Raw genomic sequence first — 288,358 nt, 5'->3', positions numbered from 1 at the left:
AACCATTCGTTTATTAGGACTAACATCTTGGCACAGATTTCTGTGTAGCTGAAACTAAATCACACTTCATGGCGTCTGACCTTTACCCCTGTGCCCCCTCCCCTCTGGCTGAGGTCATCAATCACATTCTCCAACAGGACATTATAGCAGGGTTCTGGACATGCGCATTCACATCCCAGTACAGAAATATGAGACTTTTACCCTGGCCAGAAATATGCATGGAATTTCCCTCCCCTTCTCAAGGTGATAGTAGTCATGGAAATGCCTTAGGCGTTGACAGTTTTGTGGATTGAAGTGATTGTAACATTTCCTGTTTCTCCTCTTAAGTGAATGAATTGTTTTTTTTTTCTCCTATTCTTTGCTACCTTATTTTTTGGCTTGAACTAAAATCTTTTTTTTATTCTAACAATTCTTCCTACTATTTCTTATTAAATTCCATTAAAGACATTTAAAGACCTTTGTTTTCCATAAGTTAGAGACAAATAGCAGAAAGTCGAATCTGCACTCGGAAGTCAGAATTTTTTTTGAAACAATGTATCCTTTGTTCTCTCTTCTTGGATTTCACTGACTTTGTAACTGAAGGGTTTGCACCTTGTTTATAGAAACTGGTAAAGAGCCAAAGGCACGAATTCTTTTCACAGGTGCCTTTATAAAATATCTTGTGAAGAGAAGGAAAAGAAAAGAAAAAGACAGATCCCTTCCTTTTTGAAGAGTATAAAAGAACTTGTGCTTAAGTCAACTTAAAATAAATATATTTATATACATAAAAGAAACTTTGAAGGCTAGAGTGGCAGTGGATATTAGACTCTTTTTTTCTTTTTTCCCCTCTTTTTCCCCTTGGAAACATGTATCAATATGCAGATGAGGAAACCTTACGTTTTCAAAATATCTTGGCTGGAATTCAAAATATATTGGAAGGATTTGGGAGATTTGAGAGGAAGTTGGATAGATTATTGTTTCCCATAACAAAAGATGATGGGTTTGGAGCCCCAAAACTTAAAGAAGAGAATGAAGATATAGAAGATAAAGATAAGATAACAGTTGAACTTATTAATGGAGCAAACATGGGTGAAAGTGGAAAGAAGGAAATATGGAAAAGCGAATTTGACAATCTGGAGCTCTATCCCTCTTTTCAAGATATAGGAGGAAAAAAAGGCTGATGATGATGGAGATAAGAAGAGAAACCGTTTCAGAAATACATCTGATAGCCAAAGATATGCTAATTTCAATACCAGTTCAAGGGCAACGAGATTACCTGAGAGATCTTTTAAGCAATAAAGTGTGGAGAGAAATTTATAAAAACCTTATAAAGGAGCTTATAAGAGAATTGACACAACAACTGGCAAAAAAGATAAGTCTGTTTTGTTTCTGGAAAGATACAGGTTGATAATAAATGTTGATGATAAAAAATTTAGTTAATTTTTGGTGATTAACAAGTAGGAACTTTATTACTTTGTAGATTCTTTTAGATTGTTCTTAAATGTTTATTCGTTAACAAGTAAAAAAAATTTTTTATACTTTGTTATAAAGATGTAATCTTTTTTGGGTCTGATGAGAGGAGATGTGATATAAATAGTAAATAATTTTTAGCTAACTACAATAATAACAAGGAAATGTTAATGGATAATGTAATTCATTATGATAATAATAATGAAATAATAATTTTAACTAGTAAAAGCAACTTAGATATAATTTGCAAATTGGGACCTGGGGAAAGATTTATAAATTTTATTAAATTTTTATTTAGATTTTGTTATAAGGATGTAATCTTTTTTGGGCCTGATGAGAGGAGATGTGATATAAATAGTAAATAATTTTTAGTTAACCACAACAATAACAAAGAAATGTTAATGGATAATGTTCAATGATATCTACATGTGTTGGTATTGGTAAAAGCAATTAGATACAAGCTCTAAATAGTGAGTTGGAGGACAAAGGAGAGGATGCTTAGATATTTTATTAATTGATTTCTTTTTCAGAGTATGTTATAAAGGTGTAATGTTATTGGAGGTTTATTGAAATTGCTAATGAATGCCAGTAGGTGGTTGTGTCTTTAAATATAAATGATTACAGATAAAAGCACGTTTTTAGTTATATGAGAATGGTGGTACACTGATAGTAAAATACATAAAGATTTTTGATTTAAAATGTACAATTCAATATGAATGAAGTATAAGTAATGATTGTGGTAGAAACGCACGAAATCCATTTGTAACCAATCGACACGCTTTCTACAAGATGTAATGAAGGATGATTCTTTTTTTTGTGTGTGTTTTTGTTTAATTAAAACAATTTTTAAAAATTTCCAAAAAAAAAAGTAATAACAACACCTTGAATAGCACTTGGGAACTCACTGTTATGTAGCTCTTATAACAGTGGTATTACATGTGTCACCCTAGTGGTCTCCAAAGCTGCCTGTGCCACTGAGTTCCAGACCAATTGTAGTTTCCAAATGCTCTTCAAGGATAGTCCCTCATAGACCATGTTTCGATAATCCAAGCAAGAGATAACCAGGACATGTGTGACTGAACTCGGAGACTCACAATTCAGAAAAGGGCCCAATTGGTGCACCACACAAAGTTGTGCAAACCCTCTCCTAGCCTCAACTGCTATGTGCTCTTTGAGCAAGAGTTGCAAGTCTAGGAGAACCCCCAAGTTGAAGAACAGGGCTGTCTAGTATGGTGTCACCCCATCCAGAACTAAAGATGATAAACCTTCAAATCGCAAGACTCTGCATACCCATAGCCACTCAGTCCCACCAAGGTTTAATTGAAACCTGATGTTCCCCATTTATGCCCCCACAGCCTCCGGGCACCACAAAAGGGCAGCCATAAAATCACTTGGGCCCCTGGTAATGGACATATAAAGCTGATTATCATCAGTATATTGATGGTATCACACACCCTCATGTTAGATGATCTCACTCAGCAGTTTCATGCAATATTAAAAAGGATGACTTCTACATTAAGGAAACTTGGGCTGCAGCATATAGGCATGTAGTAGCAAAATCCCCCTAGGTCCAGACAACAAAGGGAATGAAATAACCTTAGAGATAGAGTATAGTCATTTCATTTTAAATATTTTTCATTATTTATGGTTTACTTCTAAGGCTGCCTTTGCTCTTCATCTATTCTCTGGGTGGGAGAAGGATTAGATGATGGGACAAATGAATTGAGAGGGAACTCTTTTAATGCATTGTATAAATTCCCTCTGGTTTTTTTTATACACCCTCCCTCTGCAGGTGGGCTAGTTTTAATGCAGCCATAAAGAGAACTCCAGCATCAGACCAATAAATGCAATTTGGGTATTCCAAGAGCAAATATTTGGTCCAGTTCCTAATTTTGATGGTTTCTCCACTTCATAATTTCCTTCTGATTTCTATTCTACAGCTGTCTTATAATGTACCTTTTTCAATGTGGCACTGCTGCTATTTCATAGACCCTTTAAAAATTATTTGTCCAGAAGCTATGCAATATTCAGCCTTATGCTCCCAAAGTAATTGTATTCCCCGTTTAATTTTGTATCCTTCCTAATCTCCCTTTCCCTCTTTCTGATGCTGAGACTTTGTTTCTTCTTCTGTGGAAATCTGCCTAACATCTTAACTCCATATAAGAATATTTTGGAGCACCCTTTTTCAGTCCTATTGTATTGATATTTGCCTATATCCAGTCTTCGCCAACAAACCTTGTCCCCCTTTGCTAATATTTTCAGAAAAACTAAAGTAACTAGGAGCTTCAAGTTTCATTTACCATTTTAATATTTCAATCAAGACTTGCTAAAACATTATTTTGCTGTATGTATTTTGTTTCCTTTATTTTAGTGGTTTGCTGCCTTTTATAGAGTATTGTTGAATTCTCTAGCTCAAATACTTTGAATTCATAAGTATTGCTATTGCCCCGCCCCCTCAATCCAAAGCATTGAATACTTTGATTCGGTATGCATTATATATCTTTGGCAATAAACAATTTTTCTTTGGAAAAGACATAGTAGGGTCAATGAAACTTTTTTTTAAAATTGAAAGCCAGAGTCACTTTTCAGAGATTGGTAGCATATAAATTAAATTAACAATAAACTGGGTATACTTATTTACTAAGCAGTATTTATCTATTGTTTAATGCCAATTTGGTCTAGTAGTGAAAGAATCAGGCTACAGGCTGGGAGATCCTTTCACGAATCAGTGCCTTGTCGTAGTAAAAGGAGTTGCGCAGCTCAAAGGAAGAATGGAGCAACTGGGTCAAAGCCAAAATGGATGTGTCTGGCAAGGAGGGAAAAGTCCAGAGCTGTAAAGAATAATATTGCATAGGAATCTGAAATGTAAGATCTATCAGTCGGTAAGTTGTATGTGATCAAACATGAGATGGCAAGATTGAACATTGACATCTTTGGAATCAATGACAGAAATGGACAAATTTAATTCAGATGGCCAGTATATCTACTACTGTGGGCAAGATTCCTTTTGAAGAAATGGAGTAGCTCTTATAGCCAACAAAAGAGAAGGAAAAGCAGCACTGAGATACAATCTCAAAAATGAGACAATGACCTTGATCTGAATCCCAGGCAAACTATTCAACATCATAGTAATCCAAGTCTATGCTCCAACTGCTGATGCGGAAGAGGCTGAAGTTCTATTCTATTCTATTCGTCTAGTCTAGTCTAGTCTATTCCTATTCCTATTCCTATTCTATTCTGACATAAAACACATTCTAGAAGTAACAGAAAAAGATGTCTTCTTCATCAGAGGTGATTGGAATGTTAAAACGGAAAGTCAAGAGATTGTTAGAATATCAGGAAAGTTTAGCCTTGGTGCACAAAGTCCATATAGTCAAAGCTATGGTTTCCCAGTAGTTATCTATGTCTGCAAGAGTTGGACTATAAGAAGAGTTGGACTGAAGAATTGATGCTTTCAAACTGTGGTGTTGGAGAAGATATTTGAGAGTCCCTTGGCCTGCAAGGAAAACTTGCCATAAAGCTATTCCTAGATCTGAGACATCAGACTTCGGGCATGTGTCCATTCGGAGGATGTCCAGGACCATTCTCTTGCTTAGTTCTCTTAGCATCTGCTGATACTTTTCTACTGATATTAAGTGGTGCAGTGCCAGAGGATATATTTTCTCAATTGGTGTAAGTTTCAGACAGCCTGTCACTAAGTGTACTGCTTCCTTGATAGCAATATCAACTTGTTTTACATGTGCAGATGCGCCCCACACAGAGCAGCATATTCTGCTACAAAGACTCTCAAGGCCAAAGCTGATGTGCACAACATAGATAGTTGAGCTCCCCATGTGTAGTTTTTTTTTTAGTTTACTGTATGGCCTGTAGAGGGCAGTCTACAGTCTACCCCTTAAGTCCTAGCAGGACTCTACAGGTGGACAGCTAATGCTTTCAAAGACCCAGCACCCTGTATTTTCTAGATCAGGGATGTCAAACTCGCATTGTCACGGCAGCGTCACGTGACGCTAAACTGGGTGGGGGCGGGGCCAACACATGACACATCGGAGGCCCAGGTCACAAGTTTGACATCCCTGTTCTAGATCAACTTTTAGGGATGACTAGAAAATCACCCAGTAAGCCACACATAACATGATTTATGCCTTGTGCTACATTAAGTCTTTGTTAGCTGTAGTCAGTAAAAGCCCATCACCATTAAAAACTCAATGCTTATTGTGGAATGATTTGCCCTCTTTCCTGCCTCAGTGAAACAGTGAAACATTATTAAATGTTTTAAAGTATGATACTTCCATTATTAAATACAGTATTTATTGTCTCTGCTGGACAAATGCCAAACACGATGGATTTTCAGCAAGTATTCAAGTGCCAGAAATTAATGCAATAAGGTAAATGTATTAGCAATAGCCAGTCAATAAATTATTCACAAGTATATTAGGTCAAAAAATACATCTTGTTGTTGCTGTTAGTATTATGTATATATTGTGTTTCCCAGATATGGTATTTTCAATTTATTAGTTTCCTTTTGGGAGGGGGTGTTTATTTTTTGCTATCCATGTTTTTAACTTTTTATACATTTTTGTGAACCATTCTAATTAATATGCTTATACATTTAATAAAAAATAAATAAGTTACAGCCCCTTTCTGGTTTCATCATCAATTTTCAAGGTTCTCAAACATTTATATCCTTTTTTTTATTCTTGGCTCCATCAAAATCCTTCAATGCAATTAAAACGAGTCAAGCTGAAGTAAAATTGCTTTGAAACATTATTAAGGGTAGTTGGTTATCAGTAGGAACCTCTTTCCATAAATTCCGCAGAATTTTTGGAATGTCTCAGGTGTGAGAAAGCAATGTTCAGCCTCACCCCTTTTCACAACTTCACAAAATGAATAAAGAGATTAGCAGTCAATGCAGACATTATTATGTTGTTCCAACTTGAAGCTAAAACAGTACACATAAGATTGGCTTGGGATCATGGCTTCATCAACTGGGAAGGAATAAAAGAACATTGACTAAAAGAAAGAAAGAAAGCTATATTACATCTACATCTGTTTGAAATCTCTTCCCATGGAGACATGGCAAATGCTTGGTAGATAGAAAACAATGTAAGATTCTATAAATGAATCTCTTTTGTTCATCAAAGATAAAATGCCTCTGGATATGATTAGCGCCTTCATATTATTGTTTTCCTTTGCTTGCGATTCCATACTATTTTATCATCCTGTCTTTGGGTGAAGGTTACAATTTTTTTTTCAGAAAATTTTATTGGTTTTTTAAAACATTTATAAGGAAAAGGGTAGGTGGAATGGTATACAAATTTTGGCAGTTGCAAGTATGGCAGACGCCCCCTCCCTCCAAACTCATAAGATACATCTATGTATAAAACATTAATACAAAATCGTATAAAATCAGCGTATTAGTTCTATAAAAATTTTTCAATCAGCTTATATATTATAATGTATAGTCTAGATATAATTTCATTATTACTTTCGGTCTGGTTATAACAATGTGATTTTCTTATTCGTTTTTGTGATCTGAGCTTTCTTAGTGTTGCCCCTTCTCCCCCCGCTGGCAGAGCTCCGGCCCCTCCCGTGTCCTGTGTGACCGTTGAAGAGTCTTCTGTTTTTTCTAGGTTCGCTTTATTTTTTTCCATAAAGGCCTGAGCCTCTATGGGTGTATTGATTCTGATTCTTGTCTCCTCCCAGAATATCAACATCCCTTCAGGCATCAACCATCTAAACCACACCCCTTTCTGGTATAATTTATTCGCCAATTGCGAATAATTTTTCCTTTTTTCCCTAATTTTTTTGGGGATCTGCTTCAAGATGGTTATCTCCCTGTCGTGATATGTCAATGCTTGCCCCCTTTGTACACCCAGAATTATGTCTCTTGTGCTTTTCCTAAGAAATTTGAAATGGACCTCCCTGGGTACATTATGTGTTCTGGCATACGCTGAGTTCACTCTATAGACCAGGTCTATCTCCCATTCCATCTGTTGTTTATCTTTATGTATATATTCAGCTAGGATATTAGTCATGATGTCCCTTATGTTTTCCCCATCTGCTTCTATAACATTTTGAAATCTAAGATAAAAGGACATTCCCTCAAATTCTGTTTTCATTTGTTGGATATCAAGTTCTTTGTTACCCTTCTGCAAAGCTTCTACCCCCCCCCTCGCCTCCGCCACCCCACCCTCCACAAGGTCCAGTCTCTGTGAGTTCTTATAAATTTGAACTTGATTCTCTTTAATTTCTTCCTTCATTTCCTTTAATTGTTTCTTAATTTCTTCCTGGCCCTGTATGAGTTGCTGAAGCATTTGTTGCAAATCCATCTCTGTGCTCTTAGGTTGCATCAGTTCTGTAATCTTTGACTGTGTGGCAGGACTGGATGTTGCAGATGTCGGTGCAGAGGTAGCAAAGCCAGGTTTTCCAGGTGGTGGTCTTTTTGGAGACATAGTTTATAAAGCAGAGAAATCAGTCAGTGTAGAGACTGGACAGCTGAAGAGGTAGAGCAGGCAGATGAGTTCAGGAGGCAGAAGATCCAAGCAGCTGGGAGATTCTTTAATCAGTCTAGCAATAGAGAAAAATTTTCTCTCCAGAGGGTTCAGAAAATAGCAATCCACAAGAGATTCTTCTGGGTGACACGGAGACAAAGACCGGAAGCCTGAATTTTAAAGGTGGAGTCAGGTTTCACAGTTCATGAAGACAACGGAAGTGTGCCATCTTGCCCTGCCAGCTTTGGGCTCAGAGGCATAACAAGGTTTTAAAAGTTCAGAAAATTCTCAGTTCACCCATAAGTTCTGGAACTAAATCCAATGAAAGTCACTTTTACAGGGGTGAGGCATCATTAGTTGGCTCTCCCCCCTCCTCCTTCCCCTGGGGGCGAAAGCAAAATCTTCTCAAGCCGCTTGTCCAAGGGGGGGGAATCCCCCTCCCTCTAGCCGCACCTCCAGCAAGAATCCGAAAGTTTAACTTTTAAAAACGCTGGAAAGTCCATCAATTCAAAAAGAAAGGGAGTGAAGGAAGGAAGCCTCTCACCATACCGCCGCTGCTTCCTTCAAAAGTATGTTGTCCGATCGGCATGGAGTGAGACGCCCACGCGCCCTCCGATACTGCTCCCCGGTGCCTAGAGCGAAGCGGAGAAGCCCCCACCAGCCGCCGCCGATGCCAGGGCCCTCTGCGAGCCGCTCCCTCGGCAGGACGCCTCTCCGGGGCGTCCTGTGCCCCCCCAGAAGTGGGGGAAGCCCACCGGGAGAGCGGGAGCGGGCAAAGGCTTGCCCATCGCCGTAGCCGCCGGAACCGGAAGTGGGGTGAATGTTACAATTTTTAAGGAAGCAGTACAATAACAACGTAGAAAATCCTCTTTGGTGCTTTCTATGATTCATTGTATATCCCTTGATCATTGTCATGACTAATCATATCTTTTCTAATAACAGCCAAACATTTATTCTTTGAACAAATTCATTTTGTTCAGTTGTATTAGATATAGGATGGCACTTCTGCAATTTGAGATCTGAAGATCACGAAACAGGGTGCAATTTTTCATTAGGAGTGAAGTCAAGGGACTTGGGTCCAAAATTTAATGGCAGTGTCAAAAGTAGAAATATTTATTAGGAAACTATTTTTCATTATTTGTCTTGCTTTCACTTGACAGCTCAGCTACCTAGCGGAGACAGCTGTCTTTTCTGTTGAATAGTTTCAGAAACTATAAAGCAAACATGTCCTACAACGTAGATGTTCGTCAACAGCACCCAGCTCAATCATATCTCCACGAGATGACAAGTATAGCCACATCATTAGTCTATAGCAGAGATGGGCCTTTTCATTTGTGCCACAAAATCCCATTCTAGAAAACAATGACTTGCTTCCATCTTGTTGACAAGTCTGAAAAGAAAAAAATATATATAGAATAGGAAATGTTCGGAATTTCAATATAATATAACTACGGTAACAAAAATGTATAAGAATTTTACAATCCTCTATGTTAGCCTACCAAATGATCAGCATTGCTCCACAAGAGAGTTCTGAATAAAGAAGCAGATGTCAACATGATCTTTATCCCTCAGATGTGATCTGATGCTCTTTTGGACATTACACCTGGGACACAAGAATTATCCAGTTACTCCTGGACTTCCGGTTCCGGCGGCTACGGCGACAGGCAGATCGCTGCCTGCTCCAGCTCTCCCGGTGGGCTTCCCCCGCATCTGGGGGGGCACAAGACGCCTTGGAGGGGCGTCTTGCCGAAGGAGCGGCTCGCGGAGGGTCCTGGCGTCGGCGGCGGCTGGCGGGGGCTCCTCCGCTTCGTTCTAGGCATCGGGGAGCAGTTTTGGAGGACGTGCGTGCGCACGCGTCTCGCCCCATGCCGATCGGAGAACACACTTCCGAACGAAGCAGCGGCAGTATGGTGAGAGGCTTCCTTTCTGCATTCCTTCGCTTTTGAATTGATGAACTTTTCAGCACTTTTAAAAAGTTAAACTTTCGGATCCCTGCTAGAGGTGCGGCTAGAGGGAGGGGGATTCCCCCCCTCCCTTGGACAAGCGGCTTGAAAAGACTTTCCTTCCATCCCCAGAGAGGAGGAGGGGGGAGAGCCAACTAATGATGCCTCACCCCTATAAAAGTGATTTTCATTTGACCTAGCTCCAGAACTAATGGATGAACTGAGAACTTTTTGAACTTTTAAAAAAAATTTACTATGCCTCTGAGCCCAAAGCTGGCAGGGCAAGATGGCACACTTCCGTTGTCTTCATGAACTGTGAAACCTGACTCCACCTTTAAAATTCAGGCTTCCGGTCTTTGTCTCCGAGTCACCCAGAGGAATTTCTTGTGGATTGCTACTTTTTGAACTCTTTGGAGAAAAAAAACTTTCATCTACTGCTAGAGTGACTAAAGAAATCCCCATCTGTTTGGATTCTCTGCCTTCTAAATTCGCCTGCCTGCTCTACCTCTCCAGCTGCCCAGTCTCCACTTTGACTGATCTCCTTGCTTCATAAACCATGTCTCCAAAAAGACCACCTCCTGGAAAGCCTGGCTTTGCTACTTCTGCTCCAACGTCTGCAACGTCTAGTCCAGCTACACAGTCAAAGATATCAGAACTGATGCAACCCAAGACTACAGAGATAGACTTCCAACAAATGCTTCAACAAATTTTACAAGGCCAGGAGGAAATTAAGAAACAGTTAAGGGAAATGAAAGATGAAATTAAACAGAATCAAGCCCAAATCTTTAAGAACTCACAGAGACTGGACCTTGTGGAGGGTGGGGTGGCAGAGGCGAGGGGGGGGTAGAGGCCTTACAGAAGGGGAACAAAGAACTTGACATCCAACAAATGAAAGCAGAGTTTGAAAGAATGTCCTTTTATCTTAGATTTCAAAATGTAATTGAAGCAGATGGGGAAAATATAAGGGACATTATGACTAACATTTTAGCTGAATACATACACAAAGATAAACAGCAGATGGAATGGGAGATAGATCTAGCTTATAGAGTGAATTCAGCATATGCCAGAACACATAATGTACCCAGGGAGGTTCATATTAAATTTCTTAGGAAAACCACAAGAGATGAAATTCTGGGTGTACAAAGGGGGCAAACACTGACATACCACGATAGGGAGATAACCATTCTAAAGCAGATTCCCAAAAAAATTAGGGAAAAAAGGAAAAGCTATTCGCAATTGGCGAATAAATTATACCAGAAGGGGGTGTGGTTTAGATGGTTGATGCCTGAAGGTATGCTGATATTCTGGGAGGAGACAAGAATCAGAATCAACACACCCATAGAGGCACAGGCCTTTATGGAAAAAAACAAAGCGAACCTAGAAAAAACAGATGACACTACAACGGTTATACAGGACACGGGAGGGGCCGGAGCTCTGCCAGCGGGGGGTGAAGGGGCAACACCAAGAAAGCTCAGATCACAAAAATAAATAAGAAAACCACAATGTTATAAACAGACCGAAAGTATTAATGAATTTACAACTAGACTATATATTATAATTATATAAACTGATTGAAAAGTATTTTTTCTAGAATTAATATGCTGATCTTTTTTATGACTATGTAATAAGGTTTGATATTTTGATGTAACCTAGGAGTCTGGAGGGAGGGGGCGTCTGCCATACTTGCAACTGCCAAAATTTGTAACTATTCCACTTACCCTTTTCCGCATAAATGTTTTTAAAAAAACCAATAAAACTTCTTGAAAAAAAAAAAAAAAGAATTATCCAGTTACTCCCCTATCCTATGTGTAGAAGAAGAGGGCTGACTTTGGAGAAGACAATTTGACATTATATTACCCATCCTGTTTTTCTGCCAGCCTCAGTGGCTGTCTCAGCGGCCTCTGAATCTTGGAAAGCTGTAAAAGATGTATGTTGCAAACTGAGATGGTCTGACAGAAAGCACCCCTTGAAGCATCTGATAAATTTACCTTATGCTGAAACTTTTAAAAGCAAGTCTCCAGGTTAATAACACCCTGCCTTAAGGGTGAACTCTAAGAATGAGCCTGTTGGAGCAAAATTCATGGTTAAGCACACACAGTGATTCATGTTAAATACACAATGGTTCAGGTTCATGACACAATACTACTTATACAATATTATACAATAATACTGTTCCATTTACATGCAAATATGACTTAAGGATAGACCTTGGGAACAGAACTTGTTTTTAAACTGGGGAATACCTGTAATTGGTAGAAGAAAATATTTGTAGCTCCGGGTTGAACTGCAGAGTTCTTGGTACTCTGAGCTTGATTATTGTTTTTCATTATCAAACTAGTTAATATCATCAATGCTAGTAAGGAGCATGGTTTGTTCTCATGTTATATACTAGAGGCTTTCCCTGTCAGTGTTAACAGGAAAGGTCTTTGTGTTTTCTTGATTGGGTTGTTATTTACTATTAGCCTGTTTGTCTGAGTTGGTAGTACCTTGATTGGGATATTTTTCCCTTCTTGATTGTTGGTCTACTGTTAATCCTGGTGTTAATCTGTGCTCAGCTGTGTGTTGATTGCTGGTAGAGTGGTCTTTTCATTTTCTTTTTGCTTGTCTATTTTGAATAATATGTAGATGTTGCTTATGCCTATGTACCAGTTGATGGGCGATTTGTCTGAGTGCCAGTTTTTCAGGAATTCTCTAATGTTTTAGGACTTGGCTGGGTGTAGGATGCTCACAGTTTTCCAGTGGAAATTATTATGGCCATTATTATGAAATTAAGGGTTTTTATCATGTCTTCTGACTGCTAGGAAAAGACTTAACTACATCCTAGGCCAAGTCAAATATAAAAACCTCAGTCCATCAAGGAAGCTAGATGATGATGATGATGATGATGATGATGATGATGATGATGATAATAATAATAATAATAATAATAATAATAATAATAATAATAATAATAATAATAATAATAATAATAATATTTATTTCTTAGCTGCACCCTCTCCCGAAGGACTCGGGGCGGCGTACAATAAAACACATAAAAATACAAATATGGACAAAACATACATATAATATAGACGTATACAAGGAGGAGGTGGGCAGATGGATAAAAACAATTAAAATCACAATATTAAAAATCCCCTAAATAAATTACCAAAATAAAAAAAACCGTCAGGAGCGATATGATCAGACTATGGTTGAGCAAGGCCAGCTACTTGGAATAGGTGGGTCTTGAGCTTTACACAGAAGGAGCGGAGGTCAGAGGTAGTCCTAATATCCGGAGGGAGGGCATTCCACAGGGCTGGGCCCGCCACAGAGAAGGCTCTGCTCCTAGGCGCCGTCCCTCGGCACTGTCTGGTGGACGGCACCTGGAGGAGTCCCTCTCTGTGCGAGCGAATTGGTCGCAGGAATGTATGGGGCAGGATACGATCCCGCAAGTAACTAGGTCCTGAGCCATGGAGCGCTTTAAAGATCGTTATCAAAACCTTGAAACGCACCCGATAGACCACAGGAAGCCAGTGCAGCTCGCGCAGGAAAGGTGTCACATGGGAGTACCTAGTACTCCCCATAATTACCCGCGCGGCCGCATTCTGGACCAACTGTAGCCTCCGAGTGCATTTCAAGGGAAGCCCCATGTAGAGAGCGTTACAGTAGTCCAGGCGAGACGTCACCAGCGCATGAGTGTCTGTGCGTAAGGCGTCCCGGTCCAGTAGGGGGCGCAATTGGCGCACCAGGCGAACCTGGTGGAACGCCCCCCTTGCCACGGCTGTCACATGGTCATCCATGGACAGCCGGGCATCCAGGAGGACGCCCAAATTGCGCGCCCGCTCCACGGGGGCAAGTTGTATGCCCCCAATGGCCAGAGATGGAATTAATTGGCTGAACCGGGGAGCCGGTACCCACAGCCACTCCGTCTTGGAGGGGTTGAGCTTGAGTCAGTTGTCATCCATCCAGACCCGTACGGCTTCCACACACCGGGACATCACTTCGACGGCCTCGTTGGGGTGGTTTGGGGTGGAAATGTACAGCTGAGTATCATCAGCGTACAGATGATATCCCACCCCGAAACCACGGATGATCTCACCCAACGGCTTCATATATGTGTTGAACAGGAGTGGCGAGAGGACCGACCCCTGTGGCACCCCACAAGTAAGGGGGCTTAGGGTCGACCTCTGCTCCCCTGCCAACACACGTTGCGTCCGGCCGGAAAGGTAGGAGCCGAACCACCGCAAAACGGTGCCCCGGACCCCCAACCCCTCCAGTCGGCGCAACAGGATACCATGGTCGATGGTATCAAAAGCCGCCGAGAGGTCTAATAGGACCAGGATAGAGGAACAACCCCTATCTCTGGCCCTCCAGAGATCATCTACCAACACGACCAAGGCCGTCTCCGTGCTGTGCCCAGGGCGGAAGCTGGACTGGCGCGGATCTAGATAATCATTTTCCTCCAGATGTCGTGGAAACTGATAAGCCACCACACTCTCTACAACCTTCGCCAAGAAGGGAAAGTTGGAGACAGGACGATAATTGGCCAGCTCCATAGGGTGTCAGGCCTGTAATTATATTCTTTTTAGGATCTTTGGCCTGCCACACTTTTTAATAATTCTCTATGCTGTTTCATTAGTGTAGTAGTTGGGAGGGGGGAATAGAAAGGAGTAGGATTGTAGAATGGATTGTTGACATTCTTTTGTAGAAGCCAAGGTCATCTTTTGTCTTCGCATCTCGACACCTGGCCGGAAGAAGATGGGTTTACATGCCAGCGTGGAAGAATATGATTGGAACATGTGATGGATTTGTGGGTGTGGGGAGAGATCATGAACTTTCAACTGGTTGAACTTAGAGGATGTAATTTAGAGTTGAAATTTCCATAGCCGTGCTAACATGCTTGCGGAATAAATTGCACCATTAAGGATGTTTTGCCTTGGACAATGATTTATTTCTGCATGGTATTTAGAACCCTAACATTATTTCAACTCTCTACTTTAAAAATATTTCACTAGCTCCCTCCCCCTATCAAGGGGGAAGGGCTGGTGATGGAAGATCTGGTGATGGGGTCTCGGCATTCCCAATGCTGACCGGGACAGCGTAAATATCAGCGAAGAATAAATGAGAAGCTTTTGGTGATAAGAAGAGGAGTACGGAACTTCAAAGGCAATGGAATGCTGTTTCCAGTTTAATTGCATCTGGAGGAATGCAGGAGGAGACGCAACAAGACGAAGGAAATCTCAGAAAACTTCTTCAGCAAACTGTGAGTGCATGCTCCCCCTCCTTCCCCCCCAGCTTAGAAGCAAGATTGGAAAAAAAAAACACCCTTAGAACGGAGGTTTGGGCTCCTTCCAGACGGCAATAAATAAAATGGCTTATCACCATGCAACTAGCTGGAAGAAAGATTCCCTTTCAAAATGGGAATTTCAAAGGAGGCAGGAAGAAGGAATTTTTCAAGCATCTGTCACTTGCAAGCCACCACAAATGGGTCTGCAACCAGTAAATGAAGCAAATTGGGCAGTAAATTGGGCTTTCCTCCCAGGACTTGGATGGAAGAGATGCTACTTACAAACTCCTTTGCCATCAGCATGGGGAAATGCTCCAAGCCAGCAGAGGGCACCTATTTGGCCCATAACTCATCCAGGCCAGCAAAGGGCACCTACTTGGCCCATAACTCCTCCAAGCCAGCAGGAGGCTCCTTGGCACGTAAAACCCCTTAGCCAGTCATCATTGGTTGAGCTGCAACCTGTGAAGCAGGCAACCCCGGGATGGGTCTTAACCCCAGGTCATGGATGGGAGGGATGCCAGTGGGCACCTGCCCTCCCTCAGCAGATGGCACCATGGCAGAAAGCTGGGCAGTGGCCAACTGAGGGATTGACCTCCCCACCGGTTCCAGTCTCCCCTGCAAGGCCCAAAAAGGTTCTTACCAGACCTTCCTACAGAGAAGAAATCTCCATGGAAGAAGGGATTACCAAACAGAGGCCTGCATTGTGGATGGCGGGAAAATGTGCGCCTGCAAGGCCCCAAGTGGTTCTTACCCCACCTTCCTACAGAGTAGCAATCACCAACATGGAAGAAGGGATTACCAAAGCCAGGCCTGCAAGATGGGAAGCGGGACAAGGTGCATCTGCAATGCCCCAAAAGGTTCTTACTCCACCTTCCTACAGAGAAGCAATCTCCACCATGGAAGAAGGGTTTACCAAGGGGGCAGCTGCAAGTTGGAGAGCAAGGCAGTGTGATGAAACGGTTCCTGAGTTTAGAGATGTAACTAGGTTCCATTCCTCATGGGGCCCAATTAAATGCCACCATTGTTGTCAACTTGGCCACAGAGCGTCAGAGTGCTTGGCTCCAGCCCCAATGCCACAAACGTGTGCACCAACCACCACGGCGGTAAAGAGAGGGTCCCAGATGCCACCACAGAAGAGTCATCTGGGCCAACAACCTCTGGAAGAGGATCCCCAACTTAAGGTGAGGAAGTGTCCTACCAAGGGGGAGGCCTCGGAAGAGGAAAAGGACAGACAATCTCCGGAGGAGGACCCCCAACTTAAGGTGACAAAGAGTCCAACTAAGGGGGAGGCCTCGGAGGAGGGAATTGCCGAAGAACAAATGTGTGTACCAGTCGCCATGGTGGTAAAGAGAGGGCCCCAGATGCCAGAACCGAAAAGTCATCTGGGCAAACGACCTCTGGAAGAGGATCCCCAACTTAAGGTGACAAAGAGTCCTACCAAGGGGGAGGCCTCGGAGGAGGAACAAGGCCAGCCGTGGATGATTGGATCCAAGAGCCCAGAACCTACAGCACCTGCAGCAGAGAGCCCGAAACGGCCATGGGAAGAGGTCGCAATGGACTTCATCATGGAACTCCCAGACAGCAGTGGGCATAAAGTAATTTGGACTGTTATTGATTTGTTTTCTAAGCAGGCACACTTCATTGCTTGCTCAGGATTGCCATCCGCAAACGAATTAGCGAAAATATTTGTGAAACACATTTATTGCCTGCACGGAGTACCCAAGAGGATCATTTCAGACCGCGGAGTCCAGTTCACAGCCAAGTTCTGGAGAGAGGTCCTGAGATCTATTGGGTCCACACAAGAACTGAGCTCAGAGGTTCATCCCAGCATGAACGGCGCAGCAGAGGGAGCCAATGCGGTGGTGGAACAATACATCCGGTGTTTTGTGGACTATCAGCGAGACAACTGGTCGGACTTGCTACCCTTTGCCGAAGTGGCGTACAACGATGCGGTCCACAGCAGCAGAGGATTAGCGGGTTTCCAGATTACCAGTGGCATGGAAGTTGTTGCCATGCCTGAGTTGCCTAGTGAACCTCCTTCTTTCAGGTCTTTGAGTGAATGGATGGACATGCTAAAGAAAGGATGGGAGAATACGAAGAAGGCTCTAGCAGTTGCGGCAGAAGCCTACCAGAAGCAAGATGATCAACATCGCTCGCTCCAAAACCCCTACCGTGTGGGGGACAATGTTTTTTTATCTACCAAATACATAAGATTAGAAATGCTTAGCAAGGAATTGGGTCCAAAATTTCTAGGTCCATTCCCAATAGTGAAGATAGTTGACCCAGTTACAGTTCAACTCAGTCTACCCAGAAGTCTAGGGGAAATTGACCCAGAATTTCATTGTAGCTTGTTGAAACCAGTAATTGGGTCTAACAGAAGAGCATCCACCCAAGCTCAATTTCCTCCTGTAGTGATAGAAGGGGAAACACAATCTGAGGTGGAAAAAATTGTAGATTTCAGGCTGAATAGGGGTTGCTTACAGTACTTAGTGCATTGGAAGGGTTACCCTTGGTCTGAAGCTAATTGGGTAAACAGTGGGAACCTGAAAGTGGAGAAGTTAGTAAAGCAATTCAATGGGAAGTTTCCCGAGAAGTCAAGGGGTTCCCCTGGGTGGAGAAGAGGTGGTTAATTTTGTTATGTTAACTTTTATGTTATTCTCTTTGCAGGAAACGTTTTTCTTTTGAGGAGAGGCCGCCTGTCAGGCCTGTAATTATATTCTTTTTAGGATCTTTGGCCTGCCACACTTTTTAATAATTCTCTATGCTGTTTCATTAGTGTAGTAGTTGGGAGGGGGGAATAGAAAGGAGTAGGATTGTAGAATGGATTGTTGACATTCTTTTGTAGAAGCCAAGGTCATCTTTTGTCTTCGCATCTCGACACCTGGCCGGAAGAAGATAGGTGTACATGCCAGCGTGGAAGAATATGATTGGAACATGTGATGGGTTTGTGGGTGTGGGGAGAGATCATGAACTTTCAACTGGTTGAACTTAGAGGATGTAATTTAGAGTTGAAATTTCCATAGCCGTGCTAACATGCTTGCGGAATAAATTGCACCATTAAGGATGTTTTGCCTTGGACAATGATTTATTTCTGCATGGTATTTAGAACCCTAACATAGGGTCCAGGGAAGGCTTCTTGAGCAAGGGTCTCACCACCGCCTCTTTCAAGGCGGCCGGAAGAGACCCCTCACTCAACGAAGCGTTCACTAGGCCCAGGAGCCAGTCACGTGTAACCTCCCAGGATGCCAGTACAAGCCAGGAGGGGCACGGGTCCAGTAAACATGTGGTGGGTCGCAGTCATCCACGCATTCTGTCCAAATCCTTGATGGCAACCAAGTCAAACTCCTCCCAGATCGGTTTCTCAAGACTCGCCACGGACGTCTCCATTGGACCACTGACAGGGACCTAATCCTTCCGGATTTGAGCGATTTTATCCTGCAGATATTTCCCAAATTCCTCTGCCCTACCCTGTAAAGGGGCCTCCCGCGGCCTCTGAAACAAGAGGGAGCGGGACACCCGAAACAGGGCGGCAGGGCGGTTCTCTGCGGATGCAATGAGAGCGGCACAATATTGACGTTTGGCCGCTCTCAATGCCACAAGGTACGTCCTTAAATGGGCTCGTACCTGTGTTCGGTCAAATTCGGAACGGGAGGATCTCCAACGACTCTCTAGGCATCTCTTGCGGCGTTTCATCACCCTTAGCTCCTCGGTAAACCAAGGGGCCAGGGTGGATCGTTGCCGCCGGAGAGGCCGCAAAGGCGCCACCCGGTTCAAGGCCCCGGTGGTCGCATTATTCAACGCGACCACCAGGTCCTCTACCCGGGGGCGGGTCAGGGTTACAGGAGGTGGCCCAAGCTCCGTCTGGAACCTATCTGGTTCCATCAGGCGCCTGGGGCGGAACCATCTGGTGTTTTCCGGTTCCACCTCCCCGCAGCGGGGGGTAGCACCAGGGAAGTCAAGTCGGAGGAGTGAGTGATCTGACCATGACAGGGGAGTGATGGTTAAGTCCCCTCCTCCCAGATCACTCAACCACTGGCCAGAGACAAAAACAAGGTCCAAGGTGTGTCCTCCCTCGTGTGTCGGGCCCTGAATCAATTGAGTCAGGTCCATGGCTGTCATGGAAGCCATGAACTCCCGAACCCCCTCGGATGCTTCTCCCACCGATGGCAGGTTAAAATCCCCCATCACTAAGAGTTTGGGGGTCTCAACCGCCACCGATGCGATCAGCTCGAGGAGTTCAGGCAGGGCCGCTGATGTATAGCAAGGAGCCAGGTATACTATCAGCAGGCCCAACTGTCTCCCAGGGCCCCATTTCACAACAAGGGATTCACACCCGGACGTCTGTGGCACAGTGGACTCCCTCGGCTCTAAATCCTCCTGAATAATCGCTGCTACCCCACCACCCCTTCCCTGGGCCCGGGGCTGGTGAAATGCTCGGTAGCCTGGTGGGCACATTTCCACGAGGGATAAACCTCCCTCGTGGCCCAACCAGGTCTCCGTTATTCCCGCGAGGTCCGGCTCCCCCTCCAAAATTAGATCGTAAATGAGGGGGGGCTTATTAACGACGGACCTCGCATTGCATAGCAACAGCCTCAGGCCCTGGGTCTGCAGCTCCTGACCACCTAGAACGCGGGGGTTGGTACGAGCGACCGGGTGTAACCAGCACCCACGGTCTCCCAACCGACTATGAGTTCTTAATCTGTCCTCGTATCTGCCCCTCCCTACGACCGTTGGAATCAGAGAGCCCTGTATTGGAACGATATCCTCCCCCTCCTCCTCCCTTCCGCTCCTTCTGCTCGCAACCACACCTGGAGACCTGGCTCTCTCATCGCTCCTGACCTGACCCACCCACCCCCCAACCCCTGAACCCCTACCCCTAAAAATTTTTAAAAAACAATTAACTAAAAAAAACCTAAGTCTCCGCTTCCTCCACCTCTCAAGATTAATAAATCCGTCATCAAGGTGGGCCCTCGAGAGGGCGGAGGGCCACACCTGCGAGAGGGGGGACTCCCGCAGTAGGATCAGGTCTGACCTTAAATACATATAATGTTAAAAAATTCGTCAGGGCCTAGGATCTGTGCTGAAGATGTTCCGGGCAAAATGCCATAGTCCAGTGTAATTTGAAAAGCAGGGCTCTAGTGTGAAAGAGAATAGTCCAGTCCTAGATGGGTGGTGGTGGTGGTGGTGGTAGGCTGGTCGGATGACAATCAAAAAAGTGGGGGCTAGTAGATGGTAAGTGGTGGATGGCGAGGGGTAGTTGGACTATTGTTGGTAATGGGCAAGGGGCAGATGGTCAGTCAAGCAATAAGTCACAGAAGATAGGGAGGAATCCTCCAGGGCGCACACAGATGGTAAGCAGGGGCAAGTTGTTGATAAATAGTCAGCAGGGGGGGTAGGTGGGTACAATCAGGGAGGCAGCTGGCAGAAGGTGGATAACTCCTCTGCCAAGCCTGATGTTAGGGGCCTCCTGGCAGTCCCCATCAAGCCCCCCCCCCCAGTCTCTGGGCAGCCTCCTGAGTCGCAGCCCTCCTCCTACCAGGCCTTCGGCATTTAATTCCTGCCATGGCCTGCATCTTCAATCTAGGCACCCAAACCACCATTCCAAACCCCAACGCCGCTCCTACCGGCCTCCAGCCTTCTTGCTCGGCCTACCCGCTCAGCCTTCGCCGGCCTCAAAAGTCCCGGCCGGCCTCCAGCCTTCTCATGTTCGGCCTACATGATTTCCACGCCTCTCACAGTTAGCAGCAGGCCGGGGGATTCGGCGTTCGGTGTTTCCAGCTGTCACCGCCATCTCTTGGGTCCCTGCCGCTCCAGAGTCGGCCTCTCCACCCACTGCCGCCTCAGGCCACGGTCCCAAGTCACTAGCCTCCAGCTCCGGCTCCAACTCCGGCTCCGCCGACATTGGCATACCTCCGCACACTCCAACCGCCATTTCCCAGCCTTACGCCTCTCCTCCAATCACCTCCGATCTCAGACGGCTTCTCAGGATGGCGTCTCCCATCGGCTGATCACCGGCTCGTTCTAGATGATCTGTATCTTATCATTCTCTGCAATGACCTGTGAACATGAGACCTAAGATCTTATTCAAGTAAGTAGTAATAACCAGTTTAACTATAATTATATTGATTTTAGTTTGAATTTTCTCTGTGTGGTTATTTTTGCTCTATAAGGAAAAGGAGGATAGAGGAAAAACAATCACACAAAGAAAATTAAAATAAAAGAGCCCTCTTTTGTATATCTTAATATGTGGCTCCAATAGTTTAAAATTTCTAACTAAAGGCATCTTCACATGCAGAACTGGCCTGGGATTTAGTCTGTATTGCTGGCTTTAGACAGAAAGATCCAAAATACCTTCTCTGTTTTTCTTTGCATTTAGCTGACAAAAGAAATCCCTGGGAGAATAACTAAGGACAGCCCAGCAAAGCAAACTAAGGAATGTCAAGAAACCAAGCTTAACTGGTGACAGCCTATATAGTTATCTTTTAGTGAGATTTTAAATTATTTCATGACTCATGCTGGGGGTTCACAGTGGTTTAGCTAGGAGAATCTAGCTAGGATTCTGTGCAGTTTGGAGAACCCCCAAATCCCACTCCTAGGCTAGTCCTAGCTGGCCCCACCCCACCCACCCCTCCACTCTCAGGAGTCCCCACGTGGCCCGTTTTGGAAGCAGGTAAATGCAGGGTGTGCGCGGAGGCTCGGAAGTGTGAAAAACGGGCCTACTGAAAGTTCAGGAAGGCCAGAAATGGGTCTATTTCCTGCCTCCAGGGGGCCTCTGGAGCCTGGGGATGCCATTTTCGCCCTTCCAGAGGCTCAGAAAAGCCTCCGGAGCCTGGGGAGGGCAAAAATGCCCCCCCCCCACTGTGGTGCAGGAGGCTGGCAGGTCACGTTCACCATGGCCACGCCCACCCAGCAACCGGGCAGAAGACCCCTTGCTAAAAAATTTGAAGCCCACCCCTGCTCATAATTGAAGGGGATGTGATGACAGGAACATTACAAGGCATTTAACAATTTTGCTGTGCAAACATATCAGTACACATTTTAATTTTACAGCCAGAAAAGAGGCCAATTGTATTGGCTTTTTGTTTTAAACTCTCTTTCTAGAAGCAGATACTACTGTGGCTTTCTCAATATTGTATATGCTTCAGGGGTGGGTTCCTGCCAGTTCTAATCTCTTCTATAGGAGAGGTTCCACACATCTACAGTGCTGTTTAGAACCGGTTCCAGCTCCCTCCCCTGCCCGTCTGCACGTCATCAAGATGAAGAGCGAGAGAAGGAATTCTGGGAGTTGAAGTCCACAAGTGTTAAAGCTGTCAAGTTTGAACATCCCTGGGGTTTTTTTTTCTAAAGGGTTAGGGGTGCAAGGGTCTTGTAACTTGACAGCTTCAAGACCTGCGTGCTTTAAATGCCAGAGTTCCTGAGCCAACATTTTGGTTGCTAAGCAAGAGCGTTGTTAAGTGAGTTTCACACCATTTTACAAGTTGGCCACGCCCACCCAGTCACATGACTGCCAAGCCACTCCCGCTCAGTCACATGGCTGGCAAGCCACTCCCACAAAGCAGGCCACCTTTAGAAGAGGTTCTAAAAAAATTTGAAACCCACCACTGATACGCTTTTACCTGTATGTGTAAGGTATGTAGCCCGTAAGCCATCAGTTGCAAGTTCCCAGTCTTTCCAAATCACAGCAGGGAATATAGCACAAATATCCCAGCTGTTTTGGTTTGAAAATGAAATAAATGTATACAGTTTGTAATACGTTGAATGCATCTAGAAAATATGATGACTCATGCACATGCCAAAAAGAAAAAAGACAAGGGGAAGGAAATATTAGCTGAAAACTCTTCTTTCTGATGATATTATTGCTTGGTGACCTGTCCATTGCAGCCATCAATGGGCAAAACAATAGTTTTAAAAGTGCATCCCCTACCTTGAATTATATTGAACAATTTATATTACATTCTGCTCCTTCTTAGAGGGGGGAGGGAAGACAGACAGAGGCAGACAGACAGATGAGTAATCTTATAGGATGAGTGCTTGAGGAGTGGGCATGTTTAAAATATAACTAAATTAATTCTGAAGAAGTCTATGATTTGGCATTTTTATAACTGATGAACTTTGGAAGAATTCAGCCTCGGGTTGACTGCATAATAAAACCCCATTTTCAATGGCTCTGCAAAACTTTGGGTAATTGGATTCCAAAGAGATTTCATTGAATTACTCCATAAATTGAATTCTGGGACACACCATACATTCTGAGCCACTTACAAGTAGATTAAGTCATCTTTGAGTTCTTTTGCCCAATTAGTGGGACAGTAGTGTTACTTCTTCTACCGAGCCTAAGGGGCATAAGAGGATAAAGAAATACCTAGGTACCAGAATTTTATTCATGAAACATAGAAGGATCACTGCTTGGGAACACTTCAAGCATGATTTGATTCCTTTTACCCATTGGAAGTGTGAAATAAGCAGAGGTAAGGATGCAAATTGTCCAAGCAGGATACCAGTGTTTTTAAAATTGAGGAAGCAAATTCCTCTGACATTTCCATGGGCTAGTATTAGTTCAGGCAGGCAAAAGAAGTTCCCTTGCTCCGTTTAGAATCTCTCTTTCCCCAGCAAGTGAAACAAGGCAGATTGTACTTTGGGGATTTGTGACAGACAAAGGTTATTCCAGGCAAACAAAGTGACCCAGAAGATGGGGGAGAGTTTGGAATTAAATGATTGACCTTTCACTCTGGCCCAAGATCAAAAGCCTTCTCCTCTAATGGAACTAGTGGCAGCAGAAACCATCATGTCCTCACATACTTATTTCAGGAAAATGGTGTTATCTACATAACTATGCACAGAATAAACATATGAGTGATGTACTTTGGAATGCAGTGCCATGAAAAAAAAACCTAGTGCCTCTGCAGAGAAAACAATTTTTCCTTTATTCAGTTCCCCCTCTCTATCAAACCCATGAAGAATCATAAAAGCATCACAGCACATGTGCAGTTCACCTGTCACCATCTTTCCACATAAACAACTCACTGTGAGTTATACAGTACATCCCCCCCCCCTTATCTCCAATGCAAAGAGTTTGTGTTAGATACTAGCATCAGCTATAATGGTTTCCACGAAGGTCCTCTGTTCCGATGGGAACAGAGGTTTAATCTCATTGGTCGAAGGGTCTGACAGCTCCCTAAAAAAGGGCTGCTGTCAGACTCAACCTTCGCTGGATTGTACATAGTTGCTACTGAGTTAATAAAGAGCTGTTGTTACCGTTAGCCTCTGTGTGCCTTTCCATTACCCGATCTAACACTGGCGATAAAGGTGGGATTGGAAGGCAACTAGGCGAACCAAAAAGAGCGGAGCAATCCAGCAAGTAAATCCAGTCCGGAGCTCAGCGCGGCTTCGAGCAGCCATTTCTGAGCGGCAAACTCAAAACGCTCTCAGAATACAAAATGTCCAGGTACGCCCCACCGACTCCGTATGACCCAGTCACCGAGCACTGGGACTCGTATATGCTGAGTTTTGACTGCTTCATTGAGGCCAGTCATGGGCCTTTCTGAAGGCCGCAAGAAGAACATGTTCCTCGGTTACTGTGGACGGGAAGTGTTCGAAACTGCCAAAGACCTGTCAGAGCCGACGCCGCTACAATCGGTTGCTTGGTCTGTGCTCCAGCAGACACTGAGGACTCACTATGCTCCCAAGCCATCTAAGCACGTCCGCCGGCACGAATTTAATATTCGCAACCAGAAGGAAGGCGAATCAATCAACGAGTACGTTGCGGCGCTACGAAAGGACGCAGCATATTGAGAGTTCCGAGACTTTGACCAGCTTATTCTTGACCGCATCATATGCGGTGTGCGGGACATTAATTTACAGAGGAGGTAGCTTGCCAAATCTGACCTCACCCTACAAATTGCCTTGGACGAAGCCAGGGCATCGGAATCGGCTGTTAGGTCTGCAGAGACCCTGCAGCAGCAAAGCACTCCGCGAGACACGCGGAAGAGTGCATGCGCACATCGCAAGACTGCAGAGGCCGAGAGCTCAGAAGGTGAAGTAGATGACAGCTGCTGCATGCGCAGTAGCAGCACCAAGCTAGTGTGCAAATTCAAACCATGTCTCCCGCCTTGTGCTAGCTGCAGAGGAGACCATGCCAGATCGTTTTGCTGTTTCCACGACGCTATCTGCCAGCGCTGCGAGTGAAAGGGGAACATTGCCAAGGTTTGCAGAAGCAAGCACCGCACGACGACCTGGCAGCCAAGAAGCCGACCTAGCCGCCAGCAGAGGCCCGACCAAGGGGCATGGCAGCCCCCACCATGACGCTCAGAGGGCGACACCAGAGTCACCTATCACACCTCAATCGGCCAAGTCCACACAAGGCAGTCTAAAAAGCTGAAGGTCACAGTCTCATCGAGGCTCTCCATGCGAGATGGAGATCGACACAGGGTCATCATTGACCATCATGCCGTGGTCTACACTCAAGCAGGCTATCCCTAGCCTGAAGAAGCAGCATCTATGAGCCCCTGACATCTGCCTTCGCGATTACCAGGGGAACCGAGTCCCCATCGTGGGCACCTTCCACGTGACCGTCAACAACTTCAGCGGCCAGTTCCCAGTGACAGTGGTCAGTGGTGATCTGCAGAGCCTCCTGGGGCTTGACTGATTCGAAGCCCTGGGTCTAGAAGTGACCGGTATCAACAAAAGCACCGATGAGCTACTTGCAGACCCTACCCCCGAGACGCCAGTCCTTCGTATTGACTGCTTAGAGACTGGTTCCATCTAGTTTAGTGACATTGCCCGCCACTCTGCAAGAGACTCCACGATCAAACAGATTTTGAACTGGGTGTGGAGGGAGTGGCCCAAGGGACCTTTTGGGTCTGAATTCAAAATGTACCATTGTAAGTGTGACCAATTGTCTGTTGTTAATGGCTGTTTGCTGTGGGTAGACCAGGTTGTTGTTCCACCCAAACTGCGCATTGCAATATTAGAGACTTTACATGTAGGGCATCCTGGAATTGTCAGGATGAAGTCTTTGGCCAGGAGTTACATGTGGTGGCCTAACATGGACAGGGAGATTGAAGTATGTGTGGCTACCTGCACACTGTGCCAGGAGTCCAGACCAGCTCCTCTAGAGGCGCCCGCTAAGGAGTGGGAGCGACCTCAAGCACCATAGTCTAGGGTGCACATTGATTTTGCTGGCCCAGTTCATAGTCAGACATTCCTTGTAGTTTTAGAAGCCTACTTGAAATGGCTAGAGGTAGTCCTGATGACCTCCACTATGGCAGAAGCAGTCATCAAGGTACTACGGAGACTTTTCTCCACACACGGCCTGCCCGATGTCCTGGTCTCTGACAATGGGCTCCAATTCATGGCCATGCAATTTGAGACCTTCTAGCAGCTCAGGGAATTAGACATGTCCTGGTCGCACCATTCCATCCGGCCTCCAATGGTCAGGCAGAGAGAATGGTGAGATCTGCAAAGGAGACCCTATCTAGGATGAGCCCAGGGGATTGGCAAACATGGGTTGATCACTATTTGCTAATTCAGCACATCACACCCATGCCACTACAGGGAGAAGCTCCTCTGAGCTTCTCATGGGTCACCAGCTAAGGTCCCACTTAGACCCAAACTATTCTGCCACATTGCCCCCTAACTTCACAAGCAACATTTGGAACTTTAGCATAGGGGATTCAGTTTACGCCCACAACTACGCCGGGGGAACTCTGTGGATTCCTGCCACAGTGAGAGGCATCACCCAGCCTCACTCTTACCTTGTAGAGATCGAGGACGATCGGAATTGAAGAAGGCACGTTGACCAACTCCGTGGCCACCTCTCCAACTCCACTCTTAGGCAACCAGAGGTAACTCCTGCACGAGTTAGCCAAAGCCCTACCCAAACGGAGCAAGAACTCACTCCATCCACAGGCAGCTCAAGTCCGAGTTTACCGGGGAACTTATCTGGTTGTGTTGCAGACCTGCAGCGAGCTCCGAGCAAACCGACTCTAGAAGCTCCAGCCGCCACCTGTGGAAGGTTCCAGGAGCTTCCACCAAGCGGAGCTGCAGAGCAAACAGGTCCGTCCAACCTGTCCAAAGAACACCCTCCGACTGAACTGCGCAGGTCAGGCAGAGCTACCAAAAAGCCTGCCTACCTGCGTGACTACGTAACCAGTCAGATTACTCCATCTAAGAGGGGAGGGGTGTTAGATACTAGCATCAGCTATAATGGTTTCCACCAAGGTCCTCTGTTACGGCGGGAACAGAGGTTTAATCTCATTGGTCGAAGGGTCTGACAGCTCCTATAAAAGGGCTGCTGTCAGACTCAACCTTCGCTGGATTGTACATAGTTGCTACTGAGTTAATAAAGAGCTGTTGTTACCGTTAGCCTGTGTGTGCCTTTCCATTATCCGATCTAACAGTTTGTATATTTGTAAATTTCTTTTTCTCATTAAATGCAACTTCTAATGTTTTCTAGATCTGTAAGTCTAGATCTGACAGTTCACTTGGTTTAAATAAGCCTTTAAAAATAATGTGGCAGGCAAAAACACACATCCTGTAGACCAGTGGTGGGTTCCGGTACGGTTGCAATGGGGCCCAGGGTCCACTACATGAATGTGTGCAGCACTTGCATGTGCCCTTACCTCTTGCAATGCCTCCACGAGCCTCTGTGATGCTCCAGCTACTCAGCGGAATGTTGCGCAGGCACCATGCGCTCTCTGCACGTGCACGGAAGTGCCGAAGAGCTTAAATACAGGTAAGGAGTTCGGGTGGGTGGGTGGGCCCACCAGAGCACTGTACTGGAACGGTACCCAGTGCTCTGGGCAGTCACTGGTACGCCTGTACCGGGGCATACCGCCTGCAACCCATCACTGCTGTAGACATATCTTGGATCAGGGATGGGGTTCCAGCTGTCGCCAGTTCACCCAGGGATGCACTGTGCATGCACATACACTTGATGCATGCTTTGCGCACATGCACGTAATACAAATGCTTTTGCTCAGACGCAGAAGCAAAAAAATAAGATGGCGCCGTATAGGGCGCCACCGAGAGAAGCGGTTCAGGGGCATGGCAGGCCAAGTCACTACCTACTCAGCCGAACCGGTCTGAACTGGTAGGAACACACCTCTGTCTTGGGTATAGCAATAGCAATAGCACTTAGATGTATATACCACTTCACAGTGCTTTACATCCCTCTCTAAGCAGTTTACAGAGTCAGCCTATTGCCCCCAACAATCTGGCTCCTCATTTTACCGACCTCAGAAGGATGGAAGGCTGTATTAACTTTGAGCCTGGTGAGATTCGAATTGCCAAATTGCAGGCATCCGGCAGTCAGCAGAAGTACAGTAGCTTGCAGTACTGCATTCTAACCACTGCATCACTGGAGGCTTCTGCAAATGAAAGTGATAGGAGGGGAACAATGTTCATACATACTCTGGGGAGAACATTCCGAGCTGTTCTCTGAGCATTTCTTAACTTTCTGACACAGCTGTGCCATTTATTGTAAGGTTGGATACGTTTATTCTCAAAAAGCTGAAGTAGGGGCTGTTCAGAGTCCTGATCCTCATGTTTTCAGTTTCATCCCTGTATATTCAGAACAACCTGGCAAAAAGATGTGACAAACTTTGTAATAAAACAAATTTTTGGCTGTTTGCTCATGTGTACTCTCTACCTCTCTTGGATAACTGCTGTTATGGCTATTGTAAAATTGGCACACTGACAAGTGCCATCATTTTAACAACATTTGCCAATAATAAGTACATAAGAAAGTCACAAACTACCGAGATATAGAAATAGAAATAGAACAACTGTGGCAAAAGAAAGCAAAGATAGTACCAATAGTAATAGGTGCCTTTAGTACAATCCCAAAATATCTGGAGCACCACTTATCAGTCAATTGCAAAAAGCAGTTTTATTTGGGACAGCTTATATCCTAGGATGATGCCTTTAACATCATCAAACAACATCTGTCTATCCCAGGTCCTTGGGAAGGTAAAAATGTCAAATCCAGTCTAAATATCTGGATGACTATGAACCATGACGTTATAGCATTGCAAGCCAAGAAGGAAAGAAAGAAGGAAGGGAGGGAGGGAGGAAGGAAGGATTTATGAAGTTATAGAATTTAATCTGGCTTTGAAATGCTGCAACAAATAACTGTTGGGAAATTATGTATTTCTAGCTACTCAATAGTTGCTTTCCACCCCTAAACGTCTGCCTACCATCTGCTTATAATTAATCTTGTGGTAAAGATGTAGGGGTATGAGCAGTTTGGGAGCAGTTTGTTCTAGTACCATTTCCATTTCCTTCAGTTGGGCTTGGACAACACAAGTCCCAGCATGCATTATACACCTGGGGCATGCAAATCATGCTAAAAAACACATATCTGTAGCAGTGTGTCTTAAAGAATGGCATAATACTGTACATTTCCTATGTGAAGGAACTGAATATTTTATATCAGGTACACATTTTATTTTATATGTGTTTCCCCTTTTAAAATAAGCCAGCTGGATAATAGAACTATTGATTTGTGAAAAAGAGTGGTTGCCCATGTAACTTTGAGCCTCTAGCTCAGAATTTAATATTGCTTCATATCCAGGGACACTTGGATATAACTATGATTCTTGTTGGAATGAGAACATCTTGTACAAGTTAGCCCATACTGTAAAGAATAATAATATTTCTCACATATAAAGCACATTAGGTGGAAGAAAAGTCAAGTGGGATAAACTGGTAGACCCCTTGCACAGATTTAGTAGCTCAACAAAAGGGTTTCGTTTTTAGTGGTTTAATGGCAGCAACAATAGAACACGTTTTTCTCTCATCCTAAATTAGTCTGCCAAATTTAAGAAAGCTAGAAAGTGAAAGAAGAAACAAAGCTGATGGTGGAATGAGTTGGAACTTCCAGATCTGAGTTGCAAGCCACTATTAGATGGGGTGAAAGAGTATTCTTTTTACTCTTTAATGCCATGTTTTTGCAGACCAGATCTATTGCTTCTGGTACATTGATGATAAACCTATGACATGCATTCAAAGAGGACACACCACAACATTTTGGGTGACACACCATTGTTTACTAACACCTGACAACAACTGTTCTCGAAAATGTGTCTTGTTCTCACATGATTTTTCAGAGGCTGGGGAGGCCACAAGAGAATGGGGTGTGGTCTTGTATGGCCTCTGGGGGCCTCAAAAACTCATGTGAAAATTGGCTGTGCTTTGGTGTGATGTTCAGAGGCTTCAGAAGGGTTCTTCAAAGGCACTTCAAGAATGAAGGCCTTGTGTGACTGGGAGCAGCCTCAGGTAGCCCTCAGGGCCCTGTCAACAGAAAGAAAAGGCCACATCAGTGTAGATGGTGGGCAGCATATCCTGGGGCATCCTTAGTTGCAAGGCAGCCGTGCCTTGGGAAATGGTGCGAGGTGGTCTTTTTGAGTGGCAGCAATGGCATTAGGGCTGAAGTTGAGGTCCAGGCCTCTACTTCAGGCACAGTCTTAAAGCTGCCACTAGGTGCCGCTATTCTGGGTGACCTAAATGGGGAGAAGAAATAAAATTGTTTCTCTTTTGTTCGGGAGGGGAGGGTGGATGACTCTCCAACAGTCAAATTAGGCATTTTCCAATTTTTTGGCAAGCTGAAAGGTTCCCCAAAGGTTCGCCATCACTGCTTTAGTATAAGGCAGTGGTCAGCAAGCCACGGCTCGCGAGCCACATGCGGCTCTTTACACCCTTTAATGCGGCTCTTCTGTGTGCCGGGCGCCCGCTCCCCTCCCTCCTCAGAACGCTTCGGAGGGAAGCTTCTGCAAAAGCCCGGGCGAGTAACAACAAGTTCCCGCCGTTACGAAGTCTCCGAGGCTGTAATTTTCTGAGCTGTGCGCGTGCGCCTGTTTTCCACAACGTGGAGCAGCGGCGAGCGATGATTCCGGAGGCCATCAGTGGGGGGGCAGGGTCCCCCCTCGCGTTCCTCATCTTCCTGGATGGCCCCTGGAATCATCGCTCGCCGCGCAGAATCTCGCCGCTGCTCTATGCCGTGGAAAACAGGCGCGCGCACACAGTTCAGAAAATTACAGCCTCGGAGACGTCGTAACGGCGGGAACTTGTTGTCACTCACCCAGGCTTTTGCAGAAGCTTCCCTCTGAAGCGTTCCGGGGGAGGAAGGGCCAGTTGGGAAAGGGGCTTTGCTCCTGCTCCGGGCTGTAAGCTTCCCTCCGAAGTCTTGGGATGTTCTGAGGAGCCTCCCAAGGCAAAACGCCGCTGCCAGGTAGTTAAAAGTACCTCTCTGATTCTGTCAGACTCTGTCAGTCTCTCTCTGATTCCCTCTCTCACTCCCTCTCTCTGTTCCTCTGTCTGTCTGTCTCACTCACACATACACACACACTGTGGTCACCTTGTTGAGTGTTCCAATCACATTTGAAACACTCAACAACTGGCCTGCATTTATGGTATTTTGCAGCATTCTGCAGTCATAGAACCATAAATGCAGGCCAGTTGTTGAGTGTTTCAAATGTGATTGGAACACTCAACAAGGTGACCACAGTGTGTGTGTGTGTGTGTGAGAGTGAGACAGACAGAGAGAGGAACAGAGAGAGGGAGTGAGGGAGGGAATCAGAGAGAGACTGACAGATACACACACACACACACACACACACACACACACACAGAGAGGGGGAGGGAGGGAGAGAAAGATAGACAGACAGAGAGAGACACACACACAGAGTGAGTGATTAAGTGAATGAGTGAGAGACAGACACACCCACATACACAGAGTGACAGAGAGAGAGGAAGGGAGGGGAGAGAGACAGAGGGAGAGACAGAGACAGACACACACACACACAGAGAGTGAGTGAGAGACAGACAGACAGACACACACACAGAGTGACAGAGATGGGGGAAGGAGGAGAGAGAGACAGAGATACAGAGAGAGAGACAGACAGATAGACACCCAGAGAAAATGACAGAGGGAGACAGAGAGGGAGGGAGGGAGAGAGAGACAAAGAGCCAGAGAGAGAGAGAGAAAGAAAAAGAAAAAAAGAAAGAAAGTGGGAGAGAGAGATGAAATTAAAAACAACAACATACAAACCTGACTTACTCAAACTATCCGAGGAAATGCAAGGCCAATGTTCACATTAGTGGTTGTGACTTTGTCAGTCATTGTCAGGATGTAATTTTCTCTACATTGTAAGGCAAATTTTACGGAATTTAATGTTATCGATAAATAATATCGTTCTAAAGTTTTTGTTTTATTAGTTCTGTTATTTGTATCCTCCCGACCTATGTAGATACTTGCATGCAGAATATTCTCAATAAAAACTTATTGAAACTAAAATCAGTGTACCATCCTATGTATTTTCGGTTTTAAAAATGTGGCTCTCAAAATAAATTTCAATCGTGGTTTTGGCGAGATTTGGCTCAGTTGAAAAAAAAAGGTTGCCCACCACTGGTATAAGGTGTCATTATTGAAAACTAATGTGGAAGACAAGCATCTGTTTGGTCATTCCATAATTCTATATGAGTGTCCCTCCATCCCTCTTATTTTTATTCATTTGTAGTTTTGGAAGAAATGTCCTTCTGGGTCCGTCTCCAAGTGGGGAAAAAGACACTGGAGACATGGAGGCTGCTTGGAAAGATGGTTTTAATGGTGGACAGGACCACATGGCTTGAGTCCTGAACAGAAAAGGGGGATCACATGCTTCAATGTTGGTGGAGAAGAAGAGAGGGGAGGACTGAGATGCTGAGTCCCTGGTTTTATGCCCTCTCTGGCCTTTGATCTTGAGCTTGTATTCTGATTGGTTGTCAGACTCCCATGGGGCATGGAGGGGCAACTCTCTAGGTTGCGTTTTGAATCCAGGTTTGGTTGAGTTCTCAGATGCCATGTGGCGAGTTGGGCGAAGGGCCAATATTCTCATGCCTTAATCCCATCACTCTGGAGCTGAAGGGGAGAACTATTTATTATGTAAAGTGAACTAGCTCAGGCTTTAATGGCTCATTGATAAAGGGGGATGGGCAGGAAGCTACAGGGAGCTATTCTGTCTTTATAATATGTTTCTTCCTTTTTTTTTTTTACATCCAGAGAATTTTTCTGCCTTTTCAATATTTCCTAGGATATTTCATTATTTTCTGGGAGAGGGCTGGGTGATAATTTTCTACAGTAGGTAGTCTTCGACTTATGACTGATTCAAGTCATTGGAAATTATGAGAGGCTCAGGACGGGAGCTTAATGGGCTGTAAAGCACTTGTGGCAGTCATAAATTGTGGTGTCCCCTCTTCCATTTAAGTTGATGGACTTGGAAATGAAGTCAGCTTTCTGTTAGGCCGCTCAAAACACCACCTGCATTATTTCAGTAACCGTCACAATTCATAATGGGACTTATTCTGTCTGGAGATGAGATCTATTTTATCTCTGAGGCAACCATATAGTCATATGCATTCTTAACCAAATGACTGCTCCTAAAGTCCATGGTGAAATGTAAATATGAGCTGCACACTAAAGCATAGCCTTGTACCATAAATTCAGGATAAAAGGAAGGTCTTTCAACAGCCCCATGAAATTTATCATCCCAGCACCACAAACTTGGATTGCTGCCACTTTATTTTAAAACATACATTAAGCAAACAAATAGCTTGCAGATACCCAGCTCATATAGCATCAACCTTTTTTCCTGAGCAACCATGATTCTATGAGCAGCTTTTTTATTAATTCAAAGGAATTGTAAATAAACTGTAAATGGTTTTCATGCTTTCTCAACTGAATAGCCAATATAACCGTCAGTCAAGTAAACAATTTGCTCAGACATCCCTAGCGCTTCATCTTTTTTCCTGTATTTATTGCAACTAAAATTGCTTTCCTAATTGATCCTTCATTACAGCAAAGTTAGATAGCCATAACATTGCAGCCAAAATTGTCTTGCATGTGGGGATTAATACAAGGTTTCCCAGGCCCACACTTCTAACAAGCCACAGAAGGACGTTGGTGCCTTCATGTGTAAACAATTTCTCCTCTCTCCTATATCCAGTCATGGTACTATGAAAACTGTAAGAGAAAATGTTGAGAAACCCCTTGTTGTAATATGAAGTTCAGGCATATTTAGCAAAGAATATATGTGAGAGTAGAATTAAGCCTTTCCAAAATAGCTAAAGACTCTTAAGGCCCAAACAACAAATAATTTTATTAGGAAAGTCCACAAGTTTTGACAGAATGTCTATGACTCTGAACCTCCTGTCCTCATGGCAGAAGTAATGAGAAGACAGAGGAAGTAATGTAGGAAGCAGCTAAAGGGAAGAATCCAGTAGTCTTCCAATCAGAGAAAAATAGGGCAAAGAAAAGAAAGAGACAGAGAAGGTATATCCTTACTTGCAATTTTACTCTTATTGCCCCAAGTGGCAGTCAATAGGACAAAAGGGGTACAGATGTTTCTATAACTACAGAAATTATTTGAAAGTACATGCTCATTTCTCATCTGCACCAAAGCTAATATCAGATAGGCTAGGGACTATTTTAACTTTGCAAAATAAATATTATTCTACCATCCATATGTATTGAGAGTGGACTACAATAAACATCAGCATAAAACAGTTAAAACCTATCAACCTACCATTAGCATCAATATAAATTAATGCATTTTAATGTATTTATTATATCAATGTCGTAATTCTGAAAATACTGTCTGAAGCTTTACATCTGGAAAAGAGAAAGGGAGAGAGATGTTAAACACATTCAAGCCCTTACTATATCCAGACTGAGTCTCAATATAAATTTTGCATAGCTTCAATTATTAACTCTGCAGAGATATTTGTGAACCTATCCACCCAAAAGGACTATTTTGAAATACATTCATTGGGAATAAGTGGCACTGAACTCAGTGGACAATTTCCAAATAGACATACAGTATGTAGGATAGCATTAAAAGACTTAGATTAGTGAAGAGGTTAAATTTATACCACTTCAATTTGGCATTCAGTGTATTTTCCTTCAACTGTATGCTATGCCATGGGCTGAAAGTTCAGCAACAGGATGGCAGAAAGTGCTATTTGTTCAATTCACATCTAAATTAGCTCAAATTCAGAGGAAAATGAATGTTATAAGATGTTGGTTATTTAGTGACACAAGAACCAGTACATATCAATTTAGATAACACTCTTGGAGCAACTGACCCAGCAAAGGTCAACTAGTGGCATGTTTTTCTGGATTATCAGTAGTGTTTTCCTTGGTGTCTTCCACCTAATTTTCTGAAATATTCTGGAAATATCCTGGAGATATTGGTTCTACAGCTAACCTATAGACTCTCATTTTGATCATTTATCTTTTGTATGCTAGAGAAAAACTAGACTTGCTAGAAACAAAAATCCTCATCTTTTTAAGGTACTCTCATAATGTCATTAGATCATATGTATTCCATACACCTTCTGTGGATAAAACTGTACATAATTGTTGTAATTAAAATACAAATACAGCATAAGGATTTCACAATATCTCCAAATTCAAAAAGACTGTAGTTCATTCCAAATTTGATTAGTTTCTGCCACCATACCTGTAATTATGGCAATTAGAGCTAGGAGCAAAATGAATCTCAAACTAAGGCAAATTCATTCATGCAGAACAATTCAATCTATCTTGGAGGGGGTAATGAAAGAAATTGCAGTACTTGGGGATCATAGGTTTACTATAAATATGTGTCACATTATCTACTGGAAATAAAGGAAAATCTAATATAATTGTTTATAAAATACCTCCCCTGCACACAATTTCATATCTTATATCTCCATCTAGTGATGAGACACACGGAAAGCAAGTTAAATGTTTATTGTTTAATTGTCACATTTAGTTAGTTAGATGCATTTCAGGAAATAATTAGCATAGAGGGGGAAGGTTAACTAAAAGGTCTATATTTCTATTATTGATTCTTGTTTTCTTTTCTGCCTCATATCAATGCCTTCTCTGCCTTTCTTAGAATACACAATTTAAAAACAAAAACAAAAAAACCCTTGGCTCGCTTCACTGTACTATTTGTATCTGAACCACGTGTTAAAATTACTTCGATTTAATGTGTATTTTTTTAAAGTAACTCTGAAGTCATAAATTTATAACCAAGAAACTGCTGGAGAAATGTGACATAAAAGCATACTAAAACAGTGATCTTATAACATATATTTACCCCCCCCCCGCCCGATAGCTGATTTAATTTGTTATCAGACATCTAAACAAACCCCCAAATATTATTTGTTCAAAAAGATAAAAATGAATACATACATACATATGGTAAAAAGATCTGGAAACTAGGCCACACGAAAGAGATCTGAATTCTTTTAATAACTCACTGAAATTCAATGAGTATTACATTATGATCTAATTTGCTATTCCATATTCAGTAATATAAAAGAAAAAGCAGCACAGTATGATTATTTTTAAAGAGAAATATGTCATAAATGCATTAACATACTATGCAAAATGAAGTTACATGCTATGCAAACTCATAACAAAATCTGCCTTGTTTTGGTTTATTGTGTTGTAATTTTTGAGTTATCGACAGCTGCAAAACCATTTGACTTCATAAATGTAGTACTTGCTCATTTAATTGAATTTTATAAAAATTAAGGAGACAGCTCTGAGCATAATTATTTGTAAGTACTGTCCATTGAAATCAAAGATGCTTACTTCAGATAAGGTAGAAAAAACATGCGAAGCAGGATTGCTGCAATTCCCCCCCACTTCTTTCATAATTGTTTATGTTTATAACTTTGCTTAACAAATGAAAATTCCAGAGGAATACTAATTGCAAAAATGCATAAGACTTATTGGAATTAGATATTCTAATAAGAATATCTAAAATCAAAGAGTATACATAAATTTATTTTTTAAAAGACAATATTTTCCACATGTATGTGAAAGACTGCATTAAGTGATGCCATTTGTACGGCAAAAGTTAAATGATGAAAATAAAGGACAATAAAGGGAGTTTTTGAAAAATAAGTAAATCTAAAGGGCAGCTTTTTGAAACAAAGGGATGTCCTTTAAAAACAGGACAGGTAGTCACTGTAAATCTGAGGAGGTGGTAAAGAGGCTGAGAGCAGTTACTACCATTTCCAGATGCTGCCCAGTTTGTCTCCCATGAGGCTGCATTAGGGGAAATTTTCTTCAGAAATATTTTTTCACTGCAGGCTCTGGCTAGATCTGGCCCACTACCAAACTCAGGGTTATAGGGGCATAACATGAAATGACAAAAACAGTCTGCTCCACTGCATTTTCAACTACCTGCAACTTCCAAATGTCTTCAAGATCAGCTCCATGGGCAATGTGCTACAGTAAGTCAAACAGAAGGTGACTAAGGCCAGGGTCCCCAACTCCCAGTCTATGGACCGGCACGGGTTCGCAGCATGCCAGAAACTGGGTCACACAAAAAAGGGAAGCCCCATCCATGGGATGCAGGGAGCACACAAAATCACACCCTCTCCAGTCCATGGAAAAGCCTCTTTCACGAGACTGGTCCCTGGTGCCCAAAAAGGTGGACTAAGGCATAGGTCACTTTGAGAAAAGCCTCCCAATCCAGGAATGGATGCAATTCAGTGGCGGGATTATTTTTTTTACTACTGGTTCTGTGGGCGTGGCTTGGTGGGCATGGCAAGGGAAAGATACCGTAAAATCTCCATTCCCACCCCAATCCAGGGGAAGGATGTTGTAAACTCTCCATTCCCTCCCGACTCTAGGGGAAGGTTACTGCAAAATCCCCGTTTCCTCCTTATCAGCTGGGACTCGGAAGGCAGAGAATAGATGGGGGCGGGGCCAGTCAGAGGTGGTATTTACTGATTCTCCAAACTACTCAAAATTTCCTCTACCGGTTCTCCAGAACTGGTCAGAACCTGTTGAATGCCATCTCTGGTGCAATTGGTGCTTACACTTAACCTAACATATTACTATGAGTTCAACTTGTTCCAGTGGTGGGTTGCAGGTGGTACGCCCTGGTACGGGCGTACATGATCCTGCCCAGAGCACCGGATACCATTCCAGTACAGTGCTCTGGAGGGCGCACCCGCGCTTAATGGTGCTTTATGCTGTTGGCACTTCTACACATGTGCATGGCATGTACAGCACATGAGTAACTCCAGCATATGGGTAACTCAAGGGCTGTTCCAATTGTACCGGTTGCAACAGAATCCGGAACCCACCACTGACTTGCTCTCAATAGACTGTCAGGTGTAATGGCTGTCACTTATAAAGCCTGATATGGTATAAGGCCAAGTAACCTGTGGCAACATTTCCATCCCACTGTTTCTGCTTGCTCGACTAGAAAATCTCCATTCCCTCCCCATTCCAGGGGAAGGTTATTACAAAATCCCCATTTCCTCCGCTGGGACTCAGGAGGCAGAGAATAGATGGGGGCAGGGCCAGTCAGAGGTGGTATTTACTGGTTCTCCGAACTACTCAAAATTTCCACTACCTGTTCTCCAGAACTGGTCAGAACCTGCTAAATACCATCTCTGGTATGAATGCATATAAAGGTGGAATCTTTATAGCACAAAAAAATGACAAATGCTTCTCAAAAATGATGGGGATAATCACTTTTGTATCAGATCTAGATAACCAGAGTGCATATACATTTAGTGTCGTCTTAATTCCCCAACTTTTTTATTTTAGAACAAGCTACAAAGTGTTCAAGAGTAAAAGATACAATTATCCCTTTTATACAAAGGGAAGGATGAGAGAAATCATTCTAGAATAGGAATAAGTGGAATTATCTCCTTTCAGCCAGCAATAAAGCCAGTTAGAGAAACACAGAGGAAATATTCTACAACCATTTGGATGCACTCCGTAATTCATTCCATATCATGATCTATAAAAGGAATTAAACAGCAATAATAGATAAGACTAGGAAAGTCTCCTTTGGGTACACTTTGTGTTAAATGGTGCATAAGTAAAGTAAATTTAAAATGGAATAGGCATGTAAGTTATTGGGTTGTATAGCAGGCTAACTTCAGGTCAATCAATGTTATTTTTCATTGAAAATGAAAAGTTCTTCAAACCCTAAGTAGCAATCACAGTACCTTATCATTCATTACCAGAAGCATAAAATAATTAAAGGTTCTAACTAGGGGGAAATGGCTTAAGTGATCTACTGCTGTAGCTAGAGAAGTCAACATACACAAATTATTCACAAGCTAACCAGTTCTAGCAATATATGCCATGTTATATCATCATGGCACCGTAATTACAAGCTACTTTGATTCTAGCATAAAAGGTGTCAAGCTGTTGGTGTCCAGTATTTGAGGGGCTGCCGTAAAGAAGAGGGGGTCAACTTATTTTCCATAGCACCAGAAGGCAAGACAAGAAACAATGATTGGAAACTAATCAAGAAGAGAAGCAACCTAGAATTAAGGAGAAACTTCCTAACAGTGAGAACAATTAACTAGTGGAATAGCTTTCCTTCAGAAGCTGTTGGTGCTTCGTCATCAGAGGTTTTAAGGGAAGACACTTATCTGAAATTGTATACGATCTCCTGCTTGAAACCTCCAAGATCCCTTCCAACTCTATTCTATTCTAAATTCTGTCACCACTGATATAGGGATTAAGGTGTTGGATTAGAAGTTGACTCTCAGGTATGAAAGCTAATTTTATACCAGTCACTAACTTTCAGTTCAACTTGCCTGGTAGCAATTTTAGTAAGTATATCATTTAACTCCAGATGGTATTGTATTTCATTCTACATTTTTACTCATAATCATATGAGGTCAGGATCCACTGAAACTTCAGCTGGCCAGTGTGTACAACTGGCAAGAGAATATTAATTAATGGCACTAGATTTCTCACTTGACAACACTGAGTTTTTGGTTATTGTTTCCAGGATGGATCAACAGACTATTTTCTAGATCTCCCATGCTATTCTCTTCAACATTTCTTGCACTTAATTTATTTAAAGCTGAATCACATCTGATCCCAAACTAGCCACTGAAATGTAGAGAAAATAGTACATTCTTCTGCAAAAAGTCATTTTAAAAATGCATGATCCATTAACTAAAGAACACGCCCAAATGTAGTGGCATAAATCAATATAGCTGAACTCCCTGTTGGATCATCATTCTGTCAGCCTTCTCCCCTAGATTCTCAGAGCTGTGGGATACTTGTCAGTAAAACATAATAAAACAGCTGGAACACAAATAAAATACAGTTAGTAACCCTTGAAGGGTTCATGTGTTTCCTTGAATTTAGTTGTATACCTTCTCTCTATGCATATATCTCCATTTTCTTTATTTTTCTCTGTTATCACATACATGACTCTCATAGTTCAAGGGGAATATGGCTACATTCTGAAGTGAGTATTTTAAAATAATATGAATATAATTAATTGCTTGGGTATTTAGCACTGTGTGAATCCAAGCCCCAAACAAGGTTTCTATAGGAAGGGGCCTCAATTATTAGTCTAGTCATTTTTGGCCAATGCCTTCCAAATGAGTGAGCACTACAATTAAACAAGTGTTAGCCCTTCAAGGTAGTCCGGTCTAAATCTCCCTTTTGTCAGGGTTCCAAGTAATATACCCATAGCGAATAAAACTCTGAGGCAGGTAGATAAGACCTGTTGTAATGTGCATTCTGCTTTAACCCAAGATGCTGAGGACAGCACATCTGTTGTAGTGATGATAACAAAATTCCTTTTGTTAAGGAAAGAAAATCAAGCGTGCATACATTTCCATACTGCACATTTAAGTTCAATCAACCATAATTTTATCTGTCCTATAAAGATTTTGAACTACTTTGTCCTCAATTTTTGCCATTGGCCATGCTGTTTAGGCTGATCAGATGTGAACATGGAAACATGTGAATGAGCTGGCTTGCCAATTTGCATGCAGATTGTGCTCAATTGCTTGGTTCTAAATAACTGAAGTGTTTGCTTTTGTGCCATCTCTATTGGAATGATGACATTCTTTTAAAAAAAATCTTTGTTGAGCAGTAAGACTATACAGAAAGTTTAGATAATTATACCAAAGTGAGTCCCCATTTTTTGCTGTTGTTGGACCATTAATCTATGCAGCTTTACAAAAATAAGTGGAGGTAGTGGCAATGTTTTATGACAAATTCAATTTGCTGTTGGGGAACAGAGCACAAAATGTGGCTTTGTTGTCACACAACTGCCACAACTATATTCTTTTGCCAGATAAAAGATGTGATGATGGTGTTTATGTGATCTTGTATGAATGGCATCATTGTGGCATCATTGTGTTTTGTTGCAAATGTTGCTGCGCATACATTCACACTTATTTCAGACGGACATGTTAATTGTCAGTCTAACAGCAGTCTGACTGTTATGTCAGCTGTTGGGGCTTCCTAAACATCATACACAAAAGAACAACATACTTGTGTTTGCATGCACATGTGTGTGCGTGCACACAAACATATGTGTGTGTGCAGATTCATTTATTTTATAGATTTTATAAACCATCCCAATCTTTAGACTTAGGCAGTATACAAAGTAATAAATAGTTATAAACCAGCACAAGCGTAATAGAACTGCTTGGCACTTAAAGTCTTCATTCAAGGTCAAAAGCCTACTGAACAATAATGGTTTCCGGCACTTTCCAAAATATCAGAAGGTTGGGAGTTGTGCATACTCCCAATAGGGCAGTGTTCTCCACAATGGTTTTTGTTCTGTCCCGTGATTCCAATGAATATGCAGACACAGGCTTGGATGTCTGCCACGACTAATTACATAGATAAAGCTACCCCCTGGCCAGGAGCCTAGAAAGTTATCTTCAAGAACCCAAAATAAAACTTACAGAATGCTTTCTCAACGGGTCGTATAATGGACTGTTGTTTCCTGCAAAGATTCCCCTCCTGTTGCTCCACCTATAAACTCTTTGGGAGGAGCCACAACCTTAACCAGCTGTCCTTACTTCCTTCTATGATGTCTTCTCCACAGCTGTTCCTTTCTCTTATCAATTCTACGCATACGCACATCAGGGACAACCTCCCTCAGTTCCTCCTCACTGCTCCCTGACTCAGATGCCACCTGGTGGCCAACAGGCCTCTCTAGTTCCTGCTCTGACTCCAAACACCCTCCAGAGTCTTCCTCATCCTCCAGAGCAGTACCATAATGGTCTGAGCTGTCAGAGTCCACCAACAGCTCAGCCGGCCGCTGCTGGGCCACAACAGGTTTCTGGTCCACAATACTTTTCTTTCACATGTGTGTGGGATCTTCAGCAAGACCTTTCTTGGTGACCAGCTTAGAGAGGCACTGTCAATTTACATATGCTAAGATATATGTTAATAACAGATAGGGATGCAAGTTCCTGAAATTTTTAAAAGAATCAGCTACCTGGCGTATACCTTTATGCATGTGAAAATATTCACATGGAAAACATTTCAGCTTCTTTTTGAAATATGCAAATATTTGATGCATTTCTACCAATGGAACTAAGGGAATGTGATCTAATGACACCATTTCCCAGAGCTGGGACCACTGATAGATGCTTTGGAAATATAACCACTAAAATCTCCAGGCATCGTAATTGAACAAGCTGACAGAGAATCCCGGGACTTCTACTCCTGATTTCTCTGGAGTCTAGAAGGAAAAAGATACTACAAAAAAATTAAATGAACGTTGGGATCTAAAATTGTCCTGAGATCTAAACATGATTACTGAAATACAACATTTGCTGACCTGGGGTACATCATGTATACATATATTACTTTATTATATATTATATATATTTAATATATATGTTACAGTGAAAGACAGAAATTGGTGAATGTCGACTTTCACCGGTGAATGTCCAAAATATTTGCTAAATACCCTTATTTATGGCTTACACTAAATACCTAACCCTACCCCTAACCCTACCCCTACCCCTACCCTACGTATTTGGTATGTGTTGACATTCACCGGTGAATGTCGACATTCACCAGATTTCTGTCTTTCACAGTAACATATACATATATTATTTACTAATCTGAATACAAAAATCAACAGTGGGTGGCATATATCTGCACTTACCATTAAAACTGTTTCAATTCCCGCTTAAAGAAGCTTAATTCTAAACCAGCTTTAGAAAAGCATATTCTAACTCTTACACTCTAACAGCAATTTGCAAGGCATTGGATATAGGATTGCAAGTACCAAATACAGCCATTGGCAGTTCCCCTGATACTGCGATCCATCTATCTATCTATCTATCTATCTATCTATCTATCTATCTATCTCTCTCTCTCTCTCTCTCTCTCTATCTATCTATCTATCTATCTATCTATCATCTATCTATCCATCCATCCACACATGCACCCATACTTAAAGACACACATGCAAAAAAATCATCAGAATGCACATATCCAGGCACACAACAAACATTTTTCAGACCTCACTTTTTAGTCATGAAAACTAAAATAGCATAATAGCTAAAAACTTTGCCTCTGTAGATACTAGTTCCACACTCAGTTAAATCCTTTTGTTTTAAATTACGATTGTGTTTCCTTCACCTAGCCAGCTAGTTATCCCCACTTAGCAGTTGAGGAGTTTCTAAAACACTATTTCAACATTTCTATAAATACTTGAAGAAAAAGTATTTCACACAGCTGAAAAAGAAAAAAAATAGCAATATTTGTTTTAAAATATCTCTGGCAGGTTTTGAATCAATCACCTTTTGCTATGAAGCGATGCACTTCACCACTATGTTAGTTGAATCTATGGAGGTCTTAGAAGCTCTTGAAGATCAGGGTAACTATTGGCTCAGTTGAAGAGGAAAAGTAGCTTATGAATTGTTGATGTCAATCTGCAAGGAAATCAAAGTGGTCCAGCCAAGACAAAATGTAAGAAGAAAAGACTGCTCTCCTGCCTTGTTGATAACATGTCCAGGAAAGTACACCAAGTTGAATTTGTGATGAGAAGGACATCAGTAAAGGCTGTTGTCCTTTTCTGTCCTCCAGAATGGTTTCTGTTCCATCCTAGTGACAGAGCAGCTAAGCAGCACAGAAAAATTCATGAGCAGAGTAAAAGAAAATACCAAAGAACATAAAGAGAATGAAATGTTGTGGGGGAAAAGAAGTAAAGAATGATTTGCAGATTTTACATTCTAAGTGGTGACAGGGCCTATTAGAGTTAACATTTAGAAAGGTATTTCCTGAACTCTTATTTCCTATGACACGACTCAATATTAAAACTCAGAGTTTCTGAAATCAGGGTATACATTCACCTCAGTTGTATAAGCATAATTTATTTCCATCTATTTAAAATTTGGAAGAATGGCAGCTAATCCAGAAGATACATGCTCTAAACACATTACAGCGCTAAAACCCTAATCAATCACTAGGTAATACTTTCTCTGTCATTTATCTACTTGTTGTTTAAAGATTAATCTGTTGACAGAATTCACAAAAATTTGCTATTTAAAAGCAAGGAGTATAACAAAAAGATTATGTTGAAAAGCAGGTTGAATTTCGACTTATTCAACAAATTTTGTTGGTAAACAAGGAATAAAGGAGGCTAGGTCCATACCTATTTGCATTTTACCATGGCACAATGGTAAACCAGTGGTGGGTTTCAATTTATTTTATTACCGGTTCACTTGTGCACATACGTGCGCCGTGTGTGACACTTCTGCGCATGCGCAGAAGCATCTGGGCAGGTGGGTGGAGCCTCCCACCGCTGCCACTACCGGTTCACCTGATCTAGGATGAACCAGCATCTGACCCTAACCTTTTCCTTGGTCACTTGATATTGTTTCAATTTCATTCTCAGCTGCTTGGCAAATAGTCTTAAATTGTCACAAGGTGAACCAGTTTTAAACTAGATTTCTCCCCTTAAACTGACACAATCTCCATAACTTCAAGAAATTTAAACAAAATCCGTAATGCTTTATCACTAGGTCAGCAGATCTGCTTGTGAGTATAGTGAGAGATGTTTTGGGAGGGGACTGGTCACTAACCATTCACCACACCTCTTTCTCTTCCACAATTTGCCTTCTCCATCAGCAATTTATTTCCTAAATTTCCTTCATAGCCAACTGTAATTTTTTATATCAGTCTCTCCAGGTTCTGCTTTATTTTAAAAATGTTGTACACTGCACTTTTGCCTTGTGATGCAACAACCCCACTTTTTTTCATTGCAATGTATGTAGAAAATAATGAGGAATGAGGAGCTGGCTGTTATTCTTTGTGTGTCGAGGTTCCTGTCTTTCTCACTATCCATAATTTCTCACTATCTTCTGGCCATCTAAAGAGATCTGACTGTGCAGTAGTTAATCAGCTGTATTTAATCTGTCCCAAAGAACCTAGATAATTGCCTAAACAAGGCAGGACTTCCTATCCTTATCTATGGGATTATTTCAACTGTCTCCTCTTAAATTTCTTTATTTTAACTTGGGAGATGTCCAAATGGGGTGCAGTAGGAGAAGGCAGAGAAACCAGGTGGAAAAGCTCAGATACTGGTTAAAAGTAAGGCCTTGCCCATTTCTCCCAGTACTCTGATTAGTGGATGTTTTTGTTCTGTAGGGAGAACGAGGCAGGCAGGAACTGAGGCAAGGCAGGTTGAAGCTAACACAACCTTTATTAACAGTTTAACAAGGCAAAATGTAAGGCAAACCTAGAACCGGCAAACAGCAGCAATTGACAGCTGACAGCCCTTTTTATACCAGAGCTGTCAGCTGCTGAACCAATAGAATGGCTGCATTCTCCCGCCAACTGGCGTCTTAACCAATCAGGAGCCGGCAATGATAGTCAATGGCGTCGTAGCCTCGAGGACTTAACACCCCTCTCCTCCCAGTTAGCACATGCGTAGTCAGCCAAGTACGCCGGCTAGCGTCGGCTCCGCCCCGATCGTCTTAGTTCAGGGGCGGTGGCCAAAGGAGGAGAAGCTGGTGGAAAGTCCTGTGGAACATCAGGAGACTGCACAGCTGAGTCGGTGGGAAATTTGACCACCGCAGGACTGACCGGATTCTCAGGTAAGCCTGGAGACAAGAATGCATCGGTGGGGGGGTGTTGCGTGTGACTCTGTTTGCACTGGAGTAGCCTCTGTCAATATTAGTTCCCAGGGGCAGGATTGGGCCTGCACTGGGTGCTGGTCTGCTGGGCTGGTGGCTCGCTGTCAGAGCTGGTGTGTCGGCGCCACATTCACCCGTCACTGAGCTGGACCCTATAAGAGTAGGGTCCAGTTAGTTGCGTGATTTGTCCAAGAAGCCACTTGGTTTGGCCCCATAGTTTTGGGCGTAGACTGTGTCTCCCACATTAAAGGCCTGTGTGGAGTCTCCTGCGAGGGGGCTTTTCTCTGCTGTATAACCGGAGTGTAGTTGGTCCAGGGTTGTCCGGAGCCGACGACCCATAAGTCGTTCTGCGGGACTTTGCTTGGTGATTGGGCATGGGGTTGTATGCTGTGCTAGGAGGTATTGGAACAGTTCGTCGTGCCAATTCCCTGGCCCCAGGTGGCCCAATGCCTCCTTAACCGACCGGATGGTACGTTCTGCCAGCCGGGTCGAATGGAGCTGTCGGGTGGCGTGTCGTATGCCATGCTGGCCTAAAAACATCTGGAAAGGTGCCGACGTGAATTGGGGCCCATTATCAGTCACCACCATGTTGGGCAACCCATGGGTTGCAAATAGCCTCCCCAGCACCCTAATTACGGCCTCCGAAGTGGTGGAGGGTATGAATGAGGGCATGTCCCATTCCCTGATAGGCATAGAAGGGGGAGCCAGTCTAGATTGCTGGCACTGCTGGCAGGTGGCTACCCAGCTTTCTATTTCCTGGTCAATCTTTGGCCACCACACGTAGCTTCGGCCCAAAGCCTTCATGCGCACAATGCCCGGGTGAGCAGTGTGCAGGCAACTTAAAATTGGCAACCTAAGCTTTGGGGGAGCTACCCCCCTACCACCCTATTGCCCCATAACAGGCACCCATTAAGGATGGACAGCTCATGCTGCCGTATATAATAGGGGTGAAACTCAGGATCTACTGGCCCCTGTGGCCACCCTCTGCGCACCCAGTCCAAAACTTGGGCCAGTATGGGGTCTGTGGCAGAGAGCCTGGCAATATCCCGGGCGGATACTGGCATGGCCAACTCTTCAATTAAGGGGACCAAAACGGCAGGAGCAGGGTACAAAACAGGTGCTGGCAGAGGGCAGCGACTGAGGGCATCAGCGTGCCCCAAGTTTTTTCCTGGTCTATATTGCAGCTGATAATTATATGCTGCTAGAAAGACTGTCCATCTGGACAAAATCTGAGGAGTCTGGCGATCCCCCGCCAGAAGGCCCAAGAGGGGTTTATGGTCGGTCACTAAGTGAAAAAAAATGACCATAAACGTAATCGTGAAACCACTTTACTCCTGCTACAGCAGCTAGGGTCTCTTTATCCAGCTGATTGTAATTTGTTTCAGCTGCTGAGAGCGTGTGCAAATAATAGGCAATTGGGGCTTCTGAGCCATTAGGTAGAATGTGACTCAGAACGGCTCCAATGCCATAAGGCGATGCATCGCACGCCAAGGTTAATGGTAGGCGATCACTGTATTGCACTAATAAAGACTTGGATGTAAGGATATCCTTAACTGCCCTAAAGGCTTGGGCTTCTTTAGACCCCCAATGCCAGGGTGTCTTGGAGTCTAGGAGCCTATGAAGAGGCTCTGCCAAAGACGCCTTATGGGGTAAGAAAATGGAATAAAAATTAAGCAGCCCCAGAAAGACTTGCAGCTCCGCCTTAGAAGAGGGCATGGGGGATTTCTTAATTGCCTCTACCTTGGATGAAGTAGGGTGGATGCCTTTGGAATCAACTAGATACCCCAAAAATTCTACACTGGGAACCCCAATCCTTTTTATACCAGAGCTGTCAGATGCTGGACCAATAAAATGGCTACATTCTCCCGCCAGCTGGCTGCTTGCATCTTAACCAATCAGGAGCCGGCAATGATAGTCAATGATAGTCAATGGCATTGTAGCCTCGAGGACTTAACAGTTTTCCCTCCTAGTTAATGATATACTGAACGGAGATGGCAACAAAGAAAATAAGGAAACTTAATTCACCTTCTTTATGATAATTGACATAGTATTCTCTGATTGGGACATCACTTGGCAGAAACTTAAAACTCAGGTGGTATAGCAAGGTTTGGTAATGGGGCAGTAAGTTTTATCTCAGAATTGTTTCATGCCAACTCAACAGTTAGTTGATTTAATTCAATAGTGGGGAAAAGATTTGTTTCATCTAACAATATTCAATCCTGATCAACATGCACAGGGACTTCTCTTATGTGAGGGGGTAAAAATTAAACTGTAAGCTAAGATATGGGACAATTTAAATGTTCAATAAATCATAATAAGAAAACTCTATAAAAGCTAATCAGTTAGTTTCCTTGCTGCTTTATAAAAAAAAGACTCTTACAATATATGTTTCTCTTTTTAACTTGAATGTTTAATTTCTTCCTAAGGCAATCTTGCAACATCGCTATTAATTAGAAAATTGAAGTACCCGAATATTCTTTGGGGGTTTCTTATATATACTGCCACATGTTTTCTAGGCCTAAAAACCTGAGTTGATAACTAAACTCTAGGCTACTTGAAACACTGAGGAACAGCAGCGGTTTTATTTTAAGATGATGCCAAACCAAAATCCCAGTTCAGTTTTTGGTTTCTGTAAAGCTGAATTAAAGCCAAAAGACAGAGGTGAGGCACATACAGGGGGAAAAAAATTCAGAATCAGGAAAAGCCTGTTGCCAACTCAAATAGGAAGCTAAATATAGCACTTCCTGTTTGGAAAGTTCCAAAGGCCAGCTTGGATGGCTGGCGTTAGTGTGTAACCTCTTTTCTAATTAATATGTATTCCAAAGTAAGCCAGATGGGCTCTGACCTGCAATGGGGCCTCCAGGTATATGGAAGGAAATCTTCCTTCCTTGAAAGCTGGTTTTCTGAAATGTGACTGCTCTGTCAGTATAGTACCTTTGGTTTGGGTTTTCCTTTTGAAAAGAGGCCTTGGAGTTGTAACTCTAAAAATATGGGGTCATGTTTTTCATGACTCTCACACCCTAGACATCTCACACCATAGAACAGGGATGTGCAACTGAACTTAGTCCAAAATACAGATGGAATCAGATCAAACATGAAATGTAATTTTAATAAACTATACATATTTAATATGACTATTTCTTATGCACTTAACGATGGCTTCTTACCAGCACATTAACTATTATAATTTTAAGAACTTTTGGAAGTTCTCACTGGACTCAGTTCAAACACTCTTGAGTTACTTTCTTGTTCATCAGAAGAAAATGTAAAATTAATCAGTTGGCTGAAATATTAAGTCCGACAAAACAATACTGAAAAATTCCTCCTCCTCCTCCTTCTCTACATTGAGTGACTATGTTATTCTAGGACAGAGTAGACTTTAAAAAGAATGAAAAAAATAAAGTGATGAGGCCATCCTTCTGCTGTAATATTTCATCAGAAAAAAATGGAAGGAATAAGGGAAGCAGGATCTGTCTACATCGGCGTCTTTCTCACAAAAATCCCAAATATATATCTAATATCCTTTGAAATAATGTCTGTAGTAGCCTCCATATTTGTTAACCTCTATATTAAGGGTTAGAGGGTGAGTTTGGTGCAGTGGTTAAGACATCAGACTAGAAACTTGGAGTCTGTGAGTTCTAGTCCCACCTTAGGCACAAAGCCAGCTGGGTAATCAGTCATGTTCTCTTGGGCCTAGGAAAGGGGCAATGGCAGACCACTTCTGTGGTAAAAAAAACAACACTAGAGGTAAATCACTTCTTTAATAATTTTCTTCTGTCACATTGACATTCATAATTAGGTAACTATTTTTTTTAAAAATTCATAGGAATTCATTCAAAACTTTTGGATGACTGTTTGGGAAATTTTGTATATCTCTGTTTTTGATAAAGGCTGTAAGCATCTTAATATTAGCTGTCAGTCCTTCAAATCAGGCAAGGTCTGGAAACAGGCTTTGGATAAAGATTCAGGAATGTTACTTTATTATTCTAGGATGTACCAGAAAACTTGAAGGCCTGCCAGCATTAACTTCTACACATTCTTATACCAAACAGAATCAAGGTAGGATTATTTTGAGGGTATGTTGCAGATTGACTAAAGATTTTCAGCAGCTGGGATCCTAGAAGAGAACCTTCTCTGCCATTACTTAACACCCTTTGGAACATGATCTTATCTTGCAAAAGAGCATCAAGATGTAAATAAATACTTTCCATCCTTAGGCTGAGTTATTGTTACTTTCTCTTAATAGCATGCATAATGGTTCTTGCATAGGTATCTCTGCCCTGGTATCTCTGCACTCTTCTACATTAGTTATTTAATATGCTTTTGTTCTTACTTGTTTCATCATTAAGTGGTGTTTGTGACTGAGGTGCATTGCAGCTTACACAAACATATTTTTTAAATTTATTATGAAATTTGTATGCTTTCCATCTTGCCAAATATCATCCATCAAAACCAATTGCAAAAAATATATCTCACCTACAAAACCTTTTTGAACTTTGCTGAGATTGATTAATTCTCATACTAATGAAGAGATTTTGGTAAAGAGCAACATATAAAAATCGGTTGAGATTAGGAGAAAACATATCCATTTGGTATTTAAAATAAGCTATTTTTATTCAGGGTGGAAAAAGCAACATATAGTCATAGAACTAATTCAGTCAGTTCTAATCTTGCTCTTACATTGTTGAAAGAGATAAGAAATTCAACATGTGCATTTCTTTATCTTTAATATATTTCCAAAAAAAATATGAAAGTACCATAGCACAATGAAACACATTTTGATAAAACAACAGCACATTATAAAGGTTCACTAATGTACTAAGGCATCCCTTTTTAAAAACTATATTCACCAGAACTCTACATAGCATCAATTTAGCAAAACCAAATATGTCGCAAAATTTTTTGTTGCCACAACAGACAAACAGAACTATCTTTTCAGAAAAATAACAATATAAATAGCAACCATTGATACATTAGCGCCATCTTTTGTTCTTTTGAGAAAAATGACATTATCTTTAAAAAAAATAATATTTAGGAAATCCATCCTTGAACTCCCATTGTTCATTTAAAAAAAAATACTGTAATTTCCAAAAATGATAAAAAGAATATAATCTTACATGTGTTGGCTAAAATCTATGCAGTTCAAGTGCTATGGACAAGGAAGTCTTTATTCAAATGCATATTTCATACTAACATTCCTTACAAGCAAACTTAAAAGAGCTTAAGATTACCACAAAAATCTTTTAATATATTTTACAGTTTGTATTTGTTAACATTAGGTAAAAAGACAGGTAGAATGAGCTACTGTATAGGTAACTCACACACACCTTTCAGAGATAATTATTTTGTATATTATGTCACTATTTAAATAATAACTGGGGAAATGAGATAACAATAATGTATCAATAGCAAATTTTGTCTATTATCTTTTTTCATACAGGCTAATTTTCTTTGTAAAGGAACAATAGTTGATTCAGTCACTGGTGTTCTAGTGTCTAAAGTGATACTTTTAAGACATTGTTGTATTGCCCTAGTGTGAACTAGGCCAATTGTTTCCCAGTATGAGATGTAGTTGCGGTCAAGTTGTCAGAATAGCTTAGAGATGAAACCATAAAGTATAGCAATTATACTGAGAGAAATTAGAAATTGCAGCTTCTCCCCTCAAAAAAGATTCCCTGAACAAATACATTTTCAATTGTATGGCTGAGAAAGAATTTCAACAACCGGAGTGCAGCAAATGAAAAGGCTCTGTCTCTAATTACCAAGCGATTCCCCTTGAGACCTACGAACCTATTTTCAATTTCTTAGCAGATTTGTGTGAAAGTAGACAATCTCTAAACTATTCCGGTCACAATCTATTTTGGACTTCGGACTTTGAAACCAGCATTTTCCATTGCTTCTGGAACAGGTTGAAAATCAATGTAGTTATTATAAAATCTGCAAAATATTTTCTTATATATTCAAGGTTTTGAAGACGTGTTGCCCCTAAAATAAAATATATATGATGGTGCAATCTCTCCATCTTGTGTCCAAAATTCATTGGGCTCAACAAGGGAATCCAACACTGGCAAGAGGACAGGATCCTTTGTCACAATAAAGGACTACTGGAACTGAATTACAAATAGGCAGTAGCACTCCTGTGACTTCTTGTCCTTCAAGGGAGGGTATGGATGAAGGATTCAGGAAGAAAAGCTGGAGGGTTGCCAGAGTGGTTAATTGCCTAATAGTACCTTTTTTTGAAACAATGCAGACCCTATAATATTTAAAGATAGATGAGGTGTCTGTTATGCTAAAACAGTGGCCCCCAACCTTTTGGGCACCAGGGATCAGTTCCATGGAGAAAGGTTTTTTTGAGGACCGGAGGGGGTGTGGTTTTGCATGCTGCCTGCATCCCACAGATGGGGCTTCGCTTGTTTGTGCGCCCAGTGCTGGCATGCCACAGACCTGGGGTTGGGGACCCCTGTACTAAAACACTGTTATCAGTGCCTAAGTAACTTTGGAATATAGAATGAAACAAAGCCAACTGTATAGTGTCTAATCCAGTGGTGGGATTCAAAAAATGTTACTACCTGTTCTGTGGGTATGGCTTGGTGGGAGTGGTGTGGCTTGGTGGGCGTGGCAGGGCAAGGATACTGTAAAATCTCCATTCTCTCCCCACTCCAAAATCCCCATTTCCTCCCCATCAGCTGGGACTTGGAGACAGAGAATAGATGGAGGTGGGGCCAGTCAGAGGTGGTATTTACTGGTTCTCCAAACTACTCAAAATTTCTGCTACCAGTTCTCCAGAACTGGTCAGAACCTGCTGAATACTACCTCTGGTCTAATCTGCATAAGAAAAATCAGCACATGGTACAACAATCTTTACACCAAGGTATTTAGTTTCTCTGCAAAGAGCTCGTTCAAAGTCTTTGCAAATGAGAAAAGGAACTATTATCCCCACATTGTTCAGCAAGAAAATTCTTTCGACCACATTGCAATGATTAGTTCCTGGATCAACCTATTTAACATCTCAGCAGATTCCCTACTGTTCGTAGCAAGACATTCTTCAAGGGAATTCTTACCATATGACTTCAAAGGCCTCCTGGAGTTAAACTCATCTTCCTACTTTGTACCAACATATTAGGCGCTGCTATGTAGTTTGCTTTGTGATATGATATACTAATAAGTAACTGTTGCCTGTATTGCTTTCACAGTATAAGTTGTACAATTTTATATAAAGATATTTAATCCTGTTAAAGATTATATGGAATGACTTGACTTGATTCAAATTTCACATTGAACTTATTGCAATATATAAGTATAATCTTTATTGTCCTTGTACTTAAATGCAATGAAATTTGTACAATCAGATTATAATTTTCGTAACAAGATATTGCGATAAAGAATAACTAATTCACATCAGTACAATTTCCTCTCTATCCATTCTTATATGACTGTTAAGTTCATTTTCTTTGCAGAAAGAGTTGCGATTGTAATTGCAAAGAAATCAATGGATCTATCATTGTCTGGAAGATTAAGCTCATATACTACCCATGCGAAATAAAACAAAAGAATCTAATAGAGAAAGAAGTTTCTTGGGAAGGATCTTATTAAATATAAATAATATTTATTAAATATAAATAATATTTATTAAATATAAATAATATTTATTAAATATAAATAATATTTATTAAATATAAATAATATTTATTAAATATAAATAATATTTATTAAATATAAATAATATTTATTAAATATAAATAATATTTATTAAATATAAATAATATTTATTAAATATAAATAATATTTATTATTATAAGACATCTGATAAAACCATGAGGAATATATATTTCCAATGATGCAATTGAAGGAAGAAGGCTCTCAAGTTGATTGGAAAAGAGCTGCTGGCACCACAGTAATGGAGCTTTTCAAGAGAGTTTAAGGGTCCTCTAGAGATAATGGATACCAGCTTGCCTTCAAGTTAACTCTTCTCTCTGTTATTTATTATTTATTTATTTATTTATTTATTTATTTATTTATTTATTTATTTATTTATTATTTATTATTTATTTATTTATTTATTTATTTATTTATTATTTATTATTTATTTATTTATTTATTTATTTATTTATTTATTTATTTATTATTTATTTATTTATTTATTTGCACTTCTAGACCACCCCCTCTCCCAAAAGGGACTCGGGGCGGTGTACAGTCCACACAGCAAATACATCATCCACAGTAAAATTCATTAAATAGATAAATATGCCGGAGGTTAAAAGAATTAAAAGAACTGTACAGCAAGAATATAAATATGGCTTTAAAACCCCTAAAATCAATTAAATTTAAAACAATACCCTTAAAATACCAGTTAAAAATATATTTCCAGGAGGTAACAGTTATAACAGTTATAATTAGGCCAGGCCAGCTAATCGGAACAGGTGAGTCTTCAATTTTTGTCGGAAGGAGCGGAAGTCCGTGGTGGTTCTAATATCGGGGGAGGTCATTCCAGAGGGTTGGGCCCATCACAGAGAAGGCCCTACTCCTTGGCGCCGCCCGCTGGCATTGCCTAGTGGACGGCACCTGGAGAAGCCCCTCCCTGTGAGAGCGAATTGGCCGCAGGGATGTATGTGGGAGGATGCGATCCCGCAAGTAACTAGGTCCTGTGCCATGGAGCGCTTTAAAGATGGTGATCAGAACCTTGAAACGCACCCGAAAAACCACAGGCAGCCAGTGCAGCTCGCGCAGGAGTGGTGTTACGTGGGAGTATCTGGTACTCCCCATTACAACCCGCGCGGCCGCGTTCTGGACTAGCTGCAGTCTCCGGGCGCGTCCCAAGGGAAGCCCCATGTAAAGAGCATTACAGTAGTCTAGGCGAGACGTCACCAGCGCATGAGTGACCGTGCGTAGGGCATCCCGGTCCAGTAGGGGGCGCAATTGGCGCACCAGGCAAACCTGGTGGAACCCCCCCCTTGCCACGGCTGCCACATGGTCATCCATTGACAGCCGGGCATCTAGGAGGACGCCCAAATTGCGCGCCCGTTCCACAGGGGGCAATTGCTCACCCCCTATGGCCAGCGATGGAGTCAGCTGGCTGAACCGAGGTGCCGGTAGCCACAGCCACTCAGTCTTGGAGGGGTTGAGCTTGAGTCTGTTGTCCCCCATCCAGACCCCGACGGCTTCCAAACACCGGGACATCACTTCGACAGCCTCGTTGGGGTGGCTTGGGGTTGAAATGTTATAGCATTTACATTACCCTTGTGGCCCTTCAAGCAATCTCTTGGCAAAAACAATGGTTCTTCAATTAATTGTAACTGTTGTTTTTTTGAAAGGATGACAAAAAGCCTTTGTGAATGAACTGCTTTCTAACATCTAGATTGGAAAGTATCCAATCCAGATTATTAGTCTTAAATTGTATTCATAATGTAAGGATTGTTAAGTAACAACTTTCTTTGAATGTAATCCTAAATAACCTTTTATATTTAAAGTAAGCCACATTTCTGATCAAGCAGACAAAGCAATTCGTTACTTCTATAACCTTTGCATAGAAAGAATTGGTCTAACAGATACTTCAGTTGCTGTTCTGATATTCTGTTAGATATGAAAGTTAGAGGCGATTACATTTTATGTTTGAAAAAGTTCTCAATAGCACATTCTTTAAATCCATCCATCTTTGAAATCACTCTATAAATTCTTACTTTTGCTACCATACTCTTTACTTCAGATTTCCTGCCTAAGCCAAAAGATATGCAAAATACATCCTCAAACCCCCACAACTTTAACCTTAAACTGTCTAGCGTGGGCCTTACCCCTTTCCTAAGAGGTCTGTAAGGGGGCGTGCATAAGCACACCAGCGTGCCTATCGTCCCTGCCCTATTGTCCCCATTTATTCGTACCCATTTCCTGTGTTCATGTCCATGTTTATACTTATACCTGGTATCTTGTGCATGTTTCACAAACTAAATAAATAAATAAAATATTCACTAAGGCAATTGATTTGCCCTGCTAGCCAGATGGGTCTATGTTTCTCTCTGTTCACAGAAGGGTCTAAATTAATATTAAGCTCTTAAACTAAGCTTGAGTAACCTTAGCTGGTTAAATCACTGTTCATGAACTCTATCGAACCTGCCAAAGTGATAATGTAATGTAAATAGTCATGTACATTTGCTTTATGGGAGGGGGAAAGAGCTTGACAATTTTTTCAAATAAACTACGTTTCAGAACTGAAATTCCAACATACAAAATTTTACAACCAAGTAAAGCTATAAGTGTGTAATGCTCATATTACATTCTTATACCAAACCATATGTTTGTTTTGTGATTTGTTTTGTTATAAGATGTAAAAAGTTTAAAGAACTGCAGTGTATTTTCTGAGTGGTTTGGAGGGAAAGTCAGTGAAGACACATGAAATGCATGTAAAATGTAGAAGAGATTGTTTGTCATCAAAATAGGCATATTTTAATAGCATAAAACTCAAGAGCATACATCTCGAATGTTCACTGGTGCAAATGATTTAGGCCATTACTCAGAGATATAAAAGTACTTGTGGACCATACTATCACAGCCTTGATTTGAGCCAAGTCATATAACATTTCTTAAAAGGATAGAAATCCAAAAATTGAGCAATATGTAAGATTTTTGGTATGAAAATTAAAACTTTGTTTCTACTTCTAAAAATGGCAAGTTTAATAAGGTAGAATAAGTAGAATTCCATACAGCTAGACAGAACCAAGTTTAGAGAAGTCTGTGTTAATATTTGTAGATAGTTGAAATGAATATCAGCAATACTTTGAAATTTGGTTTCTCTCTTAAGGAAGCAAATTATTAAACAAGGTAGTGAAACATGTCATGTTAACACAGGAAACCAAAGGATGAATAAAACATATTTTGATATTCTAGCACTTGTATGTTCTTAGTTATGTATTTCACTAGCAAATATTAATTGCATCTAAATATGAACAATGCCTGTCTCCTCTGTACTTGTCCAGTGTAATTTCAATTATCTCTTCCAGAAATAGAATACATAGACTTGTATTTTCTGATAGATGAACAAGTCCTAATTTCCTTCTAGGCAAATTGTCGTAGTATGGAATTATTAGCTTTCTTTGAGCATAATGGCCAACCAGAAGCGAAATGGCATGGAATGAAATGAAATGCCAACTAATCAAAAATATTGTTATTGCATATCAGCATTTTACACCTATTAATAGGTGTTTGATGTTTCATTATTATTTTATGCCATCTTTCATAATATTTTCTTTTTCATTTGTTCTCAGTGAAAGAATGTACTGTAGATTCTTTGAAATTAAATTTACATACACAGGTTTTTGAATTATGAAGTGCAAATTATATAGCTACAGTGTAATATACTTTTTTCTTGATGTTTTAGGCAGGAAAAAAATAATGTATCAACATCCATTAAAAGACAATTAAGAAACTAATCCTTTGAAAGTTTTAGGTTGTCTGATACAACTGTCATCCTTTTAGAACATGTGGTAGGCTCTACAGTTTTCGGAGGTATTGTTTGCAGGTATAAGAAGTATCTCGAGTACTGAAATATACATTCAGGAATAAATCTTAATAGCCTTGAGAGTATCATTAAGATAAGGATTGATGTACCATGTTTTAGTAATATTTGTCACTTGATGATTGCCGTCTACTATTCCCTCAATTATGCCCAGAGTTCCTTCAATTACCAGCTTATAACTAGCCAACAAGAACTACTTTCTGAATACGTTCATTTGTTGATATATAGGATGTATTTATTTATTTTGTTTCCTTAATACATTATTTTTAAACTCTGTTTCAAGATGTCCTCACAAAATGATGTCCTTGATACACACACACACACACACACACACACAGTCATCAAAAGAAAATTATGTTATATTATTTTATACAGGACAACATGTTGAATGTCTTAAATATTGGGGAGGGAGAGAATATTCTACAAAAGCAAGTCAAACAAGGAAACTATTGCTAGCATCCATATCATCATCACCACCACCACCAACAACATAACAACCGCATTTATATTATACTTTTTTTAAGAGCTCAAGGAGGCTTAGAAGAGAATCTCCCTGTGCAAGAGCAAGCATCTGGACTGCTTTTTTCACCCCCTAATTAAAGCTTCTTCCAAGTGTCAATACAGCAGAATTGTTTATAAAAGTTTCAACCTTGAAACAGCTGAGGAGACAAAACAGAAGAAACAGCCAAATAAATCAAGTTTTAGAAAAACTTCTAAACTTTTTTTTGTTTTGTTTTTTTCCTTCCCAAATACTGAAAGGTCTGGAAAGAAATAAGAATAGGTATAGTGAATCCAGGCACAATGTTGGGAAAGTGCCAGGATTTTACTTGCTGTACATTAATAAAGAAAAAACAATTTAAAAGATCCACAGAGAGAGAGATTTAAAAGCAGACCAAAATCTGCAAGAGTAAAACACTGTTGAATATTAGTAGAAGTAGTAAAATAGTATGCTAGTAATAGACTTGGTATAACATAGCATAGAAATATTATACAGAAGAGTATAATAATAGAATAGAGAATAGAGAATATTATACTTCAGGGGTTCCGAACCCCCGGGCCGCGGCCCATTACTGGGCCATGGCCTACTCGGAATTGGCCCATGTGAGTGGCTGGCTGGAGCTCATGCATATGCACAATTCAAGTTGCACAAACGGTGGGCCAGCACACATTCACGCAAATGTGAACCAGCCCATCACTTCTGCACCAACTCTGCACCAAGTGGAAGATCCAACAGGTTCCTAACAAACCTAGCAGACAACTTTGTTTCCCAAAAAGTAGAGAAGGGAACTAGGGGATCAGCCATATTGGACTTAATTCTCACTAACAGAGAGGAAATAATAGAAGGTGTTGAAGCCACAGGAACCCTGTGGGCAAGTGACCATACAATATTGGAATTCAACATTATGCAAACACAAGTAGTAGAACAAAGTCAAACTGGAGTCTTGGACTTTAAGAGAGCTAATTTCAATAAACTTAGAGAGAGCTTGGGAAAGATTCCATGGATGAAAATCCTCAAGGGGAAAATAACTCAAGAAACTTGGGAAAGTTTTAAAAATGAGATTATAAAACCCCAGTCAATCACAATACCAGTGAAGAAGAAAAATAACAGCTCCCAAAATAAACCAGCATGGCTGCATAAAGAACTCTCTGACAAATCGAAAGACAAAAAGGATAAGTATAAAAAGTGGAAAGAGGAGGACATAACTAAGGCATAATATCAGCAAACAGTCCGAGCCTGTAAAGTTGAAGTGAGGAAAGCTAAGGCTCACAATGAAGAAAGGCTTGCAACAAAAGTAAAAAATAACAAAAAAAAAAACTGCTTCCAACATGTTAAAAACAAGAAAAAAGTCAAGGAAACAATTGGTCCATTGCTGGGAGAAAATGGCAAGAAGGTGACAAACAACAGGGAGAAAGCAGAACTATTTAAGTCATTTTTTGCATCTGTCTTCATACAAAGGGAAAAAATAGTCCATCCTATCAAAAACAGCACCACAAAAATCAGGTTAGGAACACAAGTTGAAATAGGGAAGAAAATGGTAAGTGAGCACCTGTCTATCCTAGACAAGTTCAAATCACCAGGACCAGATACATTACACCCCAGGGTTCTGAAGGAATTGGCAGATGAGATCTCAGAACCACTGAACTATATCTTTTAGAGATCCTGGAGCACCAGGGAACTGCCAGAAGACTGGAAAAGAGCTGATGTGGTTCCCATCTTAAAAAAAAAAAAAGGGGGGGGGTCAAGGAAACTACAGACCTATCAGTCTGACCTCAATACCAGGGAAGATTCTGGAAAAGATAATCAAGCAACAAATTAGCGAACACCTAGAAGTAAACAAAGTAATAGCCAAAAGTCAACATGGGTTTGTCAAAAACATATCATGCCAGACTAATCTTATTGCATTCTTTGACAAAGTGACAAAATTAGTGGACCAGAGGAATGCTGTCGATATAATTTACTTGGACTTCATAAGGCATTTGATAAAGTAGACCATACCCTACTACTAGATAAAGTAGAAAAACGTGGGTTAAACAGCATCACCACCAGATGGATTCGTAATTAGCTGACCAACCGCACTCAACATGTAGTTCTCAATGGAACTGCATCTACATGGAGGGAAGTATGCAGTGGAGTACCCCAAGGCTCTGTTTTAGGCTCAGTACTCTTCAACATCTTCATCAATGACTTGGCTGAGGGAATAAATGGGGAACTCATCAAATTTGCAGGTGACACCAAGCTGGCAGGAATAGCCAACACTCCAGAAGATAGGCTTAAGATACAGAAAGATCTTGACAAACTTGAACATTGGGCACTATCTAACAAAATGAAATTCAATGGTGAAAAAAGTAAGGTTCTACATTTAGGCAAGAAAAACAAAATGCACACGTACAATATATGTGGTACCTTGCTCAATAGTAGTAACTGTGAGAGGGATCTTGGAATCCTAGTGGACAATCATTTAAATATGAGCCAGCAGTTTGCAGCAGCTGCCAAAAAAGCCAACACAGTTCTAGGCTGCATAAACAGAGGGATAGAATCAAGATCACGTGAAGTGTTAATACCACTTTATAATGCCTTGGTAAGGCCACACTTGGAATACTGCATTCAGTTTTGGTTGCCACGATGTAAAAAAGATGTGGAGACTCTAGAAAGAGTGCAGAGAAGAGCAACAAAGATGATTAGGGGACTGGAGACTAAAACATATGAAGAATGGTTGCAGGAACTGGGTATGTCTAGTTTAATGAAAAGAAGGACTAGGGGAGACATGATAGCAGTGTTCCAATATCTCAGGGTTGCCAAGAAGAGGGAGTCAAACTATTCTCCAAAGCACCTGAGGGTAGAATAAGAAGCAATGGGTGGAAACTAATCAAGGAGAGAAGCAACTTAGAACTGAGGAGGAGTTTCCTGGCAGTTAGAACAATTAATCAGTGGAACAACTTCCCTCCAGAAGTTTGAATGCTCCAACACTGGAAGTCTTTAAGAAGCTGTTGGATAGCCATTTGTCCGAGGTGGTTTAGGGTTTCCTGCCTAGGCAGGGGGTTGGACTAGAAGACTTCCAAAGTCCCTTCCAACTCTGCTACTGTAACTTGCGCAAGTCAAGCTACGTGCATGCACACCAGCTTGCCATGCATGCAAGGACTGTATGTGTGCATATGCACCAGCCCAGTGCTCATACTGATTAGTTCCCCTATCCACCCTCTCACTGGGCCGCCAAGTCACCAAGGTTGGGGACTGCTATTGTACAGTATCAACAGAAATAGAATATTGCATAATATAATAGTGACAGAACCTGCACATATATGTGATTTAGTTATGTATCTTGGATATGTTTTAGAGGGTCAGGTAACTTTTGAAGGATCTTTTGAGTTTGAAGTGAACTTATTGGGTATAGTTCAAAAAGTATCTGTGATGTTCACCTTACTTTTTCACTACAACAACCTTCATAATAGAGTGGTAAATCCTTGGTAAATTGGAGTAAGAGAAAATAACTGACCCAAAGATAACTTACAGAATTATTGTCAAACAGGAATAATCACACAACAGGCTTTCCAAGCCTCCCTTGAGTCAAGATTGACTCCTGGTTACTTTATGAACATGATTATGAAGCTCATCTTTTTGGGGGTAGGATCTAGGAAATGTGCACACTCCTTCAGATAACAAAGTAAAAATCATCTTGAGGTTTTTTTCTTTATTGTAAAATTTTTATTAGTTTTTTACAAATGCTTTAGGGGAAAAGGTAAATAGGTGTAGAAAAATTGTGACAGCTACATCATGCGGGAGGTAGAAATCCCCCCGAATCTCACAACTTTAACCAAAAAGAAAAGAAAAAACATCAAAATTTGAATAAACATTGGCAGCTTTTTGATATACATTCAATCATCAATATATTCAATCATCTTTTGTATCACTTCCGAGAGTTACATTATAACAACAATTGCAAAAATGTTTCAACTCATTTTTGTGATCTGAGTCTTCTAAGTGTTGCGTCCTCACCCCTGTCTGCTGGCAGAGCCGCGCCCCTCCCTCCTTCACATCTTGTGTACTGTCCCCTGTTTGATCTAGGAGGGCACTATTTTTTTTAATAAAGGCCTCCGCCTCCACAACTGTGTTAATTCTAATTCTACTGCCCTCCCAGAAAATTAGCATTCCTTCTGGCAACAACCATTTAAACCAGATTCCATTGTTATATAATTTCTTTGCTAAAGAGTAGTATTTCTTCCTCTTATCTCTTACTTTCTTTGGAATCTGTTTAAGAATGGTTATTTCTTTGTCTTTATATTTTAGTGGTCCCACCCTTTGAGCTCCTAAGACCTCATCTCTTGTAGTCTTTCTAAGAAATTTAACATGTACTTCCCTTGGCACGTTGTGTGTTCTAGCGTATACTGAATTAATCCTATAGATCAAATCAATATCCCACCATAGCTGTTGTTTGTCTCTTTTAATATATTCTGCTAAAATTGTGGTCATAATCTCCTTGAGATCTTCATTCTCTGTTTCTGGCAAGTTTTGGAATCTAAGAAAAAAAGACATTCTCTCAAATTCCACCTTTATCATATGGTTTTTAAATTCTACATTCCCCTTCTGGATTACCTTAACCTCTTCCCTCAGCCCAGTTGCGCCCTCCTCCAGCACCCCTATTCTCTGTTTATTTTGTGTTGTTTGTTGTTGCGTTTCTCTGAGCTGATCATTTAAGTCTGCCAGTTGTTGTTTCAATTCGTCCTGTCCCTTTAAGAGAGTTTGAAACATTTGCTCAACTGATAGTTCCTTTGAGCTTTCTTCAGTTGCTTTAGGTTGTAAAAATGAAGCCAATGGTGTCTTTTGGGTAATCGGGCTGGACATAGATGATGTTGGGGCCGAAGACGGCTTACCAGGCGGTAATTTTTTAGGACCCATATTAGGTTCAGAGATAGCTATAAGTCTGCACAAAGAAATGGCATCTGTGGAAAGACCCAACCGGGAGGTCACAAGACAAGCAAGTCCAGAGAAGAGCGTAGGTCTCTATACAGCTCCAAGCCAGGTGATATAAATCAATGTTCCAAATCCAAGGGAGATACGTGTGAGAAGAGGCTCCTGAAGATCTCTAGGGTGTGATATAGTACAAAGCCAGAAATTCTTTCAAAAGGGAAATTCATTCATAAGTGCAAGAAGAAGGAGGAAGTTGGCCATCTTGGCTCCGTCTTCACAGGAGATCAGAAAGCAATGTCCAAAGTTTCCATAAAGTAGTTTAAAAGAATCAACTCAGCAATCCTCCTTTGCAATTGTAGCAAGAAGTCATCCTCCCATTGCTTAAAGGAAGAGAAAGTAACTTTTAACTCTCTCTCTCTCTTCCGAGAGAGAGGGATTTTCCAATTGCCGCTTTTCCGAGGGGGGGGTGGAAAATCCCCCCGTCCAATCTTAACATTTCAAAGGATTGAATCCACAATTTAGAAAGGCTGCTGCTCATCAATTAGATAGATTTAAAAGGAGATTGAGGGAAGCTTCCCACCTCACCGCATTTCAGCTGTAACATCCGATTAGTTGTTTCCTTCCAGGCTCTGCTCGGCGAAGGCACGCTGTTGCGCACCCCCCACACTCCCTGGCTCCTGGGGCGAAGCTGGCGACCCCCCTGAAGATGCCGCCGATTCAGGGGGTCCCAACAAGCCGCCCTACGGCAGGGCCCCCCTCCAAGGCTCCCTGTGCTCCCCCTAAACTTAAGGGGAGCCCACCGAGAAGACGAACAGCGGACGCGAACGTCCATCGCCTTTGGGGACCGGAAGTGATCTCAAAATCATCTTGAGTTTTGAAGAGTACATCAGCGCCTTAAATTGTGCTTTAAAATGAATGACTGTAATGTTTTTTTGAAGATGTTTTGCTTCTTATCCAAGAAGCTGCTTCAAGGTGAAGAAGCTTCTTGGATGAGAAGCGAAACGTCTTCATAGAAAAACCAGAAAGTCCAGTTGCCTCTTGAAAAAGTACCTTTGGGACAACCATGATCTGGATGACTAAGAATCTCCATAGACAAATGACTGCAATATATTCTAAGCATCAATGAATACTCATAAAATAATGCTAGCTACTGTTACTGCCGTTGAAAGACAATAATGTCAACAGAATACATGTTAGAGAAGAACCGATAACATGGCCCAACTCCTTGACAGAGCAGTGTTTCCCAACCGTGATAACATCCAAGTATGTGGACTTAAAATCCCTGTATTCTGGTCATTAACCATGATATTGTGGAATTATGAGATTTGAAGTCCACACAGTGGGAAATTGTTATAGTTGGGAAACAGAGGATGACCTCCAAATAAGCATATCCTATGCTGAGCAAAGAGATGTTGAAACACCTGCTGCCTCCAGCTGTCATTTTGATTTTTCCAGCATAGATTTGGTAGCCTACCTATTACCTCTAATATCTATGACTACATCAGTGATCTCTTTAAAATAAGTTCAGAAAAAGTCCAAGTAAACACTAAGTAAAGTTAATATAAGAACTTGATTACAATCTATTGAGTTTATGTAGAACCAATAATTAACAAAACAAATCAACCATAATCTTTGCAACCAGAATGAGAGGAGGAGGATAAAAAACCTGGGGGAAAGGAAACATTTTCTTTCACCAAACTATCATGAAGATGACTTGTTTTAATATATAAAGTATAGTATAAGGCTTCCTTGCCATTTCCATGTGTGAATAAAGAGATTATAAAATATATAGTGGAAATGTAGACAGGTTCTTTTAAATGCTCTGATTATAATTCAAGAGTTTTCAAAAACCTGACAGTTTCTTTTCTAATATGAAGAAATTTCTAAGCCTACATTATGTATCCATAATCTAATATTTTTAAATTATATCTTAGATGATACAATATTATGGCATTGAATCTGCCTGCCCTGCTTCCTCCTTATTATGGGAGCACTGGAAGCAGCCATGGCCTGCTTTAAACTGACAGCATTGTTATCAGTGTGCCTTAACCAAGAACCGTGGTTACTTTAAACCAGGATTTACCAGAACAAGGCAGAATCTTAAACTGCAGACTATATTGGCTGACAGGCAGTATGAAATGGCAAACATGAATTAGATAACAAAAAGCAACACTTTTTTAGGATGGCATCTGCCCTTTTTAAGAACTTCCTTAATATCATTCTAATATGTAGGAGGAGCAAGTACTAAAAACCTCAATTAAGGATTGGAGAAAACTCTTAAAACTTGCCGATCCAAAAGTTCCACCGAAAAGCAGTTTACAAACAAATCCCAAAAGTGATTAGAAAAGCCAACATGATAGCCCAGTGTTCTTTTGAAGGTGCTGACTGTGGTTTGAGCAAGATGGCTATTCAGTGGTGGGATTCCATTTTTTTTACTACTGGTTCTGTGGGCATGGCTTGGTGGGTGTGGCATGACTTGGTGGGCATAGCTTGGTGGGTGTGGCAGGGGAAGGATACTGTAAAATCCCCATTTCCTCCCGATCAGCTGGGACTCAGGAGGCAGAGAATAGATGGGGAGGGGGAGTCAGAGGTGGTATTTACCTGTTCTCACGCTACCGGTTCTCCAGAGCTGGTCAGAACCTGCTGAATACCACCTATTCCCTCCTCTCCAAGAGCTCTAAAGCTGCCTTCAGTCACTGGGATCCCTACACAATCCTAGATACCTGAAAATCCATAACACATAAAGTAATCTTCGCCCACAAAGATATCGGCGATATATGGAGCTTCTCAAAGTAGCAGGACAACAAATGTGTGATTAAAAATCTTACTTTGGAATAGATCAGTGGTGGGTTTCAAAAAATTTTTAGAACATCTTCTGTAGGTGTGGCCTGCTTTGTGGGAGTGGCTTGTCAGCCATGTGACTGGGTAGGAGTGGCTTGCCAGCCATGTGACCGGGTGGGAGTGGCCAACTTGTAAAATGTGGTGAAACTCACTTAATAATGCTCTTGCTTAGCAACTCTGGCATTTGAAGCACGCAAGTCTTAAAGCTGTCAAGTTACAAAACCTTTGCACCCCTAAACCTTTAGAAAAAAAACCCAGGGGTGTTCAAACTTGACAGCTTTAAGACTTGTGGACTTCAACTCCCAGAATTCCCCCTCTTGCTCTTCATCTTGATGATGTGCGGATGGGCGAGGGGAGGGAGCTGGAACTGGTTCTAAACGGCAATGTAGATTTGTGGAACCTCTTCTATAGAAAAGGTTAGAAGTGGCAGGAACCCACCCCTGGAATAGATAGAAGAAATGTATACGTACTGGTGCCAAATGAGTTGGGGCCATGTTTGTTAATGAGAGAGGTCCACCAACTCCAGGAAATCAGTGTCTTTCACACTTTCTTCCATATCTGTAACAACCATATTCAGCAATATAGTTCTCTAAATGGGCATTTCTAGTTAATTATATTTTCTTTGAAATTTTAAGTTCTATTCATTTGTTTCCATGCTCTGGCAAACTTATATTGATATATATAAAACATGTTTAGGAAACAGTGCTATCTACCTATTGAAACAGAGGCAGAGAAAAATTATATGCTACCATGGTTTTTCTCCATATGTGCAAGTGGAAAAGGAGAGAGCCATCCAGGGAAGAATTAGGCACCTATTGAATCATCTTGATTTTCTTCAACGCCTACATAAGAGACGCATGATAGCTCATTTGATTGCATCATTATGTTTCCCCCTTTATTCAATCAAGAGATATTTGTCTGATTTTTGAGTGACAGATGATGTTGATGTGCAACCCGCTATTTTTAGGTGTATTAAGATTATTTATTGACTTAACTTCATCAAGGAAAACTTAAGGGACCTGAATAAGCACAAGGCATATGATTTGCGTAGGTCTTTTTTTTCATAATATTCATCATATAGTAGTAATCCAATATCTTTCATTCTTTTGGAACACAGCATCCATTGATTAATTATAATTACCAATGATTGGTTACAGATGCAATAAAACAAATATTCTTATATAAACTCCACTGAATAAAATTTTAAAATTTTGTAAAGAATAGACTTCTCTCATATGCCCCACAGATCAAGAAGTTTTATAGATTCATGAACGTGGATGGTGCATCCTTTTCTTCTGATGGATCCAATTAAAAAATATCCCTTGGCATAAAAGAATTTCTCCCCAGCGGAAGAGTGCAATTTTCGAAACCTATTCTTAACTGAAAGCTATAGGAGCACGGTGACTCACGTGGTTAGAATACTGGGTTGACAAGAGCAAGCTCACATTCGAGACCTGAATGCTGCCATGGGACAGGGTGAGCTCCCATTCTTCACTCCAGCTCTTGTTGGGGACATGAAAGGAGCCCCCACAAGTGAAATTTATACTTTGACTTTTACATCGAGAATGCTCCCTCCCCCTGTTGGGCAAGCTCTGGAACTGTCTCTCCCAGTGGTGGGTTCTGGAAGCCACTACTGCTGGTTCACTCAGGGATGCGCCCCAAATGTGCTTGATGCACGCTGTGCACACATGCGCAGTACAATGAAAATTGCTCTGCACATGCGCAGAAGCCAAAAACAAGATGGCGGCGCCTATGGAGAAATGGTTTGGTGGCGTGGCAGGCCTAGGTCACTGCCGGTTCCAGTGACCCAGGCTACCAAGCTACTACCAGTTCGGCTGACCGGTCCAAACTGGTAGAAACCCACAACTGGTCTCTCCAAAACACTCAGTATCTATAAGCTAAACTCTTTTGTCATGGGAGCTGCGTCAAGTAACTTGCTGCTCATTGGCTCCCCAGTTTCAGCCCAGAAATCTATTAGGGTCTGCTTTCTTCCTTCGGATTCCATTACCAGTTGGATGGTGGAACATCTTGAATGAAGTGGAAACAATAGTCATGCTATATTATACACTCCTAAACAATAGCAAAATGCCTGTGATATGTATCCACAATATTTAAAACCTTAAAAATAAAACGCTTTTCCTTAGGAGGCTTTCCGATCCTGTCCAGTACAGGTTACAACAGTTCGTGTAGTGATCATTCAAAGTTATAACAAAAAGTGACTATATGACCGTTTTTCACATTTACGTTGTAGCATCTCCATGGTCACATGATTTACATTTGAATGTTTGACAACTGACTCACATTTATAACAGTTGCAGTATCCTGGAGTCATATGATCCCGTTTTCTGGCCTTCTGACAAGTAAAGTCAATGGGGAAACCAGATTTACTTAATAACTATATTACTCATTTAACAACTGCAGTGATTCACTTAACAAATGTGGCCAGGAAAGTTGTACAATGGGCAAAACCTCTCACTTAACAACATGAATTTCGGGTTCAATTGTGGTCATAAATTGAGGACTACTTGTATCATGTTCTTATTGTTGGACTGCCTTCAACAGACTTTGTTCAGGGTTTTGTATTTTAGTTATACACAACCTACAGCAGTATTGGTGAACCTTTTCAGCAACGAGTGCTGAAACAGGAGTGCCCACCCGCGCGGGGGGGAGTACCAGAAACCAAAAGAGCAGCTCCCCAGCACAGATGCAGAGGAGCACCAGAAACTGGAAGAGCAGTTCCCCAGTGGGCATATGTGCACCGGGAAGCTGAGCTTCCAGTTTCCGGCATGTACATGCATGCCAGTCACCTGGTCTGGTTTCTGGTGCGTATGCGTGCATGAAGACCAGCCTTGCTGAAGCACTTGTGAGCACCGGAAACCGGAAGCTCATCTTCCCAGCGTGCACATGCATGTCAGGAAGCTGCTCTTCCGCTTTCCGATGCTCCCACACATGTAAAGATCAGCTAGCCAGTGCACATGTGCGCGGCGGAACCCAGAAGTGCAATGGGCAATGGCTGGCGTGCTTAGAGAGATGGCTCTGCATGCCACAGGTTCGACATCACGGACATAGAGTCATTTATGAGAGGGCAACACTATAATACCTAATAGCTAATAAAAATAGCTATTTTTTCTCCCATATAGAAGGATATAAAATTTGTGGGCCTAACCCCCAATACTATTCTCTGAATCGAATTAATTAATGAGCATTTTCTGAAGTTTTATTTTTTTATTCGACTGACAAGTTCTTGGCAAGCTAATCAGCCACATTCTACTTTCCAGCAATCTTCCAATCTTTCCTGAAGATTGTGGGTGCCTCAGTTCAGTGTTTCTTCTGAGAAATTGTTCTTGTATAATTTAATATGAATGCTAATTTTTGAATGTAGAAATATTTGTAGATACTACATGATATGCATGCAAATCATTGTACCCAATCTACTTGCAGTGCAGCAAACTGGCTGTCCTTACAAATATATCTTTACTGTTTACCTACACTATGTTCTATTGCTTACATTCATTGTTTAAACAGACATTGTAAGAATGAAGTTAATTCAATTTTCTTCTCTGTTTTAATCATGTTTTGAATGATTATGCTTTAACAAGACAAACATTTGAAGAATTTGATTTTATTTAATACCTATCCTGTTTTCTCGTATAATTGCTTACTATGTTATGTGGATTTGTTTTTTGTTTGTGAGAGATATTATTTGCTTTTCGTAATATTGTAATGGAAAGACCGATATAAATGTAAAATTAGAATTGAAATGGTCTAAGAGGGAAAGAAAAATGTATAGAAAAAGGACACCATGTCACTGTAATTCCCTCTTCCTGGGCTTAAACTGTGTTTTCTGATTTATTAGCAGAAAGTGGAAGACACTTTGCCATCTCCCTATAGCCTAGTGTTTTTCAAACTTAACAGCTGGGGTATTCTGGGAGATGAAATCCACACATCTTAAAGTTGCCAAGTTTGAAAACATTGTTGTAGCCCAGGGGTGTTAAAGTCACACCGTCACGTCATCATCACATGACATATCGGGACTTTCCCCCTCTTTGCTAAGCTGGGAGTGGGCATGGCCAGCACGTGACACGGGCCATGAGTTTGACACCTCTGTTGTAGCCTATCTACCTGGTTGCAGGTGGGAGGGATAAAAATGAGGAGAAGCAGGAAGAATCTGCTACATTCACTATAGGGTGAAATCTGTAGCTTTAATATTGTACCTTCTCCATCAGTGTGAGTTTCCATTTTTTTTACTACTGGTTTGCTCGTGCGTGCATGTGATGCTTCTGCACATGTGCAGAAGCATCTGGGTGGGTGGGCGGAGCTTCTTGCTGCCATTACTACCAGTTCACCCAATCCGGGCTGAACCGGGAGCAATCACCTCTGTTCTCCACATGGAATATGTTCATAACAAACCCTTTTTGGCTCTTATTTTTAAGCTCCTCTATCACTTACTGGTGCTGGTGCATTCTTTCAAGTGTGTATTTCCCAAGCTTCTGCTAAAACTCAGCTGTCATTCTGAGTGAATGAACATGGTTGTTTTGTATAAACAAAGCTGTTTAGAATGTCTGCTATCCATAAAACAAACACAGGGATCTCTTAATAGCCTCTCCCTGCTCAATGCAACAATTACATTAGATTCTTATTTGATAAAATATAGAAGTGTAGAAAATATTGGGCTGAAATAAAGGCATTGCTACTAATCCCTAGTGCCGTGTAATGGAATGAGCTCCCGTTACTTGTCCCAGCTTCTGCCAACCTAGCAGTTCAAAAGCATATAAAAATGCAAGTAGAAAAATAGGAACCACCTTTGGTGGGAAGGTAACAGCGTTTAATGCGCCTTCGGTGTTTTCTCATGCCGGCCACATGACAACAGAGACATCTTCAGACAGCACCGGCTCTTCGGCTTTGAAACGGAGATGAGCACCGCCCCCTAGAGTCGTGAACGACTAGCACATATGTGCGACGGGAACCTTTACCTTTACTAATTCATTTGTTATACAAAATTGTTTTTATTCTTTGGGGCTTCATCTTGAGATATATTTTTTCTTCCCAGATAGTAGATATCAAGTCTCAAAGGCCTGTTCAAAGATCACTTCAATATAGGTGATGGATCTAAAGCAACAGCATGCATTACTGTACTTACTGATCACTCTCACACAATGTGTTGGGTTAATTTCAACATTAGCCATAGGTTTGGTGACGGAGTTGCCAAATATTGGAACACAGGGGTGTAAGTTTGGAGTTAGCCCTATGATCACTGTGCAAGTGCATTTTTTCAGTCATTGCGGAAGCTGTGGATACCTGTGATTTCAATCCACCAAGAACTATCAGAAGGACAACCTGAGTTGTCTACCTTGATTGAAGTTGAAGTACCCAACTGGTAGCTTTTCTTATTGGTGAGTTGCCAACGATGTCTCAACAGCTGGCCATGGATCTATGAGAATTCACCATGGCCAACTCACCATGGCCAACTCGCCGCAGGACAGGAGTTATACTAATATTAAAGAAATGGTAGAATAGTATCATTAAAGAAAGACAGCAAAAGGAGGGACAGAATGAAATGTAAATGACAAAAAATAAAATATTGGTTTATTTATTTTAAACAACTAAATTGGATTGTCCCGTAGTGAGATGTTCTGCAGCGAATTGGCCTTGGTGACTTGCCCCACGGTGAGTTAACGATGATGAGTTGACTATGGCAAGTTGGCTGCAGAGTTGGCTGGGTGAGTTGTCCCATTCAAGCTGGCCACTGTTCTCTGTCTTTTTTCTGTTTGTGGATAGAGAATACTTTGGAAATGCCCATTGAAATTAAAAAGAGTATTATTTATCCTTTGGAGTGGATTAGGATCATCTCTCTTAAATAAGAAGACCAAGAATATTCTCTTGTCTCCTGGGTTACTGCGTAGCAGGCTACCTAAAAGCCGGGTAATTTGTTTCAAGTGATATTATTGATTTAACATTTTGGTACCACGAACACGGATGAATTTATGTACAGTATATTACATGCTCTCTTTTTTACCTCTAAAACATCTAAGCATACAATGCTTACAGCAATCAGGATAAACATAAATTGCACTTGATATTTCTTTTCAAACTTATAGTTATTCACAAAAAGATCAATATATTTTTCCCTGTAGTAAATTACAGCCATGTAAGCAGTCAATTCAGCAGCAATTAAACCACTTGCTTATTTATTCTTTAACAGTGGTGTCCCTAATTGAACTATGCACAGCACAAATGAAATGGAGAAGAAGCTGCCTCGTGGCAAATTGAACAGTTCATTTGAACAGAAATACCCTGTTCATAGACAGCAATATCACAGATAGTCCAGGAGTCAAAATATAATAACTACCACACATAGGCTACCAAAATCCAGACAAACATTACATGACAGCACAGCAAGAGAGTTTTCTCTACCTATATTTCTTGTCATAAATTCAAAGAGAAGAGAATGGCTAAAGCAGGGGTGTCAAACTCATGTCGTCATGGCAGCGTCATGTGATGTATCGGGACTCCCCCCCCCCAATTTGCTAAACCGGGCGTGTATGTGGCCAATTCATGACGCATCCGGCCCATGGGCCAGGAGTTTGACAGTCCTGGGCTAAAGTATTTTAGCAAGATGCTTATTCTAATTCTTACCAACCTCCGTCTTTTGATGGAGCAAGACCAGTACAGCTTGTGTGCTCAAACTGAAAATGATAAAGGCTGAACTACAGGACATCTGTATATCTTAAGAGTTCTACTTCATTATTTATATACAATATGCAATAGTAGAGTTGGAAGGGACCTTGGAGGTCTTCTAGTCCAACCCCCTGCCTAGGCAGGAAACCCTATACCGTTTCAGACAAATAGCTATCCAACATCTTCTTAAAGACTTCCAGTGTTGGGGCATTCACAACTTCTGGAGGCAAGCTGTTCCACTGATTAATTGTTCTAACTGTCAGGAAATTTCTCCTCAGTTCTAAGTTTCTTCTCTCCTTGATTAGTTTCCACCCATTGCTTCTTGTTCTACCCTCAGGTGCCTTGGAGAATAGTTTGACTCCCTCTTCTTTGTGGAAACCCCTGAGATATTGGAACAATGCTATCATGTCTCCCCTAGTCCTTCTTTCTCTTAAGCTAAACATACCCAGTTCCTGCAACCGTTCTTCATATGTTTTAGTCTCCAGTCCCCTAATCATCTTTGTTGCTCTTCTCTGCACTCTTTCTAGAGTCTCCACATCTTTTTTACATTGTGGCGACCAGAACTGAATGCAGTCTTCCAAGTGTGGCCTTACCAAGGCATTATAAAGTGGTATTAACACTTCACGTGATCTTGATTCTATCCCTCTGTTGATGTAGCCTAGAACTGTGTTGGCTTTTTTGCAGCTGCTGCACACTGCTGGCTCATATTTAAATGGTTGTCCACTAGGACTCCAAGATCCCTTTCACAGTTACTACTACTGAGCAAGGTACCACCTATACTGTACCTGTGCATTGCGTTTTTGTTGCCTAAATGTACTGCTGAAAAGTTGGTAATATGGGCATTGTTTTCTGCATCTTCTGCTGCCTGGTGGTGGCTTAGGATATCTATAGAGTCAGAGAAGAAGATCTCTAGATTTCAAGATGTGTGCCTGAAAGCATTTATCGTGACAGACGAAGAGCTGCCAAACCAACCTCTGAATCTTTTACTAATCATTTCCAGCTGACATGCTTGCAGAGCCTGCTGAATTTCACCCCTGCACTAAACCTAACTGAAGGGTTGACATACCGTAAGCGAAGAGGCAGTTTGGTCTAATGTTTAAAGCACCAGGCTAGAAAACAATTTGCTTGCCAGTGGCTGTTGCTCCCAGGGGGTCTAGGACAACTTGCCATGGCCAGCTTGCCACTGCCAAGTTGCCTCTGTCAACTCACAGCCGCCAAGTCATTGCAGGACAACTAAGCCTGGCCAATTCACCACAGAGACAACTTGCTGCGGGCAGTCAGAGGGAGAGCCAGGCGGGCAAGCAAGCAGGTGGGCAGAGTGCAGAATGGCAGTGGTGGCTGGGACCTTCCCATTTTCACTCCACTTGATGTTGCTGCTGATACTGAACTGAGTTCCAAGCCATTCAGAATTCAGGCCTTTCAGGGGTGGCTGGTGTTTGGGCCGGTGGTGTGTGTGAAAATGGGATTTGCCTGGCCTCTGCCACCTTCCCACCCAACCACCACCCCACCCAACCCACCACCGCTGCCCCGAATGGGCTGATACTTCCTGGCAAAACTCTTTCTGCTGAGACTCCCCATAGAGTCTCCCACACTTCACAGAAAGACTTTCTTAAAGAGTCTCCTGCACTTACCAACAGAGTGCTCACATCTGGGAGGACTCTATATTCTACCTGAGTAAGTACCCCTTCTTCTACCATGTTTCCCCCAAAAATAAGACAGGGTCTTGTTGTTGTTGTTTTTTGACCCCCAAAATAAGCGCTTGGCCTTATTTTGGGGAAGGTCTTATTATTTTTGAGATGCAGAAGGCAGCGAGCGTGGTCACCTCATGGCTGCTGCTGTGTTGCAATATTTTCAGGGAGGGCTTACAGTATTTTCAAGGGAGGGCTTATTTTAGCGCATGCGCTCAAAAGCCCAATTGGGCTTGTTATCCGGGGAGGTCGTATTTAAGGGGAAACAGGGTAGCAAAAAGCAGGACTTTGTTCAGGGATTAGATGGTGATTGCCCAGGTGTGTGCCTCTTTCTTTCCATATTCCACTCAAACATTGCCCCTTTCCTCCTTACAGAAGTCTCCAGTCAAACCCCCTTGCTTCCCTGTCTAGGAATGGCATGGAGGGAAGCCGGCAATGAGCGATTCAGGAGAGGCAACAGGATTTTTATTTTATTTTTACGGAGGATTTCTTCTCATTCTCAGGGGAGTTTTGTTTCTAATGAAGGAGTTTACCTTCCTAAGAGGGTGGTTGTGTCTGTAACACTGCACACATACATTTCTGTTTGCATTCTCTTCAAATGATGGAATTAAACACTGACAGTAGAGTTTGACAATATCCCATTTATCTCTGACAGAGTTTTCATTTGGTATTGCTCCTCTGTGAAATATTTTCCTTCTCTAAAACATGCTTAGGTAAGTATACTGAGAAGAGATCAGCTATATTAAAGCTTTCCATCTCAAAGGATAACCATAACCAGTTGATTCTACTGATAGATAAGAACCTGATGTTTGGGGCAATTACAGGGAACCACAGCCCAAAGCCATAGTTGCTGGTGGCAGTGCCTTTCATCTCCAAAAATTGTATCTAAAGAACGGATGGAAGGCAAGGATGCATGTCAATGTAGATCAGTGATGGCGAACCTGTGGCACGCGTGCCACAGGTGGCACGCAGAGCCATTTGTCAGGGCACGCGAGGCACTGCCCTGCCAGCTGGTCAGCGTACGCATGCTGAGTTCACCATTTTTAAAAGCCATTCTTTGCCCTCCCCAGGCTCCAGAGGCTTTATAGGAGCCTGGGGAGGGCGAAAAGAGCCTCCCCCGCTCCGCCGGAGGCTTCAGGGACCATCTGGAGGCTTCCCTGAAGCCTTCTGAACGCTTAAAATGATCCTCCAAGCAAACCGGAAATGACTTCTGGTTTGCTCGGAGGGTCATTTTAAGCATTCCAAAGGCTTCAGGGACTGTCCGGAGGCTTCCCTTCCCTCAAAACTACCCTCCCAGCAAACCGGAAGTCATTTCTGGTTTGCTCAGAGGGTCATTTTAAGCCTTCCGAAGGCTTCAGTGAAGCCTCCGGACGGTCCCTGAAGCCTCCGGATGGCCTCTGGGGGGGGGGGCTCTTTTCACCCTCCCCAGGCTCCTATAAAGCCTCTGGAGCCTGGGGAGGGCGAAGAAAGCATGTAAAAATGGGGGGAGCGCCTTTTGTTCACGCATGCGCACTGGGGTGTGTGTCGCTCATTGCATTATGGGTGCGGCACTCACACACACGACCCCCCTGCGCTCCCCCCACTTGTGGCACGCGAGCCAAAAAAGGTTCGCCATCGCTGATGTAGATTAACATGTGCATGATTCTCTCATCCATACAAATCTATCATCGTCATCTGTGTTAACAAACAGCTCTTGAAATCTGAAAATACTGTATTTACTGTACAGGATGCTTGTTAGTAAACAATGCTTCACTTTGTTTTAAATTAAATTAAATTTAAAAACTCTTAATTTATTTTGTGTAGTAAAAGAAACCTCCATACTGCTGCAGCATTTGAAGCATGCAAGTCTTAAAGCTGTCAAGTTACAAGACCCTTGCAGCCCTAACCCTTTAGGAAAAAAAACCCAGGGGTGTTCAAACTTGACAGCTTTAAGACTTGTGGACTTCAACTCCCAGAATTCCTCCTCTCGCTCTTCATCTTGATGAACACACTCCTCATTTAAATCAAAAGGCAGATTGCCTGTTTTGTGGACCTGATAAGGGGGCTATCCCAGCCCTTGCATAAAGAGAATCTGCACTGCACAATAGGAATACTCCAATGCACCAGTGCCTCTGCTCATGAAGGAGAGCTCAAATCTTTCAGCCAATAATCTGCTGCTTCAATTTTAGACAAAGTAAGCTTATGCAAAAGATTATAAGAGAGATTTTTAGTAGGAAACTGTAGGAAGTTATCACCCACCCCTCTCTTGGAAAAATGAAATATCCTGGGAAATATTAAAAAGGCAGAATATTATATTTCCCTGGATAAGAAATGGAGAAACATGTTTTAGATAGAAAACAGACTCATTCTTAATAGCCCTCACCTTTGTCAATGGCCATTAGAATGCCTGAACCAGTCTATTCTACATAACAAAGATCTCCCCCTTCAGCTCCAGGGTGATGGAATTAAGGCATGATAGTATTAGCCCTTTACCCATCTGACCACAGGGCACCTAGGAAGAAGCAATGCTCAACCAAACTTGGACTCAAAACACAGCCTAGATGGTTGCCCCTCCATGCCCCATGAGAGTCTGACAACCAATCAGAATACAAGGTCAAGATCAAAGCCCGGAGAGGGCATAGAACCAGGAACTTTCAGCATCTTGTTCTCTTTTCTTCTTCACCCAACATCTGCAAGCCTGTGATCCTCCTTTGTTGTTCAGGAGCTCAAGCCATGTGATCCTGTCCACCATTAAACCATCTTTCCAAGCAGCCTCCATGTTTCCAGTGTCTTTTTCCCCACTTGGAACTGAACCCAGAAGGACATTTATTCCAACAAAACTACATGGACGGTAGTAGTTTTTACTAACATTGGACTATAGTACTGTCCATTTGCATTGAGTAAGATTTTTGTAAACCATTCCCTTTCCCTTAGCACAATCCCAGCCTGCAATAACGGTGTAAGAATGATTTAACAACTGTTGCCAGCCAACTTTATTTGTCTCTCATTCTCTCACACAGAATATTGACACTAAACCGATTCCTTAGACCAGAGCGGCGGCCCCTTTATGACTTGTGGACTTCAACTCCCAGAATTCCTGACCAGCCATGGAATTCTGGGAGTTGAAGTCCATGAGTCCTAAAAGAGCCATCGTTCCCCATCCCTGCCTGGACTAGAGTAATGCTTCCGAACCTCAAAAGCAGGCTCTCTAGGGAATTCTGGGATTTGAAGTCCTTAAACTGTTGAGGTGGAGAAATACTGGCTTAGAGCTGTCTTAAGTCATTTTCACAGGGTCCCCAATGTGCCACGAATAGATCAGACTGCTACTAAAAATTTTAGGAACAAGTTCACCCCCCCTCCCCAAATTGCTTCTAATTTTTTGGTCTCGATTCTATTTACTCTCAGCTTTCCCGGGTATTTTAAGCAACAGCTTTAAAGCGACAAGCAGAATCTCTAAATCTCTGCAGTTAGTGACGTCTCTCGGGCAGTGGGGGGAACCGTTCGCTTGGGAAGGAATTCTGACTTCTCAAGGATCCCGTAGGGAAGCGAGCAGACCGAATGAATCGCTTAGCAAGCGATGCGTTGCTAGGAGACCGAGGGACGCGGCGGCGCGCGGCGCTTGAAGTTGCTCCAGGCGTAGCGGAGAGCCGGTCCCGGAACGCCTCGGAGGCGAAGTGGAGGGAGATCCGCTTAGTACCGGCGAAGGAGCGAGTGGAGACGGTGCTGAACTGGCCGTCGGGGGCAGGCAGGACTGAAGAAGACACCGAGGGGAGCGGCATAAGAGCTGATGAGGCGCCGTTTGGGAGCAATCCCAGCAGGTAACCTCTGTGTGTGTCTATGGGGATAGGTGCTCACACACGGACACACCGACACACACGGACACACACCCACACCTGTTCCTCAAATAAGCTCCAAAGAAAAAACCTGAATGCTTCATGGTATGAATCATACTTTGCAAAAAAAAATGTTATAGATTTGCCACTGGATGGCGTATTTCTCATCCTGCTAACATGGTTAGCAGCCAACAATAGGCAGACCTAAACGCCACCTTACCAGTAGTCAATAGTAAGTAGACATTAACATCAGGCAAAGAATTAAGCAGAAGATAATATCCTGATTAATGAACAAATAAATATCAAGGAACTACCAAGGAGATAACTCAGAGTTGAATTGTGCAGTTGTTGATGATCTCTGAACTTAGTTGTTTTCTTGCAGACGTTTCATTACCCAACTAAGTAACATCCTCAATGCAAGTGAGTTGTGTAACACTGATTGTATATCGGCAGGGAGAAACTCCCACACTTACTTGCACTGAAGATGTTACTTAATTGGGTAAAGAAACATCTGCAAGAAAAAAAAGCTAAGCTCAGGAAGTACCGACAACCCCACAATTTAACTCTGAGCTACACACATATATATTCTTTTGTATTGGAACGATATCAAAAATACAGCCAGGTCACAATTAGCGCAGCTATTGAATCCCAAAATAATCTTGCAAAATGGCTGAACGTTTCTGGATAAAAGAACCTAAAATATTATTTTGCTTTTCATCCTGGATTGTTTTTTCTTCCAGCAGATTCTGAACAGACTGAAAAAATAGCTGAAAAAGCATGGAGATATTGATTAGGCAGCAGCTGTCAGATGCTGAGAAACAACAAAGTAAATGGTTTTAAATTCTTTTTAGTATTTATTGTGTAAACTGCTAAAGTTTTCTTCCAGACATTAAAAAAATGGGTGTTTTCCTAAATCAAAAGCATGTTTACAAAGAAGTAAGATCCAGAGAAGTAAGATTCGGGTACTTATTTATTCTTAGCTGAGGTGGGTTTTTTATATAAACTCATTTGTCCATATTAATAGTGACTTGCACTTTATAAATTTATGATATATGGGGAGGTGGAAGATAAATATAATATTTGACAAGTTAAGATGCTGATCGCTTGTCATAGACAACTGAGTATCTATACAAAGCATTGTTTCCAACTGTCAACATTCTTGGAAAATTCATTTAATCCCACTTCTACTTGACAGAAAAGGTTAGATTTTTTTCAGTAATTATTTTCAGTCTATGCAGTGGTCATACAAATTCTCCTTGAGATAGAATAGATCAATGTCTACAGCAGTTTTTTTAAAATTAGGCAAGGCTTCTAATGAAACATAATGCTATATGTCTCTGTTTGCGTGACACAATTGAACCAGTTGCTTGCCAACCACATTTTAGTTCAGTGTAGTTTGTAGATCCAGCAGCTGATAGTTTTAGTTTATGCTTCAATGTGTGGTACAAATCTTGAAAATCAGTTGAATTGAGTAAACAGATTAAGGCTATGCAAAAGCTTCAAAGAGTACTTTTCTTTGATGATGCTTTGAGTAAGCATCCCTTCAAAATCGCTTGGCAACAGCAAAAGAGCAAATCTTCTTGTTGTTACTGTGTTTTCTGTGGCGTTTGGGTCTCCTCTGGCTTGCCTAGGAGGCTACGAGAAGAAATCTTTGAAATGAAGGTTAATGAAGAAAAACTCATCATTGGTTTTTTTTAAAAATAAAAACCATAATGTTGCTTCTGTGGCTCAAAGCATGAAATCAAGGCGAAGCACAACTATCTCTCAGGCGTATTCCCCAAGCTTCTAATTACCCTTACTCAAAATTATTTTCATTGTCTATATAACTAAATGCTAAAAAAAAAAAAAACTTTTCATCTAATTTTTTTTAAAGATGTTGATGCTTTGAAAAGTACTTACAACTTGATCAAATCAGCACATGATGGAAAATCTGCCCTTGATTCCTTGGAGAGTTTCTCTTTTGACTTATATGTCTTATGTGCAGAACAAGCATATCAGGTAACAGCGCATTCATTTTCCTGGGGAGAGTATGCCATGTTTTAATGTTGTGTAGATCTTGTTTAACAAATGAAATATGTTTGCTTTTAGATGGGTCTTCCTGAAATAAGCCATGACTGTCTACAAATGTATTTTAAAGGAAAAGCTCCTGTTAACCAATTCTTGGGTAGAGCATATTTGTGCCAGAGCCAGTTATATACTCCTGTATCTACTGACAGTTTGGTGAGTATAAGACTGATCTTGATATTGTTAATCTAGAGCAGGGCTGTCAAACTCACATCATGGCGGCATCACGTGACATATCGGGACTTTCCCCTCTTTGCTAAACCAGGCATGGGCATGTCTAGCATAGGACACATCTGGCCCGCGGGCCGTGAGTTTGACAGTCCTCGTCTAGAGGCTCTTCTTTTGAAAAGGAAATTAAAGGCAATGGTAATTATAATGCTGGCTGGAGAATTCTGGGAATTGAAGTCCACGCATCTTAAAGTGGCTATGGTTGAGAAACACTGGTGTAATGATTATGATGAACACAATAGCTTGGTTCTTAAATTAAATCAAGGACATTCATAAAAGTATTTTATTTATGCTTTTTGTTCTGCAGCTTTTTATACCTGAGAAATTTCTCACATCATTTCTATGATAACGTCTGGAATCAATAATGTTTCTGTTGAGATCATTATGTCCACGGTTCTGCATTATGAGATTATTGAAAACTTGGGCTATGCAAAGCATTTGAAAAGAACCCTCTTCAAAGTGTGTTAGGGCTGACCTCAAGGCCATAAAGCAAAGTGTGTGTGCGTGGACAACACATACAGATATCTGTGGACAGCCTTTGGAGAAGCCAAAATGTCTGCGAGAACAAAATTGCTTTAGTACTTGGATTGTCATGCTTTGCAAAGTGTCGGTTCAAATACTTCACAAAGCCCTACTCTGAATGGGATAAAGTGTGTTAAATAGCATTTATTATAAACTCTTAGCAGACTTTGGAGGTTTGGGCATTGTCAGGTTCTGCACATGTATAAAATCGTATTTACTATTTACATACTTATAAAGAAATAGAAGAGACATTGTATTCAGATGTAATGGACATTCTGCTGTAATCTATAGGTGGCCCCCATTTAATTAATTAAATAGTTTACTTTATTACCTACCAACTCATACAATATATTATACATATATGCATCATACTATAAACAAAAAAGGAATGATACATATATTTGAAGTAGGTAAAAATTGTGAATTTTGAATTAATAATAGTTTGGGGTTTGTTGATACTAGAAGAGTGATATATCATAGAGAGTTTTTTTTAATTTCAAAGTGAAATACATTTCCTTTTAGGAACAATTTGAAAAATTCAATATAAACTTGCTGAAAGCAATTGATTTTGCATTAAGTGATTCAAGGTAAGATCTTTTTCATTCCTTTCATTTTTGGAAGATCATCTCCCTAGCTTCATTTGATAATATGCTGAAAACAATTGTGCTTGGCTAAATAAACAAGACTTACTTCATAGCATGAAAAGTATTGTCCTTTTGTTGGCTTCTTGGTGGTCTCTGAGCATGGTTGTTTTGGCGCAGGTGTTTCATTACCTCCCTAAGTAGCATCATCAGTAAGAGAGAGAGTGGGTTTTAATAGCTGCTAGTCACTTAACTGTGCTTTGCCTTAATGCAGCTATCTATTTTATATGCTAAGAAATGGAGCAATAACCAGAATAGTTTAGAAGACCTAGGTAATACTGAATGCCTAATTTTTAATCACATTCCCATAATATGTTAATGCGTATATTAGATAGCTAGGCTTTATTTATTTATTTAAATTATGGCATCTACAGAGGCCATCAATCACGATATACAAATTTAGTTTAAACAAAGCATCAGAAAACGTATGTATACATATGTACTATATGGATGGATGGATGGGTGGGTGGGTGGGTGGGTGGGTGGGTAGATAGATAGATAGATGATAGATAGATAGATAGATAGATAGATAGATAGATAGATAGATAGATAGATAGATAGATAGATGATAGATCAAAGTTTGCACTTTCCATCTAAACAATCATACAGCAAACAAAGAGTTACACGTATCTTTTTTGGGGGAAAGTATAAAACACAATGCCTTGACTAGTCCCTTACATTTTTGTTTCAAGTTATGCATGCATAAAAACCCCCAATATAATAACCTGATGGTGGAAAGTTTTGATAGAAGAATATCCTAGATCCATTTCTTATCTATTTCCATTTGGGGCCAGATAATCTTAAGGAATAATAAATAATATATTTTTTATTCCAGATACTATTTTTTGATATATAATGCATCAGCTATTTATTGGAAAAATATAAGACCATTTTTAAGGCCCGGGTTCCGCTACTTTCTTATACCAAGTCTCTCTCAGATTGTGTCTGCATTGAATCATCCCAACGAGGAAGACAAAGATTGGACAGCAGAACTTATGATGTAAGTTGAGTTCCTATTTGGAGAAAGAATCATTCCATGTCAGTAAAATCAATATGACAATTTTGTTGTTGCACTAATGTTGGCTTTTCTTAGGTTATCAATATCTCCATAGGAAGAAAAGAAACTGTCCAAGAATTTCTAGTCAGTGAGATGCTGGCTCAAATGTAGACTTAATATTCTATTGTTAAGCAAAGAGTTGTTAAGTTAGAATGTAATTGATTATTATTATTGCATATGAAATGCTATATAATGTCAAGATTTTGAATCAGAAATCAAGTTGGTTTGATTTAAAAATAGGATAGGTTAAAACTGCTGCTAGCATTCCTGAATTTTTTTGATACCAATCATTAATTTAGTGGTTGAAAATAACTTAAGATAGTGTAGGCGATGAGCAGGCTGAGCTAGAGAGAGGGTCAAATACATCATAAGTCATGAGTCTCTGCATGTCCACAAGAGATCTAAGAACAGCTCACTTTGAATGCCTTTCTTATTTCCCACTTATTTCCCTTAGCTCACAGCTGTCAAACTCGTGGCCCGCAGGTCAGAAGCGTCATGCGCTAGCCACGCCCTCGTCTGATTTAGCAAAGGGGGGGGAAGTCCCAATATGTCACGTGACACTGCTGTGATGGTGCGAGTTTGACACCCCTGCCTTAGTTGGTCAGATTCTTGTAGTGCTTAAGCTTGCAATGAATCTTTGTACTCATTTGAACTGCCTGAATCTCCTGATTTCCCTGGCATTTGACAGAAAGAACATTGATGTTTTCATGATATTTTAAAATAACTTTTAAATGATTATGGAAGTTAATCTAACGTTTTTGGGAAAACCTCATAAAACCTATTTATGCAAGTCAGACTCACTAAATGTTTGGTTTAAAATTAACTTAGTAGGAGACTTACCCTTTTTGTTGTGATAATTTTTTTTTAATGAGAGATTATTTTCAGTTCAGGGGAATACAAACATAACTATATACTGTACATCTGTTTTTAAGATCTTGGCATCTCAAATACATACTACTCCACTTCATCAAATTATCTCCTAAATGCGTAGTCCTTATTTAATGACCACAATTGGAACTGGCAACTGCATAGCTAAGCAAATGCAGTTGTTATGTGAGAATTCATATGACCACAATGGATTTACGACCTCACTTCTGCCATGGTCATTAAACAAGTCACCCATGGATATTAAGTGTGTGCAATCACATGATCACCACTTGCAATTTTGCTTCTCTATTGACTCTGCTTTCAAAGCCAACTACAAATGTCAATCATGTAACCGTGGGATACTGTGATTATTATAAATGCCTGCCAGTTGTAGAGTATCTGGATCTCAATTACATGACCATGGAGATGCTGTGAAGACCAGTTGTAAAGTTACTTTTTTTCACACTGTTGTAACCTTGAATGGCCACTAAGCAGGACAGTTGTGAGGACTACTTGTATAAGCTTCAGTTCTACATATGCACATACAAAATTTGCATAATGGCTACAGTGCAAAATTCTATGTCCTAAAGTTTGGGTAAATATAATATGTGGACAGAGGGCATCCTTTTTGTCCTAACAAAAATGCAGACTATGGGACAGATTTCTCAGTAAGAGGGAATGAAAGAAAAGCACATTTAATTTTGTTCTGCTACACTGAACTGATTAGTTTTTTAAAAACATCTGATAGCTCAAATGATTTAAAAAAACATGTTTGATAGGATTGCATTTTTCTTGGTTTTTTTTTTCTTTTTTACCACTGTGCCTCTGATTAATTGAGTAATACTTTTTTCTATTTTTCGTATCTTCAAAATGAATGATCAGGTAAAATGTACATAATGTAAAATATATACAGCAAATATAGCAACTATATCCTTTAGGCTTCGTAGTTAAGATTATTTTACTTTAAAAGTCTGGAATAAAAGCTAAAGACTTTGCATCCAGTAGATAAGGCAGAAGATCATGCATGAGTTTCACATATGCTTTTTATAAAATAATGGGCTTTAAATAGCTTTCAAAAAATACATTATTATTTGGTAATATTTTTATTTGTACAGAAACTAGAGTATTAGTTACAATAATTTCAAAATAGGGTCTTCGTTTTCACTATGTCAAGGTTATAAAGTAAAAAAACTTTCAAGTTGTCAAAGGGCTTTTGACAAAAAAATAATAATAAATCACCTAAAAGTTGTTTGTTTAGCAATATTTTTCAAAAGGATATTTAATATAATCATTTTTTCCATCCCAGAGAATTGCTTGAGTGTTTCTTGGATGCTTCCAGAATGGAAGAAGCCACAATCTTTTCATCCACTGCAGCTACATTCATTGAAGAAAATGTGCCAAGTAGATATAAGGATTTATTTTCAATCATGGTAATTTTTGAAAATGTAACTTAAAATTTCCCCTTGATGCTAACAGAATGCTAGAAAAGTTGCAGGTATGAAAGGTGCTGTTTCACCCGAATGAGTAATGAATGCATCTTGCTTTATAACCTTCGAATGGGTAGTTTATGACACATAATAAAAAAAATGAGAAGGATATATTGAAGTAGGAAACAAAAATGAAATAAAAATATAAGAAGAAAAAGATTAACTTTTAGATTTATAGCCTGTCTTTCCTTCAGGAGCTCAAGGAGAAGCTCCATTTTTTTCAGTTATTCTACAGCGGGGTGTCCAAACTTGGGAACTTTAAGACTTGTGGACTTCAACTCCCAGAATTCCCCAGCCAGCATGGCTGGCTGGGGAATTCTGGGAGTTGAAGTCCACAAGTCTTAAAGTTCCCAAGTTTGGACACCCCTGTTCTACAGGATAAGTAAAGGGCTTGACTGCAAGCATCAAAGCCATGTTCCAAAAGCCATCTTGGGTCTTTTCTAAGTGCTCCTATTCAAATCCAGGGAGCAGCAAAGAATCAGCTTGGGCAGTAAAATTGGCATTGGCAGGAAATCGTTAGCAGGAAAAAGGAAAAGTGCCTATTGTTCAGCAGCCATCTTGGGGAGGAGCTTTTGGTCTTTTGCATTTCAACTGTTTTTGAATAAAATGAAAATGGATAAAAAAGAAAAGATAGTTCGATAGAGCAAATTATTTGGCGCATGTTTATATTGTTTCATGACCTGCATAGTTTCACTTAAGGAACAATTTTACCTATAGGATTTTTTTTTTGTCTTTAGATTGAAATATAATTGTTTTCTATTTTAAGAATCAAGAATGAACATTCAAATGTTGGAAGTTCTTATTGTTTTCCTGTTTTCTATAAACTATGATGAACTATGGTAACTGTTTATAGGTGCGTAACAAACTAGTGGAAGTTTCAGATATAGAAGATAAACTTGAAAGCTGTATTAGTCTGAATATCATATATAAAATTCAAACAATCAAAGGGTAAGTACCAGCATTTACTCGTGTAATTCTTTGGTATTTATATATCTAAAGGTAGACTGGTATCTTGGAAATCATAAGTAAAAGAAAATGCACAAATTGAATTTATTGATCTGTTAGAATTACATCCTTTTTTAAGTTCAGTAACTCGAGGCAGCATAGGTGGTATTTTTTCCTCCTATTCTTTACTCCTTATATATACACTAAACTGAATTTGTAATGTTTTATTTTTAAAAATCCATCCTCTTGCTTAAAGTATAATTGTCTATTTCAATCTAATGATTGAGCAATATACAGAAATATCGCGACATAAGCACACTCCATATGTACATAAATCATTCATAATACAATAATAAAAAATAAGAATAAAATGGTCATCTCCTTTCCTTGCTAAGTATTAAAGTCATTGTATATCTTCGGAGTGATATGCGTATTTCAGTGTTTGGACTGTTACTAAGGAGGCCTATTTTCTGACCCAAACCCCTCTCATTTCCTGTGGGAGCAAGAACTTGTAGATCCTTTCCTGATTATTTGACAAGATGAATTTCATTTAGGCATAGAAGTCTCTAAGATGGATGGGTGGATGGATAGAGATTGATGCATAGAGATAGATAGAAAATTTGAAAATATTAATCATCTACTAATAAAATATTTTCAGGCAATTAGATAAAAATCAGATTCCAGAACATGCTTCTACAGATTTGAATAACATATTTGAACTTTTGAAAAGATCTAAAAAGGAAGTACAGCGTAATGAAAGGTGAGTTTCATATTTAGCAATATTCTGGAAACTTTTTAAAAATGTCAGTATTTATTATTTACATTGTATCCAGATCTAAAATATAAAATTAATATATTTACTTTGTTCAGAAATACTCTTAACGCAGTATTTATTTTAATGTTTGATGAATAATGAGTTATTTGGCCAAATTCTGGTTTGCTTTCCATCTGTTAGTGTACATATGATATTCCAAACTTCCTAACAGCAATGAAGAAATTTTCTGTGACTCTCTCTCTCTCTCTCTATTGTACTTGTTTTATTTTTCTTCTTGTTGGGAACCTGTACTATGGTGGTGACTTCTGTTTTTTGCCTTTTTAAATGTAAAATGTGTATTTGCAGGTTTATAGTATATATGGTTTACATTGTTTTGGATGTGTACATTTTTGGTATGTGTTTATGGTGTTCTAAAGGATTTATTTGAGTTCATGGAACTGTTTTATTTATTTATTTTAATTCAAGATTTATGCTTTGTTGTACGGTTGAATGTTTTTGCTTCCCAGTGCAGGATTTTTGTTTTTCTTTGTTTTACTGTTTCATGATTGTTTTATACTTACTAGTTTTACTGTGAACCACCGTGAGTTGTTTAAGATGGGCAGCCATGCATTTTTTAAAAAAAATAAACAACTCTTCAAATTCAAGGACACCAAGAACTCTGCAAAAGATCCATTCGTTCATGAGAAAGTGGGGGAACTACAATTTGAATAGCTGTGGGTGTAAAATACTTTCACCTTTAGCACTGGCAGTGGGCTATTAGCTGTTGGATTAGGATTCATTTATCTCTGCCGTAGAGGCTCTTATCTAGATGTCTGTGAGATTTCTGTCAAGGTTGTAGCCCAGGAAATGAGTTTAACCATGTAAAGTCAAAAGGTCTTTACTATTGAGTCTTGATAAAAAGTGACTGACAATTTAATTGCCTATTCCTGCTTCAACTACTGCAGGAAAAGAGTCATTACCTAAGTCAGTGTTTCTCACCCTCAGCAACTTTAAAATGTGTGGACTTCAAACCCACCCACCCTTTGCCGAATTCTGGTTGGAGAATTCTAGGAGTTGAATTCCACATGTCTTAAATGTTTATGGAGATTCTCAGTCATCCAGGCCATAGTTGTCCCAAAGTTGCTTTTTCAAGAAGCAATTGGACTTTCTGGGTTTTTTTTTAAAAGACATTTAGCTTTTCATTCAAGAAGCTTCTTCAGTACATTGGGGAAACAAAACAGCCACTTCATAAACTCATGACACAGCATAGGAGAATAAACCCATAAATACGAGATTCAGCAATCCATCTGCATTTAAAAGACAAATATCACTCTTTTGAAGACAGCAAAGTCCACATTTTGGACAGAGAGAACCGCTGGTTTGAAAGAGGGGTCAAAGAGGACATCTATGTCAAAATTGAATAGCCTTTTCTCAACAGAGAGGAAGGGATACGACATCATCTATCTCCAGTCTACAACATAGTCCTTTCAGCAGTTCCAAGAAGGCTCCACACCCATTTTCACCAACCAGATAAACCTCCAGGTGACCTTAACAACTAACTAACAAAGTATGCAAATGACCAGCTGTCTGCAAGGAGTATAAACCCTTCCATTCCCACCATCCAGTCAGAGCTGAAGAAGCTTCTTGGTTGAGAAGTGAAATGTCTTCAAAGAAAAACCAGAAAGTCCAGTTGCCTCTTGAAAAAGCACACACATCACATCTTAGAGTTGCTGAGGGTGAGAAACACTGACCTGTACAGTAAGGATTCACCCAATGCCTACTGGCTGTCTGGCTCTTTCACTGATTCTCAAAATTACTGTCTAGTGCTTCACTCCAATATCAAAACTAAGTGGCTATCCAGATGAACCAGCAACCTTAAATGATGGACAAAGTAGCCCAGCACATGGGACAGAATCAATTATTACAGGAAAGCCTCTCCAAGTAGGACTCAGACTGACCTGGTCACCATTGTTGGTTCAGCTGCACACAAGGACCATCCTGTGTTGAATAGTCTCTTCCCTGCCTAACAAATATGGGAACCCAAGTAAATGTAATGCCTTCTGTTCTCAGTGTGAACTATTTATCTCTCTGATTCCAAATGACTTCCTAATAGAATAAATGATAATTCTCTGCATATTTATCGCATACTCCCTGTTGTGGTTCTGATTTACTCCCTTTCCTAATACAATCCTCCAAACATTCTGATGTTCATGATTGAATGAGATTTGCCTCTTTCAAATGAGCACCATAGAGAGAAATACAAATACAATTGCTGTTTCATGCCATAAATATTAGGGAAAGCCTGATGGAAGAACTAACTTTATTTCCCCCCTCCCCTGTGAGGTCCCATATCAGGGCCGCTAATCCTTCTCTGTGTGGAGGATTATACATAACTGTATAAGTAACTGTTTAATCCAGTGATTTATAACAAGATTGTAGTTGCCAGCTTGAAATACAGAACTATTTATTTAAAACTAATATAATGGGAGAAGAAGATTTCTTTCTTCCCCATTCTCTGTTTTGCGACACTTCTTTTAGTTGCTGTGACAGCTCGGCAAGGTATTTAGCAAGAGAAGTAGACAGGTAGATAGATGATTGTTCCAACTTTCTAACTGATTTTTTTAAAAAAAACTATCAGATTTTATTTATATTAATGTTCCCTGTACTTGTATCTTATAAAAAAACCATCTGGGATACTAGATTTGCAGCCACTCTCCTATTTTTCTGTTCATAACTCAGTCGAAATATCTTCTGAGTGATCAATTGTTGGTCTTTAGTACGTAAAAGTCGCTGTTACTTGCTAGTTGTATTCCGATTCTGGGTTTTTTTTTTTTGTTTCTGTTTTTTACTTTTGCAGAATTTCTTTGCTGCTAGAACTGGCACGACTTTCCTTGAGATTAAATTGTATTAATATTGCAATGTTATGTTTAAAAGAGTTGAAGAATTATAAAGTTCACGTGAGTATTAAAAAAATCCTATCTTGAATTATATTGCCATGAAGCATCCTCATCACAAAAGATTGCTGTTGTTGTTTTTTACTTGTATATAAATGTATTTTTGACAGGAAGGTGCCCTATAAGCAAAATAAACAAATTTTTAAAAAAATATTTCCAAAATTACTTAGGTAAAACATAACAATGATCAAATACCAGGAGACACATTTTCCCCTAGAAGCATGGTTGCTCTTTTAAAACACTAATTAGAAATAGAATGTTACGGAATGTATTATTGAAAACACAAAGAAATTAAATTATATATGTCCATAATAATAGGAAATTATATTCCAGCATGTCTGGCTGTGTATGCTATTTTCAGCTGGGTGAATAAGATTTTTTTTTAAATTATTGGGATATGCAAATCTTTTTAAAGAGTGAAATGCATGTGAAGATTTTTGATAAATCTTAAAATAATTAAATCTGTAATTTTTACCCAAGTGTTTAAAAAGGACCTCATATGACCACCTGCACAGTCCTCTTTTAAAGGATATGCATTCTCTCATAAACATTGTTAGGTTTGTGCCGGTGCTTGGGAACTGATTCAATATTATATTTGTTAATAATCACATTATAAATAAAGTGGTACATTTTCAAGTAATGAAATATTTGGAAGGTTTTCCTTGGGTAAGTACATTCATTTGGGGGGGCAACATTTTCAGAACTGGCTTGCCCTTGCTTTTTCCTAGGGCAGAGAAAGACTGGCTGGAAGGGGCCATTAACTTTTAATAGACTTGCATAGAATGATGACCTAAAAATATCTCATCATAAATAACCCTAAGTCGATACATTTTAGTTATACTTCGCTGAAAAAAAAACCATCACTGTGGATTGTTGGATCAATCAGAGACTTCTTGGTTTTTCTTGGTTTTGATTTTATTATTGTAGTAAGCCATCCAGCATTGTGTTTTACCAGATGGGTAGTCATATAAGTCAAATAAATAAATATTTCACATATGATATGCCACACACACACACACACACACACACACACACACACACACACAAAGAAACCGAACTTCAAAAACCACAACCAAAGCACATTATGGCTCAATGTTATATGTTAATTAGGCCTATACAGTATCTACAAAGAGAAAAGCTGAACATTTTAATTATTTTTTTGTAAGCAACAAAGATTGCTCCTGATTATTTGTGTTCTTTAATTATGTTCACATTAATAGGATGAAGGAAGAGAAATTGAACTAGACTGCTTGGAATGTGACTGCGAAGTCCAAAAACTTGGGCCTAAAATTGAAACTTATGCTAAAAGTGTTGTTGAGGTATGTTTATTCCTGAATTAATACTATTTTGTAAGGACAGAAACACCCTCCACTTTAGATTTATAATTTCAATGTCTGTCTCTTTTGACAATAAAGGAATCAAGTTAGAAGGCATGAGCATGATCTCTTAATTCAGGGATCCGTTATTTGTGCAGATCATAAATTGTGCTTCCAAGATGTGGCTACCAATAAAAAGGCACAAACTATAAAAGTGGGGGAAAAATTGAATAGTTTTTTACAGATCAGTCAGTGTGGTATCCCAATTCTGGGGGGGCTTCGGATTAGGTTCATTAAAGCATTGCTTCCACAATATTGCAAACTGACTTTTGTTCCTACAGGCTCAGTTAAATGTTATACAGAAACTTGATTTAATTTTGAACCGTGCAATTCGGCTGAGAGATCCTAATATTATTCAGGCAGTATGTACTACCCAGTGGAATATCTGCTTACCGCTGTTGCAACACAATTTGCAGCATCACATACGAAAACCCCTGTTAGCAATTGCTGAAGTGCTAGAGAAGATTGACAGGTAAATTGCTCTTGGTCTACCTTTCATTTTGTTTTAGATAGCATGATTTCTTTTAGCTTAATAGATGTATTCATTCATTCATAGATTCATTTCTTCAGCAGTTTCATATAAGTATTAAATGTATGACAGATAGGATGGAAACCTGTAAGACAGCAGCCCCCCCCCCCCCCGACCTTTTGGGCACCAGGGACTGATTTCATGGAGATAGGTTTTTTCACGGATGAGAATGGGTGTGGTTTGCATGTGCCTGCATCCTACAGATGGATTTCTCTTGTTTGCTGGCATGCCATGACCCGGTGCTGGTCCATGGACCAGAGGTTGGGGACCCCTACTGTAAGATATTATCAGGTCACAGAATAGGTATCTGGAGTTCCTCAGCACCACTCTCTGGATTTAATCAAACAGGTAGGACCAATGCCCAACGATCATTCATTGGTTGGTAGTACTTAAAACCACTGAGAAGTCTAGGACAACTAGCAGAGCCTCACTTTCCCGATCCTTTTCTCAGAATAGGTTCAGAGTAATTGAAGCAGGTAGACAAAAAATAATATATCAGATTAACCAAAACAATAAAATCCCAGTTGAAATGATCCAAGTAATTAGTATCATTTAGGTATGTTTTGAACTGCAAGGATCTCACTGCCTGGTCATCTTTCCTATAATTAGCCTGTTTGAGACTAGCCTAATTCTCCTTCAAATAACATTTATAGTATAGGTTAAACAATGTAAGTGGATCCTTGAAAACCTGTGAATCACTATTCTTAAAAAGCAATTACTATATAAGCCAATACCAGCTAGTGAACTAGTAGCGGTGATTTCACATTGTTGTGTGTCATAATAGTAAATCTAATTGTAATAAATATGTATTGCATAAGGAGAAAAAATTTACAGAATATCTTTATGAGTGTAATTGAAAATAGTTATGGTTATTTCCTAGCATGTTGATTTTATTACGTTGTCAAGTTCATATGGAAATTGCTCGTATTGAAGAAAAATCAGACAGAGTAGAGACCGCAATGGAACATCTAGAGAAGGCCATCAACCTTGATAACAATGGACAGTACCATGAATATCTCAAAATGGCTTTCCATCGGCTTAGCTTAAATACCATGCTGTATAAGTCACTGGAGCGTCTAGAAGACCAAGCAAGTTTGATGATTGAACAGGTATATATATTGAATATATTAGAGCAGGATGTGTTACTAGAGCATCAGTACGATTGGAAAAAGTGGGACTGCAAATGTCTTGAAAAGTTTCAAGGTGTTGGAGTGCTCCCCCTCCAGTTCTTACACATTGTAATCAGTATGATAAGAGAGAAAGGGTTGAGGTCAATACACATATATTGTTGGGGAACCAATACATGGCACCTTTCTTTCTCTTGTTTGCCACAGAAATGCCATGTAAGAAAAAGAAGTTAGAGAAGTGGTTGCTTCCTCCTAATTTTGTTGCTTGCCAAGAGCCAACGGTGACATGTTGAAGCAAAAGATCAAAGCTTGTTGTCATGTGGAAAGAAAAAGATGAAGGGGGGAAAATACTGTATCTTGGAGGGGACATAGCTAATTGGGATGGGGTCCTGAACAGAATGAGTCTTCTTCATTGATCATCATATTTTCTTGAATTTTTACCAGTATATTTAGTCCTTTTTCTCTCTAGGCTAAAAAAGGAACCGCAAATGACAGTGTGAGGAAAAAACGCTCTCTGTTGGTGAATGCTGGCCTTGCACTAGCACCGGAGGCTTTTCAGGTTGTTCTTGATAGTGAAAACGAGGCTAAAGGTAATTTAAGTTTTCAGTGTTGGCAAAACTAAGATATTCCATTCCCCCTTCGACTAACAGGTTTGGATTCAATGGTCCCTTGTTGCAATTGGAAAAAAATTAAATCACTTCCATGCCAGGTGGTTAATTTTTGAGAAAGCTCCATTAATAGTGACCTCTCCTTCCCATAATAATCCATGGCAGCTTCTCACATCCGAATTTGAACAGCACAACGTGATAATTATGAGAACAGGAACCATTTTCCTGCCTCTGATCTTCATTTCTGGTGGAGCTATTTTGCCACTGAACAGACCAGTTATAATTAAAAGTAAACATCAAAGTAATAAATCACTTTTTCATGAGGTGTTCTTTTTTCCTTCACAGTCATGAACTTAATTTGAGACTTAATTTAAGATCCTTATGGGCAAAAATTATTTTCAAAATATTCCATATAAATTGTTTATGGTGGTTCAGTGCTGCAGGAAAACTGTTCCCTCAAGCCATAAGAAATCCACAGCTTTTCTGCAAACATTTTGTAGACTTTCTGTATAAATTAGAGATGAGTTTTAATTAAAGAAAGCTGGTAAAAATGTAGATTTGGAAGAGTTGAAAAGATGCTGCTTTAGATATTTGTACCATTTAGCAGAGGATTGCTTGACTTCTGAAATACATCCATGTTTTCTGTACGTATGTGTATGTAAACTTTTCAGTGTTTTGCAGTTACAAAAACATCTTGTCCTTTAAATTGTTTATTAGTTACTTATTTGATTTTATTTACATGACTAACACTCTTACCAACTCTGGGCAGTGTACAAAATTGAGGAATTAAAGCAATATAAATAACTGTAAAAACTTAACTGCCTAATGTAAACAAAAAATAAATGGCATTTTTGTTACAACAAACCACTTGGGCCTCCCTAACTTTTCAGCTCTCATCCCTGGGAGAGCAGCCAGGTTTTAAGTGCTTTCTAAAAGTCAAGAAAGTTTAAGACTTATTCTCAGAGAATGACAGTAGGGAAATAGTCAAAATCAATTCTTATCACCTTAGTTTCCTTGGGCAAATGGTTTAAGGAAAAATGAAGTACATATCTGATGGCCTAGTTATTATTTTGTTCTTGTGTTTCCCTATCTTTGAATATCTCCCATTTTCTAAACTGTTGAAGTGAAGCAAAAAAGTAAAAGGGAACATACTGTAATGTAATATACCATTACTAATGGTTTAGTTTTCCAAAAACCTTTGCTTATATTTGATTTTTTAAAAAGAGGTTAAGGAATATCTATAATATAAGGATTTGGGGGAGAACGGCAGACGAGGTTCATTATACATATTTTTAGTTGGGGTTTTCCAGGGTTGGGGAGATCAGTATCAAAGTAGAGATTGTGATTTTAGCAGACAGAATTCCAAGACAGATTTCAAACAGATTATGAACATTGGAAGGGAGTCTCCGCTTCTGAACTCTTGCACTGAGAAGCCTTGCTGGAACTCTTGGCAACCTGTCTGCAAAAAACATGATCTCTACTTTGGCATTGATCTAGCTGAGTCCCTGGGCATGTAGTTGTCTAACACCCCCCTCACTGTGTATTGCAATTTATGGAATGTAGGAATAAACATGTAACACTGATATTTCCAACAGTTGCTACAAGTAGTTCTTGACTTACAACCACAACTGAGCTCAAAATTTCTGTTGCTAAGTGAGACAGTTGTTAAGTGAGCTTTGCCCCATTTTACAATCTTTCTTGCCACAGTTGTTAGGAGAATCACTGCAATTATTAACTTAGTAACATGCTTATAAAGTGAACCTGGCTTCCCCATTAACTTTGCTTGTCAGAAGGTCACAAAAGATGGTCACATGACCCCAGGACATTGCCATTGTCATAAGTATGAGTCAGTTGCCACACATCTGAATTTTGATTATATGAACATAGAGGTGTTGCAATGTGTGTGGAAAAATGTCATAAGTCACTTTTTAAGGACTACCTGTACTCTACTGTAGTTTCTATAGAACTTTTATTTATCAATCCTTGTCCAACACCTCAACTAATTATTGTGAAATAAGTGTAGTAGCAATACCATGAATCTATTCCAAACAATATTAAATTTTCTTCCTTCCTATTTAGTTCCCCCAAGTAAACATAAAGATCAAATTAGCTACCTCTGTGCAAAAGCAGAGCACCATGCTAAAAATGTAGAGAAAGCAGCTGGACATTTGAAGAGACTAGGACATGAAAATGAAAAAGAAAGGTAATTATGGTTGTAGACAAATATTCAAAAATAAGCTATTTTGTTTTGTTTCTTAAAAACTATTTTATCCTGATGAAACTACACCCTGGTGTCCACAATTTCTCCCAGCTTAAAAATCACTAGAGGGTCAATAGGTATTGTTCCTGTTATTTTGATATTTTGGAAAGTTGTAATGTTGGAAAGAAATGGACTTGGAATACTGAGGAGAGGTATTAGAAAGGAACAGAAATGGGACCAAATATGTTGTATGGGGAGAAGTCAACAAAAGAAAGCACAATACTGGATTCAGCTGTGTTATGGATCCACCCCCAAGTGTGAGTTCAGAGAAGGAGGGTGAGTTTGAGGGTGAGGAAAATGTGGAGCTGAGTATTGGTCAGGATAGGGGCTCAGAGAATGCTAGCCTGATGGAGCAGCGTGGCTGGGTCAATTGGACAAGTGACAGACTGAGGCAAGTGAGCCACAGTTGCAGCAAGTTGGCCAGAAGGCTCCAGGCTAGGAGCGGGAACACCTGCTACCCGTTAGCAATAAGGAGGAGGTGGAGTCCACAGCTCTTCCTGATCCAAGGACACATAGAGCAGAGAGAAGATAGACACGACACAGGTCACCCAGAACCTCCCTGAGGACTTGAGTGTTGCTGGACCAACATGTCCATTTCTATGCTTTGTGTGCTTGTGCCTTGTATCCTGGCCTGGTCGACTCCTGGACTACTTTCTTGGACTTCATGTGTGCCCATTAGATTTGGTTCCCCAGTGACTCTTGCTGTACTGAGCTTGGAATCTGGACCTGTGCAACAGAGATGCTTTCCAAGGACCTATTTGGGGAGGTTTGAATAAACACCTGTAGAACTGTTACCATACCAGGGGCGGGCGGGGGGGGGCTCAATGGGGTAGCACAAGGTGGAGATGCAGATAAAAAAAATCCCCAATGTTTCCCTATGGCAGATGCAGTTACACAGTGGCTCAGATCAATGTCTGACTATGCAAATCTAAACTTCTTTCCTTTCTTCATATGAGGGAAGCAGTGACGTGCAGTCAGTTGAGGCAAGTGAGGCACAGCCTAACCTCTCATCATCAGGGCAGCGAGTCATTCGATGGGAAACTTGCCTTTTGGGAGGAATGACCCAGCTTGGCTCCCGCTTTCGATCTGCCGCCCAACGACCAAACAGAGAATCGAAGAGGCAGGAGAGACAAAGCAGGAGCCAAGCCGAGTCATTCCTTCCAAGAGGCAAGTTTCCTATCGAATGACTCGCTGCCCTAGACTCGAGGGGGGGGGGAGAGGCTTCCTCCGCTCCGTCCGCTCCCCATCTGCACTGCCCTCGCCCAACAAGCTCGCCCCATGGCCGAATCCCAGGGCGGAGGGCGGCAGGTCGCAACTGAGCATGCCTGACTGTGGAATTTTGGGAGTTGAAGTCCACAAGTCTAAAAAAATTGCTGCCTCACTAGCTATAAACCTCACCGCACGTCACTGGAGGGAAGTATATAAGAGAGTAATAAACACAGCCCACCCATGCTTTCCTGTGCACACTGACACACAAATGCAAAACATGAAGGCAAAGCAGAAACTTATAGAAGTATATTTATCCTCCTTATTACCTAGATACCTCCTCTGGCCCCCAATGGTGAAGGGATTGGGGGGGGGAATTCAACACATTATTTAAGAGTTGTATGTTTATATTCATTATCCTCTTTTAAAGAATGAATTTTTATTTTAAATCATTGCTACAGAATCCGCTTATGGTCAGAAATAGCCAAAACAGCACGAAAGCAAAGCGTGTGGGATGTTTGTCGGGCTGCATGTAGGTTCTGTCTCTTGTATGATGATAATCAAGCAATAAAGATATCAAAACGCAAAAGATGTAAGTCTTGGTATTTGTATGTAATATAATGTCATAATCAAGGCAAATAATCTGTTTTTCTTTATAGACGCATGGATAGAACCTTTTCTTCTCTATAATGGCGGGGAAGATTCTCCAGGAATGGGTAGTAACTCTTCCTCTCTGCCTGGAGACTGAGTCATCTTGTTTTGGACATGCCTCCTCTGACTGGTTCCTCCCCAGTTCGACTCAGTCTTTGGCCGAGTAGAGACAGAGAATTTAGGCTTCTAAAACATTCCTGGATTATCTTCCAAGTGTAAGGTTACACAGGTTTAGACAGAAGAAAACTGCATCAGATATGGTTGGAGACCTACATTCTAATTCCTGAATTAGTATTACATGTGAAATAGACAAACAATTAGTGGTTGTCTGCATCACCACTATCATCATATGACATACAGATTCTGATTTGGGGGATGAACATTATCCCATTCACTTAGAAAGTTACCACAGTTCCTGCCTCATCAAGTGGCATCTAAATTTATCTAAATATTTCAGCCATGTTTTTCTGGCACCAATACAGAATTGGTTTGCCAGTGCCTTCATCTTGTGTATTTTAGGGTTCCTTTTCCTAAGTGAGTTAGTTTCCCTCATGTCTTTGGCGCTACACTTACCTTCATTCCTGTTGTGAATTACTTTTAGCTTCATCTCCCCTCCTCTTTCAGGCTTACCAGGACTGATGACCCAAATGAGAGCTCGTCTTCTACTAGCATCAAACTCAGGGTTCTTGGAGATACTGAGCTCCCCTATCACATCAAAGGCTGAAACCTCTGGAAGATATAGGTAGTCCTCGACTTACAACACTTCATTTAGTGACTGTTCAAAGTTACAACAGGGCTGAAAAAAGTGACTTATGTCCATTTTTCACACTTATGACATTGCAGCATCTCCATGGTCACATGATCAAAATTCAGCCGCTTCGCAACTGACTCATATTTATGATGGTTGCAGTGTCCCAAGGTCATATGGTCACTTTTTGCAACCTTCTGACAAGCCAAGTCAATAGGGAAGCCTGATTCTCTTAACAACTATGTTACTAACTTAACAACTCCAGTGATTTACTTAACCATTGTGATAATAATGGTTGTAAAATGGAGCAAAACTCACTTAACAAATGTCTCACTTAACAACAGAAATGTTGTTAAACAATTGTGATCGTAAATCAAGAACTGGCTGTAGTTTGCAATCAAAGCAATAAAAATATGTTTGGGGTATACATCCTAGTGTTTTCCTCTCTGTTTCAAATATGCGGATGCTTCTAAAGACTTTATTTCTAAAGACTCACCACTGTCAAACTCTTCACTAAAGCTGCATTACTGCCGTGTTTCCCTGAAAATAAGACAGGGTCTTATTTTCTTTTGACCCCCGAAATAAGCACTTGGCCTTATTTTCGGGGAGGTCTTATTATTTTTGAGGTGCAGGAGGCAGCGAGTGTGGTCACCTTATGGCTGCTGCTGTGTTGCAATATTTTCATGGAGGGCTTCTTTTCGGGGGAGGACTTATTTTAGTGCATGCACTCAAAAGCCCGATTGGGTTTATTATCCAGGGAGGTCTTATTTTCAGGGAAACAGGGTATTACTATTAGTCTTCTCATCATTTCTATCGCCCATCTCCTCCCACTTATGACTGCAGGACTGTAACTTTGTAGCTTGTATCCTTATGATTTGTATTGATATTCATTGTTTCCTGATTGCTTATTTGTACCCTATGATTATCATTAAGTGTTGTACCTTATGATTCTTGATGAATGTATCTTATCTTTTTATGTACACTGACAGCATATGCCCCAAAGACAAATTCCTTGCATGTCCAATCACACTTGGCCAATAAAGAATTCTATTCTATTCTATTCTATTCTATTCTATTCTATTATCAGGTTTCCTCACTATTAGGAAGAGTTCAGGTGTACTTACCTAATTGTGCTGGCAGAGCTTTATGTTAAGGTCATGAAGATCTAAGCAGGAGTAAGACACAAAAAGAGCTGGGATTATTTTTTCATTTTTGTGAAGTTATTCATTTTCTAGACTTACATGCATGACCTTGCCCTGACTATTTTTAAAAATCATCACTTGAAAATGTTGGTTTAATGCTATTAGTTACAGTCATTAGTTTGTTCTTGCCACACGGGAAGATGAAATTTTCAGTACCACTGCTAAAAGTGTATCTTCTTTCAGTCAATGGGATGCTGAAGATTAATAGTTTAGTTTTGATGTCAGCAACTTAGATTGCCTTACAATAGCATTGCTAATATGAACTGGGCTACAAAATTCCACATGAATATTAGATTGCAGCAGAGATACAATATAGGAAACTCTCTGTGCTCATCTAATTGTTGTTGAATTTGCTTTTGCCTTCTTAGCATATTTACATTGAAGGTAAGATCTGAACAAAATGTTGCAATGCAGGTAGTCCTCAACTTATGACCACAATTGAACCTAAAATTTCTGTTGCTAAGTGAGACATTTGTTAAGCCAGTTTTACTGCAGTTATTAAGTTAGTAACATGCTTATAATGTGAATCTGACTTTGTTTGTCAGAAGGTCACAAAAGGAAATCAAATTACATTGGTACTGATCACATGGGCATGGCGATGCTGCATCGGCCATAAGTGTGAAAAATGGTCATAAGTCACTTTTTTCAGTCCTGTTGTAACTTCAAATAAACTGTTGTAAATCAAGGAATACTGGATAGCATACCACCCCTAACCAAACAGCTTTTTTCAAATTCCAAGTTAGCCAATCTTTCACAAAGATTTTTTAAATTGTTCCACTAAATGACCACACAAAAAGTTTTAAACTAATGCATTTTATGTGACTTTTAGTGATGAAGAAGAAAGGTAGTGTCAATACAACAGTTGATGAGCCTGAAGGAAATGTATTAAGAGAGTCACCGATGCCTACCAAAGTATTTTCTTTAGAAAGAGATCTACTTAGAACCTTAGCAGAAGTAAGATGTATTAATGCAGAGGTTAGTAAATTATGCAACTATGAGATAGTTTTAAAATCATTTTGTGTATTTTTTACAGGATACTGAATTTTCATTACTCTAGCTCAGGGATGTCAAACGCAGGCCGGCCCAGGAGCTGGAGCCGGTCCACAGGCTCCATGGGGCCACCCTAGAAATAGTGAAGGATCAGCCCACGCAGTGGTGGGTTACATCCGGTACGCCCCAGTAGCTGGGAGCACCAGGTACCGTTCCGGTACGGCCTGCCCACCAGCCCACCTTCCTTACTTGACCCAACCGGGCCAGTTGCACATGCTCACGCAGCGTACGGCGCCTGCATGATGCTTGGTCGAGCAGCTAGAGCGTCACAGGGCGGTGGTGCGCATGCATGTGCAGCACGTGAGCACGTGGTGGACACACGGCCCCTTCGCAGCATATCAGTTACGACGGGATCCAGAACCCACCACTGGGCCCACAGTACCTCTGCCAGGAAAATACGGAACTCGGGAGGGCCTCGCACAGCTCTCCCAGGCCCCATTTTTGGGCACAATGGCCTGCAGCCACCTGCAAGCTCTGTTTTCACTGGTAGAGGGCTGCAGGAGGCCGTCGTGGCCGAAAACAGAGATCAGGAGCCTATTTTCGCTGACAGTGCTCCACCACAGATGCCCCCAACATGAGTGATAGCAAGCTGGCCATGCCCACCCTGGCCACGCCCACCCTGGCCCCTGAGGTCAAATACAACCCTGATGCGGCCTTCAGGTTTGACACCCCTGCTCTAGCTTGTTTACATATGGCTGCTTTTTATGGGGGAAGGACCTCTGACAAACTCTGGCCAATAGTAAAATTAAATATGCTTATAATGTTCGTCTCCTCTATGCATGTAGTTTTGAAATAAACTAATGATACCGGTTGGATTTTTTTATTTTATTTCTCTTAACTATTGTTTCATGGGTATCATGTTTTTCAAACTGACTGTTTTGGGCCATAGGAAAATTGAAAGATTAATATCATAAAATTTTACATGTTATGCATACAAGGGAAAGTATTTTCCAGTGTAAAAAACAGAAGTATCAGGGTTCATATTTTGCTATACCAGCTCTTAGAAGTCCCATTCATTGTGACCAACAACAGACAATGTGGGGAGTTTATTTGATTATTTTTATTTTGCCCTTATTATTTTTACAAAGAAGTCAAGGCAACCAATATATCCAAACACACCTTCCTCCTCCTATTTTCTTCACAACAACCCTGGGAGGTAGTTGGACTGAGAGAGTGACTGGGCCAAGGTCACCTAGCTAGCTTTCATGGCCATGGTGAGACTTGAACTCATGGCCTCTTGCTTTCTAGTCCTGTGCCTTAACCACTAGTCCAAACTGGAGTTACATACCAATATCCATAGAATGCAAGTTCCATTGCTATGCAGTCTGCATAAGAGCTTTTATAACTAAGTATTTCCCCCCTAGCATTTGAACTATTCATACATAATGCATTGGATGATACAGCTGAAATTAAGCTTCTATTGCACTTTATATTAAGAAACAAAGACTAACACTCTTATTTTGTCATAATATAAGCTTCATTAAATATAATAGATTAATAATAAATAATCCTTTAAAAAAAACTTTCATTTATGGTTTTCAACCTATTTGGTTCCCTGTGATGTGTGAATATAAAGAACAGATTTCTTGAAACGCAAGCGTTTAGGATAAAGTGATGGATTTAGATCCTGAAATATTCACCAAGTGAAAGAAAATAAACCCTGAACCTCCAGGATCAGAATGAATGCTGCTGGGAGCTAAGTTAAAATTAATCATGGAAGCTTTTCTCCCCTACCAGTAATAGCAATGGAATGAGAAGTAAACATCTGGCTTTAGCTTTGCTACGGCACCTGTGCATAATAAGAAAACATAATAAAAATAGTCTGTCTATCACTAAGAACTTTATGCAGTGTTGATCTTTTTTATATTAGTTCCTTGATAGTTGTTTTTTTCCTCCTGGTGTCTGTATTTAGGCTACAATTCAGTTACTAAGAACAGAAGGCGTCCAGCTCAATGATTATCCTGTCCTCCCCGTAGAAACAAATACACACATTTCAGGAAACTCTCAACATTCAACACGAAGTGGAAAAGAATCAGATTGGAATGTATACAGGTTGTTTTGAAGTACTGTTATCTGCTTTGTTTTTGTTTTTTTTAATGCTTTCAAAGAATTAATCTGTTAAAGTTACCCTTAGTTTTATATATACAGGTAGTTTTCAATTTATAACAGTTTGTTTAGTTGACTGCTCAAAATTAAAATGGCACTGAAAAAAGTAACTTATGACCGTTTTTCATATGACTGTTGCAGCGTCCCCAGTGTCATGTCATTAAAATTTGGATGCTTGGCAATTGGTTCATATTTATGACAGTTGCTACCAGTATGTCCTAGGGCAGGGGTCCCCAAACTTGGCAACTTTAAGACTGGGGGACTTCAACTCCCAGAATTCTCCAGCTAGCTGGCTGGAGAATTCTGGGAGTTGAAGTCCCCCAGTTTTAAAGCTGCCAAGTTTGAAGACCTCTGTCCTAGGGTCATGAGTCACCTTCTGACAAGTAAAGTCAATGGCAAAACCAGGTTCACTTAACAATCAGGTTACTAACTTAACCACTGCAATGAATCACTTAACCACTGTGGCAAGAAAAGCCATAAAACAGGGCAAAGCTCCCTTAACAGATGTTTCATTTAGCAACATAAATTTTGGGCTCAGTTGCAGTCATAAGTTAAGGACTACTTGTAATTGGTATTTTGAATTTTGAACAAGTACATATTTCTTTCAAAATCTATATATTTTGTACAGGTAGTTCTTGACTTACAACAGTTCGTTTAATGACTGTTCAAAGTTACAATGGCACTGAAAAAATTGACATAACTATTTTTCACACTTACGCCTGTTGCAGTGAGTTACATACATACAGACCTTGGAGATCCTCCATTCCAACTGCCCCCACCCCAAAGCTGGAAACCCCACAGTCTCCCCCTTAGTCTCCCCTGCCCCGGTGCCTGGAAGTTGAAGTCTTATGATCCATTACAAGATTACTTTCAAAGTAAATTTTATAAGATTTCACTATAAAAGAACTTTAGAACAATAAGTAGTGAATTTATTTTAACAATACTATAGCACCACTATCAAAGACTTTTGCAGTTTACGGGTAATATAAAAACATTGATTGTACAGACTTCCATAAAAACAATTTTGTAAGTGTCACCCAAACATGAATACACAAACAATAAAAATAAAAAGCTAAATATGCTATAATAAAATGATCAATTGTGTGAGGTTTTCTGTAACAACCCTATATTTAATAACTTCTACAACATCAATAAAGAGCGGGATAGCCTGAGCTCTACTGTGAATCTGCCCTAAAACTTTGGCCTTGCAACTAAAAACCAATAATGTCTTGCTTCCTCTCTTTCAAACTCCTGAAAATGTCATATCAATAAACATTTTGCACTATTAGATCTACAGTAATCAAAATGTTATTGACTGACCTCTTTATTTGCACAATAGAAGCCAAATGTCAATGGGAAATGATTTTTTAATCATAACTATTAATAATATATGAAAGTGGAGGTAATTATGTATGTATGTACACAAATTTATATTGTGTGCAAATGTAGGAGAACATAATATTACATTTTTAAGGTCTCCAAAAGACATCCGTGGCAACAGATGGCTAGTCTTTAGCAATAGCAAGAGCACTTAGACTTATATATTGCTTCACAGTACTTTACAGCCCTCTCTAAGCGGTTTACAGAGTCAGCTATTGCCCCTCCCACACACACACATACACACAATCTGGGCCCTCAATTTACCAACCTCGGAAGGATGGAGGGATGATCAACCTTGAGCCTGGTGAGATTTGAATTGCCAAACTACAGTCAGCAGGCAGTCAGCAGAAGTAGCCTGCAGTACTGCATTCTAACCACTGCGCCACTACGGCTCTATAGAAGAATTTTATGATAATATATTATTTGAAAATAGTTATGTTTCATAGATTGAAAAAATAATTATGTTTCAGATATTTCCCTGACCATAAATTATATACAATGAATTGTTTTCTGTTTCTTTTTCTTTTCTTTTTGGCAATTTAATAATTTAAATTTCTACTTATTAAGCAACTGGATAAACCGCTTATCTCAATATGCTATGGAAAACTTTCTACGAGCTGTCAGAATTGGAGAGGAGTTAAATGAAGCCTGGATTGTACATAACACTGTGGTGTATGTCTTAAATCACAATAAGCATCTGATTATTTCGAAAAGGCAAAGACAACTTGTTGAACCCTTTCAAATTCTTTTCAATGCTGTTAAGAATATTGGGAATTTTGGGTAAGTTCTATGAGAGTTTAGTTGGGTGTTTGATGTTTTTAAGGTTCATAAAAAGAAAGTATAACCTTAATGGCCTTTTGTTGTAAGAATATTGTTGGTTTTAGATAGGTAACAATGATGTTAACAGATGAATCTTTTTTACTCAGGGAAGCCTTTATTCTCCATTTGAATAATGCCACTTGTTATTATTGCTGGCTGATGAGATACACTGGGTGTTTCTGCACAATGTAGATACTTAACTAGTCAGATCTCTCATGCTATATATTATTTTGTCTGATTGTGTTACAAATCACATACATACATACATACATACATACATAACTATTCTAAGAATATGAGTTCCAGATGTAGCTATAAAAGAAGAGACAGACATTACGATCTCCGGAACTTAAAATATATTATCCACGTAGCTTTCGTCAGCCTCTGCTAATATCGTCAGAGTGTAAAAACTACCATTGAAGAGATATTTGCCTTTATACATAATTGATCAATTTGGCCTTTGCACGCGTGATAGGCCCATCCACTCACCTCCCACCTGTTATTAGCTCTGTCATTTTTGCTTCAGACATGTTAATCGATGGAGGCACGCCGCTTGGACAGCTCATCCCCAGGGAATGATGCTGAGCTGTCAGAAGTTGCTTTAACAGCATTCTCTCTGGCCCCCTCCCACAAACCACCGCTCCTCTGCCTCACAGGTATATTTGATGTATCAACCAGATTCGTTTGTTGTTTTGCCGGTGATCTTGTAATCAGCCCGGCTCGTTCTTCATTGTCCATGTCTATTATGGCTTGAAGCTGCTCTGCCGAGCTCTTCGGTATTCAGTCCAGGCTGGCTATGCCTCCGCAGGACAAATCTGCATGCCCAAAGGACTGTGTGTGTGCTGTCGATCTCTACTCCCTGATAGGAATCGATAGGTCGATAGGTCTCTGCTCATCCTGCAGGATCTTTCCTGGTGCCTCAATGCCTGGTAAGCTGGTAGCAGGTCGATGTGCCTATTGATGGAGTTATTGTTAGAAAACCAGGCTTCTTTCAGTAGGTGTCCCCCTTTAGTTGCATCAAATTCAGTCTCTTGCAAATTGAACATATATAATTTTAGTTCTTCTCCCCCTTTCATTACTGTACATTGAATTGTTTCATTTATAATATTTATATATAATTAAATATTATTAACATTCAGTTACATAGCTAAGAGTATTGAGAAGAGAGGAGAGAAAGAAAAATGTTCTATTGTGAATAGTTACAATTTAGGAGTTGAGTTTAGAAGTTGAGCATAAAAAGTTTTTGTTGCATAATGGAGGTTTTGATCTTAAACTGGTTACTTAATATTAAAATCTTCAACAATTTTGAAATCCTCTGTGTGTTTGTAGGAAAGGAAAAAATAGATAAATGAGCAAAAGTAAAAAGGACTATTGGATTTCTGACTTCCCCTTTTTAGGCACTTGCTAATTTGCAATATTTGTAGACATTTAGGCCTCTTTAGAAGCCATGGGAATATGTCTTTCTTGCAACATAATACCTGCTTATATATTTTTTTTTCATCTCGTCCCTCCTTTCTTTTCAATCTGAAATTGTTTACATTCCAGCTGATTACTGTGGGTGCCATGCCTTCACGGAGACAAAATAGTTTTTCACTTTTTATGCTGTACTAGGCTTAATAAATAGATACATAAATAGAAAATATCTAAATAATGAATATGTATCTAAACTAAAAATAATTAAACAAAAAACAAAAAATAATATGAAAGAAAGTATCCAACTACCAATATCCTAGTACTGCTAATGTACTAAACAGAAGGAAGGAAGGAAGGAAGGAAGGAAGGAAGGAAGGAAGGAAGGAAGGAAGGAAAGAAGGAAAGAAGGAAGGAAGGACTCTACTTATAACCCCCAGTTTCATTTAAGTTACTTCTCCCAACACTTGGAAATAAAATTAAAAAATAAGTTCTAAACTCATACAGCAGCAGCAACTGTTAAAAGAAAAAGGGAAATAAGTTTGTTTTTTATCTGATAAGCAGAGAGTCTTTGAGAACTACAAAAGAAAATGATCTTTTAAATTTTCATCCCCAAAAGAAAGATAGAACATTGCTAGATACAATCCTATTTCTTGCCGAAATACATTCCAAATCAAAATATTTTCTTAAATTTAGTTCACTGGAAGGCAGATCTGGGTAAATCGCTATTTGTATCTCCAGGATATTTCAAGCTGGTAGTTTGTCTTGAAAGTTGAAAAAAGTGGTGCCTGATGCTGAATTTCAAAAACTGTTAACTGTCTATGAGACACTGCCTTTTGCTGTTAATCTGTAAGCACTCAGTATCTCAACTCTAATATTGGTTGACAGTGAGCCAATATCCTGAATACATAAAGCTATGTAAATTAACAACAGCTTATGCTCCAGAGGTAAATTGTTTGGTAAGTGGTTTCTCCTAGAGCTACTTATGTGGTAGTTTAATTGGCTGTTTTTTAATTATTTATTCTGAAATTGTTCTTTTATGTAAGTTAAATTCTGAGTTCATGAAAAATTCTAGTAATTCTTTTCCTTGCTTCCATATGTTTAACAAATTAAAAAGCTTGAGTTTATATATTTTGCTCTTAGTTTAAGATGACTGAGGAGAATCATCTTCATTATTTTACATAGCATACCATTAAAATAATGCTATGTCCCACTTAAAGCAAACTGAGAGTTTGGGCATAAATCACTCACCATTTTGCTATCTATATGAGCAGTTTCATCTACAGCAGGGCTTATCAAGCTCAATTTCATTGTGTTTGACCTTGGGGGCCGAATGGGCATGCATGGGGTGGGTGTGGCCAGGGTGGGCCTGGGAGGATCCTCTGCCAGAGAAAACGGGGCCTGGGCTCCACTTTTGGCCACAATGGCCTTCTACAGCCTTCTGTCAGGGAAAACGGAGCTGGGAGGACCTCGAGCACAGGCACCGCAGGCCAGTCCTTCACTATTTCCAAGGCGGCCCGATGGGCCAGATCTAAGCACCCTATTGGCCGGTTGTGGCCCGCAGGCTTTGAGTTTGACAGCCAGAGTTCAGACTGAAGATGAAGTCCAAGCATTTTTAATTCCCTATTTTATTTATGGACAGTGTTTTAAAATATTGGATACGTCTAATGTCTTTCTATTTCCGAACTCTTTACGTCTGGAAAAGAAAGGTGTTTTTTCAATCCCCAAATTATTTTCCAGGTTCTAATTAATCACTCAAAAGGAGGAAAATACTGTGTATTTCAACCAAAATGCTACTGCTCTTTAATTGCTGTTAAAAACTTGAATTGCTGTACATGTCTCTGGATCCAAATGTTTAAGTGACTTAAACCAGAAAATAGATTTTATTTCATATCAATAAAAGATGGTTCCTGGATATGTTATCATAGCCAGCTCTCCCTCTTCAGCAGTACTGAGAATTGAGATTATTGGCTACAAAATGAATTGGACTTAGTGTTTGTTCCATTCATTTCTTTGGGGCTATAGTTTGCTTATTTATTGTTCAACCTATATCCCAAAGGTGATAACTGATTGTATTGTTATAATGATATACCATACTATGTATTTTTCTTTTTTCTTTTCCCTTACTTTTTGGTTAAAGCACTTTCTATGCGTGCTTTTTTCCTCTTTCACTATTGATTAAGTGATCTGAAAGAAAGAGCAATTTGTTGGAATAATAAGCCAAACAATCTCCTCCACAATTGTTTCTAGCTGTAATAAACTATTTTTTATTGAAAAATTGTCTATGCTCTTCCTTTTTTTCTTTTTGTATCTACGGGCAGTATATTACGTCCGTCTAGCATACATGATGCTGCTGGAACACTATGGTATACAGTAACTGGAAATAGAAATACTAATTATGGAATTGAAGGCTGTACAAATAGTATTTAGAGACTTGAATTCTGAGGATGGATCTACCTAAACCAAATAAATACTTACTGTTAGCATATATGTTACATGTTTGGTATTAATGAATGCATATCTTAACTTGGTTTAGAATATTAACTTTAAACCCTTTCTCTTCCTTTTGTTTGTTTTCTTTTGTTCAGGAATAATACTGTTTTAGCAACATTATGCAATGCTCTGGCAAGAGGGCTGATTCTTCCTTGGATTCCCAAAATGGTTTCCAAAACAGATGAAAAGAAACTTAATGAGGAAGGGCCTACCAAACGTAAAAAGACTGCCTTAAAAGGACATGATAAATCATTCACTGCTCTAATTATACCTGTGGATCCAGCTGGACTCCATGATATTAAAGCAGCCGTAGAGGTATATTTCTTATCATAGTGGTTTTCTATATAACAATAACTTATTCATGATTAAACATCTGCTTCAACTAGTGTGGGCAGATTTGGTTAACTACCAGTTCATTAGAGGTTGTTTGCATGAAGTAGCTACAGTGTTAATGCTTGTTCTTTCTTTCACGGAATGTGTAAGCATTTTTGTTGGAAGCAAGAGAAAGGGCCAAATGAGGAAGAAGTTTCTTACAAATCTAAGAATTTAAACTTTGGTTTAAGCCAAGCAAGACTGGATTGCTTTGGGTATTTAGACATTCTTGTGCTGGGAACCTTCCATCATAGGAATGGCACTGCTTCAGATAGACCTGGTGGGTAATCTGGGAGTCCTGAACTCAAAAAACAGGTGACAACCATTACTAGGAGGGCTTTTTTATACCTTCAGTTGGTGTTCTAGCTGTGCAAACATTCCTAGAACCGGGAGGTCCTGTTCACTGTCACTCATGCCCTTATGCCCTCTCATCTGGATTACTGCAATGGACTCTCTGTTGAAGAGCATTCACATGTTTCAACTTGGGCAGAATCCAGCAACACATGCATTCAATGGCATTCATTACTTGGCACATGTAACAACCCTATCCATGAGGTGCATTGGTTGCCAGTATGCTTCCATATGCTATTCAAGATGCTGGTCGGAGGTAGTATTCAGCAGTTTCTGAGCAGTTCTGGAGAACTGATAGCAGAAATTTTGAGTAGTTCGGAGAACCATTAAATACCCCCTCTGACTGGCCCTGCCCCCATCTATTCTTTGCTTCCCGAGTCCCAGCTGATCAGGAAGAAATAGGGATTTTGCAGTAACCTTTCCCTGGAGTGGGGTGGGAATGGAGATTTTACAGTATCCTTCCCCTGCCATGCCCACCATGCCATGCCACACCCACCAAGCCACGCCCACAGAACTGGTAGTAAAAAAAATTGCATCCCACCATTGGTTGACACATTTAAAGCCTTTCATGGCTTAGGATCAGGTTACTTGAGGGTCCATGTCTTTTCTCAGTTATTTCGACCATTTAATCTGATGAAGCCCATTGGTTTGCTTAGGGTCCTACTGGTTAAAGAATGCCTGATGGTGAACTAAGGAGACATGCCTTTTCTGCCATAGCACCCACCTTATGGAAATTTCACCCTCAGGATAGCTCCAACCCTGCTGGACATTCATAAAGTCCTAAAGATCTGATTCTGGGCCTGGGCCTGAAGCCCCAAGTGTATTTAAGGATTCACTTCTTGGTTGTATAAGTGATTTGGGTGGATGTTTCTTGGAGACTTTGTATTTAACTTTTGTAATATTTGTCATTGTTTTTATTTTATTTTATTTTAATTATGTTTGCTACTTGAGTCACTTATTGATATTGGCTGCCATATAAATTGGATGGATGGATGGATAAACAAATAAATAAACAAATGTTGTTACTTATTGGCAAACCCACAATCCTAGTTTATTTGATAGAAGCACTTTTTATCAGTAAAACAGATGTTCACTTCTCCATCTCATGCTCCCCAAAATTTGTTAATATGCTTCTGCTTTAGTTTTTTATTTTTAAGATAGCATTCATAAAATAATTTCTTTTAGGTCTGTGAATTTGCTATGCATTTGCCTAATGGAAGTGCACCTGATGAGCCTGTGCCTATTGCTCTATGTCAACAAGTTATTGCAACTTGGGTAAAGGCCAAACAATTACTTCAGCAACAGATTGGGAGGTTGCATGGATCTGAGGAGGAGGTACCAGTTCTTTCTATCACAGTGTAAAAAGGCAGCCTTTTGATGGCTGAGAGTCACAGCAGAGAGCTGGTAAATGATGATGCAGAGTAGACAGAGGCAGTATTTTTTCCCCTCACCCTAATTTCCTAGTTTTCTTTCCTTTTTTAATTTAATTTAATTTAATTTAATTTAATGCTTCTAGACCGCCCCCTCTCCCGAAAGGGACTCGGGGCGGTGTACAGTTCATACAAAATATATCAGATACAATAAAATTAAGTATGTACAGTTGACAGTTGACATGGAGGAGGTAAGAATGACATTAAAAGAACTGTACAAAGCAGATTAAAATAAGTTCAAACCCCTAAAAACAAATACAGTGAATTAAAAAACCCCTAAAATAACCAGATATAGTGCGTTTGCCAGGAGGGACAGTTGAATTATGCCAGGCCTGCTAATCGGAACAGGTGGGTCTTCAGTTTTTGCCGGAAGGAGCGGAGGTCAGAAGTGGTTCTAATGTCGGGGGGGAGGTCATTCCAGAGGGTTGGGCCCATCACAGAGAAGGCCCTACTCCTCGGTGTCGCCCGCCGGCATTGTCCAGTGGATGGCACCAGGAGAAGTCCCTCCCTGTGTGAGCGTATTGGCCGCAGGGATGTATGTGGGAGGATGCGATCCCGCAAGTAACTAGGTCCCGTGCCATGGAGCGCTTTAAAGATGGTAATCAGCACCTTGAAACGCACCCGGAAAACCACAGGTAGCCAATGCAGCTCGCGCAGGAGAGGTGTTACGTGGGAGTACCTCGTACTCCCCATCACAGCCCGCGCGGCTGCATTCTGAACTAACTGCAGTCTCCGGGCGCGTCCCAAGGGCAGCCCCATGTAGAGAGCGTTGCAGTAATCCAGGCGGGACGTCACCAGCGCATGAGTGACCGTGCGTAGGGCATCCCGGTCCAGTAGGGGGCGCAATTGGCGCACCAGGCGAACCTGGTGGAACGCCCCCCTTGCCACGGCCGCCACATGGTCATCCATTGACAGCCGGGCATCAAGGAGGACGCCCAAATTGCGCGCCCGTTCCACAGGGGGCAACTGCTCGCCCCCTATGGCCAGCGATGGAATCAGCTGGCTGAATCGAGGTGCCGGTAGCCACAGCCACTCAGTCTTGGAGGGGTTGAGTTTAAGTCTGTTGTCCTCCATCCAGACCCCGACGGCCTCCAAACACCGGGACATTACTTCGACAGCCTCGTTGGGGTGGTTTGGAGTTGAAATATACAGCTGAGTATCATTGGGGGTGGGGGTATTCTTTGTATTAAAAATTACCTTAAGCCCAATATGAGTGCATACACCATGCTTTAGTGTTTCTCACTTCAGAACCGAAGGAATCTATGGCATATTTTTTGACAAGGTGGGTGTCAGAAAGGGGATTTCGGAGATCGAATGCTGCTTGTAGTCTTCAAATTGCTTTTCCTCTAACACCAGGGAGAACCACTTTGAAAAACAGAACTCCAGTCTGGAAATTTCATTTTATATAGAATGATAGTAGACCTTGGGCATGGCTCTATTTTCAGAGGGTGTATGACAATTCACCATGGCCAACTCGCTACAACCAACTCACAGCCAACTTGCCATGGCCAACTCACTGCAGGACAACTCACTCACTGCGGGAGAAGAGTTACACTAATATCAAAGAAATGGTGGAATAAAATCAGTAAAGAAAGGATGCAAAAGAAGGGACATAGCGAACTTGAATGGCAGAAATTAAAATAATATTTATTTTAATTTCTGCCAATAATATTTATTTATTGTAAATAATTAATAGAATTGTTAAATTGTTAAAGTTGTCCCACAGTGAGTTGGCCATGACAAGTTGTCCCACAATGAGTTGGCCATGACAAGTTGGCCATAAGGAGTTGGCTGTGGAGAATTGGCCGTAGTGAGTTGGTCATGGTGAGTTGGCTACAGCAAGTTGGCTGTAGCAAGTTGTCCCATTCTCATTCTTTCACACATACAGTATTAAAGAAAGGTAAACGTTTCCCTGTCCAGTTGTTTCCAACTGTAGGGTACGGTGCTCCTGTCTGTTTCTTGGCCAAAGGAGCCAGCATTGTCTGAGGACATTTTCTATGGCCATGTGGCCAGCATGGCTAGATGCCAAAGGCGCACAAAACACTCTTTCCTTCCCACCAAAGTGGTACCTATTAATCTACTTCCATTTGCATGCTTTCAAACTGCTAGATGGGCAGGACATACATACACATATATTCCCTGCTAAATATGAACATCAGTGAACTTGAGGATTCCAACCAGGATTAGCTCAACTTTTTCCCAATGTGAGCCTTATAGCACCAATTAACTTACTTTTTGGTAAAAATAGCCTACCTTAAACCATGCTTAATCTTAACATGTCACACAAATTACCCAAAACGCCCCCCCCCCAAAATCCTTCTATTATATTAGTACCATACTTTCCGTGACGCGGTGCCAAAATTAATTTTAGAAAAGCACAAAAAGATTGCCCATTCCTAGAATACGAGGATTATTTTTTTCAGAACCTGAGACCTAAGTTCTCACAACGGGAAGATGTATTTGTTCATCTTCATTTGGGTACTTCCATTTTAAATTGCAATTGAATTGCATGATAGATTGTTCTATGAAACATGTTAGAGAAGCTAGATTGAGGTTGAGTGTGCCATTAACCTGCAGATTTCTAGGAAAAAATGTATATTTGTATCTATTTAATATGATGCCTTGTTATCTGTTGAATCAGTTATTCTTTCTATGCAGAGTAATGATGATGGGACAAGTCCCATGACAAAGGTTTTTATCGGCCTGGAAATGTATTCGTGCAATGGTTTGAGCCTTATGGACTTTTTACTTCCCAATGTGTCTCAGGTATATATATATATATATGCATATTTCTCTCCCCCACCTCCTTTATAGAGCAGTAGCAGTAGTAGCTTTTTATAAATTGGTTAGAAGGCCATATCAAACTCAAAACACAGTGGCACATCCAAAACAATAATTCTTCTTCTACATATGCATTGTGCCTACAAACAGAATGTGCTTAACCAACATTCGTGTTAAATATATGAAGGAGAATTAAACTTCAGTTTCTCAGACTGCTACTTTACTCTGGTTCAAGTTAACCAAAGCTTTTTTGGAATACAAAGAATAGGGTTGAAGGGTAGGGAAGAAAAATAGATCTGGGTGAAAAGAGCAAAAGATTCCAGTCAGTTGAATAATATAAATTGTACAATCAGACCAAGGTTCTAATGAATGTTAGTATCATCAGAACCTTGGTCTGATTGTAGTCACACGACCTCATACACATGGGGGGAGTAGAAAAGGGATGTTTTCCCTTTCTTTTTTCTTTTCTCTTCCATAAAGGGATTAACAAGAATCCCTTGAGTTTCCATGACTCAAATAAGAGAGTAGTTTTACATTTTATCAATATTTTGAACCTCTTAGAAAAATACTGATTTTTAAAAAAAATATATGAAAAAAGTTATCCTTTTAAAAACTGGAATAAAATGCAAAGGATTATTGTATATTATACCCCACACCTATACCATTTTTCCCCTAAGCCATTATTTACAAGAGGGTACAAATCCTTCAGTGGTGGGTTCCGGATCGTACCGGTTGCAACAGGGCCCGGCATCCTCCACATAAATGCGTACAGTGTGCACATGCGTCCTACCCTCCAGGGACGCCTCTGTGAGCCTCCGTGATGCTCCATCTGCTTGGCGGAGCATCACACAGGTGCTGTATGCGCCATGCGTGGAAGCACCAAAGAGTTTAAAGACAGGTAAGGACGACGGGCAGGAGGGTGGGCCCTCTGGAGCACCATACCGGAACGGTACCCGGTGCTCCGGGCAGGCACCGGTACACCTGTACCGGGGCGTACCGCCTGCAACCCACCACTGAAATCTTTGTTCTGAAACATTGTAGACCGGATGTGCTAAATATTAATGTTATCAATTCATGAACATATATTTTATTCACTTACTTTTAGTTGGTAAAAATGTCTCTGGAGTGCAGTTGGTCAGACTCGCTTGTACAGCTTCAGACACTGACCAGACTTATGCATTTTGCACATAATCTCCATGACCATGAACTGGTGATAACTTGTTCTCAGAAGATTATGGAATTGGGTCAAGTGCCATTTATCACAGATCCAAAGAAAAAAGGAATGTAAGTAGACAAGTCACCTTTAAATACTGATTTATTTTTTTTAAAACTTGCATAATTCTTGCCTAGAGAGAGGTACAGATACTGTATATATTTAAAAAGCTGAATGTTTAGCAGCAGGTTTCCGTCCACCCCTCAAAAAAACCCTTCTCAATGATCCCTATTTTGTTTTTAACTAAAATTAAATAATGTGTCACTATCAGCACTGCCTTGTATTAAGGCTGTTAGGTTTCAAGGAATCACGATCAGAATTTGAAACTAGTTTAAGGACTTGAGTAATCTGGTTTGCCTTCCCTACCATATTTAAGGTGATTATCCTTTAACCCAAGCTCCTGAAGGGTGAGGGGGATCTCACTGGAAAGAATGGGACCATTTTTCACATGATTTGAGGGAAATGGAGCAATCGGCACAACAGAATCTTTGTGTTCTCATCCCCTCTCTTAAAAATGTCTCCTTTCCAAAAGAAGAAGGAATTGTGATGTTCAGCTCAATCATTTTGCCACTATATTTAGGTGATGTGAATTCAGGCTTCTTTTAGAGATCTAGATAGCATTCTAGATGGCCAAATGGCCCTCCCAGTTTGCCTAACCAGAGGTAAGAAAGGAGGAACATGGTGTCAGATGTAGAAACAAACTCTGATATCTTATGTCCCATTATCAGGCACCTTACTATTAGTTAGAATCCGCCTCATACCAACTGCAACCGTTCTTTTCTCTGATCTCCACAGTGTTATTTTGATATTTTGCTCTTTCATATTATTTTGTGTGAAATGCTTTGAAGCGTTCAATTGCATTTTTAGATGGAAAGCATCTCCAGATTTCTATAACTTTTAAAATTCACCTTTAACCCAAGAGGGTTTTTTATTCTATCATCTTAATACATCATAAATCTTTCCATTAAAACAGCAGTACATTGGAGGAAAACTAGTTTCAGACATTTTTTAAAGAAAATAATTCAATAGAGCAATACTGACCTCTAATGGATACGATTATTATACCACTGTATTGATGTACGATAATGCTAAAAGCAGATTTTTGCCAGTTCCACATCGTATATAGTTGTGTAACTTTGCATTGGTGATATCTTAACAGGAAAGCAAGATTCAGATTAAAAGTCTGAGTTAGAAGAGACTATATAAATCATTAACTCTGCCTTTCTGCTCAGTGCAAGAATCCAGTAAACCATTCCTGACAACTGGCCATTAGATCCTGAAAATCTTCATCAAGAAGGAAGCTATCGTTGTTACTGTTCCATCGTTTAATATATTGAATGTATTAATATATTTGATGTTCAAATTCATGTTTTCAGCCTGTTGGTTCTTATCCAGGATTTTGTTTGTTTCAACAGAGAACAGATACACATTTCTCTGCTTTTTAAAAAAATTCCTCTCAGTCTTTTGCAAGCTAACTATGCTTATCTTCTTGAACTATTCTTCATAGGCTTTAAAAGTTTCAGATTCCTTATCATCCTTTAATTATCCTCCAAACTTGCTGCAGCTTCTTTAGTTGTCCTTTAATTGTCCTCTGAACCTGCCACAGTTTCTCCATGCTTCTTTTAAAGTGCATAAACGTGAAAAACAGTCGTAAGTCACTTCTTTCAGCACCATTGCAACTACAAACAGTCACTAAACAAACTGTTGTATGTCGAGGACTATCTGTAGTTCATCTGAGATTCTTTATACAAGGAAATAGACAAAACAATGCACGTGATGACATTAGCTGATAAAATGAGAATTGGCTTTTACTTCCGATAAATGAATAAAAATTCTCCCCGTTTATCCCTCCCAAGTGGGGGAATGGAAAGTTTCAATTGTCTGTTTCCTGCAGAGCGAAGGACTGCTCTGTTCTGGCAGGATCTTGAAAACTGAGTTATTAGTCTAAAGTTTGCTTTTAACATTTCTTTATGTAGAAATGATTACAGTGCCAGACAAGAAATGCTGAGTATTGCTTTTTGTACTCAAGGGAAGAGTATAATGGAAAACCTGGCTGGCAAAAAACATTTGCGAGTTACAGCATCCAAGTCGTTTGTTGAAAGTGCAAGGTATGTTGTGACTTTTTTATTTTTTTTATTTGGAACATCTTTATTTATTTTAATAAATTCTGAATATGAACACCGGCAAATGTATAAATCCCAAGCAAATAGCAACTGTGTATTGAAAGCACAGAAATAAACTAATGAAATCAGAATCTTCTTAACATTGAGTGATATTGTACAGGTGTCGCTCATAAAGAATAGGGTGCCATTAACAATGAAGTGATATAAGTTGTACCAAACTATTTCAGGAGTAGAAACCTTTATTCTTGTTTTTTTTCCCCCTAATTTTTCTCTCTGTCTCTCAGAAACTTAACAAGTTGCAGTAAAGATCTTATATTGAATTTTTAAAAAATTAAAGCAAAGCGCCATTAAAAGAGGCTAAAGGCCAGATGTAGTTTGGCATCATTTAATGTCTATTTCTGGATATTTAATTGACTATGGAAAACAAATACTTTTTTTAAAAAGGAGAGATCAGCAGCTTTGTGAAATAGTTTGTGGTTTTATTTTTTAGGTAGGTAATAATAAACATTTCCACAATATCATAATTCTAAAGAAACTGAAATTTTCATATACAGCAGTACCTAGCAAAGAATCAGAGATAAATTTCAGAGATCAAATTTTATCTTGTGACCTTTGATAAGTTTAGATAAAATTAAAACTTGTCAAAAGATTAAATATTAAAATATTAAAAATTGAATCTAAAAATGTATTTAGGACATGTGACATAGATAAAGTTTAGTAGCTACTTGACAAGAGGACATAGTTTTGTTAAAAATGCATTTTCAATAAAGAATATTAAAAAGTAATTGACTTAGTCTATGCAAAGTTTCCAAAATTGTGCATATTTCTTCCATTTCTTCTTTTTCCCCCCACAACAACAACCCTGTGAGGTGGGTTGGATTGAGACCAAGTTGCCGAAAATCACCCAGCCAGCTTTCATACCTAAAGGAAGACTAGAATTCACAATACCCTGGTGTCCAATTCAGCATTTTAACCATTGTACCAAACATTTTTATTTCAGAAACAGACACCAAGTTAATAATGTTTATTGACAGGAAACAATTAGTTTCAGAAATCTTTGAAGTGCTGTTAACATAAAACTGCACTTCTGTGTAAAATAATGATAAATGGAGTGCAAGAGATAGGTCACGCCATACATTTTGACATATGAGAAAATATTTGTTAATGTAAGTTTTTTTTACATTGTATTCACCTAAGGCAGTGATGGCGAACCTATGCGCGCGCTGGCCATCTGAGTTCACTGTTTTTAAAAGCCATTTTTTCGCCCTCCCCAGGCTCCAGAGGCTTTATAGGAGCCTGGGGAGGGCGAAAAGAGCCTCCCCCCCCGGGGGGCCCTCCGGAGGCTTCATGGACCGTCCGGAGGCTTCCCTGAACGCTTAAAATGACCCTCCGAGCAAACCGGAAATGACTTCCGGTTTGCTCGGAGGGTCATTTTGAGTGCTCCGAAAGTGTCAGGGAAGCCTCCGGACGGTCCCTGAAGCCTTCGGAACGCTTAAAAAGGGGGGCGGGGGAAGTTCTTTTTGCCCTCCCCAGGCGCCTATAAAGTCTCTGGAGCCTGGGGAGGGTGAAAAATGGCTTTAAAAAAGGCTGGACTCAGCTGGCCAGTGCACGCATGCCCACTGGCCAGCTGACATTGCAACTCCTCGTGAGCCCTGACAAATGGCTCCACGTGCCACTTGTGGCACGTGTGCCATAGGTTCGCCATCCCTGCTTTAAACTATTAACCTTACATGTACCGGTAATTTATTGGAGCATGTTGGTATTTTATCATGTATAGGAAATAGAATAGAACAGAATAGAATAGAATAGAATTCTTTATTGGCCAAGTGTGATTGGACACAGAAGGAATTTGTCTTTGGTGCATACGCTCTCAGTGTACATAAAAGACAAGATACATTTGTCACGAATCATAAGGTACAACACTTAATGATAGTCATAGAGTACAAGTAAGCAATCAAATCATACTTGGAAACAATCTATATAAATCGTAAGGATACAAACAACAAAGTTATAGTCTTACAGTCATAAATGGGAGGAGATGGGTGATAGGAACTGAGAAGAATAATAGTAATAGTAATGCCGACTTAGTAAATAGTTTGACAGTGTTAAGGGAATTATTTGTTTAGCAGAGTGATAGCTTTTGGGAAAAAATGTTCTTGTGTCTCGTTATTCTGTGCTGGTGTGCATAATGTTGTTTTGAGGGTAGCAGTTGAAACAATTTATGTCCAGGATGTGTGGGGTCTGTATATATATTCTTGGGAGTTTTTTAATGAGTCAGTAGAAAATTATTTTAGAAGAAAAAATCTCAGAAATGATTAAATTACTAAACATTATCTCTGTTACATGATTTTTCTGATAGATAGATAGATGATAGATAGATAGATAGATAGATAGATAGATAGATAGATAGATAGATAGATAGATAGATGATAGATAGATGATAGATAAAAAGAGAAATTAAAAGGTAAAAGTTTTCCACAATTTTTATTAATGGCTAAGCCCTTAATGTTGAAATACATCCTCGATGTCTTAATGTCTAAATATATCCAAGAGGGTAGATAATCAGAATCATTGCAATTGCATTATGTATTGCTTATAACCTGCTACAGTAGGCCTGTGGCTTTATTATATTTTCCACTTTCTTAGGTATGCAGGAGAAGCAGGAAATCTTCACCTTGCCATGGTAGCAGCTCGAAATTTCTGGAATGCTTGTTTACCTTTCATTAGTTCTTCAGCAGACAGACAGCATCTCAAAGCACCTACTGAAGTCATTCTCAAGAGCGTCATTAAAGCATCAGAGGCCAAAAGTAAGCAGGTAAGAAATAGCACTTTCCTATTGGATTCATGGCTGATTTGATTTCCAACACATCGAAACCCGATGAGGAAAATAATAATGTATATCTTACATTGTAATGTAAAAAGGTACATAAATAAATATAAATTATTATAATAATTGATTATTAATAAATAATTGATTACATACTAAAATAATGAGTGAATATCTTTAGACAACCTAACTTTCCCAGCACAATGGGCAATTTTGGAAAGGATTTCAAACCTCCCATGTCTCTCTCTTCTTGATAGTTTGCTGTTTTCTACCATTAGATAATAGATCCTACTGTCCTGGGTTTTTCCCTCCATTTTTATTCTAGAAGTTTACTTTGTTATATTCACAAAATTACATTCAAATGTCAAAGATATCTCTTCCACTACAATCAGCACCTCATTTTTTTTTAGGAAGCAGGCAATATGTTACACTTGCATCAGTGGCCTACAATAGATTTTCAGAGCATCAGCCCATCAGATGGGCATTTTTTTCCAGGTAGGTTGTTATCATTTCATCTTTTAAACATTCTCCCTGTTTATATTTGCTGATGACCTACCTGAATGGATTTTGTAATATTTGAGATATTGTGTTAATGTATTTCAAAGGTGCTGAAGACGATTTGACCTTGAGAACATTCTTGTATGTGTTACTGTTCCAAGCACATGCTGATAAAAATGACTGGGAGACAGGCCTTAAAGTTTTAGATGAAGCTGTTCAGATTCTTCCTCGGACAAAGCACAGACTGTAAGTTATTTGGATAGTTTGCAAAATATTTCACTTAATATGCATTGCTATAGCTATGGTTATCTTAAGCAACATAGTGCCATCCAAAATTCTGAAATGCCAGAATTAACCCAGAGATAAACTTTCCACTTAGATGGTTGTCCTTTACTTCCAAGCCACAACTCTTGATAATATGAGAAATCTGAATTTCTTATTTATTTGAGGCCTATAACCACCCATCTGAAAAGGGCTTCTGGCAGCATATATCATCAGAAGCATTTAAAACTCTGTGTGTGTGTCTGTGTGTGTCTGTGTGTGTGTGTTATATACACTGTGTTTGTGTGTGTGTGTGCGTTTGTAGATTTTCACGGGTGTAGGTATGCTGGTCTTGTTGTATTCGGGTCTTTTCCCGTGTAAGATTGAGATTGTCTTGGCAACGTTTCAGCGAGGTCTCACTCGCCATCTTCAGGCTGCTGTTTTCGACTTAAAGCATATGTATACATACATACATACGTATGTACTGTATGTATGTATGTATGTATGTATGTATGTAATATGTGTGTGTGTGTGTTGTATTTTTGCTGATAAATAAATGAAGGGAGACTAGTATAGATCTATTTCAAGCTATTTAGCTCTCATCAGCTAGCCATACCCTTACTGGAATTTGAACCTGGGTTGTATACATATTAGGCAGATATCTTAGCCACTAAGCCATACACACACATACACACACACACACACACACACACACACAGAGCCCTCTCTGTGGGCACGCTTGTTGTCGCCAGCTCTCTTTTGGTTTCCAGCACACGCATGCACGCCGGCCAATTGGTCTTCACGCATGCCAGAGCACTGACCAGCTGGCCAGTGAGTGCCAACCACCTGGTCTTCGGGTTTCCGACACATGTTTGTGTTCAAGCTTGGGCACTTGATGCTGAAAAGGTTTGCCATCACTGAACTATCCCTTCCTCAATTTTGCTTTTTTTCCCCCTCCAGTTTTTTTATACATTATGAATTATACAGTCGATAGATGTTCTAGTAATCCACTAACCAAAGGAATTCCAATGTCCATTTCTTAAGGGATGCTTCCAGGACACTATTAATATCAATAAAAGAGGGGTGCTCATTGGTGCTTTCTGAACCTAGTTGTTTTCTAGCAGACATTTCATTACCCAAACTAGGTAACATCATCAGTCAGCACCAAGGACTTCTCATATTATTAATAATTGCAGGTATATGGTGAAATACAAAAGAGCTTCACCAATTTCTAACCATGAATTGTAACAAGTGGCAGACAGGAGCCATCTTGCTGACAAGAGTCCTGGTCCTGAAATTTTGCAAGCTGCTTGACAGCTTGAGGAGAGCCTCAATGTCCTAGTGCATGAATCAGTTAGTGATGTTGGGTGGTAGCAGTGGGGTAAAAACAGGTCATTCTTAACATTTAGCAGCACATTACTGGTTGCAACTCAGAGTTTAAGTCCAGCAGCTTACACAAAGCAGGCTTTGGTTTTCTTTTCACTTTCATTGAAGATATGATACTGATTTGCACTTTTACATAAAGGGAGCTTTGTGGATCCCTTCACTCCACACATCATCTTCCTGGAATTCATGTAAACCATTTTAGGGTGCAGACATGGTTTCTCTTTATTAAAAGTCTATATTGTTAAGAATTTTCCTCCAAGTAGTTCTTCTTCATGACAATTAAATTAGCCAGTGAATATCCACATATAGCAGACAATCTGTGACTGAGTTTGTTTATTCAATAAGTAAAAAGTAATAATTTCTCCATAATTTCTCCTTCACGTCAAAGCATCATTCAGGTAGTCCTCAACTTTTAATAGTTCATTTAGTGACCATTCAAAGTTATAATGGCACCCAAAAAAGTGTCTTATGATCATTTTTCACTGTTGCAGCAGCCCCATGGTCATATGATTTACATTTGAATGCTTATCAACTGATTCATATTTATGACAGTTACATGTGATCACCTTTTGCCACCTACTGACAAGCAAAGTCAATGGAGAAGCCAGATTCACTTAACAACCGTGTTACTAACTTAACAACTGCAGTGATTTATTTAACAACTAAGGCAAGAAAAATCATAAAATGGGCCAAAATTCACTTAACAACATAAATGTTCGGCTCAATTAAGGTCATAAGTTGAGGACTACCTATATTTCTCAGTAACATTTCCTGCCTTGAGCAAATGGCTTTGTACAAGCTGAAAGTGTGCAGTAAAGTCACAGTATTTAATGGTCTCACAGACACATATTCATACAAACACATTCCTACTTTATTTCCTTTTCATTCCAATATCTTGAAGTAAAAAATGATTCCCAATTGCATTTCAGCAAGCATTTGTAGTTTGACGGTTGCCCTAAAGCATTCCACATTGCAATTTTTTCTACTGGGTTTGTTGTCACAGATATACTTTCCTCAATGTGGATATCCCTTAGTGCTAAAACTAAATTCTACAAATGGGTGTATTTGGAGGCAGCCTTTAGTAACCTCTAATAACCTCCTTTGAGTATTAAATTAGTTTGTATTCATCCCATTGTTGGAATTGCTCTGGAATTGCTCAGAAATTGCTCTGTGTAATCCTGAATTTGATATATTAAAATTTCTTATGTACTATCACATTAAAGTTTGGATATGAATGAAGTTCCTTCCTTCATGGAGCTAAATATCCCTGCAATTCAAATAGTGACTTCTGATTTTAAAATATTCTATTAAAAAAAGTTTTGAAATATCACTTTGTCAACTTATTAAATCATTCCGAAGTACTGACTTGATAAAATTTTCCTTCATAGCCCAATTTTTAAGCATATGGTCATGGTAAAGGCAAGACTAGGACGTAATTATATAATGGAAATTCAGAAATTCCGTGATGAAACTGAAGATTACATGTCAGATATGTGGCATCGTTTGGCATCTGTTTCCTATGATATTGTGGGACAATTATCTTGCTACCAAAATGCAGTTGAAGTTTTACAGGTTCGTACATGTCTTCTTTTAAAAAGATGCTCCTAGTTTGCAGGTCTTGATTAAAAATCAATATCTGACAGTGGTAGAAAGACTATAAGCTGTATGTAATTCCTAATTCTTGTTTTGGGTATAGTAAATTAATAGATCTTTCTCCAGAGACTTCCTATCTTCCTTTTGAGAACATTAGTAGCCTTCTGTGATTTCCCACCTAAACATCCAGGGAGGCCTAAGAATTAATATGGTTAAAGATTTTCAGTATTTCCTGGCCTTACACTTTTGGAGTACCACATATTAGAGGCATCTGAAATAGAAAGTCCAAGTGAATTATGTAAATTTTAGTTTTGAAATGTTTCTTTCGATATTTATCATGTCATTCATAAATAGTTTTCCTTCCTCTAAATTCCTAGTATTGTCTCTGAATTGAAAAAAATTGTATGTGTCTTCTAGAGATATATCACAGTTAGGTTTATACCCCTGTGGCTACATAACGTAATCAACTTTTGGTCTTGACAGATGTAAAAAAATACCTCCCTTTTCCCCAGTACTTGCTTACAGCAACCAATAATATGCAAAGGATTAGGCTAGATTAATTTTGTGATCCCTTCCCAATCTATAATTCCATGATTCTTTAATATGACGTTGCAGTTTGCCTAAAAGCAATGTGGGCTTTTGTATACAGATAGTCCTCGAGTTACGATCACAACTGAGCCCAACATTTATGTTGCTAAGTGAAACATTTGTTAAGAGAGTTTTGCCTCATTTTACAACCGTTCTTGCTACAGTTGTTAAATGAATCATTGCAGTTATTAAGTTAGTAACACAGTTGTTAAGTGAATCTGGTTTCCCCATTGGCTTTGCTTGTCAGAAGTTTGCAAAAACGGATCACATGATCACTGCAACTATCATAAATATAAACCAATTGCCAAGCATCTGAATTTTGATCATTTGACCATGGGGATTCTGCGATGGTGTGAAAAATGGTTGTAAGTCATTTTTTTCAATGCCATTGTAGCTTTGAACAGTTACTAAATGAACTGTTGTAAGTCAAGGACTACCTGAATATAGATTACCAGTACTTTGTTTTCCTCTGAAAGGGAATGTGCATCAAGAACCAGTCTAAATGTGTGCTCACTGTTTTCATGTAGAAAAAGGAAACTGAATTAAAGAAAGTGGATAATATCTTAGGAGTTGCAGAATGGCTGTATTGCAAGCAGTTTCCTCTTAGTGAGGCTATTAAGCACCTGGAATGGGCAATAAATATGTTATTGAATCTCAAGCCTCTCCAAAAAAGCCCTGATGAAGAAGGTATGTTTTTCTAGCTATCTTCCAGAAATAGCTGTGTTTATTGTAGCATTGGGGGTGTACTGTGATATAATATTTTTTTCCCTTTGACATTAAAAAACATTTAGATTTTTTTTCCTGTGACTTTCTTACAGGTGATATTTTCCCTCTTTTTCATTTAAACAAAAGATTGTTTTATGCCTGACTATTTCTGCTTTTTAAATTAAGAGATGAAGGAGATAAAATTAATGGTTGAGACATTTGGGACTACCCAGGACCAGTTACAGATGGACCTTACAAGTTATACAATACATGTCTACTACATAAAACATACCAACAACGTGTTTATATTGTTATATAAAACGTTTTCAATGATACTGACTAATTCTTTATATTTTCTTTATAGAATTAAGAAACCAAATTAGTATTGGAGAATTAAGAAGCATAAAACAGTTAGAAGCTTTATTTAGAGCTTATACAATAATGGCAGTCATTTCTGGCCACCATTCAACTTTTTACGAGCAATACTGTTTGATGGCGTATGCTTTTGTGATTCGCATGTGGCAGGTGAGATAAGAAAATGGTAACTAGAAGGCTGCTAAATGCATTGTGCAAATCTATTAGGGTTTGTTTTTTTTAAAATAAACAATGGCTTGAATTCAAAGCACTTAGCTCAATCACATTGATCTTCCAAAGAGAATTGTTGTAGCTTTTAATGAAGATAAATTATATGCAAGTGATTTCTTGATATACTTGACTGTCAAGTCTGTTCCAAAAACTTGTTCAAAAGAAATTCCCACTTGTGTAGAATTATAGAATTTGTAATGCTATTAGTCTGAACAAAAATGTATCTGATTTTCTGCTGTGTGCTGATATTATAACAACATTTAATTGGGATCAAAATTACTCTAATTCTTTGATATTTTTATAAGTGCAATTATATTTGCCACACAAAACTACTTAAACTGAATCAGCAAACTTGTCAACATTAAGGTAACAAATGGCAATGAAGCTTTCAGAATCTCAGTCTTCTAGAAAACAAAGTGTAACCTGAACTGAAATATAGGAAAATGAGTAAATCAGAGCACAAACATAACAATGTATGTTAGCAGGAAAGTGGTAGATTACTTATTACTTTACAAACCTATTGGCTCATCCCAACCAAGGGAATAAAACAGTCATAGTTTACAGACTTCTTTAGCCAGAGAGAATGTAGGCTCTACATTCATAGAAACCAATTTTCCCCCACCATTTTAAGAAAAGATTTTTTTAAAAAAGTTGACTCTTAAAAATAGTAAAACTTTATGGATATAAAGTAGATTATACTGTACTTGTTGGCTCAATTAAGTTTTTGAAAAAGAAGTGTGAAAAGATCCTTTTACTTTTCTAAGAATTTTCTTAAGCCAGCTTCTATTATGATAGATGACATGAACTTTTATGTATAGAAACTTTTTTGTACAGAAAGTAAAGGCAATCTGGAAATCTGTTTTAAAAAGGGCTTTATTCATGGTAATATTATGTTTTATTTTTTCCATAACAGAAATGCAGCATTTAATTGAATTAAATATTGTACTTCTTAGATTTTTTTTCTTCCCCAAAGTAAATGTATAGTAATTATTTTTCAGATGTCATTCACAACAGCAGGATTGTTTTTAAAGGCACAGACCAAAGTTTCACCAGCCCAATCAGCAACTCCAAAATCAAAAGACAAAAAGGATGCAATAAAGGTAATGTACCTCTCCCTCATAAACTGACCTTGTCTTCAAATCCAAACATTTCCTCCCATCGTGAGTGTTTGTGGGGGTCAGGGAGAGGGGCAATCAAACATATTCCATAATGCCTTCATGCCAATGACATAGCTAGCAGATTATGGCACAATTTCATAATGGTGTTACAGCTATGGTGACGTCATGTTACAAATACTGCCAAGTTCCATAAATGTTATGTTATTAAGTAAGAGTACTGTTAATACTTCTAATCCATGAGTAGAGAATATCTGGATTTCCAGATTTGTTGATCTACCAGCGTGTACCAGCATAAATTAGCAGAGGTGATGCTCAGGATCATAAGGGTGATAATATCTAGAGAAGTTAAACGTCGACACTTCTGTTACTACCTTTCTTCCTGAGAATATATTAGCAGGGAAATGAATGTTTTTTACTTGGAAACAAATGTATACACATCCTATAAATGCTGCCACAGAACTTTACATTGTCAAAACTTTCATGAGCGTAATCATCACAAATGCTATAGCAGTGATCATTTATAAGACAAGGTGAGATGCATTCACAGAATCTTACTTATGCAGACTCATCTGTCTAAAATTTAACTGAAGATTGATTGTCGTTTTCCTGCTGTTTTTAAGCCTCTTTTAATTTGTGGTGCATATTACAATTGTTTTATAATTCCTGTAATTGTTTTGTTATTATTCATAATATTGTAAGACTCCCAAAATAATTTGGCAAAGAGATGGGAGGCATACAAATTTAATAAATAAATAGTGACTCTTTCCTTCCTCATTATTATTAGACTGAAGGATAAAACATTGTCTCTTTAATATTCCCAAATTTGGAATTTCTATCTGTTGAAGAAAGACAGTAAAGAAAGTCATTTTCACATAGCTAAAATATTACAGTGCTTTTTATTATTATTTCTGCTTGGAAATCCTAAACTAAACCCACGAGAAGAATTGAGACTTTATTTTAAGAAATTTTTTTAGTAGAACTGAATGTATTATTACAGAAATATCGATCACTGATTTTTTTTTCTCTTTCTAAAGCCTGATGCTACTCAGGTTTCACCTACAAGCCCTCCTAAGAAAGATAAAGAGAAATCCCCCAAAGATGCAAAAAAGGTACATTTTCTTTAATGCAGTATTTTGATTTCATTTATGTTAACAAAAAAGAAACTTTCTTAAACATAAGAGTCCAATTTTCAGGGACACTCAGCCAGTAAAGAGAAGGTGAAAAGGAAGGGGCCAATTGACGTCTTGCCTGCAAATGTGGAGGAATGGGCTAACTATGAGTGCCCTGATGAGATGAGAGAAGCCTTTAAACAGGACTCAAGTGGCTGTACTGTGAACAGAGAAACTATTTTAGCACCTGTGAGTAATATCTTGAATAGGCCCTAATTGAAATTATCTATTGTTCTCTTTTTTGTACTTCCAGCTGTGACTTGCTTCTGGCTTCATTATTATTATATACTAGCCAATAACCTGTCGTTGCCAGGTATTTATTTATAGGGGGAAAATGTCCAGACCAAACATCTAATGTTGGATTTCCCCCACCCCCCCATATCAGAGGGAGCCCCCTTGTGGAGTACTGTGAAGTCGTTACCATAGCAATTCCACTGTGCTGTACAGTGGACTCCTGTACAGCACAACAGGCTGTATCTTAACAGAAAACACATCCCGAGGGGTGTTAGGGGTGTCTTACCCCCACAGTATTTTTCTGCAGAGAGTAAAACATCTGTTTACCAAGTTTGGTTGAAATTGCTCAAGGTGTTCCAGAGTTATGCTGGAACACACAAACACACACAGAGAGCTATTTTTATCTATATAGATTGAAGCTACATGTAGTTCTTGTACCATTCTTAACAACGCTAATTAGGACTAATAACTACACCGCTAAGTGAAGCATTCACTAAGTGGGAAATCACATGACTATGACTCCTTTCAGACTGAACAGAGCTAAGGAGGCTTTTGCTTGCCTCCTAACTATTTCCTTGCTCTTTGGAAAGCTTGAAGACCTGAATGCTTTTGTGTACACATTGAAAACAATTATGCTGGTAGCCAAGGGACTGGAAGCCAGGCATTCTTTATAAACAGCTTACAATGTTCACTTGAAATCTCTTCCTTTCCAATCTCTCCACTTGGAGGGAAGGGGGAAGCGAGTTCTATAGGCAATGTCTTCTTTGTCTGACTTCTTCATGCCCTTCCTCATAGAGTAGAAAGATAGAAGAGAAAGAGATTCAAAAGAGTACTGTGAGCCATTTGAGTAGAGTAGCCGGCTGCCAGCCCTAGGCTGATAGTGTGATCACATTGCTATTGATGCAATGATAGAAGAGCAAACAGTTTGCTTTCTTGCAATCCCTTTTCTTGCAATCCCTTGCAATCCCTTCCTCTCCAATCAAGCTGCTCAGCAAGGGGAGAAAAAAAAAGAACAAAAACATAGGCACAGGACAACAACTACTGTCCATATTAGCAATCACATGATTGAGGAATGTTGCAACAGTCATAAATAGGTGTAAAGTTATTTTTTCAGCATCATGGTAACTTTGAATGGTCTCTGAATTGGTCAGGAAGCAAGGACTATCTGTATGTGGGGTGTTTTTTGTTGTAATATCTGTAAGTTAGTTCAAAGCGTTACATGTACATGTAAGCAGCAAAGATAAGTTTATTTAGTAGCTCAGAATACGAAATGTTATTATCCTCACATACATTTGTGTAAGTATGCATTCACGCTTAAGCGATTTGCAAACATTTACATACTTAGTTTTACTGTACTGTATAGAAATCTGCCTTCAAGAGATTTATTTCAGGAGCCTCTTTTTGTTGAAAGAATTGAAAATGTACACAAGTATATAGTGAAATTGTCATTTATTCTTTTAATTTTAGACACGGACCTTATATTACTTAGACCTTTTACTTAGGGAACTACAGTCAATGTTATGTACTCACATGACTCTTCCGCTACTTCACTTGGCTGAAATCATTGCTCACGATGTTGTTGAAAGCAAAAGTCTGTCAAATCTCTACCATCTCAGGTTTGTATTCGTTACTTTTTAGTCAATGTGAAACATTTCAATGTCCTTTCTGGCCACTAGGCCCAGGGTACCTGCGAGACCACCTACTGCCACCAGTAGCCTCCCACCGTCCAGTACAATCCCACAGAGTTGACCTCCTCAGGGTGCCGTCGGCCAGACAGTGTCGGCTGGTGACCCCCAGGGGGAGAGCCTTCTCTGTGGGAACGCCTTCCCTCTGGAATGAGCTGCCCCTGGAGCTTCGCATAATCCCTGACCTCTGGTCCTTCCGACACGCCCTAAAAAGTTGGCTTTTCCAGCAAGCCGGCCTGGCCTGTTAATTTTATCTAATTTTTTAAATGTTATTGTCATGTTAATTGGGTTTGTTTTTTGGGATATTTATCTAATTTCCTTTTAACTTTTGTGATATGTGTTTTTTAATGTTGTACACTGCCCTGAGTCCTTTGGGAGAAGGGCGGCATATAAATCCAATAAAACAAACAAACAAACAAACACTAATAAATTTATGGGTTTGGGTTTTTTTTATGGTAGAACATCTCAGCTCATGTTTTTCATTGCTCCAAAGCCCTTTAGATTGTATTGCATGTCAGTAGAACACTTCTGCAAGTTTAAAGAGATTTGAATTGGAATATCTGCACTCAGAAGTATTTGTTTAGAAACTTTTATGCTGAATGTATACTTGGGATATATATTTATTTTGTTTATAACAGGTATTGCTCTGTAGGACCAGAAGCTGTTTCAAAATAGCAATAGCATTAGCACTTAGACTTATAAACTGCTTCCTAGTGCTTTACATCCCACTCTAAGCGGTTTAGAGTTAGCATATTGCCCCCAACAATCTGGGTCCTCAGTTTATTGATCTCAGAAGGATAGAAGGCTGAGTCAACCTAGAGCCAGTGATAGCATCCAGCTATCATCTTGATTTTTTCATTAGAAGTAATAATCAGCAGGTCATAGACAACAGTGTTAAATTCTTCCAGAACTTGTCATTAGGAATCAATCAAACCTTGATTTAAGATTTACAATCAAGCACTAAGTTTCCTAGAAGGATGGGAGCTACTAATTTCCTTCATTTCGATATGTTACTCTAAAACTGATCTATTTGAACTCTACTTGCTCCTCTGACAGAATTTATTCCTACATTAATTCATCAAACAGTTTCTAATGCAAACAATGTAACTGTAATTTGCTGGTCATACTTTGTAAATTGATCGAATGATCATTGATTGGATTAAATCCATCCTGATTTTTTTTTAAAATAGTTGCAATAATAGATCAGCCGAGTCTTCAGGGATCTGAAAGAAGCAGTCTAGAAAAGTGAATAAGGTCACCCAAGTTGGAGCTTACCAATCAATGTTCATTTTCAGTAGTTCAGTGGAATCATATATCCCCCAGGTGGCCTTTCCATTTTTCAATTGCGAGATTAATTTAGAAATGTCAAAGGAGGATATTAGTGGCTGGCCATGAATACATTCTTGACTTAATTCAAAGATCAATATATTAGCTGAGTCATCACCAAAAATAGTTCAATAAATGCTTTTCCCAGACAGATAGTGGGAGTGTTTCCTCTATAATAGGTAGCTTTTAGGGGTTAGCCATAGCCCAGAGGATTCAGCTATAAATTGCTAAAAAGCCACACAGCTTTGTTTTTTTAATGATTTAAATTAATCACTGCCAACTATATAATTGTGTTTCCTACTTTGTTTTATACACACACATAGACATAGACATATTTCTCAGGCCTTAATACAATTATATTGGCTTTGATCATGACATATTCAGAATTTGACACAATTAAATCATAAGTTAGATTTTATAATAGTCCTACTGTTACTGCTTTTGAGAATGAAACGCTATCATATGATGGATATTAGCAATTGAGTCTTGATATACGTGTATACCGTCTCATGACTTTCTTATCCACATTCATTTGACGAATATTCATTCAGTGATCACTCAAAGTTGCAATGGCACTGAACAAGTGGTATTTATGATGGGTCCTCAAAGTTCTGGCCATACCACCACCACCACAGTCATGTGATTGTGATCCTGATGCTTAGCAACCAGATTACATACCTTCCCCACACAATAGCAGCCATCGCCTGTCTCTGATGCACTCATTCTTCACCAGCCTGCTGGTGAGTCTCCTGGAGCTTGTGATTTCCTGCTGGCTTCCCCATTGACTTTGCTTGTTGGAAACCAGCAGGAAGATGAGGTTTCAAGGTGTTTTCCGCTTAACAAGCCATGATCCTCACTTAGCAGAGCAACAGGAATGGTGAGGATTGCCATCATCACATTGACTACCTGTACTGGGGATGAGCCACTAAAATTGGGTATAAAGTTAATTCTTATGATATAGCAAGAAAACTCTTGCATTTACCTTGCAATGCAGAAAAAAGTTAGGATATAATAACTATTATATGGTGGAAAAACATGCTATCAAAATAATGTGATCACTAAGAAAAGCCACCTCACTTATCACATTATTTGAGACCATAGTATAACTAATTCATTAATACTTACTCTGGATCCTTAGTCCCTATCCTGATCCCTTTCAACCACTTCATTTGTAGAATTTCACCAAACCTTTTGGAAAGATGAGTTAATTACTATCTGTGAAAACTGATACACTTAGACCAGGGGTATCAAACTCACAGCCCATGAGCCAGATGTGTCACACACTGGCCACGTCCACCCCTGGTTTAGTGAAGGGGGAAAAAGTTATGATACATCACATGAAGATGCGAGTTTGACACCCCTGCCATAGGCCAACTATGACAACATAGTCTGTATAGCAGTGGCTGTTGAAGTGATTAATTGAGGTACTTATTCTAGAGTTGAAATTCCCCAAGAACATGATTACAGTCGTAGGATGTTTCAGTCAATGATTGCACTATATTCAGAGTCAGATTTAAGTGAGCAGAGTCATATTCTTGCTATTTTACTTGAAAAAGCAACACTTGTAGAGGAAAGTAAGCATTCATGACCACGTAGCTTCATTCTAACTACAAACCTTGGGCCATCTCAAGCAAGTTGCATGTTAACTTACTTCTTCATCCTCAAAGTTTATTTGAGAGGAGAACAGCAAGACTTTTCCACCCATAAGTATACAGCCGCAGAAGAGTAAACAGTATTGCCTCTCAACTCAAAATTCCCTTGGGGCCGGGTCTTTGCTAAAATAATAGCATAAGATTTAACTTTAAATGTTAAAATGAAGGTTTGTCACTTTTTGAAGATTTTGGCAACATTCCAAAAATATTGTTGATTTCCCTGTCATCATTTGGTGAATTTTGGAAAGAGTTCCCAATGAGGGTTATATATTCAGTTCAGAGTTTCTATCTTCAAGTTGATTTGAGAATAAACATTTCTGAATGAGCTGTTAGCCAGTTGATAGTTCCCTTCTTAGTCAACAGAGAATGATTGGCACACTTGGCAGTAAATTTTGTCTCTAAGTCAGTAAATTGGAAGCCCCACTTAGACAAAAATACACATAAGCCACTCATGGGGGGGGACTCCTCTCTTCTTTTGGGGGATCTTCTGCCTCTCTACTAGGGGAATTTCTATTTGCTGAGTTTCATCTTTCCAAAAGCACTTATTCATTCTCAAGTTCTAATGGGTGTGGTCATCTAACTATCTAGAAGATACTAGATTGGGAAGGTGAACCAGAAATGTTTTGTATACATTTAATGGGAGTCATGCATACAGATAGGATGTAGTACTTAGTTTAGAATCTTTATTGCGGAACAAAGAATGTTTGAGATTAGGTTCTCCCAAGTAATTCATTGGTTTTTATATATGCCAAACATATTCCTTTTCAAATTATAGTTTGGTCAGGGATATCAAACTCACATCATCATGGCAGCATCATGTGACGTATCGGGACTTTTTCCACATTCACTAAAGTAGGTTTGGGTGTGGCCAGTGCATGACGCATCCGGCCCACGGACCAGGAGTTTGACAGCCCTGGTCTAACAATCAAATATTGCCCTTTTGAGAAATGATAAGAGGGTAGAAACCAGTAGTGGGAAGCGGCTTCTTCCATATTTCATTGCTTTTTATGTGACAAAAGCATATACAGAAACTCAACTGTCAGTGGGTGTGGAGTCCTTTGCTGGGAGATGTAACAGGTAAAAGAGCATTAAACATGCTTTTCCAGCCACCAATCTTCCACTCTAGTTGCAATCACAGCCATCATTGGCTACTTTGGATAAGTTTCATCTGAGTTTCCCAGGCAAGCACAGATCCTTATATGATTCTGGCTGTATGCACTAATTTTGAAATTATTTTGTGCTGAATAATTTTCCAATTTATTGAAGGTCAAATTATATTGCTTCTTTTAAGCAATGGTTGATAGTCCAGCCTATTACATTGCTGCTTTAAAACGTGAAATCTAAGCTAAATGCAATTCTAAACGGAGCCAGGAATAATCCATTTTTTCAATTAGGTTTCACAATTGATGTTCTCTCTGCATCTCCTCCTCCTGCTGTTTAAAAGCACAGTTGGTTGAGGACATTTTACCCTAAACTTGTTTTTATTGCAAACATCACTTGCTTTTTTATGCGGATTTGAATCAGATTTTTCTTTGTCAGTATGTATGAATGTATGCTTGCATCTGAGTTATATAAATGATACCAGTGTTATACTGCAAAAAGATGTCTCATTTGCTTTCACAGGCTTGCCAAAATATGTTTAGATTTAAAAATGTATCAGGCAGCATCTTTCCATGAAAAGACAGTGGGTGACATCTTTATTAATGAAAAGGAACAAGGAAGGTATGTAACAAACTGCATAATTAAGGGACAGGTTTGTATTCATAACAAATTAGTATATGTTCCAGTCTAAAGTGACCTATATGGAGTACTTGGAGCATTCATAAGTACCTTTCCAAAATTTGTTAAAATCACATCCCATCTCTTTCAGGCAGTTCCAAAATTGATTGCCGTAATACGTTTCATAAATATATAGGTTACTATGCTGGCATAACAAAGTTGAAGGGGATACCATTCTTGATAATAGGCTAATATAACAGGGTGTCTATGTTAACCAATTACATTAATATTTTCTTTCCCTGTTTCAGATTTAGACAAGAGATTGCATTTAAAAATGAGAATGCCATACAGGATAACCAAATGGAAAATAAAAATTTGGATTGGACAGAACTAGATATAGAGCAAAGAAGGAAGCTATTTAGTGCAAAAGATAAGGTAACCTATATTCCTCGTGTATATGTGCACGGAAGCTGCAAGGCAACTCAACCCATTTTTCTGCCTGTAGATGTTTTTATTGCTCTCCTAATAAAAAAGGCAAACTATAAAATTAACTATATACTGTATTATGTACCCTGATTGAGCTTTTAAGTATCTATCATTTTAACATAATTAATGTTAACTTATAATTAATATTTAAAATGTAGTTATTTAAAAAAGAATAATTTCTATAATAAATTATTTCCAGATCTTGGAAGTCAACGCAGTTTCTGAAAAAGAATTAAATGGGCTTTCTCTCCCTTACTTGTGGATAGAAAAAGCTGAAGTCTTAATCCAGCTATGTTTATATCAGCCAGCAAGATTACTACTCTCAGAAGCTTACCAAGCAACTCAGGTAACTTTTTTTGTTGTTGTTGTTGTTGCTAAAAATGCCTGTCACCAATTGTTTCTTTGGATTTGTCATTTCCAGGAAATATATATCTTACAACTATCATAAGAGGAAAAACTATGGCTAGTCTTACAAGTAGGTGCACAACTCTTGATCAGCAGTAGCATAATTGTCAGAAACTCAATTGACTTGTTTCAGTTTGTCAAATTTCAGAGTTTTTTAAAAAATAAACAATAAAGCTATATCTAAATAACATCCACTGTTTTCCAAAAGAAGAGCTGAATTGAGAGATCACCTAAGGCAGGGATATCAAACTTGCGTCATCGTTGTTGTCACGTGACATGTGAATTTTCCCCCCCTTCGCTAAGCTGAGATGGGCATGGCCAGCGCATGAAGCATCCAGCCCATGGGCCGCAAGTTTGACACCCTTGATCTAAGGCGTAAAATGTGTAGAATATTTAAATTTCATTGTTGAATTTCCAAAAAGAAATCTTATAAGGATTCATTAAAATAGCAATGACAATCCTTTGAAATGCCATGCCTCCTAAGATTTGACCTGTCTTGACCTAGTCAGCTTTTGAGAAAGACTTGATTGTGTTTCTAGGTGTGATGATCAGTATGACATGTGGCTATTGTTGTAGGTATTGCTGTCAATGACTTTTGGGGATCATTCTTCCTATCAATCTCGTGAAACTGAGAAAAGCTTCTTATGTACTAGATGAGAGATGCTTGCTTGCTTATCTTGCCCATAATATTTTGACAGGCACAACAAACAAGTAAAACATATAGTCTCAGAAGACTAACAACTTAAAAGACTTTTGTATCTGTTTTTCTCTCTAAAGTGCGCTCTGCAAAATGATTTTTAAACCGGTTGTTAAGTCAGGGGCAGTATCCCACCCCTGACTAGAAATATATGTGTCATGAATATGTGTTATAGAATGTGGCTTTGGTTTTTTAAAAATGCATTATATGCCATTAATGGCTCAGAGTTGATCTAATCTGGGCAGCCATACAAAACAGCTCAATATAAATAAATACTAATTTTAAATATTCAAATAAACATTAAAAATTAAGTACTTTATTTGAATTAAAGGATTACTTAAAACTGCAACTGCTGAACTTGCCATCTTCTTTCCTAAAGAAAGGTAAAGACTCCCTTAAGTAAAAAAAATGACTTAGCAGCTATTACTCAAATTATACAAATGTGAACCCTTGGTTTTAAACCTAAGCAAAATATTGAGCCAAGTGTATCTAGTAGTTTTAGTGCAGTGCAGATGTGAGCCTCTCTGAATTTGACAAGACTTATTTCAAGGTAAGTATATAGAAAATTGAAGCTTAAGAAGTCGGCCTTTTTATGACTCAGGTTTTGGAAAGAGGGAATTCTGTGATACATTGTCTTAGCTTAAGCAAGCTATTCTTCATTTCCTGATTAAATCTAATTGAAATTATTCTGAAAACGTTTTTCATGCCATAAATAACAGAAACTTCAGAGAGGAGGGGGTCAAGCTATTTTCCAAAGCACCTGAAGGCCATATGAGAAATAATGGATGGAAACTGACTAAGGAAAGATTCAACCTGGAAATAAGGAGAAATTTTCTGACAGTGAGAGCAATCAACCAATGGAAGAGTAGTTGCCTTCAGAAGTTGTGGGAGCTTCATCACTGGAAGCTTTCAAGAAGAGGCTGGACTGCCGTCAAAAATAGTGTAGGGTCTGCTTGGGCAGGGGGTTGGACTAGACCTACAAGATCCCCTCCAACTCTGTTAATCTGTATCTGAAATCTGTTTTTCACAATATATAAAGGAATGGAATGGAATACTCTGGCATGTTATTGATCATAATGTTCCAACATTATGTTTGAAAACATCTTTGAAATCTTTTCTTTATAGGAAATGAATAGTCCATGTGGTGTATCACGATGCCTTTATCTTCTAGCTGTGCTAGCTAATTTAGAAAAAAACCATAGCCAAGCAAAGGCACTGCTTGAAAAGGCCCGCTTGATAGGTGGAAATGAACAGTTTTGGCACAGTAGCACTTTTGCTCTCACCGATGCAATTTTAGGAGATGACCAGGAAGTAAATGAAAAAATGGTAACTAAACAATTCATTTATTTAATTGAAATGTCCAGTAGTATATTCAGTATGTATTTTATAGATGAACAGATTGCTCTTTTAATACTAGTGATCAATACAGACAGTCCTCTTTTAGCAACCGCAATTGCTTTGTAGCAAAATGGTCACTAAGTGAAAATCATGTCACCACAACTGTGGTTTACTCCAATTTTCCTTTGCTTTACAGCAGAGGTGTCAAACTCTAGTTCATTGAGGGCCGCATCAGCGTTGTGTTTGACTTTGAGGGGGCCAGGGGTGTGTGGCCAGCTCAATGTCACTCATGTCAGGGGTGCCTGTGGTGACCCGAGCACTCTGCCAGCGACAATGGGCTCCCGAGCTCCATTTCTGGCTGCAGTGGCCTCTTGCAACCCTTTGCCAGCAAAAATGGAGCTCAGGAGGGCTGCAAGTGGCCCTTCCAAGCTCCAAACCACAGGCCAGATCTAAGCACCCCGTGGGCCATATATATGGGCCACGTGCCAGATCCAGACTGCGGGCCTTGAATTTGACACCCCTGCTTTACAGAATCGGAAGGATGTACAGTTTGTCTCGAAATGGATTGTTAGTATTTTTGACAGCTTGTTTTCTCCTAGATGCAGGCTTGCCATTTTCTCCAAAAAAACATAAATGTCTTGAGGCCATTATTGAAGGAAAGACCCAACCGAGAATCTGAACTGGGTTTTATAATAGCATGCTTTGAAGCCAGGTAATTATTACAAGTTAAGATAGTATTGTAGTTTGGCTTTACTTTTATAAACAAATAATAACGCAATCCTCCACATACCTCTTTAGAAATAACATTGCAGCCTCCTCAATCTATTAACCTAGTTTAATAAGTTTGTGCCTGCTTTCTAGTTGTTTTTTAGGTCTTGTCTGAGCAGATGCGTTCTTTGCTTTAAAGCAGGTGTGTCAAACTCACGGTGTCACGGTGTCATCACGTGACATATTGTGATTTTTTTTTCCCCTTCGCTAAACCGGGTGTGGGCATGGCCAGTGCATGATGCTTCTGGCTCATGGGCCGCGAGTTTGACATCCTGCTTTAAAGGTATCCAACTTTTTTTTTCAGAATTCCACACAGGCCTAGAAAAAAAGATTCTGCTGCTTTAAAGAGATAATGCCATGCGACTGTGAAAACAGGAGCATCTGGATTAAATAACATCTTTGTAGATCCCTCCTAAATTATAATTAGCAAGGAGGCATGTTTCCAGTGCAATCACCAGCATCTAAGTGAAGGGGAAGGGTTTTTTGAAAAGCTAAGGTGGCAGTTGCAGCTGTTTGAGTGAAGGTCTGTCCCTTTTGTACATTGAATTTTTTTGTGCGTGCCATAGGAATAATTTTTTAAAAATAAACTCCTGGCACCTGCAGGGTTTTTTGGCCAGGCTTTTCAGAAAAGGTTTGCCATTGCCTCTTTCCTAAGGCTGAGAGGAAGTGATTGACCCAAAGTCATCCAGCTGGCTTTGTGGCTAAGGTGAAACTCCTGATACTAGCCTGATACTTTAATCCCTACACCAAGCTGGTTGTCTACATTGCAGATGCAATATTCATAAAGGGGAATCTTGGCCTTTGACTGCACTGCCATGCCGTGACACTCTCTTATGACTTTTGATCCCACCCGCAAGGGATGCTGTTGAGTACAGTAACAACTTTTTTTATTACACAGGCAATTATATAGAAATGTTATTTCTATACAGGTAGTCCTCGACTTACGACCACAATTGAGCCCAGAATTTCTGTTGTTAAGTGAGAAATTTGTTAACTGAATTTTGCCCCATTTTATGACTTTTCTTGCCACATTTGTTAAGTGAATCCCTGCAATTGTTACATTAGTAACATGGTTGTTAAGTAAATCTAGTTGTCCCATTGACTTTGCTTGTCAGAAGTCGCAAAAGGGGATCACATGCAACTGTCATAAATATGAACCAGTTGCCAAGCATCCCAATGTAAATCATGTGACCATGGGGATGCTGCAAAGGTCATAAGCATGAAAAATGGTCATAAGTCACTTTTTTTAGTGCGCTTCTAACTTCGAATGGTCATTAAATGAACTGTTGTAAGACCAGGACTCCCTGTATAGAGAAATTATAAATAAAAGGTCTGCCCAACTTTCGCTTTTTGGTCAAAGATTTATTTGATATTTATTCATTCAATTTTTTACAAGTAAGCTGAAATCTATTCTTTGCCACTGAGTGTAACATTAGATTTTTCTGCTTTTCTGATATGCAGTGTTAATTAATTAATCAATTAATTAATTAAATGTTAGCCGGGGAGCTATTTTTATAACAATAAGAAGAGTTGTTTAAATATATGTGCTACTTTGGATGAAACCTCTGACCATATGTTGTTCATATACTCTACTCTTTCCTGTGCAGGAAAGCATATATACAGATAGATTTGGTTAAATATCTCATTAACACTAGCGGTTTTTCTGAAGAGTTGGCCACAATATTGCTGGAATCCTATGATAAGTTAATTCACATACAGGAGACCTTCCTTTCTTCTGGATATAAAGATCGTAGTGCTGATGCATTGATGGCATGTGCAAATATTCATAGGTAAGTCCTCAGATGGAATTTTTCATAAATACATGCATATATACAATGATACTATTTATTTTTTTTAACTCAGCAACATTTGATAAAATGCAGAAAAGAATAGAAAAGAGTGAAAGAAACTAAAAGTATGAGGTAAGAAAAAAGAAAGGGAAACACTGTAAGCACCATTCATTTCTTCAAGCTTTTCTATCCTTGTAGGCCAGGACTGTCAAGGCCTTTTCTACCTTGTAGGCCTGGCAACCTGCAGGCTGGATGCATCCTGCACAGGCCACTCCCACCCTGGCTCTGCAAAGGCAAAAACGCGATACGTCATGATACACGATCGAATTTCACACCCTTGTTGTAGGCTATTTTTGCCTGTTTACATACTTCATAAATTTCCTTTTGTTCTTTAAAATTCTCATTTTTCTCTTTTTGATGATCTTTTCAGTTCCATCCAATCAGGATTCACAGGGGTCTTCTCCTTTGTTTCAACCCATTCACTCTTTGTTCATATATTTGTCCTGTAATTCTGTTGTTCTTTTTTTGTATTAACACAGATATTTTTAAGCATCCCATTCTTACTGCATTGTTTTAAATACTCCTAAATACATAAGTCTCACTTCCACACAATAGGCGAAAATACATTCTTAGACACAGCCATTTTCACTTATTTTGAGAAGTATTCATTCTTTCAAACAGATCAGTGAATTTCTAGCAGCATTTATGGGTCTTAAATATTTGACATTTTTGCATCTTTATTTGTTTTAACATTTTTTTTATATCTTTAGTAAATGTTCCACCGAGATACTACAAGTTAATTTACTTTGTCTAATTTTTTATAATTTATGTACAGTATGACATTAAGTTACTCATTCCATTTTGCCTGTCAAACACAACTGCTTTGAGTTTTAATAAAATAATTGTATAGAGAATGTTTCCTATCCCTACAGTATAATGCAGCACAGCAAATATACACACAGCCTGTTTTCTAAGGGGTATGTATGTATGTATGTATGGGCTGACCATCTCACCAATAAGGCAACTCTGTGTTAAATTAGTAGATGTACAAAAAAGAAAACATAAGAAACTCAAAAGCTCTTCTTCTTTATCCCTTTTCCTCTCTTTCTTTTGTTTATCTATTTTTAGTAATTTAATTTTGTTAACTTTGTATTGCTTATATGTTTTCTTTCTCCATTCTGTTTTATTTAGAAAAGTACTAAATATTCTTTCTGTTTAAAATATTTTTTTACAGGATACTTGGTAAACATACAGAACTTGCTGCAGACAAGCAAAATCATTACATAGAGGCATATAGATTAGCACAATGTGGAGTATCGCGAATGGAAGAGCTTTTTCAACACATTAATAATATTCTTCCAATTAATGAGGTATGATGTTTATGTGTCAGCATCCACAACATGGAGATTATTGTCAGTTAAATGGAAGTATTCTTAAAGTATCTCAGAAACACAGGACCGTGCAGATATAAACCGAAAGTATGACAGATCTTCAGTCCCAAATCCAGTGAAACAGTCCCCAATTCAATGTGTGGTTCAAATGTTAATATTGATTGAAAACCCTATTTTTCTCTCTCTCCTCCTCGGAGTTTCCTTTTCTGTAAAAGTAGAAAGAAAAATGTATCAGTTTTTACGAACATACTAAACATGGTCATGCAATCTACAATGCCAAAAATATGGTGTCTGTTGTTTTGAGTTAGCATGTGGTATAAACATCCAAGCTATTGTTTAACTTAAGCAGAGCATATTGTAATTAGTAATCCAAGGCCTCTTTTTCTGAACATCACCAGATTTAAGATTCGTTTTTGTGTCAGCTCATATTTGATTTACTTCAGTTTAACTCCTGAATCAGTTTGGGATTGAGCTAAATCTGAAGTAAACCTTCTAAAAATGAACATTTAGAACTACCAGTGACCTTTATCAATATTCAGTACAGGGCTCCTTTAAGTTTGGAATTTGCATGCAAATCTTCTTGTGAAAATTAATTTTAACATTTTATATGGATATATTATTTATCTTAATATCTATCTAAAAGCATGTGCACCTTCTTCTCCTCCGTATTCCATCTTGGAGCTGTTTTCTCTTTTGATACAGTATTTAGTAGGCCTGTGCTTCTCACTGTATGAAGACAGCCAGCTTGTCAAAAAACAGAATAGCAAGTCAGTGGCTGAAAGGAGGCACGGTGATCGTAGTTTTCTTTCCTCCATACTTGTCTCCTATGTTTATCTTTATCTTTCCTACAATTGTGGGAAACAGAGATTGTTTTTGACATTTCTTTCCTATTATTATTATTATTATTATTATTATTATTATTATTATTATTATTATTATTATTATTGCTGCATCAACAGAATTGTATCACAGCGGCCAGTTGTTTCGCCGGATTTGGCATTAATTACTAGTCAGGTCCCACCTAGGGGCCTAGGACATCGTAACATTATTATTATTATTATTATTATTATTATTATTATTATTATTATTATTACCGTGTTTCCCTGAAAATAAGACAGAGTCTTATTTTCTTTTGATCCCTGAAATAAGCACTTGGCCTTATTTTCGGGGAGGTCTTATTATTTTTGAGGTACAGAAGGTGGCAAGCGTGGTCACCTCATGGCTGCTGCTGTGTTGCAATATTTTCAGGGAGGGCTTATTCTCGGGGCAGGACTTTTTTTTAGCACATGCACTCAAAAACCCAATTGGGCTTATTATCTGGGGAGGTCTTATTTTCGGGGAAACAGGGTATTGTTTGTTTGTTTGTTTGTTTGTTTCAGACTAGAAATATAAATACACCTTTAATGAGAAGACTTGCAAACATGAAGGTGAACTTTATAGAGATCATTTTGGATATTTTTGTTCTTATCAACATTGAAAAAAAGAACAGAGAAGCCAGAGCAGACCAAATTGAGCACATTATTGAGAATTTTGTAAGGTTTACACCTGATACTGCTTCAGAGGAACAGGTATGCCCTTGTGTTCATAATTAATCTCTTCTGCATACAATCTTCTGCATATAGAAATCATCATTATCATAGAAGTCTCGTTGAAAACATGAGCAAAACACTTTTTTAAAAAAGGTTAGATCCAGATACAAGTATGGTAAGTGCCTCAAAGCAAATAGAAATAGATCTTTCCATTTTTCCTCACCATAGTAGTCCCTCCACTCTTGAAAAATATACCGTATTTATCGGCGTATAACACGCACAGGCATATAACACGCACCTTCATTTTAAGAGGGAAATTTCAGGAAAAAAATTTAAATTTCAAATAAAGAACTTTGAAGCAAAATAAGGGTAGCTCAGAACTTTTTTTTATTAACTTTTAGTCGGGAGTCCGGGGAGAGGAGAGACAGCTCATCCATTCTCTCCTCCTCTCACCCACACCCCGCTGTCTAAAGCGCTTCCTTTCGCCCGCCCGAGCTCTTCCACGGGCGAAAGAAAGCATTTTAGTCGGGTGTCGGGGAGAGGAGAGACGGCTCATCCATTCTCTCCTCCTCTCACCCACACCCCACTGTCTAAAGCGCTTCCTTTCGCCCGCCCGAGCTCTTCCACGGGCGAAAGAAAGCATTTTAGTCGGGTGTCGGGGAGAGGAGAGACGGCTCATCCATTCTCTCCTCCTCTCACCCACACCCCGCTGTCTAAAGCGCTTCCTTTCACCCGCCCGAGCTCTTCCACGGGCGAAAGAAAGCATTTTAGTCGGGTGTCTGGGGAGAGGAGAGAATATTCAGCCAGTCTCTCCTCCTCTCGCCCACACCCCGCTGAGTAGCGCTCCGTGATCCTTTTCTGTGCGCCTGGCGTTTAAAACATCCGGCTATCTATCTAAACACCAGGCGCACAGAAAAGGATCGCGGAGCGCTTCGCCCCAACAGCAGCTGCTTTTCTGTGCGCCTGGCGTTTAAAACATCCGGCTATCTATCTAAACGCCAGGCGCACAGAAAAGCAGCTGCTGTTGCGGCAAAGCGCTCCGCGATCCTTTTCTGTGCACCTGGCGTTTATATAGATAGCCGGATGTTTTAAACGCCAGGCGCACAGAAAAGCAGCTGCTGTTGGGGCGAAGCGCTCCACGATCCTTTTCTGTGCGCCTGGCGTTTAAAACATCCGGCTATCTATCTAAACGCCAGGCGCACAGAAAAGCAGCTGCTGTTGGGGCGAAGCGCTCCGCAATCCTTTTCTGTGCGCCTGGCGTTTAGATAGATAGCCGGATGTTTTAAACGCCAGGCGCACAGAAAAGCATGGCTTCTTAACATTATATCGGCGTATAACACGCATACATCATTTGCCCCCTATTTTTCAGGGAAAAAAGTGCGTGTTATACGCCTATAAATACGGTACATAGAGAATTCTGAGGACTAAGGAATGGGAAAAGATAAAAACACAGGTAGTCCACAACTTACAATTATTCATTTAGTGACCGTTTGAAGTTACAATGGCACTGAAAAATGTAACTCATGGCCATTTTTCACACTTAAAATGTTACAGCATCCTCATGGTCACAAGATCAAAATTGAGATACTTGGCAACTGGTTCGTATTTATGACAGTTACAGTGTCTGAGTGTCATGTGATTCGCGACCTTCTGACAAACAAAGTCAATGGGGAAACCAGATTCCCTTAACAACCATGCTACTAACTTAATAACTGCAGTGATTCACATAACAGTTGTGGCAAGAAAGGTCATAAAATGGGGCATAACTCACTTAACAACTGTCTCACTTAGCAACAGAAACATTGGGCTCAATTTTACTCACAACTCAAGGAATACCTATGTAGATAAAATTGCCATTCAGCCAGCAACATTATCTGTGAGCAATTTAATGTCATACATATGTAAGTATAATTTATTACATTCAATTTATTGTCATAAATTAGGCATCACCAGTTTGAAAAATTGTGGCCATTACAAAACAACTTGGAAAGATCTTGTAATACACTCAATTTACTTGTGGAAACCAACCCTCTGTATCGCAGGATGTCTTCAACTTTTAGGCAACAAACATAACTATTCACAGATTATAAACCTGATATTTCTGAAAGAGCAGAAATGTACCTTGGAGACTTCTGAATGATCTCAATCACTGATTTTAGACCGATAATTGCTCATGGAGTACAGCAGCAATCTCTAGTCACTATCCACAATAAATAGCTATTTGGGGTACAAAACTCCCAGTTCCATCCTGAGAAGCTAGAAACAGACGTGTTGACAATATCAAACTCTGCCGGATATACCAGAGAACTGAATTTACTTTTCCATTCTTTCTCCCAGTGTTGGGTCACCCTCAAAGTACCAAAACAGTTTATAAAATTAGGGCTGACACCATACGGAAGTTCAGAAGTATTTGATCTTGTTTAACCATTTGAAATATCCTAGTTCAAATTCCTCGCTAAAAACAAGTACATGGCAAGTGCTAAATATTAGATAATACCCAGAGGCTTTCAAGAATGTTTCTTTTGTGTAATTTGTTAAGCAACACTTTAGGGCTAGAATTTATTTCTCTTTAGGGTAAATATTTTGAATGCAAGTATGTTTTAAGCACTTTTCAACACTCAGATTTTAATGTTTTGCTCTCCTTAATAATTTGTTCATTTTATTTTATATTTTCTGGATTCTTAACAGACTTGGATCACCCTTGGGCAAACAGTGGGCCACAATGCCCATGCTCAACTTACAAGCCTATCGAGTCTTTGTGGTGGTTGTCCTGACATCAGAGCCAAGTATCTCTATCTCACTGGAAGGAGTCTACATTTCTTAGCTAATCATATAGAGCCTTTTAGTTTGGATATTCAGTGGTGTGAAAATACAATCGTAAGGCACAGCTTACTCAATATAATTAAAGTTCTTTTTTGTGGTTGCGTACTTTCCAAATACTTTTTAGTGCATGTTTTTGATATGTGATATAAGACACCCCCTCCAATAAAATGCTGCCATATGCAGTAATACTTAGTAATCTCAGTTTTCTATTCTCTCCAGCAATTGGTATCCTCTGTCTTCTTAGCAGAAGGGCAAGGGTTTGATCACATGATTACAGTCACCGTCTTGAATTTCTCAAAGTTTTTTTAGAATAGCAATAGCACTTAGACTTCTATACTGCTTCATGTAGCTTTACAGCCCTCTCTAAGCAGTAAAGCAGTTTACAAGTCAGCATGCAATATGCAAGCATATTGCCCCAACAATCTGAGTCCTCATTTTACTGACCTCGGAAGGATGGAAGGCTGAGTCAACCTTGAGCCTGGTGAGATTCGAATTGCCAAATTGCAGGCAGCCAGCAGTCAGCAGAAGTAGCCTGCAATACTGCATTCTAGCCACTGTGCCACCCAACTCTGACTAATCCACTGATACTGCTACCTTCTCTGAGCAATAAGCAAGAAAATTTCATTCCTGAATATTATTTTTGTTGCTAATGGGTATAATTTGGGAAAACAGAATGAAAAAACCCTAACCATCTGAATAAATTGATGTGTCTTTAGATATTCCTCTTCTGTCTGCTTAACTTTGTGACTGATGGGAAAAAAATCAATGTTGACTTTTACAATTTAAATCTTAACTTACCAAAAGTTACTGAGCAATTTACACTGTCCCGAGAAGAATTTGGAGTAAAAATATTGAGATGAAGCAGATTATTTCTTTTAGCAGTATTTTAATTTCTTGGGCTGAAAGATAAGGAAATGCTTTAAATCACCTTTTAAGTATATCGTTTCTGAAAGATGAGTAGAAAGAAAAAGGTATAAATAACATCATTGCCCACTTGTGTAACATAGAGATAATTCATTAATTATTGTTGAGTCATTTGTCAAGAGTACTGTGGATTTGTGTTCTATTTCTTATTCAGGATTTAATATAAGCTAAAGCAAATGTAAAAAAATAGTCTATCATTGTAGTCATCTTTCCTGTTGATACAAGCAGTTCTGAGGTTTGTATCACCTGCACCTTTTTTAAAAACAAATAATCCATGCATATATTTTTGAGAATAATTAGTGTAACTGAAAGCAATCAATTCCTCTCATATTTAAATGCTCGTAAAAGACTATTTGTACATTCGGCTACAAACTCACGGGAAGGCCCTTCAAGTGTTTTTAAACCTTACATTGGGCTGCATGCTTTTTAAAAATCAAATACATTTCTATTTGACTGTGATTCTTTTATATAATTGTGATATACAGGAGGTGCCTAAAATTAATTCTGAGAAATCACCACCACCAGAAGCAGAAACAATAGATGAACAAAATGAAGTCCCAAGTCCTCTATTGCAACTTACTAAAAAACAGCTTGATGACTACAGGAAAAAAGCCAATGAATTAAGGGTATGTTCCATTTAAATTAGGACATATCCTGACACATATCAATTTTGCTGAAACTACATCTTGCAGTATTTCTTCAGCAATGCTCTGTTTTCGGCTTCGATGGCCTCCTGCAACCCTCTGCCAGTGAAAACGGAGCCCTCCCAAGCTCTTTTTTTACTGGCAGAGGCACTGCAGGCCAGTCCTTGGTTGTTTCCAGAATGGCGCCACGGGCCAGATCTAAGCACCCGATGGGCTAGATCCGACCCACGGATCTTGAGTTTGACACCCCTGCTATAGAGGAAGGCTAAGTATTCAGAATGTCCAGTTGCTTTTTGAATTAAGCACCATACATTTGAGATAAGAACAAACTAATGCATCTTCCACAAAGGAATAAGTACCTATGTGTTTTGTTCTCGTCTCCGAGAGTAATATTGAATGTTCTTTTTTTAACCGTATAGAAGAGACAGATGTGGACTCATGAATACATATTTCAATCAACTGAGGTTTTGCTGCAGTGCATTAATGTTGCAATTAATAACAACCTGATCGATATGTTGGCAGCTGCTAGCTTGGAAATGGTGGAGTGCTTTGGACAATTTGATCCAGTTTCAGCAAGTCAGTTTTTAGCTCTTTATCAGGTAAGACAAGAACTGTAAATCAAAATAATAACCACAATGTCTGCTACCAATTAAGCTACAATAGTAATTGTAGTTGTGTGCTAAACACACGAAAGGCTTTGTTCCAACTTCAGAATGAAACAGTTCACCTCAGAATGTGCCATCACAATGCTCTGAAAATGCTGTTTTCTAGTGGAAAAAACTTTGAAATCACCCAAGAATTACACCATAGGGAACAATGGGAAGTTGAAATAAGTTCTTTGCTATCTCATTTTTTTATCCTCTGTTAACAAAAATAAGTTGGATAGCTGTAGATGAGTTCGTCTTCTTGGGATAGTGTTAAAATGGTTTGCAAGATTAAAGGGTTAGGTTTAAAAAAGAAGCACAAATGTATAATATATCGCTATCCTTTTCTGTAGTAAAGAATTTAAGAATATTTGCACAGTGTGTATGACTTTTTCTCACTGACTCCACTCGCCTCTTCTTTGTTAGCTCCAATCAGTGACAGCATGAAAGAACAATATTTTTCCTGGATTATTAGCTAATGCATAATTCAGTTCTCGATAATTTACATTTGGATTGAAACAATTTTATTCCAAGCTTGGTAGAAGATGCTAAAATATCCATTCTGGAATCAGAATGGTTTTCACAACCCAAACAATAATCGGTTAAATTCATTTTAAAATATAAAGGAGCTGTAAATGCAGACTATAATATTATGGAATTAAATTATAATTCTTGTTTGCTTCAACTGTAGGTTATATATTTATTATTTTGAATATGATGTAGTTGAGAACTCTTGATCAATGCAAATCATCTTTCTTGGTTAGCATCTAGAGACTTATAGATTTATAGTTTGGAAGGAAGTTTTATATTCACTTTAAGAGTTAAGTTGCTTTCATTGCAAAGCAAACAATTTAAAATGCTGTTCTGGGGAAAATACCCATGCTTTTCATCTGAAATTCTCTTGAAACAGAATGAAGGAAGATCTTTAATAATCAGTGTTTACATAAAAGTTACATAATCCTTTTTTTAAAGGTAAGAAAACGGCTAAGAATCATGGAATTATTTAGAAGAAAGTGAATAGTTGGAAACGTTCTTTATATTTACTGTCAGTGGTTGAAAATATTTTTACAATATATTAATGTATCCATAAGTACTGCAGCTTGCTTGGGTTTTGAGTAGAAGTCTGCTTTTAAAAACATTTGCTTACCTGACATTAAATCTAATGTTACAATCTTCCAGAGTTGTACGGCATCCTTGATTATGAAAGAAATCCTGTTAGGGGCTACCTTGAACAGCAGCAGTTCACAGATGGCAGCCATGTTGCACCTGCAGCACAACTTGCAACAAAGAGGAGAAACAAGTGGCCTCCTCAAAACTGTAGAACACAGGTTGGCTGCTATATCAAAGGTAATGAAATTGTGATTCCCCTGTTACAGAGAGATCTTTCATCTAAACTCCTATCAGGATGCCTAGATGGTACCTCATTCTCTTTTCCTACAAATTATTCTGAAAGAGTTCCTTCTAAAAAGGACAGTAATATCACCATTATTTTACATAAGTAGTTGACTGCCTAATTCTATTTCTGTGCAGATGTTTTCCTGCATAATTGAACACGTGATAAATGAACACATATAATCATTTCATTCTCCAATATTGAAAGGCTCATCCATTTATACATATGCTTAGCACACCGAATAGTTTGTCGTAACTTTGTAATAAAGTATCTTTAGAGATTAATCATTAACATATAACTCATAAGTATTTTTTTCTATAAGTTTAACTTATTATGATTACAGGTAGTCCTCGACGTACGACCACAATTGAGCCCAATATTTCTGTTGTTAAGTGAGACATTTGTTAAGTGAGTTTTGCCCCATTTGATGACCTTTCTTGCCACAATTGTTAAGTGAATCACTGCAGTTAATAAATTAGTAACACAATTGTTAAGTGAATCTGGCTTCCCCATTGATTTTGCTTGTGAAACGGTTCAAAAGGTGATCACATGACCTTGGGACACTGCAACCGCCATAATATGAACTAGCTTCCAAGCATCCTAAGCTCGATCACGTGGCTGTGGGGATGCTACAAAGATCTTAAGTGTGAAAATTGGTCATAAGTCATTTTTTCAGTGCTATTGTAACTTTGAATGGTGACTAAATGAACTGTTGTAAGTGGAGGAGTTCCTGTACGTGTTAATCACTGACATGTAAATATTTACAAATAAAATACTTGTATCCAATCAAAATCTCTTTGAGAATGCTGGTATAACATTTATGAATGGCATTCTTAACTTTTTTGAAAAATAATTATGGGTTTTTTTGTAGGCATGGGGAAGCCTCTCTATTTCTTCACATCATTTTAATATCATGAATGAACTGCCAGCAAATTTTCATATAGTTATTCTCCAGCATTCAGGAGACAGGTATGAATATAACAATGCTCATGAATGACTGATGCAAGCATGACATTTCAACATGATTACCGCTGAACATCACTACTTTTTCAACACAGTTTCTGCAATTCATATATTTACCGTTAGAACAATTAATCAGTGGAACAACTTGCCCCCAGAAGTTGTGGGTGCTTCAATACTGGAAATTTTTAAGATGAGATTGGACAACTATTTGTCTGAAATGGTTATTGGATTTCCTGCTGGAGCAGGGGGTTGGACTAGAAGACCTCCAAGGTCCCTTCCAACTCTGTTATTCTAATTCTACATTCTGCTGATGTGAAAAGTTCTGTTGGAAAGTTTCTAGCATTTACAGGTTTTTGTTAGGAATCCCTTCCCATAATGTGCCATACATGCCCTAAGTATGACTCTTGCCATACTCCTACTTCAACTGATACAACTGTAATATATTGGATGGACTGGTGAAACTCATTCAGGAATACACAGTGCGATGATTAACCTCCAAACTCTGTATAGGCTTGAAAGCCCATTTTGCAATTACCAATACTATGGGAATAAACTCTCCCCATATGAAGGAACACCCCCAACCCCAGCCCGGCCCGGCCCTATGAAGGAAACAAGTTTTTGCTTTATTTATGGAATCAGTATAATATAATTATACTGGAAATGGAAGGGGACGACCTATAAGTTGCCGGAAGATGGACAGCGTATAAGTTGAATAAATAAAAACTAAATATTTAAGGGTAAGTAGGACCTTGGAGATCATCCAAAGCCTTTCCCAATGCTATGCTCAAATTACAACTCTGCTAAATAATCAGTATTGGCTTTCAATAAGTTTGAGTCTTTGATGCTCAGAATGCTGGATCATGTGACTTATAGACTTATAGGTCTCACACCATTACTCCCTGGCCAATAATATTAGAGAGAATTGACATTATCCAATTAGTCACCTTAAACAATGTTATCTGATGTTATCTGATGAGGAATAGACCATATGTCACATAGTATTTTCCTGAGCTTCACATGACCATAATTTTGCCATTTAAATACCTCCCCGGGTCTTTACTGAATTAGGAAAAGTCCCCTTCATTTTATTGCCTGTAATTAATTAAATCTATGTATAACTCAGCTCCCAGTGACAAGATTTTATTAAGCTGCTGGCTATTTTAATTCCTGGTTATTGCTTTCTTTTTTTATATAATGTGTTGGATTTGTTTTTAATTATATATTGCCCAGAGTTATTCTTGAGTTTAGTGGTATTTAAATGTGAAAAATAAACACATTCTGAGTGGAAGATTATAAATAATTATTAGTAGTCCTTGTTTCAGCAGCTGGCCCAGATAGTGACCATTCACAAATACAATGATAATAAATGGTAATAAAAATTAATTTTCTGACCAATTTACTACAACAAAAGCCTTCAGTATGAAACTGATCAAAGTCTGGTCAGTTTTGGTCAGTAGCTGTAAGGTGGACAGATTTTAATCAACTAACTAGGGTTACAGAGGTGAGTTTGTTAACTTTAAGGTAGCATTTTTTAGGGACACACTACACACTACAAAGAAAAGCAGCTCAGGAAGAGATACTTGGTTTAAGTCAAGTATGTGTGGGGACAAAATTTGGAGAAAAAAAGCACATCAGGTACAAGACACTGTATCATGAGAGTACTTTATCTCAATGAGATGCCAGCAATCGGCAATCTTTGTAGAGTGTTTCTTTCCTTCTCAGTCATGTGGTTTACTTAGTAATTGTGCTCCCACAACCTTCCATTTCAGCGCAACCGATTGCAACCACCAAACAAGTACTACTCGCGTTCGGGAAAATTTAAGTTAGCGTTTTTGTTTCTTTTGATAGGTCTTTATTGTATGGTGCTGTGCTTGAGAAAGTAAAATCAACCAACCCTAAAGACCAAAAGGAACAAAAGGAAAAGGGTGGACACCAGAAGGAAAAAGGTGGGAAGGAAAAGGGTGGACAACAGAAAGGAAAATTTGCTCAACCACCTTGTAAGTATTTCTAAGTCATGCAAACGCAACAATTGCATTTTTCTGCTGCACAGCTGCACTGAGTAAGTCACACATGAGCATTTGGGTGATGGAAGTGCAGTTTCTTAGCAACCAAAAGATGTCCTTGAGTTTAACCTCTTCCTTTCATGGCCCACTGATTGACAATAATCTCAACATGATTTTTTTTCAGTAATGTTGTCCCATTAGTACACAGCCCCATCATGTTTGTTTGCATAACCAGCCAATAAAGTTAATTCAAACTTTGAACAATAATTTTGGCTGGGCGAATTATTTTCTCCTCTCTTCTCCCTTGCCTTCCCTGTTAATTTCTGAACTAGGGAAATAATTTTCATGGCAGCCCAAAAAAATCCTCTGATTTATTCCCACCTTCATTTTAATCATAGATCTAGTAGCTTAAAGCCTGAGTTTAATGGATTAATTTGGAGGAGAAAGCATCCATTAAAGGTGTGTATTGGATAAATCCAACATGCATTTTGTCCATGTTCAAAATTGAGAACGTGAAAGAAGCTTCAGGATGAGGAAGCCCGCAGAGTGGGTTTAGGCAGGGGTGACTTCAGAGTTGTTAAGAGGTAAGATACGTACCTTTTGTTGGAAGGACGAAGAGCTTTATTAAACTGAGATTTTACTGAATTTTAAATAATTTCGATTCCTTGTATCTCTATTATTTTACATTTAGAAGAACTGAGAGGGTAATACTTCACTATCCTTCATCAATGGCTATCTAGAAATATAGCTGTTGTATAATCATAAAGAAACATACTTTTATTATTCATCTCTATTACTCATTCACTTCTACATTTACATGCTACATAAATGGGGAGATGAAAAAGAAAAATGCAATTTTTAAAAAAGACGTTTGAATGTATTTCATTGCTTTGATTTTTATTAACTGCAGTGCAGGCTAAAATTGTCCGGAGTCCTGTGAATCCTGAAACATTCCTCAATATTTTGGAAAAAACAGAGGTTTATAGAGAGGAGATGATGGATAGTCTTTTGAGAGAAATAGAAGAAAATGAGTTTCAAAGAAAGCAAGTATCATCTGCCAAACTAGACACTGTAAGAATTTTTTTTAATGGAATAAATAGATATTTTGGTAATGTAAATGGTGGATTCATGTTGGCTTTTATAAACAAATAATATAACATGTTTGTAAAATAATCGTTTATTTTACTTTCGTTGATAAAATAATGTATACCTTATTGCTTATACAGTGTATGCTTTTCTCCCCAATGGGGATGTGAATGAAGTGGGGAATGGGCTGTTGTGACTTAGCTGCATTCTGGTGGGATAAGACTCCAATGCTGGAAACAAAATACATGCTTGAATGTTCAGGCCACAAAAACAATAGACATTCAGAAGAAGCACCTTGTCCCCTTGTTTTTTTACCCAGAGCCACAAGATTAGGTTGGGTAGTTTAATCTATTATGATTGCTACCTGTCTGCCAACCTATAGAAGAAGCCACTACACTTCTGATTTTTGAAATATTTATTTAAAAGATCTCTAACGAATAACTAATTGAAGAAGAAGAAAAACCTTACTATCTATTATCAGAAATATCTATTCTACACTGATTTCCTCGAGAGGGTTTTTTTTTCTTTGAAGGAATCTTAATGCACCAGTGGTGGGTTCCTGCCGGTTCGCACCGGTTCGGGCGAACCTGTTGGTCAATGAACCCGGAAGTAAGTTCCTGCCCCACCCCTATCACTCACTCGCTCGCCCCTGCCCGTCCAGAAGCCACTCCATTGCTCGCTCCCCCCCCCCACATTTCCTCCTCTCAGCGATCTTTTGGGAAGGGAAAGAGCTGAGAGGGGGAAAAGCCTCCCATTGAAAACAGAGCTGAGTGGGGTGGGGAATCCTCCCTTTCCTCCTCTCAGCGATCTTTTGGGAAGGGAAAGAGCGGAGAAGGGGGAAAGCCTCCCATTGAAAACAGCGCTGAGTGGGGTGGGGAATCCTCCCTTTCCTCCTCTCAGCGATCTTTTGGGAAGGGAAAGAGCTGAGAGGAGGAAAAGCCTCCCATTGAAAACAGTGCTGAGTGGGGTGGGGAATCCTCCTGTTCCTCCTCTCAGAGATCTTTTGGGAAGGGAAAGAGCTGAGAGGGGGGAAAGCCTCCCATTGAAAACAGCGCTGAGTGGGGTGGGGAATCCCCCCCCCCGTTCCTCCTCAGCGATCTTTTGCTAAAGGAGGCTTCTCAAAATGGGACGCCCTCATCTCTTTGCACCCTTCAATCCGTCTCTCTCTCCCCCTCTGACCTCCCCCAATGGCTCAGCGTGAAAAACTGGGGGGAACCGTGCAGAGGAAAAGGAGGAGGAAGGAAAGGGGGGGAGAGAAACGGGGGTAGGGGAGGAAGAGAGAGAGAGAAAGAGTGACAAACAAAGGGGGGAAGTTGGGAGACCTCCCTCTAAATACTGACGCCCTCTGCTTTTGGGGGGAAAGGAGAGGAGGGTCCTTGGTGAACCTCTACCCCCTATTCCCCCTATCCCAGTTAAGCCAGCTGGGTTTGGGACCCAGCCTTTCTAACTTCTTTTGGGATCTTCTAACATCCCACTCCCACCCGGTCACATGGCCAGCAAGCCACTCCCACCCGGTCACATTGCTGGCAAGCCACTCCCACCCGGTCACATGGCACGGCAAGCCACTCCCACCCGGTCACATGGCCGGCAAGCCACTCCCACAAAGCAGGCCACACCCACAGAGTAGGTTCCAAAAATTTTTGAAACCCACCACTATAATGCACTCAACCAACATGTTAATTGGATTTTTCCAACTTAATATATTTTGCATTGAGCTTGGAACACCCATTTTGAGACTGAAATATTCTGCAAAATAGATTTCACTAATATTAGTAAGAATGTTTTTTGGCAGCAACTACTGGGAGCATAGCTGGTGATTTAAAGTCATTGCACTTCCTCTGAATTAATACATGGCAAAAAATTAGACGTTTCGCCATATACAAGTGTAGATAAAAAGTAGAGGCTAACATTGAAAGTCACTAATTGTAAAGAAAATTCTATGAGAATTTTATGAGAATTGCTACTATAGTTATATTTATATGTTCCTTGGAGTCACAATCATTAAATGCCATGCATGCATATGTTTACTGAACAAAGAAAGTAGCAGGAGGAAAGCTAACAACACAAAGTTATTCTGTTTGTATTTTGTACAGACTTTTCTTTTTTTACTCTTGGGCCTTTTAAATTATACATTTATTCTTTTAAAATATGTTAATATTATGCCCTAGAATATAGAAGATGAAGCTGAACCAGATTTAGAATCTATGTTTCAAACGATATTGTCAGATATGGAAGAATATTTGAAGCCTGTACTGTCACAACTTAATCTCTCTGAATTGAGGTACATGTTTATATATTTATTTATTTACAATACCCAAACACAGTGAAATTCATACACTTTGCTGTAATCTGCTCTTGAGATGCAGTGGCAAGAATTACCTGCCCCAGAAATTTTATATAGATATTTAAAAGTGTGTCTGTGTGTGTGAGAGAGTGAAAAAGAGAGAGACAGAGAGAGACAGAGACAGACAGACAGACAGACAAACAAACAGACTCTGAGTCACTTACCATGGAAGCCAATGTATCCTTTCAATTCCATTGATTGAATGTGTGACGCATTCACACAACCCCGCCATTCCCAGCTTTCTCAGGTAAGCCAAAGGAGACCATACTCAAGGCTACCAAAAGCCATCAAGGGGCATAAGAAAACCCACGGGCCACAGTTCCTTTATCCAGGTCTTGATGAAGATCATGCAGTAAAGCAACCAGTGTGGTTTTGTCCACACTGCCCAGATGTGAAAAGGGAGCTCCCTTCCCTGATTGAAAGGGAGCTAATTAACCCATTCTGCAATTGAAGTTCTAGCATCTTCTCAATGACCTTCTTTAAAAGGAAAAGCTACTGGGTCATAGCTATCATAATCAAAAGCAGTAACATCTGTTTGTTTTGGCATGCTATGAAGTCCTGAACCTTCAAAGAATTGCTGGAAAGCACTGAGCAGAGGTTCCTCAAGGTTGATAGCTGAGGGGATTCCAACATCAGCTCTGCAATGGGACTCAGGGCTCAAAAAGGGATCTTGCCATGTAACAAAGATGGGTGACACATGAACAACCCAACTTTATGTACAGACATTCACAGCCCACCAATAGGCATCACCCAGGTCTCTCAAATGATCATTACTATTTGGTGTATGCTAGCTTTGACTCCTGCCATCAACAAGGGGAAAGGGGAGGAAGATATGTGTACAATTACGGTAATGACAGAGGGACAGAGGATGCTTGTCTGAAATCTGAAAGGAAAATTTCTGGAATAAAGGGAGCTCTGATGAAGTAAGAATTGGAAACAACACTCCCAACACACACACACACACATTTTCTGGTTTTGATATCAAGAGGAAGTGGAGTAGGAGGGAAAACCTGCTGAAGAAGAAATAGTAATTCCCAAAGCAGGAGGGAGTGGTAGGAAGGTTTTGGAGGGAGGGTATTTGGTCAGCCTGACCCAATAGATAGAAATGGAAGGAGAAGCAAAATTCCCTTCCTTCCTAAAGTGCCCATTTGAAAGAAGATGCACCTTGTACTCCCAGGTCCAAAGAGAAAGGGAATGGAAAAAATAGACAGGATGATGGTACAAGGCTGAAGCTTGCAAGATGGGAAATAATAAGACTCTAGTCAGTTAGAATTGTTTTGTAAACATGTAAGACTTCAAGTTTCAAAGTCAGGGGAAATGAATGCTTACATTTCTATTGATTTGAAGAAATGGGGAATATTATGGGGAGTACGAGATACTCCCATATAACACCTCTCCTGCGCGAGCTGCACTGGCTCCCTGTGGTCTATCGGGTGCGTTTCAAGGTGTTGATTACCATCTTCAAAGCGCTCCATGGCACAGGACCTAGCTACCTGCGGGATCACATCCTGCCCCATACATCCCTACGACCAATTCGCTCTCACAGAGAGGGACTTCTCCGGGTTCCATCCACTAAGCAGTGCCAAAGGGCGGCGCCCAGGAGTAGGGCCTTCTCTGTGATGGACCCAGCCCTCTGGAATGACCTCCCCCCGGATATTAGGATTACCACCGACGTCCGCTCCTTCCGTTCAAAACTCAAGACCCACCTTTTTCAACTAGCAGGCCTGGCTCAACCATAGTTCCATTTTACTCCTCCTGGCAATTTTTTAAACTTGTAATCTCCATTGGGGTATTTAATTTTAACTTATTTTAATATTTCTATGTTATTATAATGATTGTATTGTGTTTTTATACCTCCTCCGTACAATGTGTAATTTTATAATATGTGTTTTTATTTATTGTACGCCGCCCCGAGTCCCTTTGTGGAGAGGGAGCGGCTAACAAATTTAATAAATAAATAAATAAATAAATAAAAATGGGAGGAAAGAGCATAGGGTTTAATCTCTAGGATGGATGGAGGGATGGATGGATAGTTATCATTAGTGCTCCTTAAAATTTATATCCTGTGTAATATTGTAAAGATGCGTCCTGCTGTTTTTATCTCCTCAGGCGCCCGAGTCCAGCATTGTCTCCAGCTGACTCAGGAAAAACCAAAAAAGGGAGTCCAGGGAAAACTAAAGGAGATGATTCAGGAAGAAAAACTAAAACATCAAGTCAAGGTATGTCTTATATTTCAAAGCATATTTGGGGCACGTAAATAAAAATATTTTCAAATTTGCATGTTATTTACAGTTTGCACCTGGCTTGATTGTTTTGGAACCATTCAGTGACTGAAGTTTGCTTTAAAAGAGCATCCAGAGGTTCACCATCCTTACCCTCCTGTTGTACTCATCTGTCTGATAAGAAAAAAGATTAGAAACATTAGTCTTACTTTTTCTCCTAGCCAAATTTCTGATTCATAGAAATTAACTATCCCACAGTGGGGTTTGAATCCCAGTTTTCCGATAAATTACAAATTTGAGCAAAACAATACCCTATAAGGTTGCCTTAATTTAAGGTTGTGGGCTCCTAATGACATCTATTAATGTGAAGACAGAAGAGACTGGAGGTTGAGTTATATATTCAAATCTGAGACTGCATATTAAAACAAAACAAAACATGGTTTGCTTCAATTCGGGGGGGGGGAAATTGTACATAGTTGTTATCTTTAGGCGGGTAAGGAAATGTTGCCACATGGTTAGATAAATTTTGGGGGGATTTTGTGGTAGAAGTTTTTTTCCCCTTTTAAAACAAACATTTCATCATTTGTTAATCAGTGTGTTGTCTGAGTACAAATTTTAGTGTGTGTCATAATAGTTATAGCTTACCACCAAATATATATATATATATATATATATATATATATATATATATATATATATATATATATATATATATATTTATATTTATATTTATATTTATATTTATATTTATATTTATATTTATATACACACATACATACTGTGTGTGTGTGTGTATATACACATATACATATATACATACACAATACAATACAATACAATACAATACAATACAATACAATACAATACAATACAATAGCAGAGTTGGAAGGGACCTTGAAGTTCTTCTAGTCCAACCCTCTGCCTAGGCAGGAAACCCTATACTGTTCCAGACAAATGGCTATCCAACATCTTCTTAAAGACTTCCAGCGTTGGGGCATTCACAACTTCTGGAGGCAAGCTGTTCCACTAATTAATTATTCTAACTGTCAGGAAATTTATCCTCAGTTCTAAGTTGCTTCTCTCCTTGATTAGTTTCCACCCATTGCTTCTTGTTCTACCCTCAGGTGCCTTGGAGAATAGTTTGACTCCCTCTTCTTTATGGCAACCCCTGAGATATTGGAACACTGCTATCATGTCTCCTCTAGTCCTTCTTTTCATTAAACTAGACATACCCAGTTCCTGCAACCATTCTTCATATGTTTTAGTCTCCAGTCCCCTAATCATCTTTGATGCTCTTCTCTGCACTCTTTCTAGAGCCTCCACATCTTTTCTACATTGTGACAACCAAAACTGAATGCAGTATTCCAAGTGTGGCCTTACCAAGTGGTATTAACACTTCACATGATCTTGATTCTATCCCTCTGTTTATGTAGCCTAGAACTGTGTTGGCTTTTTTGGCAGCTACTGCACACTGCTGGTTCATATTTAAATGGTTATCCACTAGGACTCCAAGATCCCTCTCACAGTTACTACTATTGAGGAAGGTACCACCTATACTGTACCTGTGCATTTCGTTTTTCTTGCCTAAATGTAGAACCTTACTCTTTTCACCATTGAATTTCATTTTATTAGATAGCGCCCAATGTTCAAGTTTGTCAAGATCCTTCTGTATCTTAAGCCTGTCTTCTGGAGTGTTGGCTATTCCTGCCAACTTGGTGTCATCTGCAAATTTGATGAGTTCCCCATTTATTTCCTCATCCAAATCATTGATGAAGATGTTGAAGAGTACTGGGCCTAAAACAGAGCCTTGGGGTACTCCACTGCATACTTCCCTCCATGTAGATGCAGTTCCATTGAGGACTACACGTTGAGTGTGATTGGTCAGCCAGTTACGAATCCATCTGGTGGTCATGCTGTCCAACCCACATTCTTCTACTTTATTTAGTAGTAGGTTATGGTCTACCTTATCAAATGCCTTACTGAAGTCCAAGTAAACTATATCGACGGCATTGCTCTGGTCCACTAATTTTATCACTTTGTCCAAGAATACAATACGATTAGTCTAGCATGATCTGTTTTTGACAAACCCATGTTGGCTTTTGGCTATTACTTTGTTTGCTTCTAGGTGTTCGTTAATTCGTTGCTTGATTATCTTTTCCAGAATCTTTCCTGGTATTGAGGTCTGGTAGCAATGCAAACTATATATTTATCTGACTGATTTCCCAAACTTTTTAGATTTCTTAGTCAAGAAACTAATGTATATGTATTCTTATTTTAACATTGCAACTTAACAAATCTCCTGTTAAAATTATTTAATTTTATACTTTTTATCCATTATTTTCTAACCAATGATAAAATAATCATCTTCTTCCTTTCCTTTAATTGCTAGTGTTAATCTACTCATTTCTGCATAATCTAATATTTTCTTAATCACATTTTCATCTTTAGGGATTTCTTCAGCTTTCCAACTTTGTGCAAATTCAATTCTAGCCACAGTTATTATATGAATAATCAAATATATTTCTAGCTCATAACATATACTATATCCCCAACCTTATCAGACAGGGTTAAAAATTTAAGAATGAAAACAAAATTAATTCATTTGAACAGAAAGGAAAATGTCAAGAGATTTTATTTTTAATTCTTTTGCGTATGTCAGTGGTTGACCTAATTTTTTCGGTTATCATCAGGTGCTGACGACATAGGGGAGTGTGTGATTCTATTGGCAGATAAAGATCTTCTGGACTTACCTTTGGAAGCGCTAACTATTTTCCAAGATGATGCAATAAGTTCTCTGTCCAGAGATTTCTCTCTCCAAATGGTCTACAATCGGATACGTAAAGACGAAGGTGGTACAGCTATGTTGACAAACATTTGAAAATATAATCAAAACTTCTGGTACTTTAATTACAGCAGTGCAGAAATCCTATTCAAGTCTTCCTCCACAACCAGAGGTGTTCCTTGTGTAATTAGGTGTGAGCATCCTGTCCTGACTTAGCTGCCTCAGGTTAGCCTTCGCTTCCCAGCAAGGCTGGATTGAGTAGAAAGGTCTGAAAAGAGATTCACTTTTATGTAAGTAGAGCTTGCAGCATGGGGAGACAGTCCTTTCAGATCTCTGCTCAGCATAAAGAAGAACTAAGAGACCAGAGCATATGCAGAGATCTCTTTTTAATGTCTCCTAGGCTTTTCAGATGTTTACATCCTCTGTAGAGATAGATTACCTCAATAAGGCTAGCATTTCAGATCTTGGTTTCTTCTGATGCTGATAGAGAATATAGTCAGTCTATGAGGCAGTGCTGAAATGGTATGTCTTGCTCAATTTTAAAAAACGAGATACAGGAACCGAGGTAGCAATGCAAACTGTATATTTATCTGACTGATTTCCCAAACTTTTTAGATTTCTTAGTCAAGAGATCCAATCTAAAATAAAGAAAGAGTTATATCTGGGCTTTTTTAAAAAAATCAAGAAGTATGATTGTCAAGTTAAATGGGTAAACAAGTCAATAACTTATATATTTTTATTAATAAATAAATCTTTATTAATATTACCAAATAGTGCTGTTGAAATACAAGAATAAAGAGCATGCTTGGTCTACAGAGAAAAACATTTTATTTGCATGGTGCTTTTAATGTTTATAGATATTGAGGGGAAAAAGAGTGCAAGACCAAAAAGTGAACAAAGAAGAGGTACAAAAGTAGTAAGTATATATGCTGTAGAGTTTCCCTGAAATGCTTAACTAATATCTTCATGCCATTGTCAATATTACATTTGTTTTATTAATAGTTTTATTTGTTTATTTTGAGCATACCTATTACTGTTAAAGTTACATGTTTTCTTAGCCCCTCTGTTTTGTCCCATTAGATATATCTAGCAAACGTAGCAATAAATTTTCATAAGACTATTTGTGAAAATCTCAGTAATTGATCAAAACTGCATATTGGAACTGGGTGAAAAGTGCAAGCTAATAGTAAACTATTTTGCTAAACTGGTTATTAGATTTCAACTCATCCGAAAACTTTACCTATTACATCAGTACAGTGATGAGGTTCAAATTTTTTTACTACTGGTTTCTGTGAGCATGGCATGGTGGGCGTGACATAGCTTGGTGGCCATAGTAGGGGAAGGATACTGTAAAATCGCCATTCCCACCCCACTCTAGGGGACAGTTACTGCAAAATCCCCATTTCCTCCCGATCAGCTGGGACTCAGGAGGTAGAGAATCAGAGGTTGGTTGCTCTGGTTCGCCCCGGATTGGGTGAATAGGTAGTGGCGGTGGCAGGAGGTTCTGCCCAACCACCCGAACGCTTCTGCACATGCACGTACAAGCGAACCAGTAGTAAAATAAATTGCAACCCACCGCTGCAGAGAATTGATGGGAGCGGGGCCATTCAGAGGTGGTATTTATTGGTTCTCCAAACTACTCAAAATTTCCGCTACCGGTTCTCCAGAACTGGTCAGAACCTGCTGAATACCACCTCTGCAGCAGTAGCAATCTAGGAGTTTTAATGTAATCTATACATTTCAGAAAAAATGAAAAAAAAAAAACTCTATTCTTCCCTGTACCCAAGACCTCACAACAGTGAACACTGAGAGAATAGGCAGTTACATTTTTCCCAATCAGCACATGTATGCGCAAGCACATTTTCATTCTTAGTATAGTCTTTATTTTCATTGTACAAAATAAATACAATGAAATTGGTTATTAATTGGATATTATTGATAAATTGGTTATCCTTCCAATCAGGTATAAAGCTGTGCAAGTGAAACAAGTGGTGTAGCATATGTCTCACCTGTTGCAAATACAAATAGTCCTTATAATTAGGACTGTGCTGAGATAACCAGACTGAGCCTGAGGGCAGGGTCAAACATATTAGTTTAGAGCAGGGGTGTCCAAACTTGGGAACTTTAAGACTTGTGGACTTCAAATCCCAGAATTCCCCAGCCAGCCATGCTGGCTGGGGAATTCTGGGAGTTGAAGTCCACAAGTCTTAAAGTTCCCAAGTTTGGACAACCCTGGTTTAGAGTTGCTATGCTCCCACAAGAGTCCTAAGTCCTGTAACAAACCAAAGAAGGAGATTTTCGGTTGAAATCTCATGTTCATGTACAGGAAAAAATTACATTTTAAACATTTTTTCTTTATTTAATTTCCTATTTAGAAGGTTAATTAGACATTTTCAGTTTATGTATGTTTAATAGAGAGCAGAAAAAAAGGGGAAATTGAGAACAACTTGAGATAAACATATAATTTTGCTCACTCACCTCAGTCCCTCATGGGGTTTGTCCATCTTCAGCCTTTTCTCTTCACTCCTGCCAGCGGCATAACTCTAGGTAAAAATGTGGTATCTTTGGACATAATCCAACAAGGAAAAAAACACTGGGTTCTTCATTGAATATTGAAATACCTATGGAGGAGCATAAAATTATGTTTACTTAGGTTAATAAAATAGCTCGGTCCTATTTACCATATTTTTTAGAGTATAAGACGCACCAAGATTTTGAACAGGCAAATTTAAAAAAAAGTTTTTGCACTCTGCAGACCTTCCAAAAACGGCCCATTTTTTTGCAGAAACAGGCCCATTTTTGTCCCCAAAAAAGGGCATCATAGCCTTTAGGAGGCTTATAGAGTGCTTCTGGGGGCTGGTGGGGCACAATTGAGCAAAAAATGGCCCATTTTTCACTTATTTCTGCCCTCCCCAGCCTCCAGGAACACTCTGAAAGCCTCCTAAAGGCTATGCACGGCCATTTTGGTGAAGGGGGCAGGGTTTCAGGAGGCAAAAAAGGGTGTATTCAGTGTATAAGATGCACCGCGATTTTCAGCCTCTTTTTTGAGGGGAAAAAGGTGCGTCTTATACTCCAAAAATACAGTACTTTCTTTGAATTTCAAATTAGGCATTTGTTTAGAGAAGGTTTTTTTTTCAGAGGTGGGGTTATTGCATGCCAAATTAATGTTTCTTATTATAAAACAGCCGAGTCTTAACCATATTCTGCCACCCAACTGTATTTCCATTGATGTCCACAATGTGAAATGTATCCTTTCAAAATAGCTGTTCATTAAATAGAATGTCCACAGAATAAGTTTTTCATAAGACCTTTAATAAATAAGGTTCCCACTGGAGGGAACAATGGATATGTTATCTTGAGTTTCTTGAATGAATGAATGAATGAATATCAAATTTCAGATCTAAGAAAATACACTCTTAATACTTATTAATAGCTACTGCAGAAATGCAAGGATGTTCCTCATAATATATGTACATTTGTTATTTTATACTATTTCTGTACACACAACTCATAAGGGTAGTTTGCAATATAAAACCAAAACTATAAAACATATGGCTGTGGTAAACACAACCAACTTTAAAATATAATAGCAGCAGCTCACAGTAAATTAAGATTCAGAAATCTGGCAAAAGAAGATGATTTTAAGCTTCCTTCTTGACTCTCAACAGGGATAAAATTAGAATTAAGGCAAAGATACAAAGGTGAAGTGAATGTTTGCTAGTATTCCCACCTAAGGAGGCATAAATGTGAGGAGTTATTGAGAGTGAGTTTTGAATAATAAAAAAGAAAATTGAATTGCTGTTCCGCAGATGTGAAAGGAGGCCACAATGGGAGAACAGGCTCCATAAGGTGGATCATGTGGAATGGGAATCTGCTAATCCACAAACAGGAAAGAACAAAGAGGATTTGGGGGGAGGGCACAGAGGGGGAGAAGAGGATCAGATGGTGCTGATGAATTTACATGAAATTACATTTACATGCCTTCAGATAAGTTGGGGTGCTGTTAATATTTCTTTGCAAGAGATACTTACTGTTGGCCTGTTCTCCAAACCTAGTCTATTTCCCTGTAATATTGTGGTTGTGGGTATCTTACAGGGGGGGAGTATACAAAAGCCCAGTTCACCCTGGCCCATTTCTCACCTCAGTTACAGATTCTTAATTGTTTGTCTCAGATATTGTGGATCCATATAATGATGGAAGAGAAGACGGTAAGGCTGGTCAAATTATTTGTTAACCATGAGAAATAGCAACAGCACTTAGACTTATATATCACTTCATAGTGCTTTACAGCCTTCTCTAAGTGGTTTACAGGAGTCAGCATATTGCCCCCGAGAATCTGGGTTCTCATTTTACCCACCTCGGAAGGATGGAAGGCTGAATCAACCTTGAGCCGGTGAGAATTGAACTGCCGAACTGCTGGCAACAGGCAGTCAGCAGAAGTAGCCTGCAGTACTGCATTCTAACCACTGCCCCACCATGGCTCATTCAGCCTGTGTTATGCTTTAGGCTTTCTTTTTCCAACATCATAAAAATCACTTTTATAGGCAACAAAACTAAGACTGATGTTAAAATTTAATAGTCGTTCTTATGTGCCACCTCAGTACAATAAGAATAAGTAGTGTGTTACAAGCTTATATTAAGTTGTCTGCTTCCTGTAAGTGACTAGCAATTCTCCGTGTCAAGTTCCCTCTGTAATGGAATGTGTGCATGACCTTGGGGGATGAGGGAAAAGATACTGCTTAGGGGGGAAAATGAAACAAAAGTGTAGGGGTGGGGATCTCAAGAGTCTAATGGGTCAGAGAAAGAAACTTAAGGACATGCCCTGATTGGTCAGATAGTTAAAAGTGGTGGTGGGAAATTTGTACCTTCAGACTTGCAAGATTTTGTTAATGAAACCTTACAATCAGTGGTGGGTTCCTACTGGTTCGGTCTGGTTCAGTCAAACAGGTAGTGGTTTGGCGGCCTGGATCGCTGGAACTAGCAACAACCCAGGCCACATTCCCAAACCAGTTCCCCGCTCGCTCGCCCTGTCCACCCACCCCATCCAGTCACTTCTCACCTCCCAGGCGGCTTGCCTGCCTAAGCTGCCACGTGGTGCCTGTCCTGCGCCCCAACTGAGCTGCCTCCTCCTGCCTACAGGTAACCTGCTAGGCCCAAAATAGGGGGGGCAGCGCTCCCTGCACCCATTTTGGCTCCCAGGGGGCTTCAGGGAGGCCTGCTAAGCCCAAAATAAGGTGGGGGGCTCAGCACCTGTTTTGGCTTTAGGGGGCTTCAGGGAGGCCTGCTAGACCCACCACTGCTTACAATAAAGTAGATTTGGTCATATTTCCTGACTGGTTTCCCTTATTGCAATGTGGACAAAGTGACATTTACAACTTCTGTGTATTACTATCCAGTATGAAATCAAGCATTACAAATCTTTGTGCAGGCCACTTAAAGGAGAAATAGCAGAGATCTAATTTTTGTGTGTTTATTTACAATAAGCACTGCTTTTATTATATTTTTAATTAACAACTATTTAGATTTAGAAAATCTAACTAATGCTAATATCTTTTTTTTAATTATATAGCATTGGAAAATCCTGCAAACCATTTTAGAGCAATCCTAGAAAAATTTGAGCCATTTACCATTCGTTGGGAAGGCATAATGGGTGATATACACTTTGCATGGTATGTATGTTCATTAGGAATAGGTGAATTCATTTCTGTTTATTCCCTTTTTTCATTTTTGTGAATCTGTTTAGTTTCATTTGCTGAAAACCTGAGGGTTTAAAAAAAAAAGATTTACATTAAAATATATGTATTTTAGGGGGAAATGTTTGCAGTCATGCATTTTTGTGTGCAGTTTACCCTAATAGACATATTTAGGATGAATTTTCCATGATAATATGCCTCATATTATTTTCATGAAGACAGACTGCTCTTGCTGTCTGTAGTTCTATTTCTCACTCTTTTATGGAACCACAGTTAATAAATACAGAGCAATACATAAGTAAATTCCGCAAATAGTATACAGTCCAGGCTTTTGCCCATGTGTGAAGTGCCTTTTTCCTAGCTTCATTATTTGCAATTCCACCACCAGGAGTTGTTACGCTAGAACTCAATTCCAATATTTCCATTTTCAAACAATCCTTTTCCTTTTATCCATTTTTAATTAGCAAACCGCATTGCAATATTTGAAAAAGGGTAAATTCTGTATGATACCAAAGTTTTCATTTGTCCGTTGATTTTAGAATTAAAGAAGTTTGCATTCATGTGTAAACCCCTAAAAGATTTCTCAAAAAACAATTAGTCTTAAAAGACTAGACTACATTTTTAGTGGAAAGAATCACAATATTTGTAATCAATTTTAGTTTAAAAATTTTCAAAATTCATGTTGAAATGAATAGGATTCAGGATACTTTAGGATACTTTGTCCAGAGTGTTCCAGCCATTTGTGACAAAAGCACCGAAGTGGACCTTAAGAAAACTTATTGAAATAATATGCTGTAGAAATCCATTCCAAATAATTTCTACAGCATATCCGTCTCTAATGCTGATATTCTATGACATTTCTAAAGATTAAATTATGAATTGCTTTCCATCCCATATTAACTGTAGAAGTATTCTAGACTGGCTGGAGTAAACAATACAATACATTACAATAGCAGAGTTGGAAGGGACCTTGGAGGTCTTCTAGTCCAATCCCCTGCCTAGGCAGGAAACCCTATACCATTTCAGACAAATGGCTATCCAACATCTTCTTAAAGACTTCCAGTGTTGGGGCATTCACAACCTCTGGAGGCAAGCTGTTCCACTGATTAATTGTTCTAACTATCAGGAACAATTTGGCATAGCCAGGTGAGTATGACTTCTATGCACGAAACCTCCTGGGTGGCCTTGGCCCAGTCACTCTTTCTTGATGCTAGGAAGAACACAATGACAGACCATTTTGAAATCTTGGCAAGAAAGGTGCAAGGGAGGGACTGAGGGAGGAAGGAGAGAGAGAGAAAGAAAGAGAGAGAGAGAGAGAGATTCCCCGTAATGAAGGTTGCATTTGTTATAGTACCAGCACACTTTGTTATGGTTTTCCCTCTAAATAGATAATAATGTTAATTTTTTTTCCTCCTGCAGTTACACAGAGTGGGAATACATATTGAATAACTGCAGTATGCTTTTTTTCTCTGCAATGGCAAGATTCCTCTCCCACGTAGCACTTGACAAGATAGTTGCTATGAATATCCCAGGTGATTCACTTAAACCCGAAAAGCTCTTTCCTTTCTCTTTGCATAATGTATTTCTTTTTTATTGATTCGGGTGTATTATTGTCGATGTTCCTATTCCATACAGATAGTCCTCAACTTATGATTAGCTATTTAACAAGAGTCCAAAAGTACAGCGGGCTACGAAAGGGTATAAAGCTCTTCCAGCCATCTTAAAACATTGTGGTCACATGATCACAGCCTGGATACTTGGCAATGTATTTACACTTATGGCCAATTGCCAAGCACCCTGCAATCATGTGATCTTCATTTGCAATCTTCTCTGCCAGCTTCTCTAGAAAATCAATAGGGAAGCTGTTGGGGAAGATTAAAAGCTGATGCCTCCTGTCACAGACTTGAAATTCACCCCCCAAAAGACAGTAAGGAATTCCTCCGAAGAACTACAAGAACAGAGATTCAATTCTGAAGAGCCATGTTTCTGCAGCATCTCAAAAGAGTTCTCCTTCCCCTGCACGAAGGGAAGGAGAACTCCTCCAAAGGGCTATAGGACCAAGATCATATCCCAAAGATCTGAGCCCTGCTTTTGCAGCACCTTGAAGGCATTCCCCTTGTACACACAGGAGAGGGGGACTCCTTCAAAGAGCATCAGAAACAGAAGTCAGATCCCAAAGATCTGGCCCTGTTTCTGCAACCCCTCAAAGGAATTTCTCTCCATGCATGGAGGAGAGTGGGACACTTCTGAAGGGCTGTAAAAACATAGATCAGATCAGCGAGATTCCAGTCCTAATTATAGTCATAAGTCAAGGACTATCTGTATTGACTATGTTGTGGTTTTGCTGGGGCAACTTAGCCTTAGCTCCGCCCATTTCTGCCTCTTCTCTCTTTCTCTGTCACTTTAGCTGACTTCCCTCTTGATTTCTCCAAAATAAAAAAGGACCCTCTATTTGCTAATCTCTGGATTTGCAGAAATAGAGAACAAGTAAGAAGAAAAGGAGATAAAGCAGAGGTGGTATTCAGCAGGTTCTGACCAGTTCTGGAGAACTGGTAGCCTGAAATTTTGAGTAGTTCGGAGAACCGGTAAATACCACCTCTGACTGGCCCCGCCCCCATCTATTCTCTGCCTCCAGAGTCCCAGCTGATCAGGAGGAAACGGGGATTTTGCAGTAACCTTCCCCTGGAGTGGAGAGGGAATGGAGATTTTACAGTATCCTTCCCCTGCCATGCCCACCAAGCCATGCCCACAGAACTGGTAGTAAAAAAATTTGAATCTCACCACTGAAATAAAGGCAGAAGTTTTTACATGGGTTGGAGGTAGAGGTGGATTGCTCCCGGTTCAGACCGATTCGGGCGAACAGGTAGTGGTAATTGGGCATGGGTCGCTGAACCGGTAGTGACAGCTGGTTGGCCACACCCCTGAACTGGCCCGCTCCAGTCCCTGGTGGGCTGCAGAGTGCAGAGCCAGAAAAAGCCATAAATTTCCTACAAGGAATTAAAGCATTCAACTTTGCAGCCCGGAGGCCACACCGGTGTTTAAATCTGGTGGGCAAATGGGGTAGGGAGAGAACAATGGGAAGGAAAGGATGGGACGTAGGAAAATTGCAGGCGATTTCCCATGGCCCCCACCTGCATTTTTTCCTATCTCCCACCTTTTCCTTTCCATTCTCTGGATTTATAAACACAGGCATGGCCTCTGGGCTGCAAAGTTGAATGCTTTGATTCCTTCTAGGAAACCTATGGCTTTTCCACACCCTAAATCCTCTGGCGGTCAATTTTGGGGAGTTTTTTCCCCTCTCTTCCCCCCCCCCCCTTCCCTCCATCGGAGAACCCCCAAAAATTGCCCCCGTTTTGGTGGGCGTGGCTTGGTGGTGGGGTCATTTGACTGAGTGTGCATGAGTTACATCCAGTTGGCCATGCCCACTCAGTCACATGCCCCCACCTAGCCACGCCCACAGAACCAGTAATAAAATTTTTTGAAACCCACCACTGGTTGGAGGGAAACTTTGAGATGAGAGAGTGAAGGACTGAAGCTAGTAGAATAGACATTCTGCTTCCTTTCGTGATTCCTTGAAGCTCTGACTGAGTCTTACTGTTGTGAAATGTTGCTCTGAAATTATATTGCTTCCCATAGGCTCCTTGATTTTGACAGTTGTTTCAGTTCTTTTTTCTCTATTTCCCTGTTTCTTTCTTCCAAGTCTCTTCATAGTTTTCTATTTGCCCAAGCTTACCTCTGTTACTATCTGTCAGAAGATGTCCTCCCTTCTTTTGATGTCCCAAGTATTACCTACCACAAGATTCTGGAGATTCCTTGATCTTTTAAGAATGGCTCAGGAAGAGTCTGCGCTCATGTCGTGAGATGCTCCTGAACTGATCTCAGCTTTGCTGTTTCTTTCTTCCTCAGAATGCCAATTGATTGTACTTTCAGGACGTGTGCATTCCAAACCTAGTCTTATACGATTAAGAAACCAAGATGAAGGGAAAAGGTAAAATCAATGTTACAACATATAACTTGCAAGATAAAGGAATGCAATATAAAGTTCCATCAAGCCTTCCATTTTATGTTAGGTGTGATTTAATATACATCAACATACTTTTACTATTTTCAAGTATGTCTGTTAGCAACAGCAATAGACTTACAAGTGAAACTCGAAAAATTAGAATATCGTGCAAAAGTTCATTTATTTCAGTAATGTAACTTAAAAGGTGAAACTAATATATGAGATAAGACATTACATGCAAAGCAAGATAGTTCAAGCTGTGATTTGTCATAATTGTGATGATTGTCTTACAGCTCATGAAAACCCCAAATCCACAATCTCAGAAAATTAGAATATTACATGCAATCAATAAAACAAGGATTGTAGATAGAACAATATTGGACCTCTGAAAAGTATAAGCATGCATATGTACTCAGTACTTGGTTTGGGCCCCTTTTTCAGCAATTACTGCCTCAATGCGGCGTGGCATGGAAGCTATCAGCCTGTGGCACTGCTGAGGTGTTATGGAAGACCAGGATGCTTCAATAGCGGCCTTCAGCTCTTCTGCATTGTTCGGTCTCATGTCTCTCATCTTTCTCTTGGCAATGCCCCATAGATTCTCTACAGGGTTCAGGTCAGGCGAGTTTGCTGGCCAATCAAGCACAGTAATCCCATGGTCATTGAACCAGGTTTTGGTGCTTTTGGCAGTGTGGGCAGGTGCCAAGTCCTGCTGGAAAATGAAGTCAGCATCCCCATAAAGCTCGTCTGCGGAAGGAAGCATGAAGTGCTCCAAAATCTCCTAGTAGACAGCTGCATTGACCCTGGACTTAATGAAGCACAGTGGACCAACACCAGCAGATGACATGGCTCCCCAAATCAACACAGACTGTGGAAACTTCACACTGGACTTCAAACATCTTGCAGTGCGTGCCTCTCCATTCTTCCTCCATACTCAGGGTCCTTGGTTTCCAAATGAGATGCAAAAGTTGCTCTCATCAGAAAAGAGGACTTTGGACCACTGAGCAACAGACCAGGTCTGTTTTTCTTTAGCCCAGGTAAGACGCTTCTGACGTTGTTTGTTGTTCAGGAGTGGCTTGACAAGGGGAATACTACATTTGAAGCCCATGTCCAGGATCCAGCTGTGTGTGGTAGCTCTTGATACACTGACTCCAGCCTCATCCACTCCTTGTGAAAGTCCCCAACACTTTTGAATGGCCTTTTCCTGACAATCGTCTCCAGGCTGCGGTCATCCCTGCTGCTTGTGCACCTTTTTCTTCCACACTCTTCCCTTCCACATAACTTTCTATTAATGTGCTTTGATACAGCACTTTGGGAACATCCAACTTCTTTTGCAATTACCTTTTGAGGCTTTCCCTCCTTATGGAGGTTGTCAATGATGGTTTTCTGCACAACTGTCAGGTCAGCAGTCTTTCCCATGATTGTGATTCCTACTGAACCAGGCTGAGAGACCATTTAAAGGCTCAAGAACCCTTTGCAGGTGTTATGGCTTAATTCGCTGATTAGAGTGGGACACTTTGAGCCTAGAATATTGCACCTTTTTACAATATTCTAATTTTCTGAGATTGTGGATTTGGGGTTTTCATGATCATCACAATTAGGACAAATCACGGCTTGAACTATCTTGCTTTGCATGTAATGAGTCTATCTCATATATTAGCTTCCCCTTTTAAGTTGCATTACTGAAATAAATGAACTTTTGCACGATATTCTAATTTTTCAAGTTTCACCTGTATATACTGCTTTCCAGTGTTTCCAGCCCTCTCTAAGAGGTTTACAGAATCAGCATATTGCCCCCAACAATCTGGGTCCTCATTTTGCCCACCTGGGAAGGATGGAAGGCTGAGTCCAACCTTGAGCCTAGTGAGATTCAACTGTCAAATTTCAGGCAGCCGGCAGTCAGCAGAAGTAGCCTGCAGTACCGCACTTTAACCACTGCGCTACCGCAGCTCATGTTAGGTTTGCTTCTATTGACAGTTAAATTTCTCACTCCTTTTTTTCAAACTTAAAATCTCAGGGTTGATATACTAGATTAAAATTAGCTACTACTTGCAGTAGAACTGTCCATCATATCCCCATGTGCATCTTCAAATTTACCCCAGAAGATCTGTTATCATCCAGAGCACAGGTGGGTTGCTGCTGGTTTTATTACCAGTTCGCAACCCGTGCGCTCGCTCGCTTTTCTCACGCACGTGCGCTGTTCAATGTGCATTGTTCTTTGTGCATGCGCAGAACAATTTACAGTGAACTGCACATGTGCAGTCACTAAATCCAAAAGGGCAGTGGCCCAGCGATGGCAAGGGAACCAGTTCGGGGGGTGTGGTGGCAGGCCTGGGTCATTGCCGGTTCTGCAACCCAAGCCTGAATTCCACTACCGGTTTGGCCGAACTGGGCCAAACTGGGAGCAATCCACCTCTGATTCAGGGTAGAATTGAAGCATTATGGAAACATGTAGCTGAGTACATTGTGTCATGGATACCAAATTGCTATTTGTTTATACTTACTAAAATATTATTTTCATCTGTGACTTAAATACATCTAGATAATTTATCAACAATTTTGCACGTTGACATTATATTACACCTTGGGAATAAATAAAATGCTCGTCAGGGTTCCAAGTAACCCCCCCCCCAACAAAAGAAGACCCTTAAGCAAGAAGTTCCTCAATGTTCCATTTTATTAGAGATGTTATATTGACACATCTGGGAAAACCCGAATCTGAAAGCTTCCAGGTTTTCCCCAGCCAAATGAAAGTCCAAGCCCCTGCCCAGCACCCACATGTCCATCACATGGTCCAATCAATGCACCGTCCCAATTGGAGATGCCTCCCAATCACACCACTCCAGGTGCAGGCTGAATGTCCTTGAAAGAAAGGAATGCTATTATGGGAAAATATCCCTGCAACTCCATGCAATCCTCGCTCCCAGTTTCCCACAGCATTAAGTGTGGCAGCCCTGAAGATCCAAAGAAAAAGATGACCTTCGAACTGACAATGCTTTGACCTCGGAATTTCAGTTTTGAGTATTGCAAACCCAGACATAATATATATGTTCTGATTGTTTTGAGGAATGGAACAAAACATAAGTTAATCCACTGTTTTGATTAAAACAACAGAGCTTCAAACTCATCATGCTGGTTTTCAGTGTTACATTCTCAAAACAGAAAGTGTGTTCCAAGAACGTTGTTTTAAATTTTCAAAAAAGCCACTTGAATTGTCCAGATTTTGTTCTGATACAGCACTTATCATCTCAGAATGTCTTATTAGAACATTCCAAGTGATGCACTTTTATTCTGAACAAAACTATATGTTTCATGCTTGTCCTTAACACTTACATAGCATGTTATAGCTTTTCATAGCTTGCACATCCCATATTTAATCCCCAGTATATTGATGAGGAACAAGTAAGAAAATTACAATAACATCGTGGCAGTCTGGCTGTAATGATGACGTTTGAATGCCCTTGTATTTGCCTTTTGTATTCATGTTATTCAAGAATGCTTGTCATTTTATGTTTTAAGTTTCTTAATAACTTTTTTTTAGCTCTTTCCGCTTGTCTCTGGAGAAGACAACTGAAACTGCAATCATTCTAAGCCTTATTGGAGTGCGTTCTATCATAATCAACCAATGGTTTACTACGCTGCAAGAAAATACAATGCGATTAGAAAGTTTATGTGAAAGTATGTAAAAGCAATCTCAATGAAAAACAAGATTCTATTACATGTGATTTTGTTTTGAGTAATAGCTCTGATTTTAGAAAGTGAATCATCTGGATTTCTAAAGGATTTCTGGAACAGGTGATCTTTTTCTCAGAAAAAAACTCTACGTGTTTGCCTGAATGCTACCAAGAATTCTGGAAACCCTGATATACTCTAAATCCATGCAGGGCACTTGCTAAGCAAGTAAAACTGTAATTTACGACTAAAATACCATAACCGATCTTTTCTGTAACTGTCAATTGTATGTAATCTGTAACATATCCAAAAATGTTTGAACCATGAAAAACAAAATCCAGTGGGAATTTAGGAAAAAGAAAAGGGTTTTATGACACTTCCACACATTTGCTTAACGTTCAGTTTTACTATCAAATTATGCTTTGTATAATAAAGGTGGTGAATCCAGGCAAACAGCATGTATAGACTTGAATTAACTATAGTGTTCCTGTCCTAATAGCTACCATATTTTTCGGAGTATAAGATGCACCGGAGTATAAGACGCACCAAGGTTTTGAAGAGACAATTTTTTTAAAAAAGTTTTTGCACTCTGCAAACCTCCCAAAAACAGTTTTTCACGAAAACAGTCCTATTCCCCCCCCCCAAAAGGGCATGAATAGCCCTTAGGAGGCTTGTAGAGTGTTCCTAGGGGGGGTAGAGGGGGCAAAGACAAGCAAAAAACGGCCCGTTTTCTGTCAAAAAAAGAGCATTAGGAAGCTTATAGAGTGCTCCTGGGGGCTGGGGGAGGAATATTGAGCAAAAAACGGTCCATTTTTTGCTCATTTCTGCCCTCCCGAGCCCCCAGGAGCTCTCTGAAAGCCTCCTTCGGGCTATGCAAGGGGCGAGGTACAGGAGGCCAATAAATGCTGTATGACACACCCAGATTTTCAGCCTTCATTTAAAATGATTTTCTTTTTTGAGGGAAAAAGGTGCGTCTTATACTCCGAAAAATAACCACAGCCCTTTGTTCGTGCAGTAAATAATTTTGTTAAAAAATTGTTTAATTAAAATTCACCTCTAAATTTACATAGCTTATGAAAAGATATTAAAATACTTTTACTGAAGACAATTGCATTATTTATATGCTGCTTTCTACTTTGGTGGATTCCAAGAACAACTTTTGTGAAGCTTTGACCTTTGGAATAAGTTGGGAATTTAATATCTTGTTTCCCACTTATCTTCCTAGAAGAATAAATGACTGGCTCCTTGTTCTAGTGTACTTAAAAGCCTGAATGGGCTGGCAATGCAGGAACAAATCCATTGTCAGCAGATCTTGCAAAGGACAAGTGCAATGGCCATTACTCTTGCATCTGCCATTGTCAAATGCTAGTTTTCCAAGGAAAGAGATGCTGAGACAAGCACTTCCTATTGCTACCAGCAATTGTAGAACATTCTGATAACAAACCTTTAAGGGCAGATCCCTAACATAGCTACAATATGTAGGGAGGCTCCCCTGTTAACAACTCAAGCCAGAATATTACTTTGTTTTCCCTGAATGTAGGGTGAAAACTGAAGTATGCTTATTAGGAAATTAGCATTGCTACATACAATGAAATCCAGAAATCAATGCATTTTCACTAGTCCAGCCTGAATGTAGATTTGGCCTGTTAACACAGATAAAGTATTAAGTTTGAAAAAAATCACTGTCTATTCTTTTGCATGTGGGTCCATGCCAGCCAAAGTGTAGCCATTTTGAATCTAAGATCCACTACCTTAGAGAACAGATAATGAATAGAAGCACAAATTAAGGGCTTGATTCACTTCTAATAAGTGACAAGCGGTTCTTATAACTCCAACAATTCTTTGATTATGTCCAAACCCTGAACAGCCATTTCTCCAAACAAGTTTGTACTTTCAAAAATGCTTGGATCAAATATTTATTTTGCATTTAAAATGAAAGGCAGAGAATAGTCACAATCCAGATCAGAGCCCTAAGCTAGCTTTGAAGAAAAGTGCAAACCATTGCCTGCAACTGCTGTTTGTCCTAGTTAAGTTGCAATACAGGTAGTCCACATTTAGTGACTGCCTTATACAGGCAATTATCTGTAACTACAACATGATGAAAAAGTAACCCTGCAACCATTCCTTATATTTACAACCTTTGCAAGTCTGTTAAGCAAAGCAAAGCTGTGAAATAAGATCATAAGCCCAGTTGTGGTTTCAGTTAGCAATCACTTCACTTAATGACTGAATTGTTGTCTCAATTGTGGTCACTAAATGAGAACTACCGATAAATTGATGCTAGAAATTATTTGTTTACGTGGGTGGGAGGTGGGGTGTTTTATATATAGTCAATGTCTAAAGCCAATGTGTAACATATATAATACTATATGTTGAATCTGCATATGTTTTATTGTGTACATATGTAAGCCTGCTCTTGTTTTACAGATTTCATAAAAGTAGGCAAAACAACTGGACAGGCTGTTCGTATTCTTCAGAAGAAAAGAACGGTCTGGGATAAGACACCACAAAGTAAATTGCTTATTTTTATATATATATTTTATTTTTATAATATAAAAGTTTATTTCTGAATTGTACTGTGTGTCCTATGAAAGAAAATATACAGTTTCATCCATGTAGAAAGTAGCAACATGGAGATAGGGACTGTGGGAGCTAATTGCAAAATAATTTGAACAAAAAATACAGCATCTGTCTTTACATGAAAGTGAAAAAAAATCAGTCCAACCTACCAAAAAACAAATACTGTAAAATAAAGGTTAGGAATGTAAGCAAGAAAATGATTAGAGCACACCTATCCACTCTAGACGAGTTCAAATCACCAGGATCAGATGGATTACACCCCCTACCAGAGCTGATGGGACTGGGAAAGAGCTGGTGTGGTTCCCATCTTCAAGAAAATGGAGGTGGGGGGATAGATCCAGGAAACTACAGACCTATCATCCTGACACCAAACCTGGAAAGATTCTGGAAAACATAAGTAAGCAACAAATCTGTGAACACCTAAAGCAAGATTTGGATTTGTCAAAAACAGATCATGCCAGACAAATCTTATCAACATTCTTTGACAAAGTGACAAAATTAGTGGACCAGCGAAATGCTATGGATATAATTTACTTGGACTTCAGTAAAGCATTTGATAAAGTTCACCACAACCTACTACTTGATAAGAAAGCCATGGTGGCTCAGTGGTTAGAAGACAGTATTACTGGCTAACTCTGCCAGCTGCCAGCGGTTTAATCTTAACTGGCTCAAGGTTGATTTAGCCTTCCATCCTTCCGAGGTTGATAAAATGAGGACCCAGATTATTGGGGGCAATATACTGACTATGTAAATGGCTTAGAGAGGTTTGTAAAGCACTATGAAGAAGTTTATAAGTATATAAGTCTAAGTGCTATTGCTATTAGTAATGTGGGTTAGACAGCATCACCACCAGATGGATTTGTAACTTACAATACCAACTTCATACTTGAAATGCATTACTCAGTCACATAAATGTTACCTGGTTTCTGTTTCACTAGAGATAAGAGATTTCTGTACATTCTGAATAGGTCTTGTTAGTCAGGACAATTTCTGGCAATCATCTAGAAGGCAGAATTTCCTGACAGGTAGCCTTACCATTAGCTGGCCTTTGATATTTTCTAGCTTTTAGTATTGAATTTAGAGACTACTTTAACCTTTGCAGTAACACAGTTTAAGGTCACAGGTTATTCTATGAGCTGATTTTGTAGCTTAAGACATGCAATTCTTTTGTGATTTCAGTAATCTTTAAAACACCAGCCAAATGCCAAAACGCAAAGCTAGCCCTGAATCAAGAAACAATGGCCTGTCAGAAGAGGCTCAGTGCCTTTATACACATGACACTGAAACATACAAAAATAGTGTAACACAGGTGCTCACAACTGTCTGCTGATAAACTTGTGAGGGAGCCCTTGTTGGCCGCCAATCCCTACTCACACAGGGATTGGTGGCCAACAAGTGTGCTTTTCCAAGAAAACAGGCACTGCCTTACTTTCTAACAAAATGATAGTTCTATGGTTACTAATAATAGTTCTTTAAATGACACCTTTTTCTAGATAGATGAAGCTTATTAATCAGGTATTGCCTGAACAGGAAGTGGGATAGGGGCTTTATGGATAATACAGTGCTTGAATGAGTCTGAATGTTTGTTTGTTTGTTTAATATCTATCCTGCCTTTCCTTCAGGAGCTGAGGGAAACTTACATAGCACAACGTCATCTTATAGGCATGCATGGAAATACATTGCACTCACAACAACCCATAAAGTACATTATATTGAGATAACCACTGGCCCAAACATCCTTCTGCAGCTGAAGGAAGACTCATAGGTACCAGTCCAACATCTTAACCACTGTACCATACTGGCTGGCTGTTGAAGCAAGCAAAAGTAAATATCCTGAACTCAATTTCACTAAATGCAAATAGAAAAATCAATATAATTTTTCAAAAGACTTGCCTGGGCTCTTGAAATCTTGCAGTCTTAGGATGTAACTCGAATTTTGCTCTATTTTGGCAGGATCACCTGGTTCCCTTGGAGCTGAGAAAGAAGATCACAGCAAAAGTCCCAGTCAGTCAAGCCAGACTCCAATTCATGCTTCAGTTATTGATGCTATTTTGTATGGGTTGCCCAACACCATGTTTACGTGATTAGCAATATGTTTCTTTAAGTGCCCTTGGCGTGTGAAGGGAACAGGTTTTCATGGCATTTGATGCTGTTTTTAAGAAGCCAATACTCAATGGTTCTTTTAAAGTTTAACATTGACAATTATCTTAAAACTCTTTTGTTTCTTAATGTGATGGTTTTGCTATTCTAATTTCCATCAGATTTTTTGGATTAACCGTTTTAAAATTGGGTTGCGGTATATGGAAGCCTGGGTTTTTTTTTACATTGGGTGTCTGAGACAAGGTTGTTATAAGTAATAAAGTTAATTGCTTGGATGGCATATAAGTGATAAAATAATGATACTTAGCAATTCATAGAAACACATTTAGTATATTTTTAAAAAAATACAAGACAGCTGTTTCAAACCTAAGCCTACTAATTAAACAAGATCATTTAATATGCATGATGAAATAATACCTATTACACTCTTAAAATTCCATCTACTTTCTAATTGATCAGACCAAACTTTCATTTGTTTAACAATCCATCCATGATCACTTCATATAAGTCAGCTGTAACCATAATCACTACTACCTTTTCCTTTTCTTTGGGATTTGAAAAAAAGAAAATTTGCCAAAAAAAAAAAGTAAGGAAAGGGAAGGAAAGGAAGGAAGAAAGAATGAAAGAAAGAAAAAAGAAAGAAAGAAAGAAAACTGAATCTACCAGTGATACTGTTCAACTGTCACCACATTTCCGCTTTTATTTCTAATAGGATAAATTGCTACTGTAATTCAAAAATATGAGTTGTATATTCTAGTTCTGGTTTTACTATATTTTGTTACAGTATGTTTGTATGGTGTTATTGTTCTGTACTTCGTATTTTGATATGGCCTGATGGCTAATCAATAAAGTATTATTATTATGGATTTGCCATTTTTATCCACCTGTCAAGTCCCAAAGGTAATTTTTCAAGAGGCCATTGGACTTTCTGGTATTTCTTTGAAGACATTTTTCTTCCCATTCAAGAAGCTTCTTTAACTCTGAGCTTTTTGGATGAAAAGCGAAATGTCTTCAAAGAAAAAACAGAAAGTCCAATTGCCTCTTAAAAAAGCACCTTTGGGACAAACATGACCTGGATGACTGAGAATCTAGTCTTAGAAAGCAATACATGATTACACCTTTTTAAAGGCATGTATGATTGTGTATGAATATGATCCCAGTTTGCCAATGGAGTTATTGGCCTGGCAATGATTTCTACAATCACATAACATCCCAGCCACCTCCAGTGAGCTAAATCAAATACCTAGGCATGTTATGCCCATACATTATATAACTATATTGCATGCTATCATCTTCTTACTTCTGGTTAATAGAAAAAGTAATATCAAATAAAATGCCCAAAACCAATCATGCCCTCTTTCTCTCAAACTTTTAGAATATTTCTTTCTCAGCAAGTTACACATGTCTGTTTGCTACGATAAATTGTTTGTGTTCCTTTTAAGACGTGAATGTGTCTCTGGAAAATGCTACCAGAGGCTCCCCTGCTAGGCTAAAGTTAATTAGAAAGCGATTGAAGTATAAGAGCTCTGTTTCACAGAAGTATAAATATCACGACATCTGTAATATTTTGATGTTTTGAGGGTCTATCTGTGGATAGAAATAAATGGAATTTCCCCTTTCTGCCTGCCCAGCCCGACTGATCAGATAACTATGTCAACCATGTTTCTCTCATCAAATTACTTACTTGAAAGCACCCATGATTCCTTTCATATTTGTTCCATTTCATTCTTAGATATTCTTAAGCTGTAAAGTTAATTGAATTTTAGGGCAATTGAAGTTTTGCAGGAAATTTGAGGGAAAGGGGAGCTTACATGAGGGACAAAAAGAACGTTGTAATTATTGGGAGTCTTGTTCAAAAAGCCACTGTGATGCATGATGTCTGCCTCTAGCAAACCTTATGCTCTTGGATGCTGTGGTTTCAATCCGTAGGACAATTTTAAAGTTCATTTAAAATGAAGACCCATGAAACCGGAATTGGTCTATAGATTTGGACAGGAGGCAGAGACAAGCTAAAGGGAGTTTACAGCTTCTCTTTCTGGATGTGTGCGCATTACAATATTCATTTAATTAGCTTTTGATTCATCGATTGGGTTACAACATGTGTGTTAGCACGTGTGAGGGTATGTGGGAGTGATCTTGAGAGACGGCAGGAAGAACAGCAAGCTGAACAACTGTCTGGTAAATGAAATCTAAATCCAAAGGAAGGCTGGGAGAAGAAAGCATCTCAGAAAGGGCCCTCCCTAATTTTGGGGACAGCAAATGTGAGGGACAGGAGAGAGATGCTTTCAGATTTGCAAGATTCTGTTTACGGTAATCCTACAATTGCTAAAGATGCAAATCCCTGCTCGCCAGGTGGCCATTGCCCAGTTTCTGTCCCTAATCTACATAGTGTTGTACTGAGCTGTAATCCGACGCTATATTTGTAACAGATAAACCATACATTTTTCCTGATATTCCTTTATAACAATATTTCTAAGCTTTGGGAACTTGAACATATTTGGACTTAAAGTTTCGTTCCCTGATTGGGGAATTCTGGGAGTTGTACTCTCATTTTAAGGTCTATGTAGATTCTTAGTCATCCAGGGTCATGGTTGTCCCAAAGGTGCTTTTTCAAGAGGCAACTGGACTTTCACAACTTCAATACAATACAATAGTAGAGTTGGAAGGGACCTTGGAGGTCTTCTAGTCCAACCCCCTGCCTAGGCAGGAAACCCTATACTGTTTCAGACAAATGGCTCTCCAACATCTTCTTAAAGACTTCCAGTGTTGGGGCATTCACAACTTCTGGAGGCAAGCTGTTCCACTGATTAATTGTTCTAACTTGTCAGGAAATTTCTCCTCAGTTCTAAGTTGCTTCTCTCCTTAATTAGTTTCCACCCATTGCTTCTTGTTCTACCCTCAGGTGCCTTGGAGAACAGTTTGACTCCCTCTTCTTTGTGGCAACCCCTGAGATATTGGAACACTGCTATCATGTCTCCCCAGTCCTTCTTTCTCTTAAGCTAAACATACCCAGTTCCTGCAACCGTTCTTCATATGTTTTAGTCTCCACTCCCCTAATCATCTTTGTTGCTCTTCTCTGCACTCTTTCTTGAGTCTCCACATCTTTTCTACATCATGGTGACCAAAGCTGAATGCAGTATTCCAAGTGTGGCCTTACCAAGGCATTATAAAGTGGTATTAACACTTCACGTGATCTTGATTCTATCCCTCTGTTGATGCAGCCTAGGACTGTGTTGGCTTTTTTGGCAGCTGCTGCACACTGCTGGCTCATATTTAAATGGTTGTCCACTAGGACTCCAAGATCCCTTTCACTGTTACTACTACTGAGCAAGGTACCACCTATACTGTACCTGTGCATTGCGTTTTTGTTGCCTAAATGTAGAACCTTACTCTTTTCACCATTGAATTTCATTTTATTAGATTGTGCCCAATGTTCAAGTTTGTCAAGATCCTTCTGTATCTTAAGCCTATCTTCTGGAGTGTTGGCTATTCCTGCCAGCTTGGTGTCACCTGCAAATTTGATGAGTTCCCCATTTATTCCCTCATCCAAGTCATTGATGAAGATGTTGAAGAGTACTGGGCCTAAACTTCCTTTGTTTTTCCTTGAAGACATTTCACTTCTCATCCAAGAAGCTTCTTCAGTTCTGACTGAATGGTGGGGAATGGAAGGATTTATATTCCTTGCAGTCACCTGGTCGTTAGCATTCTTTCCGGGAGTCACTGAGGCCATGTGTTACCTGTGCCCTCAGAATCACCTGAACAGTGCAAAGAGGTGTGGAACCTTTTTGGAACTGCTGAAAGGACTGTGTTGTCTCATCTTAAAGTTGCAAGGGTGAGAAATGATGCTTTATAATCTGGAGGATGGTCCATGGTGGTAATTAGAAAATACATTAAGCAACATTTGTGGATGGAAAGAAGCAGTTTCCAGAAATGTCTGATAATTTAGGTAAGACATTTATTACCTAAATTGTTTTTTTTCCCCTTTTTTTCTTTAATCTACTAGTTTCGGTTGCATTTTCCACACAGATCTCCCATTTCAACCTGCTCCATTTTTTAAGAGCTTTTCATTTTGTACAGTTTTAAATCAGGCTGTAGATGTCTTCAGCATAATTGTTAACAGATTAAAAAGAAAGGTGTGTGGTTATTCTTTAATTCAAAATGGGAGCTATGTTTGCCTATTTCTTAAAACAATCGACAATTGTTCTTTTAAAATGTAGCTCAACCCTGGGGGTTTTTTCATGCTGCTTTATATACAGCATGGAGTTTATCAATGATTGTTTTAGCAAATGACGTGAGAAAGTTCAAACATTTATTTTTAGCAACAGGTGACAGGCAAAAAATTATCATATTCGGCTATTAATGTTGTTTCTTTAAAAGAGAATGTGTCAATGCTAAAGCCAATGCCATTGGGCAACCAAGATGAAGAATGATTATCCATCTGTGTCAGTCATCAAGATATTAGGAGCTAATTTGATAGTTTACAAAAGTTCATTTTCTTGATGCAGCCGATGCAAAATGTTTAATCTTCCAGAGTGTTTCCCCCCAAAATGTTGCCACATTTAATAGATGCTTTAGCCTTGGCAACTACCCCACTCTCTTCTGTCAGAAAGATGGATGAGGAAAACCAAGAATTTCTTTACAGCCTGACAGCCCTACTTTATCATAAAGCATTGATAAAGAGTTATGCTGAGATCCAGGAAACAACCAACTTGGAATCTTGACTTTTGTAGCATGGATTCCAGGAAACATTTATCAATAATACAATTAGGAACATTTGGAAATCCATACCATTTGCACTTATTCTACCGTAGACCCTTTAGTATTGTTGTTAGAGGTGGAAAATCTTGGAATATAAGCAGACTTACATAAAGAGAAGAACTAAATAGAGGAAATCTGTTTCTCTAAGACAGGGGTGTCAAACTCGATTGCATTGAGGGCCACATAAGAGTTGTGTTTGACCCAATGGTGGGCTTCAGTTTTTTTTACTACTGGTTCTGTGAGAGTGGCTTATTTTGTGGGTGTGGCTTGGTGGTCATGTGACCAGATGGGGTGGCTTGGTGGTCATGTGATTGGGTGGGCGTGGCCAATTTAGCCATCCTTTTTGTCAATTTAGCAGTCCATTAAACAATACACAGCAGCCCCCTTTTCTACGCTTTTTAATACTGCCTGAAGTTTTTGTTCTAGGGTTTTTTTACTAGTGGGGAGAGGTTAGCAATGCCTGGGGATTTCTGGGAATTTCTCCTCTGTGTTAGAGGCACCAAAATAACCAAGATGATATAAGGTCTACTGCTGGAGCAGGGAGTTGGACTAGATGACCTCTGAAGTCCCTTCCAACCCTGGATTGCTGTGCTGTTTCAAAGCATCCTCTGAAGCTTAGTCTAGTGCCAGGTTTGTGGTCCTTCCTTCCTCTCCTTTTTCTCTCTCTCCCTTCCTCCCTCTATCCATCCATCCATCCATATCTCATTCACTTTCCCTTCCCTCTTTCTCCCTTCCCTCTTTCTTTCTTTCTTTCTTTCTCCCTTCCCTCCTCCCTCTTTCTATTCCACTCTTTTTTTCTCCTTCCTTCCTTCTTTTCTCCCTTCCTGTGAAGAACCCCAGAAGGTCTTTGGTAGGAGGAAGAAAAGCCAAACATTTTGAAACGGAGAACATGCCCATTGATCATCTGGCATTCTTAGAGCTCCACTATTGATTAGCTTGGCCTGAGCAAGGATAGCTAACAGCACTTTCAATAAGCTCTCAACTCATGTTCAGTGCACTTGGGGATCCCCAAACAGTGAGGATGAAGTAGGAATATCTCAGTTCCAATATCTCAGGGGTTGCCACAAAGAAGAGGGAGTCAAACTATTCTCCAAGGCACCTGAGGGTAGAACAAGAAGCAATGGGTGGAAACTAATCAAGGAGAGAGGCAACCTAGAACTGAGGAGAAATTTCCTGACAGTTAGAACAATTAATCAGTGGAGAAGCTTGCCTCCAGAAGTTGTGAATGCCCCAACACTGGAAGTCTTTAAGAATATGTTGGATAGCTATTTGTCTGAAACGGTATAGGGTTTCCTGCCTAGGCAGGGGGCTGGACTAGAAGACCTCCAAGGTCCCTTCCAACTCTACTATTTTATTGTATTGTATTATTGAATAAAAGGGTTTACCCTTCCCTCCCTCTCTCCCTCTGTCTCCCTCTCTCCCACTCTTTCTTCCTTCATTCCTTCCTTTCTTCCTTCCTGTGAAGAACCCCAGAATGTCTTTGGTTGGAGGAAGAAAAGCCAGACATTTTGAAATGGAGAACATATCCATTGATCATCTGCCAGCAAAAATGGGCTTCTGAGCTCTGCTTTTGGCTGCAATGGCCTCCTGCAACCCTCTGCCAGCAAAAACGGACCTTGGGGAGGCCATATGCAGCTGTCCCAAGCTTCATTTTCACTGGCAGAGGCACTGCAGGCTAGTCCTTCACTGTTTCCAGGGCAGCCCCGTGGGCTTGAGTTTGATATCCCTGCTCTAGGATGTGAACATTTCTGCCAACTTTTGCCTCCATAAATTGCTTTTGAGACCCATCACTATTTATGTATAGAATCAAAGGAACACTACCATCTGGGATAGAATAGTTCTCAGGGCTATTAGTTTAGTACCAGAATAGTATGGATCTCAGGGCTAAAATTCCTGCCACAATTGCAAAATTGCAAAATTTGCTCTGACATAGCAACAATACAATAACAGCAAGAGCAATGCCAACAATAATTTTGTCATCATCATCATTCTATTCTTGATAGCCTTGTGACCTTGGGCTTCCTGTAGTTGTATCAGTGGTATGCCAAGGATGGGGTGGCAGGAGTTTCCTACGCTGGGTCAAGCAATCCAGAGCTACTATGTGCCTGAGGAGGTTATTTGGAAGGTCTGAAGATCTTGTGAAGATGACATTCTTATGTCTATGTAAACTCGCATGAGTATGTGCATACAAACATGTCAGTTTGCCTGCACAATATGTACGTTTATGTACTTTGGTTTTGCTCTTCAAAGAAATAGTTTTTCTAAAGCATTCATTTGGTAATAAATAACTTTGCCTTCTGAATTTAGAAATGATAAGAAATAAGAATAATTCAGTAAACCAGAGGTGGTATTTAGTTGGTACTCTCCGGTTTGAGTGAACCGGTAGCGGCAGCTGCGGGCGGCTCCGCCCACCCACCCCAATGTAATGCACAAGCCCTGCACATGCACAGAAGACGGTGCGCATGCACAGATGCGGCAGGTGCAAGCGCTCACATTCGCGAACCGGTAGGGCAGGTAAGTGAATCCCACCACTGCAGTAAACACTTGAAGTCATAAACAATTGAGAAGTATAATTTACACAAACAAGTATGCACAAATCATGTATTTGAACAGAAAAATACAGAGAAAGACAACAGTATTTGCAAATGGATAGGGACAGGGAATGCTAGGAAAGTTATGTAGTTATCAACTATAAAGATTAATGAAGCTCAGTGGACTGTATAATAGTCTCCTCAAATTCTCTGGCTCCCCAAAGTATTTTAAAGCTGCAGAAATGACAATTCCTAGAAGTGCTCCAAAGCATTAAAACATCTGACTCTTGACTTTAAACAAACACGATAGCTATTTGCTAATAACGCCATTTTGAAGAATAGGTGAATGAATAATATGCATTTTAAAAATAAAGTACCTTATATAGAGCAAAATATATCTCCCGGTATATATAATTAACAATTTTTACTTGGGCTTTAAACTACTTTTGATTTACTAGAGAAACTACTTTTTTCTAACATGTATACAATCCTTAGTTTTCCTTAATAAAAACACATATGAACATATTAAAGAAATACGTCCTGGTAAAAAATTACTTAGGAAATAATGACCTTTCCACTAGAAAACCATTGGCAAAATCCCAAAACAAGAATAAAAGCTTCCAGAAATATTTCATTTACACAGCTCTCTTTTTTTTAAACCTGATGCTTTCTCTGTTAACACAATAAATATTAAACAATACTGTTTGTGTATTAAAACCTTTAAAAAAGCTTTCTGAATTATGTATTAGCAGCACAACAAATCACATTATCAATTAGCTTTTATGACAGGAATGGCATTTGCCTAATAAATTTCAATAAGAGAAAAAAAATTGCCCTGCTTAAACCTATGTAACCTTTTTAAAAAAGTGAACAAAGGGACTGGTGATTGAATTTTATTAATAATATTAAGGGAGAAGAGCATTATTTGTCATTTGTGTGAGAAGTGGTCTTCCCAGAATAGGTTGCAAAATGCCAAAGCTTGAACTGTGTCAGGCTGGAAGAGCAAGTAAGATTTGAAGAATGTAACTTTGAGTATTTCCATGCTGCATTGGTGCAAAAGTCCATGTTCTGACAAAAGGATCATATAGCCAAGAAGTTTTTGATGGCCAGTTCAGATATAAATTAAAAGAATGCACTTTCAGGAATGTCTATGGAGATTCTCAGTCATAGTTGTCCCAAAGGCGCTTATTTAAGAGGGAACTTGTTTATTCTTTGAAGAGGTTCCACTTCTCATCCTTCAGCTCTGACTGGATGATGGGGAATGGAAGGATTTATACTCCTATCAGACAGCTGGTCATTTCCATTCTTTTTAGCAAGTTGTTAAGGTGACCTGGAGGTTTATCTGTGTTGTGAGGGTCAATGGATGTGCAGCCTTCTTGGAACTGTTGAAAGGAGTTGTGTTTTTCTGCAAGGAATATAAATCCTTCCATTCCCCACCATCCAGTCAGAGCTGAAGAAGCTTCTTGGATGAGGATCGAAATGTCTTCAAAGAAAAAACAAGAAAGTCCAGTTGCCTCCTGAAAAAGCACCTTTGGGACACTTTTAGTGTCCCAAATAAGCACAAGCAGGTAGTCCTCGACTTACAACAGTTCATTTACTGACCGTTCAAACTTACAGTGGCATTGAAAAAAGTGACTTATGACCATTTTTCACACTTACGACTGTTACAGCATCTCCTTGGTCATGTGATCAAAATTCAGACAGTTGGCAACTGACTCATATTGAGGACATATTATGTGTCCTGGGATCATGTGATCACCTTTCGCGACCTTCTGACAAGCAAAATCGATGGAGAGGCCAGATTCACTGAACAACTGTAGTACTAACTTAACAACTGCAGTGATTCACTTAACAACTGTGGCAAGAAAGGTCATAAAAATGGGGCAAAATTCGCTGTCTTATTTAGCAACAGAAATGTTGGGCTCAATTGTGGTCATGAGTTACAATACAATACAATACAATACAATAGCAGAGTTGGAAGGGACCTTGGAGGTCTTCTAGTCCAACCCCCTGCCTAGGCAGGAAACCCTATACCGTTCCAGACAAATGGCTATCCAACATCTTCTTAAAGACTTCCAGTGTTGGGGCATTCACAACTTCTGGAGGCAAGCTGTTCCACTGATTAATTGTTCTCACTGTCAGGAAGTTTCTCCTCAGTTCTAAGTTGCTTCTCTCCTTGATTAGTTTCCACCCATTGCTTCTTGTTCTGTCCTCAGGTGCCTTGGAGAATAGCTTGACTCCCTCTTCTTTGTGGCAACCCCTGAGATATTGGAACAATGCTATCATGTCTCCCCTAGTCCTTCTTTCTCTTAAGCTAGACATACCTAGTTCCTGCAACCGTTCTTCATATGTTTTAGTCTCCAGATAGTTGAAGACTATCTGTACTGTATTATTTGAAATGCTAGTGATTCTTAGCAACACCAAGCCTGAGAATTTGTTTTAGCATCAGAGCAGTGCAGTCCCATTGCACAGATGAGGTTACTTTGCTTAGATATTAAACAGTGTCTTGATCTGTACTAGAGGAAAACCACCGACAATGGGGATGCCATAATAATGGATTATCATATCATCATCTTCATTTAACAACCCCATAATCCCTAGCGGGGTGGAGTCTGGGCAACTGAATGGAGCTAGCAGAGTGTTTTAATGCCCAGTTGCCCTTCCTGTCACCAATGCTGAGTTTTGTTCAGCAGATATATTGTCAGTGTGCCCAAAGAGAGAAATATCTGCCTCTACCTAGGATCAAACTCACAGCCTCCTGATTGTGATCAGGGTTCAGGAGTGATCAGAAGTGGTGTGCTGGCCTGGAGGTGGAGCTCTTGCCTCACAATAATGGATTATCATATGATTCTAGCAATTGCCTCAGTTCAGATTTTATCAGAAAATTTATGTATCAGTTGAAAGTAATGAGAGGCTCACCACCAGACATAGTCCTTCACTGGGCTCATCCAGCTGGGGGAGAGGGTGGAAAAGTTTCTTGTCACTTTTCTGAGACAGCTAAAAATACAGGTAGTCCTCTGAAAAAAGTGACATAGTCATTTTTCACACTTATTACCATTGCAGTCTCCAGGAGTAATGTGATCCCCTTTTGTGACCTTTTTACAAGCAAAGGAAAACAGGATTCACTTAACAACTATGTTACTAACTTAATAACGGCAGTGATTCACTTAACAAACGTGTGGAGAAAAGTTGTAAAATGGGACAAAACTCACTTAATAAATTTCTCAGCAACATAAATTTTGGGCTCAATCGTGGTCCTAAATTGAAGATTACCTGTAACCAGATTCTAGCCAGCATCTGAAAACTAGGACAATCAAATGAAGGCTACCATTCTTCTGAGATAGAGTTAGTGCAAAAAACCAGCTTGTTTGTATAGAATAAGATTTGTATTTTTCTTATAAACCATCAGTGTGATGGATTACCCCTGGCATGTTCTTTAAAGACAAACACAAAGTAATTATCCTCCGATGTCACGGAAGATTTATAAGAGGTCAGTTGGTTTGTCTAAGATGCATCATTAAAATTAAATAACTGACTGAGAAATTGAAAGAAAGGCTGTGGCTCCACAAGTCGAATTTAGCAAATTGTAGATGGCACCTCCTTGCCAATTTTGTCTGAACCAGAAAACTAAGTCAGGTTGGATCTGGTTAATACTTGATTAGGATACAGGAAATACCAACTAGGCCCGAAAGAATGATTAAGACATTTTTTAAAAAAAATCTTGGAAAAAGGCAGCTGTAAACTAAAGGATATCGATACAATATAATGATTGGCTTCAAAGGAAAAATACATAATACAAAATGATTTTTGGAATTTATTTGGAATATTTTTGCATGTAATAGAAATGGATAAGCCAACCTCCAAAATTGCAGCCAAAATACCAGAAAAAATGAAATCTGTTTTGGAAAATAACGTTTATGAAGGGTTTTTTGGTCCATGTACCTTCTCTGGCAGCAATGGAATTGTTCATCTCCTCCGCTCAGTTAATAACTTTTAGCCTAAAGGCTGCATCATCTGATACCTATGTGCAATTTTTAGATACATAAACTTTTATAGTATCTTTTAAAGACCTTTTTTTAAAGGATGAGTTCTGGTCTTGTGGATAAGCCAAACCCAATTTTGGGGGTGTATTTTCAAAAAAAGAATTCTGGGCTTATACATAAGTATATATAGTATTTATTTCCAGCCTTGCCTGGACAATTCCCTGAATTTTCTTGGTAAGGTTTTTCAGAAGTCATTTGCCATTTCTTCTTTCCTAAGGTTGAGAGAAAGCGACTGGCTCAAGGGAACTCAGCTGCCTTTGTTCCTAAGATGCTAAAAATCCAGCTGTTGCTTCCCAAATAGTCAAAACATGCTCACATAAGGCAACGAGGTTTTTTAAAATCATATATCAAGTTTCCTATAATGGCTGATTAATTAAGCTGGTAAAGCAGTGAGTCAAATAATAAATATTACATAATGTATTATGTACACAAATACATAATAAAGTGGTCAGGGCTTCTGTTTTAATTCTACTACTTAGTTTAATCGTCATTCCTTCTGTGATATTGAAGAAGAATGCCATAAAGTATAATGGTGAGAAAAGCTTTGTGGTGACTTCTTGGTTCTTTGTAAATGGGAGTTGAATTAGTCTGTGTAGAAGCCATAAATTCAATTTGGGAGGTGTTGCAAATTCCTCAATTCGAATAGCATTGGACAGCTCAGTCAAAATATGACAGTTCCAAGAAGATTCCACAGCCAATCAAACCCTGATTCAGGTGACCAGAGGGATAAACTCCCAAGTGACCTCAACAGCTCTCGGAGAGGGCTAACAGCCAGTTGACTGTAAAGAAATACAATCCTTCCATTTCCACCCACCACAATCCTATCAGAAACTATCCTTGCATTCCGCCCCACCCCCATACACACATCAGAACTGATGAAATTTCTTAGATGAGAAGCGAAATGTTTTCTTCTTCTTCCTTGAGGAAAAATACAGTCCAGTTGCCTTTTGACAAAAAGCCCCTTTGAAAGAGCTATGAACTGAATGACTGAGAATCTCCACAGGCTCTCTCTCTCTCGCGCTCTCTCTCTCTCTCTCCCCCATCTCTCTCTCACACACACACACCACAAAAAGAGACTCTGGATGGTGTATAACATAGGAAGAATGGTTGCGGAACTGGGTATGTCTAGTTTAATAGAAAAAAGGACTAGGGGAGACCTGATAGCAGTGTTCCAATATCTCAGGGGTTGCCACAAAGAAGAGGGAGTCAAACTATTCTCCAAGGCACCTGAGGGTAGAACAAGAAGCAATGGGTGGAAACTAATCAAGGAGAGAAGCAACTTTGAACTGAGGAGAAATTTCCTGACAGTTAAATCAATTAATCAGTGGAACAACTTGCCTCCAGAAGTTGTGAATGCCCCAACACTGGAAGTCTTTAAGAAGATGTTGGATAGCCATTTGCCTGAAATGGTATAGGGTTTCCTGCCTAGGCAGGGGGTTGGACTAAAGTTAAGGTGACCAACTTTTTTACAATGAAAAGGAGGACAAATAAATTGGAAAAAATATATCGTAAATAAAAGAAATATTTCATTCATTGCAACAATAATACACTAAAATATGATATATGCATAATAAAAACATTTGCAACATTTTATATTGTAATTATGCTTACATGCCTGTTAATTATTATTTAAATGAGTACTTTTCCATTGAATTAATATTTTTTGTCAATGTATCATCTTCTAAGAATATATTGGAAATATCTGAACAAGAAATATCCTTCATATTGAATTTTACGGCAAGTGCTGCAGCTAGAGTATCAACATTCAATCTCGATTTCTCACTTGTCGAAAAATCATTGGCAATTGAAAAAAACTCTTTCAACTGCTGCATTAGTTCCAGGGCAGCACAACGTAAATTGAACAAGTATAAATAAATGTTCACATGGAATATGTTCATTTTTGAAATGGCTGAAAATATCCACCCATCTTTTATCAATTTCAACGTGTTGATTTTCCCATTGTATTAATTTTTCAGAATTTAAATATACATTCAGTCTTCTAATTTCTTCAAAGAGACAATTGTCGTCTATTTTAATGTCTAGCATTTCTTTAGGTAAAAATTCAACACAAGATTCAATATCTGTTCAATATACTTGCGATGAAGTAAAAAAAACACCATTAAAAACTGTTTAATAAAATACGTCACATAACGCGCAACAGATTAGCCTTTAAATATCATAAAGGAGGACATGTAGGAGGACACTTTTCGAGGGAGGACAGAACTTACAAAAGAAGGACTGTCCTCCCTAAAGGAGGACAGTTGGTCACCTTACTAAAGTCCTCCAAGGTCCCTTCCAACTCTGCTATTGTATTGTATTGTATTGTATTGTATTGTATTGTATTGTATTGTATTGTATTGTATTAGTGAGTGCTACTAACATGCAGGACCACAGTGAGTAACTTTCCTTCTTGATCAGGGGTGAGATACCTGCAAATCCTTAAGCCATTCTGGTCAGAATTCACCTACTTTGTGGCCCTGGGGAGAAGATTCAAAACTCTCTCCAAATATGGAACTCAAGGATGTTCCTCTTGCTTTATGCAGATGCATTAGATACAAATAATTGTGCCTTTTTTGTAATTCTCAAGCCTTGTAAAGAAAGTAATGCAGCTGGAAGACGCAAGAAGCATTTTATTCACTGATGTATTATTTACATTTATGTCCCATCATCATTAATCCAGGGTTAAGAAGCAATTTTGTGGGCATCTAATATGAAAGGTATCTTACATGATTGAAACTCTTAGCACTGGAATCAGTTCCTCCATTTTTCTTTCTATTCCGTTTTGCATTTTTCTAAACTAAAGCTCTAATCATGCAGGAAAAAAGAAACAGAAGCAAGAAGAGTGAATGGCTATATTGCAATGTACATTTGCAATTGAAAGTTTATAAATACAGAGGGCGCATATGGTCAAAGCCACAAAAATTATTGATCACAAACATAAATGTACAGATAGATGCACAAATACACTCCTGACAGCACTGTAATTTACATCAGTAGATATCACACTTTCAAAAATTGATGACAATAATCAACTGAGAAATGACATGAAGACACTGCCTGATTGGATGAAATAATTACTTTGAATTAGAATAAAGAATAGAGAATGGAGGGAGATGGAAACAACAGACACCCAAATGGCTGGAAAAAAAAGTTGTTTGAGAAAATCTGATCTATTTTCCTTGAATAATAATTGAGAAATATATTTCATATATTTTTTTTTTACTTTCCTCCTGTAGATTCTTTTGGAGTTTTCTGCTTTGAAATGACTGAAGATGTTCTGGTTAGACTGAGGCTGACTAGTTTTGCTTAACAAGGTCAACTCATAAAGACTACTTCATTTTACTAATTCAGCTTCAGCCAGACAAGGGCAGAAGCATCTGAGAAATGTTCTCAAGTCCTCTAACCCAGGAAACATTTTCTAAATGCCAAGGACGGGTTAAACTATTACAAGAACAAGCACATTATGCTACCTTGAGAAATGCCAATTATCCAATCCTGTGTATTTGCAGCCCTTTCCAACCACTACTCTTTAAACACAGAGGACTTTCTTCTGGGTGCTGAAATTCAGTATTTATTTACTTATTAGATTTTTATCCCACCTTTATTACTTAAAAGTAACTCAAGACAGTGAACATACATAATATTCTTTCCTCCTCCTATTTTTCCCACAACAACAACCCTTTGTTGTTGTGCCTGTTGGGCTGAGAGGCAGTCATGAGCACAAAGTCATGCCTTAAACGGGACTAGAACCAGGGGTGGGATCCTACCGATTTAACAACCAGTTCGCTGAGCGTGCACTTCGCTCACCCACACACCAGGACATGTGATGTGCGCACGTGCACAGTTTTGAGAATACACACCTTTCAGCAAGGGTGAAATCAACTTACTTTTGCTACTGGTTTGGTAGCAATGTGAGTGTGTGTGTGCGCGCAGAGCATCGAATATGTGTGTGTGTGTGTGTGTGTGTGTGTGTGTGTGTGTTGTATTTGTACTGATAAATAAATAAAGGGAGACTAGTATAGATCTATTTCGAGCTAATTAGCTCTCATCAGCTAGCCATACCCTTACTGGGATTTGAACCTGGGCTGTATTATATCTTAGGCAGGAGTCTTAGCCACTAAGCCACAGGCTTAGATATATATATATCACATGTCACAGCTGATCACTGCAAAACCGGTAGCATTTTTTTTGCTACCAGTTCGGGTGAACCAGTCCGAACCAGTAGCATTTCACCCCTGCCTTTCGGATTGCTGCTTGGAAAGGAAAACAGCCGAGGCACGGCAATCCACTCTGCCACAAGACTCAGTTGAGAAGATAAAGGTCAGTAAAGCACAGGGGCGGGCGGGCGGGTGGGCCCACTTGCTCATGGGAGTGAACCAGTTTGCTCCCAGCTGATCTTCAGAGCTACAGGTTTGCCCAAACTGGTGTGAACCGGTAGAATCCCACCACCCGCCTAGATCACATACTCTCCTGGCTTCCAAACCAGCACCTTAACCACTACAGAAAGCTGCCTCCGAATAGCTGGAGTTAGTCTGGTTGTAACAAACTGGAAATAGATAACAGCTCAAATGGATGTCAGTTAAATGCTGTAATAAATCCTGTTGGAAGATTATTTCTTATCTGTTTTTGTCTTGCCTGCCATTTTTGAATGGAAATGATAAAGGAAGGTAGAATTCTGACTCCATCCACAATGAAGGAAGTGAGATAGCCACATCGGACAGATTTCGCTTTCCGAAATGGAGAGCCAAGCGAAAGATTGTCAGCTACGTCTCTCCTCTTCATTTCTCTGGTTGAAGACAGTCACACCAGCTGCGACTGTGGAGACTTCGCCACCCATTTTGGTACGCATTAGCACTCTTCTCTTTGAAATCTGATTCATGTTGGTGTCTGCGGTCTCTTGTCCACTGCACCGGAACAGCTGAATTAGACATTTCCGGAACTTAAAATGAAACAACAAACGGTTACAATCAATATTTTATCAATAACTCAATGTTTATAATACCTTTAAAAAGTCCTCAGTCTTGTTTCAGAAGCCCTTTATTAGAATTGATATAGGCCGAAAAAGAGTGACTAGCACCATGTTTAGCAGGGATAAAGAAGGAGAAAGAAGGGGGAAGTTGTGAAAAAAGAAAGGGATATCAGAAGGAGAAATGTGTGATCTGTTGCATTAAATGGTTTAAGCTTCCAGGCCATGCAGCCCCAACAATCCACTGTATTCCATTATTTCTCAACCTTTTCAGCTTTGCAAGCATGGACTTGTTGTTGTTGTTGTTGTTGTTGTTGTTGTTGTTGTTGTTGTTATTCATGCTTATTATGATTCTTGATGAATGTATTCTATTTTATTTTTCTTATGTACACTGAGCGCATTTGCACCAAAGACAAAATCCATAACAATGACATGATTAGTTATTGGAAACTAGAATATGAAAAATGTCAATTTGGGACTGGATATTGGGATTTTTAATAAAGTGTCTAATCACACTTGGCCAAAAAAGAATTCTATTCTATTCTATTCTATAGTTGGAAAAGTTTTGAAATCCACAAAATTTTAAAGCTGGCAAGGTTGGGAAACAATGGACTATTCTAAACAGAAGTTAGTTTTCTGAAGTGTAGCCCATAACTGCCAAAATGATCCCTAATATCTAGATGCTTATGCAACCAAAGCCATCTCTGGAAGTTTGGGGATTTCCACAACGTGGAACATCTTCAACCATGTAAGGCTACTGCCTCAGATGAGGCAACTCTTGGCTAGAAAATTATTTCCATGATTTCAGAGTATACTGTTGCAACTGTACTCCATCTTGTGGATATGGAAAAAAAAGGTAAGTGACAGAAGCTAGAGTGAAACTAGAATGACCAAGGAAAAGAAACTATGAGAAATATGAGATTAATCTCTCAAAGAAGAAAAGGAAAATGAAATCTACTTGGAAGAGAGTTGAAAGAATTATGTTACAAACTGCCATAGAGTTACATTTGGCTTTACATTTAAATATGGAGTTACATTTTAAAAAATGACAAACCCAAAAGTTTATAGATGAAAAAAAAATGCCTATAAGAGAATGCTGAAAAAATGATGAGAGAATATGTATAATGTGTATATAGAAAACAGCACAGGTGTAAAAGATTGTAATAAAGAATAAGAAAGGGTATCAATAATAAAAAAGAGTATTTGATGGATATTTTTTTAAAGTTTGGAAATGGGTGAAGAAGGCTAAACAAGGAGATCCCAACCAAAAGAATGGCATTAAAGGCTAAAACAAGAGATTGTAGGAAAAATATATTGTTGAAACTGCATAAGAATGTAGCTATATGTTCAAGAGGGAAATGATGAGAGGGTGATGAACGTTAAAGCTGCATGTAATTCAGGGAAGGGGAAATATGGCCCCTTTATGATTTGTGGACTTCAACTCCCAGAAGTCCACAAGTAATACAGGGGCCATTTCCCCACCTTTGATATTGTAATTGGATGATATTGAAAATATGAGTGTATTTGCTTATGGAATGTAATTTATTGAAAGTGTGTATAAGGAGAGAGTGAATGCAAAAGTGAATGCAAAACTATTGTAGGGTTAGTTTGTGAAGTATGCCTAGAAAAGCGTTTGACACAATGAAAAGATACAATAGACAATGGGGATCCACATTTGGAAAGTTAAGTGTGGCTTTGTGCTGGGCAGGAGGTATACAGGTCAAAAATGAATCGAAAAGGGTATGCGTGTGGATTTAGCAAAAGCATGTGATAAATTAAATAGGCTTCAATCATGCATGATAACTGTGCATTAGTTGTTTAAGGTTGGTTGCCAAATAAGATAAGAGCAGCATACAATAGAAGTAAGCAAATGAAGGTGAATAGACATGTTCCAGGATTACGTTGCAGGATCCGAACTGTGTCAGTCACCAAGACCAGAAGTGTTGTCTTGTGAGTTTTTGAACTCATGCTGGAGCCCATCCTCAGGGAACTTCTCTGTGTGCTTTGCAACAGGTAAACAGCCATGAGTGACTCAAATATGTTCAAAATATAAATTAAATGCAACTAAATGTACAATGGAAAATAAGTGGGTGAAACTGAACGAGGCCCAGTGTTTGGAATCTAAATCACCACTACTGGGGTCACTAGTCCCTGGTCCATTAATAAGCCCCTTTAAATGATAGTTGTTTTCTTTAGAACTGAAAGTTAATATGCCGTCAGTCAGATTCATTAATTTAAAGAATACACAGGAAAACCAAGTAGGAGTTTTCTTCATGGATTCTTAAGGGTTTATGTTCTTAATCACCAGTACCTGATTGTTCATAAAGACATAGATGACTGGATTATAAACTGTGGCTGTTTTGGAAAAAAAGGCTGGGATTGCAGCAAGGCGAGGATCCAGCTCAATCGAGGGACAGCTGGTGGCCAAGATGGAAAAGGCCGCATATGGACTCCAGCAGATTAAAAAAGCAAGGATCATAATCACCACCATTCTGGCAACTTGTCTTTCTGGCTTCTGTACAGGCCCTAATCTGCCTTGAGCGTCTGAAACCTGGAAAGGAAAGAGAAATGTTTAGTTGCAGGGGTGTCAAACTGAAGGCCCGAGGGCCAGATCCGACCTGCAGGGTGCTTAGATCTGGCCCGTGGAAGCCCCCTGGAAACAGCGAAGGACTGGCCTCCGCCAGCGAAAACAGGCTCCCAAGCTCCATTTTTGGCTGCAGCGGCCTCCTGAAACCCTCTGCCAGAAAATACAGAGCTCGGGAGGACCATGCGCAGCCCTCCTGAGCTCCGTTTTTTTCTGACAGAGAGTTGCAGGAGGCCATTGCAGCCAAAAATGGAGTTTTGGAAGCTGGAGCCCATTTTCAGTGGCGGAGGGCTTGGGCCACCACAGGCACCCCTGACATAAGTGACATTGAACTGACCACGCTCACCAAGCCACACCCATCCAGCCACGCCCACTCCAGCCACAGCCACCCAGGTTCTCCCCCAAGGTCAAACACAACCCTGATGTGGTCCTCAATGAAATCAAGTTTGACACTCTTGATCTAGTGGGCTAGCAAAGTGAGGGCTTTGGCCCAGAATCCTGCTGCAAATGTGGATTAAACAGCACAAGTGAAAATTAGTCCCCATTTACTTGCAAAACCTAAATCAGATTGTGGCCTATATGTCAAAATTTAAGGAGGGCCAGAATAGATCAAGCTAAGGATATTAAGATGACTATCATCAACCAAGGCAAAACAACATAGCACTAAATGCAAAACAATCAATAATTCAGTGCATATGTAGCTTCAATCCTAATGCAATTAAAAATAATAAGTGATTGAAATTTGCAACTCCTCATGTTACTTTTCATAAATCTGCCAGAATGCATAAAGACAGACCAGGGTTAGTTCTGAATAAACCTATGAGAAGATTAAGTAGGACTGAGACTTCTTTGAGCAGGACTGGATATTTCCAAGGTCCTTTTCAAATGTAAGATAATGCACTGAAGAATCCTTAGCATGTGATTTTAGACTTCACGGGAACTTTAAGAAATGAATCAGAGTTGGTAATACTTACTGCTTAAAATGTCAAGCAAAAGTTGTGAACGCTCAGGTTCGAATTCTCACTAAACCTTTCTATAGCTTTAGGCATAAATCAGTGGTGGGTTTCAAAATTTTTTAGAACCTCTTCTGTAGGTGTGGCTTGCTTTGTGGGAGAGGCTTGCCAGCCATGTGACCAGGTGAGAATGGCCAACTTGTAAAATGTGGTGAAACTCACTTAACAACGCTCTTGCTTAGCAATCAAAATGTTGGCTCAGAAACTCTGGCATTTGAAGCAAGCAAGTCTTGAAGCTGTCGAGTTACAAGACACTTGCACCCCTAACCCTTTAGAAAAAAAAAAACCCAGGGGTATTCAAACTTGACAGTTTTAAGATTTGTGAGCTTCAACTCCCAGAACTCCTCCTCTCGCTCTTCATCTTGATGACATGCGGATGGGTGGGGGGAGGGAGCTGGAACCGGTTCTAAACGGCACTGTAGATTTGTGGAACCTCTTCTATAGAAGAGGTTAAAACTGGCAGGAACCCACCCCTGGCATAAATCCATCAGATAGTTGGGCTTTTGTAAATTGGAAAAAAAGGGAGGCAATCGGAAGGGAGGGAGAAAGGAAGGGAGGGAGGGAAGGAAGGGAAAAATGGAGGGAGGAGGAAGGGAGGGAGGAAGGAAGGAAGGAAATGCAAGGCCTTTTCCTTAGTGTTTCAAATGCATCCAAAACTGTTAGATTGGGTAATGGATAGGCACACACAGCTGTAACAACAGCTCTTTATTAAGTACAACAAGTGAGAACAATCCAGCAAAGGTTGAGTCTGACAGCAGCCCTTTTATAGGGAGCTGTCAGACAGATCGAACGGACCTGTTTGCTCCGCAGCTCCGCTTGGTGGAAGATCCTGGAACCTTTCACAGGCCACGGCCAGAGCTTCTAGAGCCAGTTCGCTCGGAGCTCACTGCAGGCCTGCAACATAACCAGATAGGTTTCCCGGTGCCCTCGGGCTTGAGCTGGCCATGGAAGGAGTGAGTGTTTACTCCGTTTGGGTAGGGCTTTGGCTAACTTGTGCAGCAGTTACCTCTGGTTGTCTAAGAGTGGAGTTGGAGAGGCGGCCACGGAGTTGGTCAACGTGCCTTCTCCAATTCCGACCATCCTCGAGCTCTACAATATAAGAGCAAGGACCAGTGATGCCTATCACCATGGCAGGAATCCACAGTTCTCCCGGCATAGTTGTGGGTGTATACCGAATCCCCTACACTAAATATCCGAATCTTGCTTGTGGAGTCTGGGGACGATGTGGCAGAATAATTGGGGTATAGCCGGTCTAAGTGGGACCTTAGCTGGTGACCCATGAGAAGCTCGGAGGGGCTTCTCCCTGTAGTGGCACTGGGTGTGATGTGCTGAATTAGCATATAGTGGTCAACCTGTGTTTGCCAATCTCCCGGGCCCATCCTAGAGAGGGCCTCTTTTGCAGATCTCACCATTCTCTCCGCCTGACCATTGGAGGCCGGATGGAATGGCATGACCAGGGCATGCCTGATTCCATGAGCTGCTAGGAAGGTCTCAAATTGCATGGCCATGAATTGGGGCCCATTGTCAGAGACCAAGATGTCGGGCAGGCCGTGCATGGAGAAAAGTCTCCGTAGTACCTTGATGACCGCTTCTGCTGTAATGGAGGTCATCAGGACTACCTCTAACCATTTCGAGTAGGCGTCCACAACTATGAGAAATGTCTGGCCGTGAACTGGGCCAGCAAAGTCAATGTGCACCCCAGACCATGGTGCTTGAGGTCGCTCCCACTCCTTAGCGGAAATGGCAAGCCGATCTGGCATGGTCTCCTCGGCAGCTAGCACAAGGCGGGAGATGCGGTTTCAATTTGCACGCCGGCCGGGCGCAGCTACTGTGCATGGGGCAGCTGTCATCTTCCTTGCCCTCTGAGCTCTTGGGCTCTGCAGCCTCACGATGTACGTGTGTACTCTTTCACGTGTCTTGTGGAGCGCTTTGGCGCTGCAGTCTCAGTAGATTTGATGGCTGATTTGGACACCCTGGCTTCGTCCAAGGTGATCTGCAGAGTGAGGTTAGATTTAGCGAGTAACCTCCTCTGTAGGTTAATGTCCCGCACGCCACAAATTATGCAGTCCAGAATCAGCTCGTCCAGGTCCCGGAATTCGCAGTATGCTGCGGCCTTGCGAAGCGCCGCAACATACTCATTAATCAACTCGCCCTCTTTCTGGTTCCTGATGTTAAACTCATGCCGGAGAAGGTGCTTGGACGGCTTGGGGGCATAGTGGGTCCTCAGCGTCTGCTTGAGCACGGACCAGGTGCCTGATTGCAGCAGTGTCGGCTCAGAGAGGTCTTTCGCCGTCTCGAACACTTCCCGGCCACAGTATCCGAGGAACATGTTCTTCTTGCAGCCTTCAGAAAGGCCCATTAGGTCGTTTACTTCGAGGAAGTAGTCAAATCATAGCATGTACAAATCCCAGTGCTCGGTGACTGGGTGATATGGAGTCGGTGGGCCTGCATGGCCATTTTGTGTTCTGAGGGCGTTTTGAGTTTGCTGCTCAAAAATGGCTGCTCGAAGCCACGCTGAGCTCCGGGCTGGATGTACTTGCTGGATTGCTATTCTCTTTTTTGGTTCGCCTAGTTGCCTTACAATCCCACCTTCGTTGCTAGATTGGGTAATGGATAGGCATACACAAGTTTAACGGTAACAACAGCTCTTTATTAAATACAACAAGTGAGAACAATCCAGCGAAGGCTGAGTCTGACAGCAGCTCTTTTATAGGGAGCTGTCAGACCCTTCAACCAATAGGATTAAGCCTCTGTTTCCCCCCGGAACAGAGGACCTTGTTGGAAACCACTGTAGTTAGAACAAGTATCTAACAAAATCAATTTATTTCCATCTTCTGGCCTTCCATTTTACCAGCAATGAAGGATGCAGTTAACCCTATAGCTTTGTCGAACTGCAATAGCCAGGTACCTTAAGTAGCTTGGTCAATGGTAATGCATGCTAGAGTTGCAATTCAGCAAGATTTGGGTGGTAAGTGATTTCTCATCTGTTAAGCATATTAACAGGATATTAATATGGGCAATAAAAGCCACTGAAGTCCATGGAGGTAAAATATATGCACAGGTAGTTCATTAGCGACCGTTCAAAGTTACAACAGCACTGAAAAAAGTGACTTATGACCATTTTTCACATTTGTGTCTGCTGCAGCATCTCCATGGTCACATGATCAAAACTCAGACACTTGGCAACTGATTCATATTTATGACGGTTCCAGTATCCCAGGTCATGTGATCACCTTTGGTGACCTTATGACAAGCACAGTCAATGGGGAAATCAGATTCTCATAACAACTATGTTATGAACTTCACTGTAGTGATTCACATAACAACTGTGGCAAGAAAGGTTGTAAAATTGGGCAAAATTCACTTAGCAACACAAATTGTGGACTGAATTGTGGTCATAAGTTGAGGACTATCTGTATTACATTGATTCTCTCTCTCTCTCTCTCTCTCACACACACACACACACAGAGTGAGAGAGTACACACACATAGTGTTCTATTACTTTTCATTTAAAATCATTGCTTTACTCTGCATTTGAAATGAAAATTACAATCAAATATTTTGTTTGATTGGAAAGAGAAAGGACATTAATCATTGTTCCGACTTGAAATCTGATTTTTCAAAGAGTAGCTGAAAATTCCAGAGAAACTGTGAGGGAAGAAGACTGGGTTGAAACAGCAGGAAGCCAAAATTTGCTAGTGCGTAGGAATGTGCTCCAAACAGCAAAGCAGAAGAAAAACAAATTAGATCACATGAAAACAAGAATTGTTCTCCCTAAATTTTAGTCACTCTTGACAGATTCCCAGAAACATTGTGAGATATTGATATCGTTTTCCGGTGCTTCTACTCTATACAGTAATATCCTGCAACATAAATCGTTATATAAACGTTTCTGGGGGCATAAAATCCATCTTTTCTTCTATCCCTCTGAGGGTTGTGAAAAAGGATCCTTCTGTTGGTGCATCAGTAAAGGCAGATAAATTCTTTTAACCTGGACACTTAATTTAATATATTATGGTTTTAGCTCGTTGAAGAATTGTTTCACTACTTCCATCGGTATGGTTTCCCATCCCATTTATATTTTGCTTTTGTCTGATACTCTTTGTGAATTGACTTGAAAGGTTCATAATTAAAGGAGCGCTTAGGGGTGGTTTAAAAGAATAAAGGGCATTTCTTTATGCTGCTGGGGAGAAGGGCAAGGATCCGCTTGTCCATCTTCCCTCAGAGAGACTCTCTGAACTTCTGTGATTTAGTTATAACTTCTGTGCAAGTATGCATCGTCCAGAGCAGCACCAAAATGTTGCTTTGCTAGCATCAGATAGGATTGTATGAACTCACAAAATTACTAGCCTGAAAAAAGTGGAGTATAAAAGGAATAATATCTAGCACTTCCATTATTGCCATAGAGAAAATATCCATCATCCTTCAACACAATAGATGCATACTATCATTAGCTGCTTTGTTGTCTGTGTACATTTGTACATAAACATATACAGCAGGGGGTGTCAAATTCAAGGCCCAGGCTTAGATCTAACCTGGAGGGGGGGCCATTCTGGAAACAGTGAAGGACTGACCCAAGGTGCCTCTGCCAGTGAGAACAGAGCTTGGGAGGGCCACACCTGATCCATTTTTGCTGACAGAGTGTTGCAGGAGGCCATCCCATCTGAAAATGGAGCTCAGGAGCCCATTTGCACTGGCAGAACACTTGGGCTGCAGAAACCCCCAAGGCAAGTGATGTCAAGCTGGCCACATCCCCCCACCCCAAAGTCAAACACAACCCTGATGCGGCCCTCAATGAAATTGAGTTTGACACCCCTCATATACAGTGTGAGTAGGTGGGTGGGTGTTTATTCTTGCGTTTACTCTGTGTCTTGGTTCACTCTTCTGCTGAAAAAAGAGTCCACTTTCTATCAGATTATCAACCAAACGATATAACATCGAAAGTGTCAAATTCTATATTATTGGCTTTTCTTTATTTAAACAGGTGAGTGTATTCATTACACAATAAAGAATATTAAATTATATATTCTAATTGTTTTGTAGAGTCCAAAGGAAACGAAGCAGTTAGAAAATAGAAAATAATATTAGAATGTTTCAGTGAAGTCACTGTAATTGTCCATTGATTTGGTACTTGCCTGAGATTTAATTCATAAAATAAAATAAACTTTATATTTAACTTTGAAGGCAGGTTAATATTATCCAGGGCACCATAGATGTCCTAGTTTCCAAGGATGACATATTAAAGATTACATATTTACCATTGCTAAAATATTTCCCCTTAACACAAAATGCCATTCCTTGAAATGCATCATTATTTTGTAAGCTGCCCAGAGTCAATAGTGAGATGGGTGGCATGTAAATTTATTATAAATAAAATAAATTATATTGCAGTATATATTTCTATGGTTATAAACATTTGTACCTACCTTTCTAAGTTTCCGCATCAGTTTTCCATAGGATCCCAAAATAACCAACAAGGGCATTATGAAACAAGTGGTGAAGAAGGTAATAATGAAAGTATGATCGTTATATTCTCCAGAATACCTATAAAAGTCAGATGCAAGCAAACCTGTTAGGTTCTGTTAGATGAAAAGTAGTTAGTCAAAGGCTGCTTCCCTGAATTGCCTTACCAGTTGGGTTCACAAGTGGTCCCAATCTTGCTCGGAGTATAGCTGCTCCACCCCATTGTTGGAGGGATGGTCCATATCAAGGAGAAAACCCACACAAAGGCTATTCCTAGAGCAGCATGCTTCCCCTTGAAGTGCCCATTTCCCAGGGGATGGCAAATTACAACATAGCGCTCAAATGCAAGCAGAGCAAGTGACCAGAGCGCAACAATTCCTGTAATGAGAATAAGATATGTTACAGAGCAAGAGAATAGACCATAGTTTATTCAATTAAGGCCAGCTTTCCAGCAAGGAAACCAAAGTCCAGAATTCCATTTATAGGACCATCTACTCCAGGGGTGTCAAACTCAAGGCCTGGGGGCGAGATTTGGGCCAGCGTGACCCTCCTGAGCTCCGTTTTTTTTCTGGCAGGTTGCAGCAAGCCGTCGCAGGCAAAAACGGAGCTTGTGAGCCCGTTTTCACTGCCAGAGCACTTGGGCTGCCACAGGCACTCCCAACATGAGTGACATTGAGCTGGCCATGCCTACTCTGGCCTGCCCGCTCCACCACCACCACCCCGAGGTCAAACACAACCCTGATACGGCCAGTGGTGGGTTTCAAATAATTTAACAACCGGTTCTCTGCCCTAATGATTTCTTCAAACAACCACTTCACCAAACTGCTCAGAAAGTTAACAACTAGTTCTCCCAAAGTGGTGCAAACTAGCTGAATCCCATTACTGAATATGGCCCTCCCTTCAATGAAATTGAGTTTGATACCCCTGATCTATTCTAAACGTCTCTTCCTGACATAGCAATATATTATCGAGACTGAGAGCTGTTATTGTCCAGAATACCAGACAGTAAATTTGCTCAAGCCTAGTTGAATACATCAGCAATAATACTGCAACTTTGGCCACCCAAAGCATGTTTCTTTAGTCCTGAGCCTTGGCTTTTCCCCAAAACTAATACAAGATCCTGTCTGGCCACTGATCCAGGTTTCTTGGCCATAAGGCTTTCTGGACAATTTGGGGACAAATGTGTCTTAGGATCACTACAATCAATGGGAAGAAATGGAATCCACCTTGATTTTCATCATGGAAAGTTGTGATACAAATCAGTTTACAATATCCAAAGATTGAAAGCCAATATCAGAGCATTCAAATAGTGTTGTTGCTTCATTCCAAAACACTGTGGCTGTCGGGAATGTGAACTGTTTGAAGGTATACAGCTCAACCTTTGTGCCTGGTCCTGCATGACTCCCAGAGTGCAATAGTGATATAGAGTTCAGTGACGTTCAGGCACAGATGCTTTACACCAAGGATTGAGAATAGTAGTACAGTAATGATTGAAAGGACTGACACTGAAAATTGAATCTTTGTTTTGAATGTTCTTTCTCTAACTCCCCCCATAATATTTAGACACACTTCCCTGTCTACTGACATCTTTGCTCTTATCAACTTTCCTGTCTGATGACATCAAATGATGTTGATGGAACGGAGCATGTTGTTGACAAGAGAACATAGAGAATATCATAGGCATCCCTAATTGTGATGGCTCCAAAATGATAGAACCCACATTGTGATATCACCACAAAAACTCCATTCTTTTATGCTTATATTATGATTAAAATCATCGTCTTTTAATGACACCATAATTCCTTGTGGGGTGCTGGGCAACTGAATGGAGCTGTGTGTTTACTGGCCTGATGCCCTTCCTGTTGCCAATGCGGAATTATATTCAGCAGATATATTCTCAACATGCCCAAAGAGAGAAATATTTGCTCTACCTAGGATCGAACTCACAGCTCCACCTCTAGGCCACCACACCACTCTTACGCTTATATTGTGATGACACATGTAAATTCACAAGAGGCCACAATTGACATCAAAACAATGCAATGTTTCATCACTGCCTAGTCCTATTCCAACAGATACTAACTGGGCAAACTGGGTGCCCTTCTTCCCAATGTTGACAGCTCCGGAGCTTCCTCCTCCCTCAATTGTTGGCAACATCAGGTCTCAAGATTAGATGAAGGATCTTTCATAGAAATAGAATGTGCTGAATTCAGTAGGTTTCCCTACAATTTGGTCAGGTTACTTACTGTACATAGAATTGTAGATTTCTTTTTAAATATCTCAATACTTCAATTTTTAAAAAAACCACCTGTGCATAATATGCATTATTATTGAGCAGGGAAGTTCTACAGTATACCGGTAATTATCCCTGGACAGTATTTGAAGGGAGGATTGGGAAGTTGAAAAAGAGATAAAGAAGAAAACTGTGGCAAATCACTTCTATATCTTTATCAAGAAATCTACAAGAATGTGTCCATTAAGTCACCAAGAATCAAGCTTCACTCCAAGAAGACTTAATGTACAACACAGGTTAGCCCAATGTTTAATCTTAATCAAATATAATTTGATTAAAACAGTACTATGGATAGTGAAGCAGAACAGCTTACTAAACTTAACCTAGGGAGTAACTTTAGTTGCTAGAAAAGATACTAAGCTGATTGGAAAATACGTAGGATCTATTTGATAGCCAAGTCTGTTTTTTATGTGTAACTTCAGACACAAACTAACTGACCAGTACTTGATCAAATAAGAACATTATAGTTACCATGGGATACAATATCGTTATTTGACAAGGAGACCCACTTTACCATGATCGTTTCAAATTATATTATTATGAAAGTGGGTTTTATTCCCACCTCTTCAAAAAAAAACTTTTCTTCTTCAGCCTTTTAAGAGAGACATCTCTATAAATACTAGCCTATATTGAAAAGGGCTACCTTACAGTATGTAATTTTCTCTTGTTTCAGAAATGAAAGCAGTTACCAAGAAATCATCTTGTGTACGGTTCAATAGTCACCATCAGCATTAGCAAATGCCAGCTTGGCAGTATTAGCCAATGCCATCTGTATACGCACTGTGAAGTTCGTAGATTGTGCACACACATTCCTTTCCCCTGGTCCAGAACCACACAGACTGCAGAAGTTAAAAGTGCAAATGCCACTTGTTCTAAAGGTTGTGAAAAAAACAAACTTTCCACTTACCAAAGAACGTGACCGCAAAGCCTTCCAGGACGCACGCCCAGTGGCCCATGTAAAAATAACCCTTGAGATTAGTTAGGAAGCTGATTGTTCCCCCAAGCAGAGATACAAGGAAGTCAGCCACGGAGAGATTCACAATGACATAGTTGAGAGGTTGCCTCAACTGTTTGAATTTAACAGTGATGAAGATGACAATAAAATTTTCAAACAGGGACAAGGAGGTCACCAGGAACATCAGAGCAGAGAGTAGATGGAAATTCCAGAATTCAATGAAGTCCAATGGTTGTGAGAAGGGATCCACCGGTGACAAATGTGAGGAGGCATCTATCAGCAAAGACCCATTTTCAGATTCTCTCCTCGCTCCATCCATTTCTGTCGTTTACCTCAGAAGAGCAGGTAATATTAGGAAACAGATTTTATTCCTAAAAGGAATAGTTTCTCTAGAAGCTTGCCCTTAAAAAAAATCACATTCAGTACATTAGCAAAACAAAGTTCCCTGTGAAAAGATGTTCAGCACTTCCAAGGGCTTCAACTCAAAACAAAGAAGCAGAAGGAAACAGCCTGATTCTCCTTCGTTTTCTCTCTTTCAACTGTGCTGCCTCCGGACCAGTCAGGATTGAAAGATCAGTGGGGTTCCGGCATCTGACTCTTTCATGCCAGGCATAGAATTGCAGGGATGGCCCCACCAGCATCTAATCCAATGGAGACAGACAAACCACAGATAGAAGCGGGCAGTAATCTTTCCCAGGGTCTCTCCTCCTGCTTCTCCTCCAAATCTCAGAGACTTGTTTGCTTTTATAGTTTCAAACTCTGGTACTCTTAATACATGAACACCAAATGCTCACAGTTGAACTGCAGCTGTAGTTTTTAATGGAGCATCATAGTAGAAATGGCTGCATTTCCCTTTTTTTTCCCTGTCCTCTTTTTCTCCAGTCCTGTAACCAAGTCATTCTAACTAATAGAATTATTCTGGAAGGATGCACATCCTTGATAAATCAGTCATATTAATGACCGTGCTAACTTTGCAGTTCTTTAATACAATTACTGCAGCATAGCCACAGAGTTAATGAGGGCAAAGAAGAAGATGGCACTTATATTTTTAATTATTTATTTGTTTTGTCAAGCATATATAAGATAATAGATATAAGTACATACAGGATTATGAATACATGAAATGGATAAGAATAAATGTGGTTGTTAGAACAGGGGCAATAGGCACGTTGGTGCGCTTATGCGCACTCCTTACAGATCTCTTAAGAATGGGGTGAAGTCAACAGTAGACAGTCTAAGGTTAAAGTTTTGGGGGTTTGGGGAAGAAACCACTGAGTCAGGTAATGCATTCCAGGCATTGACCGCTCTGCTGCTGAAGTCGTATTTTCTGCAATCGAGTTTCTATAGAGTTGCTTCTATGACTTGTCTGTAAACTGTTCCTAGTTGCAATGCTACTTTCTTTGAAACATATTTCAAATGTATGTATTTTAGATTCTTGCACACCTTCCTACGACGCTCGATAATACTAAAAAATTTGTCACATGGCTGAAACAGGAGATGCTCCTCGTTCCCACATTAACCAAGCACTTGCTAGTAAATGCACTCCATGCAGTCCATCTTCTTTGAATGGGGCCAATAATGGGGCCAGAAAGATCATTTTTTCTATCGGCTGTTAGGCTACACAGTGAAGAGAGGCTACTAAAATCTTAGCTTTGTGCAGTAAGGTGAATTCCAGCATTGATTTACATACCCCAGGTCTCCTACCTTGTTTTCTCCTGCCACTCAGCTGACCTTTCCTGGCGAACTCACAGCCTTTGCCTCTTCATCTGAACTCACAGCCTTTGCCTCTTCATCTGAACTCACAGCCTTTGCCTCTTCATCTGAACTCACAGCCTTTGCCTCTTCATCTGAACTCACAGCCTTTGCCTCTTCATCTGAACTCACAGCCTTTGTCTCTTCATCTGAACAAAAGAACAAAAATGAGTTTTCAGGAAAAAGATGCGCAAAATCCTGAGTGACTGAAAAAGCTTGGGAATGAAGAATGAAGAGAAATTAGACATAAGAAAATATTTGAGAATGTTATAAATGATACAAATAAATAAGAACAAGTAAAGAACAAGTAGGTTGGAATTAAGTGATAAACCTTTTAGGCAATGATCCACTTCATCAACTCATATAGGTTACTTCGTCCCATTTGATCAAGTGGATGGTTGGCCAAAAAAGTTTGTGGCATCTAACTTTTTAAAAAATTCAGGTCCACAAGTTTTCTCTCAACACTGACTATATTTACAGTAAGTCTGTTGATTGTGACAGAGAGACCTCTAGTGGACAATTACAGAATTAAAGAATGAAATTATAGAATGTCAAAAGCAATTCTGCAGGAAGCTCACATCTAATTCTTTTCTGATCTGCTTTTCAAAATTCACAAATCTCTAAAGCAAACCAAATGAACAGAATTTCTTGTCTGGATGGTTTTCAAATTGCTATAGAATGTTTTGCATGTGTGTTTGTGTGTTATTTTTTTAAAAAGCATGGAATATCGACTTGACGAAACACTATAAAAAAAAAGCATCCTATTTGTTTTGTGTTTCCAGAAAGCTTATAATTTTAGGGTGCTTTCTGGGATCACATATTGGTCAATACACCCATGGACGTCTGTGACTATTGCATCTCTGTCTTAATGCGTATCAGAATTGTCCTTCACTCTGTTGATTTCAGAGTACTACGTAAAATTAATTTACAAAGTCAGTTGGCAAAAGACCAGATGTTGAATATATGTCATGTATCCAAACAAGTTTAGAAGGCCCTCCTTTGGCTGCCACTTCCCTGCCATCCCGGCTTCTTTCTCCTCCACAATCCTCCTGCTGCCTCTGCTTCCATCGCTATCAAGATTTCTTCAGCAACTCATACACCTTTATTGGAGACTGAAGCATTCAAATATGTAAGACAACATTCCTGAGACCAGGAGTTTGACTTGAGCAATGATTAATGAATCAGATTTTATCATTATAGCCTCAATGGAGATGTATTTACAGGACATAATTTATAGCAGGGGTCTCCAACCTCTGATCCATGGACCAGCACCACTCTGTGGCATGCCAGAAACTGGGCCGCGTAAACAAGGAAAGCCCCATCTGCAAGATGCAGGCAGCCTGCTAAACCACACCCCTTCCGGTCCGCAGAAAAACCTGTCTCCATGGAACCAGTCCGTGGTGCCCAAAAGATTGGGGGCCACTGGTTTATAGAGATGGGCTAAGCCTGATACCAAGCTAGTTACCTCCTACTCAGCAGAGAGTCCAACTGCATGGAGTTCATGCATGTACACCTAAGAAGAAAGACAGAAGGAAGTGAGCTCAGATTAGCAATCTATCAGATAAAGAGCTTGCAGGTAGATAGATAGGGAAGAGATTGGGTAACTCCCTAAATCTCCATCAATATCCTATTGATGGAGATTTAGGGAGTTAGCCAATCTCTTCCCTATCTATCTTTGTGGCTGGTACTGTAGGTCACAAGGTGCTGAAGAGTTCCCTGTCACAGACTTGAACTTCCAGCTACTTTAAACAGCCAGCTAGTTCTAAAATAAGATCTTGGCCATTTCTTCACTAGGAATTTCTACCCTCTTCTAACATAATCCAGCCATTGGGGAAACAGCATTACTATAATATTTACAAAACTATGCTGGATACTCTAAAATGATACAAATCACTAATGAGGAGGCTGCCGTTAAAACCTAAGCAGAGGACAAATAAGCTAATTAGTTCCTACATTTGGAAATGTTCATCCAGTTAAGATGAATAAGCAAGATGGTGAGATTTTCACTGGTCTTGAATTCTCAAAGGTAGCATCTGACTGGCTCAGCTACCAGATCTTTCATTTTGGACTTTTTTTGTTAATGGTGTGCTGCTGAGAAAGCTTTTAATGATGGCTAAGCAATCTTCATTTCTGGTCACCATGAATTGTTGAGGACTTCTTAAACAGGCAACAACCTAGGATAGGTGAACTCCATGTACCAGCTGGGTCTTTCTCTCACATGTGAAATATATTGTTTCAGATACGAGATTCTGAAGGGTGACTTACAGGTGCACCACACAATCCCTTCAATGTGCCCTTGTATCCTATATATAATATCCTTATACTCTTCCCCAAACCCATCCCTTTGTGCTCTTCCTTTTTGTATATTAAAATACGTAACTCACATTTGCACCTCAGAATAAGGTCAAATATTTTTTTCATGAAGTCAATTCCTATGCCCATAGAAATGAAAGAAACAGTTTTTTTAAAACAGCTGTAAATATCCTCCTTATAAGTGAAGGTAACTATCTCTCCAACAGATTGTCATAAGGTTGTTAGGGAAAAAAGCCAGGATCTTTCTACCCTAATTTATATGGAGATATAATGGTTCTAAACCAAAGATCATGCAGCTGCTAGAATTATTGTAACCCCATTCTATGCATCTTAACAAATCTTACTAAAAACTCTGAGAATCAGTCTTAAAAAAAACTATTTTTGGTTTAGGCAATTGCTAAAAGCTTGACCTGATCATCTATATTTTGAAGCCCAGAATTGGGCAAAATTAATTGACTGATTGGAATAGGAAATAGAAGCATTTTCCACGGCAGTATTTTTCCATACAGTAACTTACTTGTATTAGTTATTGTTCTATTTCACACTTCAGCATGAAGACCTCCAAGATCAAACTGTGAAGGTATTTAAAAATAAACAAACTGTTAACCAACACACTGAATGATATATATGTTACTGTGAAAGACAGAAATTGGTGAATGTCGACATTCACCGGTGAAGGTCAACACATACCAAATACGTAGGATTAGGGTTAGGGTTAGGGTTAGGGTTAGGGTTAGGGTTAGGATTAGGGTTAGGTTAGGGTTAGGGTTAGGGTTAGGGTTAGGTATTTAGTGTAAGTCATAAATAAGGGTATTTAGCAAATATTTCGGACATACACCAAGCGACTATGTGAATGTTGAAATTCACCGGTGAATGTCGACATTCACCGGTGAATGTCGACATTCACCAGATTTCTGTCTTTCACAGTAACATATAAAAGACAGAAGAAGTAGTAATTTGTTTTAGGTTAACAACAGCAAAATATTTCTTTATGAAAAAGAACATACTGTTAAAAACAAACTTAATTTATTACGGTCAAGAAATCTACACCTGCTTAATTTCTCCCTTCCAGAGATTAACATTATAGTATTCTTTCGTAGGAAAAGGAGGAAGACACGTTTTCCTTTTATCCAGAAAAATAATCTACTGTATAAAAGGAATAGACCATAAGCAACCTCTTTTGTTCTCCTTTAATTTAGTGGAAATAAACCACTTGCTAAAAGCTGCAGAACAATAGTGAGACCAAGTAAATGCCATTACATGGGAGGTTGGAGATATCTGATGTATGATATGACATACAGCAAGCAATCCCACAAAACCTCTGTAGGAAGGTTGTTAAATTATCAGTTTTTTTGTAAGGTGTCTGCAATTCAGGATGATAATCAGCAGGTGGCAGTACTTGCCTCATACAGATTCCACTTTCCCCTCCAAAATTCAGTGATCAGAATCTCTTAACTGGAAGTTTTCCAGTTCCAGAAGCTTGTGGGTAATCAACAGAATTGCAAATGACACCAGTCTGGAATAAAATCATTAACTGGGCATAAAGTCGAGCAGATTAAGGACCCAACTAATAGGCACGTTAAATGCATCACATGCAGCAAAGGTTTTGCTTATTTTTTGTTTAATATTTAGTGCAGTGTTAGTCTTCATTGGATTAACAGGATGCAGGGAAACATTTTCCCTTCTCTGCCAAAATCCCAAGAAAATGTATTAACAAAAAGTTTGTAAAAAGGATAACTACAAGCATGGTGCATCTTCTCATTGCCTTGTATTAAAAAGTGAAAATGTCTATGGAGATTCTCAGTCATCCAGGTCCTGAGCTGAAGAAGCTTCTTGGATGAGAAGCAAAACGTCTTCAAAGAAAAACCAGAAAGTCCAGTTGCCTCTTCAAAAAGGACCTTTGGGATAAAAAGTGAAAAGTGATCCAACATTGAATAATTAATCCAGAAGTAATTTAAAACATTTGACTTGATTAAAACTTTGCATTTGTTTTACATAGATTAATTATATTTCACATGTATAAATTATTTTAAAGGCTTTTTGCAACCATCAAATTGAAGATTACACTGTATATATAAGCAATCAATGCAACATGTGCTGCAAAGCATACTTGGGAATCGACTAAATATTTAGCCATCTTACCTTTTCTAACGCAAAAAAAAGCATTGGGAGGGGATACAGACATAGTATCTCTCCTTCAGCACTTTCACTGAGTAAAAACTTTGATTCCCCCACCAGCTGAGCCACACCTGTCACAACAGATTAGAAACTACACCAGATGCTACTAGTAAAGATAGTAAGGATAATTAGAATAGTTATATGCTGCTCTTGTTGTATGGGTAGACTAGACTAGACTAGACTAGAACAGAACAGAACAGAACGAACAGAACAGAACAGAACAGAACAGAACAGAATAGAATAGAATAGAATAGAATAGAATAGAATAGAATAGAATAGACTAACAGAGTTGAAAGGGACCTTGGGGGTCTTTTAGTCCAACCCCCTGAGGCAGGAAACCCCACACCATTTCAGACAAATGGTTGTCCAATTTCTTCTTAAAAACCTCCACTGTTGTAGCATTCACAACTTCTGGGGGCAAGTTGTTCTACTGATTAATTCTTCTAACTGTCAGGAAATTTATCCTTAACTTCTCTCTTTGATTAGTTTCCACCCATTGCTTCTTGTCCTGCCTTCAGGTACTTTGGAGAATAGTTTGACTCCCTCTTTTTTGTGGCAACCCCTGAGATATTGGAACACTGCTATCATGTCTCCCCTAGTCCTTCTTTTCATTAAACCAGACATACCCAGTTCCAGCAACTGTTCTTCATGTGTTTTAGCTTTCAGTTCCCTAATCATCTTTGGTGCTCTTCTCTGCACTCTTTCTAGAGACTCAACATCTTTTTTACATTGTGGTGACTAAAATTGGATGCCAGATACTTTATTTGTCCAATTGGAAGGAGGTAACAAAATCTTACTAGTATTCTATTGCTACAAAGCATCATGGTACATTACCAAATTCCTGGGAAAAAGTAGGAAGGCCCTCGGTGAATCAGAATAATGATTTCTGACTTGATTAGTAATACTGTGTGCAGCCAATGAAGATTTGATTGGATTAGTAGCTGATCTGAATTTAGTTATGTTAAATAGGTTGTGCTCTACTTGCATATTTACTTATTTTCAGGGCATATAAAACTCTCCCATCAGACCAATGCTGAGTGTCATACAATTTCACAAATCTACAATTTGGGTTAAAAAATAAACAAGGTAAGTGCAACATGTTCAGCAAAGTCACAAATACAACTCATTAATTCGAAACACATCAAGAGGTAAACAGAATCAAAACCAAAAAAAAGCCAACTCATCATGCAAATGAGATCTGATGGAATAACCAAACCTGTAGACTTTCTGAATATCAGGAGGGATATTGGAGGACAACTGAAAAGTAGGCTTTCCTGGTCCTTATTACACAATCTCTGAGAAAATATGGAGAGAGCCCACCTGATTGGATCAGGCAAGCCGTGGGAATGGGAGAAGACGACCCTGCAAATAGTCAGCCCCTGATCACGAAGGTGGCAAACAGCATCTTGAATTGTACCAGGAACCAATTGTCCATCAATGCAGCTCTCCAAGCACTGAGGTTCAGGTAGTGCTTGACTTACAACCACAATTGGGGCCAGAATTTCCATTGCTTAGCAAGGTGGTTGTTAAGTGAGTCCTGCCTGATTTTACTTTTTTTTGGCCACACTTGAAAAGTAAACTGCAGCTATTAGGTGAAACATGTGAACATTAAGCAAATCTGGTTTCCCCCATTGACTTCGCTTGCTGGAAGCTAGTTGGGAAGCAAAGTTTTGTCAGCCGAGGATCCCCTGTGATCCCATTTAAGGGCATTTGGCAACTAGCACACATTTAGGACATAGCAATGGTCATAAATACAAACCAATTGCCAGGCATCTGAATTTTGATCATAAGATCATGGGGATGCTGCAAAGGTTGTAAGTGTGAAAAATGGTCATAGGTCATATTTTTCAGTGCTGTTGTAACTTTGAACAGTCACTAAATGAACAGTTGTAAGTTGAGGACTACCTGTAGCTTGCTGTTTAAAGCAAAAATATTTTAGAACACAGAAGTAATAGGGTTGAAAGGACTTTGGAGGTCTTCTAGTCCAATCCCCTCCTTAAGCAGGAGAACCTATACCACAAACTCAATCGTATCATGTGAGGTGTCACTGTGGGTTTTTGCTTGTGGGTGTGGCCTGCACATGATGCATCCAGTCTGGAGGCTACCAGTTTGATAGGCCTGTCCTATATTATTGCAGACAAATTGCTGTCCAGACTCTTCCTTAAAAACCCCAGAGTTTCTACAACATCCATAAGTAAGCATTCCACTGATTAATTGTTCTCAGTCAATAGGTTTTTCCTTAGTTCTAGCTTGGATTTCTGTTTAATAGCCTTCCACCTGTTACCTCTTTTCCGGTCCTCAAGTGCTTTGAAGAATAGGTCAGTCCCTTCTTCTCTGTGACTGTAGACTGTGGAAACTGATAAACCCCTGGCTCTCCCAGAAGGCCTTGGGGACTGACTCCAAATCAGATTCATTAAAAATGGAGATGGATTTTCCCACATAATACAAAAACAAAACGGAGAAGAAAATGTTCATTACAACATTGCAGATCAACTGGATGAGAGATGACAGTAGGAATGCTCTTCAAGGAAATATTGACATACAGTTAGGAGCTGTTTCAATCCTGCAGACTGTTCATGGCTGGTTGCTGGACGCAGTTGGACAAACAGAATCCTGTGATGGAAAATTAGGCTAAAGCACTTCCTCCAACCATGTTCTCAATGCTATGCAGTTGAACTCGCACAGTTCCAAGGACAGACAAGGTTGGCCTCCACTACTGCACAATAAAGCACATTTGAGTGAAAGGCCTCTGGGTCAGAGAATAGGATTCCTAGACCACCTTAAGCCTCAATATTCCTTCTTTGGGAAAATAATAGTAAATTCCTGCCTTCTGTACAAATTGTTTATTTCATCTGTTCTGCAATAAGAAAACATAAGATGAACAAGGCAGAAGTCTCTGGAATATAAACTCAGGTTTTATATCAGTGGGACAGGAGCTTGGCGATAAAATATGGGATGTTTTATGGAAGCTGAAACTATTAAGACCCATCTCTGGAAGAACCCAGATCAACAGCAACATCTTTTCAAAAGTTACCTGTTCCCCAGAAAAGTTTGTTCTATTTTGAAGTCTTCAAGGTGCTGCTTTGTTAGAACTATTCTGTATTCCAATGCAACAGCTGCAGAAACTTTCTAAGTAGGATTGGAACATTGAATATGTAGGATAAGACATATAGAGGAAGGCACCACAATTTTCAATCTGGCCTGTATTTCTAGAATGGAGAACTAATGTGGTGACCTATATTGTAGGTTTTTTTCACAACAGAAAATAACTCCACCTTCTCTCAAGACCTTTCCAAAAGGTATCTTCACTAGGTTTGTACGGCAGCTCTATTTGTTTAAATGTCCGTGATTAATTAATCAACTGAAGGTCAACCTGTTAAAAATCTTAAGGTGGATGTTAGATCTACTAAAATTATTATATGTATGTCTGTGCATTTTTGATTGTTGTTATTAAGAGAGAATTCGAGCAGAACATGAGAGTACAGGGCATACGGCATTTGATACGGTATCCTTAAAACCAACTCTGTAACTCAGTGAAATTGAAACCCACATGAAACTCAATTTATATTTTAACTTCTCTAGAATGAGTTGTCATCTGTGGCCCATCCAGAAGTATCTTCCTCGCCTCTCTATCGACATCCATTTTTATTCCTAGTATGAGTTGTTTTTTAGTATGATTTGATTGCTTATTAGTAATCTATGACTATCACTAAGTTTTGTACCTTATGATTCTTGATGAATGTATTTTATTTTATTTTTTTTATGTACACTGACAGCATATACCCCAAAGACAAATTCCTTGTGTGTCCAATCACACTTGGCCAATAAAGAATTCTATTCTATTCTATTCTATTCTATTCTATTCTATTCCATTCCACTCCATTCCATTCTTTTCTATTTTATTCACTGCAGTTCTTTTATTGATGTATTAGATTTTGTAACACATGAACTGTTCAAGTGGCAAGAGCTAAAACTACTTTTACAAAGAACAAATTAAATATTTTAATATTAAAATATTACTTTTAATCATTTTCAATTTTTAATAAAATGCAGCTTGGATCAAAATGGATTGTTTTTGTTTTTCCCAGACAAAACTCTTTCTCCTGAGCCTGAACCACTCGCTCTTAGTGCCATAATGCATTCTGGCCTATTCATCAATACAGCATATTTAAGAAATGTTGGGTGTCTGGAAATCTTGGGGTAGCAACTCTATATAATTTGCCTTATACAAATCCTTATGATTTGGTGTTAAATAGTGAAGAAAGTTCCTGCTTGAAAAAAAACCATTCCTGCAGGAAAGAAAGCCTAGGACACATGACTTTTGCAAGGATGACTGGAAAAATAGCATTTTAAATGACCTGATAAAAAAAGAATTGCATTACCTGGGAATGTGGCATCACAGTGAAAACTGGAGAGGGAGAGAAAGCAAGAGAGGAAGACAAAGAGAGTGATGGATAGAGTACATCAAGGTTCTCAGGGCCAAAGACCTTGGCCAAGATCAGGTCTCTCCATTGCAGAGTGATAAGAGAAACCGCAAACCAAATCAAACTATGATTCAAGAAGACAGACCCGAGTGCCTGGAGGTACAGGTAGGCCTCACTTACTGCCTCGTTTAATGACTTTCAAAGTTATTACAGCCCTAAAAATGTAGCAACCAGTCATCACAATTACAGTATGATCTTCCCTATATTCTTCTGCTCTTATTTTCTCTTGTTTATTTATTCCATACCAAGATGTCCTCAAAGAGAAAAAGAAAGAACAGAAGGAAGTAACAAGAAGCAAAGAAAAACTGAGGTAAAATCCTAAGCACAGTCATGAGATTTTCACTTAGTAACTGTTTTGTTTAACAACTGAAATGCTGGTCCCACTTGCAGTCACTAAACAAGGACTTGCTATAATTCAGAACCATCTTTTCTTCCACACGAGAGTCCCATTATTTACATATAACTATTTATATCATTTCCTACAAGAAAATAGCAATTGTTTTCATATCAACTATGTGTTAGTCCTGTATTAATAGTGTTAGTATAATTTAAGTGATTTTTTTTTAAAAAACCAAATACACTTTAAAAAAAACTATTGATGTGGAAATCTTTTTCTTTGTGCCGTTTTTTTCTTATTTCTTGACTTTTAGAGAAATTGAATTACCCGGGAAGTAATATCCTTAAGAACATAGAATTGTGGAATTTGTGAAGGAGAAGGGAATGCTGATTGTGTTAGATACTTTGCAACTAATACACAAGGCCATTTGAACAAAGATTTCCATTCAATTTACTTAGCTGTACCACTACCAATACTTAAACCCCAATGTTACTCTAACAAAGCGGGACCAACCTTTTCTAAGAAATATTAGAGAGATGCTTAGAGAAGGAAGACATTTTTTTGCCCCTGGAGATTATATAAATATATAATAAAACTCAGTATTTGAAATGCCTGAAAAGTTCTGCAGACCTTCTCAGGACACTTTTGAGCTTTAAAATCCAGAATGACTTCTCAGGAATTGCCTACCTGACCATGGCTGTGGATTAGACAGTTTTCTAGCCATTCCACACTTGGGAAAACAATCCTATGGCCTGCTGTTCTCTCATATTCCAACTCTCCCAATAAAGTGGCCGTGCTCCCCTCCTGACCCTGCTCTCCAACACTCCTTGGAGAAAGGCAGAAGGAGACTCCATCTTATCCTGGGTCACAAATGAGGACATCTTCTTCACCTTTTCCAGTAAGCACTCTCCACATGGGTTGAGCTTCATCCTCCACCCTTCTCAGCACTGCTTGCTGAGTGATAGGATTAGGTATCCCAGGAAGGGGCTAAGAGGTGCCTTCCTTCTTCAGACTCATGTCTTGGCTGTCCTCCTGGGACGGTAAGGTTTATTCAAAGTGGCTAAAAGGCTTCATGCTATAGAGTAGGGCTACAATTTTACCTCCACTCCAACCTCTGGTCGGCTGAGAAGCATGTAAGGATCCCCCAAATTTGAATCTTTGCTTGGTTGGCTTTCCCGATCCCGAGCAGTCCAAGTCGTTGGATTCTGCAGCAATTCTCCCCCCCCCCCCCCCGTCCGTCTCTCTTCCAGAGACGCGCCAGCCTCCCTCGGTCTCTTTGGAGCCTTTTGGAGGGGTCGCGGTGGGTGGGTGGGCGTGGCTGGAGGCATGACGCAGCCTTCGGAAGCGGCGGGAGACCCTCTGGATCTGCTGCAGCTAAAAGCAGAAAATTGGTGGCCGTCTGAAAACGAGGAGCGGCTCTTCCCGTCTGCGGGGCGGGGGGACGCCTTAAAAAAACGACTGAGAAGTAGGAGTCTTTCCCATCTCTTTGCTCTCGGAGTTGGAGCTCCGGCGACAAAGGGGGGGCAAAGAATTCCCAGCGAAGTTGCGGAGCACTTTCTATAGAGCACGCCCTAACAAACGAGTCTGGATCGACGGATTTTAGCCTTCCAGAGATAAATTGGGCCAGCCCCGACGACCTTCCCAGCCATTCCTTGGTCCTGTTTGGGGATGATGGGAATTGCAGTCTAGCTAGCACGTACGAAGGGCAGAAGGTTGGGGAAGGCTGTCGCGTGAACCCCGCATTCCAAAGTGAAAGTCGCGTTTGAATTCTCACACCCACCCACCCCAAAAATACTTTCTTTTCTAACGACGAAGCTATCCCGAAAGACAAGGTTGCTGATAAGTGAGCCTCTGTCCTCTTTTGCTTGATTTGCCACGGTTTGCCTGATAAAAGAAATCTAGAAATCTCTTCTGTTTATGTCTGCTTTGTGCCCGTTGGGGTTGACCTGTTGCATGCATTTTAGAACTTCGTATATGTGTACGTTTTTCTTATTCTTACTCTTGCTCTCTTATCTTATTATGAATAACAGAGGCATTGTTCGCTGCTGTTACCTGGTTCTATAAAAGGAAGAGCTAGGGAAAGAATAGGAAAAGGGAAAAAAAGAGGTGGGGAGGAAACTGGGACCCTTTTTAAAAAGAGAAGAACTCATTTCCAAGCAAGCTTTGGTTTAAAAAATGCGAAGTTGTTTGTCTGAATAATCTAACCTCTGTTCCACGCGCGTCAACAGCATTACATTGTAACTGTGAATCGGTCACTGGAAAGGCATTAACTAATAGGAAAACGTACCGCAGCGTTTCCTTTGAACTTTTCCAACCAAAGTCCCGTTGAGTTCGTTGGTTGGAAATCCCATGGAATCGATCGGTGTCCTCTTTCGATATTTCCCCAAAACCGATCACCTCGGTCGGCCCCCGATCTGAGCGTACAGTAGCTGCAGTCGCGGTACTTCCTCTGACTTTGGCTCGGGCCAGAGCTCATAAAATCCGCCACCCCAAATTCCGCTACAAGATGCCAGCTAAACGAGGCATTCAGTAGCTGGCAGAAAATCAGCTCCGCTGAAGTTTATCCCAAGGCACCTGTCAATAGCATTTCATTGGAAGCGTGAATGTGCGTTGGAAGAAAGTTAAACTAAGGGGAAACGAGCAATCTCTAGAACAGATGTCTCTTCTTTCTTTCTTTCTTTCTTTCTTTCTTTCTTTCTTTCTTTCTTTCTTTCTTTCCTTTCTCTCTCTCTCTCTCTCCTTTTTACCAGAGGGCTTGTTCTTTCTCTTTCTCTCCCCCCTTTCCCCTCATTCCCCACCCCCAAACGCCAAGAAAATGCCACAAGGACACTGGCTTCCTAGCAATGTTGCTCCTTGAGAGCACTCACTCTGTGTAGGCAGCTGCGTTTGGGGAGGGGGGGGGAATGCAGATTTGGAGACGATGGGAAGGACACAAATGCAACTATCTGAGTTGGAATAGTTAGGGTGCCGTGGGAGAAACGGAGAGGAAAAAGAACCAACTGAAATATCGGGCCAAGTACTATAGTCGCCTATGGGTCTGATCTAAAGAAAATATTATTAGGAGAAGGAAAGGTAGAAGCCAGCGAGCTGAATGACGTTTAGAGCCAATTACTCTACGGAAGATATAGCAAAAAGTAGTTCCCTATTATGTGAGACACGTGCCTAGAAAATTCTCTTTTCCATGCAGGAAAAGAAAAACCTTACGCATATTCATGATCTCAAATTTGGTAGCAATTGGATGTCCCGTTCACGGATATAATATTGCATCCGAGACCGACCCGTGGAAGGCAACAGGTTTAATATTCCCACTCGCCCACAATAATGAATACAGCTGTGGTCGGGGGCGCCTTTCCCTCTGCACTGAAGACCACCAGCAAGTCCAAATAGATCTTTTGAAGAAGTTCTCTAAGGATGGGCTCTTGCACGAATCCGAAAGCTCGGAAGACTGAACCTCTGGTCCCGGTCACCGACCCAAGATTAGATCTCCAAGTAGATCTGATTTTACGTCGCAGATGCCTTTCCACAATCTTTCTTCTTTATTGGTGAAACTTTTTTTTTTTTTACTTTCCCTTCGTCTTGGCCTTCCCTTCTCAAGTCCTTTCCCAGCATTCACAACTATGAAATATCAAGGTCGGGTCAAGAGAAGCTGCTAGGTTGGCACGGAAATGCCCCACTTAAAATACTTACGGTGTACGGTGTAAGTATTATTAGGCCGATTCCGGATGCAGCCTCTAACTAGGAGCGCTGAATGCAGATGGTTACAAAATTCTGGCAGAAAACCTCCAAGAACCCAGCAATGAGTAAAAGAGGAAATATTACCCGTAGTTAGTTTCAAAAGTAGCCTAAGAAACGTTCTTCCTTGCCTGCGAAAAACAAAACACAATTTCCTTTTTTTAAAAAACCTCAAAATATCGCAGGTTTCCCCAAAGATCAGGCGTCGTGAAGTACAGGAATTCGAGATGTTCTTAAAGCCGGATCGGAAAATTCCCTCCACTTGTGCATGTTGGGACCTTATTTTTTTAAATAAAAAAGTAACGGGCAAGGAGAGGCACACACCTAAGCTGCCAACTAAACTCTTGTCTGAAAGGATCGACCAAGAGGAGCTTCAGAAAAGATCCCCTCCGCCCTCCCTCGCTTGTATTTGGAAAGTCAGGCTGAAAAATCGAGCGCGGGAGGCGGCAGTTCTAATGTAATCAATAGGGACGCGAAATCTGCTATGAAAGGTATTTTGCAGGATAAGATTAAGCACCCTTAAAATCCCTCCTGATCAAGCAAAGCACTTTTTTTTCTTTCTCCACGTGTGGAAAGGAGATGATGGGTGGGGGAATCAAGGTAGAAAAAATAAATAAGGAAACGGCAAATCCACAGATTCCGTTTTATGTGGCTCGATTTCTTCTTGAAACCGCGGGCTGCCGTGGGAAAAGCCGCGTTCATGTTTTTAGCGGTCTCAGAAAGCGGAATGAGCCGGGTGGGGAGAAAAAAAAAGAGCTTTCATTTGTAAAAGTGGCTTTGAATAATGGTGCGAAAGGTCTGGAGGACTTCAGTGACATCGACGCCGCACTTATTATTATTTTTTTAATTTATTGCTTAAACCCAGAAGGGGTAAGAAGAAGAAAAACGAAGCTTACGCCTAACTAAACTCCCATTCCGCGGGATTTATTTAATCGTTGGAAAGATAAATCAGCTGGTAAATTTACAGCCATTTAAAAGTACCTCCACCGACTTTTATCGCGGAAGCTTCAAGCGGCCTCGCTCCGACCCCGCCCCCTCGCAACCCCGCCTCCGTCCGGCCCGCAAAGACAGGCGGAGGCAAAAGCGGGAGAGGAGGCGGCCGAGCCATTGGCTGAGAGCAGCGGCCTCGGAAGAGATCCCGGCCAATCGGAGGGGCGCGGCTGGCAGGTGGCGGCGAGGTTATCAGCGCATCTTGTCCCAAGCGGAGAGTCCTTGGCCGAGGCGTTTTCGCAGCGGAGGCCGGGAAGGAAAAGGGGACCGCGCGGCAAAAGCCGCTGGAGGAAAAGGCTCCGGTTTACCCCCTGCAGGATTTCCAACCGGGGCTTCTTTTTCCCCTCTTTTTTCCCCCCAAAGCAGAAAAGCCGCCAGAAACCTGGAGCGGGCCGGTGGGGTTTCTCCCGCGCCTCCTTTCCCGGGCGACGATCGCCACGCCCCGCTCTTCCTCCACCCCTGGCCGGAGAAGGTCCCACCCCGGGCGATCGCGGCTGGGCTGGCTCTCCTCGGCAAACAAGCGGGACTCGGGACGACCGCGGCCTCTGCTCGGCGCCCTCCACGTGGGGCCAAACTTGGCGACCCGTCTCGGTTCGCTCGGCTGCTACTTTCTCCGCGCCGGCGGGGAAGCCGAGGAGGGTCCCGCCTTCGCTTTCTCCCACTTGCAGGACGGGAAGCAGCGGCGGCGGCTGCCTTGTCTCCTCTCCTCTCCCTCCCCCCCGCCGCCCCTTGATGCTGCCCAATGTTAGCCGTGGGGCAGATGGAGGCTAACCGCCAGGGCGCCTTCGTGCTGAGCAGTACGCCGCTGGCCGCGCTGCACAACATGGCCGAGATGAAGACCTCCCTCTTCCCCTACGCCCTGCAGAGCCCGGCCGGCTTCAAAGCGCCCGCCCTGGGCGGCCTCAACGCGCAGATCCCGCTGGGCACGCCGCACGGCATCAGCGACATCCTGGGCAGACCCGTGGCCGGCGCCGCCGCCGCTGCTGCCGCCGCCGCCGCAGGCAACCTGCTCTCCGGCCTGCCCCGCCTGAACGGACTGGCCGCCGCGGGGATGTATTTCAACCCGGCCGCCGTCTCCAGATACCCCAAGCCCTTGGCCGAGCTGCCCGGCCGGCCTCCCATTTTCTGGCCCGGAGTTATGCAGGGATCGCCCTGGAGGGACCCGCGGCTCGCCTGTCCCGGTAAGGTGGGTTTGGGAGTGGGGTGGGGGGAGGAAGCGCGGGGGAAGGGGGAGGCCGCAAAGGAGCGGAGAGGGCAGGTAGAGATCCGAGGGGATCCTTTGGATCCCTTTCGATCTTTTACCGCCCGTTGCATGGGGCTCCCATCCGCTCTCTCTGCTCATCGATGGTCCCGGGAGGGCTCCCCCCTCGGCGCTCTGCCCATGCCCGGATCCCCTCGCCTTGGCCGAGGCGCCGCTGTGGCGGCAGCCGTTTCCAGGACATTGGAACCAAACGCGGCTCTCGGACGCCAAGTCGCCGAGCTTGCCGGGTAGCGGACTCCGCCGGAGGGTCCCGTCCCGTTCGGAGGCCCGCCATTTGGGCTTCTCCTGCTGCTGCCGCCGCCTCCGCCTCCGCCGTCCGTTGAGCCAGGCGGGGAAAGCCAAGCGGGTGGCAACCCGGGCGAGGCGGCTTTTCCCGAGGCTGCGCGGGGCGGGCAAAGGGCTCCTTTCGATTTGCCGCTCGGCCTTCGCCCGCCCTCGGAGACGCCGGCTCCGTTCTCTTGGCTGCCGGTTAGGGATTGCGGTCGAGCGCCGAGACAAGCGTGGCGGTTTCCCTGCCCTTTCGGAGCCCCTGGAGGCGCTGACGGGGGCTGCTCTTCCTCTCCCTCGTTTTCAGCCCAGGCCGGGATGGTTTTGGACAAGGACGGCAAGAAGAAACACTCGCGGCCCACCTTCTCGGGCCAGCAGATATTTGCGCTGGAGAAGACCTTCGAGCAGACCAAGTACTTGGCCGGTCCGGAGAGAGCCCGCCTTGCCTACTCGCTGGGGATGACGGAAAGTCAAGTCAAGGTAGGGCGCCGAGCTCGGCTTTCCGGCGTAGCGACTCCAATGCGGATTCAGATCGAGGAGGGAGGGCTAAGCAGGACTTCCATGTTGCAAACTCCAAACATCTCCGGGGCCGCAGTTTGCAACATGGAAGTCCTATTTAGCCCTCTTCCTTCTCGATCTGAACTAGGACGGACGGTCTCTAAGGAAGCCAGCAGACTCTTAGAAGTTAAGCCTCGTTCAGATCCAGAGGAAGTATTCCCAAAGCGGCACTAGGTTGGATTCACAGCTTGCCTGGATGGAATCCAGGTTGGGCCACTTTTTCTTAGGAAGGCCCTTTGTTTTGCTGCCGCACTTAAATGAATGTAAAGGAACACAAGCTACAGGTTTCTTAGAGCAAAATTAGGTTTGCTGTCAAAAGCTTCCTATCAAGCAGCTCATATTAATGCACACAGTTCGTTCCTGAACGTCAAAAAAAAAACAAAAAAAAAAACGAAACAAATCTTGAACTTTGGGAAACTTTTGTTATTTATCATAGATCACATTCTTCGTTGCAAAATTTACTAAAATTAAACATTGCTAGGATTAAATAATGTTATGAAGAGATTAAATGTAAAATTTGTTTTTTCAGTCTTTCTCCCTGGCTCCAAACTTACTCCAAACAGACTAACCCATCCCGTGCCTGTTTTACCTTTTCACTCATTTTAAGTTCTAGCAATGAGATAAACTGAAACGTTTTAAGATCTGGGGGGGAAAACAGATTGCTGGCAAGATGCAAATTATTTAAAAATGAGAGAATCTTTTTGGAAATAAAAGCTAAATAAATTAATTGAAAGTTTCCCTGTAGCCAAGTTTGAGACAACCTTTGCATTACAAATCCTCTCAAAGAGCTTTTCTTTAGAGAGTTCAGAAAGGCAATTTCACCATTTTCTCAGGAACCAGCAAAGAATTCAGAAGTATTTTACTGAATGAGGGATTGTGCAATAACCACTTGTTGAACTGAAAATAAAATACTTCTATGCCAAACCCTTAACGTGGATTGGAATCAGATGCTTTCTTTACAAATTCAAAGATTATCTCTTCTGAATATAAGAAAGCCTCTTTTTAGGCAAAGTTAGCGCCTATCTGTTTTAGTCTTTCTAGAAGGCTGGAATTTCTCTCACAACTCTGTACTATGGTCATTCTTAGAATTAATTGTCCTGAAAACAAAAGAAATAATAGTCTTAAAGGTTGCCTTATTTTCTACTGTTACGGAAGGCCAAAAAGGGATATTAATATGAGCTAATATGTCTTATGCCTTTAGAGGCCAAGGGTCTTGCTTAGTGTGGTGGTTAACAGCCTGATGCACATTACAGATGGACCTCACCGTACTGAGATTTAATCCATATTCTGAACAAGTTTTTTAAAATTTGATTTAGAAAAAAGAGAAAGAAAAGCAAAGTTTAAATAAAGTTAAGTTTTCAAGTGGAAGATATTTAGATAGTATTAGTACCAATCCCGTAATTAATACCAAGATATCCAAAGAATTTCAACCCCCCCCCCCCTGCAAAGTTAGCAATTAATCCCAAAGGGGCTTCTTGGAAAGCAAGCTCTATTGAGTTCAGCTGGTTTTTGTTTCGGGTGAAAGTGGTTTATCTGTATTTCAAAGAGGCTTGCTGGGAGTGCTCCTTAAATCAAAGGGGACTTTACCTCAGAGTAAATCTGTTTACAGCGTAATTGAAAGCCCTCCTATTTGAAAGCAGGGTCCTTAGAGATTTCCTTCCTACAAATTACTAACTTTGGAATTAGTGGTGGGTGAGTGAATGGTGTGACATGGTTTAGAGGCCTGTGCACCTGCACATAGGCAAATTGTTCTGCAGGTGTCTTCTGTAGAAGCATTGCAAGGCAGTCAGTTGAAGAATAATTATACCAAGTTCCAGATTCTAAAGGCAAAATGTGATTTTGAAAAATATACATGAGCTTCCACCTAATCACAGGACCCTAAACTAAATTTTATTGGAATTGTGCAGGAACTCAGAAAAAAAGATGTAGCTGCACAAAAGTGATATTGACTAGGTTTTTGTGGGTACTACATATGTCCTGAATTGTTTTGGTCTTTAAATCCAGACCGCTGCACTATTTTAGCATAATATTTAATGTTAGGACACTCAGTGGGATATAGGGAACCTACTGTAAATAGATCTCCAGGACAATACCTTCTGGTGTTTGTGTATTTGCATGGAAATGTATATTTTTGTGGCTCTGAGGTGCAGCTGGTCATAATGGTGGGGGATTTAAACAGCATATTATCTTTAGCATTAGCAGTCAGGATATAATTAAGTGGCATTCTCTGCCTTATGTTCATCTTAAGTATCTGAAACCTATTTAAGAATAAAATATACGGTTCAAATTAATTTGTTCAAAACAAGCCCTGTTGCTCTTACATCTAAATTCCACTCAGATACTGGTATTCTAGTTGTGCCCTATTTACAGTTTTGGGGAACTGACATTTTACAGACTGAAAATCCAAACTCCAAACTAAGGCAATACTAGCTCAAATTAGAGTTCTTAAAATAGGAAACATTCTTTAAAACAAACAAAAACACAATTCGTAAAATGGCAAAAAAAATAATCTAGACCGAATGAAGAATTCTACTTTGAGGATGAACTCCCTTGTCTTCCCTCTCTTTCTCCCTGATTCTTGGCTGGGTGAAGAGCTTTTTTTCAAGCTTAAAAAAGGTTTACAGACTTTAAAAAAAGCTTTTAATAAACGTTTAGTAAAATTCATGCCTTGCTTTTTTCTCTATCCTCCCTCCCTAAAATTTAAAATAATTTCATTTACATTTTGAGAAGTTCGTTCGTTCGTTTCTAGCTGTTTAGCCACTCCATTGGCCAATCTTTCCACCAAAATATCTATTTTGCTGTTGAGCGTACTGAAATCTGGGGAAAGCCGAGTAATCACAATTGGAGGCATTTCCTCCCATTGCGGGATTATTTCCAATCCGCAGGATCCCGTTGCAAACACCAGCAGGGGACGGACCGAGCTATGATGGCTAGTGAAGATCTACATCTCTCAGGACCGTCCCTTTCTTTAGGGACCCCCTTCCCCACTCCCCACCGTCGCCAGTCCTCCAACCAATGGCCACTTTTGCCGCAAACCGACTTCGGGGCTTAAAAGTCTTCCCGAAGGACGGAGCTGCAACCTTCCCTCTAGCGCGGCTCCTCCTCTCAGCTGCCCCGACCTCCTTTGCCATTTCAGAGGTTGTGGAGGGAGGAGCTTTGCTGGCTGGGGGGATTCTGGGAGTTGAAGTCCGCCAGGCTGAAAGTTGGCAAGGTTGGAGGCCCCTGCTATGGAGGCAACAGGCGTCCGACTTTAACCATCTCTCTCTTTCCCTCTCTGGCCGGCCCAGGTCTGGTTCCAGAACCGGCGGACCAAATGGCGGAAGCGGCACGCCGCCGAAATGGCCTCGGCCAAGAAGAAGCACGATTCGGAGACGGAGAAGCTGAAGGAGAGTTCGGAGAACGAGGACGACGACGAGTATAACAAGCCGCTGGACCCCAATTCGGACGACGAGAAGATCACGCGGCTCCTCAAGAAGCACAAAGCGGCCGCCGTCGCCCCCCTGGCCCTGCTCAGCCCCTGCAGCAACGCCTCGGAGCCCTCGTGACTGCGACCTGGCCCGCCCCTCCTCTCCGCCGGCCTAGCAGGGTAGTCGACGCCAGCCCCACGACTGGCGGCCACCACGTCGTGTACAGCCCCGCGTGTCGGGAAATTCCTTTCTGTATATATATCTATATATTTTTATCGAATAAGTTAATGGCAAGGAACGGCCGCCGTTTTCCTCTTCGCCGCCGTCGGGTGCGGAGGAAGGAAAGAAGAAAAGCCTGGCTAGGTGGCTCAGTGGCTAAGACGTCGAGCTTGTCAGTCGGAAAGTTCAGCGGTTTGAATCCCTAGTATAGGTCTCCTGCGTGAGCAGGGGGTTGGACTAGATGACCTCTAAGGTCCCTTCCAACTCTGTTAACTGTTAAGTTATTCCGGCCTTCGTGGAGCAACGCCTAGGCTTCTTTTGCTTTTCGCCTCCCCCACCTCGCCCCCATGCCCCCCCCCCCGGCTTCTAACTTGGGAAATCGAAGCTGCCGGTGCGACCGGAAAGAGAGCAGCGCTAAAAGCAAGGCTCGGGGCCTTGAGCTTCGCAAGGGCCCAGCAGCGTGTGCAGCCAGAGGCGCTCAGCTCAAGCATAGCTGCTAGGCAGAGTGGGGCCAGTCCGTTGTATTCGGGAGTTTCTCTTGAAACCCGGCTCTCTAGAGCAGCGTCCCCTCAACCTTTTGGGCACCAGGGACCGGTTCCGTGGAGAAAGGACCGGAGGGTCCAGGGTTTTGTGTGCTGCCTGGTGTACCACTGCTCTGGATTGTAATCCTAGGAGGCACAGTGGCAGGATTCAGCCAGTTTGCACCACTTTGGGAGAACTGGTTGTTAACTTTCTGAGCAGTTTGGTGAACTGATTGTTGGAAGAAATCATTAGGGCACAGAACCGGTTGTTAATTTATTTGAAGCCCACCACTGCCTAGGCCCCCTAACTAGGGAGCAAACCCACCTCCCTTTAAAGGGGACTCTTCTCTGGTCCAAAAGGAATGTAGGATTGCAGAGGTTGAACAGATAATTGATTTGGACCAAACTTGATCGCAGTGGTTATGCATGGGGGAGCTCCATCGGGGCTGAGTAAATAGATAGGAGGTTGAGCCTCCTCTGTCCCAGGAGAGCCTCAGGCTGCATAACCTTGGTCTATTCTAGGCCCATCTGCACTTAGCTGAAGCCTGTTTTAATTCCTGGGATGCCCTGTGCAAAATAACTGCTTTAAATATCAACTGCTAGCCTAGAATTTCCATCCCATTGGATTCTAGTCATTTGGGGGAGGGGAGGGGAGGGAGGAGTCCGTAAATGCTGCTGGGATGTCAAGTGGGCTGAGGATGGAGTAGCTGCTGCCTTTGAAATTGTGATTTCCACCCCTCCATCCCCCCCCCCCTTTCCTGCTCCTAACAATCAAGCTGTTGTTACTGTTTTGTATATGAGTGGAGGATACCAGCTCAGCTGTGTATATAGAAAATTACAGATTTTTGTCATGTATATTTCTAGTGTAAAAACGAAAAAGGTTTCTTTCCCTTTTTAAAAAAATGGGTTTGGATGGCTTGGCTTCCTTTGATTTTGTTTTTTGTTCTAGGAGAATGTAAAGGGAGAGAGAACTGCTTCACTTGATTTTCAGTTGCTTTCTGACTCGTACAGTTGGAAAGACTTTGTATAAATCAATAAATTATTTAACAAGCTTTTCCTTTGGAAAATATCTGCCTTTGGAGTGTGATGGCTGTCTTGGGCTTATTTCACTGGAGTCTTGTGGGCCAGCCCTTTCTTATGTAGAAACATCACTTCTTTGTAAGATTTGCTGCTTTGGTGGAAATATTTTTGACTTGCATTATTTTCTATAGAACAAGAAACATAGAACTGGTCTTGTTAATGGGCAGAACACTTTCTATTTTATAAATAGAAATACAGAATACAGTACCGGATAGTTTTAAAGCCTTAACCTCCATTTCAATGGATAGTTCAAGATAAAGCTACAAACTTGATTTATTAGAGCACCAGGTATTTTATTTTTAAATATTCAGTCCTGGAAGCATGTTTGCTGTAAAAGGAAACTTTTCTGGGCAATTTCCCCCTGATTAGATGCTAGTTTTAAAAAACTTCACATTAGAAAAATGCTTTATTTATGGAGAGTAAGTTATTTGGGTATTTGAAAATTCAACATTTATATTTCTCAGATCAAAGCCATACAGAAGAAGGAAACCTTTAGGTGTAATACCAACATTTCTTCCCAATGGTAATATCACCATCACCATCATCCTTAGCAAGTCTGTAAATTGTTATCCAAAAGTATTGCCAGAGGAAACATTTTTTTTTCTTTCAGGGTTCAGAATGGCTAAGTGGGACCATCCTAAAGTGGGAGTTATGCCATTTCCTTGATAATATCCCACTATTAGAGAAACATTTATCCCGCTGAATCTCCCACTTATTCCATAATTATTAGGACAGACACAACTATTTGTAGCCAGACAGAATTATTGTCGATCTGATAGTATGATCTCCTCTAAAAATATAAAATCAATATACCAGTGAATGAGCAGAATCAAGACAAAAACCAAAATTGGATTAACTCAAATTAATTTTACTTTAAATTGGTACATTGAATATGATTGCTTCTCATATGTTTAATGTTCCCCTTCTATCGTATTATTAATTAAACTGTGGTCGTAACTTTTGAATGGGTGCTGGGATCTATACCTGGAGTTTTCAGGAGACACATACAGAACACATAAAGTCAGTGTAAATAACTTGGTGTGATTCAGGCTAACTATCATCCTCATTCTGGCTTGATGTCCACTAGGAGTTGGAATATTTTAATGGGATCATTTAGAAGAACAAGTCAAACAAAGCATGTTTCAAAGAGGATGAAACTTCTGTATGATTCGGTCATCATAGACTGCAATATTGCTGTAATATGAATCTTATTATACTTGAAGAGACTGCATTTAGCTCCCATGAGAAATATGTCCTTTCATGCACATAGTTCCAAAATAATATAGCCCTTTAGTCATAATGCAGGACTATTAATGCTGCTTGACTAGACAACAAAGCATGAATAGAAATGGAATGAAATGTGAATATATTTTCTGACTTTAAGTTACTTTAGAGATATAGTTTCAAACATGTTGCTACAGGATTTTATGTCTGCCATACAAATAATGTGAGAAAAATGATATTGGGGCTTTGGGTTTCAGTTCTGTGCATGCTTATTTGGGAATATGTCCCCTTAAAATGTGAGAAACTAAATTATGTGTAGGCTGCATAATCAGTTCTTTGATGGAAAGTGCATAGACAAAAAAAAGTCAGAAATTGCAAAAAAAAGGGGGGTGTTAAGACCTATCAGAATGAATGAAGCTATTTTCAAGTTAGCCCTGGACAGAGTGCATGTTAGCAGAAAAGCCACATCAGATTTCAGCAGGAGTAAAGTTGTTTCTTTGAGCATTTGATAAACTCTGCGTTCCATAATTTGTGACCTTAGGCAGGTTACATCAATGATTTTTTAAAAGTCAAAATGTAAATACAATACAGAACCAATATAACAAATCACAGCCAACACAGCTGTCAAAAACAGCTTGCCGTTGGAGGCAAAAAATCCAAGTGGTAATTCCAATAAGTGGTGAAACCGATAACAGAACGATTTTTCCCAAGAATTGCTGCTTAAGGTAGCCCATTTCACCCTTCTTGGTGGAAAAGTGGAACAAAACATGAGCATTTTTGCTCAATTCAGGCCTGGTTTTAGTTAGTTTAAGATTCAGATGAAAAAGGGCAATTTATATTAATATTTCTTGTGATTCCATTTTTAGTTTCATAATTTCTAATAATGCTGTCAACAATGGATGATGTTTATTTTCCTTGTTTTTACAAGAGCACTCATGTTTATGCATTTCTAACACAGAGGGCTATTTAAACTGAACCTATTCATGCTTATTCAAAAGTAAGATCAACAGGCTTAAATGAAGCTCTGAGGTAAGTGTATATGGATTGTAGTTTTAATTATTTACTTCACAAGATTTTAAATATATAACACCACCAAGCTGAACAGATGTTTCTGAAGAACAGAGTTTGTTTGCTTAAAAGTATTTTTATAGCAGTAGTGAAACATATTCCTGAATAATTTGGAAGAAATCATTGAAATATAATTTAATAAATTAAAGGAATACAGAAATATCAAAGTCTATGTGAATGAGGTACAAGATTAAAATGTTATTTTTAAAAGTCAGTGAAAATGAAAATTCATCTCGTACAAAAGTGACATATTTTTATTTATATAAAAGTCTCTCTCGACTCTGAATAATACGTATTATAAAAGGAGAATATCATTTTTATCTAAATAAATAGGAATACAATGTACTTTCTCCTAATTGTGAGAATTTTGTTTAAGGAAAAAATATCCACCCATCTACAATAGGACAATGCTTACATTAAGCTTCCTCGTGTGTTGTAAAATATGCAGGCTTTCAAGATATACTGATGTCTTCATCAGGTTAAATTTTAAAAGCAAATTAAGCAATAGTATTACCCTGTGGTAAGATGAGTGGTCAATATGTTTGATCCATAGATGATAGAGTGAGTGAGTGAGTAAGTGAATGAGTGAGTTGCTATTGTGGGATTCTTCATCTTACCACAGCCCTCTTGGTAATTGTTTTCATTCTAGTCATCATAATCCTTATCTTGGTTTAGGTCAGGGTGGGTTTTGGGAACTTCCAGAATCACTTATTGCTAACTAAGCCCTTCTTCCCTCCCTCCCTTCTTACCATACTTCATCACCAACATTAGCAGCTGCTACCGTAAAAACAGGCCAAGCAACCAGTAAGTAATGTGAGTTGCCACTGTTCTAGAAACCTGCAAAAAGCTGTGCCAGGAACCTTTCTAGTCCCTCCCCTACATGCATGGTCCAACTTCAGAAAAAAAATGCTGCCGCCTTTCTCCTCTAAAAAATATATATATAAGTGTGGCTTCATGGACTCAAAAATGATGCCTTAGGCTGAGCTGTATCATGAAAAAGTCTAAAACATCTGGAGTAAAACGTTTTCCTACCTAGCCAGTCTTTTGGGATATTTTTCAGGCAAAAAAGGGAGGGAGGGAGGAGATAAAGAAAGAAGAAAGAAAAAGAAAGGAAGGAGAAAGGAGAGAAGAAAGAAGGAAGGAAAGAAAAGAAAGAAAGATGCTGCATTATCCCTAGTATGTGCTAATTTATTCTATGCTGAAAGTGCTGTTTCTTGATGAGAAAGCTATATTTTAAGCATCTGCTGGATGTCAAATGTGTTGTCCCTAATGAGGCTCTCTTTAAGCTTCATAATTGCCTTATGATATCTAAGTGCTTAGTTTTCTCTCTTGTTTCTTTTGTGCTGTATTTCAAATAATGAATGTGAATATGGCCCTTGGGAGGGGTAATTATTTTAGATGAAAGGGCAAAGATGTAATATTGTGTAGACTGTGTAGTAGCACTGAATTAAACAGAAGGAGACAGCCCACGTGTTCATTATTTCTGCACAAAATGAAAATATTCTCACATCCAGTAACTTTTTAGATCTTGGAGGGGGAAAAAATCGCATTTCATGTAGCACTCATTGGTAAACTGTGTGTGTTACTTTTCTTCCAGGAACTCATCATGGTGTTTTCTCCATGAGCTCCAGTTTTATCAACAAACCTATGAATCTGATTAGGTTGCAAAGCAATAACTATGCTGACATAGCCCATAGGCTTTGTGGCTGAGTATGGACAAGAAGTTGGATCTCCCCAACTGTACCCCAATATACCACACACATATTTTAAAAAGCCTCTCCTTCCCTTTGAAGGAGAAAATTTATTTTGCAAGATATAAATTCTTAGACTGAACATTATCAATGCCTCTATGTGTCAGGTTTCTAACAAAGGTGCGGAAGGTTTCTTTTGCTTCTCCAATTCACAGAGCCACAGTTCAGGCCACGTATAATTCCTTTGATGTTGGATCCCATTGGGACTGATTGGCAGGATGGCAGTTTGGTAGTGTAGCGCAACAGTGACAGGTAGAAATCCCCTTTTTCTCCAAATAAGGATCTTTTCCAGCCCTATCTAAAAACAAGCAGAACATCTTCCAGTTAATACAATATGTTCTGCAGTAGGTGAATCAACAGCCTGATACACCTTCATTGTTCTGTATAGGTTGGGATGTTTTTCAAGGTATCTGCAAACAGATTGTATCTAAATGTCTGTTTAACACTAGGGCTCAAAAATACCCAAAGTTGCTCCTATAATGTGCAGCACTGGGACCTACAGCAATATTACTCATAGATTTGAACCAACAGCATATTACACTAACAGATAATGGAAGCTAACTTAGGCTACTTTCCCTTTAATGTACAAATTTGAACTTATATTTTCTTACACTTTGGAGTTAAAACATGGGAATAAATTGGCATTTAGCTGCTCAACCACTAAGGATTTCTTGGAAGATCTAAAAACAATACGTCAAAGCCCAATTTTATGTCATCCTAAAACTAGGATTTGTTCCTGTCACCCTCTAGAAGTTACTAGGTTTCAGTTATTCATCTCTGATTATGCTGTACACATTGCTTGGTTTTGTAGTTCAATATGCAAGTCCCGAGGATTGCTGCAATTAAAAAAAACACCACTGTTGGTTTAAGCAATGGAAATTTGTTTTTAGATTAAATTTTAGACCTGAGCAGGCCTGAATAGGCAGAACTCCTTGGCCAAGCCCATGCTTATCTTCTTAATTTAAAATACAATTTTGCAATGATTACCACTCCTTTTCCCAAAGTCAACTAAGTCTGAGCCAAGTCACAAGCATTACTCTCAAGATTAGTTAACCTACATTTGGTGAACTTTAGGTTCACACACCGGTTTGTTAAACAGAGCAAACTCATTTCACTCTCTCTGGGCCTTTCCAAACCTGACACTGATGTGCTACAGGTCTGGAAAAGTGATAGATCGCTCCACTTTTAGGGATATGCTGGTATACAGGTAGTCCTCGAGTTAGGACCACAAATGAGCCCAAAATTTATGTTAAGTGAGACAGTTAAATTAATTTTGCCCCATTTTATTATCTTTTTTGCCATGGTTATTAAATGAATCACTGCAGTTGATAAGTTAGTAACCCGGTTGTTAAATAAATCTGGCTTCCCCATTGACTTTGCTCATCAGAAGGTTGCAAAAGGTGATCACATGACCTTGGGATGGGACACAGCAACGGTCACAAATATGACCCAGTGGCCAAGCAAATCTGAAATTTGATCACATGATTATGGGCATGCTGCCAAATTTGTAACTGAAAAATGATCATGTCACCTTTTTTCAAATTTGTAACTGAATGGCCACTAAATAAATTATTGTAAATAAAGGACTACCTGTACTTTGCTAGTAGTTGGCCTCTCCTGGATGAGGGGAATGTGCTGCTTGAGCAGAGAGAGGCTGAGACTTAAGGGGTGGGAGAAAATGGGCATTTCTGGGTCAAGCTCTTTTCTCGAGGCCTGGGGACGTGGGACCTGCTGATCTGGTGCTATTGATGGAGTGAATCACAACCTCGGAGGCAGAGGTTTCCTTGTTGGGGAAGTTTATCATTCAGCAATAAGATTGCCTCTTTGGCTGAACCCCCTAACTTGGATTATAGCCATTGCAGAGGAAGATGGAAGGATAATCTGGCATGGGTAAAGGGCACCGGTTTACACAATGTGGAGGTACCTCAACCTTTGAGTCTTTCAGGTGTGTTAGAGCAGGGATCACCAACCTTGGCAACTTTAAGCCTGGAGGACTTCAACTCCCAGAATTCTCCAGCCAGTAGGTTGAAGTCCTCCAGGCTTAAAGTGGCCAAGATTGGAGGCACCTGCTCTGGAAGCAACAGGCATCTGACCATCTCTCTCTTTCCCTCTCTGGCTCTGTGTTAGACTACAGCTAGGCTACCCTGTGTTAGACTAGAGCTCCTAGACCTCTCAGCTAGCTTTCAACCATCCCAGGAGATGAAATCCAACACATCTGAGAGGCAGCCCAGTAGAGCAATCGCGGTGTGAGCAGACCAAGATGTTATCCCAAGCTGCCTCCTGTGGAGACGTGCAAAAGGAAAGGCGCGAGATTCTTCCTGACGTCGTCCAGCTGTTCTAATGAGCGTCTCTCCTCCTGATGAGAAAGGCTGGCCGGGCAGCCTTAAGGGCCAGCGGTGCTATTGACCCTTTCGCTATTCCAGAAAGAGCCTCCCTCGCTCCTGCCTGGACTTACGCCGGGGGCAGGGATCAGAGACGCGTTGGGACCAGCTGCCTCCTCTCGCTGAGATCACTCCGAGCATCCCAAAGCCACCCAATCGCAGGACGGCGATGATCCTTGGGGTGGGGTGGGGGGCTTATAGGGCTGGGTGGGCGCGGGAGAGCGAAGACACGGCAAGCAGCGATGAGGGCGCGTTAATTTGGACCGAGCCCCTTTCGAAGCACACCTAGTTGCGCAAAGTCTCAGTGGAGATGCTCAGTCATCCAGGTCGTGGTTGTCCCAAAGGTGCTTTTTTCAGAAGCTTCCTGGATGAAAAGCGAAACGTCTTCAAAGAAAAACAGAAAGTCCAGCTGCCTCTTGAGAAGGCACCTTTGGGACTACTTGCGCCAAAGGATCAACCCCTCTCCCCCTTGGCGTCAAGGCAGCAAGGCTCCAGCAGCAGTCATTCCCGACGCAGGGTCGATGGGTGGCCTGGCAGGTGTTCGCATCAGCTGAAACAGCGCGGGTTTTCATCCAGCAGCGGTGCCCAGACCTGAGGAGAGGTGGGGGGCAGATGGTACATTGTTCCGGGGCCCATGGAGCTCAAAGGGATTTTTTTTTTTTTTACAAAACCAATTTTTTTTAAAAGAAAAACAATATTGGATATATACTTCATACTCTATACTTTGTGCATATAGCAAAACCGCCTTGCAGCCTTGTTTGACATAACCTTTATGGCAGGGGTGTCCAAACTTGGGAACTTTAAGATTTGTGGACTTCAACTCCCAGAATTCCCCAGACGGCTGGTTGGGGAATTCTGGGAGTTGAAGTCCACAAATCTTAAAGTTCCCAAGTTTGGACACCCCTGCTTTATGGGCACGCGACCCCACCCCCACCCCCGCATCCCGTTTTGGGCCTAGTAGGTCTCCCTGCAGTACAATAATGACATTATTGATTTATGTGTCCATGGGTAGGTGAGGGGGCCCATATTAGTCTTGTTCTATCACTTAATAATTCTCTCGCCCCACCCTGGCAGTGCGGATTGTGTCCTCATGTCTGTCAGGGGCTGCTGGACTACAACTCCCCTCTTTCCTGGTCACCTTGATGTCGATGATGGGGACTGCACTGGGTGGGCAGGCTGCCTCTGTATCAACACTCCTGGTGGCCAAGATTGATGGGACTTTGGATTTTGCAACATGGGCTTGCTTGGCCCTGGCCCTGGAGAAGAACTATGCTCACCTCCCCCTCCCCCCTTTCCAGCCTGTGGGCGCTTTTCTCGTGCTCAGGCCATTCATCCCAAAGCAGAGAGGTACCAGCATTGCTGAAGGCAGCTATTCATCCTTCCTTCAAAATGGAGTGCTTAGAACCCCACAAGCACTTTTTTAAGGCAGATAGGCAGGCGTTTGCTTCTCTGTAATGGGGCAATCCGTGCCTGGGTTCAAAGACCCTGTTAAGCCAAGGATGCGGTGCTTTTAGCCAAGATCTTGTGTCATAGGCCGCAATAGCCTCACTCGCACATAACGATTATCCATACATCAACGGGTGGCTTTCGCAAGGTACAGTATGGTTAAAAAAAATTGACGGTCGTGACGGTGCGAGCAAAGCTCTTAAAAACAGCGGGATTCAATCGCACCGACGCGGCGACAATCTTAACTGTTTTGACCAGAGGTCTTCAAACTTGGCAACTTTAAAACTCGGGGACTTCAACACCCAGAGCTGGCTGGAGAAGTCTGGGAGTTGAAGTCCCCGAGTCTTAAAGTTGCCAAGTTTGGCCCCCCTGGTTTTGACTTTAACTCTGAACACCCCTGTAAAGATACACACAAGCTAAAATTAAACACAGGACTTTAAGCCAGCCACGTCCCATTGCTGCCTCAATTCTGATGACCAGTAAACCAGAGACTGGCCGTGCAAATCCAGACTCAGCACGTTTGGAAACCGGGACAGATCCGGCCTTTTTAGCCCTTTGGCCTGGTTTGTGTTTATCGACCGGCAAGTTAGCGGTCCTCATGAAGTCGTTGTTGTCCGTCCGCATCTTGCCCTATAGTCTTCCTTTTCCGCGTTTCCCAAAGGGTTGGGAGCCAGATCCCGTTTATTCCAGAGGAGAATCAAAGAGAGAGAGGCTTTTTTTAAAAATAGCTTTCCCTTCTTCAACGACGGTTGTGCTTCGTTGCTTCCCCTTTGGGCAGAAAGCGGGGCCGTTTCTTCGCCATTCCAAAAACCGACTTGGAAGGAAATCCCTTTCACTCTCCACTACTTGGGCTCACCAAGACACCAGTCCACATGCGAGGGTTAATTTCGGGATCAAGAGGCGGCTGGGCGGAAAGCGTTTTGGCTTCGCTTTTTCGTTCATATTTGGTAGCTGTCGGGGCTGTCGGTTCCAGGACACTCGGGGTGCAGGTTCGCCTCTTCTGAAAGGACAAAACTGCAAATTCCCTCAGCCCAACCCAGTGCGACAAACGCGGAGGCGGCAATTTTATATTGATGCGATTAAAGTGAGCGTCAAGCCCTAGGCTTCCTTTGGGCGAAATATCTAGCTAGACCTGTCCTTTCAATCCAATGCGAACTTTCTCTGGAAACTGCATGGCACAGAATTGTATATTACAATTACATATAATACGTGCCTATTATAAGACACGTTTCGCTAGTGCTTTCCCTTCCTTCCCGGGATGTATTCTAATTCCAGCCAATTGCTCCCACGTGCAAATCAAGGGAAAGTGGGCTGGACGCCGGGTTAATTTCCCGAGTTCGCATAAGGCACCGTATATAAGTATAAAGTGAGCTCCCAGGTTGGCCAGAGATTGTTCCCTACGGTTCTGTATTCTCCTGTAAGATAATGACTTCCAAAAAACAAATGCTTGATAAGACTCCAGAAACGAAACTATTACTGAATCGGAGTGTCAGATTAGCAGGGAGGTCACTGGAGGTGATGTGGGAGACATTTCCCCTTCCCCCTTTTCTCTGGTTTTGATTCCCAAATACAATTTGTAGAGAAGGGAGGGGAGAGGAGGGGAGAGAGAAAGAAAAAAAAAGGAAATGAAATTGAGCGCAAGTCAAAAGGTAAAACGTTTTGTATCAATTTGAAGCAGCAACTTCTCCTAATGAAGACTGCAATTGTGTACTTGTCCCATCGACTTCATTGCAGTTTTCTTCCCAAAACTATGCTGGACCGCATTCATTGTTGACCAATCAACTGGCCGGCGACCAATTCAATGGATATAAACAGATTTAAACAGGACACAGGGAGGTTCTTGCGGGGGAAACCGGAGACAAAAACAGCAGCGCATCTAAGATCGCGCAAGTCGTGTGGAAAAGGGCGTTTTGGGTACGGTATAACTTTTGGGGGTCAACCTCTTCAGGCGATCTAAAGGGATCTGACTCGTTTTTCATATTTCCGAGGCTGTTTGACTTCAACAGCCGGCAAGTGGCCAGTGGCCTGCAAGTCCTCTTTGGCTTCATGCCGTTCACAAGCGGCTTTCATCTACCTTCAATAACGACACGAAGCCAGCCCACAGCAGAATAAAAACGTAGAATGAGATTTACTCGTTAGTTCTGCATTGAAAGGTTTGCACTGCACGGCTTGACAAAATCTGGTAAAGACCCAGCACAGAATCCACATACGCTAAAAGTTTGTTAAACTTGAACTGATCAGCATATTGAGTGAAAATAGTCACTAGTAACCCATAAAGGGGAGTTAATATGTTTGGCAGCCTTTCTTAATTTTTATATAGCTAAAATGGGAAATCCGCAGGCTGAAAACGTTTAGGTTGTAGCCCTTCTCCCCCGGAGGACAATCTTGAGATAAATCCCTCTAAATTAGACACTGCTTTCGATCAGTTAGGTGTTAAGATCGGGACGCAAAGGCACTCAAGTTCTTTCACTCCGCTGAAAGCGAGGCTCTGCTGGGGCTGTCTGGCAGGAAGAACTGGGAGCGATCGGCAACTCTAGCCGTAGGATTAGCAAAACAGGTGCATTTTTTCATCCCAGCCAGGCTACTGGTAACGTTGGTGTTTGTGGATTGTGGGGGGAAAAGCCACGCATCGCCTTAAAAACCACCCACGCGACCTCACAGCTGGTTTCCTTAGACTAGCCCAGCTGAGTTTGGGTCTTGAACTCTTGCAACATTTCTCACATCGGTGCAGGGGGACGATGAGCTTGCACAGTGGAGAAAGCACCAGGCCCGGCGAGAGGGGGGAGGGTTAAAATGAAGGTTTCTAGACCCTTTTTACAAATCGCTATTTTTCACCCCAAGAGAAGACAAGGGGACGCGCAGAAAAAGCCAGACACCTATTTAATCATGATCATTTTTTTATTGCTTGAGAACCAGAATGCTCATTTCGCAGTGAACCCGCCACACACACAAACCCCTCCAAGCCTTAGGCGGCCCCGTGTCCTTCCAATGGCTCCCACTCCTGGTAGGATCAGGGACATAGGAGACATTCCTCCCTCCTGTTTTCTCTTCTCCTCCCCCCCTTCCCACCCCACCCACCGCAAAGCTTGAGTTGTTCTCCAAAGGCATCTCCCGACTCCCGCCCCCGCCCGTTCCCTGAGCTGGGTAGTGTTCTCAATGAAATCAATAACGCTCCCCGCGTGTGTTTCTTCAACAGACTCGCTAATCACCTTTTAATGCTGTATTCCGGGAGGGGGAGAGCTCTCAAGGAAACTCTGGCTTTCCCGACCTTCGTCTAGTCCGAATCAACAAGTGCTCCCCGACTAGGGGCTGGTCCGTTTCCTCCCCCCTCGCCCCCCGGGATTCCCGTGTCTGCTCTTCACGAACGAGCTTTGTTTGGCACCTGAGCTGTGATTGTAGCCCTGGACTGTGGAGCGTCCCCTCGCCGCACCTCCCACGGGAGAAGCCCCCACCCCCTCGCAGCTCTGCACTGGCACTACAGTCTGCGGGGGCTCACGCTCGCCCTCCTGAAACGCGTGTCCACACTGGAAGCGCTGAGCCCCGGCAGGCTTGCTCCGAAGTAAGTTGGAGGCAGGAACTCGGGACGAGCCGCCACGCGCCCAGTGGGGATCTCCGGATCTCCTGGAAAGCTTTCCACGCGGAAGAATCGTGTTTCAGAAGGGGTGTGAACCGTCCCAACAGCCTCCTCCCATCGCGAACATTTCCTCGGTTTGCAAGTTAATCCCGAGTTAATCCCAAATTGAATAACCCGTGGCAGAATTTCCTGCCGGACAGCAGTGATATTATTTTGGGCTTGTTGGAAAAGTCTTATTGGTATCAGGAAAGACAGAGGGTTTGTAATTATAAATTATTTCTATATCTGTGTATATATATATATATCTCTATACACACTCACATACAATATATATATAAATATATACACGTATAGAAAGCAGCTGCTGTTGTGTGATTCAGAAACCATGGAACATGGCAGTATAGTAAATAACATGAGAAAACAAGTTATAAAAAGGACAACAAAACAAAACAAAAAAACGAACTTGGATCCTCTTCCCCACCCCCAAATATCACAGGATCAAACAACAACAATAACACAGCAGGACTTCTGTACAAGGCAATATATAAAATCCCAACCTGGCTTTTAAGCTAGAGAAGGGTGATGGAAACGGTCTTAAATGTGGAAGGTGTGTCTACATATATACATATATACATATACACACACTCATTCCACATTGACCAACTAAAAAGACAAACCTCACAGTGAAATCCAAGACGCAAAACACTGTAAAAAAAAAAAAAACCTAATATGAGGATTTTTTTTTTGTAGGTATGTTTTGGCAACAGACTGTAGCATAATATAGGCATTGCCATATAAAAATAAAAAGTCCACTTTTGATGACACAAGAATATACAAGACAGTGAGGTATAAGAGATTTTTGGGGGTGGTGGGGACTTGTGTCCACGCCAGAAATAAGCTAGTGGAGCATAAACAGCCTAAAATAACAAGAACAGTAATAATAAAAGAAGAACAGGGCACGCAGGACTTGGATTGATGGTTAGAGCTGTCACGATTTAAGCGATGGGTGGGAGTTTGAAGCTTCCTCCTCCTCCTCCTCTTCCTCCTCGCTATAATGAACTTTCCCGAAATATCTTCTCATGTTGGAGGCATCTTTTTCCTGTTGTAGAATTGACGAACAGCTATTGCTTTCTTTTCAAAACCAAAAAGCTTTTTTTTTTTTAAAGAAAATGAAAGTAAAGAAGAAAAGCAAACAAGCCCCACAAAAAGAGGGGTGGGTGAGAAAGGGGAAAGGGACCATTGAAGGAAAACCAGACCGTCAAAGGGAGGGAAGGGAGAGGAAAGAGCAGATAAGAGAAATCTAACGTGATATTTACCACCACGTCACTGCACGACACAACACTTGTGCATATTGGCAATAGGTTTACCTGCCCCAGCGGCTATTCGAAAGGACAGGAACACGGGCTGCAGAGGAAAAAGAAGGAAGTTAAAAGGTAAAGCTGCCATAGGCTGCACACTTGAATGCTTCTAAGGGGTGGCCCTTCCTGAGGCGAGGTGCTTAGTGGCTTTTCCCAAGCTGGGCCTCAGGAGGCAGTTGGGGCCTGCAGCCATGCTGTTGGGTCAGGATTCAGGGTAAGGGGGTTAAGCTCAGGCCCTCTGAAATCAAGGACTGTAGTGGGTCCACTGTGGACATTATTGAACCTGGATCCAGTTCTGGTTTGGCTCCACCCTTTGAGGTGAGGGAAAGAAATTCCCGGACTGATTAACGTCACCAGAGGAGACATCGTTCTGTTAGTAGTTTAAACCAGAATTTTCCAATAATCAAGTCTTCCTTTGAATTAAGGACCACTATTGGTGACTTCATGGAATGTTCAGGTAGTTTCCTTGGCAACAATATGGAAGGGGTTTACTGCGGCCTTCTTTTGGGATTCTGTTCCCTGCCCTCCTAGACTAGCCTTACCTCCCTAGAATTCTCTTTCAAATACCTGTAAATCTTATGAAAAGGTGTCTTTTGAAGCACACAAAGCTGCTTTCTGTCCCAGTACAGTTTTAGGCAAAAAGTGCCAAGTTTTTTTTTGTCAAGGGGCAACCCATTCAAGGATGTAGGCAGCTCTATTTTTACTGCTTTCCGAGATGCTTCAGAAAAACCAATGCTTTTCAGATCTGGGAGAACAGTTTCCAGTAGGTTGTTTTTAATCGTGTTTCTTCACCCTCTTCTTTCTCCCTTTCCAACTTTATCTCTCTATTCTATTAACTGTTCCATAAAACACTCTGAAGTCTCACCTACTGTTCTTTCACCCTACAGGTTCCCTCAAGTCTTTTCCATCCAGATTGTATTGAAATATACCCTCAAATAAGTCCCCACTCGTTCCCTGGGCTTTATATGAGGGTACGCTCTTTACGACAGCCCTAGATTGCTTCTACAGTGACAGTTCTGATCAAATGTCAGCCTAGAACCTGTATTTCACATGAATAAATGTTTAATGGAAGAAAGAGGGAAGATGAGATCCTTGGGTCTTCTATAAGTTTCACTGTCTGTAAAATTCCATGAGTTAGTTTCTAATACTGTATTAACAACAACATTAAAAAAGCCATAGCATAGCTATACTGTGTCATTCTCCCCCTCCCCCCATGGTTTATTTTCCGTTTTTAAAAAATAAAAAAGGTTGTTTGCATAGTTAGGACAATATTACCTGATTTTTTCCACAAAAGCTATGTGAATAGTTAAAGCAGATTAATTCTCATGAAAATAAATGTGTCTGCAGGTAATTTATGAATAAGGCTGGGCAACTGCACAAATGCCTGCCGAGAATCCTGCTCAGCCTTCCTTGTTGCACTAGGTCCATATTCTGCAAGAGTAACCAGTGTTCTGGTTACTGCCAGAGGTCAGTGTCTTTCCAGATCCAATTTACCTGCAGGTGCCCAACTCAACCCACCCCACTTAATCTGTCATAGATGAACCAGGCTGTCCATAATAGAAGTAGATAAGATTACCTTGTGGTCCCCCATGCAGACATTTGGTCCTATATGGTCATACACCACTTGCCGCTCATCGTTTTCAGACTGAGTGAAAACATAAAAGAAGCTTCTAGTCAGTACTGATATTTTGTAGAAAGCATTTTGCCCAGGGTTCAGAAACATAGTTACATAAATCAGTAAACCAAATTAACTGAAAAAAGATATTTTTAATTATTTACCATACACATGTTTGCAAAGAAAGGTCATTAAAATTAATAGCCTCATTAGAATGCAGTACTCTGATACTATTATTTGACTTAAATATTACTTTAGCTATAGATGGAGAAAGCAGTTTGCTTTCAAGATCTGGGTCTGCATATTAATTTACAACCATATAGCAACTTAACAGGGTAGGTCATATTTTAACTAGAATCCTCGAAATTTGACTATAGAACTGAATAATATTTACTTCTAAAATGTACACATAACTTTGGATCACTAATGTTAAAAATGGTACACTCCCACATTTCAAAACGAAAACAAAACAAAGAAGTTTCTCAATGCACTCATTATTTTTCCAAAGTCTACAGAGCATAGACTTAAACACCTTCAATTCTGTTCCTTCACTGCAAAAAATTTCTACTTATTTGTATTTGAGTTAAGTCAGCAAATTCAAACAAAGAGAAGGGGTAGAACTGGGGATTTCAGCAACTCTTCCTCCATTCCATGCTTTCTCCAAAGTTAGCAAAGATTATTGGAGCATCCAGTCAGAAGTCCATTTCAATGTTATTGCATTGAGTGAGTTTTAAAAATTACAGGATTTAAAACTGTTAAAATTAGCTAAAGTAAGCTTAATTGGAAATGCTCAGGTCTCTGAGGATGCAGTCATTAATACACATTCTATAAGACACTGTCAACAGATCAAAGCTATTAATCAGTTATCTTCTGATATTTTTACTGGTCAATTAATTAACTAAAATAAATAAGCCTGTATCTTAATCCAAGTGACTCTGCTTAGCATGTGAATTAAGGACGAAACTCCATACACAATAAATTGAATTCACTTTAGCATTGAGGCGTCCACTTCCACTGTAATCATGTTGGTGTAGTAGAAAAACTTATTGAGTTCAACTAGTTAGAATGGATTAATTTTAACATGTTTAAATTGATAAGATCATTTAGAGCTGGCTCCCTAACCCCTAATCCGTGGCCAACTGCTGGGCCATGGCCCATAGGAACTGGGCCATGCAAGTGGCAAGCGTGCGTGTGAAGCTGCATTTGTACAAGTGGCGCATGCACGAAATCATCCCCTCTCCCCCGCCCCTCCTGTCTCCACTGCCAGTCTGCAGAACCTTTGGGGACCGCTCATCTAAAGTGTTTTCAATCCTGTTGTCTTTATCTGAAACACTTGTCAATCTTAGATTTTTAAACTCCCAATTATTCATTCATTATTAAAATAGTCACTTAGGGGAGATAGGAGCAGTGTTCAAGACCTGAGAGCTGCCATGCAGCGAGGTACTTTCATGTCTCCCAGTTCATGCCGGAGACATGAAAGGAGCCCCCAACTGGGGGTCCCCAGGGCAACAGTCATGTCACCAGCTAATCCTTTTAACCAGGAAGTGCCTCAGTGCTTCTGAGTGAGCTTGGTGGTGTAGAAATTTCAACAAACAAACAAACAAACAAACGAATATTAAATAAATAAATAAAATGTCTTAATTGATTAGAACACTCATAAAACTGATTTATGCTTCCAGTTTAAACTTTTTACCAGAATAGATATGAATCTTGGTTAAATTTAAATGTAACCTTAGTTAAATCTCTATTGATGAAAAAAAATGGAAATAACATAGAAGCAGGGAAAAAAGAGTGATGTGATTATATGTATGTATGTATGTATGTATGTATGTATGTATGTATGTATGTATGTCAAATTTCTTCTTCAAGACCCATTTCTAAATAAAGTTAGTTGGAATTAAGTTTTGATTTCTGTGGTTCTGGCTTTCAATTAGATGTTAAAACAACCATAAGCTTCAAAGAGTAAAAATAGTAACATCAAGGACAATTGTGCCATGGACTTTAGTAGATTTTTAAATGTGCATATACATGTATCTATCTCAAAATGAGTAGCAGCCGAACATTATAAAAACTACCCAGTTTTATTTCTGTTCGGCACTGGCATTTTGTTCCCTTCTTCTCTTCAAACAAATAATTACATTGAGACAGCTTTTGCTACTGCATCGACCACTCTAACGTCTGCTTTGTTTATCCAGCATAATGACCTTGCTAAAGCAATGACTTAAGAGGGAGACTGCCTCACAATTTCTCAGGCTGGTTAAACTGGGAGATAATTAAATCTGGAACCCATAGTCTCTCCCCAGATCTTTCATGCATACGTACATGCGCAGCTGTGCTTGCAATTGGTTTACCACCCTAATTTATTTCAAATGAAAAATGGTCAAGCTTCCCCTCATCTATAATCAAGTCAAGTTTGACTGGGTAAGAGCTTTATATATAAACAGCCACTTTTTGGACTATAAAGTTAAAACTGAATTATTTTTAATGCAGTAAGGAAGCTTAAGGTCACATTTGCTTCCTAGCATGCTTGCCTCAAAATCTGTTATCTTTATCTACCTCCACGCGCGTGCGCACACACATACACAACCGTAACCTTCTGCATTGCATGCATGAACACTTTCTAATATTTCAAGCTCATAATGCCACTGCTATCGGAAGTGGAGATACATTCATCAAAAACGACTTGATAATTTACAAAGGCAGCATCAAATTGTAGATTTTCAAGTGCATAATCTTTAGACAGATAAACAAATTACACTAGCGCATGAACAGAAACACGCTCCACTCAGCTGAGCATTCATTACGCTATGCTCTCAGGCAGCTCCGTGACTCCCAAACAGCGGGCAACCTTTGGTGTGTTAGGGCTCAGCAAGCATAAAATAACATGCTAGGGAGGTAACGGACCATGGCATGATAAATGAGGCTGTGCTAAAGCTGTTTACCGCCCATGTCTCTACAATCTGTAAAGCCCACTGTGTGGAGCTGATGGTTATGGCTGTCTGCTAATTTGGGCACAGATAAAAACTCTTGCCCTCAACAAGCAAATATCAAACAAAACTGCAGGGCTCACATTGCAGTTGTGAAATCTCATTTTCACTACTTCTCATGTAGCATCTCAAAGCTAGCAAAGTGCTTTAATGCTTGTTGGTTCATAAATCACCAGATCCCAGTTTACCTCAATTTAAAAATGGGAAGTTCAGATTGAGAACAGTGGCTTTCCCTATTACATTTAGAGTCACCATTCATATGGTAAAGTTTGGTAGTAGATTTCTCCACATACAAGAAATTTAGCAAGTGAAACTTCTGACCAGTACAGGTAGTCCTCAACTTATAACAGTTCATTTAGTTACTGGTAAAAGTTACACCACTACTGAAAAAAGTGACCTTTGACTGTTTTTCATACTTATAAACATTGCAACATCCTAAACAAGATGCTTAGCAACTGACTCCTATTTATGAAGGTTGCAGGGATCACATAATCCCCTTTTGCAAGCTTCTGACAAGCAAAGTCAATGGGGAAGCCAGGTTCACTTAACAACCGTGCTACTAACAACTATAGAGATTCACTTAACAACTGTGGAAAGAAAGGTGGTAAAATGGGACAAAATTCATTTAACAACTGTCTTGCTTAGTAACAGAAATGTAGGGCTCAATTGCAGTCATAAGCTGAAGATTATCCATTTGATTTTGCCATTTAATTAATGCTTCTTCTGAGAATAAAAGGGATTTACAATCTAGGGTATATAAATGGCAAAATGTTTGAGTAACAATTCTTGTGGAAATGGGATATTGAGTAATCCCTATGAATATATTTCTCTGGAAAAAAGCTCACATGGTAAAGGCAAGACCAGGTAATCAGAATTCTAGAATTGGATGTCCAGAATGCACCATGTGATATTGTGGTTACAGAAGAGGAAAATTATTTGTGTGTATATGTGTAAGTGTAACAGGTATATTAGGTAAAGGAGAACAGGAAGGGGAAGTTCAGTTCAATTTCATGTATTTTAATTATTTGAATAGATATTAGGACTATCTGGAAAAATTTAGATACATTATTTACACAAGTGCTGATATAGAGTTCAACAGAAGTCTTACACAAGTAATGATATACAGAATAATTCATCATTTCTAAACAATGTCGTTTTGAAAGAAGTAGGTGTTTAAAATCAATAACTCTTTTTTCAGGTACACACAGAAACTTGAATTCCAGGCTTTGTTTAAATTGCCAAACAAAGAATAATCCCCTAATCAAATGAAGTGTTTGCTATCATAGGGATTTTAGCAAGTGAAGCTGGAAAAGGAAAGAAATACAGCTACCCACCTCAGATGCCTGCAAATTTCTTATAAAAGTCTTGGTTGAATCATACTTAATAAATAGCAATATGTGTTTTGATGACTCAGTTTGACAAGAAGTCATACTTGCCACTTCTTGATCTTCAGTGTACTAGAGATTCCTTGTCACAGAGCTGCACTCAAAAGTGTCATGCACTATATGGTGCTTATGATCTTCAGGCCTTAACAAACGATCACATCATTCATTTATTCCCTAATTGTTGAAATCCATTGCCAGTGATGGCAAAAAGGTTGCATGGAAACATTGTGCACACGTGCTCGTCAGGGCCGCTGAACTTCTGAACTTCTGGGTTCTAGCGTGCACGCACGCCCGACAATCAGCTGGCTGGCGTGCATGCACAGACTGGGTTTTGGCACTGCCGTGCGCGCAAAGGACAGCTGACCGTCTCACGCGCATGCACACCAGGAACCTGGAAGACAAACGGGCAAGGCCACATGTGCTGGGAGACATGGCTTCGCGTGTCACTTTGAGCACCCGTGCTATAGGTTTACCATCACAGTCCTCTGCTATTATTTCCAAATGCTTAGGATTTGAGATGTGTTCTGAAATCAAATGGTGTTATGTTCACTTCTAGGATGGGAATTAATACCTTCTTCAGTCAGGCCTTTGGAGTACAATTTGATGTTCCATAACTTTTTAAATCAGATTTTTCACTTGTACTCTCTCCTTCTCTCCATCCAAGATGTAGTTGACAATTATATTAAAATTGGCAGCAAAACAACAGAAAACACAATGTAAAAGCTATTGCACTGCATTATGAGGTTCCTAATGCCTAGTGGTAAAGCTCTGTTTTTAAGTCTTATGTAAGTGATGCCAAGGGCTGCTCCGTAGGGTCGGGAACAGAAAAGTACTGCCTCATAACTATTAAGTATTCTAAATTTCCACACCAAGGATAAGCATATCTTCCTGAGGAAAGCGATCAAGAAGTTATCTAGGTGTCCAGTTGTATGGTGCCTTAAAGGTTAAAACCAACACTTTGAATTGCACCCAGTAGCTTACTGAAAGCTACTGTACAGTCTGCAATACAAATATAGCTGTAGCAGCTTTCACTAATCAGCATGCAGGCCATTCTTTTCTCATCAATAGGAACTTCTACATCATCTTCAGAGGCTGACACATTGCATTGCAAGAGTTCATACATTTTGTGATAAGGGAATGAGTCAAACTTTTCTATTTGTTAGTTATCTTGAGCACTCAGTTGCTAAAAAAGTAGGATGTGAAGGGGGTGAATTTCAAGAGGGGCCCCAGAACTGTTTTTTCTTGGTCCAGCACTCATTATATGAAACATCTTCCTGTCTGAGGTTCATGTTTTTGGAAGGCTTTAAAAAGTATTGTGTTGACATGCTTTTGATGTGGATGATGGAGCTAGGCTGCCTTGGTATATGTTTTTTTTAAAATTCTCTATTTCCATTGTTTATAAACTGCCTTGGGTCCATGGAAGTGGATAGAATACAATTAATTGTATAAGAACATACATATATACACACACATCCCCAACTGTTTCAAGGAATTTTTTACCTTCAAAACGAGTTCTTTGGCAGAATGTGACATAAGGATTCTGTCACACCAAGCTGGACATCTAGTGTTCATATATTGCATTCCCTGGCTACAATCTTCACTATATGGATAGCTGGGAAAGGGGGAGAAAACAAATGGAATATCTGTTAGCAATTTATATCCTTTTAATTGCAAGACATCTTTATCAGCCTTCCATTCTATTAAGCTCTATAAAAACCAAGTAAATATACAAATGTTTCCCAGTGTATTTACTATTCAGTCTCCAACCTTAAACTCTCTTAATGTTCAGCACTATTTCAGATTATTTAAATAAACAAAAGGTCTGCTGCTATGGAAATGCAACATACCAATATAACCCACATAAGACAGAAAGGGGTATTTTAACATGCCAGACAGGATGTAGTTGCTGAGTCTGGGCCATTGGATACCATGCATTTTCCTTTCTTTCTGGCAGCACTGCTTATCTCTCTATAGGAAAGTGCACACATGCACGTTACTGGAGGGAGGTTCGTAGCATGAATTTGAGACTAGGGAAAATGGTGCTTAAAATCAGAAAGTAATTTTAAGAGTGTAAACATTGGCTGAATTTTGGCAACTTTCAATCCCGCAAAGCCTGCCAAAGAGGACCTTCCACAAGTTCCTTCACCCATTATTTGCAGCAGTGCTAATTTTTTTCTTTATTTCTTATGTAAGGAGAGGACAATCTTGTGGTAACTGACAAACATTCTTGGAAAGGCTGTGGAGTGCAGGAAACATTGCAATCATGTAAAGTTACTCACACGGGCATAATAGAGATTTTGGTTTTTGCCTTGAAACTGAAAGGGATGGTTGGGTAGTTCTTTTAAAAAATATATATATGTTAAGCCAGTTTTTAAGCATTAACTCTGATGTTACCATTTCAATAAACAATACCGCGGAATTTTAGCAGTTGGGTCACAAAGATTGTGTGTGTGTGTGTGAGCGCGCGCATGTGCTACACCCAAAGCAGGATGTTTTGTGGCTGTAAGTAGGTCTATGATCTCGGGTAGCATTATTCACAGTTCACATACACAGCAACCAACAGTGACATTACATTTCTTTAAAAAATTTGCTGATCTTTATTTTCAGGATATACAATCAAATGCACATTTTTCAAATCTTTTGAAGAAAAGTTAAGGTAAAGCTTTAACAATGTCACAGAAATAGTTTCCAATATATTTAATAAAAATTTATGTTTTGCTTTAACTGCTTTTAACTTATGAGAACAACTTAAATTGAAGTAGACATAGAAAACGTAACACACTTTTAAGTTGCTATATTAATGCTAAAATTTATTTAACAGGAAAAAAAGGCAGGAAACTGCATTGCAGAAAGACCAAATAAAAAGCATTTGAAATCTAAAATGACATCTTCCTGGTTTTTAGAGAATAACAGACCATGTAGAGTTTAATCAAACCATGATTTTATTTTACTTGAATTTTATTTTGTATTAAAAAATGAATTCCTTAAAAAGAACATATTAAGGCTTGAAAGTTTGCAACACTAACATTTAGCTTTATTCTGGAATCCTTTTGCATAACTTGGGCTTTCACCAAATCTACGTTCAGGAATTTCATGGCAAAGAGACTTGTGTAATCAAAATGTTAGTCTCTTTCACATTTTTCAGTTTTAGATCAAGATCTTTATTATATTATTTTGTCTTTACTCAATTTAAATCAAGTTGTATTATAAATATTTCTTGACTTGCAACCAATTGCTTTGTGATTGTTCAAACTTATGACAGATTACCTAAAAAATACTTATGATCTGGATACGAAGTTCCGATGCTTGCCTCCCCCCTGGAGTCACATGACTGCATTTTGGGCATTCGGTAACATGCTTACATTTATAGCCATTTGCAGCATCCAAGGTCATAGGACTGCAATTTATGTCATTTTTGTCAGAAATCAGCATTTACTTCCAGTTTCTGGCACAAAATGCCCCATAGCAAATAATGGGTTTATTCAATGAAGGAAATGAAGTTGTTTTATATATTAACTCCCAGCTACCCCAGAACCTATACTGACTGATGAATATGGTTGCTATATTGGTGTGAAAGATAATTTGCATGAGGTTAAGGCTCTGATGGTTGGAATTTATGCCCGAAACAAGGACAAAGTAACATTTTGTAAAAAAAATATGGATAGATTAATGGACATTTTAATGAAATTTGGTGTTGGAATGGAGGGGTTTTCCCATAAGAAGAAAGAACTTCTGAGAGAAATATTAAAATTACACAGGATAAATTACAGAAAGTTTTCTTTGACTTGATATGATTTGACTTAATTCAGAGATTGTCAATATATGGAGACACAAATTGGCAATTCAAAAGAATATATAAATTTTTCTGAAAAACATTCATTTTTCAATAATAGTAATGATTTGAATTTTAAAGAATTTGGTTATTAATGTTCATAAAGTAGAAATATTGTCAAATACTTTTTCAGACGATAATCCAGTGAGTTTGGTTGTAAAAAGAAAATAAGTTCCTTCAGAAGGAAGTAAAATGTAATGCTGTAAAGAAATAAAAGTATGTAAAAAGAAATTAAAAGAACTTTAAAGTTGCCGGACAGCTGGAAAGAGGCAAAAATAGGATTAATGTAGGAGAAGGAATGGCAAAACCTGAGGGTGGAGTGAAAAGGGGGATCAGCTAGAATCCCTACATAGTCACAATCAAACTCAGTCCTAGCCTCCTCTCATCTAACTTTAATCAGGTGCTAACCATTAGTTGAGAAGATTCCTATGCATAAGCTTTTAGCAATAAATCAGCTTAATTGAGCCCTCATATGTAGATTGGGTCTTTTGCACCAATTAATATCTAAAGAAGGCCAAGATTTGACTTTAACAAAAAACTATCGGCCAATATCATTCTTGAATAATGATTATTCAATTCTTCAGAAGGATTTAAAATTTTAAATAAAATAATTAAATATTTCAAATAAATAAAAATTAAATCCAGGTTTACATTAAGGAATGCTACATATTTATGTTAGCAAGTGTTTACACAGCAAATTTATATGAAAACTAAAGATAATCGGGGGAGGCACATTTTGAAAAATAGAACAATAAAAGTATGAGGATTAAATACATATGGAAAAATATTCTAGTTGTTGCTAGATTCAAAAGAAATCAAGGCTTTCAAGGTGAACGTTTTAAAATAAGATTTGTGGAATTGAAACAGCAAATGCTTTCATGCTTGAAGAGAAACTTATTTACCACCCTACTTGGTGTGATATTCTAAAACTGAGATGCATAGCTCTCTACCAAATGGGTTTACAAGCTACACTGCCATTAAAAAGATTAGTTGTGGCAAACAGCCAACTAAAGTGTACTGAACATATTGGAACAAACCAGTGAACTCAATACCTTTTCCACCTCATCAAACCTAACAAGACTCATTTTCAAAACATATTATGAGAATTCAATTTGCTGCTTCATTGCCATACAGAAGTACAGCTTATTTTCTGAATGTTCGTGGAAGGCTTTGATGATGTAATATTCTTGCAAGCAGAAGCTCTTTGTCTGCAATTTAAGGCTTGACTTTTGCAGAGAGCCCATTAATACAGTTCTGCTTTTAAGTTGTGCAGGAACCCGACATAACAAGACTATTCTTTTACGAAAAATTATTCTAATCCATCATATTTGATATTGCTGATCCTTTTCATAGCACTAACTTTTTGAGCTCCAAGTATTGTTCATAGGCCTGCCAAGAACTGTGAAGAATTTAACATAAAGTCTTCAAACTGGTATTCTGAAGTTTCTTTTAATGTTCATATGATTTGTAAAATTAGTATTCTTAATGCATCCTAGGGCCGTGATGGCAAACCTTTGGCAGGTATGCCATAGGTGGCACGTGGAGCCATATTGGATGGCACGCCAGCCATCAGCTCCGGTGCACATGTGAGCGCCAGCCAGCTGATATGTTGCCCTTCTGGAGGGCCAGTTGAGGCCTTTTTCGCCCTCCCCAGGCTTCAGTTTAGCATACGGAGGCTGGGGAGTGGGAAAAAAGACCCCAATGGCCTAACCGGAAGGCCCAACAGGAAAGCCTCTGGACCCTGGGCCTTTTTCTCACTCATACATGGGAGGAGGGGTCTCGCACGCATGCGTGTGTGTGTGGGGAAATTGAATGGGCATGCCCATGCATACAATTTTGGCACGCTATAAGAAAAAGGTTCGCCATCCCTGTCCTAGGGTCTTCTATGGCCATATGCAGAAATAGCGTTACAATTTGTTACAATAGATATAACAAATAGAATGAATATCATTAGTTGAACAGGATTCATTATTTCTGTGGCAATCATGGACCTGTCCCAAATAACAGAGGCCCTGTGCCTACTATTATTGGGACTGAATTTTAGATCTGTAGTTTATCTGAGGGCAGCTGTGATGTGATCTGATGTTGGCAGATATTACCATTGCTGAAGACAGATTACTGTCTGGTTGTTCTCTTGCTTGCTGGTGCTATGGAAAGTTGGGTCTTGTTCAGTAGGTTAGTTCCAAGAGACCGATGGACCCTGTTAGGTTTCTAAAGAGAGCTTAGGGTATTTCCCAAGAACCTGATGGAAAGCCCAACCAAGGCCTTGGTTACAACCTGGAATAGGAGGATTACCAAGGCCTTGGTCTGGATTGTTTTTATGTAGTCTTATTTCTGTGCGTTGATCCCAGGGTGCACCTTCAGAACATGAAACATTAGAAGCAACAACTGGAGTGCCACCAAAGGAAGACAAAGAATGAATCCAAATGGACACTATGGGGCGGTAAATTAAGTCTAAGTGATATTGCTAGTTCTATGTTCCATACAGGACAGGTCTCACTGGAACAAATTCATGGAGTAATGATGAGAGAAGCATAAAGATTTTTCAATGCTACTTTAGAGGGAAAGGCAAGCAAACAAATTTTCTTTCCCAGGCTTCCTTCAGCTATATAATTTCATTTGGTTTAGCTTGCAGCACCTTTCTACATTGTGTTTCCCAAGTCTCTCAAACACAAATCCGATAGGATTCTTCAAAGCACATGAGAAAAATCCTCATTTCTGAGTAGGTGCATGTATGATAAAACCCTGCTCAGAGATTTTTAAAAAGTTCTATCTGGAAGGAAGGGAAAATGTAAATGTTCAGTCTTTCTCAATTCAGTACTTAACATTCACCAGAAATTTCTTCAACCTTTAATAAATCACATTGTTAAAGATGTCCATTCCTTCTCAACATTGTCAAAAAAAGTTGCATGGATGTGCCTTGCATTAAACCAGGGGTTGAACTTTTCTCAAGGGTATCTTTAGCTTTTTCCTTGGTCAAATCAGTTTTGACCTCTCTTGTTAGATTTCCTTGAAAAAAATGACACTGCATTATTCTGCAAAGTTATTATTCTTTCTTCCTATGGATATAGATAAGGCTACACTGCAAGACCGGAACAATTTACAATCTCTCAGGTGCTCTCTTGCTTTTTCCTACAGTACATCAATGATATGATTTATCTGCATGAACCTGAAGGACACTTAAACAAAGGTAGAAAAAGATATATTTAAAAAAATGTAAATTATGAATGTAAAATATTTCAAATGCCTCTCTTCTCCTATGTTTTTCTTTTAGATATATCTCTGCCAATTCGCAGCTATAATACCCAAATTTCCAAGTTGATTTTTATGAGGCAGCAATCACTTCTCATTAGGGAAGAGTCTCCAGACAATTAATCACTATTTGAACTATTCCACCATTGGTTAAAAATACTGAAAAGCAGCTTTAAAAAAAAAAGATTTATAACGCTTCTAGGATCCTCGATAGCCACATTTAGGTCAGAACACAAAGTCATCTATCCCTAATTTTTGACAAGTATTAGGGTAGCCTACATACTTAAGAATTCTGAACATATTCTGAACATCTCAAAAAGGAAATATTAAAAACCCATGTAAAAAAGCATAGAAAAGTAATTGTAATAGAGATCTATTAAATATTATCCATGGAATAAATAGATTCGTTCTACATATCTTCATACCTACTGCATACTATATACACCCAGCTAAACTTCGTAAAATTCCTGGTGCTTTACAACATCAAAATCAAAATATCCATAAGCCAAATATATACATATGATAAATATTTATAAAGCCATCATCAACCCACCCTGTTATCCTGAGTCCAAATGATGGTTATTATAGATAAATAGTTTATAGATAGACCTTTCTGAACACTGAGAAGACTCCATCCAGATGTCTGGGGCAAACAGTTCGAAACAGCTGGAGTATAAAAATATCCTCCATAGGAAAAGACCATAGTCACACAATCCACATATTTGTCTATTCAATGCACCTGATAGTTGAGGTTCACCTACAGGATACCAAGCTACTAGAATTAAATTGGTTAGTTTGCATTTAAAAATAATAATAGCCCTTTCTAATGCTCTATTAGCCAACTGGCCAAGAGATGTGTATCTCATTTAGTCAAAATCAGGAGGGTAAACATGGCTTGCAAACATGGAAGTTAAGGTACAACATCTTAAACAGCTGCTGCTTGCATAATACTAGAACACCATGGTGACTAAACTAACAAAGTCAAAGGTTGTAAAAAAGAGGTGTGTGTATATATAAACCACACAATTCAGTAGCAAAGGAAATGAAGGTAAACACAGTCAAAGCTTAATACAGTACTTAATGCAAAAACAGAGAAAAGATATGCACTGTGAATCCTTCCTGTTTGGTTTACGACCATATACTGTATTTTAATAAACTCTCTCACAGACATTGAAAGAGCTGTATAGACCTGTAACTTCAATTTGACTGAAGTGGCATAGGTGATGCAGTAAATATTTTTCTACATTACAAGTTATATGACTTCTACTATGTTGCAGTAACCCCAATCCAGCTGCCCCTTACAGAGTTAGATGCTTTCGCATCATGGATGAAATGATAATGTTTCTATTTGGCTAAGAGGCCAAAGCTGATTTTATTTTCATTATCAAGTAACAAGTTATTTGTTCCCAAATAAAATATCCCTGAACAGATTAAAAACAATATCGATCACTAACGCATGGAATTTTGGAAGTGTTAATGCAATACATCAACATATAATATATTTTTCTGGTTGAAATGGCTATTCTAGAAAGGGCAAGAAATGCTGACTATATTATATTTAGAAAATAAGTTTCTGTTTTCAACAGCATCCAAACACTATCCAATGTGATCTATATAAATAGTATAGTTCCAATTATGTATTCCAAGACTTACAATTCAATTATCATATATACTCATGGGTAAGCCCATCCATGGACAGGTCAACTCCAAGTTTTCAGGTGCATTCTGGCACTAAAATTCCTGGCTTATTTTTGAATATATATGGTAAGACAAGTAATTAAGATATCATTAGATACACCAGTACAATACTACCTTTTATAGAAGAAGTAAACACTTTTCTAATCTAATATTGTTGTAAAAATCAACAATTTTATCAACAACAGCCAATCTACATGTTAAACAAACTCTGGAAAATTTGTAATACTCATTTTTCAATCTCTACTTTCTCATGGGAAGAGCTGATTACAGATAGTCCTCAACTTACAACCATTTGTTTAATCACTATTCAAAGTTATGATGACACTGAAAAAAGTGACTTATGACCATCATGGTTACATGATTAAAATTCAAATGCATGGAAATTCAAAGGTATTTATGACGACTGCAGTATCTTGGAATCATGTGATCACCTTTTGCAACCTTCTGACAAGCAGAGTCTTGGGGAAGCCAGATTCATTTAACAACCATTTTACTAACTTAATAACCACTGTGATTCACTTAACAACTTTGGCAAGAAGGGTTGTAAAATGAAGCAAAATTTATTTAGCAACTGTCTTTAGCAATGGAAATTTTGGACTCAATTCTGGTTGTAAGCTGAGGACTACCTGAAGATCAAGATATAGAATGCCATATTTTTTGGACTATAAGACGCACAAGACTATAAGATGCTCCTAGATTTAGAGAAAAAAAAACAAGAAAAAAATTAGTTTTGACCTCCCCGTGTCGTGTTTTTGCCCTCCCCGGCCCGCAGAAGCACAGGGTCAAAAGCAGGCTTATTTTTGCCTCCTGAACCCTCCGTGTGCTCCACTTTCACCAAAAATGTGCCCATTTTTGGCCTGCAGAGTGCTTCTGTGGGCCGGGGAGGGCAAAAACATGACATGTAGAGGGTTCAGGAGGCCAAAAACAGGCCTGTTTTTGGCAAAAATGGGACATGCCGAGCATTGCAGAGTGCTTCTGGAAGCCAGGGAGGGTGAAAACACAATGCACGGAAGGTATGGGAGGCCAAAAATATACATTCAGTTTATAAGATGCACCGAAATTTTCTCCCACTTTTAAGGTGGGGGGAGTGCGTCTTATACTCCGAAAAATACGGTAAATCTTGATAACTCAGATCCTGACACAGATGGGAGTAAGATTTATAGTGTTTAGAATTAAACTTAACTAATTGGTACTTAACTATCAAGGGCTATAATGGAAGCGTTGGAAAACTAAAGTAACATAATGAGTGCCTTCTAAGAAGGAAAGAACGAATTGCTGTATTTAAGAATAACCTTGCTTCATGCTGCTCAACATGACACAGGGCAAAATGAACTGTGATATTCTGTAATTAGAGACATCTGGAGAAGAAATCAGAAAAAGTCAAGATGGCAGCTACAACCATGTGATCACGGCAGGGCTATAACTGTATAGTAGCAGCAGCCATCTTGACTTTTTTGGATTCCTCTTCAGATGCCCTGTGTTTAGTTGAATAAAATGAAAATATGTTATAGGAGTAAGATTGTAAGAGAAAGTCTAACAATTCAAAAATATGCATAGGTTAGAATAAACCAAAGAAATCAAATGTGAAAAGAAAATCCCTAGCATGGATGAGATTTGACCTATTATTCTTTCTTCCAAGTGTCAGGGCAAAGAAACTGTCAGCTCAGAAGGGGTCTGCTGAAAGAGAGAGGAAAAAAAATTACAGAGGAGAGAAGATATCTAAGACACGAACATATGTCCAAGCAGTAAATTACATGACAGCCTAATGCAATGACAAACAAGAACAGGTCACTTTAAGAGAATGATTAATACACGAGATTACTGTGCATGCATACTTATCTTAAAGCAAACCTTGTAGGTGGGTGTGAACCCCTGGTAAGTCAGCTCCTATCTCCTCCATACAACAGCTACAAGAATAATTATAATTAATGGAGAGAGGTGATAAAGTTAACAATTGCCCACCTGTATCGTGGCTAACCACAATGTCCTTATTTTGTTTTTCACACCTACTGCCTTTCCTAGTGATTATAGTCTACCAAATACCTATTTCTAGCTCACCCTGAGCTTCCTGTTTGCCGAATGTCAAGGTGTCAGGCAGCTGATAGAACCTACAGTGTTCAAATGAATGACAGTGTGTTATAACTAGCATAGTACAAAATAAGAGTACATTAGAAACAAAAAAAGGCTTGAATTTTGCTGCAGACAAGATTCCTGAAAAATAGGACTTCTCAGGTGTCGGGCAAGTTGATTCTGACTCCAACAAGCCACAAGTAGACTGTGCCAATTGTCTGGCTGGCAAAAATGCAAATGCAATGAAATCAAGATATGCCCAACAAGTACGTTGTTAGTTGAGTGCCAACTTTCAGCAGAGGAGAAAAGTATGTGAAAAAGTTGAACAACTACATAATTTGCTTCTTCTTTTATGCATACTGATATAAAAATAGAAAACTCTTAGTAAATAATAAATAATTATGATTTATACCTTTGGAAAAATGAGGACATAAACTTGACATTAATTTGATATCCTATCTTGCTCTGAAGCTGTTAACTATAGTTTCACTCTTCAGGCAAGACTATAATACATTTAGCTGAAGCTCCATTGTTTATTTGCCAGCTGTCATAAATTGCTCCATGTTTACAATAGGTGTACAGAAATTATGACTTCATTGCACAAATTATATCATGTCATTTGTATAATTCATGTCATATGCATGATGATGTCAACGATGCACTTTAAATCACTTGTTCTTCCGTGAACACCCACAAAGATAAACTGTTTTAGCACTGAACTTTTGAAAATGTTCACTATTTGTCCATGTGAAATAAGCTAAGTTACATTTCAACTGCAGATAGTCCTCGACTTAACAACAGTTCATTTAGTGATCATTTGAAGTTACTACAGCACTGGAAAAAGTGATTTATGACCATTTCCCACACGTACAATGATTGCAGCACCCCCATGGTCATGTGATCAAACTTCAGACTTTTGGAACCTGACTCATATTCATGATGATTGCAGTGCCCAGGGTCTTGTGATCACCTTTTGCTAGCTTCTGACAGGCAAAATCAATGGGGAAGCCAGATTTAAATAACAACTGTGGCAATTGAGTCATTTTAGGCTCAATTGTGGTTTTATGCCAAGGACTACCTATAATGATGTACATTACTGCTTTATTCTGGATTAATATAAGGGCACCCATTAAACCATTATATCCCACCTGTGCAATGAAGCCAGAGATGTTCCCACGAAAAAGAAGACAATTTGTCTAAGTCACCGCAGACACCTTTTTTCATTTCAAGGCCACCTGTTGCATTAGTGCAGGGGTGTCAAACTCAAGGCCTGGGGGCTGGATCCGGCCCATGAGGTGCTTAGATTTAGCCTGCAGGCTCACCCTACAAACAGTGGACCGGCCCACAGTGCCAGCGAAAAGGGAGCTTGGGAGGGTTGCACGTGGCCCACCCAAGCTCCCTTTTCACTGGCAGAGGGCTGCAGGGGGCCATCACAGCCCCAAACAGAGCCTCACTGACTGACATTGAGTTGGCCATGCCCCCATGGCCACGTACCCCCTGAGGTCAAACACAACCCTGATGCGGCCCTCAATGAAATCGAGTTTGACACCCCTGCCATCTCTGGGAATCTTGGGGACAAGGTTCCAGTGAATCATGACATCACTTGAGTGGAGTGGAGCTGAGAGGGTTTCTCTCTCAGTCTTTGCATTTTGGGAAGGGTTGTTAATGACAAAATGGGACAAAGCTGAGACAGAAAATGACAAAATTGTCTAAAACTACCCAAACGGAAAAAATGGCCCAAGTGTTTTTGTTCATTTATGAGATTATTTCTAATTCTCTGCAAAGCTTAAGGCTTTATTTTGTTCCTTAACATAAACTAACCCTGAAAAAACTCAATAAAAGTAAAAAAAAAGTTCAATCCCATAAACCAGAAATGGGATGATCGGAGATGTAAAGGATGGGGTAACTGACTCTTTTTGAGATAATGGAAATAGCACTATATACATGATGTTTATTTAGCTATGCATTTCTCTTTTCTTTCATATGGAACACTAGGATTTGAACAATTGTATAGAAAAATTACAAATTCATGCGTGATGGATGTCAATTGGGAAACGCCAGAATAATAATTTGTGGAAAAACGTATGAACAATACAGGATTTTGTATAAGTGAGTTTAAATTATCTCTTACAAATACAAATCTAAACCGGATTGGAAGAATTGAACTGTGGAACTTTAAAATATATTATTTTAAACTGTAAATACATTGGCTAAGATTAAACCACTTCTAAAAATATGCATTAGAACGAAATGCATTCTTAGTGATACAGTATTTATGAAAATGCTGCTAATTCTGCTTCAATTTTTGGATGAATCTGAAGTTCAGACTAGACAAATGTACAAATAAATGGTTGAGAAGTGTTATTCATATATGAACCAATGTCCTAGATAATCAAATAGTTGTTATATCTAAAAATAAATCACTGCATATCTATTACTGTTCTGTTTTACAATCAAAAAGAGAAAGTATATGCCATTTGGAATAGTACGTTGGAAAATTGATTTTTTTTCTGGACACCAAATTGGATGCTAATGACCATTAGTTTAGGGCTCACTACGTATGTTAATTACTTGATTGCCTTAAGAACTGTCGACAAGACAGCTACAAATTACATGTAGTTTCCAAATTTCTTTATTAAGTGATATAGAAGATTATCATCATTAATATGAAAAGAAGGTTCCTTGATAACAGAAATTACTTTGGAAGTGACACATTAAAATCCCTTTTTATACTTCATAATCATCATAGAAACAAAGTAATTTCTGAATATGATAAAAGTTATTTTTTGGTCTTGTACCACTATCATATTTGCTCTGATTAACAAAGGTAATTTTGGACAATAACTGAACAATGCAGCAATTATTTTCAAAAACAACAATACAAACTTCTGGGTAGAGAATTACCACAAACCCAAAGCATTTAAACAACAGAATTTTAAAATGCATCCTTATATTTGTCAAAGGATTTTAATTTTGGGGTAATATAACCACTTTATGAAGGCACGCATTTTAAACCCCAAGAGTGTTCCATTTCCACTTTGCTCTGTTCATTTTGTTCACTGAGCTACTTTTGGGAAAGAATCTATGTGATTAAGGGTATTTAATACATAGTTAGAAATATATTATTCAGAAGTTTTAACATTTTAAATGAATATTTCTTAACCCTCAACAATTTTAAGGTCTTTGACTTCAACACATGCTATTAAGTCCACAGATCTTAAAAGTTGTTGAGTTGAAAAATGCTGATTTCGGCAGGCGATTGGAGAAATTTATCAGCAACAAAATGCACAACTTATTATTAATGGAAATCTGTCAACAACTTTCGAGATACAAAAAGGTACAAGACAAGGTTGCCCATTATCTCCATTGTTATTTATCTTAACTTTGGAAGTCTTGTTGAACGCAATTCGGGACTCAGAATCCTTAGATGGCATAACTATTAGGCAAAAGGAATATAGAACTAGAGCATTTGCCGACGATCTGGTTGTTACCCTTTCACACCCTTTGAAATCAATAATCCAGATGAAAAATATTATAGTAGAATTTGGCATGGTGTCTGGGTTTAGACTAAATCAAAACAAAACGAAAATGATGGTTAAAAACATGACAGAGTCTCAAAGAAAGAGATTTGAAAGTTTAGCAGGCTTTGAAATAGTCTCCAAGGTCAAGTATTTAGGAATACAAATTGCAGAATCAAACACAAAACTTTTCTCAAATAATTATGAAGTGTTGTGGCAAAAGATCCAGAAAGACCTTGAAGTATGGAAAAAGCTACAATTGTCTTTGCTTGGAAGGATCTCAGCAATTAAAATGAACATTCTACCTAGATTTATCTTTTTATTCCAGATGATACCGGTGCTTAAAACAGATAAAACTTTGTTAAATTGGCAAGCAACATTAAATAAATTTGTTTGGAAGGAGAAAAAACCGAGAGTAAAGATGAAGATTATGCAAGATACTCGTGAAAGAGGCGGCCTTAGACTCCCAAACCTTCGATTGTACTATGAAGCTGCGGTACTAACGCATGTAGCAGATTGGTTTGGGAAAACAAAAATGGATTTGCTGAATATAGAAGGCCATGATCTTGTTCTGGGATGGCATGCATATCTTTTTTATGAAGATAGGGTGGACAAAGTGTTCAACAATCACGTTCTCCGAAGTGCCCTGATGAGAGTATGGAAGAAGCACCGGCCCAATTGGGATTATAAAATACCGCTTTGGTTGGATCTTGCAGACACCATGGGGATTATGATTAAGTCACTCGGGGGTTGTTTATACAAAGATGTGCTTATCGCTGATGGGGATGAATGGAAGTTAAAAACTTTGGAACAACTGTTGGAAGAAGGAATTGTTTTAAATTGGTTACATTATATACATCTACAGAAGAGATGGGAAGAAGATCGAAGGGTCGGTTTTATGGACAAAGAAGTGGATCTGATTAAGCAGATAAAAGAGACTGGCCCAAAACAAGTTAAAAGAATATATAATGTACTGTTAGAAAGAGATTCAGAAAGTGAATTGGTTAAGGATTGTATGATTAAATGGGCTCAGAATTTTGGTGAAGTTGTTATGTTGGAAACATGGGAAAGAATATGGGTTCAGAATGTTAAATTTACACAGTCACAGAATTTAAGGGAGAATTTTTATAAAATGTTTTACAGGTGGTATTTAGATCCTAAAAAATTATCATGCATGTACCCAAATATTCAACCAAAATGTTGGAGATGCGGGTGCCTAGATGCTACCTTTTTTCATATATGGTGGACCTGCAATAAGGTTAAGGCTTTTTGGATAAAAATATGGTGGGTCATGCAAAATGTACTGAAAAAAAGAATACAATTTACTCCGCAAATGTTTTTACTGGGTATAGCTAAGGATCTTACTAAAGGGGAAACAAAATTGGTTCTGTATATGGTCACAGCAGCTAGGCTGCTGATTGCGCAACATTGGAAGAAAGATTTTTTACCGACAATTGGTCAATGGACTCAGAAAGTGGCGGGGTTCGCCGAAATGGCAAAAATTTCAGCTTTTTTAAAAGATCAGAAGCAGGAGAATTATACACAGGAATGGGCAAAATGGATTGATTATATACAGAATAAGTACCAGACTAGGAGGTATTATGTAGCCTTTAGCTAAGATTGTTTAGACTGATAGTTGATTAGAGTAAATAATACATGGGATGCTTGGAATCATTAGAGTGGTGTATAGTGGAAGTCAGGGGGGGGGGTTGAATGGGAGGTGGGGGTGGGCTAGGGTGGAGGGTGGGGTAATATATATGTATAAATATACTAGAAGATGGGATTAATGAAATATTATTTTAAGAGAAATTTATATTATGATTTATATATGTTAAATTAGTTTAGAAGAAGGGATTGATGGGCTATTATTATTCTAAGAGAAATTTATATTGTGATTGTTGGGAAGAGAGGGGGTACAATATGTGTATGAGTAATCTACTTTTAGACAGGGGGAGGGGAGGGGGTATAGTATCTGTATGGGATTTACACTGTATGGTGGGGGGCTTAAAGGGGGAAAATATGTTTGAATAAAACTTTTTCAATTAAAAAAAATGCTGATTGAAATGCAGGCAAAGACATACATAGCAATCCAGGCATATTTGAACATTTTGAAGGATTTATCTTACATTTTAAATTCCGCGGACCTTAAAAGGCATATGGCTGCATCATGCTTATGACGGATATGTTAGATGAAACAATTTTCAATTCTTCTGAAAATGATATTAAAAACTTCCAACTATTTCAAGTATACTTTCCTTTCTTTTTTTCTTCATCTTAAGAAAGGGACTGCCTAAAGCTAAACTGCCATTGTGTGTGTGTGTGTATGTTTGTGTGTATATGTGTGTATGTATGTATGTATCTCAATATCATATATACTTCATATCACTCATGTATTAACCTTAAACTGTGATGCATTGGTATGTTGGCCAGCTTATAATGCACCTCATCTTAAGAAGAACATTTGAAATTTTGAGAAAGTATTAAAAAAAAATCTAATTTCACAGAAAGGCAAACTGATGAGATTTTAGTGGAGATAGTCTCTCCCAGTCACCCAAACTCCTCTCACTTTCTCACATACATAAGTGAGTTAGGAAATCATAAATCCTGCTAGAAGAGCAATCTTGCAGTTACAGAAAGCAAGATCTTGGGAAACTATCTGACAAGGTCTTCCGGCATTGACTGTTTTGTTATTTTGCATTCTAAATTGTCTCTGTGTTTGTGTGTCTGTGTGTGTGTGTGTGTGTGTGTGAGAGAGAGAGAGATAGATGTAGATTAGTTTTGGTTTAGCATGATATATAACATAGCCAATACAATTTGTACAAAACAGGTCATTTTAACATTCAACATATCAGAATTTTAAAATCTTGGTTTAGTATTATTTTTTAATATAGACAACGTGTTAGTGCTTGTTTATAATTTGGGACTTTTGATTTTTCATAAACTAATTTTTGCATATGGAAAATGTCTTTGTGTAGCATGCAAGACAAATCCATTTCCTATGGAACACCATATTTAACCTCTTTTTAACCCACTTATTTGGTAAAATAAAAAGTGATTATAACATATTAACATATAAATGATTATTGTCACAATGCATTAGAATATAACTGAATCATTTTAACTAAGCATAACTAAATCATTTAAAAGGCAAATTTCCTACGTCCTTATCTGTCTTTTTAAAAAGATATTCTGTGTCTGGTATTTGGATAGCATTCGGATTTACAAGAACCCAAATCATTCTGCACAACATCATATCAGTAGACAGGTTATCCACCCATTAATGTCTTATAAATCACACTCTATAAGTCATAATCCAGATAATAGTCTGAGTCTATGTTACATGCCACATATATTGTACAGTATATATTGTAACATACTATGGTATTTGTATTCAGCTAATATGTATAAAGATAAAATGACTAGTTCAAGATGGTACCACAATAATTTTTATTTATTTCCAAAAGACCAGAATAGACTAGTACTAAATGTGTCAAGTAACAGTCAAGGCAGACTGGCAATGCTCTTTTCCTGTGATATCACCTTGTAATTCTTTGTTTCTACTATTAAAAGTTCATTTATTTGTTTAGATATCTATTTAAATTAGATTTCAAAGACTGTCTAATCTTACTATTACTCAGGGAATGTAGAGAGAAAGGATGATCTTGAAAAATATATGCAGATTATGCTTAAACAATGGAGGCTGAAGCATTTTTTAAGCATGATATAACTTTAGGAAGCAGTTCAGGCAAATGTCTCCCAAATTCACTGGAGTGTAAGGAGGGAAAAGTACAACACAACATTGTCAATCTAAATAAAAGTATTTTTGGTTTTTTTAATGAAATTGATTCCATGCTCTGATTTATCTAGTGGGTTAACAGGAAGATCTAGGACAACTTTGTGCGGCCAGTTCACCGCTGCCAACTTGCCATCACCAGCTCATCTCTGCCAACTCATCATCACCAATACAACCAATTTGCCATGGGGCAAACTCAGCACAACCAATTCAAACCGAGCAAGTGAGCGAGCAGAGTGGTGGTGGCAGCCAGGGGTTTCCCAACAATGGGAGAGCCAGCTGGCTGAGCAAGTGGACAGAGTGTAGAATAGTGGCAGCTGGAGGCTTCCCATTTTCACACTCCCTTCCACCACTGCCCTGAGCTCTGGACCGTTCAGAGTTCGGGTGGTTTAGCAGCAGCAGTGGGTGAGGATGTAGTGGACACTGAGTGTATTCCATTTTCAGTCCTAGTGTGAAAATGAGTGTCATGGCCTCTGCCACCTGTTCCATCACTGCTGCCATTGCCAAATGGTCCAACTCTGCAATTGTGGCAGAGGGGGTATTGTGAAAAATGAAGCTTTGCACACTCCATGAAATTCAGATACTACAACGAAGATTCCTTATTAGTAGCAAATATAGATTAGTACTAAATTGATGCTGATGTGACTTTGCCTATAATTAAAATTCCCAGAGAAGAAGTAGGATTTCTTATCTAAGCACAGATATCTTGTCACAAAATTCTTGTTACCACTGGTTTTTACAAGGTAATAGTGATCTTTTCAGGTGAATATAAGAATGGACATTGGGGATTGTTAGCACCTATGTGTCAGGCACATAGCAGATGCAACAATAAACTATCCAATATCACTCCTTATAAATGTTAATAACTATATTATTGGAGCACATACTTTATTATCTTCTGGTTTCTCATTAGAATTTCTTTCTCTCTTTCTTTCTCACACATGTACAACTTTTGCATAAAGAATCATTTAAAAACATAAATGAAAATGTCTGAAAAATCCAATTCGTGTCTTGCATTGCTTTCATAAATTAAGTTCTGAAATAATAGTTGTTATAAGGAACTCAAGTAGTGTTGAGAACTATTTTATTAATTTGAGGCCATTTGATTTTCTCAATGGAAAAACTAACTGAATTGGAATATTTTTCAATGTCTACAATAACTTCTATTGTAAAAGTGAAACCAACAAACCAGTTTAAACTGAAAATTGGATTTGCACCACATTCAAAAACTGTGGTTGACATATAGATTCTATACATCAATTTGATTTGATATCTAAATCAGAATACACTTTCGGTAATAAGGATTGAATTTTTCATATTTTATACTTGGTGACATACACTGTGCTGACCTTGAGTTTTGTTATTCGTGCTTAGCTTGAGTTTACAAGTAACCTTTAGTTTTTAAAAACAATATGATATATTCAATTACTCATAATTAATCATGTTATGTTGGAAAATTATAATGTGCATATTATTTTTATATCCCTTGTCTATTGACTTGTATTTCATGCTTTTATTCCTTGTTCCTTTTCATGTATCATTTTTAAAAATAGTTTATAAATCTCTCTTTCCCCTGAAAAAAACTATTAGTATAATTTGGAAGGAGAGGAAACAAATAAGTTGATAATACAAATCAGGTATTATAGAAAATGTTTAAGATATTAAGCTGATGAATTTTGAGCTATTCACACTTAGTGTTACAACTTTTCTATGAAATTATCTTTGAACTTCAGGACATAATTATAATACTAATCATCTACTTATACTATCACTTATTTATCTATCAATGTTATACATACAGTACCCAGCATTTTACATTTTCAAGACGATCAATATTAACATTTCAAACAATAAAAATAACAACTGAAAAACACAGGAAAAAAGGAAGATAAAATAAACTACTTGAAAAATAAAGCTAAATAAAAGCTTAAAGTTAGAACTTAATTACCTTGATGGGACAGATCACTCTACACGTGAAATATTATTACTATAAAAACTGTATATTCACAATGATTTTTCAGAATATACTCTTCAATCTTGGATACAAAATAGGTTCTTTTTATTCTTTCCTATATGTTCCTAGAGATTAAAGCAGCCATTTGTATCAGTTTAGTTCCTTACTCAATGCAAATCAAAGCATCTCAATCAAGCGGCTGTTCCACTCCCTTCATGAGCAATTACAGTTGATCCTACAAGTTTAATTTGATAATTGGTTTCGCTGTTAAGAAGTTTCACTTAGACTGGAATTTGTTCTCCATGAATTCAAGAGAATTATTTCATGTCTTGATTTTGAAACGAGAGACCCATTTCTATGTGATCCCTTCCAGGAATTTCAAGAGTACTTTCATTTTTCCCCGCTGTCTTCTTCCTAGTTCCAAATTTCATTACTGTAATTTGGACTTTTTCCAGGCACTTCTATTGAACAGTTTGCATGAATTAATCTTAAAGTATGGTGCCTTGAATTAGCAGGTTATATGCAGGGGAGTATGATTGACTCAGAACAGAATAGATCCCTGTTCCCTGTGATTTGGAAATTATTTCTTTCTTCTTCTTCTCGATAACAAGAAATGGATGTTCAATATTTTTATACGCACTATAACACTGGAGGGACTAATCCAGGCAGCTGTCAGGAATCAACACTGACTCGAAGGCACCGAAGCAAACAAGTAAGCAAACAATCCTATTCTCATACTATTCTAAGAATATAATAGCAGACAAAAGCAAACAACAAAAATGTACAAAAAACAAGTCAGAAAAGAAAACCATAAGACTGTCACATGGTCATCTGTAATTTATAGTCAGCAAAACGTCCCATAGAACTTATTCCTAGTATTTGCATAAGAAATGACATATACAAATATAGATATATAAAAGTACATTCTAGTTTTGATTAAAAAAAGTTGAAATCTTGAGATGGAATCACATCCTTTCATAGACCCAGTAACAAAAATCCTATAATGACCAAGGAATTAGTTTATTATATTTCAAGGCTATTTAGGATCAGGATGTTAAGAAATAAACAATCTCTCTGTCTCTCTTTCTTACCTGGGAGGAAATGAAATGTCCAGTTCATATAATTTGTCTTTAAAGACTGACAGCTCTTTGTCAAATTCCAAAAGCTAATGGAAGAAAAACAGAATACAACATTAAAATACATACAACTTCTGTTCTGCTTAAAAATAAAAATAGTTGGGAACATTTTGAATTGCTACATTGTAATTAGGCTTTGAGATTTTGCTAGTGCCATACTTCATTAGTTCATAGCACATAAAAAAGCATTTTAAAATATCAGCTAAAAGCAAAACATAGAAGAAAATAGTAACGTTTACTGGAAATTTAAAGTTTTCTAATATGCTGAGGAAAAACAACAACCGCAGCATCAAAAATTACCCTGTTGAATGTTTTTAAGAATGTACAACTTCAGTGATAATAAAGATTAGATCAGATTTTTAAAAGTAAGGTATATCAAAAGTAAAGTATGTCAGAAAAATTGAACTTTCTGATAAAACAATCTCCCAGTCATTTTATTATTTAGTAATAAAAGTAAAGGTTAGGCGGAAGAAGATGTGAAAATTGAATTTTTTGTTCACAACTGCACCCCCGGGAAATATTTCTATTCAGCTACTTTGAGACAGTTAACCAGTTTTCTCCAGGTTAATAGAACAGAACGTTACACTCCTGTGGAGCCTGAAGCAATCTCAGGAAGGCACTAAAAGAAAACCAGCAGAATTATATATTGTAAGCCATTTTTAATATTTATACATAGGATATTTTGTCCACTAAGAAAATTGATGCATAGTCTAAGCTTGCATTCAAAATTAGTGGATATTTCAATCCAAGAAATATCCTGATGGACAATAAATCCCCTCCCTCCCCATTATTCCATACCTAACAACTGGTGGTGAATCTGACATGCAAATGAACGTGTAACATAATTGGCCCTTTGCTGTCTAAGCCACTTTCAGTTTTGGCATGCATGCCATTGAAAACAACACTCCTTATAATACTGGTGTGTTTACTCCCTGTTCATTAATCATGTCCCAACTCACAGCTGTGCTGATACCATTGTATCAATGGCAGAGGTTCCGAATGAAATTAGATTATGTTCTTCTTTCCCCTCTGCTCCCTCATAAATCATTCCTGAAATGTGCAATTAGCAGCTACTTGTACACATTAATTATCTGTGTGAAAAGCAGATACCTGAACCACCTGCACAACTGATTAGCTCCCTCCCTTGTGACCCACCTATGTTGCTTTCAGTCTCCAACTGCATTGTTCCTGGCCACCAATCTAGGTGGATGTTTGCTAACAGTGGCTATGCACAGATGCCAACATTAAAACCTATTCCTCTTTTTCTTGAATTACTTCTTGTCAGAGTGAGCAAAACTCCTGTTCTCTAAATGGAAATATCAAAAGTTCAAAAATCAGAAGTTTAAAGTGAGATACCAATACCCATAATGAAATTCCCGATCAAATGTCTCAAAGGACACAATAAAATAGTACAAGTTGTATGCCCCATAAATGCCTTTAAATCAATACTTGAGAATCAAAATTGACGACATCTAAGCACTATCTAATTTTAAGAGTTCAAGATCCCCTGTGACATTATAATTTAATCGACATCCCACCTTTCTACAATGATAGCTTACGCAAAAATAATATCAGACTCCATGAGAGAGAAGCAGAGAAAGACGGGGGAAAAACTCAAGCTGAATTTAACTAATGCTAAAAGAAACACACAACAGTTTATAAACAAGATGCTACGGATTGTTTAATAGATGAATACAAATATTTGTATTATTGTTTCCTTCCTCTCATATCATACAGTTCAGAGTTGCTGTATCAGTGAGATGGGCAGCATAGAAATTAAATATATAAGTAAATAAGTAAGTAATTATCTGATACAAATCAATTTGACCTGTTTTAATTAAAGATGTATCACAAACGAAGTGATATGTAAATTATATTAATAAATAAAATTAATATTCTCTCTTAACTATGGTGTGAAAAATAGATTTGGGTTGCTTTCAGTATTAAGACGTATCTTATCCACATTAACAATGTTTCAAATTAAAGCGGATAATGAAATGTGAAACTTAATTAAAGTCAGAAAGAGCAAAAAGAATCCTATTTGGAGCAAGAGAACTAAATAAAGTCAGAATTATGGTACATGCATAAGCATCGTGCCCTTTAATTTCATGCCAAGTTCATTTTCATATAAGTCACTGTACACTGGTATATACTGTGTATTTAATCACTAGTATTATCATAGCATATTGTTTTTAATAAACATGATGGAAAAATAGAAAGGAAATCCCCAACAGATACATACATGCATCATATAAAGAGACATATGTGTCTTGCTTTTCTTCTGACAATGGATGGGAAGGAACTTCACTGACCCTTCTGCTTTTGCTGTTCTATAGCTCCTAACGCATTTTCCCCCATTGGTCTCACAAGTACAAAATGATTTTTTTCTCCCAAATTTTGGAGAAAATAATATTATTAATATCCAGAATATCAAAAATTTTCTACAGGATATATGGAAAACTACTATACATTTCTCCTTTCTAGGCCAAGGAGATGCCTGCATTATATAACTATCCCTAAATTCCAGAGAGTGCTAACCTTAGCATATTTTAATGTCCTCCTTAAGGCAATTCTTAAGGAGGAAGGGGAAAAAATTCCATGTGTGGTAAGACACTTGAGGAGGTGTACTGAATTCATAGTCCATATCTTGATATACTGCATTTTTATAAGGATGTGAGGTTCACCTCATCACTCTTATTTAACCAAGTACCCAGGCAATTCTGATTTTTCCTATGTGCAGCTGTTACTATCAGAACAAATATAGTTCTGTTTTCATGAATGTGGACAAAATTTGCTATATTGTAAAATCATGCAGCTATTGACTGTATTAATGGTGTAGCTAAAAACAATTGTCAGACTTGCAGCCATATTCCTTTTGGATCGTTGGCCTGCCACACTTTCTATTATTCTACTATGCCTTTTCTATTGTGGAAAAATGGGAGGGGGAATTGTACGGAGTTAGGTGCTATGTAGCCAAAACAAAATTCCTTCTAGAAAGCCAAGGTCATCCTTTGTCTCTGCACCTCTGTACCTGACCTGAACTGGATGGGTGGAACTGCCACTATGGCAATGGAAGATTGGACCATGTGATGTGCTTGTGGGTATGGGGGCAAGATCTTGAACTTTCAACGGGGTGGGGAAAACTGGGAAGCTTTCAGATTCGGGTTTTCCCAGATGTGCCAACATGATTCTCTTAATAAATTGGAACTTTGAGCAATACTTTGCCTTGGACTCTGATTTAATTTTGGATGCTATTTGGGACCCCGACAACAATATTATTTTACTCTGTTTCATCTGTTGTTAATTTGCTGAAATCTAATCAGTCTAGAGACCATAATAAAATACTATTACTGTTGCTAATATAAATTTATATATTTGTGTTTATATGCCTATGACAATCTTCAGCAAAATTTTCTAAACTTTGATTAGTGAATATCAATTGTAATTGGCATAGCACTGAATAGCATTAGAACAATTATATTGGAGAAAATTGTAGCTTAGTACACATTTCAAATAGTGGCTTTTGAAGCATATTTTTAAAAAACGGACAGAAAAAAATGATATTTAGAGGAAGGAAGATTGCTTGTAAAATGTAAAAAATGCAAACAGAATAAACAATGTTTCATAGAACACAATGGTAAAACATACTCATTAAGAATTTCAATGAACATGGAAAGTTAAATAGAAGCATTGTCTTCCTGGATGAATGCAAAATATCTACAGTCTATGCATCCAGCTTCTTGGTATGAACTTTTTTTGTTCTCTTGATGACAATATTCAAAAATTGACAGAACTAAGGCTGATAGTACTGAAAATGTTAACTAACAGAGCTTTCAACTAGTTTCAACATTTTTAATATACTATGGGTAGCTGCTTGTATAAATGTGTTGTATGTTGTATATAACCTATTGATAGTGATGCAATACAGATGATAGATAACGAGAATACAAATGTACCGGCAGCTGTTGGAGTCTTCCAAATTTTCAAGTAGTAACAGGATGTTTTTTTTTTTTTTTGCAGATGCTGGAAGCAAAATTGCTTAAAGATATTTAGTGTCAGCTGTAGAAGAGGTGTTATTAACATTTTCTGCTTTAATTGTTATGTTGTAGTTTTAATTACTAGCTCAGGCAAAAGCATCTGAATTCTAAAGAAAAAGGGAAGAAAACACTTTGAAGTTTGGTTCAACAGATGCTATGACTTAGCTGGAGTCTAAAAACGTTAAAAGCTTTTCTCTAGAAATGTTGTTTCCATGTAATCCCTGTGTGGTCTTTTAATTTTGTCGCTTTAACCCTGTTTGGAGGAGGGTGGTCTACCAGTGAGCCATGATGCATGGATACTTTCTTTCAGAAAGGTTATTTGAATAGCTATGTCAATGAAGTTCTGGACTAGCTAAATTAAAAATTAAACAATCACCGGTTCTTGGATCAGGCAAGAGTTGTAATGGTAATTCAATGTGAAAGTTTTGATTTGTTAACAAAACAATGCATTTTGTAATAAAACAGTGAGTCCAAAAACAGTACGTGCAATAGACTATTTAAAGAAATTCCAACTTTTTAAAAATAGAAAAAATACAATTTTATTAGCAAAACTCTTCTAGGATCTAGTGGTTAGGCAACATAGAGTTAGTTGTAAACAAACAAACATAGGGAAATCACACACTCACAAAGAAGGATTGAGAAAGAATTAAAAGAAGTCCTGCATCACCACGGATTTCTCTTAGCTACTAGATGAACGGGGCTGAATTTACATTCTTAATCCAATTTCTTTTTGTTTTACATTGTTACTTCTTAGTGGCCCATCGCTACTGCATTCTATTTTTTATATTTTCTTTGATGTAGCCAACTCCAAGTGGAATGAATAGCAAATAAGATAGTGAAGAACTTTGAAAATAATATCTCCCAAAGGAAGTTAATAGACAATAAAATAGCAACTGAGATTTACAAAGGATGTAGACGTCACGATGGCAAGCTTAAAGCGTTAAGAATTCAATGTCAGGAAAATTTAATATAATTGTTAAGAAAAGTTTTTAACATAAATGATCAATATCATATTTCTATGCTGATGCTGCCATATTTACAACTTTTTCCATCTGAAAACGAATGTATTGTATGAGTGGGAAAGATGCAAGAAAAAAGAATGTAATGAATAATCTATAGGGAAAGAAAACATGCTTTAGTAGGAAACACACTACTTTTTGAAAAATTTTCTTTTCCTTTATTGTATATCATGGAGATTAATCATAGTGTAGAGAAAGTGAAAACTATCACCCCTCCTCTTCCATATAAGAACAAATGATTGAAAGGACAGAAAAAGGTTACTTCCTCATACCACAGCTACATTCACGTGTTGTAGAAAGTCATACATAACATGAGAGCCTGTGTGGTATAATAGTTAGAAGGTTGGACTAGAAATGGGGTTCTAATCTATTTTTAGCCCCATCTTATCTCATAGCTTGGGAACAATAGAAGAAAGGTAATGCTATTTATATAACTTCGAATTCCTAAACAAAAGGTGGGATATAAGTGCAATGAAAAATAAACATTGTTTATTTGGATAGAATTTGACTTGTAAATACATGGAAGTTAGAAAATAATTAGTAACTACTGTTTCAAATCATGATTTGTTCATAGTCTGAAACCACTAAGCTTAATATTATCTGTAAATTTGCAGTTTCCTGGTTTATTCATGCTTTGAATTTGTGCTAGACACAAGATCTGAGATACCTTCTTTGAGGATCAGTCATAAATTCCTTCATTCAGTGCCATTATAATTTTGAATAGTTGCTGAATAAATGGTCATAACTCCAGAGCTACATTTATTCTAAAATCCTTCAAATAACTAATGTCCATTGAAGCACTGTGCTTGCTTTTAAAAATATCATAGTTTTCTAATTGTTCAAAACACATTGCAATGCTGATGATAAGAAGATTTAGATTTTGCTAATAACCTTACCTGGGCCAAATTTGTGAAACCCCAAAGTGTTTCAATTAAATATATTGCACTCTGCAATTTTACGCAATCACAATTCTTCTTTAAAAAATTCAAATGACTTAAACCTGATTGGTAATTAGTTGATATAAAATATTAGCATTCTGATTAGTACTTTAATAATAAAATAGTTAGAATTTTCATACTAAGATTATTGCAAAAATAAAGTTAACAAATAAATAAGGGGAAAATTCCAAATATGTTTTGCAGTCGTAATACTGGACGTTTGAATAAATAAGGAACAAAGCCCTTCCCGTGATATCCGGGGAATCACATACTAACTTTCTAAAGATAACTGTAATATTTGGACTTGATTACTTCGATTCAGTAGAAAAATAGAAGTCAAAATTTATACTTAGTAATAAAGTTGAAAGTCAAGACAGTTAAAATTCCCATTATTGTATGATAATAGGGCTTCTATTTATTATCTACTCCAATCTTTCTGGGTTGGCAGCCCGGTGTGGAAGAGAGAGTTTTGTGCGAGGGGCAGGTGCATGCACATGCACATGCACATCTTCATTTGTGCGAGTGGGGTTGCAAGTGCTGGTGGGCACTGCTCATGAGAGTGGGGTTGCGAGCATTAGTAATTGCCACTCACGCACAATGGGCTGCACATGGGCGTTTGCCGGATTAAGAGAGCCTTTGCAACTGTTTCTAGATCAGGAATTGTTATTCACATTAACTCATGCCTTAGACCCGTGATGTCGAACCTATGGGGCCATATCAGTTAAAATTCCCATCATTATATAATAATAGTGCTGCTATTTATTTTATTTACCCCAACCTTTCTGGGTTGGCAGCCCGGTGTGGAGGGGAGGGTTTTGCGAGGGGCAGGTGCACGCACACGCACATCTTCATTTGTGTGAGTGGGGTTGCAAGTGCTGGTGGGTGCTGCTCATGCGAGTGGGGTTGCGAGTATTAGTAACTGCCGCTCATGCATGACGGGCTGCACATGCGCGCCCCACTGGTGGCTGTGATTAAGAGAGCCTTTGCAACTGTTTCTAGATCAGGAATCATTATTCACATTAACGTATGCCTTAGACAATTCCTACTTGATTTCTGTAATACACTCTAAATGGGAGTGTCTTTGAAAAGCATTTGGAACTTGTCTAGAATGCAGTAACAGGGTCGCTTGATGTATTCCTATAATAGCACTGTTCAGCAAGATGTACTGGCTTCCAGTGAGTTTCCATGGTTAGTTAAAGATGCTGGTTATCACCTATAAAACTATACATGGCACAAGGTCTGGTTTTTTGCCTGATTGTCTATTTCTGCTGTCCCCACCAAAGCATAAGTGTTCTAGGTCTTTTATATTAAGCAATGCCATCTCATTGCTTTCTCTGTCACAGCACCTGCCCTATGGAAACAATATTCCTTCGCCAACAGTTTTTGCCTTCTGTCAAGTGCTAAAGACCTGGTTGTTCTTTTGGGCATTTGTCCTGGTATGTGAAGCAACCCTTCTTGGTTAATTTGGCTGTTGTTTTCTTATTATTTGCAAAATGGAGCAGATTTTTCCAGACTTCTGGCATGTGATATATTGAGTGTGTGTGACTGATATTTTTCTTTTATTGTTTGTTCCGCTGTTTTATGATCTTAATTTCTTGTTCAATGCCCAGAGGAATAGTTGTGAGATTGGTGGCCATATAAATTGTTTAAACAAATAAACAAAGAAATAAATAAAACATGGATTTTAAAAATCAAGTGGGGCAGTTTGTCCTGTCTGTAAAATAATTCTTAACTCATAAACTGCACAAAATAACTTAAATGAGTTTCGGTAGCATAAAAGTATAAGATAACGGTGATAGTAATATGTATAAGCTCCCTGGAAGTTTTATCTACCTACCTACCTATTCTCTCTCTCTCCTTATGTATCTACTGTATTTCTCTCTATTTCTCCCTCTCTCTCCCTCTACCTACTTACCTACCTACACACACTCTCTCTCTCCCTATCTACATTCTGTATTTTTCTCTCTCTCTATCCCTCTACTTACCTACCTACCTACACACACACTCTCTCTCCCTACATATCTACTGTATTTCTCTCTCTTTTTCTATTTCTCTCTCTATCCCTCTACCTACCTACCTACCTACTCTCTCCCTACCTATCTACTGTATTTCTCTCTCTCTCTATCCCTCTATCTACTTATCTACCCACTCTCTCTCTCCCTACCTATCTACTGTTTTCTCTCTCTCTCTCTCTTTCTATTTCTCTCTCTATCCCTCTCCCTACCTACCTACACACTATCTCTCCCTACCTACCTACTGTATTTCTCTATCTATCTCTAGTTCTATCCCTTTATCTACCTCCCTCCCTCCCTATCTACTCTCTCTACCTATCTATCTATTTTTTTTTAATTTGCCTCTTCAAAACCTTGGTGCGTCTTATACTCCAGTGCGTCTTATACTCCGAAAAATATGGTAGGTTTAATTTAGCAAACATTACTTCTTTGACTTTATTTTCCAAATTTTCTTCTTTAGAATTTTTATTCTTTATTTTATTCTTTTCCATGAAACATGTAATAATTACAAGCATTCTTAACAGCATTTCTAAAAATACATTCACCAATTTTTTTTAAAAAAAATCACAATCATGTTTTATTTATTTTTAACAAAGTGAATTCTTTTCTTATAATAATTGATAGTGTTACTGGAACATGATCAGATATTGCAGGAGAACTTACACTGCATTTATCTGCCAAATCAATTCAAGGTTGAGGTATTAGAAATTAATCGCAGTGGAAACAAGTCCAATGTATTTTAAAAATAATAAAACTTCTTATTTAGTTAATATATGTGAGCCCTTCATGAAAAGACACCTCAGATTAATAGGCACAATAAGAATAACTAAGTTAAATAATTGGGTCTCTTGGCGGCATGCAGGTGGATTCTTTTCTCCATCACTTCATACACTTGAACGATATAGTGTAAAAAATTAAGAAACTGAGAAATATTGTTTGCTCAAAGCAAAAAGAGAGGGGGAAATAGTCTTTCAGTTACTATTATAAACTGATTGGCTAAAATCATGAAAGTATGAACCCTGTACTGGAGAACAACTTAATTCAGTCATTGGAGTAGAACAACAGCAATTATTCATCAAGACCTACAGACCAAAGTCAGAGCACTGTTAGATCACGAGGTGATATTAGCAGCATTTATCAAATCTATCTACAGCAACCACAAGGGAATTCACAGCTGTGGTTGGGAAATTAAGGTTTAAACCCTTCAAAATATTCAAGAAATCTTACAAAAAGTATTCATAGACAGTTAGAATAATGGGACCTGCATAATTCACAGATACTGGCCGGTACATTTTTGTTCACAAAGCAACAGGGAAAATATCCAATGACCAGCTTTGCAGCCTTCGTATCAACTTGATGATGATGATAATATACTGATTGAATATGAAATAGAAAAATAATTATGCTTTCTATTATAAGTGATGGAACAACAAGATGTTATTTCCATCTTCTGCATGGGATGACTGATGTATAATAATTAAGCGCTTAACTTGGAAAATTCAACACTTACAGAAGGAATAAGAAATATTTTAAAATTTAAAGTTTGACTGTTTCTTATTGACCGTTTCTAGAATTTCAATATGCACAATTGGAAAAGGTACTGCAGACACATACCAGTATTTCGCCATCAAGTTCAATTACTTTCCTAACTGGCTGACACTTCATAGTTTCTAGATCATTACGGAAATGTTGGGAACTAAACCTGGAACTTTTTGAATGAATTTGGATACAGAATGAACTTACATTGAGTTATGTCTTTTTTTTCTTGGACTGTATTCCTCCATCTACCCACTCTCCATGGGATCTGAATCTAAAATCTTGATCTTTAACTACTCATGGTAGTCACTTACCGGTAATTAATTTTTTTTTTCTGTTGCCACTATTAAAATTATGCTGCCCTTACTAATGTTACTGTATTATAGGCGTTGATGTAATGTAAGACAGATGTAGAGAATCTACTGTCTGTCAGAAGTCTAAGCCTATAATTCTTACAATCCTGTTGCCATAACTTGCATTAACACTGAGCTCCAGAAATACTGGAAAGCATCTTAATTGCTCATATCTAGAATTTCATCAAAACATCTTCCCCAACTTTGCTAAAGAAAAGAAAAAGGTAATTTCTGTAAAAGAAATTTTAAAATGTAGTTAAGATATGGTACAATTTTCTCATAGAAGAATTGTGAGTCCAGGAGACGAATATATAGGACACTTTCCAGGTTTTGTTTGTTTGTTTCAGTGGTGGGTTTCTATTTTTTTTACTACCAGTCGTTCGTACACACGCACTCATGTGACGCTTCTGTGCATGTGCAGAAGTGTCCGGGTGGAGCCTCCCGCAACGCCACTACCTGTTCACCCGATCCGGGCTGAACCAGGAGCAACTCACCTCTGGTTTGTTTGTTTTCCATTGTGTCCCAATCATCCATAATTAATCAACTACGATGCTAAGCTATAAGTTTTCTTTTAATATTTATCCTAATTTACTACTTATACATCAATTTAAATATTTTACTTGGCTGGAGACTGGATACTTATCTCTGCTTTTCACCTCTGGGATCAGGGTTCAAGTCAAACCCTGATGAAATGCATTTGATTGTCTTAATCTAGTTCTTAGTGGACAGTATTCCCATTATCTTTAAAAGGGTCAGAGCTAAGGCCATTGGGAAGAGTGCAGCATGCTATATCTTATCTATTGATTAATATGTTTTCAGTGATGTCAGTTCTTTAACCTTCATATGCACCCATTCATATACCTATCTATCAGAGCTTCAAAAATATTTTTGGTTGATTAGAAATCTTCATCCTAACCCCGCATCTCATTTGTTCTCCAATTTTATTTTGATGTATAGTGATATTTTAAAATTTAAAATCTGATTGCTTTGTTTTTCTTTAAAACAAATGTTTTGATTTTTTAAAAATAAAGGTTAATATTTATAAATATTAAATTATGATAAACTCTGCAAAATACAAATTCTATAAACGAAATCACTTTAAATACGTATAGATTCAAAACCTTGTTCTGAATCTATTTTAGGAAAGACATTTTGCCCTCATTTTTTCTCTGCCCGAAAATGGCAACATTATTATTCTCCTTTATTTGTATCTATTTCAATCCCATGAGAAACCAGGAATGGCACCAGAATATTGTGAATTTAAGTTTTCTGTTTTTCCATATCATTGAAATTCTACAAAAGGTCCTACTTCTTCTATTGATACTAGCTATCAGAATTTATGAATGTCTTTAAACAAGATTGATAGTTCCATTCTTGTATGATTAAAATCCTTTTCTATGCTACCTCTCCCTCTCCTTCCAGGTCAACTTTTCACACAGAAAATTCTGTGCCTTCATATTAATCCAACCATATGGGCACTGTGCCCCATTTTTTAAATCCCTCTCATCTACTATTGTGGTTTATTCATCAGATTTTTAGCAATGACAGCAACAAAAATCCAGAAACCACAATCTAGCCCAGAAAAGATATCCAATGAACTGAATCAGAAGACTGAAAAACAAAAAAGAACTTAAACACAACTTAAATAAAACAGATGATGCCCATAGAATCAATCTCAAATGATCAGAAAGCTCACCAAGTATAGTATCCACATATTGTTGCCAAAGCATAGAATAAAATATGGAAATTATAGATACAAAAAATAGTTATGTTATTGATATCAAATAGAAATAAGTAGTGTTTTTTTTTAAAAAAAAAACAGGAATGTAATATATACAAAATTCAGGAAGAATTCTATCTCCCAAGCTACCAGAACAATTTACTTCTATCTGTTGCAAAAATAGTGAAATCATTTTATAAGTTATTTGCTGCTGTATATGTAAAGTTAGGTTGGATCAAATTGGTTGCAGAATTTTAAATCTCCTCTTTCCATCATTGTTTTTACATGGGTATATGATCTTTTAAAACTGTTTAATGTGAATGAATGAATGAATGAATAAATGAATGGTCTAAATGTTATTCCAACCAGCTTATGCTTGGTTAATAGAGCTAATACAGGTATCAACCATATGCTGATATTTTATCACTTAAAAATTCAACAGCAGGCAAATTCTATGTGTGAAATGGAACTCATACACCAAAAGCACAGAAAATATTCTAATATAAACTCAACCAAAATGCCTCCAATCAATAAAATACTAAAGATTTTTTAACAAGTGATAAATTAAAAAGTGGTATGAATCAGATTGTTGGTGAATCAATGCAAGGGATCAAACCAATATGTCTATGTGACATATTTTGAGGAAGTATAAAACACATTTTGGGGGAAATAAAATATGTTTTAATTGACTTTGAAATGTGAAGTAGAAATACACTCCACTTCCTGCTCTCTACTTAATATAGTTTCCAACTATACTATAAAGTGTTCTGTGGCTTTTAAACCTTTCAATTTGTAAATACTCATAAACTTTTGTATATCAGCAATATTATTATTAGATTAAATTAATTAATTTATTACCAATCTTCATGGTAAACTTCTATTAGTTCCTGGAGTTATTCCTTAAATGTCTCAGCTATTGCTAGCTTGGAAGTCCTTAAATGTATTTACTTAAAATCGACTTTCATATAAGTGGAGTTAAAACTGAGGCTCTTGGCTTCATGACAAAGAGGCTTTTGAAAAAGATGAACGTCATGGGGATTGGAGTGACTACCTGGCACATATTATAGTAAGACCAAAATGGAAAATACAGCTCCAAAGAAATTGTACAGTATTTGTACTGAATCAATCATTTGCATGTTTTAGGTTTCTCAATAGCTGGCTTGCAATTTCTGTATCTTTTCTTTTGAATTAAGATATAAAAAAGAAGAGGAGGTAACAGTATATGGACAAAGATAAAGGATCCTGTTGATAATAAATATTTGTCAGATGTTGTCACATCCGCACAAATTCTGATGTTGCCAAAGAGACATCACACTGATAAAAAAGGGTGGCTCTGAAAAAAATCAATGGGTTTTGAACTAATGCATTGCTATACACATAAGAAAACATCTCTATCCAGCAACCATACTGCTGTGAAAATTCCCAAGCCTTGCATGGTATAGCTAAGGAAAATTTAATCTTCCCAAATACTCATCAGAGCACTCCATCCTGCAGACCTGACAGCCCCACTTATAATTAATTATACAATTTCGATGGGAATATCGACTAAACAAAGCTATAAATCATAGAAAAAGTCAATAGGCATGGACACATTCAATCATGTCCTGACCAATGATTACTACTCTTAAAATACAATAATTATTTTCAGGAGCCAGCTTGAATTAAATTTCTGTCAGCCTGGTACAAGCCTGGTGGGTGATGAAGGATGCGATGGATTTTTTGGGGTTGAATTTGGCCAGGGACATTTATCCTTTTAGATAGGTAGTTTGTTTTTAGTGATCATGGTGCTGTGTGTTTAACTAGACCATGAAGATTAGATTATCTCCAATGGCTCATTATATCGTTTATCTTTTTCTTCCGTACTTGATCTGGAAGATTTCCTGCTTCCTGGTGTGTGAATGAAATGGCTACAGATTTTAAAATATAATGTTCTAACGTGGCTCATCCATATAAAAATATTTGCAGGAGAACATGTGAAGAAGCATGGATGGAAAATTAACGTAATGCTTAAAATGCTACCGGCATGGCCAAGAACTGCTACAGGCAGAAATGATAATCTTTTAACATTAAAAAAGAAGAAATTGAAATATTGCACAACTATAACTCAAACTGTTTTAAACATAAAATGTATATGTTATATCAAAAAGAAAATGTTGACTTTCGTATTTATTTATAGATGTTCATAATTCTAGTGAGTTAGGATATTAGTCCTACATAATGCTCATGAATTCTCCATTTACTTCATGCAGCTGGAAGTATCTACATGAGCAATAGGCTAACATCAACTACTTTTTATTCTATTTAGGAGGCACTACAAACCCTAGAGGAATGAACTCTAAATTCTTCACAATTCTAGTTAACAGTGAATAAGAACCATATTTTTACATATGTCCTCCCCTCTAATAGGAATGTCAGCAGATTTCTCATTTCCAAATATCACCTCCTGACAGGTAAAACTTTGGTTAACCCTTTGCTTAACAGCTTTAGCAAAGGGCACATTTTTTCTTGTGACAATAATGCTCTGGCTTGCTATTGTTTGTCTAAATGGTTGATTCAGTATGTCAAACGAATCGGACATCTCTAAAGCCAAACTGTTGTAAGACTTTAAAAGAAAAACATGATGTAAGTTGTCATATAATGCCCTGTTATGTTTCCACAATCATGAAGTGGGTACGGTTATTAGTCAAGATACCAAATTATTCATTAAGGGTACAGTACACTAGCTACGTTTAATCACTCCACCCTTCAGAAACATCCTTCTAGCCATCTTGTAAATTGTTCTTGTTTTCATCATGCACAGACTTTCTACATGACATGTACAAACTGTCCAGCACTCTTTCCATCTGATGGCAAAACAATACAGTCAGTCACTTGCTCCTATCTGTCTTTCTTCCTTGCTGTCTTTTCATCATTAAGTAAAATAGTAGCAAAGCACCATGTTATTTCAACTTCTACTTCAGCAATTCCAGTGAAACCTCAAGAAACAGTTTCCTGGCAGAGATGAAGAGCAGCGTATGTATGTAGCTTGCATTCATTTTTTGGGAAAAATAGATGACAAGATTCATGTCAGTTTAGAAAGCACCCTCTGATTTAAAATGTTTTCCTCTGACTATTGAGGTTTGAAGAAATGCCATAATCACTGAATGGTGGAAGGAAGTTCTTTTTGCTAAAATGCAAGCTGAACTTGGGGGCCAATTAAGCCATATATGGAGCTCCTAAATGTGACCCACAATGATTTTACATACTAATTGGATAAAGTAGTCCCGAGACAATCAATGTTAGAAAAAAGAAAGAGTTGGTATATCCTTTACTATGACACGTAGTAAAAGATATACAGATGCACTATGAGATGGCTATTATATCCTTTATAAAGATATTAGAGGCGACAAAAGAGAACTCTATGCTGCTGTAGTTAACATGTGACCTTTCACCATAGGTTAATGTAATATATAGATAGACCTAGCAATATATTAAATTCTAAGAGACATTCTGTGTATGGACATTTTTCATAGAATTATTTGAAAAAAGAGCTTCAAACTTCATTTACTCACTTTTTATTAAAAAGCAAGGTTTTTTTTTTAAGTTGCAGAAGTTTCAAGGAACTGACTCATTAAAATTAAGATGATTTTTAAAGCAACTGTAACTTTTCAAAAATCAAGTACAAACTGTAATCTTTAATAGTTGTAAATGTTGCTCTAAGCATCACACTATGGAGGTTGAACTGCTAATGTTTAGCACCTGAAGTTGTGGGAGAATTAAATGACCCTCATCCTTCAAAATAAATTTGTAAATGTGGAAATCTGTATCAAACTATGACTGTTCTCTTCCTGTAGTTTCTAATAATATTTTTTTCATAAGGAAATGGATATGATTTTACTTATACTTACTTAATTTAAACACTCTGTGTATAGGTTAACAAGCTGTGACTTTGGTGAAAAATACCATATTGTTGTTAAAATTATATTCTATCAAAACAATTACTGTAAATAGTTGATCTTACAAGTGCAAAACTGCATCTAGAAGTTTGTTCAACTGTTAAACTTTCCATAAAATTATACATAATAACCACATTCTTCTTTTACACTATATAATACTATATACTATATACTAGGGGTGATATGATAGCAGTGTTCCAATATTTAAGCGGCTACCAAAAAGAGGGGATCAACCTATTCTCCAAGGCGCCTGAAAGCAGGACAAGAAGCAATGGATGGAAACTAATCATGGAGAGAACCTACCTAGAACTAAGGAAAGATTTCCTGATGGTTAGAACAATTAATCAGTAGAATGGCTTGTCTCCAAAAGTTGTGGGTGCCCCCACACTGAATGTTTTTAATAAAAGATTGGACAATCATTTGTCTGAAATAGTATATAATTTTCTCCTTGAGCAGGAGACTTCCAAGTCCTTTCCAACTCTATTATTATTTTTTGGTCTAATACAATTTCAAATTGTATTAGAATGTTTAAAGTTTTGTGAGGCAAAAGATCAAGCAGAAAAGAATGCAACTGTGAACTATGTATTTATTTTAATTACAATTTATGGCTTTAAAATTAATAATCAGCACTGTGAATTCATCAGCAACCAGCACCCTTACCCAATTGGGCTTTAATATTCTATCAATTTATTCAAGGTCAGACCTGCTCCGCCTGCGGGAGGCCCCTCTCTCGCAGGTATGGCCCTTGGCTCTTACAAGGGCCTGCCTTGATGACGGGTTTGTGAACCCCGAGAGGTGGAAGAAATGGAAGCTGAGGGGATTTTTAGTCAAATGTTTTACATTGTTTTTAGGGGGTTCCAGGGAGGGGGGGTGGGTTAACCAGGCCGGGAGGGAAGCCAGCGCCAGTCGAACAGGTGAGTCCAGGAGGGAAGTGAGTGGGGTGGGGGGGGGAGAGGGAACAAATTATTCCGGTAGAGGGTTGTTTTATTACATCGGTCGCGGGGAGGGGGGGATGCGAGGACAAGAGAAGATCACAAGGTCGGTTGGGAGACCGTGGCTGCTGGCTACGCCCGGTCGTTTGTACCAACCCCCGCAGCCTAGGTGGTCAGGAACTACAGAGCCAGGGCCTGCGGCTGATGCTTTGCAATGCAAGGTCCGTAACCAACAAGGCCCCCCTCATTAGCGAGTTGATCTCTGAGGGGGAGCTGGACCTTGCAGGGATAACGGAGACCTGGTTGGGCCACGAGGGTGGTTTACCCCTCGTGGAAATGTGCCCACCGGGTTTCCGTGCATTCCATCAGCCTCGGGCCCTGGGTAAGGGTGGTGGGGTGGCGGTAGTTATACGGGATGGTCTGGAACCGAGAGAGTTCACTGTTCCTCAGATACCCGGTTGTGAATCCCTAGGTGTGAAATGGGGCCCAGGGAGGCAGTTGGGCCTGCTGATTGTATACTTGGCTCCTCGCTATACATCAGCGACCCTGCCCGAGCTCCTCGAGCTGATCTCAGAGACGGCGGTTGAGATCCCCAGGCTCTTGGTCATGGGGGACTTCAACCTGCCGTCGACGGGAGCAGCATCTGAGGTGGCTCGGGAGTTCATGGCTTCCATGACAGCCATGGGCCTGACCCAATTAATTCAGGGCCCCACACACGAGGGCGGTCACACACTGGACCTTATTTTTGTATCTGAACAGTGGACGAGTGATCTGGGAATAGGGGACTTAGTTATTACTCCCCTGTCATGGTCAGATCACTCATGTCTCCGGCTCGACTTCCCTGCCGCTACCCCCCACCGCGAGGAGGCGGAGCCAGCCTGTCCAAGCTGGTACCGCCCCAAGCACCTGATGGAACCGGATAGGTTCCAGACGGAACTTGGGCCACTACCTGTAGCCCTGACCCGCGCTCGGTCGGAGGACCTAGTGGCCGCCTGGAATACGGTGGTGGCTGGGGCCTTGGACCGGGTTGCGCCTTTGCGACCTCTCCTGCGGCAGCGATCCACCCGAGCTCCTTGGTATACCGAGGAGCTAAGGGTGATGAAGCGCCATAGGAGACGTCTAGAGAGTAGGTGGAGATCCTCACGCTCCGAGTCTGATCGAACACAGGTAAGAGCCTATTTATGGACCTACCTTGTGGCATTGAGAGCGGCCAAACGTAGACATTGTGCCGCTCTTATTGCGTCCGCGGATAACCGCCCTGCTGCCCTGTTTAGGGTGACCCGCTCTCTCCTGTCACAGGGGACGCGGGGGGCACCCTTGCAGGGTAGAGCAGAGGAGTTTGGGGAATATCTGCAGGACAAAGTCGCTCAGATCCGGAGCAGATGGGCCCCCTCCAGTGGGCCGGACGAGCTGTCAACAGTGAGTCTTGTGAGACCATTCTGGGAGGAGTTTGACTCTGTTGCCCCCGAGGATTTGGACAGGTTGCGTGGACGGCTGCGACCCACCACATGTTCAATGGACCCGTGTCCCTCCTGGCTGGTACTGGCATCCTGGGAGGTGACACGAGGCTGGCTTCTGGGCCTGGTGAACGCCTCATTGGGTGAGGGCTTCTTACCAACTGCCTTGAAAGAGGCGGTGGTGAAGCCCTTGCTCAAGAGGCCTTCACTGGACCCGTTGGAGCTGGCTAATTATCGTCCAGTCTCCAACCTTCCCTTTTTAGCGAAGGTTGTTGAGAATGTGGTGGCACAGC

General features: G+C 39.6%; 4 protein-coding genes across 11 annotated transcripts in view; 2 read left to right on the top strand and 2 right to left on the bottom strand.

Annotated features, from left to right (window-relative positions):
• The first annotated feature begins 77,803 nt into the window (after positions 1 to 77,803).
• On the top strand, positions 77,804 to 178,975 carry CFAP46 (cilia and flagella associated protein 46). 2 transcript variants are annotated; one of them, XM_081953993.1, is made up of 61 exons: positions 77,804 to 77,987; positions 78,743 to 78,828; positions 79,876 to 80,000; positions 80,091 to 80,222; positions 81,339 to 81,403; positions 82,293 to 82,457; positions 84,688 to 84,811; positions 85,722 to 85,816; positions 86,472 to 86,573; positions 89,425 to 89,524; positions 90,742 to 90,840; positions 91,179 to 91,369; positions 92,307 to 92,535; positions 93,023 to 93,143; positions 95,241 to 95,364; positions 97,089 to 97,219; positions 100,058 to 100,203; positions 102,191 to 102,330; positions 104,332 to 104,544; positions 108,582 to 108,801; positions 110,395 to 110,544; positions 113,298 to 113,405; positions 114,526 to 114,704; positions 116,610 to 116,741; positions 119,403 to 119,571; positions 119,994 to 120,078; positions 120,189 to 120,327; positions 123,117 to 123,300; positions 124,437 to 124,596; positions 124,979 to 125,139; positions 126,198 to 126,299; positions 127,352 to 127,426; positions 127,511 to 127,675; positions 129,188 to 129,336; positions 134,007 to 134,105; positions 134,411 to 134,537; positions 134,788 to 134,934; positions 136,816 to 137,016; positions 137,628 to 137,740; positions 139,404 to 139,586; positions 140,821 to 140,956; positions 142,357 to 142,545; positions 145,195 to 145,383; positions 146,739 to 146,879; positions 147,317 to 147,496; positions 148,721 to 148,888; positions 149,806 to 149,903; positions 151,746 to 151,894; positions 152,811 to 152,971; positions 155,155 to 155,267; positions 157,440 to 157,549; positions 160,243 to 160,401; positions 161,192 to 161,250; positions 163,520 to 163,580; positions 164,507 to 164,542; positions 165,904 to 166,003; positions 167,447 to 167,559; positions 169,934 to 170,015; positions 173,569 to 173,705; positions 176,127 to 176,210; positions 178,233 to 178,975. In XM_081953993.1, exons 2-61 carry the CDS (start codon positions 78,780 to 78,782, stop codon positions 178,361 to 178,363), a joined length of 7,995 nt encoding a protein of 2,664 aa, XP_081810119.1. In that variant the 5' UTR covers positions 77,804 to 77,987; positions 78,743 to 78,779; the 3' UTR covers positions 178,364 to 178,975. The 2 variants fall into 2 exon arrangements, with proteins under 2 accessions (XP_081810119.1, XP_081810118.1); XM_081953992.1 differs by having other exon boundaries at positions 77,804 to 78,000; positions 78,757 to 78,828.
• Positions 178,976 to 194,470: 15,495 nt separating this feature from the next.
• On the bottom strand, positions 194,471 to 207,304 carry LOC309393459 (vertebrate ancient opsin-like; the record flags this gene model as incomplete). Its single annotated transcript, XM_081955731.1, has 5 exons — positions 194,471 to 194,650; positions 196,989 to 197,228; positions 203,701 to 203,818; positions 203,905 to 204,115; positions 206,938 to 207,304. 5 exons carry the CDS (start codon positions 207,302 to 207,304, stop codon positions 194,471 to 194,473), a joined length of 1,116 nt encoding a protein of 371 aa, XP_081811857.1.
• A 15,716-nt stretch (positions 207,305 to 223,020) lies between these two features.
• On the top strand, positions 223,021 to 230,356 carry NKX6-2 (NK6 homeobox 2). Its single transcript, XM_081955238.1, has 3 exons — positions 223,021 to 223,952; positions 224,607 to 224,779; positions 228,145 to 230,356. The coding sequence occupies exons 1-3, from the start codon at positions 223,514 to 223,516 to the stop codon at positions 228,400 to 228,402; spliced, it is 870 nt and encodes a 289-aa protein (XP_081811364.1). The 5' UTR covers positions 223,021 to 223,513; the 3' UTR covers positions 228,403 to 230,356.
• Positions 230,357 to 241,009: 10,653 nt separating this feature from the next.
• INPP5A (inositol polyphosphate-5-phosphatase A) overlaps positions 241,010 to 288,358 on the bottom strand; it is a 320,002-nt gene continuing 272,653 nt past the window's right edge. For 4 of the 7 annotated variants that reach the window (XM_081955466.1, XM_081955469.1, XM_081955468.1 and 1 more), the window contains exons 12-16: positions 270,082 to 270,155; positions 250,374 to 250,485; positions 244,463 to 244,531; positions 242,896 to 242,932; positions 241,011 to 242,627 (exon numbers count right to left, since the gene is read on the bottom strand). In XM_081955466.1, coding sequence (XP_081811592.1) covers positions 242,578 to 242,627; positions 242,896 to 242,932; positions 244,463 to 244,531; positions 250,374 to 250,485; positions 270,082 to 270,155 — 342 coding nt within the window. In that variant the 3' untranslated portion in view covers positions 241,011 to 242,577. Of the gene's footprint in view, positions 242,628 to 242,844; positions 242,933 to 244,462; positions 244,532 to 250,373; positions 250,486 to 270,081; positions 270,156 to 288,358 lie in introns of all 7 variants that reach the window. The other 3 variants (XM_081955465.1, XM_081955464.1, XM_081955467.1) reach the window with 3 other exon arrangements.

This window comes from Natrix helvetica, assembly GCF_964273705.1.
Source record: "Natrix helvetica genome assembly, chromosome: 5".
Taxonomy (NCBI): Eukaryota; Metazoa; Chordata; class Lepidosauria; order Squamata; family Natricidae; genus Natrix; species Natrix helvetica.
Note: the sequence above shows the minus strand (reverse complement) of the source record. Positions and strands in the feature narration are given on the sequence as shown.

Excerpts from the sequence above, each read along its gene's own strand:
- NKX6-2 (XM_081955238.1), top strand. The coding sequence starts at position 223,514 with ATGTTAGCCGTGGGGCAGATGGAGGCTAACCGCCAGGGCGCCTTCGTG. Across the intron at positions 223,953-224,606 it reads CCCGCGGCTCGCCTGTCCCG|CCCAGGCCGGGATGGTTTTG; the intron begins GTAAGGTGGGTT and ends CCTCGTTTTCAG. Across the intron at positions 224,780-228,144 it reads TGACGGAAAGTCAAGTCAAG|GTCTGGTTCCAGAACCGGCG; the intron begins GTAGGGCGCCGA and ends TGGCCGGCCCAG.
- CFAP46 (XM_081953993.1), top strand. The coding sequence starts at position 78,780 with ATGGAGATATTGATTAGGCAGCAGCTGTCAGATGCTGAGAAACAACAA. Across the intron at positions 116,742-119,402 it reads TCGTTTGTTGAAAGTGCAAG|GTATGCAGGAGAAGCAGGAA; the intron begins GTATGTTGTGAC and ends CCACTTTCTTAG. Across the intron at positions 167,560-169,933 it reads AGTTGCTATGAATATCCCAG|AATGCCAATTGATTGTACTT; the intron begins GTGATTCACTTA and ends TTTCTTCCTCAG.